This window comes from Botryllus schlosseri, chromosome 10 (assembly GCF_051294905.1).
Source record: "Botryllus schlosseri isolate E-star chromosome 10, Bs_hap1, whole genome shotgun sequence".
NCBI lineage: Eukaryota > Metazoa > Chordata > Ascidiacea > Stolidobranchia > Styelidae > Botryllus > Botryllus schlosseri.
Genome location: NC_137245.1, coordinates 21,641,754 through 21,873,108, shown reverse-complemented (window position 1 = coordinate 21,873,108; position 231,355 = coordinate 21,641,754). Strand labels below are relative to the sequence as shown.

Sequence of the window (231,355 nt, the reverse complement as noted above, 5' to 3'; positions counted from 1 at the left end):
ACGGATTGGATTGACCTATTTTCTGGGAGATTGAAATGTCGTGTGGCGAATGGCGACAAACTTTTTTCAGATCAGTTATCAATGTACTTAAGGTCACTAAGTTATCTTGAATCAAGTGAATCGTTGGTTGTGAAAGAAAATTTTCGAATCCCTCCATTGCATATATTAGTATTTTTTCTGAATTTCCAGTTGGAATCGGATTAGGATTGGACATGGACTTGAATATGTAGAAGTTATGGATTAGGATTTGGATTTGAAGGTTTGGATTTGGATTAGGACATAGAAATTTCAAATCCGCTCATCTCTAATCTGGCGTGGAACTCCGGTCAGATCATTGTGCTTCTCATCGAGTACCAGGGGGGATCAAGGTAACGTAAATTTCTACTTGATTAGAAGTTGAGGTTTCCAAGGCAGGTCTGGAAAGTGGTCGCATACTTGCAGCTGTTAAACCTCGGTGGATACTCGTGAGATTGCGAGAGTATCTTCGCGACAAACACAAAATGACTATAGTGACAATTCAGACAGTGCAGGGATCAAGTCGCCGTTAATTTGGACTCCAAGTCGGACGCCGCAAATTTTAGGGGACTCGATGTCAGTGAATTTGAAAATTCCAATTTCGTGAGGCATTAAATATATGATGTAGCCTAACGTGCGCATGCAACTCCGTATAAATTATACGGGCGATGTAGTTTAACCAGAGGTGGTCAAAGTAGTCAAGAAATAAGCTACTCAAGTAGAAGTAGAAGTAGGTAGAAGTAGAAGTATGCGATAGGTGACGAGCATGATTCATATTGATGCATACCAGCAGGTATCCAATTTTCGAGAGAGAGAGAGATATGGTATTCTTTTTCGCCTGCACCATCGAGATGCTTTGACGACGGAGTTGCGATACGGCCCCATTCCCCCATCTAGTCTGCGCCCCCGTTTTCTTTCTCCTCCATGCTATCCGTGATTGCCCATGCTATCCGTGATTGCTGAGCGCCTAGCGAATAACTGCGGATACCAATTTTCGAGTCTTTGGTATGACCCGGCTGGGGATCGAACCCACGACCTACCGCTCGAGAAGCCGGACGCATAACCATTACACTATCTCGCTCGGTCCAATTTTCGATAGCATAAGCATTCATCCACATCATGGGATGATAATGATAGTATTGATATGGAAATGCGATACTAATCCTCTGTTTACTCAAACAGCACGTTTTCAAAAGTATCATATGGTATTGCACACTCCCCCATATTATAAGGTCTGTAGTTTAGTCGAAGAGCAATACGGAGATGTTGTGTTGGATGCGGTGTAAACCCTTTTTCGATTAGTAAACGTTAATAAAAAAATATGGTTGACAGTAAAAATGCTATATTGTGTAGCTTTATTTCTGGAAATTGAAGGAATTACACTTGTTTTTATACTTCAAGATGTACGTTATCCAGACAAAAGAACTGATATTAATTAGAAATCAAAATATAGGGTACTGGGAATTGAAAGTGAAATATAAATCTAAAAACGGAACATGTATTTAATATCTTTAATCCAGAAAGTTTCGAAGGTTGGTAGGCTAAAACAGGTCTAAAACTAAAAAAAAAGTCAGAGTCCACTTTTCCAGATTAGGATACACCATGGACAGCTAGATTACGATATGATAAGTAAATGCTGGATTGCGAAACATCAGTTTCAAACGTTATGATAAGCCATATATACTGTAATGAAATATTTGATATGGTGAAGGGCGACAATGCGATGTGAACGGAACCACGCCAACCCGCTACCTAAATTATATTCACCGATACTTTCGTGAAATCATACTGGATACTCAACATTCACTGCGCGCGAAGCGCGACGAAAATTCTGGGCTTAACTCAACTTTTATGAAAATTAAATGTCGATACTCCGTGAAAACAGCCCCGAAATTTCTCAGGCATTCTTCCTGATTGGAGGATTAAACTACTTCTACTTGACAAACTGAAAATAGCGAAAAGTAAGTAGGTAGATCACAAAATATTATGAAGTAGAAGTAGAAGTCGTGAAATTCAGATCTACTTGAGTAAGTACCAGAAGTAGAGGAAAACTACTTGAGTACTTCAAAAAAGTAGAAGTACTTCGTTACTGACCACCTATGAGTTTAACATAGGCTTATACCATACGTCCTCTTTTAAGAGGATTTGTCCTCTTTTTTGACTATTTTGAAAGTGTCCTCGGAGCAGGGCATGGTATGGTATGGTATGGAACGAGAATTTTCCATACTCCATACTTGCCTTACTCTCTCCATACCATACTTGCAATTCTCCATACCATATCAACATTATTGTTCCATACCATACTTGATACATATTCCATACTTTCAAATACTTCAATATCATAAGTATAGTACCTTTTATAGCACCTATATTATTGATATTTCGGATGTCATTATTGCTTAAACTAGCGACTCTAATGCGAATCTAATTCCTGGTAATATAGTTTTACAGAGTCTGTTTTGGTGAGGTTTAGTTCACGGTGGTGAGGTGCCTTGTACGTCTACTCTACAGCTTCCGCGAGCAAAATGAGATAGTGAGCAGATTGTTATCTAGGACTGTCCATAAAAGGGACTGGCAACATACGGCCCGCGGGCCGGATGCGGCCCGCAACAAGATTTTTCCGGCCCGCAGACAGTTTACCGTCTTACATAATAATGTGGCCCGCGGCCCCAGTCTGCCAAGATTCCCCCTACTTGCCTAAACGTCAAATTTTAGTGACTGTATGTTATTATATAGGTGTGCGCACTGTGCAGCGTGCGAGAGTGGAGCTTACGCGTATATGTTCGTCGAAGCGAGAAGACTTGCATTATCGGCATTTACGATGTGCTGAACCCTAATGAATTGATTCTTGGTAAATTTTGGGTACCGAGCTTATCAAACGCTTTGAAATCTAAATTAAGGATTGCACCGTGAGTTATTTGATCAGAAAGAAGCAGACACGGCGGCGCCTGTATGACAATGCTACTCTCAAATCAACCTTGTATAGTCATTATCGGCGAGAAATGGCTTTGAAGTGACATTGCTGTCGATAAAATACATTCATTAAATACGATTTATTCCTTGCATACATGGGCGAATAATTTATCCATTCAGCAATCCGGCCCGCCATGTACCTAATTTTCCTATTTCTGGCCAGCCGACTGGAGAAGTTGCCCGCCCCCCGTTCCATAAGGATATCATCTCATTTCCGGTACATTGGCATGAGGCATATGCAAGTTTGAAGTAAATACTCGCAGAATAATTTATAATATAGGCGCACCCATAAAATAGGCCTACCTCAGCTGCAGGCGATCAATACTGCAGCGATCTGCGTGATTATTAGTACAGTATTTGGTTGGGGTTAGCGTGGCGAGAATTCCAAACTATATCCACCCCTCTCCCTGATCTATAATCCTAATGCTAGATCGTTTGAAATATGACCAATAAGATATCTCGGTGTGTAAATAGTATAGATGTGCGGACAATGTTTCGGAGGAAACGTAATTATCAATCATATCGAGCATTTAGTTCGTTGCATCATGATTGCTTGTAAGCTGTCGTCACTTAAGGAATGAGGTAGTTGGAGTAGGGGAGACCGGGGACAAATCTAACTAGGGGCAAATGTAACAATCGACCTCACCGCTAGTAGGGTGAATATATCGCCATGATATTTTGTGTGCGCATGCGGTAGTTATCTCTCCTAACACATCTGAAGTTACGTTGAGATACGACGCGACACTCCGAAATAATTTGAAAAAAACGAAATTTTGGACACCTGAGTAAATATACAAAGAATCGGTCACCGTAAATACTATTTTATTCAAATCCAAATTTTTCGACGGCAATAACTCCGCTTCCGCTGGTTGGAATTGAACCAAATTTGGTGAGCATCGTTTCTATAGACAGCCTAACACTTTCATGGAGTGAACAGAAAAATTTTCAAATTTTTTATTATTTATTTTTATGTAATAAATAGAAACTTTCTTCTCCTGTAGCAATGCGGCTACTGGCTGGAATTGAACCAAATTTTGTGTGTAGGCTTAAATTAGGTAACCTAACAATTTCATCAAGTAGCCAGTACGATTTGAGAAAAAAAGTCATTTTTGAAGAGCCCTAGGTCACTCAAGAACTTGCCCATGACTGAATCCTCATCCTCTACCTTTGAGCATGACCCAATTACATTTTGTCATTTGTTGTGAACAATTACTATTAATTCCGTACAGAACAGGAGAATGCCATTAGCTTTGACTCCACAAAATGTTGTGTTCTCGTTTTGCTACACTATCATCGGCACATTCAACCAAAATATTTTAGCCAGGTCAGTTTCGCACCTTCGCAGGTGACCCAATGCCCAACCCATTGTGCACGCTGAGCAACATCACCTTGGTAGAAGATGCCTAATATGTGTAGGGAGATGATGGAATGAATGTGGTTCTTGTACACTTTGAGCTCCTGAAGAAGGCAAGAAGGGTGATATTGTATTTAAATGCCAAAATCCTATGGGGCGTAGCCTGGAAGCGTTTAAACTTCTATTTCTTTAGTTTGATGCAATAATACAAGTTGTGGTCCCGTTTTCGTGGTTCATTTTGTTTGTTTTCACTTATAAATAACACTGTTATAATTGCCCCGCATGGGTGGTACAATTGCCCCTGGGTACGGGGCGATTGTAACATTTGAGCGGCGATTTTCGCGACCCAAAATTTCCATGATTGAGTGTTGATTGAGTTCCATTTTAGTTTCTATATAAACTATCGAGTTGAAGGCTTCCTTATATAAAACTTTGGAACTGAAATTTCCATGAGAACAACACGTAATGTTGGAAAATCCGAAAAGTGTTGCAATTGTCCCCGGTCTCCCCTAGCCTACTTTACTAATTATTGCGTCACATGATAGACTATATGCTCGGAGACGTCGTGTCTAGACTCGAGAGAATATAGGATCAACATTACTGTTGTCATTATTACATCACAAAATCATGTCATTCCAAGTGCTCCTAAAACCGTTGCACAAGCGTGTATTTGTTCCTACACAGCGTTCAATAGTTCATGTTCACACATAACAAAAGCGATCGTATTCCGTGAACAACGAACAACGTACGCTTCATGAAGCTTGCACAGATCACGATAAAATGTATAAAACACCAAAGTATGGAAGTATGGAAATGTCGTTCCATACCATAGATTAAAATCTTCCATTCCATACCATACTTGCATTATTCCGTATTCCATACCAAAATATCGATCCATACCATACCATGCCCTGCCTCGGAGGACGCCCTTTTGTCCTCTGGCATTTTGAGCTCTGAGCGGAAGTGATGACTTTTTTTTTTTTAGTCAACCGTTCACGAAGTGGGAAAAATTTACCGGTTTTTGAGAATTCTTCTCCGGTTTTGCATGTCTGAACTTTCTGAAAAAGTTTAGATTTCCAAAATATGGTAAGCCTATAGTTTAACAACTACAAAAAAACCTACGAGTCATGCAAACTAACCTTGCATTAAATTTTCTATCACAGTGACTGCAAATTGAACACAACATTATTCATCATCATTGGTTTATTAGCAATTTTATCAGTTCAATACACCACAAAAATGCGATACAAGGAAAAGACAGGAAGATGTCGAAGCGACAAGGAGTAGTCTATGGAATCTGACACCCACCTTGGCCTAGGCCAGGGGTGGGCAACATACGGCCCGCGGGCCGGATCCGGCCCGCGAAGGGATTTTGTCCGGCCCGCGGACAGTTTTTCGTCTTACATGATAATGTGGCCCGCCGGCCCCAGTCTTCCGAGATTCCCCACTAGTTGCTCATATACATTTTAGTGATTGTATGTTTTTATACACATGTATGCTCAGCGAGCGAGGGTGGAGCTTACGCGTAAGTTCGTCGAAGCGAGAAGACTTGCATTATCGGCATTTACGATGTACTGAACCCTAATGTCATTTGTGGTAATAATGGTGTTTGTCGACGACAATGGTCATTTACACCAGGCCGATATTTCTTATTTTTGATTCCGTAACCGTCGACTTGAAGCACGTCCCACACTTCTAGGCTTTTGTAAGACACCGATTATGCCAGGTGTCGCCAACTGAAAACGGGTCGCGGGCCAATTTTAGATATCGAGGCCGCGGCCCGCATGAATTCAATATCGAGATAGACAGGCCGCACAGTTTAACAACCACGCTATCTCGTCACCTACTTAATCCTAATGCATTGATATCTAGGTAAATTTGGGGTACCGGGCTTATTGAACGCCTTGAAATCTTGATGAAGGATTGCACCGTGTATTGATTGATCAGAGAGAAGCAGACATGGTGGTACCTGTATGACAGGGGTGGCCAACCTGCGGCCGTAGAAGCAAATTTGTGCGGCCGTGGACATGTAATTCAATTAGTAGGTGTTGGCGGCCGTCGACGTGAAATTTGAATTTACGAACCGACTCCCGATTTCTTGAAATATTTTAATTATTCTTGAAAGTTTCTTCGCGCAGCACGCGATTCAATGCGACTGTATTTTTCGATTTTAATATAGTTGCGCACTTTGCAATCAGAGCCCCACAGTACAGTTGCGAACAGATGCGACACATATCAGTGTTGGGATCAAGTCACTACCTTCGAGTCGCGAGTCATTTCGAGTCATTGCACATTTTGACTCGAGTCAAGTCAAGTCAATTGATTTTCGAAGGTGACTCGAGTCAAGTCAAGTCACTCGATTTTTGGAGGTGACTCGAGTCAAGTCGAGTCAAGTCAAGTCACGAGTCAAGTCACAATTCAAGTCAAGTTGCCTTTTCGAAGTATGAAGCAGGATCACGTCATTGCATTTTGCTAGCTGTCTGAAATACAGATTGAGTAGTCGTTGATTTTGAACAGATGAACGAATGTAAAGTTAAATATAAACGCCATAACGCGCTGTGTCGCTCACATATACGTAGAACTGCTAAGCTAAGTAAGTAATTGCATAGCCTCAGTTCATAGTTACCAGTCAAAATAGAGAATGGAGAAAGGACTTGATAAGACGCAATACATTACCCATGTGCAAATTGATATGATACAATTCGAGCCTCCGCCAATGGTTGAGGATAATATAAACTATATTCGAATTCAATTTCAATAAAACAAGAGGTTTGGTTTTGGTAAGAACAGAGAACAGAAATAGACATTTTGCTATTAAATCAATTTACTATGCTAGTTTACGACACCGTACGCTGTAAGCTTCGATCACTTCGCTTGTGGTCAATTTATTTGTGAGAGAACAATAGCGACTCAGTAAAACGCACGATCATTGAATGATTGGTCGCTCTCACGGGTTACAACAGCGTTTCGCGACCGATCCGAACATCTGCAAGATACAGTGATTTTTTATCGACACCGATTACTTGATGGCTCGAAATTGACTCGTGAATTTTGCTCCGAGTCACGAGTCAATCCACATTTCTGATACGCCGAGTCAAGTCAAGTCAAGTCATTTTAGCAAAGTGACTCGAGTCAAGTCAAGTCATACGAAAATGGTGACTCGAGTCTGACTCGAGTCAAGTCATGACTCGAGTCATCCCAACACTGACACATATAGAAATACCAACTAGGAATCGTGTTCTCCTCACTATACCGACAATCCTGATTGGAGGTCAAGACATGCAAAGAACAGCATGCAACAAAGTGACTAATAATAATTGGCCTGCCCTGACCGACCCTCCACCAACTCTACCGGTGAATCTGATCACATGGGATGAGAAATAATATGTTGAACTACTAATTTTCATTACGAAATTCATTATTGAATCTGAACAAAATTTCGCGCTTTGCGCGACTATGAACAGCCTACATTATTTAATAGATTAGTGCGGAGTTCGCCGGAAATGGACATAGACACTTTAACATAAGTATTTGGCGTCCTGCTAGTTCATTACGACTATTTCCTGGAATGCGGCCGTAGGCTACATGAGTAGTCGAAATGCAGCCGTGACTGGCAAAAAGATTGGCCACCTCTGCTGTATGAGAGTGCTGTTCTCAAATCCACATTAATTGTCTTCGTCCTTATTGGCGAGAAATGGCTTTGAAGTTGCATTGCTGTCGTTAAAATACATTCATTAAATACGATTTCTTCCTTGTATACGTGGATAAATGGGCGAATAATGTATCGATTCAGCAATCCGGCCCGCCAAGTACTTAATTTTCCTATATCCGGCCCGCCGACTTGGAGAAGTTGCCCGCCCCTGGCCTAGGCGACGTAAAGAGGAGGCATGCACACTGAATGAAAGTAAAGAAGATAGTATAGAAAAAGAATGCGACAAGAAATCGGGCGGCATGTCATGGGAAGCGAGATCGATAGGTCAGTCGTGGTCCGGTAATCTTGAGGATGGACTGTATTTATTTAGTAATAATTGCTTGTATTTCGACTTGAATGTGGACAACTGGACATGCTCGTCGACTGTCGGATGGCCGGCGGGATACTGTTCCACACATCAGGTCCGGCATATTTGATGGAGCGATGATCTTTTCGGTCGATCATATGATATTTGGACGACGTGGACGCGCGTGTGTTGTACTTGTGCGCTTTTGATTCAGAGGTAAAGAAGTCATTGAAATATTCGGGGCAACGACCTTGCATTGTCAAAAACTTAAACGATTCTCCATTATTTTGATTGAAATAACACACTGCATATGAAGAACGTGAATTTCCGAATGTCCCGATTCCGTCATCTCTACGTGCCAATGTTTGTTAAGGAAACGGGACAGGGCGAGATTATTAGCCTGCGTTCCTGCATAATGGCAGAATAAGCTATTCCCGGTGAACCCGCAAATAATATTTGGGCCCTACGCAGTTTTTAATTGATCAATTGATCCTGGGCTCCGAAAAGTACCGATCAGCAATGGCGTATAGTAACATATTCACGCGCGTCCACGTCGTCCAAATATCATATGATCGACCGAAAAGATCATCACTCTATCAAATATAGGGTTACTGACGTGATACAAGCAATTACTACTAAAATAAATACTAGTCCATCGTCAAGATTACCGGACCACGACCTGACCTATCGATCTCGCCTTCCATGACATGCCACCCCATTTTTGTCGTATATTATTAGGCTACACTGGATTTTGCACCAGTCTTGTGTGACATCTTACATACTTCGATTAACAGCTATACTTCCACAATGTCTGATACAGACGGGGGCGATGATTGAACGGCGAAAAAAACGATCTACGATAAAATATTAAATAGGAGTATTATAATAGGTACTCTTATCTGGCAAGACTGCTAAGTAGGCTATTTGAATGTTCCACGAGCTTCATTCCCGTTCGTTTTCATACGAACCGAATCCTTTCATGGATTATAGCCACATCCAGAATTATGTAACTTGATGAGAATGTTGCTCACGTTATATTCCATGCTAAATATCATCCAGTATAATTCTATATGCATTTGTTGACTGCCATGTCAGGCACGCGAGCTGGAGCCTGCGCGATGATAATCTAGGCTAGGCAGCGCAGTCTTCGCACTTGTATGGAGGCCAGAGGGGAATGTTTTGAGCATGTTGTGAAAATTCGTTACCGAATTTCGTCGCAACGACCAACTTTAGTCCCTAGTAGGCCTATACAGAGAAATTTGTTACCAGCAACCATTAAACTGCAATAGACCGAAGTGGATGTCAGTAGAGTGCTAGGCCGCTGCGACATCGCCCTTTTCTGTTTGTAACGTCGCATTTTACTTTTCTGTCTCTATAATAGAATATATCCCTCAATGTTTGAAACGTTTCCGGTTGTCTGTACTACGCTTGCTCAAACTGCTCAAGTCCTATACAGCCTATCGGCAGACCGCCCATCAGCAGAACCACTGTCATTTTTTCACCCTTTATACATGTTCATCGGAACTAGAAATCAACAAACACAAAGAGAAAGCCAACTCGAAAATAAATACTTGCAGTGGGGCAAAGGAACCTATCGACTTGAATTGAATTTTTTTTCACGGAGAAGCTGAAAAGGTGGATCGAGCACTCGCAAGCGACCGAAACCACGGGTTTCGCAACAATACAAGAATCAACGATTATGATTGGACCGGAAACTCTCGAGTTCTTAATTAAGGGTAATAAATACAAGATCAAAAACTAGGACAAACTTGACACGATTCAAGTTGAAACACTCCAAAATTAACGAACACGCAAATATTTCATTGTAGACAGCAAAATCCGGGCAACCCGGGATTACGGGGTCACGTGACTGACATGGATCTGTCGCGCCGACTTCAAAAACTGGAATCGACGCGTCGAACCGCAAAGTCGCAATTAGTAAAAAACGGACAAAGAATGTCGGGCACCAAAAGAATCGTTAAATAGGATACCGTAATTGCGGGCAGTATGTCTCGAAAATCATTGACAAGTAGAATCTCATGCAGGGCCGACGCCCCACAGGGGCGAACACGACCATACCGATTTCAAATGGAGAACAGCTGCGTTACGAGTCACATTTATATCTTTCACTGAATTAAAGCCCAGAAGCGCCGGCTTTACCAACTTGAATGGCAACTAATTCCCAGCAAAACCACCCAGTGCCGGACAGAACGTCATGAAATATGTAGTGACAGCCACGCAAAAGCAGCGTTTATAGGAAAAAAGCGACTCGCACTGGTAACCGGCGGCAACCTTTGCCGGGTTGAACCCAGAAGACGAAAGAACACACAAAGCTTGCACAGATGCACACGTGTAAGGAAACAAGAAGAAAAAAACATAACCTCGGCGGCTCGGTTGGATTGATAGCAAAAGAAAAATACACAATTTACATCACAGTAACTGTACGGTATTTCAGATGCCACTTGCAGAAAGAATCGATGGGAGACGGAACTCAAGAGTTGTGAATCGGCCAGGACGTAGCCCGACGTAAAGTCAATGCACATATTTAACACCCGGCTTGTGCACAAAGACGCCAAAGTCGGACCCCTTCCTGGGGTGCTTCATCCAGGGCTGCGCGGTTGGTAATTTCGGAGGCTTGGGCGTGATGGGCAAGCTTTGCCGCCTGTCCGCGTTGGCGCTGGGTTTCGGGAACTGCAAATCCGACTGCGTGACTGTCTGCAAAGTTGGATTAACCGAGTCATATCTGTAATTTCAAATCGCAATCCAAAACCCGGGCATTACCTTATTTACTTGCTGAATGTGTGCATAGCATTCGTCGTCTTTCGGCACCATAAGAGAAAGAAGCAGGCCCCTGGGACCGTTCAGTATGAGGTCTGCGATTTCGGTGTGCGTTTTCCTCGTGACGTCGCAACCGTTGACCTCCACTATGTATTGCCAAGCCTGAAAGATTTGATGGAGACTTGTAGGCCCATGAGCACAGACCAAGGAAATAGTGGAGTATTTATTTAACAAAACAGATTTTCCTATCACAGACACCATGTAGAACAATTTTTCTTAAACTGCCTCCCCCCCCCCTAGGGGCGATTTGGATTACGAAGGGGGCGGAAATGCTCAAGTGGGCGATGGGCTCAGGGGGATAGATAGATGATTATATAGTAGAACCCTGAGTTCTAATCTTCGAAGCTTTTTGGTCAAAATGATCAACTAATTCTATTTGTATCTGAGAGCTATAAAATTAAATCTTCATAATATTTCTTCGTCATATCACAGAGGATGACACTGCCAAGTGTTGTGACCCGTAACCTCATATGAGCGGTATATAATGCGGCTTGCTTTGCTTGCAATACATTGATGTTAAAGTTAATAACTGGGTGCAGTACTAAATTCAATGTGAGCAAAGATCCCTACAATCACTATCTCAGTTGATTTACTAGTCACAGAAAGCAATGTAACAAAACCCAATACAATTAATGTCCCCGCGTTGCCAGTCGCAGAGGAAGGGTTGCAACCTAGTCACAAGTCAATTTCACTTTTATAATTTTGACTAGAGTCGAGTCGCGTCATTTTCAATTCGCTACCGAATCAAGCCCGAGTCCATCATCAGCGAGCAGAGGCTCAAGTCCGAGTCATGGTATTATGACTAGAGTCCGAGTCCAAGTCATTTGCGTTGACTGCTCAGTTTCTCGTTAAAGACTTGTCAAACACACTTTTCATAACTCTATTTGCTGATATCGCATAGTTCACATTTATAATATACTTATTTTCCTCAATTTTAGCAGTTTCTGGTCGCATTTTCAAGTACCAGTACCAATAGACAATATCCCAATAGTGCGGTTACTTTACTATTCTTCCAAATTACAATAAAATGTCGGTCTTGGTCGTCTGAGTCTGGAGACATATGACTTGGTTCGAGTCATGCGCAATGACTCGAGTCATCAGATCATCAACCCTGCGCAGAGGTGAATTCGGGATGGGTACACCGGGATCGAACCAGATGGTATGAGCCCGTATCAGATGGTTGTTAAAATAACCTTAATTTGATCCCGAATATATCACGTACAATTAATATAGCGTTAATTAGTCAAGTGGTCTTTGGGCGCGATACAAACTATTTCCGATAGTGAAGTACAACCCGAAGAGACCGACCGGACTTCGAACTCTTACCCCTAGTTTTTACTACCGTCCTTGAAAAATGGGGGGGGGGGGGCGCCAGACCTAGGCAGTTTTTGAAAAGTGGGGCTGCAGGAAAAAACCACTGATGTAGAAGAAGCGAGTTCAATATTACTTACGGCTTTATGAACATTGTCAAGCCAAGAGCGAGTTTCCACAGATTTGTATTGATTTTTCAAAAACGGAATCGATAAAACGACACAGCAACATTCGCTTTTGCATCGCCACTATGAAACAGTTTAGTCCGAGAGACACATTTTACAAATCCGAAAGTGTTCAGTCACGGAAGTCTATGAGATCTCAAATCTATTCAAGTACCTATAAAATCAGACGTGGTCAGTAACTAAGTGCTTCTACCTTTCTACTGCAAGATTTTGTCTACTCGCACTAGCACTACTCAAACTGTTAGAACTATGTTTCAGTCTGTTTGCGCCATCCACTCTATCAATATGAAGTACTCTTCTACGTGCTGCGTAAAAGCATCACCATATAACAAGTGCCAATTGCACCGATTTGTGGGACTATTGGTGATTGTACATTAGTCACAAAGACAAATCTGAAAAAGGCAGAATCTGCAGCTTTCATTTGTTCCCGAATGAAGTCTCACAAAATTACTTTGACGACCGACTTCGAACATTGTCAACTTACAAACCATATAGAAAACTCGACTCACTTTGAGGCCCGACATGCCTGCAGGAGAGTCTGGGTCGACAATCTTCACAAAACACGGTGATGCGCCCCGGACAATAAAACCGTATCCCATTCCGTCGGCAAAAATCTATTCGCAAAGAACAAAAGTTGTAACTGTCTTATCACTCATTACTACATTTTGGATAGAGACTACGTTTACCGGTGAATTCGGCCCTAGGCAACCCCTAATCCTAACCCAAACCTCAAACTCTGACCACCAACAACGAACAATATCCCCTAACATTAATGTTACCCCGAATACAGCAATTTAAAATCCTCGACTTCATTTGAGTTGATGTTGTATTTTGGTCTTGTACCTTCACGACAGATATCCGATTTGATTGCTTACTTTGATTACCTTTCCCACATCATTCAGCTTAATTGCGTTCGTTTGCAATTTGAGGCCAATGTAGGCGCTCTAGCAACCTCCGTTTATTATCCCATGAAGGTTGATCGCACCATACTATGCCAATTCGATTGCATAAGCTTATTACATCCTGTCGCACATAGCTTCGAGTCTTTAAGCCAGCAACACTCGAACTAGACTCACTTTACAAACGGTACCTTAACAGAGTCTGAAAATATACTTCAGACTAATATCTCCATTGAAGATCTCTTACAACTCAGGACAGGACACTCAAGTAGCCCAGACAGCTAAGCCTAATATCAGTTAGCTACTCTTTTGCTACAGACGCACAGACAAGTGGTTTGTTGACATCCCAAGTGCCAAATTCACCTGGTGCCGAATTTAACATGCTGAATTCGCCTAGTGCCATTATACCACAATTCTCTCTCACATTCACATTCTCGAATTTATTAATACAATATTTATGCATCGGTTTCATAATAATATAATAGTCACGACATTTCTAGTGCCAACTTCGCCAAGGGCCGAATTCAGCTCACACAAATTCAAAAGATATACTAAACCAGTGCCCAAATGATTGAATGACAACAATCGAAAACAATTGTACCGTTAAATAATACGGATTCATAATTTCTATTTGCCAAACCATACATTTTATAGAGCTACATTTTTATTTAGGCAAAAACAGGGGTACGGTATTGTGATATATTTTCAACCAAATTCAAATTTACGACACGCTAATCCCCTTCAAACACTACGTCGAAGAACACTTACGCGCAGCTCCTTCCTTAAAAACGGGGCGTCCGGATGTAACAATGCTTCCGGAGAAAGTTTCCCGTCAGCTCTCAAAAGGGATTCGTATGACACTGGCGTCACCACACCGGGCGGAACGCTAAAAACAAGAGTTGGTAAGACGCCGAAAAACTGAGAGCCGCTTCGGTCAGTTACTTGTTATGATCGTTGAATCCCGAATCGTCAGACGCCACCGATGAACTTGACGCGTCTGCGTAAACGACAATATTATTAGTCAATCCAGACTACGTCACTAGGGGAAAGCGTAATGCGTTGCCTTTTTTATGCCAATGCGATAGAACAGCCAGCTTTCACCAAAAATTGCATTGTGTGGATTGGAAGGCAGAGACTCGGATTAATCTATCAACCAAATTCCTATTTTCCATCCAAGCATTTACGATGGCATGCCTCTGTTGTTGATCATCATTTAAATCCAGAGATCGTTGCAAAATCATGGGAAAATACCGACACGGTGATAGACAATGATAATAGTGTTGAACACTGCAGAAAATAGGCGTGTCATTCCAAAACTCATTGTTACCATAATCCCGACTCAACAAACCAACACTTAAATACGAAACGAGGGGCATGGAAACGGGACATAATGTTTGTTTTGAGGACAGACGGGCGTAAGGTGAAGGCGTTGTCGTCGGCAATGTTAAAACAAGACCTTAAAAAAAATCGCTCACTTTTTCGTCGCGCTAAATTTCTTGAGATTGACAGATCGAGGAGTTGGCCGCTCAGTTGCCTGAAGAAGGGAAACGCCCACTTCACATACACCGCAATAAAAGTGGCCTCATAAAGCACGTCTTCTTTACCAAATTACCATTCAAAATGACAATTCACGGACGTATGAGTCAAAGGATAAATATTGAAATTGGGCAGGGGCGTTTTGAAGGCGTGCTAACAAGTGGAAGAGTGCCATGCACACGCGCACGCATCCCGGTAATGAGTAACTGAGAGCCAGTAAATATATGTTACAAGCAGCTGGTTGAACTGGGTAATTCATTGAAAAACAACCATAGCCAGCATGAAACATCAAACAGGCACAATGCTTACACAGGATTTTACGATGGCCGTATCCTTATCAAAAAAGCGACAAATATGAACTACCGGTATTGTAATCCCAGAATAGCACAGCACAAAGACGCGATGCTATTTTATCAATGAATATATTGATAGCTAATATCAAAATTACTGTAATCCCGGAAAATTTCAAAAAACAGGTACATTCTACGGGAATATTTCAAATATATGAAGAATGAAAGATTCGCATTCTGAACAAAAAGCGTGAATCTGATACTACAACTACGACGAAACACCAAACAACCCACCTTGCATGCTGATTCTGTTTTTGCAGGATAGTAGGTTTTGAGGTAATAGGGAGTACAATCGGCTCCTTGGAGCTAAGTAACGATAAAAAGGACGGAGTGGATAATATCGGAGTGGTGTAATCGATTCCGAAGAGATAAAATGGTCTTCCATCCACAAACTCGGAGACCTCTTTCGAAACTGGAGAAACAGAAAAACAACCGGTTAATAACCATGGGGAGGAATATTACTGTTACAATGAGGTAGCAATTTCACTTCATATCATTTTCAAAGCCTGGCAGACACCTCACCATTCCCCTCATTACATATTCAGTGAGGAATCTGTAATTCTCATATTACAACAGAGTTGTGAATAGCATTTACATGAAGGACAATACAAAGGTAAATTATTGAATCGAGCACACAGTAGTGTAATCATCAAAATACACCAATGAACCTTTGGTCTCGTGAGTTCACAGACCTTATCCAACAATCAATCCAGGACTTCGATTTTATATCAATGTGATTCAGTTTGTTGGGTTTGTGTTAGTCATGATAATATCAAAACATATAAAGATTAAATTTCTGACGAATCAGTTTAATCAACAATAAATAAACATTCAATTTATACAAGTGGTTTTCATATTTATCAAAATTGGTCATTATAAAGGTGTGAATATCATCGAATAAGTGAAATAAATACCGACACTTTCAAAGTAGATTTCAAGAAATTCATAATTCAAAATTTCTATACCAGATTACCAGCAGTTTCACGAGCAAACTAATTCTCTATTGCAATCAATAGGCCAAGTGTTTCCTATATCTAGTATGACATAGCCTAACATTTACTATCGGCACACAATGGTATACAGTACCAGATATGGTCAGTAACGAAGTACTTCCACTTCTTCAGTTTTGCATGCTTGTATTACTTCTCTAGTGGTTATGATTTTAAACTACCAATTGCATTTCTGCTACACAGGTTATCAGGCATAACTAATCACATTTTACACTCGGAATATTATTGAGAAAAAAGTATTTTCGGGGTATGTTTGAGTGAAATTGTCATAACAATCGGACGAAACAGCCCCCGTATCATGTCAACTGAATATATTTTTCAAAATTGCACGCATTTGTAGTGTTATCAGTTGTATTACTTTAGTTATTCCAAAAGTGGCAACCTGGGATTAATTGCTAAAGCATGTGCCGTGATCCCTCCACTTTTCGAAACTACATACTTCTACTTGTGATTGAGTAGAAATTTACGGTGACACTTCTAAACAAGCACCAATGATGACCACTTTAATACACTGTACCTCTGTCAAGTACTAATGTTAAGGCCAGTTCAATCTCAGGTACGCTGATCAATCGAACAGTAAGAACAGATATCTCAAAAGCACAAGTGGGTTCAGTCGATCTGAATATGGAATAATAGAGCGCGATCCCATTGACGGTTAGCCAAGGAGGTCTTTTGTAAACGATCGGGAGCGAGAGATTACGTTAGTTGTTGGCGCCTTTTGTCGTTTTATAATCGGCTATGTACCCATCACAAGGCCAGCAAAAAAACGGTTAGCCGCCGACGCGCACTAAACGCTTTCAAGCCCGCGCGAACACGCCACTCGAAATAATTCATTCACGAAGCGGAAACGGCCAAAAACGGACAATTCGCTCGCAACAAACCCAAAGCATCAAAACGAACACGCCGGAAACGGTGACAGACGGTTCGATATCCCGCAAAAGGTCAGCCTGCGTTAGCGGGCGAGTGTCACGCGTCGGAAGCGTGCACACTGCACACTGCGCACAAAAGACTCGCGGCGAAATGCAGACACACGAGAAAATAATAATCCTATCCAGATAATACCGAGAATTCGTTCTCGGAACTACATTTCGCACGCATGTCAGGTGATATCGACGAAAAGCGCGAACCACGGTTTCTGACTCGAAGGTCACGGAGTTCAGCCCTTGCAAAACGCTTGAGCGAGCACGCAGTTGGAAGGTTGACGCGACGGAATTCCGGTTCCTTCGACAGCGGATTGTTTGCTCAAGACGTGGCCTTACACGCGCTTCTCGAAAATTTCCCACAACGCAAGCAATGTACCGTCAGCAACGCGGGCGAAAATATTGTGTACTACCCAGATCTCCATGATAATTATATGTAATGACGACTTGGCCGAGAGAAATAATGAGCGGATGTCAGGCGCGGAGTAAATCTCCCACTCACGCTACAGCAATAACATTGAAAACATCGATATGAATTCGCTTTAAAAACACCGTACGAGCACGCTGGAATGTCGGATTTCACCGAGCCAGCCTGCCGCACAAAGGCAATGCAGCGAGCTTGCAAAATCGAATTGAGCTCCAGGGCTTCGCGCGCGCGATTTACTATCCACAGCCACACAATACAGCTTTTGAGCGCAATTCAGTCTTTACAGCGTACTATGACAACCGATTACACCAGTCACGCGGGTCACATTACCGCTACAGCTACGCAATACGAGCGGCGACCTTGTGTTAAATATAACACGCGTTGGTCTGCATTGCACAAGGCATTGATTCACATAATTCCGCATAAGCGAATATTTAAAATAGGACAAGATAGACAGAAATTCCCGGTGTAGCGGCGTACCGTGGATGTTGAATCAGCGATATTCCAGAAGCTCTCGCGGCATACAGGCTTACGTGGAAGAACTATCACATCGCTTCGCGACGCGTGTAATCGTCACTACGCTACGTTATTTCGAGTGGCAACAGTGGGCGTGTACGGTCATTAAAGGCGTTGTCCAACGTATAGGATAAGAGGCGCCTTTCGTAATCGATAGATCGGCGGAACATCTAATTCTCGTGGGTCTTGCGCGTGCCAAAAACGAACCGCTTTACATTGGTGGCCTCTTTGACAAACGAACTTCCATTTGAATCAATACAAAATACTACATTTATGCTTTCATCCTAGTTTGTAATTGCAATCGGCGACCAATATCGCAGTTCAACATGTTCTATTACGTTGGAATCTAAATATACAATCCAAGATTTAACAGGCACAGATGGCGAAATGGAGTTATTATTATTACTATTATTACAACTGGCAGATGATTCACATGGGATTTCGGCAAGGACAGAATGAATTAGAAGAATTAAGTAAGGAGACCAGATGGTCTCGTGTTGTGTACCTCTTCAATTTGACCCCGGAGCTAACGTTCAACGATGTACACCTACTTTGTCGAAAAGTTTGGCTGTATTTGCATTCATTCAAACTTCCCAGCGTGCCTCCTCAAACACTGGAGACATACACAGCAACAATCGATATGATTGATAGCACCGGATCACAGCACAGGCGAATACAAATATTAGTTGTTTTAATCCCAAGCATTAGCTATCCTAGGGTCAAAGACCTGCTACCTATGTCAGTTATTTACTGTGTCAAGCCGAGCCAACTACGGAACTTATATATTCTATGAAAGCTGACCTGCAACAGCCAATATTTGTCATAGTCATCAAAAGCTTCCTGTCGCCGCCATATACCGACAGAACACAAAATTCAAAGAGTCACAACCAGTTGGTGTATCCAAATTAAGTAACCTCGATGAAGGGCAGACTCTCGAGTTTGAATTACACAAAAACAGGATCTGATAAATTGGCGGTGTACGTACACTGTTAATCACCTTGTCCAAGTACCAAACTAAGGGCATAGTTTACTTTGCTATGAGTGGCATTCAGTATCAGTCGGTTCAAGTGAGGAACACCACTACCAATACCCGGGTGTCATCATCTATGACTACGACAGAAAATAGAGGATGATTAATGCGAGGACACAGACTTGCCATACAACAACAGCCTTTTAAACCTACAATCACTATTTGCAACGAAACCAGAATAGCAGAAGATCAATTTTCAACTCCAGAAGATGTCTATGAGCAACTACAACTTTGTTAAAGGGACTTTCCAAAATACTTGTTTTGACGCCTATAGCCGGATCTCTTATTTCAAAGAACATTCGTAAATGTAAATCACAAGTGCCACTCGGCTATGTTTTAAGTTACGCTTTTAGGCATTATAAGAACATGATAGATACTTTCAAGTAGATTTGCAAAGCAAACCAATAATTCTCGGGTGATGAATTACTTGAAAGGAAATCATAACAAACAAAAATCTTGATGAATATACCATAGCAACCGAATTGAATAGTATACTCATATTGAAATGAACCCGAATATTTTCGGCTGACACTCTTCAGGGGTAATCATCAGCAACTAGTTGAGAAGCCATTTGCATATTAATCCATTTTAGAAGCTGTGATAGAAGTGATATATCTTTCCTTTCAACCAAGCGACCAGATCACAGGAAACAATGCCCTCAGGGCATAAAAATACAAAATTCAAAATGTCAGCTAATCCCGTAAGGTAAGATACGTGTAACTCAAGATAAGGAATTTCGGTGTAATCTTACCATAATGTAATGAGATAGCTACCAAGCAAAACCTTGGAAACACTAATCCTTATGCAATTGTCAGTCATTGTTGGTGAGAATCGCGAGATCACAAATAAAAACTCAAAAGCATCCATTCTTTGAAAAAAATTTTGAAACTGGGATAAATTAATTGATAGTTTGGTTTAACTAAGCAGGCTATGTGCCGCATTACATTGAAGGAAGTTGTAAAATTCATGTGATATTATGGATCAATATCAAGGACATAAGTTGACAACACAATACTAACGTCAGTGACTACCTTGAAATGTATCTGTACATTGTTTACTTGTACACTACAGCGGACACCGCATATAGGCCCTACAAAAATAGTAAGTAGGCTATTCGTTAAAATAACAATCACCTGGTTTTAATATGCCATGTTCAAACATTAATTTGCAAAGGCGATTTGCATCGTCACGATGAGACGCTAGCTTGTGATCAAAAATCCATGAGATTAAGTCTGACCCGCGCATGCATTTGTCAGAAACAAATTCGCCGTACTCGCACACCCGTTGCAGCAATGCGCAGCCCTGGCAAAGAGTCCTGTAACAAAGTTAAAAAATCACCATGGCAGACAGAAGACATACGAAGCAGTACATAACGTGAATCCAATCACTTACACAAGTACTATTGGTAAAGCGTTGTTAATCAAACTCGTCCTTAAAAGAGGTATATCCCCACAAGTTATAAATATAACAGATTTACTTCCGATGATTTCAGAGAAGTAAAAAACCTCATTGATAAGAATTCAGTCGGTCTTATTAAGCAGAACTAACAGTGAGATGAAGACCAGTCTTTCGCCTAGCATATCCACAATAAAATATAGTATTCAGTGTGGCTTACATTTGATGTAATCGTCTGCCTTTAGTTAAAGCTTCCACCAACCCAAAACTTGACCCGTCGTCAGTAGTGAATCGATATAGAGACGCATCATTTTTAAATCGGGAATCTCCTTGAACTGTTCAATGTATGCAATATTGGATGAATGAAATCAAACATACCAAAACTTCAAATATCATACCATTATGTATGATGCCAAAGTCTGTGAGAGTTTGTAAAATTCGAGTGGCATTTTCCGACCCCTTCACATCCACACAAGCTTCATCCTTGCTGTCGTTGTCACCTAGAGGTTATAAGTGCGTCGTATAAATATCAAATAGTGATAATCTTCTTGAATGGCTGTCATTCAATGAACATTCGCATGCCAAACGCTTTAACATTTTACAGTCATATTCTACAAAAGGTATAATAAACAATGTTGATATATTACCAAAATTCCGAAGCTTTGCTTTATATTTAGTCGGAGCAAATCTGCCGCAAGCATTATTTGTCCTGTTAGGCTGTTACCAGTTCGAGCCAAGCATATTTCAAGACAGATTTGTAAGAGGTTTGATTACTTAGCAGGTCACCATTTTCAGACATGACATCAATATTGCAGAAAATTTGGCACTTCTTCGATAGAAGGTTGGGGGAATATAGGGGTTAGGGTATCCCAAGATTAGGGTTGGAGTTAGGGTATCCCAAGACTAGGGTTGAGGTGAGGGACACGATATCCAACCCCAATATACCCCTCCTCCAACCTTAATCTTGGGATACCCTAACCCTATTATCCCCCTCCTCCAACCCTAATCTTGGGATACTCGAACCCCAACTTTCACCCTAACTCTCTCCCAACCAAAATATCCGTCTCTTTAAAAGCATAAAACATTTATTTTGACGTTTATAAATTTTGATGTGTTCATGAGAAATATTTATTGGTGATAATGGCGGGGAACATTGTTCGATGTCTTCCTACTATCGAAGAAGCGCGGGAAATTTAAAGGTATCATTTTTTTTTAAAATTACAATAGTAGGTTAGGCCTTCTTCCAAGTTGCAAGTTCCATTCAAGTTGACTTTATAAATGTAGAGCATGGCAGATTTGCTGCTCATCTTGGGCTCGGAAGACAAAAATGTTTCATAAATGGTGATGAACTTTATAATACACACGCAAATAAAGTGCTTTTGATAGCGAGTTTTTACCAGTTTTATCATCCTCGCAATCATCGGTTTTCATATTCTCAGATGAGGACAGGTTCTTGTGCATCCATTCGACAACCTCGCTCCCGACAAATGTGTTTGGAAAATTCCTGAAAAACTGCCATCTGCCTTTCAAAAGCGGTGGTTTTTCTTTCAATAAACAGTCCCTGTCACACACACAGTGATAACTGCATTAGCATTTTGGAAAATATCCTTGGTAAATTCATTCCAGTTCACCTCAGATGCTCTCCGTATATCGCAACGTTCGTCAGATTCAAACTCATTGTCGACGGTTTCAATATTCAATGATATGGGGTATTGTTTTTATTGTGACATAAAACTATTCGTAACTGCAATACACAAAAGAAATATGTTTTATTGGATCTTGCGTAAAAGCCATATTCAAGCTTTACAGAGACTACCTATATGATATATGGATGTAAAATTAAAACAGAAACACGTACGGTAATTCTATGAGGAGAATGCAGGACTCTTAACAGGAATTTTCAACTCATTCTGTTTGAAATATAAATTATAAGAAATAATAATTTGAATCAAACTAACTCACCATCTTCAATTAATAGCTACATAAGCGATTATTATCTATATGGTCTATATAGCCTACATACTGCTAGTGGTGAACATATGAAATCGGACATAAGAGCTTTATAACATGAATTGAGCTAGTGTGTGAAGGGTCTCAAGCGCTCTCAGACATGCAAGGCAAACAACAACCCATATCGAGACGATCACTGCTTCTCGTGACAAAACTTCGGTAATTTACTACAACCACCGAGCGCTGGCATTACCCAACTATGACATCACAAATAAAGCTCTCCATTCATCCATCCCGCTCGCTTGATGGATTGCTTACTAGTTACTACGCGTCGCCCGAAACGACAGACGAACGCTCGCAGTAGGTCCTACGAAAGCGGACACACCACGCCGGCAGCACACCCTTCTGTTTCTATTTTCGTTTTTCTCTTCACCTCAGTCTTTCCAGACTGAATCATCGAACTGTGACATTTGATTACCTTGAATGATTCCGGCTTTATCTTAATCCACCAATTTCCAGTTTGTGGCGTGTGCGCTCCACTAGTGGTGAATATCTGCGCACTTCGCTACTGTCCGCCTATAGATAACTAAGCTACGGATAGATACGCAACATCCGTCGTCACGCTTGCTTGCCCAGAGGAAATTACTGCTCAGTAATCTGAACGCAGCATAATTGCTAATCCCATAGCTGACGACCCGCGTGCTTAAATTCAATAAAGTTGATCTTATTTGAAAGCTACTGTCGCACTGATTCCGAACATATACATTAAAATCCAAGCAGGGCAATGGAACCCCCTTGAAATACACCTCGAAGTCTGAAAATCGGCATTGTGCCTAAACAATCGCAGCGACGCAGCACAGCGACCATAACAATGGCAGTTGCGTGGTTGCGATTGTCCAGAACAATGCCGATTTTCATGCATTGTTCTGCAGGCAAAAGAGTTGAAAGTAATTAGAATTCAAAGTATGATACTCGGAATTGAAAGTGGAATACAAATACCACTTCTAAAAAGCGGAAAATATATTTCATGTCTTTTTGTCCATAAAGCTTCAAAGGTGATCCGCTAAAACGGGTGTAACGTTAAAAAAAAAGCCGGATTTTCCAGATTAGCAGGACACGCATGGGCTGTCAGATTACAATATGATAGGTAATTGCTAGATCGCGAAATGTCAGTTTCAAACGTTATGGCGGGCCATATTTACTGTGATGAAATATTTGATATGGGCGACAATGCGGTGTGAACGGAACCAAGCAATCCGGTACCTAAATTATATTCACTGATACTTTCGTGAAAACATATTTATCACTCCATAACTACTGTGCGCGAAGCGCAACAAAATTTCTAGGCTTTACTTGACTTTTATGAATATTAAATGTTGTGACTCCGTGAAAACAGCCCCGAAATTCCTCAGGCTTTCTTTCGTAATGGGCCGGGATTAAACAACTACTTCACAAACTGAAAATAGCGAAAAGTAAGTAAGTAGATCACAAAACATTGCGAAGTAGAAGCAGAGGTGGTCAGTAACGAAGTACTTCTACTTTTTGAAGTACTTGAAGCAGATTTTGCCTACTGAAACTACTTTTTAAGTAGTTATGATTTTAAACTACTTCTACTTCTACTTGAGAGTTTTCAGTTTTGTAGGCAAAAATAAGCGTAGAATACGTACTTACTTACTTACTTGTGAACCACCACTCCTACTTCTACTTGAGTAGAAATTCCGGCGTTACTTCTACCTCTACTTGAGTAGCGACGGTGACTACTTTGACCACCTCTAAGTAGAAGTATAGGAAATCAGAGCTACTTGAGTAAGTCCCAGAAGTAGAGGAAAACTACTTGAGTACTTCCAAAAAGTAGAAGTACTTCATTACTGACCACCTCTGTGTATATCGCATAGTAGCCTACATTGTGTGTGTGTGTCATGGGCAGATGAAAATATAATCTGACGATCGATTGATTAATGAGTTCGCTTGCGCAGAAGACATAACATAACATAACATCGTTGGGTTATATTTTTCATCTGAACAAGTCACACTTCGAGACTTCGATGATCATGATCATAAGGGATTTACCCTACGATCGTATCTCCGCGCCATATTCAAATTTGTTTGTAAACGATCGGTCAGTCTGTCTGGGTGAGGGCATGTGAAAAGCATACAAGATGTGACAATGGCAACTCGTATAAAACGCAAAGCACGGATTGGCTTTATGGTCACTGGTCAGTTTTCGAAATATCCTAGTGTTCCTCTACTTGCAGTACTTAATCAAGTAAATTTGATTTTTCGTTACTTCTACTTCGTCATATTTTGTGACTTATACTTTTCGCTATTTACGGTGTGTCAAGTGCGCTCTATTTAAAAAATAATCTCCGCCGCCCACCGGATGAGGGATTCGTTCGGACTAGGCTACGCCCTGTAAATAGTATAAATGACTAACGTTGTTAGTTACGCCACATCCACAAAGTTTCATAGGACACTACAGTAGCTGTCCAAGTGTCCATGTCCACTGTCCAATGCCCATTCGAAGGATAACAACCTATCGGGAATATTCATGTCGACTCCAATCTACAACATAAGATATTGAATCGCGTCTCTGCAATACATAACATGGATTTTGCCTAGCTCACGAAGAAATCATCTTCGAAGTTGCAATTCCCCGCTATCTGAGTTTGAGTCACGATCAAGGCTGCCTTGTTCAAAACGCAAACCGGAGAATCTAATAACCAGAGCCAACCACAGACTGAGCATGGTTTCCCTGACCCAGATACGTAAATGCGACCAGGTTTACATGAGATCAGCTCATATTAATTTGAAAATATCAGCACGAAGCGACTGAAACGCTTATATCCACATTGAAGTTCTACAAGTAGTTTAATCTCAATGCGCATTCAACCACTGGTTGACATGATCACTAATGCACAGTGCGAGAACAAAGCCAAACCCTAGAGACTCACATGTCACAGAATAAGTAGAAAACATTTCATAACATCGCATTACGCATCAAGACAAAACAACGCCACATTATTCAGTCACTACAGTCCACAATTAGAAAATATCCTGGTATAAAATTACATGATCACGTCTAAAGATAGCAAACCAGCGAAGACAGCCTACAATTGAAAAAGAAATCACCTAGGTAAACAATCTAAACAGATATGCATACTCTCATAGGCCACAGATAGACATGAAATTCTATTGCAGTGCAAGTTCATAATTATTCTGCCGGAATTACATTCGAGACATTACTGAACAGCATCCATGGTCATGTTCGTAGGGCAATGGGGGTGTCTACAGAGGTGGTCAAAGTAGTCAGCGTTGGTACTGCAGTGGAGTTGGTGATTTTAAGGCATGATAAAGCTACTTCAATAAGATGTCGAAAATGAAGATCTGGAAGATACTCAAGAACTTTCAAATGTAGATTTAGTCGTGTGGCCACATACTTCTAGTTGTCCATCGGCGATGGAAACTTTCAAAATTGAAGGGCGCATCTTCACGACAACATAAAATGCCGGGCAACCCTACAAATGGGTGCAAGTTTCCAAAATATATTCAGTTACCATGATGCAGGGACTATTTCGCACAGTTGACACAAGTTCATCCATAAACATGATGCAAACACATTCCAATATTACTTTCTACTTTACAAAATGTGTAGAAAGTAAATGGTATAAGTCGAAGTGAATGCAGTCCAAAAACATAAACCACTCAAGTTGATAGTGTAAGTAGGCAAAAACTACGTAGGTTCTCTGGAAAAGTAGACGACCTTTGTTACTGACCATGACCACCTCTGGTGTTCTACAATACCAATTTCACTGTCCATCTGTAACATATTTGCACCGTCGGAAACGGTGTTTGCTCATTCTGAATAAATCGTTATAGAAAATTGAAAAAGAAAATGAACTGTTGATTTAACGCCGCTGCATATATCCCAGCATGCGGAAGAGAAAAGGTAGACATCTTAAAAACAGCAGATCACCTTCAATACTTTCCTCTTGAAAAGTGCAGCTTGTCTAGGAAATGGTGCGCAGACCAGTAAACAGCATGAATTTTCTAAAGATAATGGCATGCAACATTTTACGACTGCTGTGGCTGTCACGGTTTATGGGAACTAATCTTGATTGGCAAAATACCATAATGCAAAAACTAGGCGCATACTCTGCAACAGAGATGAGCATACAGCTGAATACAAGGTTTTGATAATTTTGGCCGAATTCGGACCGGATATTGACTTCATATCATTCTGAAGCCGGATTTGGACACAAAATTTCGGATGATTTGCAATTTTCATGAGACTTCCGAACAAATCTCAGCCATTACCAGATTCGGACTTGGATTTAAATCTGGTTTTGATTCAAGTCAGAGATCCAGAACAGAAGTAAATCTCCTCATCTCTGGTATTCTATGCCCAATCTATCACCACATCCTACAACAGATTTCAATATGACCGCTGATAAAAAGGTGCGATCAGATTATTCCCACCCTAAAAAAGGGGGTCGAGTGTTAGTGTTACGAGTAAAAAATAACTAATCAGATTATGGTGAGGTATCAAAATATCGGTGAAGAAGATTTTCTTCTAGTGAGGAAGAAATGTAAGCAACAATAATTAAAATTCTCGATTTAGGTCTCCAACGTATCGATAATGGTGTGCTTTTCGGCGTCACCAGGGCCGGTATCGTTTTTCGGGCCATCTAGTCAATCTCCGTGCTTTTTCTTTGCGCTTGCTATCGAGAAAACCTTTATCCCCAAATGATCTGCCAGCTGGTCGACCTGAAAAAAGTAGACAATTGACTGTACAACTTATTTCCAGACGTACAGTATGTGTGAACCTAATATGGGTGTCATGTTATGTAGGCCTACCATTCTGGGATGAATAGATTCAAAATGGCAATCACAGAATAATACTAATTCATGACAGCCTTCAGACTTCGCTTATGACAATGCAAGATATTATTTTGGTGTCAGCTCACCACGAGGCAACCATAATGTACGTGAAGCAGAACCAGTCCGATTGCAAGAATTTTGACGCACAGCGCTTCAACAGCAGCATCTTTCGTCAGCAATGAGATAGCGGCGACAGCAAACACCGGAACGATGAAGAAGTTGAAGCTTTGACATCTACAGCTCGACATTTGGCTGACGATGAGACGACACTAAACATTGCAAAGCAAGATAATATAATACAATGCTATTGTGAGTTAGGGGAAGGGAACAGAGGTGGTCAGTAACAAAGCAGTTCTCTTTTGTTTCAGGTGTAGACAAGTAGATTTTGCATAAACTAAAGTGGTTGTCTTAGACTACCCGGTACTTCAACTATTACTTAAACAACTTTTGAAGGAAAATTGACTCCAGTCATGACTCGATTGGAGTCCGTCTCGAGTCGCTATTTCTTGGTGACTCGACTTGACCCGACTTGCGGATGACTCGACCAAGTCATACGACTCGAGACTCGGACATGCATTTCATTATAACTTCGAAGAACGGTAAAGGTACCATATTATTGGTACTTCGTTAATCACTCATTACTGTAAGAATAGTAACATTTAAGAATGTGGAAAATTGGAACACTATGATTGCGAAGCATACGTTATACCACCCAAGCAGAACAGTAAGTAAAGTGGGTGGGACATGGCCGTAACTCGAAACTGAACAGTGGACACAGACACAACACACAATGACTTGGACTCGAGTCTCGAAGCTGCGAATCGGACCTCTGGTGAATTGAAAATGACTCGACTTATCTCGAGTCAAAACTATAAAAGTGAGATTGACTTGTGACGCGGAACCTTGCGACTTGGTTACAGTTCTGCTTGGGATTTTGTAAAACAGAAACTACTTTTGGGATGTTTGCATCACTCGTAGCAGGTAAATTGTCTAACAACTGGGCAACATAGCCCCTGAATTACGGCAACTGAATATATTTTCGAAAATTGTGCCTATGTGTAGCGTCATGGAATACGGGGTCACATGTATGCATTGGGTCGTTTCAATAACAGCCTGCTTCGTACACAAAAGGTGGAGCCAGTACCAAATCAAGCCAAACTGAAGCAATACACTCGACCTGTTTCCCGACACAGCTTATATTGAACACCAGGAAGTGAAAATGAGGTCATACTCACAACAATATTCGACAGCACCGTGCCGACCACAGTGAGAAACCACCGCGGATAATGCTGCAATACATTTCCGGGAGAATAAATTGCCCAGTAGGTGGTAACGCAAAAGAGAATGAAGGACGAAAAGAGCGGCGCCAGCGCCTCGTAAGTGCTTCGCATTTTTCCAGTTTTGTCAGAGTAGGACCTGCGAATGGCAGGTTCCGTAAATTTCACTGTTTCGGCTCAAAGAAAATGCATACGACTTACTTGTAAACATTATAAAACGAAACGGGGATTGAATAACAGAGACCAGAGCCTGAGAAAAGAATGGTAGGATTGTAGGTAGGAATGCACAAAAGTTCACGAAGTCTCTTCAAGATAAACTGAATACCGTAACCACGTCCTTCAGCAGATTAAATTACATAATATTCATTCGATTCTATCGAGTGCGAAAAGAGCCAACAACAACCATATGGCGACAACGCAAAATAGTCTCAAAATCGTTACATATCCTGGCCTGTCATTGTAAAAAAAACTTGGAGCACATTGACAGAGACTCCATTTTGAAACTATTATGTGTACTTGAAAGGTCCACCCATACTTGAGTGATGACACCCATGGCTTGACCCTCTCCTCACCACAATTGTCTTATGAAGAAACAAAAAAAAATGAATTCAGAGCAACTCACTGTCACAAAAACACTACACTGTTGCGAGCGGATAATTATATTCTGAAAAAGTGAAGACGCGTCTATGTGTAATTGTGTAGGCTAACATACAACACCCAATCAATCTGTCTGTCTGTCTCATTAATATCCAGCATCGTAAACTGGGTGATCAATGATCATAGTTAGCATCATCAGCACATTAATCATGATGTTAAAAATGACATTAGCTGGATGCGGACGACCACAATGATCGATTGATTTACCGACTTCAGGGTAGGTTGCATTCAATATCTTTTACATGCAATGATTAATAAAAGTATTTTCAATTCAATATGGTCATTTATTGAAAGTTAAACAGGACCTTTTATCCTAGTGTGCTACATTATGACCAGGGTTGTAGCGACTCGAGTCATTTTCTCAAAATGCGGAAATGACTTGACTTGGATTCGAGTCATTGCGCATGACTAGAACCAAGTCATATGACTCAAGACTCAGACGGTCAAGAACGACATTTCATTGTAATTTCGCAGAATAGTAAAGTACCCACACTATTAGAATTTTGACTGCGACCAGAAACTTCTAGAAGTGCGGAAAATTAGTATATTATACAAGCAAACCATTCGATATCACCAATCACAGTTATAAAAAGTGGGTTTAACAAGACTCTAGCTCAGTGGTTCCCAACGTGGGCGATATCGCCCCCCAGGGGGCGATTTGGCGATCTAGGGGGGCGAAAATGGCGAAGGGGGCGACAGGGGGGCGAAAATGGACAAAGGGGGCGACGGGGGGCGAAAATAGCGAAGGCGGCGATAGGGGGGCGATGACGCGTAAAAACGGCTGACCTTTTTTTTTTTTTTTTTTTTTTTTTTTAGTCATCCACCTAGCAATGCGGAGCGAGAAAACGTTATTTTCAGCTCTGAGCGGAGAAAGATGACCTTTTTTTTTTTTTTTTTTAGTCAACCCGCCGGTGATTACAGTCTGTATGCCCAATTATCGGTGCACAAAATTTGGGGGGCGATGACCGGTGTTGACCTTGAAAAGGGGGCGATGGGTCGAAAAAGGTTGGGAACCACTGCTCTAGCTGGAAACTGAGCAGTCAACACAATGACTTGGACTCAGACTCGTGTCATGATACCATGACTCGGACTTGAACCTCTGCTCACTGAGACTTGGACTCGGTGGTGAATTGAAAATGACTCGACTTGACTCGAGTCAAAACTATAAAAGTTAGATTGACTTGTGACTCGGAGCCTTGTGACTTGGTTACAACCCTGATTATGACAGAAAAAAAGGTTCTATAATCAACCGAGTTCCGGTGAAAACTTCCTGCTGCAAAGCCATAATCAGAGTGTCACAAAGAAGCCACCCGAGAATACGAGCCAGAACAACAATAACAGACAACTCACCGTAAGTAACAATGAGAAAGTAGGTACTGCATCTCCAACCAAATATGTCCCGCGACCATATACCGGTTCCAAAGATAGCAGCTACCAGGTAACTAACCGCCATCGCCTGCCAAATGAAACCAACGTTATGACAGCAAACATTCCAGATCAAACCATTTCAGCTTACCACTTGACTGAAATCGTACGACCAAGGCAGGTATAATATGCCGGTATTATACTTCTCCCAGTGGCTTAAAAGGAAGCAAGTCATCAGCATCCATAGAATGAAGTAGAAATGCCATACTGTTAAAACACACGAAGGTAGTCAAAGTAGTAAGCATTGCTTCTCAAAAGTAATGACCACGGTTGTATTGACTCGAGTCACGATTTTTTTGATGACTCGGCTCGACTCGAGTCATTTTTTCAAATGCGTAAAATGACTCGACTCAAGTGAATTTCTGTATTGACTCGACTTGTACTCGAACCAAGTCATAAGAAATGCTAAAACTACCGGTAAATCAAGTATAAGTATAAAACTAAAGCTCTAAAAAGTAGCCAACTCAAATGAGCATTTCTAAAAAGTAGATTTGGTCCAGGAGTCCCACTGTAGTAAATTGGACAAGGGCTACGTTTCAAAATTTCAGGATGCATCAACGCGACACTGCCCGCTGACTAATAACACTACAAATTAAGCAATTTTCGAAAATATATTTTGTTACCATGATAGATGGTACTTGGGCTATTTCGCCCGATTGTAGTTTGCGTTAAAAACTATTGAGTAAAAATGGATAGTCTTGAAAATACAACCGTTTCAGTAACTAGTAAAAGGGCAAAACATATTTCAGTACTGTACTCTTGGAAAAGTAGCTATTTTGTTACTAACCCCTTCTGAAAACACAACAGACATTGTAACTAAGTACTAAGATAGGTAATGGTTCATAGATATGATACAAAATCGAGAGATGGATTACTGTTTGCATGCAGAAGATGCTTGAAATAACTCGTGCTCAAGTAGTATATCCTGAAGGTTACGGTACCATAAATTAATTGATCCCGTAAGGCCCTGCTTTACAACTACAGCAGATCTGTTTTATATCATATACCCACAAATAACGATTGACGCTTCAATATATTGCATTGTGACTTGTCTAAAGTACACATTGAATATTATTGACATTTTGTCAAGTGGCAGTGATCCGCAAGCATCCTCATCAAGATTGCTGTAAAATTAGTATATCATACAGTTACCAGTCATGGACCACATCAGGTTCAAGATGGTTTTGAAGTGGTTCGCTAGTGACCCCTGGACATTCAATGGTGAAGTCGAGCTAATCACATTAGTGGCAAAATACGAATCTCATAGTACAACAACGAAAATTCTCGCAATTAAAAATCAATTATTATTAGTCATTACCTGTAGTTCCGAATTCGCCTCTCCCAAACAACGAGTAAATTCCAAACGCAAACATGGAAACGCACCACGAGTCAATACCATGATCAAATAGCTCGCCCATAGGTGACGATGATCCTGTTCTCCTTGCTTGCTTTCCGTCAATTCCATCTAAAAATAATCAATATGGTGGCGATAAACGGACATGGTCAGTGGTAATGCACATTTGCTAATTAAAGTCCCCTAGGTAAATAAAAAGAGTTCGATTCCGTGCCGTACATATTTTCTATCCAGTAATACCGCTCATGTCATTTGTTTCTTTAAGGAATTCCCCAATCTTAAATACGATTTCTAGCGAGCCTACTTGAAAGCAGCATAGGGAAAAGCTCAAGTCAGCTGTCACATTTTCAAAATGCAGGACACTGCCTTTACAAATATCCAGTAACGACTACTTCTACTTTGGATCACCTCGCCAACAAATTATAAGCCTACCATGTTCAAACGGTTACGAAGGGCAGGAAAGTACACAAGTGAAATAATGACATCAGAGTGTCTGTTTTTCCAGAAATTAACAGGAAACGTCACAAGTCCCATTAACCAATGGAATACCGTGGTCGTATGAGCTCACGATTTAATTCAGTGACTAAAAATGACCCCGACGAAGCATAAATAAGCATGAAGTCAGTCATATCAAAACGTAAGAGTCATCAAGAAGGCAGAGCTCTTCAACACAGTGCAATGTTTTGTATTGCAAATCTCCAGCACCAAGCTGCAATGTATGAATAAATACAATGTACAGTAGACTGCTTAGTATTTTGCAAAAATTCCCAAGTGGAACATAGGCTATATAACCATACTAGAAAAAATATAGTGATGCATTTCTGCAGATGGACTGCTGTATTAGCAAGTTTTGTGAAATGTACACTGGATAGCACATCATCAATAATTTAATAACTACAATTCAAAATCTTGGGATATGGAGATATGGGATAAGGAGATGGAATATAATCCATTGAGAAACAGGGGGCACATTGTAATAGTGTAACGCAATGCATTAAAGAATGACTGTTTTGTCTACGCTGGTGTTGATAAAAGTGGCATTCCTTACCACCGCAATATTCATCACATGCATTATTGTGGCCCAAAATTTCGGCTGTTCTATAGTCAATGAATCAACTTTTAAATTCTAGTAAATAGAGTGATTAGATTTAATGGGAAGCAATAGCATGGGTCCAAATTTTTCAACAAATATTTAGTGATTCCAGCGCCTCTGTGAAAATCTATCCAGCTTAGTGATTGAATCTTCTCCCGCTCAAGATTAAAATCAGGACATCATAAATTTCTGGATGATCGATATAACATGATCGAACTCATTATATAAATTAGATTGATGCATTCTTAGTATTATTCACTTGACCTATCAACTTATAGATTATATTATGTTGATAGAGATTTTTTAATTCAACCGTAAGCTATTTTTCTGTACCGTAGTACAGTGTGGACTGCGGTCGAATCGATGATTTTGTATCCCTTCACTCCAGCGAATCAATGATTAGGGCCTACTTACTTCTAAGTGGTAAAGCTATGCATCAAAGTAAAATCATCCATGCAGGAAACCAGTCATACTCGTATCAGCATAAGGAAAAGCTACAGGGTCAAAAGTACATTAAATTTCACAACCGTAATCAAACAATGAAATGCATACTAAAGTATTACCTAGGTGCAGTGGTAAACACCTATTCATACAGTATAATAAACGTGGTTGCTTGCTTCAATCAGGTCAAGGTGTTTGTTTGCAAAATTTGAGTTTGCTGTGGATCAATATTACGTACATGTTGACGGACATTCCCTTGATAGTACTAATGAATGACTAGCTTGGGAAATAGCACTGCTCGAAGTTATCAGGAAATCATTGCCACTTTTACACTGTCAATGTTCATCGAGGTGCATGTGACAATATGCCTCATGATTCAAACAACAGATAGGGTAATCGTGACCAATTTCAAATCGTTTTCAACATAAATGGAAACATTGATTTTCCAGGCCGAACAAAAGTTATGTGGATAGGAAGTAGAAGTAATTTAATAATAAAGCAGTTTATGCTTTCTCTTGAACTTATTCATCGCCCTACTTAATTTCAATATTCCAAGAATTCTCGCACACATATCAACTGAAAATAGTCATAATTACAAAAGTGGAAGTACGTGCAGTGACTACAATTTAGGATATACATCTTGCAGTGGATGCAAATCTATCCAGACCTATTTCTTACTTCACAAAAGCTACGAGTTCGAGTATAACTTGTGATATTCCGCCGTCCAAAAATCTGTCGATGGAAAACTTTCACTTACCTAACGTGTGAGAAAGGAATTGCGTTGAGAAGCATAGCCACCATACCCAAGTAGGAATGCTGGGATATTCAGGGTATTCCGATGCGGTCGCCAACCAAAATGGATCGAAGTATATCAAGACTGCAGTTTGTAACACAAGCAGCATGAAGCCGCTAAAGGTCAATAGATTCGGTGCCACCCACCTTGGGACAAGCTAGAATAGTAAAGATATTTATGACAGTATAGTCGCAAAAATTCACATTGGATATCCTTACCTTCACACATTGATTCCAGAACGGGTGCATTACATAATTTGATAGGGGGGATGTATCAATGCTGTTATACTGTGAACATAATCATATTTTGAATGCATTGAAATGTACAATGAAAAAAGAAACGATACCTTATATGTGTCAAAACCAGCCATCTCTTCCTGGGAAATGTACATCTTGCAGTTATAAAGTGGTCGATTTGATTGATTGGTATCTTGTAATTATAGCGGTGAATTTCTAATCCAAACAAGCACAAAAATTAAAAGAGCTGTCGTCATTTGTACGCAAGACTAAGGTAGGTGCAATATATTGTGGAAACGGCTGGAGCAATTATGGTCCTAGTAAGTGCGGCGGTTCATAAAGTGGGCGATATCCCCCCCCCCCCACACACAGGGGACAAAACTGCGAAGAGCGATTGGGGCAGACTTGGACAACCGGATAATTGTAGTTGCCTAATTCGCCTAATTATAGCCATTAATTGACAAGCATTTCGGCACCAAAATCTGTGCAAGTTGAATACAAACAGGACTATCTGTCAATATCTATAGTAGATAAATCAAAATGAGTACTGCAGAAAAGTAGAAGTACTTCCTTACTGATGACATCTCTCTTTTAGGGGATGATAACAGCTTGATCTTGATGAAGGAGGGGGAGGCGATGAATCAAAAAGTGTGGGAAACACAGGTCTAGTGCATTCTTTAGGCTATGCAACAATAGTACTCTTCGTGGCAACAAAGTCTAAATATTGGACTATGAACCCCTCCCTTCAGACTCGGCAAAACGCCGACACCGGTTGCGCTACGTAACGAGGAACGACTGGCTCAGGTAAACAAGCCCAACCATAACAGACCACTGTGATTCTATTAGAATTTTTGGCGAAAATCGGTGATTGTGTGAATCATGAAAATATACTCGGGTGTCATTACATTTTGTGCTTTGGAAATTACATCGGCATATTCAGGAACCTCTTGCCATACTGTTTCTTGGTGATGTATTCAATGACAAATGCACGTAAACGACCGTTTTCGGGTGTATTTCCAGGTATTATGACGAAAAAACAATTTTAAGAAGACGAAGAGATACCTACCACACAGCCGTTTGACTGAATATTTTGCAGTTGAATCGTAAGAAATGTGTCGGTGATAACGCTCAACAGACCATGTCTATCGACTATCCTTGGGTATAAATATATTTCGAAGAGTGCGGGAATGATTGGACACCGGTGGCTGCTACGAAGAATCATCATTTTCTCGAATATATGATCACGACGAATAGTAGAACACTTTTTTTAAAGATTTAAGCTCCGGACTCTACATTTATCTCATTAGAATCGAATTGAAATCGGACATTTTCGAAATTTCGGTAATCCGGACACAATTAGGGCCCCAGTTCGACCCTTGGGACCTCGACTTGAATAATGATTTTGGTCTCGATAGAAGCGGCCAGACTAGTAGAATCCATTTCAAAAAGAATTACGCTCCGGACTCTACATATATCTCATTAGAATCGAATTGAAATTTGACATTTTCGAAATTTCGGTAATCCGGACACAATTAGGGCCCCAGTTCGACCCTTGGAACCTCGACTTGAATAATGATTTTGGTCTCGATAGAAGCGGCCAAACTAGTAGAATCCATTTCAAAAAGAATTACGCTTCGGACTCTACATATATCTCATTAGAATCGAATTGAAATTTGACATTTTCGAAATTTCGGTAATCCGGACACAATTAGGGCCCCAGTTCGACCCTTGGGACCTCGACTTGAATAATGATTTTGGTCTCGATAGAAGCGGCCAGACTAGTAAAATCCATTTCAAAAAGAATTAGTCTTCGGACTCTACATATATCTCATTAGAATCGAATTGAAATCGGACATTTTCAAAATTTTGATAATCCGGACACAATTATGGCCCCAGTTGGACCCTTGGGACGTCGACTTGAATAATAATTTTGGTATTGATGGAATTGGCTAGACTAGTAGAATCCATTTCAAAAAGAATTACGCTCCGGACTCTACATATATCTCATTAGAATCGAATTGAAATTTGACATTTTCGAAATTTCGGTAATCTGGACACAATTAGGGCCCCAGTTCGACCCTTGGGACCTCGACTTGAATAATGATTTTGGTCTCGATAGAAGCGGCCAGACTAGTAGAATCCATTTCAAAAAGAATTAGGCTTCGGACTCTACATATATCTCATTAGAATCGAATTGAAATCGGACATTTTCGAAATTTTGATAATCCGGACACAATTATGGCCCCAGTTGGACCCTTGGGACGTCGACTTGAATAATAATTTTGGTATTGATGGAATCGGCTAGACTAGTAGAATCCATTTCAAAAAGAATTACGCTCCGGACTCTACATATATCTCATTAGAATCGAATTGGAATTGGACATATTCGAAATTTCGATAATCCGGACACAATTATGGCCCCAGATCGACCCTTGGGACGTCGACTTGAATAATAATTTTGGTATTGATGGAATCGGCGAGACTAGTAGAATCCATTTCAAAAAGAATTAGGCTTCGGACTCTACAGATATCTCATTAGAATTGAATTGAAATTGGATATTTTCGAAATTTGGGCACTCGAATTACAAATAGGGCCCAGCTTGACCCGGGGCTTCTGTTCGTCCAGCACTCTGTTGACGAGCAACTGATATTGTACAGCTAATTTTTGCGCATAAGTAATCTGTAGTAATGTTAGGGTTACAATACCTCCTTTAAAGAGGATTTGTCCTATTTTTTGACTATTTTGAAAGTGTCCCAGGAGGACCCCAAATGTCCTTTTTTTTAGATTTTGTCCTATTTATTGGCGAATTATGGTTAAATATTGGGTGAAATTCGACTGAAGTACAGTACATCGGCACCGGAGTAACGTTCCGGAGGACATTCCGGGAGCTGAGCTGGAAAGTCGACATTTTTGTCTATTTTAGTCAATCAACGAAGAATTCAACAAAAGTGTGAATTTCTGGAGCCAAGTCGGAAAATGACCTTTTTTAAAGTCAACCAACCACAAAGTCGTGAAAAATTTATCATTTTTCCCCGATTATACTCCGGTTATTGTAAGTCTGAAAATTTTGGAGATCTGTCCTCTATTCAGATTTCCGAAATATGGTAACCCTGATTAATGTATTAGATTTAGCTGAATGTGTGTTGTGATTGGCGCTTATCAACACTTCGGTCAAATGCACCCTCACGGTAATTTTATAAGGTTCGTGTCTTTTCGGTTTTTTCCTCCTTCGCCGTTCTTTTTCTGGTCTCTGCTGGCGGCTTGGCTTTCTTGAGTTCGTCTCTCTCTTCATCTGGGCTTGTGAAGGCGCTGAGGAGCCCAGATAGACGCATAGAAGCACGGCAAACCCGAGACTACAAACAGCTATCATTGGTGTCGGGACTGTAATGCTTAGCACACTGCGCCACTCGCTTCCCCTGTATTGTGTTGTATTGTGATAGATATTTGTATTAATGAAATTATGGGTTCCGTGAAGGTCTCCAAATCGGCGTGTTCCGTGGGTTCTGCGGCTTGGTAAGGGTTAAGAACCACTGAGCTGACAGCTTCACGCTTTCACCATTTAGGCCTACTTTTAATTCAGACAATACATCTTATGATCGGTTCAAGGTCTGGTGTCAGACAAAATCCATCAGCGGTGTGTGGATGGCACGACGACGTAACTATGACATTTAAAATCATCAGATTATTAGGAATATTGCCACTGTTGTTAAAACTTGAAGGTTTCAGCACAAGTTTAACTCATTCCTAATTCAAGAATGATAATTTCTCTCAAATGGCTTCGACCCCCTTCAGATGATTTGACGCCTGCAAAGGGGGTGCACCCCAGTTTGAGAATCACTGTTATTGAAGAAGAACTATTGACAGCAATGCTTGGGGCAACGCGGGGGTCGTAGCTGAAGCAGAGAATTGTGTACTTTTTTGCCCTTAGGGAGTCGGCTTCAGACTTCAGAGTCGAAATCACAATTTCACTCACATGAGAGACGGTAGCCGGAGCGAGTCAGTCAGAGTCGCAATGTTGAGTGCAGTCAGGAGTGGAGGGCGCATCTAAATTGATGCGAGATCTCCAGCCCGCGCGGTAGTTACCGGTTATTGGAAAGGGATCCAGTGTTGGGATCAAGTCACCACCTTCGAGTCACGAGTCATTTCGAGTCATTGCACATTTCGACTCGAGTCGGGTCAAGTCAATTTATTTTCAAAAGTGACTCGAGTCAAGTCAAGTCAATCGATTTTTGGAAGTGACTCGAGCCAAGTCGAGTCAAGTCACAATTCAAGTCAAGTTGCCTTTTCGAAGTATGGGCATGATTACGTCATTGCATTTTGCGAGCTGTCTGAAATACAGATTGAGTGGTCATTGATTCCGAACAGATGAACGAAAATAGAGTTAAATGTACATGCAAGAAGGCGCTGTATCGCTCACATATACGTAGAACGATTAAACCACGTAAGTAATTGCACAGCCTCAGTTTATACTTACCAGCTAAAATAGAAAATACAGAATAGAGAAACGAATTGATAAGATATGCAATACATTATCCATTTACAAATTGATATGATACAATTCGAGCCTGCGCCAATGGTTTAGGTCTATTTAAACTATATATTCGAATTTAATCTCCTTAAACCGTTTGGTTAAGGTAAGAGCAGAGAACAGAAATGCTAATTTTGCTACAAAATTACTTTACTACTAGTTTACGACAACGTAAGCTGTAAGCTTCGATCACTTCGATTGCAGTCACTTTATTTGTGAGAAAACAGTGTAGGCCCAGTCAAACGAAAAAGGTGACTCGAGTCATCCCAGCACTGAGAGATACATTGTTTGAGGGCCCTTTTACAACAGTGCGGCACAGGAAGGATGATGCATAATGTAATGTTACGCGATTTATGGATCTATATTTTATACCTATACGCCTCTAATCAGGCGTTGTTTTAAATTGAAAAAAATGAAAATATGAGGTGTCTCAAAACACTTTGTTTAAAACGTGTATAAAATGATTTTTTTCAAAGGCTGGATGTCATAATTGTGTAAATACTTGAGAAAAAGATGCAGTATGAGCCGTCGGACCACTTACTCTAGCTAGATATAGTCGAGCAGTTTAATCGGCTGCCGGTTCAGAATCACTGTGACGCAGTCGATAGCCCAAGGGTCGGCAACCTACGGCCCGCGGGCCGGATCCGGCCCGCCAAGCGAAATGTCCAGCCCGCGACGAAATAATTAGTTACCAAAAGAATACCGCCCGCCGTTTCGTAATGAGTTCCAATCTGCAGTGCAGCACTGCTTGGAAAGAATGCGGCATTGCCCCGATATAAAGTATCCTACGTCGTATTAGTCTATTGTTACGCCGTAAAACTGGTGCGAAGGCGGTCGACTAGTAGCCTATCTCGTACTAAAAGTAGGAGATGGAGAATGTCTGTAGAGTAGACTAGCTAGACCAGTGCTTATCAAGCGGGTGTATCGCGCAACCGAAAGTATACCATACTTTTTTATTGGTTTGCCACTCAGATAGGGTGCGACAATAAAGGTGCCGTTCCTCTGCCCAGACGCAATGACAAAATCTCAAACTTTCCCTGTTTCATTAGATAGCCTAACTAGCCTCCGTAGGTTAGTCATCTGTAGTTTAATTCACCAGAAGACATTTTACGCCAAGACAACAAACCTGAATAATGTTATTTTAAGGGATTTTATATTGATAAAACCTTAAGGCACGATCATTGATACTAATTTGGAGGACTGTTTTAGCTTGAGCAAGTCAAAAATCAACGAAAAATGTCAAAATTTATAATGTTTTCTTCCACTTACGGATGATGATTCCGGAACATGTAATTCACGCACCTACGGGGCTCGTTCACTTTCGGACCAAAATCAGTACATCCTTACGGAGAAAAAGGGTTTTTGGTCCGAAAGTGAACGAGACCCGTCCTGGTACGGTTTCGTCATATTCCGATTTTAGAATGAGGCTGCGTGATTCGCGGAATACCACTTTTTAAATGTTAATCACCTTAATAGCTCCCAGAGAAATGGATTGTACTAGTCTAGCCGATTCCATCAATACCAAAATTATTATTCAAGTCGACGTCCCAAGGGTCGATCTGGGGCCATAATTGTGTCCGGATTACCGAAATTTCTAAAATGTCAAATTTCAATTCGATTCTAATGAGATATATGTAGAGTCCGGAGCGTAATTCTTTTTGAAATGGATTCTACTAGTCTGGCCGCTTCTATCGAGACCAAAATCATTATTCAAGTCGACGTCCCAAGGGTCGATCTGGGGCCATAATTGTGTCCGGATTATCGAAATTTCGAATATGTCCAATTTCAATTCGATTCTAATGAGATATATGTAGAGTCCGGAGCGTAATTCTTTTTGAAATGGATTCTACTAGTCTGGTCGCTTCTATCGAGACCAAAATCATTATTCAAGTCGAGGTCCCAAGGGTCGAACTGGGGCCCTAATTGTGTCCGGATTACCGAAATTTCGAAAATGTCCGATTTCAATTCGATTCTAATGAGATGTATGTAGAGTCCGGAGCCTAAATCTTTTAAAAAAGTGTTCTACTATTCGTCGTGATCATATATTCGAGAAAATGATGATTCTTCGTAGCAGCCGCCGGTGTCAAATCATTCCCGCACTCTTCGAAATATATTTATACCCAAAGATAGTCGATAGACATGGTCTGTTGAGCGTTATCACCGACACATTTCTTACGATTCAACTGCAAAATATTCAGTCAAACGGCTGTGTAGTAGGTATCTCTTCGTCTTCTTAAAATTGTTTTTTCGTCATAATACCTGGAAATACACCCGAAAACGGTCGTTTACGTGCATTTGTCATTGAATACATCACCAAGAAACAGTATGGCAAGAGGTTCCTAAATATGCCGATGTAATTTCAAAAGCACAAAATGTAATGACACCCGAGTATATTTTCATGATTCACACAATCACCGATTTTCGCCAAAAATTCTAATAGAATCACAGTGGTCATAACAGGATTACCAGCAAACAGATTTTCTCATGTGCATTGGTGCAAATCCGCCGGTAGGAGTGACTGTGGGAGAGAGAATATTGAGTAACCAGGGATAGGTATTACTCTGTGCAACAATAATAAGACCAGCCTACGTTAGGTTAGTTATCTATACTTAAATAGCGTCTTTGCTGTTTTCTTGAGTTTGTATGAATGCTGTTTTATGACATGCAATAGTCCTCGCCAGCAGGGTTGTAGTTTTGAAGTAGGCCTACTCAAGTAGTTTTCCAATACTTGGGTACTTACTCAAGTATATTCAAATTCCCGCTACTTCTACTTCTACTTCGTAATATTTTGTGATCTACTTACCTACTATTCGCTCTTTTCAGTTTGTCAAGTAGAAGTATAGTTTATTAATCCTCGTATAATAACATGACATCACGTCGTTGGAATATTTTTTTTCTTCATCTGAACAAGTCACACACAATGTACAATGCGATAAGACACATGATGTCATGAACAGATAGGAGGATGTCGAATGACACGCATCAGTAGCGATTCTTCTAATCTAACATCCACCTCGGCCTAGACTCTAGAGTGCCCGATGTCGCAGTTCTTTTCGATGTTGATCTTGTTGAAGCCGCGGCCCTTTCTACTAGTTCTTTCCATTCCTTGTGAGTGCTCTCTCTCTCTCTCTCTCTCTCTCTCTCTCTCTCCTTGTGAGTGCTTTCTGTCGTCGGGCATTTTATGGGCTTTTTTTGTCCCCGTAAGAACGGCAACGGCGGGGGAAGAGGAGCCCAGATAAACCTCTGACGGTAATCGAATCGTCACCACACGCTATCTCCCCCGCGAGTCAAGTCGAGTCATTTTCAATTCTCCGCCGAGTAAAGTTCGAGTCCAAGTCAGGGAGCAACGACTCGAGTCCGAGCATGTTAAGACTCGATTCCGATGAGTCGAAGTCGAAGTGTTTATAGCTTCAACTTTCAACTCACTTCCGTAACACTCTTCGGTAATATCATAGTGTCCTACAATGGTGTGCACGTAGTGTCCTACCATAGTGTCATAAATGGTATGGACACAGCGACACTGAACGGCTTACTGCATTTGCGTGACGTCATACTTTCTATTTGACCTAAGGCAATTTTACGGCCATTTTTGACCGGCTTGCCGAGCGCTAAATTCGATATCAATGGAAAGCTGCTGCTGTACCGATTTCGAATATATAAGATTTATTCGGATCATACACTACATGTAGGCTATGGCTTAATTATACAACTTTTGAAAAAAAATTTTCTCTTTAAAATGGCAATATTTTAAAAGGCTGTTTAAAACATGTTTTAAACAAAGTGTTTTAAAACGCCATTTGTTTTAAATGCAACCCTACTTTACGTCGTTTCAACACTTTCCTATCTTTTCATTGTATCGCAGTCTTATGGTGTTTTGAAATGATGAAAATATTAATAAACCGATACTGATACTGATTCCCGCATCATTTTGTTCTTGGACTATAGGACATGGTGATGATATTTTTGTTAGCTATACCTCGCATGTCAGAATCAGAATTATAGAAACAGAATAATTGGTAATATCGATTTTATCGATTCAAAATACCACAAGACTCGCGATACAATGAAAAGAGCAGAGGGATCCGAAACGATTGATGTAGGTCATTTCATTCAAGGAATTTTAAAAAAACCTTCCATATAATCTAGCCTTTGAGATAATTTGTGTCAGAGAGTGCAAATCATGAGCGCCGATTAGAGATTTCGTGCTCGTATAGGCTACTATATATATACTCGATACATGTCTAGTAGGTATGACGCAGTGTTGAGATGACTCGAGTCATGACTTGACCTCAGTCAGACTCGAGTCAACTTTCTCGTATGACTTGACTTGACTCGGAGCTTCAAAAATGTGCATTGACTCGTGACTCATAGCAAAATTTACGAGTCAATTTCAAGTCATCAAGTAATCGCTGTCGATTAAATCACTGCATCTTGTGTATGTTCATATTGTTCCAGATACGCCGGCGTCACTTGCGAGAGCAACCAGTGATCCACTGTTTTATTTGAATGTTATGATTCACAATGAGCAGACGATGTGCGGTGTACAACGGCAGGCCTATAAAATAGGCTACAAGCTGGAATATGTCAAATGATAAGTTTCCCGACAGTGCAAAATCTACGATACAAACGAAATGCAAGTTGTAAAAAAATGTGACTTTTTTTCTAATTATGACATTTTTTACCCCAACGCTACAATTTTGACCTAATTTTGACTTTTTTAGTCCCACAAAATTTGCCCTAGTGAAAGGTTGCAGCCAACACGACTAACCTGATGGGGGTCTGGGGGCTTTGCGTAAAGTTTTGCATAAACCATAAGGAAAGAAACACCACGAAAGCAATACGTATATTGTAAATACGCGATAAAATGCATCAAATTATAATAATGTCTAAACTATTTACAATTGCATAGTAAATTCATATTGAAATGAACCCAAATATTTTCGGCTGACACTCGCCAGGGGTAATCGTCAGCAACTAGTAGAGAATTGGAAAGAACATTGTACAATGTACATAAACAATCGTATCACAAAATATGACGCCACCAGCATGAAATTTCGAATGAGAGAGCATTCAATGTACTCTTTTTAGGTGGTACACGAAGTCCTTTTGTTGACAGAGTTTTGGTTGGTGTATTTTACAACTATTTAGCAAAAGAGCGAAACGCATGTGCAATCATTAAAGAGACGCAATCAAAGGCGGAAAGAGCCGCAGCTGCAATTTGCCAACTCCTGCTCTATACAGTACGCCTAGGCTTACTTCCGTTAACGATCGACTGTAGCGAACGAATTATCGAATTAAGTGCGTTGCTCGTTGCATATTGTCCTTGAATAGTGCGTATGTATAGGAACTACAAATTGAAGGTTCAACAATTCCATGTTATAACATATGCAATACTTTGTGTGAAAGCGACATATTCTCTGCGACCAACAGTTTTGGAAGTCCTTCCCAAGCAATCCAAGTATCAACGGATGGTCGATCGTTACCAACGTACAAATATATTTTCTGTAAGCATCACAACATTGTTTTGCATAAGAAACGAAACGAATTACGAATCAGATCGGACAGAGGGGAGCATGTAATACGTAAATATATGCAATTGTTGCGTAAGGTAAATCCTGAGGGTGGTGGTACGTATATATATTTATATATATTTAATTATTTATATTAGTAAACCACTAATATTAAGTGCATAAATGGCATTAAAGAAATTAGACAGCGTATAACATGGAAATAGTAGGCCATCATGATTGTACATCGTCGTCGATTGCGAAGTTATTCCTTCGTCTTAACGCCAGTTGTGTTATTATCGTGAGTATTCCAGCAACGAAAGTCATTGCACTTGTAAAATATTGGGCTATCTTATACGAGCCAGACAAATCTACGAGAGCTCCGATGGCGTATGGAGTAGAAAGAAAAAATATTCCAGTGCACAATGATCTGTAACCAAGAGCACCCGCTAGCCTCGAGGTGCCGAACAAATCGGCCAGAACCGCATTCGTGAGAAATGTGATTCCACCTGTAGAAATAAAGCATCGTCTGGAGTCACAGGCAAACAGCAGAAGCCAGTGAGCGGCTCTGACATTCTGGGCAGGGCGGAAAGCAACCCGTGTCAAGTTGACCTATGTTAAATAACCCGAAAACATGTTACCATTCGAAAATGCATCTGCTCGGCGTTAATGGAGATATTTCCATAATGGTCTTAGCAATATGGCGTGGATATATTGCCTTGCATTTGATTCAATTGTCGAAACGAAGCAGAAACCATCTTCCGCACTTGTTAAAATTTGAAAGGTTCAAATAGAGTCGGTTCAAACGCAGCTTAAGGCATACAAGTCGAAAAAAACGTCACTAGAATAGGAAGGTGCAATTGAAGTTATAATTATAGTTATGAAACAACTGATTTGCTAAATCCGTTTCATTTTGCTTCTGACGTCCTCTATATGCCGGTACATAGGTGGCCAGTAACGAAGTACGTCACTTTGTCGAAGTAATCAAGCGGGTTTCGTCTACTGCAACGACTTACTCAAGTCGTTACTTTTTAGTATACTACTTTCAATGTAAGATGTGAGTAAGTACAAATGGAAGTTCCATATAAAGTAGGCTAGTTCCATTTGTACTTACTCACGTCTTACATTGAAAGTAGTATTTTTATTAATTTTTCATCTCTTTTTATCTGTGAATCTGGGCACATGGGCGATGCGTTTCCCGTATGTCGGTAATGAATATAATTACCAAATTCACACCTGATTTGATTGTCATTATTCTTTTAGCGCTAGTCGCGAAGAGGAATATATCGCAGATTTCAAGACTGTCAAGTGTCACCGTCGATTGGCAAACATAAGTGTGCGAGATATCTTGTCAATCTACTTAGTTACACTTCAAAGTTTGATTATCGCTCCGACCTTTCTATTTCAATTTATAAATGAAGTAGTTTTGATAAACCTTGTAATCACTACTTCTAGTTGTAATTGATCAGGAATTCACGGCAGTACTTCTATCTGCAAGCCTACTTTGACTACTTTGGCTAACTCGGCATACATAAGACAACACGTATAAAGATGATCATACTATTTGGCTACGCAGGCTAAGAATAACATCGACTAAGAGGTTAACATATAATCAAAAGTCAGAGATTAAACTTTTTGTTTAAAGGCCTGAGGACTTTTCTCCGTGCAGACTATATGACGGCAATGTTACGAAACGCGCTATTATTCAACTCACCGTAACACATTCCAAGTAAAGCTGCGTACAAGGACATTCCTTTGCTGCTATTAAGAGTAGTTGACATTACTATGACCACGCCCATTAATATTTGAAATGTCCCTAAAATCACGGAGCGTTTTAGTGACGACACCGCCCGACGAAGCAAGCGTAACAAAATAAGTTCCTTTCGTCGACCTAAAATGATTATGAAAACCAGGATATATTGACGGAAAGCCATTAGATTTCCTTACTTGTGTCTCTCTTAACACTAGTGATGGTCGCCACGACAGGCATTACGAATAAGGCGACTGATTCGCATATCGTGAGCTTTTGAGCGGCTTGCTGGTCACTGAGTCCAACGCATTGAGCATACCGCACAAGGTACAGCCCAGACAGCACTCTCGAACATATACTGAGTCCGCACGAGATACAGTATGCGACGAACCAAATGTCCTTCAGCAAGTTAAAATCAAATGCCGTCACCACGTTAGTTCCGAGAGCCGAAAACCGGTCGTAAATCGACGATTTTCGACGGGATTTTCGACTCAAATATTCCTGGGGTCTATCTGGTTCTTTAGATCTTTCAAATCTCTGATAGATGTCCTGGTCGTTGCTCTTCGATTCTAGATCTTTAACTGTTCGTCAAAAATTAGATGATAAAAATTAGAGCAGGTATGTCAAACACGTGGTCCGCAATACAAATGCCGAGTAACCAGAGGTGGTCAAAGTAGTCCCCGTCGCTACTCAAGTAGAAGTAGAAGCAACGCCGAAATTTTTACTTCAAGTAGAAGTAGGAATGGAGGTTGACAAGTAAGTAAGTAGGTATTCTATATGCCTATTTAGCCTAAGAAACTGAAAACTGTCAAGAAGAAGTAGTCTAAAATCAAAACTACTTAATAAGTAGTGCGAGCAGGCAAAATCTACTTCAAGTACTTTAAAAAGTAGAAGTACTTCGTTACTGACCAGTGACCACCTCTGCGAGTAACTGAAAAACGTTTGCATTCTCCAGCACATGTGTATCAGCCCTAATTATCCCTAATATTGTATGCTACTGTATGTATTGTATACATTGTATAGGCTTGATGAAGCATATCACTAAAAAACAAAGGTATCGATTTGTAGGTAACATTTTTTGCATCGTTGGACTGGTCCGACCCGCATACGATAAAAAATATGGATCCGGTCCCCGACTCAATTTGAGTTTGACATGCCTAAATGAGAGGAGAGAGAGAGAGAGAGAGAGAGAGAGTGAGAGAGAGATTTATTTCGTCAACCGATGACGGCAAAATGAAAGTATCAATATGCAACAAACAAACAGTGCTTCGGTATCGGTATTGACTGGTACCGGTGATATGAGAGGACACATTATATATTCATCAAGTAGAATTGTCCGTCGCAAGCATTTAATCAATAAATGATGGATAAAACAGTGTATTATGTGTCGACAAGACCGAGTAAATGCGTGGTAATTTGCTTGATCAATACAGTAATTTTGATGCATCGCGGTTGACCGATTAGTCCCCATCTCCTACAATCTGCAAGACATGCAGTCTATATATAGATTGATGTATGTTCTGTGGACAACCAGAGTCCTCGACCATGTTCCCGTTCAAGACATAATTCAATCAGATATTCGCTACCGTAATCAATATCTGCATGCGGGTATATTACCAGTAATACGTGATATCGGTCATTGTTTTGCAGTTCCTCTACCGCATTTGGTATAAGCCTATGGTGGAGACCAACACTTACATTCATTTTTGCTATCGTCAGTCAGCACTCGTGCAATTAACGCATCCCTTCGTTTCCGCACAATGGTAGTGTACAGAGGCTCAATCGCGAATCCACACGCTATCCCGTGTAAAGAGTAAGCGCCTAAAATCAGCAAAGCGCCCCGCCATGTATATTCGTTTATACATAGCTGCATTATAGGTGTAATGACAGCGCCAGCAGTTGATCCACCCATTGCTAACGCAGCCATAGCCAGTGGCCTGCTTGTGTAAAATGCCCGGCCCATGAGCGTGAGCGCGGCAACGTTAGCCAGTCCTTCGCCAAATCCTCCAAAAATAGTTACGGAGTCTAAATTCAACAGCGCGGGTGCGAACTCACGATGTATAAAAGGCATACGTACCAGCAAACGCGAAGCATATCTGGACGAAAAGCAGAGATTGCGCGAAAAAGCACGCGCTGTACCCTAAAAATATTAAACACGATGCAAGAGAAAGTGTTGGCTTGATTCCCATTACGTTGAAGATAGCACCGTAGATCGGACCTGGAAATAGTAAAAAAAGATCCGTCTTTGTGTTGGCGAATAAGCGGAGCGAACTTTGTAGAATATGTTATTGATCGTTGTAGCATACGCTTGTCCGATATGTGAATTCCGTATTGGCGAATAGGAACACTTCCATATGTTCAAATGGTTGTAGTTGTAATGAGGAGGCACTTCAAACGGTACCATAGAGAACAATATAGCCATAAGCCTGAATACTGCATTTTCATAAGGGTTGTGATCAACGAAATGGGATTGAAAGAGAAGCATGTTTACGAAGTATGCAAAGACTAAATAAACGTCCCCAATTTTGTACGTTTGTTTTCAGTAGGGAAAGAGGTCACTGTACCATTGCCATAAGTGTTAACAGTGAACACATGCACACCTCCCATGAAAACCACGGTGCTCGGCATAGTCACTGTAAATGATGCCTGCGCCGCTGAAGCTCCGAATTCCATTTGTAGCTGTATAAAGAACACTCCCATTGTCTTAATCAGGGCGAAGGTTGTCAGGAATAAACAATATCCAGCAAACAGACAGAGAAATTGGATAATCCAGCTGGCTTTTGTTCTGAAAGTAAGAATTACGTATAAAGATGTCGCAAGTTGAAAATTTCGTCGGTGGAAGTCATAGTACGAATCGTATATATCACGGTTTCAAAGTCATAGTACGAATCGTATATATGACGGTTTCAAAGTAAACGGGTGTGTCGTGATGCAGTGTCAGATCTGTCACCCTACGTCATCGATCGTGGTTCATCTCACTGAGTTCTAACGCAATAATGAACGGACTGACGATGGAGCTGCCGACTATACGATATAGTGTCACGCCAAATCAATAAAGTATACAAGCCACGTCCTCTTTAACAGTCATGAAGCCGTAACTAATCTTGAACACTCTCACTCACCCATATTGTGAGCAAGTCTTTTTCATTGCTTTCTATTGATATTCAATCGGTGTTTAGTTGCTGGTGCCCAAAGCCATACAGCTTGTGACATCGTCAAAAATTCATGATTGAAATGCCTAGTGTTTCCGAAATATGCAGCTCCACAGAGTCCCCGTTTACTATTCGATCCCACCTTCAGACTCCCCTGAATGCACGAGAAAGCCAGTATTAGCTAGCTGAGCTGATCTGCGTTAAACGAAATTGTCTTTACCTTGCCTAGCGGGAATAACGAGGACAAAGGATTCACTCAGCTTATTATTTGTTTTCATCGATAGGTAACCGTCATTATATCGACCATGCGGGCGCTATTTGTTACGTACTTCCGTATGATGCTCTCGGCTAAATTGCACTTTGTGCCGATCAGCTGTTTAATCAGCTGTAGTTCAAAGGAAATTTGTTTGCTTTTAGTTTTGCCTGACTCGATTTCCACGATAATCGCGTACAACGAAGTCACTCTAGTCAAGCTCATTGTAGAAATCAAACATGTATAGTCTGCAACGAACCTGGACACGAGTATATCACCATTACTCAGCATTTTTCAGGATTCGTTTCGGAGCACCTGCGACGCTGCCTGCCGCAGTATGTCGAATGAAGCTAGCACTCAGCTGATAAATATGCTAGTATTGAATCATGTATCTCGCTCTTAGTCATTGGCTTGCACGCTCGGTTGCAGATCGGATATTTCCATATTTCAAAACAGTCATGTATAACAAAATCTAGTCACATTGGTATCGGCGATTGCGTTGTACTATACTGGCTTTTGATTTTAGTTGCTTTTTCTAGAGCATGCTGTATTGTATTTGCGTGGTTTGAATTAGTTGTATCTCCACAACACATATGCACGAAATCCATATGCAGAATCGCAACGACTTCAGCAATTGATAGGTCGTTTATAACCGCTCCCTTTCCCTCCGGCGTATAGCCAGGTGGCAAGAAGATGCACCTATTTTGACTTGGACACTCTGAGACCTCTACGTAATAATGAATCCATGACATCATTTCATTGTTCAAAAATGATTTTTTTCAATTGCCCCACCTGACTGTCATAATGGGTACGCCGACGTCTCTATACACAATATTCAAAAGGGATCTCCAAAAATAACATTTTTCGGGATCCCGGGGATTCACTGACCAAGTTGTTAGGTTTCCACACACCAAATTTGGATTAATTTCAACTAGTATACGCCGACACAGAGCCTATTGAAATTTTTGAATTTATTATAAATTACCCTGATCTCATAATAAAACATCGTGAGACCGGTGCGAATCGGCTGAATCCGACCACTGCTCCGCATGAAATTGTGCATTTGACTCTGTCTGGAACGGCTGTGAAGGCCGAATTACGTACCAGAAAGCAATATTTTCCTACTCGTTTCCAGATTTGTAGCAGACTTCACTCTCAGAGAAAGACAAGTGTGTATTCACATTTCACACCCGTGTACCTCCCGTGATATAGGGATTTGATTATACACCCGGGGTTCAGGTACACGAAACCAGAATCTACCCCAGACTTACACCACTGTATAAATCGAACACAACATGTTAATGCAAATGACGGTTGCAAGTATGAACGCAGGTAGGTATGCAATGCATGTAGGCATGTAGGTTTATAACCTCGATATAATTCTGAGGTAGGTTCTGTTTAGGTTTTGTACCACCTTTCGGCTGTGAATACATATACTACACACTCTTTTCGCTGAGAATGTGGGATGGCCTACTTGAGGAATGATTTGCACCCACGCAATTGGTAAAATCTGGTTAATATGTCTATTTTCCACCCATTTATACACAACTCAGACCATGCAGGGGCGCCAAATTCATTTTGACCGCGGTTCACATCAGCCCATAGGTTGGGTCAGATATCGTACAAGTATTACTTTTATGTGATCTAAAACATGTCCGTTGACAACACTCCAGTGATAAACACGGGTACAAGTATTTTGATAGTCCCATCATCATAATTTGATGAATCGTATATGGATGAGGCACATGACAGCATCTGTCCGCGGTACCACCTGTACCTGCAGTCTTGCTTGTCACAACAATTTCTGGCCAGCACTAAAAGATTTCTTGCGTCATTTAGGTACACATGAAATGAGGGGTATTCGGTGGGCACTGGGCATTCTGCGGCGAGTCAAATGCACGACCTCGATTCAACTGCATACGATTAGGGAGGCATTCTTGTTGATTCAGCGTACAAAAATTTTCCAAAACCTCTCTGGAGGTAGAAAGGGTTCGTGAAAATGCTCGCTTAAGGTTACGCGCTTTATTACTACGGCGATTATTTTTTCACATGTAAAAAAGTCTAACATTTGTCAATATTGTCGCGTTAGGTCAAAAATTGTCAAAATTGTTTAAAATTCAAAGAATTTTTGCAAACTGCATTTCATTGGTGTCTGTGAAGATATCATTTGGCATTTTATACATTGTAGCCTATTTTTAGGCCCATTGGTGTAGATCAGCGGTTCTCAACCGGGGGTCCGCGAAGCATTTTCAGGGGGTCCGCGAAGCCTCTAAATTTTTAAAATGGTTATTAACAAATTTGCATTTCTTTAAATTAGGGCAATCACGAGACAGTTTCACTTCATCGCTGCTAAAACTTCAGGTCTCACATCAACGGAATGGTCGTTTTGTTGGGGTTTGTGGTGAAATATAGAAGTCGCAGTCATGCAGGTCAATCAGGGTGACTTCGAAATGTTTACAAAACCCATTTTCTCCTGTGATATACATAACCAATATTCCGGAATAACTTATAAAGATGAGCTGCATGATAGAAACGATTAGGCTGGACGCTGTATGTTCATTCAAAATATGTTTCTCAATTTAAGTGCCTTATATGTTGCGATCATACCTGAATGTGTCGTCGGAAGAGTGCGTTATTATTATATCCGCCATCACATATATTGGCGGAAATGGATTTTTGGTACTCGTTCATCAAATCCAAGACGCAGATTTTTAAGACACAATCACGCATTCCAAGAAATGCAGATAGACGGCTACAGAAAAACGCTGTCAAATAAAAGTACACAAAATTTATACATAAATAGCATCATGTTATTTTGAAGAAAAGACATTTTGTTACTGTTTATTACTAGCCTACAGTTAATATTTGCACAAGACAGATGACGGTTGCACGCTAATTGACCTAGATTTGCTCTAAAACTTTGGGGGTCCGCGGGGGTCCGTGACGATTCAAAGGGGTCCGCGAAGGTAAAAAGGTTGAGAACCACTGTTGTAGATGGTCCAATGTCTACTCTTTGTGAATCATAAACCATCGAATGAAACAAATAAGTTGACATATGGCGTGATGATCAGCACACCTGGCTTAAATAAATGCGCCAGAAGTTTCTATAAAGCTCACGCCAATATATCAAATCTGACTGCATGCGTGGAGGACATTCGTTCTTATCAGAGGTGGTCAAAGTAGTCACCGTCGCTACTCAAGTAGAAGTAGAAGTAACGCCGGAATTTCTACTCAAGTAGAAGTAGGAGTGGTGATTCACAAGTAAGTAAGTAAGTAGGTAGTCTACGCTTATTTTTGCCTACAAAACTGAAAACTGTCAAGTAGAAGTAGAAGTAGTCTAAAATCATAACTACCTAAAAAGTAGTGTGACTAGGAAAAATCTACTTGAAGTACTTCAAAAAGTAGCTGTACTTCGTTACTGACCGCCTCTGGTTCTTATAGCACATTGGTTCTCAACGTTTGGGTGTATCGATAGATTTGGTTTGCGGTCTAAAAAGTGCGATGTGTAGACAACATTGTCGCTATGAAGCAGTGTTGGGATGACTCGAGTCAGCTTTTTCGTATGACTTGACTTGACTCGAGTCACTTTGCTAAAATGACTTGACTTGACTTGACTCAGCGTATCATAAATGTGGATTGACTCGTGACTCGGAGCAAAATTCACGAGTCAATTTCAAGTCATCAAGTTGTCGGTGTCTATAAATGTCACTGTATCTTGCATATGTTCGGATTGTTCGCGAAACGCTGGTGTGACTCGTGAGAGCGACCAATCATTCAATAATCGTTCGTTTTACTGAGCCTCCATTGTTCTCTCACAAATAAATTGACCGCAAACGAAGTGATCGAACCTTACAGCTTACGTTGTCGTAGTATTGTAAAGTAATTTACTAGCAAAATGTCTATTTCTGTTCTCTGTTCTTACCTTAACTAAACCTCTTGTTCTGCTGAAATCGAATTCGAATGTAGTTTTTATAGTCCTCAACCATTGGCGCAGGCTCGAATTGTATTATATCAATTTTTAAATGGTTATTGTATTGCAACTTATCAATTCGTTTCTCTATTCTATATTTAGGCTGGTAACTGTAAACTGAGGCTATATGCAATTACGTAGTTAGGCAGTTCTACGTATATGTGAGCGATACAACGTCTTCTTGCGTGTATATATTTAACTCTGTATTCGTTTATCGGCTCAAAATCAATGACCACTCAATTTGTAATTCGGACAGCTAGCAAAATGCAATGCCGTAATCATGCCTCATACTTCGAAAAGGCAACTTGACTTGAATTGTGACTTGACTCGTGACTTGACTTGACTTGACTCGACTTGACTCGAGTCACCTCCAAAAATCTAGTGACTTCACTTGACTCGAGTCACTTTCGAAAATCGATTGACTTGACTTGACTCGAGTCAAAATGTGCAATGACTCGAAATGACTCGTGACTCGAAGGTAGTGACTTGATCCCAACACTGCTATGAAGTAACAGGTGTGATATCAGCACTGCACACCAGCACATTCACTGAACTTCAATGCTGCCAGTCAGAAACTGCTGTTGTTGAACGTTTTTTTTCTGTATTCTTGATAAGCTGCTTGGTAAAGACAAAAAGTTCCAACCCAAAATTATGTGCCACAATTAGGGTTACATTTAAAACAAATGGTTGTTTAAAACACTTCGATTAAAACATATTTTAAACAGTGTTTTGAACAAAGGCCTTTTAAAAAAAAATTGTTTTTTAAAGATACTTACGCCATAATCGTGCAAATACATTCCAAAAGACATGTAGCATGAGCCTACGGACGTTTTACATCCAATATAGTCGACGTATTCGATATGTAATGGTTGGAACCCTCGAAATAGTCGGCTCAACAGCTATATTACGTAGATATAGATCATTGCTACGGAATGAATGTTCTGATGATGATGACCGCACACCGCAAAAATGCTGCATGATGACGTAGCCCTAATTAAGAAAATTGCCGGTCCGTATATGACAGGGGTTGGAAGCGTATTTCGTGAAAAAAGCTACATTTACCCTATATTTTCAATGGTCAATGGCGATCGACCATGACATCACAATTGAATAATAGTGACGTCATAGCTTCAAAACATGTTTTAAAACAATTGCCTTGTTTTAAACATGTTTGTTTTAAATAGATTTTTGTTTTGAATGCAACCCTATCCACATTGCATAATTTACCTACTTTCAGTTCAGTTTATTATTAAAATTTCATCATTCAAAACACCACAAGACTGCGATACAATACTTCAGGGCAAAATTTTGTCAAAATTAAGTTTCCTACTGTCTAAATTATCATTTTTAGTGCAAACCTTTCCGATTATAGGTCTAAAATAATCGTTCTACTTCTTACACACGAATTACTACCAATTCATGTCAAATGATATGTATAGAGTATAAATAGCATTGTCTTGCTTGACTCGCAAATCAATAGGATGAAATGTCCTCGCGTTAAATATAGTAAAATTGAGCATGAGCGGTAGTGTCGCGATCACTACTTCATTCGTGTGGTAACGGTGGAGATTAATGGTGCTCGAGATCGCCTTTGCTTCCTGTTGAGTAAAGATTGAAAGAAATTATGATAAAGCAGCGTGCGCGATGAGCGCTATTGCACTATTGTGATCACTCCGGTACTTTCCTGTTGCGCTGAAGCCAGCCTATATATCTTTCTGGAAGCTTGATAGACATATGGCCGTTTAGTTTAGCTAGCAAGCGCCCTGTGAGGATGACAACAATGAGGCTGTTGGTAGTTTTGAGCATTGCTTACTTCGGCAACGTCACTTGTGACAATACCAGAGCTAATGCTGCCCAGATCGACAAAAGATATGATCTTTCGAGGGGAAGGTCTGTATTCGTTATGGACAGTGCATTACCACAAGAGCAAGTTCTCTCTCTCAAAACTTTCATGGCGACGAACGACCACTGGAGGTATGAAATGTGATATCAGTCCCTGTTAGTTATATACAAGTAAAGAATGGATTAAAATTGCGTTACATATCTATCAAGTATCAACATGCTTGACATCGAGTCATAGTGAAAAAACAAATCTCAAATCCTGTTGTAATTTCATGTGCACGTTGCACAATGCACGCAGTGAAATCACGCATGGAACATGAAATTATCAGCAGGAGACAATCAATCAATCGTCAGATTATATTACATTTTCATCTGCCCAAGACACACACACAATTTACAATGCGATGTAATGAACAGATAGGAGGATGCCGAACGACCAACCAGATAGGATCTTTTGAGCTGGCATCCACCTCGACCTAGTGCCCGATTTCACAGTCTTCTTCGATTCCCCCAATATATGTAATGCATTGGCTCTTTATAGAAATAACAATGCATTGTATTTTAGATACGTTCTACATGACCCTCATTCCGTCAGTAAAGAACATATATACGACGACAGAAACGGAATACCATGGAAATCGTGGCAGGATTCGACTTTACTGCGAGAGACTGACCTCGGCAAGACCATGAAGAAGATAGTGGACGGTGTGCATCGTATAGCCAAAAATTCAACCGATAATTTTCAACTGAACGAGATCTATTCCGCACTCATAAGAAGAGGTGATCGAACCAACCTCGTTGCGGAAGGCAGTGCGGATGAAGAGGCGTATCACATCGCAATCTTCATGAATATTGTGTGGAGAAAGAACGCTTACGGGGAACTGATCATATACGACGATGACGGGGAGATCTTGACCGCCGTCAGGCCGAAGTTCGGGCGAATCGTCATCTGGCACAGCTCCATACCGTATATAATCCGACCGCCTAGCATCGCGCAGCTGGCGACTGAAAATGTTGTAATGTTGCAATTCAGCGCGAACCTTGACACCAATCTAAGAAAGACAAAATTTTACAAGAAATTTGTGGATGAAATGAGGCGTCCACCCATGTTAGAATCATGGTTGAAGGAACACAAAAACGTAGATCCCGCTGAACTGGATATGGAAAAGCATCTCACATTATACAGGAAGAACAGAAGAAAACATTTTGTAGCCGTCTTTGACGGCTTGTTCAACGAAGACGCATTAAGCGCCATAAGAGCTTGGACCGTTAAATACGGACTATACTTTTTCGACGGCTCACTGGACGCATCAAGCGACAACGTGCAATGGATAGCCGCGATAAACATCCACGATTTCGTGAAGACAGACTTCTGGCCGATCATTCACAAGATCGCGTCGTACGTGTCGAACAGTTCAGATTGGTACCCGTACGATGTCGCATGCAATCTGATACGGAGTTACGATCATACGCGGTTTCACCTCGACACGTCGCACAATCGAGAAAAGGAAATGACGTTTCTACTTTACCTCAGCCCAAATTGGACATCTGTTGACTACGGCGAGACGGCTTTCATGGAAACCAACGATGATCATCGTTTCAACGAGTATGTAGCCGAAGTCGTGCCGACTTTCGGGAGAGCGGTGATATTCGACGGGAACTTCCCGCATTCTGCACACCCTCCGTCGGTGCTGCATCACAATGCCAGATACACCTTCGCAGTCAAGCTGAGCTACAACAAACTCCTCGCGGTCAAAAAAACTTTCAGCGAAGAGAAAAAACACGAGCCGGCATTGCCAGGCTCAATTAATGCTATGTCGCAATTGAAGCAGCAGCCTGCGTCCAGCGTAGCGATGTCAAAAGTGCGAGCCGTGGTCGATCATCTAGGTACCAGAAATCTGCAGAGACAGGTCTCCGGAGCCGGGTTTTCCGAAGAGCAACGATTCGGCATACAACAGGAAAGCGAGGAAGACGAGGAGCCGGAAAGCGAGGAACCGGAAGGCGAGGGGCCAGCCGGCGAAAGCCACGGAGAAGGGTTCCCGATCGAGGAATTTATGGAAGAGATGGACGCGCCTCTGACGCGGGAACAACTGAAAATGATGAACGAAATGGCGAAATACCACAAGATGAGCGAATTCGCCCCGACCGAGGAAAGACAGCAACATGAAGACCCGATTCTGAAGTACTTCGACGAGGAAACGAGAGAGAACTCTATCCAGATGTGGCAGAAAGAAAGTGGCGGCGACGCGGATACTCTGAGCGATTACCAGGAGTTGTACTTGAGACAACGATTGCGTTTGAAAGACCATGCGATGGGGAAGATGGCCCAGCTTTTGTAGCGCCAATGTCTTGCGACTATTCCTATCCTATAGCCTAACGCGAAAGCCTGTTCTTGCTTTGTAAATGTAATGAAAACAAAATATCAGCTATAGGATACTGAGAATTATGCCGGAGTTATTACAAAATGCCTTTGTGTGTTATTTTTCATCACTTTTAAGAACTTTAATTTGAGAGAGTAACAATGAGGAGTTTACACCCGCCAATATAAATTGTTTTCAAGAAGAAACCAGCGCAATCAAGATGAAGTCTGAAGGTGGGTGTCTGATTCCAAAGACTACTCCAAGTCGCTTTGACGCCTAACTTTCTTTTCTTTCTATCGCATTTTTGTGGTGTATTGAACTGATAAAATTGCTAATAAACTAGCAACAAGAGACAATAAGTTAGCGAGCCGGATAGAGAATTTTAATTTATATTTTCCGGAGGTATACAAGTTCAGAGGCAAAACCCCGAGAACCACATTATTTATGATATGCAATTACTGATCATAACTTGCACCCATTTGTAACAATATTCACCATTTGTCACGAAGATTATTCTTGTGATTTTGAATGCTCTTAATAGAAATTTGACTATCAAATGTCTGCGAAGTTTGGTCGTAATCTATTGAGCCTACTTGAGAGTATTTTTCAGACCACCGATATGCTACTTGAAAAAGTAAAAACTAATAGCAGTGTATAAGTAGTTTGGGATACTGGTTGTACGAAGCCAAACGCCTGCTATTGCAATACTAATATGCGGTATTACCTCATTATTGACCACATCGCCATTTAGCTGAGAGCTAAGCTCATTACTTTTTAAATCATTATTCCTATCGAAGTTACAATATCGCATCATCTATTGGGGTTGGGGGCTGCCAGTAAAACGGCACTGAAGCCAATGCAAAAACTACAACATCAGGTCCTCCGTATCATAGCCAGGGCACCAAACAGACCAGGATGTGTGTCCAACAAATCACTGCTCAAAAGATTTGGTGTCTTTAACCTAAAAGATATGCAGAGATTAGAAATTGCAAAGTTTTTTTATCAGTTCCACTGCGGCCACTGCCTCGAAAGCTTCAATGGCTTCTTTACCTCGGTATCATAAGTGCATCCAGAGGTGGTCAAAGTAGTCAAGAAAGCTACTCAAGTAGAAGTAGGAGTAGTGATGAAAAAATCTACCCTGGCTTCTTTACCTCGGTATCATAAGTGCATCCAGAGGCGGTCAAAGTAGTCAAGAAAGCTACTCAAGTAGAAGTAGGAGTAGTGACGAAAAAATCTACCCAAGTACGAGTAGAAGTACTTCTTCCATATGCAACCTAAAACTACTTGAAGTAGAAGTAGACTGACTTTAAATCTACTCAAGTAAGTAAGGAGTTGTGAAAACGATCGTAATTCGTTCGCTTTGATTGTCAAACGCTGCAAATTGAGCTATGCGAAAGGTGCAGAGCTTGATTCATACTGATGCATACCAGGAGGTATCCAATTTTCGACAGCATAAGCGTTCGTGCGCATGATGGGAGGAAAATGATAGTATTTATATGGAAATGCGATACTAATCTTCTGTTTATTTACTCGAACAGCACGTTTTATAAAATATCAAGGCATGGCATCCTCCCACATATTATAAGGCCGGTAGTTTAGTCGAAGAGAAATACGGAGAAGTTGTGTCGGAGACGGTGTAAACACTTTGCGTGATTAGTAAACGTTAATAAAAAATATAGTGGATCATCAAAATGCCATATTGTGTAGCTTTATTTCCGGAAATTGAAGGCATTACTACACTTGCTTTTATACTTCAACATGTATGTTCTTCAGACAAAAGAACTGATACTAATTAGAACCCAAAGTATGTTATGCCTACTGGGAATTGAAAGTGAAATATAAAGACTACTTCTAAGAACGGACAATGTATTCCATGTCTTCAGTTCAGAAAGTTTCAAAGGTTGTATGGTTAAACAGATCTAAAACTAAAAATATAATCAAAATCCACTTTTCCAGATTAGGACACGCCATGGACTGCTAGACTACGATATGATAAGTAAATGCTAGATTGCGAAACATCAGTTTTAAACGTTATGATGGGCCATATATACCGTGATGAAATATATACTGCGATGTGAATGGAAGCACACAACCCGCTACCTAAATTATATTCACTGATACTTTCGTGAAATCATATTGGTCACTCCATATCCACTGCGCGCGACGAAAATTCTGGGTTTTACTGAAGTTTTTTAACATTAAATGTCGATACTCAGTGAAAACAGCCCCGAAATTCCTCAGGCTATCTTCCTGACTGGAAGATTAAACTACTTCTACTTGACAAAATGAAAATAGCGAAAAGTAAGTAAGTAGATCACAAAATATTATGAAGTAGAAATAGCAAAAATTAGGTCTACTTGAGTAAGTACTAGAAGTAGAGGAAAACTACTTTTGTATTTCAAAAAAGTAGAAGTACTTCCGGTACTGACCACCTCTGCACATAGTATCTTATCAGAGCCTGAGCTATTTTTCGAACAGCTGGCTACATTTGAATTTCATCAGATCATCGTCAAAGAGAAATATCTACTTAGTATTCACCCCCACCCAATAGCAACCTAACTAAGAGATCGATCGACTGCTCAGGACCTGTCATGTGGAATGAATTACCACAACATATCCGTGAATTGCCTTATAATAGATTCTAAAAAACATTGCTTCATTGATCATTTGCTACCATCGTTTGATTTTTTTCTTTTCCATCTTTAACTAACAGTTTTTACAGCCAGACTGTATAGAGACAAGTGTACCTGTTTGATGCGGGTGTAATCAGACTAGTTGACCCGTAAGGTCGTATCTGTTACGTGGGTTATTGTATGTATTATGATGATGCTTCCAGAGGTGGTCAAAGTAGTCAAGAAAGCTACTCAAGTAGAAGTAGAAGTAGCGAGGCAAAATCCTACTCAAGTACAAGTAGAAGTACTTCTTTCATAAGCAACCTGAAACTACTTGAAGTAGAAGTAGAATTTGCTGGCTTTAAATCTACTCAAGTAAGTAAGTGGTTTTGAAAACTGTCATAATACGTTCGCATGGACTTTCAAAAGTTGCAAATTGATCTATGCGGAAGGTGCGGAGAGCTTCATGTACAATGCATATTGATGCATCCCAGAAGGTATGAATTTCCGACAGCATGAGCGTTCGACTGAATCATGAGATGCAAATGACAGTTTTGCTATGGAAATGAGATAGTAATCTTTTGTTTGCTCAAACATCCCGTTTTAGAAAATGTGATGGCATGTTCCCTTACGCATATTACGGCATTTAGTTTAGTCGAAGAGCAATACGGAGAAGTTGTATGGATATGATGTTAACACTTTGCGCGATTCATATACGATAATAAAAAAATGTGGCGTAACGTAAAAATGCCATATATAATATAATTGTATTGTAGGAAAATAGACGGCGATGTTACACTTGCTTTTAAACTTGAACATATATGTTCTCCAAATAAAAGAACTGAAACTAATTAGAACTCTAAGTAATAACACTGCGAATTGAACGAGAACTTCCAATACTGCATCAGAAAAGCGGAAAATGTATTTTATGTCTTTTGTCGAGACAGTTTTAACGGTGGTCAGGTATAACAGATCTAACGCTCAAAATGTCAGAGTCGTGTTTTTCCAGATTGGGACACGCCATGGGCTGCTAGATTACGATATGATGGGTAATTGATAGATTGCAAAACGGTAGTTTCAAACGTTATAATGGGCCATATTTACTGTGAAGAAATAGGTCATATGGGCGAGCATGTGGTACAATGCAACCTGCAACCTAAATAATATTTACTTTCGTGAAAACGTATTTGTAACTCATCTATATCTAATCGATGTGAAACGCGACGGAAATTCTGGGTTTAACTTAAATTTTCTTAAAATTGAAAGTTAGAACTCCGTGAAAACAGCCCGAGAATTACCCAGTTTCTCTTTCTAATTGGGGGTTACACAACTTCTACTTGACAAACTGAAAATAGCGAAAAGTAAGTAAGTAGATCACTAAATATTATGAAGTAGAAGTAACGAGGATTCTATCTACTTGAGTAAGTACCAGAAGTAGAGGGAAACTACTTGAGTACTTCGAAAAAGTAGAAGTACTTCGTTACTGACCACCTCTGGATGCTTCCCGTTGAAGTAGCAAGGTATGACGTCATGCCTTACCTAACTGTGCATGACCGCATCACTCGTGCTTGATCGCTTTATCTCTTATCTCATCTCTGGTTGATGGCACATGGAAGCCATAATAAATGTACAGCAATAGAAACAGTATCGATCATTCCTTTCTGATACCGAATACTGTGCATGCATATTTTCTGTACCACCATCATTGCCGTCTGTTTGTTATGTATTTTGATTGGATGAAAAAATAAACACTCTTTCTCTAGAGCAGAGTGGTTTTCAACCTTTTTGACCTCGCGTACCAGTAAAACTTCAAAACAATGTTGCGGGTCGGTGAACCTTCAAAAACTTCAAACCAACCCTAAATTCAATGAAGACAAATATACGGGGTTTTAATGATGACCCGACTCGAGTCATTATGAATGCGTATTGCGTAGTAAAGAAAATAAAGTCTAGTAAAGTTACCACGTCATTGGTATTACGTCTAGCACCTGATACTTGAAAAATAGGGCATGAAAATGTTAAAAGTGAGGGAAATCACAATATTATGAATGCGAGCCAAGCTATTTATCACGCCAGCAGAGTTGAAAAGAGTGGGTTGAAACGGATTGAGCTGAACAGTGAGCTCAATGACTTGGACTCGAGTCACAACATTATGACTCGATCCTCTACGCACTGACTTGGACTTGACTCGGTGGTGGATTGAAAATGACTCGGGTCAAAACTATAAAAGTGAGATTGACTTGTGACTTGGTTACTCATTTCGTTTGAAAGCAATTTGACTTTGCTGTTTGCTTATTGCTATCGCCCAGTGGTGGCCTTACGATTGGGAGGGCCCTGGGCGAGACTTCGGGGGTGGGGGGTGGGGGCTATAAGTAGCCTATGTAATCGCAAGCCACCACTGCTATCGCCCCTATTATACTGCCAAGTGTTGCATAATTGCACGGTCTGAAATACAAGAAGTTTGTTTCAAGTCTCCGTAGCTTTCACATATAACTTGTCCGAAACGAGTAGTAAGCTATACTTTTAAACAGTTTTGTACACTTGCACCATCGCGACTGACTTTCAAATTAGATCAGGAACTCTCTACTGCGACACCAAGAAGAAAAATTTGAATATAAAATTGTAATATATTTGGCGGAAACTTGCCACGGACCAGCACTGGTGGCCGAGAACCACAGACCTAGAGCTCCGGCTCCGATAAAAATCCACGGATCCTAAGCCCTGATCACGGTAACTGCAAATTTCTAAAATTGAGCAGCCTATCTGCAGCGTCATCAGCCATTTTGCGTTAGTCGTGGCGATGTAGGCTATTCAATTCTGAAAGTGGCCACCTGCGATCAACCGTTAGTACTACGTGACCCATCGACCAAAACTACTTTTCGAAAACAAACTTACTTGATTACTTTTCATTCCTTCACTTCCTGCTTTCAATTAGGGCTGCGCAAAATGATTCGAGTACTCGAATCTGAATCGAGTATTAATTTCAATGATTCGAGTCGAGTAGTAAAAGACGATTTTTTCGAGTACTGAAATTATACGCTCCTCGCCATTGAAAGTTAATTTACCAACGAGAATTATAGTTCCGATACAATTTTCCGCTGTGGAAGCCTTGAAATCACGATTAGCCGTATCGCAGAATACGAAACAGGGTATAAAGTACTAGTACAAAGCTACGAAAGGTACTGGAAATAGCACATTTCCAAAGTCATGATCATTCCACTTACTCTACTTCCCTACTTTCAATTGAAGTAGTTTTGACATGTCTTTGGAATCACTACTTCTACTTGCAATGGAGTAGAAACTTAGTGTTACTTTCACTCGAGTACCAGTGCGGACTACTTTGACCACTTCTGGTGCTAGCTGCTAGCATATCAAAAACTGGCTCAGACTAAAAATAATCTCTCATGATTCAGGAGTTAGTTGGGTGTCAGATTCCATAGACTGCTCCTTGTCGCTTCGACACCTTCCTGTCTTTTCATTGTATCGCATTTTTTTGTGGTGTATTGAACTGATAAAATTGCTAATAAACCAATGATGATGATGATAGTAACGGTAGTCCAATTGCTGCCAACATTGCGCCATGCTACCACTGGAGTGAGCGTTGTACGATGGAAATGATTCAAATTGACATTGAATTTCATTTATTGAAAATATTTAAAAAAGATAAAGCGTCAGATAATGTGGCTTGCATCACTGAAGGGGTACAGCGCTTTAAATATGATGTAGTCTCAAATTAGAGTTGAGAACGTGAAAAATATTTTGGCATCAGCCACTTTCCTCAGAAAGCCACCGTACTCGATCTGTAGCTAAAAGATTTTCACGAGTGGTGCTGTTGCTCTTCAGCAATTTCTGTGGTATCAAGGTCACGTATCATAGCTTATAAACGGTTAGCAAAACTTCCGGCAAGCATATCTTCACTGTTACACGTCCTCGAAGCAATTGAGCAAACACCCAGAGAACGAATTTCAGATAGTTGTAAGCCATAGGAATTTTTTAATAGCGGTCAGCTGATATTATCCCATCAAAAGATTTTAGCGGGCACAGCTCGAAGGATAATGGTTGCTGCAAAAACTTTTTCTCTCACTTTCAACTGTAATTTGAGACCACATCATATTTAGAGCGAGCGCAGTGCCCCTTCAATGAGTTATTGTGATAGCGATCACTACTACAGTCCCGTCATGTCAGAAGTGCAATCGTATGGCTTATACCAGTTCGAAAACGACAGAGACCGTTTAGTCTGTTCGGAAAAATGCTCTTTGGGAGGATTCCTCCACAATCTAGGCTCCACGTCAAGCATCCCGCCGACAATCTCTCTACCGAAATACGACGGGAATATCGACTCGTCTTCCACGACATGCGCGAATCCGCCATCCATGCCGAAATCGACGCTAAAATACGGGAGACCTTTGGGAATGCAGGACTTCGCATCTTTACCTCGCGTATCCACCAGTTTCTTATTATGGGACCATTCGCTTTCCGATTCCTGAATGGCTTTTTTGAAATAAATGGGAGCCAAGTGCCCTTCCTCTTCAGGCAGCGGTACGCAATCGATAAAAAAGTGTCGCGATTTTTTCAGGGATACGCAAGTCTGCATAAAAACGCAGTCCATCTTTTTAGATTTGAACATGCCGATTAACGACCGCATGAACGCTTTCAGTTCGTACCAAACGTCTTCATCTAAACTGGTTCCGGTACTGCAATGGTGCATAGGCACGATGAAACAGTGACCTTCCGATAGAGACCTATGGTCTGGCAGCATTAAATAACACTTTTTCCCGATCGCTATCAGTAAATGCTTTGGAAGTTCCTTGTTGCCGAAGCAAAACCGACAGCTTTCTAAGCGCCTCGCTAGCTTTTTGTGCTCTGCCATGGCCCGATCTTTTTGCCTCGATTCCTCTTCCGTTCTGGTATTCCTCCGCGAAGCTTGCGATACAAACATATCGTCCAAAGTGAAATATTCCGAATCGGTGCCTTTAAATTGATTAGACGCTAAGCGAGAGAACATCGCATGTTGGTCTTCCGCCTCATGCGTTTTCTCTCTCCGCACAAGATCGCTTAGAGAATACCGGTCGTCATCGGCGAAATACCGTTCTCTCTCTCCTTCCTTGTGAGTCGGCACTTTTGTTTTCTTTCGTCTTTTGTTAGGCAGCTCCCCGTATGACGAGTCGGACTGCTGTAACGGCCATGATTGTCCGTCTTTTCCAGTTCGAGTTAACACCACAGTCTCTTCTTCGCTAGAACTATCGTCTTTGGACGACTGATTTGTCGATTTCACGGAAGATTTACTGACAGAGTCCATTTCCGATCGCCTCGACGAGTCCAATTTTGCTTTTAGTGATTCCGCCAGTTTTTTGTTGCCCATTAACTCCGCTTTCAATATTTTAGCGGCAATTTGATTTTTTTCCTGTTCCGTCAAAATTTTCACATGTTGTGACAAGGTTTCTTTCGGTTTGACTTCAGCCTTCTCTGGCTTTTGATCCGCTTTTACAATGGATGTTGATTTTGCAGGCATGACTGACGTCGACGCACTGCGTGAGCCATCACGGGGTCGCTCGTTATTTGACTTCGTTGGCGGTTTAGAATTGACAATATCATTTCGCCTAGTTGAAATGTTGTCTGATGAAGCATCCTGTTTTCTTTTAGCATTCGATTTTACGTCCTCCCGAGAATGCTTCTTCCAAGATGGCTTGTGATCTCGTGAATACCTATCATGCTTACGATGAGAATCGCGTTTCCTTTCAACACGATCTTCCTCTCTAGATCTTCTGAAACCGGACGCGTTTCGACTGTATCTGTCATCATCTTCATCACTCGGCTTGGTAAATGACCTTCTACTTTTGTAATTATCTGGTCTAGAGTCATTTCGAGCAGGTTCTGCATCTCGAAGCATTCTCTGAAATTCTTCCCATGAACCATACCTTTCTGCGGCAATCGATTCTACACTTATACCTTGCTCTTTGGCTTGTTCATTCATGCGTTTTAATGACCGCAGAAGCCAATCCTTGTGGACTTTGTTCTTTTTTTCTGGGTTTTCCTGAGGAAGACCCTCCCCTCCATCTTTCCAAAACGGATTCAATTCTCGAGAGTGTTGTCCGATCACTTCATCAGATTTGGACTGTTCTTGTTTTTGTAACTTTTTTTTCTCCTTCAAACTTGCAGACGTATAAGTGTTGTCGTTGCCGATGATGGAGTCAAAAGTCAGCCAGTTGCTGGGTTCTTTCTTCTGGATGTCGACAACATTATCAGTTTTTTCTTGCCATTGTTCAGGTTCGCTGCCACTACTTTCTTCACTTTCGCTGGAACTTTTACGCTTCTTCTTTTTCTTCTTCTTCCTGTGCTTCTTTGGCTTTGGTTGCAAATCCTGCAACGCAGTGTCTCTCTGAAGTCTTTTCTCGATATCAGGCAGTACCCATTGGTCTAGGCCTAAATCCTTATGCCTCTGACGAGCCTTTTGTTTGTCTTCATATTTGAGTCTCTCTTTTTCGAGGATTTCTCGGCGAGCAGTTCTCCTCTCCTCACGCTTCCGTTCAAGTTCTTTCGAGCTAACGAACGACATAAAATTTCGCGTAATTCTGCAATAGCAAAATTATTTCTACGGTCCAGCGTTTAGGCTCAAATTACACAGTCAATGAACCAGCCAACAGGGCCCCTTGGATATACTCAGATATCGCAGGTATCGCAGATATCACTACTGTGGATATACTCAGATATCACAGATATCATTGTGGATATACTAAGATATCGCAGATATCACCAAAAACCGCAGACATTGAGGTCATATGAAGGTCACGCTTCGTTTAGAGCGCAGATATCACGTCTTAAGCATGTCTAGGTCGATTCAGTGCGCAGATATCAGGTCCGGACCATGCCTGGGGGAATTTTGTGCGCAGATATCAGCTCTGGAGCATGTCCGGATACAAATAGTGCGCAGATATCAGGTATGGACCATACCTGGGCTCTTTTGGTGCGCAGATATCAGCTCCGGAGCATGTCCGAATACAAATAGTGCACAGATATCAGGTCTGGACCATACCTGGATTCTTTTGGTGCGCAGATATCAGCTCCGGAGCATGTCCGAATACAAATAGTTCACAGATATCAGCTCCGGAGCATGTCCGAATACAAATAGTGCGAAGATATCAGGTCTGGACCATACCTGGATTCTTTTGGTGCGCAGATGCAGGTCTGGACCATACCTGGATTCTTTTGGTGCACAGATATCAGCTCCGGAGCATGTCCGAATACAAATAGTGCGCAGATATCAGGTCTTGACCATAAAACCAATGATGATGATGATGAGATATCAGTTCTGGACCATACCTGGGCTCTTTTGTTGCGCAGATATCAGCTCTGGAGCATGTCCGAATACAAATAGTGCGCAGATATCAGCTCCGGAGCATGTCCGAATACAAATAGTGCGAAGATATCAGGTCTGGACCATACCTGGATTCTTTTGGTGCGCAGATGCAGGTCTGGACCATACCTGGATTCTTTTGGTGCACAGATATCAGCTCCGGAGCATGTCCGAATACAAATAGTGCGCAGATATCAGGTCTTGACCATACCTGGCGCTGTTTCCTGCATAGATATCAGGCCCGCAGCATGTCTGACGCCAAGCGATACGCAGATATCAGACCCGGAGTATGTCTGGATACAAATATTGCGCAGATGTCAGGTTTGGACCATGCCTGAGCGTATTTCTTTGGTCGATATCAACTCCACATCATGTCTGGATGGAAATGGTCAGGCCTGGTCACTGGTCAGAGCTGACCAGTAACAGACCACTTACAGTTATTTTGGAGTCCTCGCAGGCAGATTTTGCCTGCTTGCATCACTTAGGCTACTCTAGTGCAGGGGTGTCAAACTCAAGTTGTTTCGCGGGCCGCATTCAAACCTTCAGAACATAGGGGATTAGGGGTTCTATTCAAGCGACACGTTTATTCGCAAATAATGGAATTTGCAAAAATCCGAGTATTGACTGGTTGAATATAGTTACAAACCGCTAAAACAGGGGCTCTTACGACGATATAAGCATATTTCTATGATCCCCTTGTTTCAGTCGTAATCTGGCGTTAACTCTGCGTATGCGTTGGGAGGAATACAAGAGATTTAACTGCAGACGTGGCCGTTGGAATTCGGTTCATTTAAATCGCGATTCGTTTTCCTCTTGTGGTCGGGAACCTTTTCAGTCAGAAGTGATACAGTAGTGCGAACGCAGATATTTGAATTACATTTTTGTAACTACTATATTCTCCATATATTCATGCATGCAACGATTTCACATTGGCGTTTTCGCTTCTGTGAATAACTAATTCTAAGTCAATTTTTCCATAAAACTCTGAACTCAGTGTTCTCCATTTTGGCTTCCCGGAATTGCGTGTCAATGTCACCGAATTTTTGCTAATAGTGCTAGAGTGAAACCACAAAATAATAGTTAAAATGTGGCCTATGCACATATTTGACCTTTGTTGCATTGAGGGATTATTTAATATAAGTTTCACGGACTAAAAATCTCAACATTTGTTAGAATTATGCAGGATAATACAAGCATTTTCCCATCAACTCGGAATTTTTTCGCGGGCCGGATAAAATCGTCTGCTCGTATGTTTCACACCCGTGCTCTAGTGGTTATATATCTTTGTACTACATCCAATTCTACTTGAAAAAATTTTAAGGAAATAATAATACTTTTTTACACTTTGGATTTTGTAAAGTAGAGAGTAGTATTGGCACATGTTTCTATCACGTTTATAAGAATAATTGTCATCATAAATGTTCAAATAGCCTCACACTCCTTGCGAAAAGAGTGTGTATTCACACCCGAAGGGCAGAGAAGAGTGGTACAAGAAAACATGACCGAACTAAGAATTATATAGCGGTCGTAAATCCTACGTGCCTATACGTGCATACCATTCTACGTTACTATGAGCATGCAGAATTTGGATTAAAATGTTGTAGGCTAGGCTACTGTATTTATACCGCGGTTTAAATCTGAGGTACTTTCAGGTTTGGTGTGTCATGAGTACATAGTGTCGTTCAAAAATAACCTTTTTTCCGGATTTCAGCCATTCACTGATTAAATTGTCAGGTTACCCTAAAAAACGCTGCACGCCTAATTTGGTTCAATTTAAATTTTAATTTATTAGAAAAAATGTTTAAAAAAATTTCAAATTTTCCTGTCAAACCCCCGAAATTGTTGAATTTTCTTCAAAGACAATGCAAAACAAATTTGAATCAATTCCAACTAGTAGAAGCGGAGTTATTTGAGTTTTTCGTTGATGATTCTCGGATTACACTGGTCTACAAATTTCAACTTTTTTTTCAGGTTTGGGTTTTGACATCTGATTTTGGCTAATTTTTGGGCGCTGATTCCGAAAATGGCCTCAGATTTTCTCCATCAACATCACGTTTTTGAGATATGAAATATCCCTAATTTGAAGAAAAAAATCAATTTTTGACCCCCCTCTGTTTTCAAAACAAGGAAATCTGATGCAATAAACAAGGTTTTATCTGCAATAATCCAGCTTTAGTTAGCAAACAGGCATTCTATATTATGTTCAAACAAATTTGCGTTGTATTTATTAAAATTTCATGCCTTGGTATAAAAAATAAGCAGGCAAAAGAGCAACTAACAAAGCTGGTACAAGCGTGACATTTTATCGCAATAAACAATGAAAGAAGATCATCAGAACATCAAAACCGTTTTCAAAAAGTTGTAGTAGCATGACCATGGCTGGCTCATATGTCTAGATTTGAAAACGGTGAACTTTTTGCTGGGGCTACACCGAATACCCATGTTTCCTATGCTACCGGGACAGCAGGGTCAAGGATCACCACTGAAACAAAGATGAATGGCCTCCAACGCTCACCTTGACGCCCGGAGACAACAATATCATACGTGATCAGTTTGTTGATATAAAAAAAGATCCTCTTGCCTCCTCTTCACATCAAACTTGGTCTCATGAAACAATATGTAAAAGCTTTAGATTGTGAAGGGGGGTGTTTTAAAGGATATATGTTATGCTTTTTCTGGTCTCAGTGAAGAGAGAAAAGAACTGGGATTTTCAATGGACCTCAAATTAGGCAATTGTTAAAGGAATAAAATCTTGTGTATAATCAATGTTGCCATTGGAAGTTAGAGCTTGGAATGCTTTCGGTGCTGTTTTTTGGGAAACAAAAAAAAAACAGAAAATTATAAAGATCTCTCAAGGGAGCTACTGCTTATAGTTATGAAGATTTGGGATGCAGGATGAGCATTAAAGTTAACGATTTGAAAAGACATGCGGATGAGTTTAGACAAAACCTTGGGAAAGTTAGTGAAGAACAGGGTGAACGTTTCAGCCAAGATATTAAAATTATGGAGGCACGTTATCAAGGTCGGTGGGATTTATGGATTCATTTATTTGCCACACCAGTAAAAATCCGGTACGAGCAAGGACAAGGACACAGTTGCCACCTGTACCTGGATTTTCGTATGATAGCCGACTATTGATGGAATTAAAAAAGAAAAATTCCAGATGCTGTTCGTAAAAAAAAGTCCCTCAAAATAGAATTTTTAGGCTTATAAGTGCTGAAGACTTAATATTTTATGAAAGCTCTTTTTTTCACTGTTTCTGAACTCGCCCTGCCCAAGTCCCTGTCTTCAGAATTTATGTACTTCATTGGAATGTCTATGTGCATATTGTGTGAACTGTAGGCTGTAATTCAGATCATACCTTGCTACTGTCCTATCCACATGTTCGTCAGCATAATGTAGCATTTAATTTTATTATGGTTGCTCTTTTGCACGCCTATTTTTAATTTCGGGGCATAAAACTTTAATAAAGACAACTCAAATTTGTATGAATCTAACATAGAATGCTTGTTTGCTAATTAAAGCTAGATTATTGCAGGTAAAACAGTGTTTATTGCATCAGAAGTCCTTGTTTAGACAACAGAGGGGGGTCAAAAATTGAATTTTTTAAAAAAATTAGGGATATTTCATATCTCAAAAACGTGATGTGATGGAGAAAATCTGAGGCCATTTTCGGATTCAGCGCCCCAAAATTAGCCAAAACAATTGTCAAAACCCAAACCTGAAATTTTGTGTAGACCAGTGTATCTACCAATACACTATTCCCGAAGAATCCGACACGGCTCGGATTTCGTGCTAATGCGTGAGCCCAACAAAGCGCAGATGGTCGGAGTTTCCCATTTAGCTGTTTAAAAAGTATTTACCATGTTTGTCGACCAGGCCTACCTGCGTATTCGATTAAGTTGACCGTCGCAACGCTCTATTTGTGTCCGGACATGCGCCGAAGCTAACATCTGCGCACTGGTTAGGGCATTATATGTTCAATGCTCGCATAGGTGCTGCGTCGTCCAAATATCATATGATCGACCGAAAAGATCATCGCTCCATCAAATATGCCGGACCTGATGTGTGGAACAGTATCCCGCCGGCCATCCGACAGTCGACGAGCATGTCCACATTCGAAATACAAGCAATTACTACTAAATAAATACAGTCCATCCTCAAGATTACCGGACCACGACTGACCTATCGATCTCGCTTCCCATGACATGCCGCCCTATTTCTTGTCGCATTCTTTTTCTATACTATCTTCTTTACTTTCATTCAGTGTGCATGCCTTCTCTTTACATCGCCTAGGCCAAGGTGGGTGTCAGATTCCATCGACTACTCCTTGTCGCTTCGACATCTTCCTGTCTTTTCATTGTATCGCATTTTTGTGGTGTATTGAACTGATAAAATTGCTAATAAACCAATGATGATGAAGATAATGATGACATTGTCTAATATTTTCCTAGTCCGCCGGCTTTAATCGCATGTGCATTATGAGAAATGGGAGAATTCACACCACGTGCCTTTGTTTGGCGTAAATTTTTTGTGAAAATACTGTCACTCCACATCCATTCCATACGAAGTCCAGACTTAACTTAATTAAGTGTTGTGGAAATTCAATTATAATTGGTAGTTCATGAAAACACCGTCTTGGTAACGCTCTCTCTCTCTCTCTCTCTCATTGGAAGAACATCAAATAGGCTACTTCTACTTAACAAACTGTAAATAGCGATGAGTAAATCACGAACTATAAACAAGTCGAAATAGGGTAAAATTATATTTACTTGAGTAAGTACTGGATGTAGCGGAAAACTAATTAAGGACTTCAAAAAAGTAGAGGTAGGCTACTGATCACCTCTGTCGATGCCATATATGCAATCATGGCTGACTAAAAATAGTAGGCATTGGCTAGAATGGATTGGTACCTCTTCCATGAAAATCATTTTGCAGCTGTAGTTCAAATATGGTAGCTTTTTGAGGAAAATGGCTGCTGCCAGTTTTTTCACATAGTCAATTTTAATTTGAGACCACATCGTAATCGGAGCGCAGTGGCTCTATAGCTAATTTAGCACCATTGATCAGTTGATCACGTGCGCAAAGATCCAACAAAACTTGAAGCGATGGCGTATGGAAGTACTAGGCGCCGACTTTTATTTTTTACGAGGTGGCGAAGTCTTGTGGCGTCATAATTGTTCCATGTCGATGACGTCATCGTCGCACTAAAACGCACTTTACTACATGCCGCTGGTGTACGTGCAGCGTCAAACCGCGTGACGTTTTCATATCGGCACTGCACTCATTATTATCAAACCATGCAGTCGAGTTGCGTCGAACCCAAATCAGAATTTAAGTCACTGATAATATGGAATTGCATCAATGTTATTCACGCGCAACGCGCCATGTGAGTAACGAAATACACTACGCACTCGCATGCCAAGTAACATACGACAACTCTCGAATATTTAAAGCTGACAATAGGCCTTTTGCAGGACTTCGATCACGTGACTAGATACGCATAGCAACAACAAATTGGTTAGCAAGCTACTTTCTCGCGCACCTGCTTCAGTGCTAAATATCGCATAGTGTACTGTTGATTTCTGGTTGTAAACGTTCCGGAAATTTGTTGTGGAAGTCATCAGAGATTCACCTATGCTAGATGTCAATCATGTACAAAGCATTTAGAATGATATCGTCAGAATTACGCAGAAATCCATCGGTAACCTAGTCGTATTACTGTACTCAACTCTGATCATATGTACTTAAATTTATGCATTTGAAGTAAAGCGATTGGCTTATATTCTGGTAAGAGTATTTGTTAGTTCAAGCAGTACTATTTGTCTGTTGTGGAGCCTGATTTTGGATGGAAGATATGGCTGAAGCAGCCGGGACCCGCAAGGATCAGGATATACTGTCTTCTGGTTTGGGTGCGGGCGGCCTGCTATAAAACAAATGTCGCTGAACACATCGGAAGTATCTTTTGGGAGAACCTGCCGTCAAGACTAAGCAAATCAGTGCACTTTATTGTTGCCTTATACAATGCCAATTTTATTACCACTACTTCGCAACTGCGATTGAAGTGGATTTGGCAAATCACACTCGATTTTGATAAATAGTTGATGTCACATATGTGCGATATTTAGCGAACTAAGGGAAGTAACTATCATATAACTCTTAGAGCAGCTCAAACGCAGTGACAAGATCGGTCATCCTAAACCCAGACGTGGTCATTGTGAGAAACCGAGTAGAAGTAATGCCTTAATTTATACTCCAGTACAAGTAGCACTAATTACTTCCAGGACATGTCCAAAGTACTTCGAGTGGAAGTAGAAATGAATTTCTGAAAAGCGGTCTAGAAATTCGTTACATGAAGTAGATTTGGTTGTGGGTCACTTAGTTTTAGAAATTGATGCCATGTGACAACTGTAAATATTGCATGTTGCATCTTCTTGATCAACGCAAAAGGGTGATGACACCACAAATAAGTGCAATTTTCAAAAATTAATTTAGTTACCGTGGTACTGGGGCTATTTTGCCCAGTTCAACCTCACGCTTGAAGGGGATGCAATCATGCGCCAAAGCTACATTCTAGTTGACAAAATCCCAAACCTGACAAAAAAGTACTACCTAAAAAGTGTCAAGTAGAAGTGGAAGTAGCATAAACTCATAATGACGCTAGTACTCAGATAAAATAGTACTTCGTTGCTGACCCCCTCTGTGTATTGGCTCAACCAACTCAGAAACATCCTCTAAAGACGACTAACATTGTTTCTTTCGCATTGACTCCGTAATATTCTGAACTTCTGATATTCTTTGATTCATTGAATTTACAAATAAACTTGCAAAGAAGATCGATTTATTAATTTTTGTGCATTCGATACCCAGAGCATAAGAAATAGTTGAAGAAAAATGGATGTTAACCGTATCAAGTTCAATAACTGCCGAGACTGTTATGCCTATGTATTTTCTTCTACCTCCATAGCCACTTGTCTAGACATATTCATAGCATCCACGGAAGAGCGCTTGTCTTGCTGTACACAAATGAAATATCATTTTCAAAGCAGACGTCAACATCGGAAAAGAAGTTCAGGACAGTTAGTCAGTGGTCAGATAATCTGCTGACATTTTCTGTTGGCATGAAACCACGCTGCCTTCCACCGCATGACCAAATTTTATGTGGTGATAATAATTGGCTCCAGGCTGAATTCTTGACGAGGGCATCATCAATTTCTTAGTTGCCTATGTTCGGCTCTCTTGGGATAGTCCATCAGATCATTAATCCGTATGCATGTGGTATAGCAATATGTCTTGAAACTCAAGATATTTGCACTGTGCCATAGAGTCAAGTAATCCAATCCAGGCAATCAATCAAGTAATCCAGGCCCCGGGACAGTTTGTTTCACCCTCAATTGGAGCTGATGATCATTTTCCTTCGGGTAGTGGCACTTGGCAGCATGACAGAATGATCAATAACTTGTAATATAGGTGTAGAGGTCTGAATATTTTGAATTGTTTAACTGAGAAGTCATACAATAGCTTAGGATATTTAATATATATATGGTATGTAGCACATTGCATGAATTCATAACACATCAACGTACTGGCACTGGCAGTCATTGTCTCTTAGGCCTAAAAATAGCAGTATCCTATATATATTGCAATCGATATCAATCATCTATCATCAACTACCGCTACAATACAACTATAGTATACTATCCACACCTAACTTAATGCTGCAATAAATATCACGCAGTCAATGTCCTGCAATGTCGAATTTTGTGTCATAAAATCATAGTTGACTACCAAATAACGGCAACAATGTCGATCATTTTGACGCAAGGAGTTTACATAGTTCATGAATCAAAGACATCCAACATATTTGAATCCTTGCGCATCTCCATGACACTTGCGAACGTTTACAGCCCGAAAACGATAATATACTGTATCCGAAATACGGCTACGTTACCGACGGATTTCTGCGTAATTCTGACGATATCATTCTATGTGCTTTGTACAGGATTGACATCTAGCATAGCTAAATCTCTGATGACTTCTACAACAAATTTCCGAAACGTTTACAACCAGAAATCAACAGTACACTATGCGATATTTAGCACTGAAGCAGGTGCGCGAGAAAGTAGCTTGCTAACCAATTTGTTGTTGCTATGCGTATCTAGTCACGTGATCGAAGTCCTGCAAAAGGCATATTGATGATTACAAACGCGAAATCGCGCAGCCAATCAGCAATTGTCTCTTGCGGTTTCTTGCTTAGCGTTTACCAACTCGCATCGCGGCAATTATTTGCAGATTAAAAGAGCGAATTCGGCGGCATTGGTGCATTTTCCCATTTATGTTCGCGAAGCAATTCGGGAGTGCATCGGTCAATTCGTAAATACAATTTGCATGTCGACGGCCGCCAACACATATTAATTGAATTACGTGTTGACGGCCGCACAAATTTCCTTCTACGGCCGCAGGCTGGACACCCCTGGGCTAGAATTAATCCCACTTCCGGGCGCATGCCGGGATCTTATCAATAGAAATTCACTGTCTATCTAATGCCTAATAGTTTAATATTCGATATTGTTGTTCTCGATACGAGTACATCCAGCAATCAAGTTTACCGGAATGTGAAAGGTTTACTGTTCAAACGAACCGAATAAAATCAGAATTTGTGCCACCAAGAATCTTGTGATGCATCAATATTTGACAATGGCATGACATGGCCTACTGCACGTTAATAATGAAAGGAACACTGAAAAATGACTTTGTGCGACAATTTCTGAGTACGAATATATCAAGTAGAGTAGATAACAAGAAGTGTGGATGATGACAAATGAGAAAGCGTGTATTCTAATCAGTATCGCTACGAATGGGTTTTGAGTCTAACACCGTATTGAGTACCTTTCGTCTTGACAATTGTTTTCTCATTATATCGGTGTTCAAGCTGTATTTCTGCATTTCCTGAATAATGGCACAGACAAAGCCTTGTTAGAGAAACGAATCTGCGCCGAAATGAATTCCAATTTGCAGACACACACCAACACACCTTCCAATTTCGCGCTCCGATTACCAAGACTATCACGAAGCGAGCTAGCTCACGAATGGTTTTGTAAACGAATACGAATATGGGCGCACATAATTTAGATTTCAGAAAAGCAGAACGTCTATTTGGGTGCCTGATCGGAAGAGGAGATCTAGGATGGTGCTTCTCAGCACACGCTAGGCGTGTATAGCAAGTCGACAAATTAGGGGGATTTGGATCTTATTTTTCAAATTCACCAATGTAGCATCAATTCAATTCGGGTTAAGTACATGTGTAAATGGCGATCATATAATCTCTTCGTATTGACGATTTTAGGCGTATGATAAGCTTGCCAAAGAGTCGGGGAGTGCTGTCAATAGGCGAGGCCCTGATCTCTGGTGAACAATTAAATACGCGCGCGTTACGCAGTCTCGGCGACAGTTTTCGCAAATCAAAATGTCCGAACTTGATGGCACCGATTTCAAACCTTAGTCGTCTTTCAGAACTCAACCCATGATATACGTCTTCTGATCATTACGTTCAAGTAATAGCGGGAATCAATTACGCACGTTAAAGTCTGTTTGTAGCGATTCGATGTTATCAGTTTTGCGATGTCGCTTTTTAATCAATATCACATAAAACAATCACTAATTTAGCGTAAACTCGACCACGTTGTCTCCAAACCAGCGAAAGATAGAATACAAAGCATGCTAGGCCCGAGACGCGATAGTTAGGCCAGCAATGATATATTTCACACCAGGCCTATTGCAGATGCTATCGTGTAGGCCAGCGATGATATCGTGCACAGCAGGCCGAAGCCGCCAATGCAGATGCGATTGCGCAGGCAAGCGATGATACAGTGTGAACTGAGCCTATTGCAGATGCGATTGTTCAAGCCCGCGGTACCAGGCTTGTTCGCTACGCGATAAAGCAGGCTAGCGACGATTGCCACGCGCACGGGAATGATTGACCTAATTTCGCGACCATCTCAGCGGAAGATCATCACAGACTCTTCTCGCTAATTGACAACACATTTCTCGCAAATCAGCCGCACGGAACACTGATAACACAATTATTGAATTGCAACTGAATATCGGTTAGAAAGATCATTTCAAAATGACGGGGTTTCGCGTTTCAAATAGGGAAGTTCGACCCCCGGAACACCCGTGGCTACGCGCCTGACGCACGCATCGAAAACGTCTCTGACGAGGTCGGCAGGTCGCATTGATTCGCCTGATTACTAACTACTGGTCACAAATCACTTGGGCGTTTGGGCATTTTGTACGGGGTGGCCGCCACCTCGTAAATATGGTTACGAGGTGGCGCAGCTACTGGTCACAAATCACTTGGGCGTTTGAGCATTTTGTACGAGGTGGCCACCACCTCGTAAATATGGTCACGAGCAATGTTCCCTCTCATTTTTGACGAGTTTGCGCACACTCACCAATCTACTGCGCAGACCCTTGGACAACATTGCGTAACGACTAAAAAAGGTCATCACTTCGGATGTTTTGTGCGCAACATAGATTTTCTGTGCGCAGGGACCGTGTCAGTACTGAGCATTTGCTCACGTGCGCAGCTTAGAGGGAACATTGGTCACGAGGTGGCTGCGCCACCTCGTAAGTCGGCGCCTATGGAAGTACATATGATAAAATAGGCCGTATGTGCACTACGCCGGGCTGTGGATTCGGTAGATTTTACCACCGACTCCAACTCCGACTCCTGAGTCTTTAAACGTACCGACTTTGACTAATTTCTTAAGAGAACTCCGACTCCAACAGTATTATAACTTTACTTCGAAAATTATATGCCACGGTGACGGTTAAATTACTATCATATAACCATTAAACATATGCAAACATATACGATTAACGCAAAAGACATGCAAAATTGTTTCCTTGTGGCACAGAATTATTCACTATTCAATTAACATGGAAGAATGCCTTTCTAAATATCCTTCTTTTTTTCATATTTCATAAGTTTTTATAATGTGGACTCTCTAATACCCCAATATGTGTGTGAATCATTCAACGATGACATATATCCAATCTTGTACAATTATAATGTAGATAGAACAATCGAAGTGTAGCTCTTGTGTATGAGTCAGCAACTAATGCAGAGATGTAACTTACTAGTTTTTTCATTACACACTATAACTGAGTACAATCACACACACTCTCTACTACTAAGCATTGGTCAGAAACGAAATTTAGGAAGTAGTCAAATAGCATATTTCTATCTACATGCACTTGGTCAAGTATTCAAGGACTAGGACTTGCAGTCTTTCTTAATCATTTGTTCGACCCAAGCAGCTGAGCTACGCTACAAATACTTTTAATTTTGATTAAGTTCCAAGCAGCGTTTGGTTATATTTACATCAATTTATCAATTTTACAAAACAAGACGATGTATTTAATCTGTCACAGTATCATGGATGGTATAATTCCAAATATTGCATCAAATGTGACTTCCGTATGGCGACGATGCAGGATGCATATTGCGATTTTCTTTTTCAATGCAACTAATTGCAATTTGCAAATAATGTCCAATTTTATCAATATCGTTACTCAGAACAGTGTTTGATGGTGCACAAAAGCCCTATTCTAGTTATTATTAGCAATTTAAAGATACCTTTAATGAAACAAATTGTTTTCATAATAAATAAGTTGGAGTCGGAGTCAGGGTCATTTTTACAGACTCCGACCCGGACTCCAGCCACTCCAGTTTCCACGACTCCGACTCCATTAAGCGAAAAATTGCGAAACTGCGACTCCCACTCATCAACCCTAGCACTACATGGATTCATTGAAGACAATGGCATTTGGAAATACTACTATTGGAATTATTTATGATAGTTTTAATAAAAATATCTACCTTAAAGCAGATTCGAGAGTGGATATTGGAGTTTGGAGTCCGATTCGAAAAGGCTGTGATTCGTTTTTGCCCAGACCAAATTTTATAAAAGTGACAAAAAGTAGGTTACATAATAGCTAATTTTGACCTGATCGATTAGATAAATATAATTAAATTAGTATACACCACTACACCTTAGTGTAAGATGTGTCTCTTGTCAGAGATTGATAGCGCATAAATGTATATGTTCGTCACATGTTTCGGTATACATCCGGACCTCAAGTATTCGCTTAACCGCTTGCAAAGTGCTCTCAACAATTCATGCAATGTTTGAACAGCGGTACCACAAAAATATGACATGAGGAGTTGGGAGTATACAACACATGATCTATGTATCCATAAGTGTTGGGATGACAAGGCATACGAATGGGCTCAACGATTAAGGACACGTAGTAACTCACATATGTTTCTGACTGAAGGGAAAACAGAAGTATTTCTAACTAAACTAGTACCTTGAGGGTGCATAGGAAAGAATTCCTTACCGAAAGTAGGTGACATCAGTCGTTACCGGAATGATTGACTGATTGAAGTAAATTGGTCATTCTATAGATTCTAGGTCGCATAGTGTAGAAATGGGACTTGTAAATGCGATTTTTCAAGCAGCGATATGGGTCGCGATAATTGCAATGTTATGGAGAAAATTTGAACAGCCCGTGCAAGAAACGTTAGTGACAGCCGGAGTCCTTGAGAAACGGTTGACATTGGATGACGTGTGGTAAGTGCTAGAGTCAATCGCAGCATGCAATAGTCCGATTACACATAATCATAAACTTCATATAAATGATCAAGGCCGGCCTGATATGAACAGGATTCATATCATACTCAGGATATCCACCATGCTTCATCAGATGTTAAGCAAGTCAAGGACAAACAATATCTATCGACTAAGTAATAATTAGGACCTATTCTTATCATTGGTATAACAGGCTATACATAAATACGTTGAGAAATGGAAGAAAGCGAAATCATCAAATATAGAAACTGTACAATATATAATGGTATACTGCCACGGCGGATGCCAAATTGATGAACCGTACAGCACGTATCATCCTCGTTTCGACATCTTACTATCTGTTCACTGCATGGCATTGCAATGCACTGTATTTATGTGTCGCATTTACGGTTGCATTTAAAACAAATGGTAGTTTTAAACATGTTTTAAACAGGGTTTAAAAGAAAGGCCTTTTAAAAAATTGTTTTTTTTCTTCAAGTTGTAAAATTATGCCATAATTGTGTAAATACTTTCCAAAGTAAATGTTGTATGCGCCTATCCTATACGGTCAATTACCACATGATATAGCCGACGTATACGATATGATTGGAACCCTCAAAATAGTTGGTTCGACAGCTATAGTACGTAGATGTTTCGTCAAAGGAGCTATATTTACCCTATATTTTCAATTGTCAATGCCTATCTACTATGACGACACAATTGAATATTCATGACGTCATGGCTAAGAAAACATGTTTTAAACAGGAGCCTTGTTTTAAACATGTTTGTTTTGAATTGATTTTTGTTTCAAATGCAACCCTAGTCACACTGTGTGTCGCGTAGATCATCGACGTATAGGTATAATGTGTTGTACATAGATGGTTTATGGCAGGGGCGGGCGACTTCTCCAGTGGGCGGGCCGGATTGCTGAATCGATACATTATTCGCCCATTTATACACATATGCAAGGAATAAATCGTATTTAATGAATGTATTTCAATGACAGCAATGTCATTTCAAAGCCATTTCTCGTCGACAATGACGGAAACGATGGGGATGTGAGAACAGCATTGTCATACAGCAGAGATGCCACTGGGATATTTCGGAAAAACTCAGACGTGGACGCTAAATAAACCCAGATTCTATATTTCACTTAAATTGCTATTAGAATTAGATAGCTGTAAAACTGGAAACTGACAGTCATTATTACAGTCATACAGTAATAGAAGTAAGTTTTAGCCCTTGATAATGAAATTACAACAGTTCATACTACACATTTCGCCCGGTTAACTAAACAAATCCCATTAAAATATGCTGTTTTCCTCTTAACTCATTGCTATGAAACAATTGGTGCGCGGCGTCAATGACCAACACTGTATTATATCACCGCGCTACGAATGCTTATAACAATGCCATTCCTCATCTCTGAGGGTGATTTTCAATATTTCCAAGCAGTGACCTGGCCAGTGTAAAGTAACTTTAGATTTATTCTCCTGGGATAATGTCACAGGCATGTTTAGTCGAAAAAAACTGCCAAATCATGAAATTCATGGTATATTCGAATGCGCTGATACCCAGACAGAGTGTCGCTGTTGGAAGTTTATATACTCAGATCCCCAGGTGCATAATATAAGGTTGTCATGTTACCTATTGATACATGACTAATCCATTGGAATGATACTAGCATTCGAGTCTTAAATCGTTTTAAATAGTAAAACAACGGTTCCAATGTGTTGCCCTATGAACATCGCATGACTTTCTGCGACTTGGAAGTTAACCGTATTCAATGAAGCTCCATATCGCATCACGCCGATGCCTCTCATTTTACTAGTGAGACAGTGTCTCAAGACTCGTTACGCCGGTACAATGACAACGAAATCTATCGACAATGACGCAGAGATATCTATAGAATTCTACAGTTCTATATATCCATGCTATGGCGAACTGAAAGAGGTCTATTTTACGACATTATGATCTTACTAATCCAATATTTAATTTTTGAGCTTACAATTGACATGAAGAACATAATGTTGAAAAAACCCAAGATTTCAAGGACAGAAACTCAGGTGATGCTCGAAAAACCCAGATCTGGGTGGAAAAACCCAGGAGTGGCATCTCACAGTAGGGTTACCATACGTCCTCTTTTTTGACTTTTTTGAAAGTGTCCTCGGAGGACGCCCTTTTGTCTTCTTTTTTGAGAATTTAGGTCATATCTACTGCAAAATTGGACTGATATAATCAGCACCGGAGTGGAGCACCGGTGGGTATTTTGAGAGCTGGGCGGAAAGTTGACCTTTTTTTTAGTCAACCGACCGCAAAGTGTGAAAAATTTACCGTTTTTTGAGAATTCTCCTCCGGTTTTGCAAGTCTGAAAAAGTGTCCTCTTTTCAGATTTCCAAAATATGGTAACCCTATCATACAGCCGCCGCCATGTCTGCTTCTCTCCGATCAATCAACACACGGTGAAATCCATAATTAAGATTTCCATGCGTTCGATAAGCCCGGTACCCCAAATTTACCAATATATCAATTCATTAGGGTTGAGTAGGCCTATTGGTAAATTCCGATAATGCAAGCCTTCTCGCTACGACGAACTTAAACGCGTATAAGCTCTACTACATTATGGTGCTTCATTAAAACTTCAACAGCAAATAGCGTAATGATTAGACAACTGCACGGAAGTTACAATGGACATTGGACAATCGTACTTCATAACCGCATTGCGGTCAAGTAAAACGATAACACTTTTCGGTCTCAACACGCCGGCGACATCATGTAGCATTTTATGTGAATTGAATAAACATCGATTTTGTACGCGTCCCAGCGATTATCAATCATCGGCGACATAAATCACGACTCCATGTCAATTTTTATGATCAAGTCGTCGGTCGTCGCATGTCATCGTCGTGTTTTCGTCACCAACTCATCATCATTTTACGTAACAACGAATTGCACCTTCCGAATATTCGTTAGTCGATTTTATGGAACAACGTGACTTCTTCGACAACGCGGTTTGCTGAAACCCATCGTCATAAAAATGTTTTGCCAACACGTACGACTGTTCATTGCATGCTACGAAAATTATCCCGCATCATTACTAGTACGGCACGAAGAAATGCCGTCGCACTTCCGATAAATCTTGTATCGCACCAGCCCCATGTGGGCCAGATGAACCCTAATCTTAATTATTATGACTTGATTTCGAAGCGGGTTTGCTGCCCGCATGTTTGAGACCTCTGCCTCACACGATTTCGCATCTACCTATCTATCACTGAAGATCTATCTGCACGTCACTAGTTTCGGCGCCATAACAATATCGAGATACAAGGTTTCGGCCAACATGCGATTGTCGTTTTGGGTCCAGGTTCAACCGGGCCAGAGTTAGAGACAAGGTCATTTTGGCTGCGCACATCGCATGTTGACTATACCTGATGTCTTGCGATATGCTGGCGCCAAAACGGCCGTCGCCGAACAGTCCCGTATCCACACATTTCAATGCTGACCGTACATTTCAGTGAGTGGATCGAAGATTGCCCGACCATGCACAATCTACTAGGATGCGAGCTCAAGTCGAAAATCCCGGAGGCCGGCGGTAAACCTAAACTGCGCGTCAGAAGCAAACTTCTAAAGAAGAAAACCTGCGGGGACCGCATTAACGACGCGCTCAACGCCGCGTTCCTTTGGTGCCAAAGTTTCATCATTCCAGAGGAATACCAAATGCCTTGCTTGTTCGGAGATTGCGGCATGGACCAGGAAATCAAACGCCAAAAGGACATTCTTATGTTCAAGGATAAGAAAGGCTCGAAATCGGCGCCGAAATCGCCGCTGCGGCCGCACAAAGCCGACAACGAACCGAAAAATGCAGAGGACGGATTTAGTCCGACGCCCCACATGGCAGCCAACGATGAAGATACGCCCAAACCAAATTTCTGAGGACTATTGTAGAGTGAAACAGAACTAGTATATAAATATGAATTATCAAAATTTGTAAAATATTCTATTGTCCAAAAAATAAAGAGATACGCGATGCAACTGTAAGTCACGAAAATGGGAGTGGCCTAGAAGGCACGACTCCATGCATTGCATATACTGATAGATACGATTGTCAATGTTATGGCATGTGGAGACCCCTTTTTCTGGTTTCCAGCCATTCACTGATCAAATTGTCAGGTTAAACTAAAAAACGCTGCTCACCAAATTTGATTCAATTCTAACAAGCATAAGGTTCCGCAGATCCAATTATAATTTTTAATTTAGGATTATCCTTGATTGGTGGGTAATCCGAGAATTATCGACGAAAAACTCACAGATAAGTCCGCTGACAACTTATCAGTGAATGGCTGGAATCCGGAAAGAAAGTTATTTTTGAACAGCCCTGATGGTCAATTGTCATTCTCGCACATTAGCACAAAAGTAACAGCAGCGGAGACAGAGGTGAGGATGTTAGGTTAACGCGCCACTTTGCGATTAAACCCCGTGACAGCTTCGAGCCAGCTGCTTTTTTTCACGGTAGTAGTGCCACAAGGAGACTTAATGGTAACAAGCGACGGATTGCCATTATCGTCATTTCGGTACTTCTGAGATGAATCTCGCCTTACCTCGGCGTCACAATTGTCAACATTTTTAGCATCAACGTCGAATTGCATTGTCATGCCGGGTGAATACGACAATTCAACGTCGCCCGTCTCGGACAAGATATCAATTACGTTAGCTCTATCCGACAAATGCATGTGGACGCTGCCGTCAGATACCACAGTTACATCCCCTTCAGCAGTCCCTACTGTGACAGGACCTCGCGACTGCAATCGCGAACTACCGTGGACGCTTCTGATTTGAATTCCCGTCTCGGATGCAACGCGAAAATTTTCCGCGTACACGTCTCCTACACTCGCATGACCGCACTGTGACGTCAAACTCACATGATGACCCTGAATCTTGTTTGCGCTGATATCGCCTTCCGCGGCTGTCAAGCTGATGTTTCCTTTGACGGTTTTTCCGCAACGAATGTCGCCGCATTCAGTGACGGCGTGCAATTGCGTGCTTTTCAGGCTTCCAAATTCGATGTCATAGTTCTCCGATCGAATATCGACCGTTTCGTTTTCTATATCTGCGATATTTGCGCTACCGGTACCGTTGAGGATTATGTCAAGATCGACGCGGTATGGTAAACACAGTGTTACGTTCGTTCTCATTTTCTCACCGACGCGTATTGAAGCCGCCTGATCGTCGTGATCGTATTGAATCCTCGGGCCATCCTGGGACTCGGAAGACTCAATGAAATAGTCTTCTTCTACGTTACTTGTCAACCGAAGGTCAACATTGTCCAAAATAGCTTTCACTTTCCAAAAAGGTTTCACCGCAAGTTTCGTTTGTTGATGGGCTAAGTTGCTCAAGTGAAACCGTGCAGTTGGAAGTTTGGACACTTCATGCTTGATACAGACTAATTTCCTACAACAGGTAGAAAACCGGGCGTATATTGCATTCATTATCGACTCAATCAATTAATATCTACTCTACAACACAAATAGAGTATAAAATTAGAACAGTAAACAAACAATACAGCAAAGGGCAAAGCACACAGCTCATTCTGGGAACCAATATGAACAACAAACATGCGAGATGTGACGATCATTATCTGGTTGCACTTTATACGGCCTTACTTATTAACTGGAACTGTCCTCATCCCCTTCGGATGTACTTGTAACCAATGTTCCCTCTAATTTTTCACGAGTCTGCGCAAATACGCCAACTCACTGCGCAGGCCCTTGGACAACAGTGCGCTACCAGGCCCCCAATAGGGTGATAAACCGAACTTCTGGGGGGCTTCGCCCCCCAGACCCCCCTCGGGCTGCACGCTTTCCCCCTCAATTTTTCCCTCTAATTTTTCACGAGTCTGCGCAAATACGCCAACTCACTGCGCAGGCCCTTGGACAACAGTGCGCAACCAGGCCCCCCATAGGGTGATAAACCAAACTTCTGGGGGGCTTCGCCCCCCAGACCCCCCTCGGGCTGCACGCTTTCCCCCGCTACTAATCATCTGTGTCTGGTCTTCGTTTAGTGGGCGTTCCAACTAAACGCGCGAAGCGCTAAAATTTTCTATAATTCATGATCAAATCGGTCAATATCATCGAGAAATGCATATATTGCTATCAATTTTAATCCTGTCTCTGCTCACGTAATCACATTTACAGGTAAAGCTGATCGAGTGAGATGTGTTAGTAGTATAATTGCTCGCTCGTGAAGCGTAAAATACCGGAAGTCAAGAATGTTGCATTTCGAAGCCAGAAACGCAGCATTTTGAGCTAGCTAGCAGTCGAAAATCAGCCTATGGAGCTTCGGAAAAGCGTCATTGTGGTGCTTCATGGACGTGCATTGTGTATTTCGTGGAACTAATTACACTGTATATCGTGCATATTGTTGATTTTCCACGATCGGTTTTGAAAACAGGTGTTTTTAATGTGTAGTGACCTACATATTCCGCGGGGACAAATGACTATGGTATCCTGTCCACTGAATCACTATAGTGGTTATATCGCGAATTGTTTCCCGTGGAACAGGTTGGTCTAGAAGCAATCCGTGAGCGTACACAATACGAACCAAATACAACCGCTCAGCGCAAAACTGACTCACTGTGTTAAGTATATCACGAATCACAGATGTATACATTTAATGTGTTTATTAGGCACCTGTAATCAAGCTCTTTACAAAAACACGAACAATTTTATCATTCTCACATTTTTTATCACCAAAATAATTTAGATACTGTTCAGTTGAAAAACCTTGAGATCTTTTAATTAAATATGAAATACAATGATCAGCGCACATATCAGATTTTTTTACTTTGAAGCTGTTGCCTGGTAACGGTGAAGTCCTCTGGACCTAGAAACTCGACTATCTGAGGTTTTAGGGGTGGGATCATAACCATGTTAGCTTTAAACACGTTTCTACTATATATGTGTAGATTTCGCGCCCCCTTATCGTCATATCACAAAACGCAACCAGCATGCTATAGCCAACCTAACGGATAGTTTGGAGGCATGGGAGGTTACGACTATTGATGAGAGATTTTTAAATATGAAATTCATACTAAAATACAGAGCTGTAATTATGAATTGGAAGTAAATCACGCAGAGCGCGAGAAAATTTTTCAGTTGAGCTCAGCGTCGCGATCCCCTTCAGATGCTTTCATGACCTCAAGGGGCACGGGTCCCCCAGGTTGAGACCCACTGCCTTAGAATTATCATGGTGAAATATAGCCTACTAAGAATAAGTTTAATCAAGTCCCCGCATTAATTCGATTTTTAGTACGCATTTTATCAATATTTTAGTAAGTTTCTTCAGACTCTCGCGGGCCGCACAGTCTAGATATACCTGAAAGAAGATTTGGTTACTTCTTGTGACTTTAATTGTAACGGTATAATTTGCTACTTTGACTTTACTTTGAATCTGGATTAGGCAAGTGAGGTACGTATAGGCTGCGTAATCGCGTCATGTTAACGAATGGGCTTGATAGTAAACGAATTTCAGCTTCAATTTATACATCCTAATGTTTTAGTCCATACACAGCAACATTAAAAAGTAGGTTTTATATTTTCAATTTCAAGCAACCTGTCGCGGGCCGTACAGAATAGCTCCGCTGGCCGAATTTGGCCCGCGGGTCGCACTTTGCTCAGGCCTGGTATAGGGTATCTTGGGTTTGGAGAGGTGAATAAGACTTTAGATTAGTTCATCATCTCCCATCCACTACTACCATATGCATCGTAGTGCTCCGACAAGGCAAAAGTTCGTTTAATCCTGAAAGTCGTCATTTTGTGGCTATTTCCCTGAAAAATTGCGTTAAATAATCCCCAAAGGCAACACGCTTTCAATATCAAATACTGCCCCTCAATATCCCCTCTAATTTTTCACGAGTCTGCGCACACTCAACAACTCACTGGCGCGTTCCCTCGGAAAACAGTGCGTAACGACAGAAAAAAAGGTCATCACTTCGGCTTTCTTGTGCGCGGGATACGTTTTTCTGTGCGCGGAGACTTCGTCAGCAGTGCGCGGCCGCGCACGCGCGCAGCTTAAAGGGAACATTGCTTGTAACATCCCTTAACACACAACTACTTATACTTTCAACATCGCATTACACAGCCTACAGCAGTTGGTAAATGGCGTCAACTTATAGTTGCTGATAACAACAACATATGGGCAATGGACATTAGGGGTGTTCGAAAATGATTTTTTCTTTCAAACTGTGCTGGCTACTTGATAAAATTGCTGGGTTACCTACAATTTTAAATTAAAGGCTGCACACCAAATTTGGTTCAATTCCAACCAGTAGCTGCATTGCTACAAGAAAAGAAAGTTATTTATTTATTACAAAATTTTTTGTTCACCCCATGGTCTTTTTAGGTACCGGTAGTCTATAGAAACGATAATCGAATTTGGCTCGATTCCAACCATAGAAGTAGAGCTGTTGCAATTGGAAGATTCGGATTTGAACAAAATAGTATTTACGGTGGCAAATTCTTCAATTATTTATCATAGTTCTGCCCACCATAAACACTATGATTTGAAATCTCTAATTTTGAACATGAATAACTTCGTTTCTGCTGGTTCAAATTGAGTCAAATTCGCTGTGCATCGTTTTTTCAAACACTCGAACAATTTCATAGGGTAGCCACTAGCCAGTATTATTTGAAAAAAAATAGATTTATTTATATTAAAAAATCAATAACTTTTTCTCTGATAGCAATGTCACAATAGGTTGGAATTGAGCCAAAATTGGTGTGGTTAGGTAACCCCCTATTAGTTAACCTAACAATTTTATCAAGTGGCCAGTATAATTTGAAAAAAAAGGTCATTTTTGAACACCCTTAATGGACATGGAACATCAACTCTTTCTTTGCTCATGATTACTGCATTTGGAGCTGTCAATACAACTAAAACATTTCAATATTACTGTACCCATTTGGTGGAAAGCTATACTAGGAACATTTAGGCATGGGCATGCGTCATATTTATGAGTTCCTCAATAGAATATAAAAAAGATAGAAAGTGCAATTTTAATATAGTTGACATAACGACACATTTCAAAAACAGATAATCCATTTTCGAACAGTTAGCAGAGAAACATATGTGACGTCAAATATCCGTGTTTTAGCATTCGCCCATAAGTTTGATTCAGCGTTTGGAATTAAAATTTCTGGTACTATGTCCCGAACTCGGCGTCACTTGCGTATTCTCAAGCATACTTTTCAACATCTGTCCCATGGGGGTGGTGAGCACTTCGTTTGGAAGGTCAGTGATATAGGATGGAATACTTTTACCGGTCAGAAATTCAGCGGCTTCCGCAGAAAAATTATTGCAGTTGTGCTCGAATAGATTGTACGAATCTGGCTTGAAAGAGTCGGCGCCCAACTGAGATAAATACTCGTAGAACATATTAGACGGGACCTCAGTCGAGCCAAGATCCACAACATTGTCCGGGGCTCCTAATATTGTCCCGTGCGGTGGACAGCTTTCTATTCCCATACCACCAAAAAAGAATTCTTCACCATAAACCACTATTGATGTATGCCATATCCCATCGAGAGATCTTCCTAATATCATAGGAGCCAGTTGTCTTGCCATTCCTTTTGATATATCATATATGAAGAGCTTTACAGCTTGTGCTGCCATACTGATCTAAAGACAATGTTTCGACAGTTTAATATTCTTTAGATATCAGAAACACATACAATATCAGAAATGAAAAAAAAATTAAGGCAGTCCAAAAATTGCTTCCTAGTTCCTACACAGATCAAAACTATTCTTGTCAGATCTATTAAAAGAACTGTAGGACATTGAAACAGAACAAAGCATATACATAATTCTCACTATAATTTTTACTAAAAATTTATAGAATTGAAATTTGCTGCACAATTTGGAACCTTGCTATGAAATTGAAATACCGGTACGGATCTTTCACGATTTTGCAGCAACACGATAATCAGCTGTTCAATATAGAATTAATGAGTCCTCATGAATGAACAAAACTGAGGCGAGATCAGTAATATCAGATTCACAAATAAGCCCACCATTATCTGGAATTTCCTTCTCTGCCCTATCATGCACAGAGGTGGTCAAAGTAGTCAAGAAAGCTACTCAAGTAGAAGTAGCGATGAAAAAATCTACTCAAGTACGAGTAGAAGTACTTCTTCCACAAGCCACCTAAAACTACTTGAAGTAGAAGTAGAATTGACTGACTTTGAATCTACTCAAGTAAGTAAGTAGTTTTGCTAACAGTCTTAATTCATTCGCATGGACTGTCAGAGCTGCAAATTGAGCTATGCGGAAGGTGCAGAGAGCTTGGTTCGTATTGATGCATCCGAGGAGGTATCAATTTTTGACAGAATAGGTATTCTTTCGCAGCATGGGATGCAGAAGATAATATTGATATGAAAATGTGATAGTAACGATTTGTTTACTAGAAGACTTCGTTTTAGAGAATACCATAGCATGGTGCCCTACCCCATATTATAAGGCTCAAAGTTTAGACGAAAAGCAATACGTAGAAGTTGTATTGGATACCGTTTCATCACTTTGCGCGATTAGTATATGTTAATAACAAATATTGTGGATCGTTAAAGCTATGTTTAGTGTAGCTTTATTTTCGGAAAATAGAGGCATTACTACAGTTGCTTTTATGCTTCAACATGTATGTTCCTCAGACAAAAGAACTGAAAATAATTAGAACTCAAAGTATGATACTTGAAATTTAAAGTGAAATAGAAATACCTCTTCTAAAAAGCGGATAATATATTTCATTTCTTCTGTCCATAAAGCTTCAAAGGTGGTCCGCTAAAACAGGTGTGACGTTTAAAAAAGCCGGATTTGCCAGATTAGCAGGACACGTCATGGGCTATCATATTACGATATGATAAGTAATTGCTAGATTGCGAAAAGGTAGTTTCAAACGTTATGGTGGCCATATTTACTGAGATGAAATATTTGATATGGGTGACAAGCGACCAAGCAAAGAGGTACCTAAATTATATTCACCGAAACTTTCGTGAAAACATATTTGTCACTTCACAACTACTGTGCGCGAAGCGCAACAAATTTCTGGGCTTTACTTGACTTTTATGAATATCAAATATTGGTACTCCGTGAAAACAGCCCCGAAATTCCTCAGGCTATCTTTTGTATTGGGGGATCAAACTACTTCTACTTGACAAACTGGAAATAGCGAAAAGTAAGTAAGTAGATAACAAAATATTGCGAAGTAGAGAAAATCAGATCTACTTGAGTAAGTACCAGAAGTAGAGGAAAACTACTTGAGTACTTCCAAAAAGTAGAAGTACTTCGTTACTGACCACCTCTGATCATGCTCAACAAATCATGATGGCAGTGGTATGTTTCTTAGTCAAAATTGAACAATATATTAAGGTTAGTTTTAGAAGATTTTTCATAAGCAATTAAGCATGGTTGTAATTGTAATAGCGCATGCAATGAAATGAATTCAAGTATATAACACAGACCATCATAAACAATAATCCATGAAGGGAGAAGAGTAATTGCAAGTAAATAAGAGAAAAGAATTAACTGAATGCGCTTTGAATCAATTCGAAAAGAAGTCCGACTTTCCAAAAACGAACCTCCTGAATGGGTTTAGTCCGTCATTATCATTAAGACATCTTCCAAAAAGATTTCAAAAGCGATCAAAATTGTTCTATTAAAAAAAAATATATTCGTATATTTATCCATCCTTTTTGGGAACAAATTTCAGCGAGTCTGAGAATATTCAAAATCGCGACGCCCCCTTAGCGGGGCCGTCTTTCAAAAATTCATGTCCTAGTCCATTCCCACATTTGGCACAGGATATCTTCAGTGCAGTCGGAGACTCTGGCACTTTCCTCAAGCTGTCGTCATGTATGACTTCGTTGAAAGCGGGCCAAGGCGAGGAATGCTCATATTTGGAAGCACTTGAAAACAATTCGTATCCACACGACGAACAAGCATAAATACCGGGCTTGAAATGATCTTTATACTTCTCCCCTCCATCGAAGGAGCAAAACGACATTCTTAGCAGTGATTATCGCTGTACAATAAGAGAACCTGTAAATTGTAATAATCACAATGTTGACACGTACATCGCAGAACAAAATCAAATTCAAATACATCTACAGTAGAATCTAGGTATCATTGAATATGAATCTAACCAAAAGCAAACATCTTTTGAAATAATACATCACATAACGGAAATGTGCATTCCATATTATTCCAGTTTCATGAAGGTGCAGTAATCAGCCTTTTTAAACTACAAATCACTGACAAGCGAAATCCCAAAACCTTCATAGAATATTGCTTTCTAGTCTATCATTCATAGTATGAAAATATTTTTACATATACCAGTATTTTTTAATAGATATTTTGGCAGCTAATAAACTACTTGTGCTTTATATGGTAGATGCCAACACAGAATTGTCATATGACAAGTCCTTGTTGAAAGTTTGAAATATAAAAATGCATAAAACACTATATAAAATGGAATTTAAAACATGCTGTACACTCGCATGGAGCAAAGTATACTACAAAAATATGAATCAAACAGTGTACTGAGATAAGATACAAATAGCGATGTTTCAGCTGAGGAGACATTACAATATTATATTCATTTCGTCTTATTTCACATATATAAGGAAACTTTAAATGGAAATCCATTCAATACAAATCGATGCTGGTTAGTAGCGTTAAATATCATCGGTTCATACTACTGGGCAATTTCAAGTATGCAATAGGAGCAGATGCCTCTTCGGTAATAACTCGCAGCGAATGTAGAAGGATAATTGTACGAATTATCATCAAAGTGCTTCATGATACAGTGTTCCATCTCACAAATCAACAGTGTTTATTTTTTAATAATAATGGTGCCAGTCGCATGAATTACAGCTCTAGCCATGCCCGATATAGGTTGACTCAATGGAAATCGTTGTGTTACAGAGGTAGGTGTGATGTAATAACGAAACTCTTCTTGAAAGCTAGAACGTGCATAATCAGTTGCTGTGGATGAGCGAGTAATAATTCTGTGCAGAACCGTAAACATATGAAACGCATCAATAGCTTCGTCTGAATTGAATGATTGGCTGTTTGAAGGACGCCGGTTGATTGGGCTTTTCCAGATAACAATACAGGCTTTGAGTAGATTATCTAAAAATCGTTGGAGATTGCTGTTATCGTTAATAACTTTGAATAACGAAGTCATATTGAATGGGTCAGACAATCCGCTCACAATCCACTGAGCTTGACCTGACGCTTCAATGAGTTGATGCATAACCCCGCACGCGGCAAGGACTCTTTCATGAAGTAATGATTTCATATCGTCATCAATCAACCATGAATTTGATAATAAAACTGGCTCATGAATTACACAATCGATTAAGCAACACAATTGAGGGCGGGACAAATTTTGAAGAACTCTGTAACAGGGACAGACGGCTTCGATTTCTCGCAGCATCATTTCCAAGCATCTCAACATTACAACCAGCAATTCAATTTCATCTGATCTTTTGACCAACTTTGAAGACGAATTCTTTGTGAACCTTGACAGTAACGTCACTGTCCTATCGTACATAGACTGGTCCTTCCAAAAGAGGTGTTTGATCAAGATATCGTGCTGTGAGGCTTCTTTCAGTTCATAATATAGTCGGTAGATATGCTCCACACTATCTGCACATAGCAATTCCTGTCTTAAATCGCAGAAGAGAGCCCTTGTGGTTTGATCTGAGGAACGACCAATTGGTGGACTACTGGCCTTTCGACTGTCAATGGATGTTCGGTGACCATCACCTTCACAACTCCCTAAAAAACTGCTATAAATAATATAGTTGCGCCAAATGGACTTGAGCATCATGTGAAAATTTGCTTTTTCGTTCAAGATATACAAATGTAGGTCTTGCGTTTCAATCTCTTTGCTAGAAACTTGAATAAAATATGGATCACGACTTTCCCACAAGCTATCTTTGCTATTAGCACTATGTTTGTGGTTTACGTTCGAAGACGGTTTCGAGGCCTTCACCTCCGCGACACGTTCATTCACATTTCTGGATGATTGGGTCATTGTTCTGACATCAGCATAAGAACAGAGCATTGGGACACTATTTGAGACAGATGTTGATGGCATGTCTTCAGTAGAATTCAACTGTTTTGTTCGGGAAGTACTCAGAGACGGTTCACTTTCAGACATGGTAATGTTACTTGCTGAGTTGCCTTCCTTGCAATGCTTGATAACTATGTGTTGCACATGGTCCCGGAGATCTGATTGCAAAAACAGTGCCTTGTCGCGGATTAGATTAACCGCTACGACGTCTTTGAGGTCAAGTTGAAAAAGGATGGATTTTGGAGGGTTTTCAGTTACACATATCTTCTCATTGGTGATGAATGTAAACCGAAATGCATGCTTTTTCGCAGAGGCCACAACACAAGGTTCGTAAGCTTTCACTTCTTTATATTCGTTGTTAGGAAGGACACGCTTCAAAAAACTATCGAACTTCGCAAAATTCGCAGACATTCTTTGAACACTTAACAATCAATACTCCCGAAATGCTGCTTGGAGAAATGTTGGTAAATTTTGTATTGTACTGCGCTTCTCCAGACGCTGCAGTTTGCACTATTCCTTCATTACCAATAAACGCTGGGAGCTCAGCTGCTGAGTGCTGACAGTTGACAGCGCCCAACTTTGATGCTCACTGTTCAGTAGCAGAGATCTTTACAAGATTACAACCTCTCAGTTATATAAGTATAGGGACTGTAGGCCTCTCTAATTCAAGAAAACGAACGCCAAACTAACGATAAAGGAGCAGAAGGTGTTGGCACTTCCCGTCAACTCGTCACCAGGACCCAAGCAACAAGGTGACCAATGATCATAAGCATAACATAATAATAATAATAAACTGTGATTCTGAAGAAAGTTACTTTGAAAATTCGCCGAGTCACTTTACGCAGAGTGATTCGATGGTCATGTGATGAAAATATTCATTCAGGAAAAACGATTTCTAGATGTGTTTCTCTAGCGAAACACTATAGATACCGTAGGTTCGTTATCTTATAGTGTTTCGCTCGGAAATTTGAACAATAAAAAAGACGATACTGGAAATTTTAAATAGGGCCCATCATGACGTTTGAATCCGCCGTTTGGTAATCTAGCAGCCCATGGCGCGTCCTAGTCTGGAAAAGTAGACTCTGACCTTTTTTAGCAGACCCCTGTTGAAACTTTCTGCTTCTGGACAAAAGACATTGGGGGTACCATACGTCCTCCTTTAGGAGAATTTGTCCTCCTTTTTCAGGTTTTTGAAAATGTCCTCCGACGACGCCCAAGTGTCCTCCTTTTTGAGATTTTGTCCTCTTTTTTGAGAATTTTGGTCAAATTTACGGTCAAATTTGAGTGAGATACTGTAAATCAGCACCAAACTAAAGCTCCGGCGGGTATATCGGAAGCTGAGCCGGAAAAACGACCTTTTTTTAGTCAACCGACCATGAAGTGAGAAAAATTTACCATTTTCTCGAGATTTTTCTCCGTAATTCGGGGTTTGAAAATTTTGAAAAAGTGTCCTCCGTTACCGATTCCAAAATATGGTAACCCTGCTTTAGGAGGATTTTTCCTCCTTTTTGAGGTTTTTGAAAATGTCCTACTACTTTACAGCTTTTAGAGCTAAGATGATGGATAGATTCGAGTGAAAATGGGCATAATTGACGCTAAACAGGAAATTCGGGCTCGAAAGTAAGCGACGACCTTTTTTTAGTATATTGGTGGTAAATTTACCATTTTTTCCAAATTTTACTCCAGTTTTGCAACTCTGAAAATTTTGGAAAAGTGTTTTCCTTTTCCCGATTCCAAAATATGGTAAACCTAAAAGACATGAAATATATTTTCCGCTCTTTAGAAGTAGTATTTGTATTTCTCTTTCAATTCCCAGTATCATACTTTGAGTTCTAATTAGTTTCAGTTCTTTAGTCTGGAGTAGGGGAGATGTGGTACCGATGGATCACTGGGACCGAAAATACTTGTAAAATTCTCCATGATAATTCCATGATTACACTCCGTGAATTTGTCTACAATTAGATGCTGACAGAATCTTTCCTCACATGCAAAAAAATTTGACCTGCGTCAGTTATGGGGTCTGTGACGAATGATTTACGTTGTAGGGGGTGTAAAGTAAATTTGGATCAACATTTGCATTTTTCTATAACACCTTTCAGACTAACAAATGTAGCCGTTCGGTCGTAGTCCTCGCTATCTAACTGAATGCGGCTATATTACTTCAGGTTCGACTGGATCCAGAGACACATTGCAGATTCGACGGATATATTACAACGAAGGCAGGCACAATAAACACATCAATACTTCCAATCCAATCCAAGACTTAATACAGTAACAACTCCACACAAAGATACTCCAAGACCAACTCCATACCAAGATCAACTCCAATCCAACTACATACAAAAGACTAAATCACTTCCTCATTTCCCAATACCGCATGTTACCCTACGCATGACTGGTCTTACAACCAGATAGTCCGGAGTCATTATGGCTCCGGAGCCGAGCGGTTACACATCCCCGTTCCCAAGTTGAGTGATCTAGTAGCAAAGATCACTCACAAGCGACAAGAAGGAGCAGAAATAAAACAAACAAAAATTAAGTATAAAAATGAAAAGAGTATAAAAATTGGCAACAATATGTACAAAGAATAAACAGAATCAGGCAAGACTTGTTACAACGTTCTACAACCACCAATATTAAATACAACACATTAGTGAGATCCACCAACAACACTAAGAAGGCCACTACAATATCTCCAAAAGTTCACGCAGCTGTCAACAATACAAAATAACAGACACAAAAATCCAATAACAATTATGAAAAAGCAACCATTTGCCACTGACAGTTCTACACAACATAACCACATGCGCTATAACCAAGCCAATAACAGAAACAAAACACGAGGTATCAATACCCATAAACAATAGCAGGTCACTATCGAATCAAGATCACAGTTCTAACATCTCAATATCATGGGCGTAGTCGAAGTCCGCTGTCAAATCCCAATGTACCACCATCTCATTCAAACTTCTCTCAAAGTAAAAGTTTTACGGTGCGAGGGCTCCTTTATATTCACATCGACACGTTCAATGGCCATCTCACAGTCCATCAACGACTCGAAAGTTCCAAGTATATCCGATACGTTTACTTCTCTACCAACCAAGCCCTTGCTTCGAATTGACGAAGCCACTGTAGCACTTTCACCTCCACAATCCTCAGCCAATTGTTCCTCCATCAAACAGTCATCCATCACACTTCTTTCTTCCCCATGAACATCATCATTCATCTTGTCACCCGACTTCAATAGTGCCATGACTACCATCTCGGATACAACATCATCAACAACAGGCGCAGTAACAGTTTCTTCAGACACTGAATCCATTTTGCTCTCACATGCCAACACATCATCAACGATTTCCTCTACATGCGGTTTTTCAAAATCCTCCTCTTCCAAGGTCACATCAACAACAGAGTTTCCAACATATGAGCATACCGAAACATGTTTTAAGCCACCACGTGCCACGTTATCCATTTTCCCAACAGCACGAGTGTCCAATAACTTCACAATTTGTCGTGCTTCCTTCCCAAGCACTCCTTTTGCTAACTTCTTAAAAAACCGTGCAAGTGCAACTTCTTCTTTCCTCTTCAATAAATGTCTACCGCATCCGTCTCCTACTACAAGTGGCATCTCTATACCGGATCCAGCATCAGGCTGCGTGCTCGCCATTTGTAGCCGTTCGGTCGTAGTCTTCGCTATCTAACTGAATGCGGCTATATTACTTCAGGTTCGACTGGATCCAGAGACACATTGCAGATTCGACGGATATATTACAACGAAGGCAGGCACAATAAACACATCAATACTTCCAATCCAATCCAAGACTTAATACAGTAACAACTCCACACAAAGATACTCCAAGACCAACTCCATACCAAGATCAACTCCAATCCAACTACATACAAAAGACTAAATCACTTCCTCATTTCCCAATACCGCATGTTACCCTACGCATGACTGGTCTTACAACCAGATAGTCCGGAGTCATTATGGCTCCGGAGCCGAGCGGTTACACAAACCCGCCATAATTTTTGATGTGAAGTATAGGGCATGTATCAGGGTATATAATGGCACATATTTTTTGAATCAATACCATCCTCGAGTGGACTATTTTCAAGTCAATTACAATATTGATGGGGTGGGGGACCTATGGTACCATAGCCAAATCAAGCAAAATAGATATACCAATTAATCACTTAACAACAGAAACTCGCCTACATATATATAGGCTCTAAATCATAGTTACCTGTGGTGTTTTATCGCTATTACGAGGTATTTGAAAGTCATAATGTCGATTTGCGGGTAATATGTATGTGACATTAATTTTGTATGTTTAGGCGTAAACCAAAATATGATTTTATGCCAACATTTGAGTTCATATAATCTATTTTATTCTTGAAGGTCGCGACGAAACATTCTTCATTGGCTTGCTGTAGCTTAGCTTATAGTACACAACAAAACAAGTTAACAAATCTGAGTTTTTGAGCGTGTGTCTCATAGGTCCCATGGTCGTGTGCCTTTGGACCCACCGGGTGGGGACCGATGACACGTTCGAGCAACAAACTTTAAACGTTTATAAATATTTTTTGAAAAGGTGGATATTCATGTAAATGTCCGCGATAGGTAGAGCTTGTATCGAAGTGTTGAGACAGCAAAAGATCTGCTATTCTCGGCTGAAGATTTGTTGGCCGGAGATCATTTTGCCATTTTTGATCCATCGGTACCACATCTCCCCTACATACATATTGATTGTTGAAGTAATAATCGCGTAAAGTTTTTACACCAAATCCGATACAACTTCTACGTATTGCTCTTCGACTAAACTACGGGTCTCATAATATGGTAGAGGGCGCCATGCAATGATATTTTCTAGAACGAGCTGGTAGAGTAAACAAAGGATAAGTGTCGCATCCAGAGTAGAGTTCGACCGATATTGATTTTTGCAGGCCGATACCGATACCGATTATCGACGCACTCACAAGACCAATACCGATAAGTCGATAACCGATATCATAGGCCGATATTAATATGAAAGGAGCAGAGAACCATTTCGCACAAAAAATTACCTATATTAGGCAAGATGGCACTTGTACAAGTACATGCCCCAGGAAGCAGCATATAGTTTCTCTGCATGCTCATTTGCTCACCCAGTTAAACTCGTCCTGCAAGGGTAATAAATCTGTCCAGAATGCGTCGTCGATTTCTTGAGATTGAGAACACGGAGCATTGAATTTCCAATATTTTTGAATTCTATTTATATGCAAAATATCGGCCGCGATATCATAGGCCGATATCGTTAATCGGGAAAGTTCCAAATATCGGCCTCGATAATCGACCAGGTCGATAATCGGTCGACCCCTAATCCAAAGTAGTGACCGTCGCTACTCAAGTAGAATTAGAAGTGACGCCGGACGAGTGTCAGCCGAAAATATTCGGGTTCATTTCAATATGAATATACCATTCAATTGTATATTGAAGTTCTGTACCTCCAAGAAGCTTTTCAAATAGAAGTAGGAGTTGCGGTTCACAAGTAAGTAAGTAAGTAAGTAAGTAAGTGAGTAGGTATTCTACGCCTCTTTTTACCTAAAAAACTGAAAACTGTCAAGTAAAAGTAGAAGTACTCTAAAATCATAACTAATATATAAGTAGTGCTAGTCGGCAAAATCTACTTCAAATACTACAAAAAGTAGAGGTACTTCGTTACTGACCACCTCTGCGCATTTCCGTATCAATGCTATCATTTCCATCCCATGATACAGTGCAGACGAATGCTTATTCTGTTGAAAATTGATACCTCCTGGGAGCATCAATATGAAACAAGCTCTCTGATACACCTTCCGCATTGCTCAATTTGCATCTTTTGACAGTCCATGTGAACGAATCACGACTGTTTTCACAACTACTTATACTTACTTGAATAGATTTAAAGACAATTAATTCTACTTTTACTTCAGGTAGTTTTAGGATGCTTTTAAAGGGACTACTTCTACTCGTACTTGAGTCGATTTTTTTCATCGTTACTTCTACTTCTACTTGAGTAGTTTTATTTACTACCTTGACCACCTCTGGATATAGTAGCCTACGTCATACGTAGTCAAGTTCGATTCCCCGTCCTTCCGAAACGCCAATTTATCTCCGATATTTATGAGCTCATTTGTATTAATTAAGAAATTGGTATCATTCTGTTGCATTTCGACCGAACAATATGATAGCACTTTCCAAGGTGAGACCTCGCATTTCTGAACTGATGAACGAAATGGAACAGCAGAAGTCTGACTATGATTTCATTATTATATCGTTTTCGTTTTCTGTGAAAATCACATTTTTTGTAAATTTTTAACACTCTGATTATATCCGCAGTTCATTTTGTGCAGCGGTAATCTATGCAACTATAGTAACGTACTAAATGTGTATGGTGATAGATTTTTGTTTTCGTGGCTCAACGGAAGTTTTGGGTTACGCAAAGGCCTGCGGCTTAATTTCACGTTCCTTGGAGATTTTGAGAAGGTGCTGGTGGCATGACATTATAAATATTTGGATTTTCGGAATCAGTGCCACAATTGCATTCGACAAACACGAGTATTTAAATAATCTGAGCTGTTTATGATGCAACTTGTCTCACCTCGCTTTTCGAGCTATATTTTTTATTAATAAATATGCATATTGACTGATTTTAATTGTTATCATCATTTGTTAATCAAAATTTCTATCAAATCAATACACCACACGATTGCGATATAATGAAAAGCAGTGTTGGGATGACTCGAGTCAACTTTTTCGAATGACTTGACTTGACTCGAGTCGCTTTGCAAAAATGACTTGACTCGGCGCTTCAAAAATGTGGATTGACTAGTGACTCGGAGCAAAATTTTCGAGTCAATTTCTAGTCATCAAGTAAACGGTGTCGACTACATCAATGCATTTTGTGCATGTTCGGATTATTACGATACGCCGTTGTAACTTGTGAGAGCAACCAGTCATTCACTGGTTGTACGTTTCACTGATCCTACATTGTTACATCACAAATACACGACCGCAAACGAAATGATCACAGCTTGCGTTGTCGTAGTAGCAGATTAATTTAATAGCAACGTATCGCTGTTTATTGGACGGCTCTGTCCTTACATTGCACGGTGCTCACCTTTACCAACCCTCTTGTATGATTTAAATCGAACAACTATATTTTATGCATTTATATCCACACGGATGTGTATTGTGTATAGATGGCTAGTGTATTGTACGATATCAATTTCTTTCAACTTCTCGAGGCTTCGTATTCGATCCTCTATTTTGGCTGACAATAAGAGAATGTAGCATGTAGTTCAGAGTTGTCAAACTCAACTGACGTCGCGGGTCGGCCGAATTCAAATATACAGATCACTCGCGGGCCGCACCAGTCAAATGATTCCAAAATATTACTAACTCTTAACTCAATATATGCACTTTTTCGCATTCTCGGAACTGGGTGTCAATGTCAGCGATTTTCTCCTGACGATGACTACAATCACAACTCCGCTGTCGGGTGGTTATAATGTGGCCTACGAACATACTCGAAATTTGCCATCTTGAAGGAATATTTATTTGCAGTATTTCTTACTACAAATTCGAGAAATGTGATGGATAAAATCACGCAATTTTCAACATATACTAAGAATTTCTTCGCGGGCCGAATGAAATCATTTGGCGGGTCGTACATGTTTGACACCCCTGATGTAGCTATACAGTTACTGACATATTTTATTAGCAATTCTACGTGTGCGTGAGCGATACAACGTATTTTTGCATGCATATTTAACTTTATATTCGTTATTTGATTCAGGATAAATGACCAATTGATCTATTTAACATAGCTAGTAAAATATAATGAATTTGAATGATCACTCATACTTCGAAAATTCAATTTGACTTGAATCGTGACTTGACTCGTGACTTGACTTGACTTGACTTAACTTGACTCGAGTCACCTCCAAAAAACGAGTGACTTGACTTGACTCGAGTCACCTTTGAAAATCGATTGACTTGACTTGACTCGTATCAAAATGTGCAGTGACTCGAGATGACTTGCGACTCGAAGGTTTTGACTTGATCCCAACACTAATGAAAAGATAGGATATGGTGCCAAAACGACTTGGAGTAGTCTTTAAATCAGACACCCACTTTGGCCTACAGTATGTAAATAAGAGGCATGACCTCTAGACAAAAGAAAGGATAATATATATGTAAGCGACAAAAAATGAATTCTGCATGGTAGGCGAGGTCGATATGTCAGATTGTGGTCCGGTAATATTGAGGGCAGACTACTAATATTGATTCATTAGAAATTGCTTTTATTTCGATTTGAATGTGGACATGCTCGACCCCTGTCGGATAGCCGACGAGATGCTGTTCAAAATTAGCAATTCATGAACATCAATATAATACACCAAAAATCATTGGTTTTCGCAATTTTCATCCACTCATCCTGACGACAGGTGAAGCTCTGCCTCGGCTCTGCTTGCATACGTACTTTTGATATCCAAAGCGCATAACAACGTGATTTCTATATAGTTTGGATATATTATACATTTACGAGAGCAGTGCTGATAATAATGCTAACATCAAAAACATCAGAGCAAAATAACGATACCATGCAGACAAATTAGACACCGAGACTGGTAAATAAAAATCGACGGTAGGAAAAGATTGACTGCCGAACAGTCTCTATATAGATTATTATACATTATGGTTGCCATACGTCCGGGTTTCCCAGACATGTCCGGAATTTCTCTGTTCAAACTGCATCCGGGAGGAAATTCTAAAGTATGCCTAAGTGTCCTGAATTTGAAAGGCTTGAAGTAAATGCTCAACATTTTTTCGTAAATCAACATGAACACTATTATTTTTCGGCAGATTCATGCTATACTTGAACTTTTCTTGGCACTGTGCGCGATTTAGTGTCGCATATGTTGATTATAATATGGGGACCAACGCCATCATAAAAATAATACAATCAAAAATATATAAAAAGCCATCATTTGCAGAAATAAGTCTAATTGTAATCGAAATTATAAGAAAACGGTATATTTCTAGAGTAGGTTGATTAAGGCGTTTGAAATCGAGTTTTTGTAGGTTGTCAGTTTCGAGTCCAGTCGAATATATCACTCATGGCGACGTCGCAACAGTATGAATAATGTGAACAGTTTATATTTGTAAATTTTATGCGACCATAAATAATATAATAATCTACTATAGTTCTAAATGATTACACGGACTTTTTCGACCGTAGGCCTACCTATTTCAGTGTACTTTGTGACAATGCTGTGGGTTTGGGTCTGGATCACCACTTGACAAGGAAGTAATTTTCGCTATAACGTGCGTAGCATATGATCGGATACGACCAATCGAGGTGTGTACATGTACAATTGTACATGTATACATAGTGCAACTATAGTATGTAAACATGGAATGGCAACGACCGATTTTTCGACTTCGTTCCGCTTCGCTGAGGCTGGATTGAGAATTGTTTTGCGTAAGCGACTGTAGGATTTCTGGCAATCCAAAAGTTATATTCCAGAGCGCAGAATTTACTGAATCTGGTCTTGATCGAAAGCTAATGTAGCTCCGATTTCGAAAATATAAATTTAGGTATGATCAGGCACTGATCCACCTAGAATCCGCCCTCCAAGTGTGAAATATCGGCTTTGTCCGAACAATCGGAGAGGCAATCGGTCATAGTTTTTCGGTTATCCGATTGTTCTGAACAATGCGCATTTCAGATATTGTGAGAGCGATTTTTCTTCAAAGTCTGGAGCCTGACCATATTTTAATTCATATTTTTGGAATCAGTGCAACAGTAGCTTTCGATCAAGACCAGATTCGGTGAATTCTGCGCTCTGGAGGATAACTTTTGCATTGCCAGAAATCCTGCAGTCGCTTACGCAAAACAATTCTCAATCCAGCCTCAGCGAAGCGGAACGATGCTGCAAAATCGGTCGTTGCCAGTCCATATTACATTCTATAGTACAACCATTCACTGGGAAAATAGCAGAGGCGGTCAAAGTAGTCAAGAAAGCTACTCAAGTAGAAGTAGAAGTAGCGACGAAAAAATCTACTCAAGTACGAGTAGAAGTACTTCTTCCATAAGCAACCTAAAACTACTTGAAGTAGAAGTAGAATTGACTGACTTTAAAAGTACTCAAGTAAGTAAGTAGTTGTGAAAACGATCCTAATTCGTTCACATAAATTGTAAAAAGGTGTAAATTGAGCTATGCGAAAGGTGACGAGCTTGATTCTTATTGATGCATACCAACATAGGTATCCGATTTTCGATAGCATAAGCATTCATCAACATCATGATAGTATTGATATGGAAATGCGATGCTAATCCTCTGTTTTCTCGAATAGCACGTTTTAGAAAATACCATGGTACGGCGCCATCCTCCATATTATAAGGCCCATAGTTTAGTCGAAGAGCAATACGGAGAAGTTGCATAGGAAACGGTGTAAACACTTTGCGCCATTAGTAAACGTTAATAAAAATTATGGTGGACCGTAAAAATGCCATATTGTGTAGCTTTATTTCCGGAATTAAAGGCATTACTACATTTGGCTTTTATACTCCAACATGTATGTTATCCAGACAAAAGAACTGATATTAATTGTAACTCAAAGTATATGATACTGGGAATCAAAAGTAAAATATGAATACTACTTCTAAAAGTGGAGCATGTGTGTTCATGCGTTTAGTCCAGAAAGTTTCCAAGGTGGTGTGCTAAAACATCTCTAAAACTTGAAAAAAGTCAGAGTCCACGATTCCAGATCAGGACACGCCATGGACATGCTACATTACGATATGACAAGTAAATGCTAGATTGCGAAACATCAGTTTCAAACGTTACTATGAGCCATATATACTGTGATGAATTATTTCATATGGGCGAAGAGCGACAATGTGGTGTAAACAGAACCACGCCAACCCACGACCTAAATTGTATTGACCGATACTTTCGTGAATCATACTGGTCACTCCGTATCCACTGCGCGCGAAGCACGACGAAAATTCTGGGCTTTACTCAACTTTTGTGAAAATTAAATGTTGATATTCCGTGAAAACAGTCCCGAAATTTCTCAGGCTATCTTCCTGATTGAAAGATTCAACTACTTCTACTTGACAAACTGAAAATAGCGAAAAGTAAGTAAGTAGATCACAAAATATTACGAAGTAGAAGTCGAAGTAGCGAAAATTGGATTTACATGAGTAAGTACCAGAAGTAGAGGAAAACTACTTGAGTACTTCGAAAAAGTAGAAGTACTTCGTTACTGACCACCTCTGGAAAATAGTATACTATCGAAATAGTAATCCTCGTTTATATTTTAACTCTTAATGGCAAGGGCGAGCGACGAGCGTATATAATTTCGGTAGTCGAACAAACCATCTCACACTATACTCGACTCGAATCATTACAAGTAATAACAGATTCAGATTCGAGTACTCAGATCATTATACTCAGCCCTAATAGAAATATGTGCAATGTGCATGTGCATTGTGCATTGCGCAGCTACCAATATCACTGACGATATTTTGACTATTGATAAATTAATGCTCGCGATTTTGGTGCGCACAGTAAGCCAATATAAATAAAAGAGATGACCCCGGAGTTCACCGTTACCTGTTCCGGCACCTGCAAGAATGACGTAGTCTATTGTCGAACTTATCACTGGTACTGATCAGAGTTGGATCAATTACAATATTTTAATTCAATTACTATTACAATTACAATTACTTCCTTGCATGTTTCAATTACATTGCAATTACAATTACTCAATGCCAAAAATATCAAATTATAATTACAATTACAATTACTGTTGAACATATAATTATTTACAATTATAATTACAATTACAATTACTTTTAAACAGGTAATTGATTCAGTAAAGAGGTGTTCTTTGACAACCGTAGCGACGTAATTAGCAACAATCTCAAGCTATTCATGTTTCATTCTTGATATGTAGAATACCCTTTAATTAAAAAAAAACTCGAACGTATTCGAACTATTCCTAATCATGAGTACTGAAAACTACAAGCACAGAAAAATGTTTCAAGCGACTGTTAAGAACCAAAGGTTTGAGCGACTAACAGCGAATAGGCTACAGGACAGTCAATGAAATGTAATCAAACGATTAGGCCACTCAGAGCTGAGTCAGGATAATGTTTGTGGTATTCATGGTGTTTGTCGACTACTGTGGTCATTTACACCAGGCCGATATGTTTGATTTTTATTCCGTAACTGCCGACTTATAGCACGGCCCACTTCTAGGCTTTTTGTAAGACACCGCTAACGCGGATGAGGTGGCGAGGAGGAGCCTAGATAAACCTCCAACACATAGGTATACGAATTCGGAAGTCGACCTCGGTCGGACTCGAACCCGCAACCCATTGGTGTCGCAGCCGCGGATTATACCACTGCGCTATCTCACCACCCAAAGAGTCAGGATAATGAAATGTAATTGGTAAGGCGTCACCGATAAGGATGATACCGATTAGGTGCGTAAAATTAAAATAAATGCAAAAGGAAAGAACCTCCTGATAACTAAGAATTACAATATTTTGGTTCGCATTTACATTTTCACTTGCTCGGAAACTGTTAGATTGCATTTGATGAACATTAGGGTGCGAAAAGTTTCTGGCCCCAGTAAATTTGGCAGAGATTGGAGGTAAGATTGTGATAACATCTCTACAAATGCGTGATCAAGTTTGATGAAGCCTTGGTTGGAAACTTGAATTGTTTTGCTATTGTTGCAACAAGCCTCGGTACTGGTCAGAGATTTAAAAAAACTTTGACCGTGGTGTAGGAAATGGTTCAGCACAGGTTTCAGAAGAGTTTATTTACTGTTCATCCATTTTTGAAATATTAAGATTTAGTTTAGCCCACTGGTTCTCTAACTTTTTTAGACACGCCCCCCTTTATGACAGTGAATATTTCGTGCCCCTCTTATCGTCATAGCACACAATGAAACCAGAAAGTTAGCAATCCTTACATATAGTTTGATGGTATGGAAGGTTATGACTGTTGATGAGAGAATTCTCCAATACGAAATTCAGACTATACACCGAGCAATAACCATAAAACGGAGGTGAATCGGGCCAAGCGCTGAAAAGATTTCAGTTCAACTGGAGCGTCGCGCCCCGTTCAGATGCTTTCACGCCGCCCAAAGGGGCGCGTCCCCCGTTCGAGAACCACTGGTTGAGCCTATCTTGTAATTCACAAAGTTTTTTGTTGCTGCTGAAGTATGGGAAACAGTTTAGCGTGACTGAATTATCTAGTTATAACGCAGCACGCATAGAACACCGATGTAAATAGGCTAATTATTACATGTGGTGATTGTTTACTAAGGCCTTTGATTACTAAGGCCTTAAGACCCCTCGTCGTCATCCTGGTTCGTACCGGATTTTCACTGGTGCGACGAATAAATGATTGATTAAATGATTATTTTATGTTGTGATTGTCAGGTTTCCATGAAAATGTAATTGAGATTGTAATTGAGCAAAATTTTGATCATATTACAATTACAATTACAATTACACAAAATAGAAATGCTCCAATTACAATTACAATTACAATTACAATTACATGAAAAAATGTAATTAATTACATTCAGCTCAATTACAAATTACAGTTGATCCAACTCTGGTACTGATATAGTACGTGTGAGTTTCTTGGATTGGTATGCATAAAGGGTATTGTGGAAATGGCATGTCCTAAACCAGCGGTCGCCAACTCAAAACGTGTCGAGCGCCACTTTTCAAATATATATAGAGGCCGCTGGCCGCAAGAATGCAATATTGAGACAAAAACTGTCACACAGTTTAGCAACCACGTTTTAAAAACTTTACGCCAGTACAACGCTGTGCTCCCTAACGTTGACGACTGTCATAGTCACCACGAAAGAAGCATTACTTTATAAAAATAGTACATTTACAAGGAATATCATGGTTATTAATTTCATTATATTTTGAACTATGAGCTGCGCACGATGCGTGGATACGCTTTTCATCGATTATATGCACCAAGCAATCAATATCGGGGCTGGCGAGACACGTTACTAAAGCTGAAAGACTGTCTCCTCCCAAAGCTTGATCTTCTGGGATAGCCCTAATCCGTTTTCTAAGCGTCTTGGTCTTGGCAGTGTCTGGGTCATTGAACGTCTAGGCCAGGGGTGGGCAAACTTTTGAGCTCGCGGGCCGCATTAAAATTCTGAATCCATTTGCGGGCCGCACCATATAAAATTGGGATTATAAACCAAAACGCAATATTGATATTTGATTATATAGTGAGGACATGTAGATAATATCTATGCTTATTTCATACAAGCCAAACATTGCTTTGATGATATCGTACACGCATCAGAAACATATAGTGGCGAGATTTCATAGGCTGGCGGACCTCAATAACCAATTTGTCAAAACTATAGAGATGAAAGTCGGTTGGCCTGATTCTTAGAACAGGATTGAAATTTAAATCTGTCAGCAGCGATCTGTTCATAGATTTACTAATTCCACTTTTGGCTCAGTTCCAGGACACACAATGCTGACAGCATCATAACCATGTTAGCTTCAAACAGGCTTCTACTATGTGTAGATAAAATATAAATACCCCCTTTCTACGCATACAGACAACGAATCTACCTAAGACACGACCGAATCGTTTTTTTTTATATGCACATCACTGAAGTAATTGAAAATGGAGTGGCCAATCTGAAATCCCACTGGTGATCCAAATTATGTCAATCTCGTTGCAGCTATACCGCTGTGATTTACCTTAGATCAGTGGTTCTCAAACTTTTTAAGACCCCCCCCTTATGAGGGTGAAAGATTTCGCGACCCCTTATCGTCATATCACAAAACGCAACCAGGATGCTAGCAAACCTAACAGGTAGTTTGAAGGCATGGAAGGTTACGACTGTGGATGAGAGATATTTAAATATGTAATTCAGACTAAATACATAGCAATAACTATTGATTGGATGTAAATCGCGCGGAGCGCGAACATTTTTTTCAGTAGAGCTCAGCTTCGCGCCCCCCTTCAGATGCTTTTACGCCCCCAAGGGGGACGCACCCACCAGTTTGAGAACCGCTGTCTTAGAATTATCGTGGTGAAATATACCAAGAAAAAGTTAATCAAGTCCCTGCATTAATACGATTTTTAGTCTACGCATTTTATCAATATTTATAAAAAGTTTCTTTAGACTCTCGCGGGCCGCACAGAACGGTGTTGCGGGCCGCTTGCCCACCCCTGGTCTAGTCTATATATGCGTTGCCCATTCATATCGGCTGATCCTCCATCGATGGCATACTGTTGCAGCGTTGGAGGCGGTTCAGCTAGTGAGGGATAGTGAGGAATAGTGATGCTAGGCACAGGCGAATAGCTCATTTTGAAACTGAAATAAGTTTCAGCATTTCTAGATGCTTTACTTAGACGTTTTGTTGAGCTGTTCAATGGATTGGATTGGCATAGCATTCCTAGTGTGACGTCATATTGACTGAAAATGTGTTCGCGTCCGGATTTCGGGCCACGAAATTATGGTAGTCAGCCAGTCAGCGTGCTGTTGATACTCTTCAACTCTCTATTCCTATCAAAGTTACAATACGGAATTCTTTGTTGGGGTGCTGCCTGCAAGAATACAATTGACCCACTGCAAAAACTTCAACATCGGATCATCCGTATCATTGCCAAAGCCCCACGGGGGCCTGGATGTGCAACTGATAAATCGCCTCTCAAAAGATTTGGTGTTCTAAACTTAGAAGATATGAGGAAGCTAGAAATTGCCAAGTTTATATGTATCAGTTCCATTGCGGTCAATGTCCCTCAAATTTCAAGGACTACTTCACCTCGGAGACAAAAGCGCACAAGTACAGCACACGCGCGTCAACGAAGAACAACTACCATATGATCAGGACTGAATACAAGAAAACGCATTGCTCTATCAAGTATGCCGGACCCCAATTGTGGAACAGCATCTCGCCGCTATCCGACAGTCGTCGAGCATGTCCGCATTCAAGTCGAAATACAATACTAGCCAGTCTTCAGGATTACCGGACCACGACCTAACATCGACCTCGCCCTCCGCCACATGCCACCCCATTTTGTCGCTTGCGTCTTATATTCTCTGCATTACTTTTCATTCAGTGTGCATGCCTCTTATTTGCTTCGCCTAGGCTAAGGTGGGTGTCTGATCTTAATGGCTACTCCAAGTTGTTTCGACACCCTCCTATCTTTTCATTGTATCGCAGTCTTGTGATGTTTTGAAACGATGAAAATATTAATAAACCTGACTGACTGACTGGTAACCCTATTTTACGGGACTTCAAAGAAAATTATGGCAGACCACCCCACCAAAAATGAATTTGATAATTTTTCGACCATATACCTATATATCGGACTATAGTGACAATATTGTGCTGGGTTGATCATGGCTGCACATAAACTTCATTTCCCTAACGTGTGTAGCTTCGTACGGCATGTTTTGAATGCTGTGACACGACGAATTGCAAGAGGTTTCAAGTCTCCATGGTTGAAAAAGAACTGAAACTATAATTCTCGCTGATAATATAATTCTTAGTTTAAAGGGAGTATAATTTTAGTACTCCCTATATCACAATTCACCCTCGCATTCATTTTCGAATGTATTATTACGATATTTATGCATCGCTTTTATTATAATTTTAATTAATACTTTTTCTAGTGACGAGGTGCCGAATTCACTGGCCACCAAACTGATATTATCAAGCTCAAACCTGATCTCAAGGCATGGACAGTAGAGTACTGATCCAAAAGCTTATCCCGTATCAGTTCAAGAAATCGCAAGATTGTGAAACAACCAAAGATAGCAATATGTCAAAACGGCTTGGGAAATTCCATCAATCTATGACCCACCTTCCTCGCACACGGAATGAAAAATACGGAAATATATTCGCATATGTCTCCAGCATAGATCTATTCCGGAGTTCAGCTCTAAATACGCTTTTAACTCAAGTACATAATTCGTAAAATACCCTCAGCTCAAAGACTTGAAATTTAAAAGAAGTGTCATCCAAAATCAATTTTCGAAATTACATAAGTGCCACAGAATATAAACTTCCGTATTAATGATTTTCTCCGACTGATTGCCTATAGATTACTCCCTAATCAGTAGGGTATATCGAAGAAAATCGAATCGTCAATATTTCCGCTGACATCGTGGAAATTTATGAGTGGATGTTGGAGGATACAAAGGAACTCAGCGATGAATATAATCATTCACGCTGCGACGGCTTGGTTCTGGCCTGCATGGGTTCGTGAGTTTTTCTCATGGCGACCGGATGTTAATCAGTTTTTGTGGTTGGAAAATTCCACTTTCGGTTTGTGAACGATTGTTACAAGTTCAGCAATTTATTATCGCCGAGGATTTCTGCAAGTAATCATAAATAGCATTTTCAAACGTACACACTATAAATGTACTGAAGAATTCCATTTGTTTCGATTTCACTTACTGAGTGGTCGGGTAAACGAGAACTGGCGTATGTAATCAGTAATGTATTGTTAATATAGTTGGGCTCACTTCTAAATAGACAGAATAGACTGCAGGGTACGCTTCCGGTTGAAACATGGCGTCCGTGTCGGTATGAATAACTGCTCTTATTATTTTGGGTCATCACATAGGTATGTGTGGGAGCCATGTATGAATCATGGGACAACTATGTATATAATAGGACTACCTAGCAATGGAGTTCTTAGTAATAGCTGTGCTCTGAATGCAAATTGAACAGAAACAAAATTGTATCGTATGAGTAATTTGGGATGCGAAGAAGCACTGAGACAGCGTTGTCAGACAGCGGGTTTCTAGCGCGTTACTTTATGAGTAATAAGTGTATTTCAGAAGCGCGTATTGTATATGCTTGAAAACAAAATATCGTTCATCTGATATTTTGACACAAAACCATAGCAATATGTATTTGCGGATGGGCCTGATAACTAGGGCAATTTTTTTTGACATGTCAAAAAAAAGTCAAAATTAGGTCAAAATTGTAGCGTTAGGTCAAAATTTGTCAAAATTGTTTACAAAGTCAAACATTTTTTGACCTCTGCATTTCGTTTGTATCGTAGATTTTGCGCTGTTGGTGAACTTATCATTTGATATTTTACAGCTTGTAGCCTACTTTATAGGCCTACCGTTGAAAACGGACCATCGTCTGCTCATTGTGAATCATATATGGTCAAATGAAACAAATAGTGACATGGTTTTATGGTCAACGTACCGCAATATTCTAGCTGAAGCAAGACTGCTTGGACATTGCATGGTTCTTATATCAAGAAGCGCAAGCTGAAAAATTGTGATATAGACAACATTGTCAGAATGAAGCAACACGGTTTGTCACCATCAGTGTTGTCAGCTTGAGTGTTGTCAGCCAACAAATGCTGCTGTTGAACGTTCTTTCTCCGTTCTTGGCAAGCTACTTAGTAAGGACAGACACTTTCTACCCGAGAATGTAGGAAAGGATCTTTCGTTGTACTACAACAAATTTTAATTATTTCCACCAGAATACGTAATGTAACTACTGAAATTCTTCATTGTGCCAGATTTCGTTAAAATACTAGTTTTTCATGTAAAAATCTGTCAGTTTTTGAGCCAAAAACGTTTTTCAGGCCAATTTACTTTGTAAGGACAGACAGTTCCAACCAGAAATAAAGATAAGTAGTACAATTTGAACATTATATGCGAAAACACCTAATTTGCATACGTGAGGTCAAAATTTGGTCAAATTTCAGTTTTTTTAGGTCAAAAAAGGTCAAAATTTAGATTTTTAGGTCAAAATCTTCCGTTTTTTGAGTAAAAAAAAAAATTGCCCTACTGATAACTTACTGGATTGATACAATCCAAATGAATCAAACGACGAGAACATAATAAAAGTCCATTTTATGATGGGATCGGGTAACATCAAACGTTGCAAACACTTTGTGCGGTCCGCGTCAAAATTTTGGATTTTTAGGTACCGCATATCTTTTTTGCAGATTTGAAACGTTGAAATTCACTCTAAAATTGATCCAAAAACCTGCAACACTCATCAAACATCACTTATGCTTACTCTCTACCAAGTACAACATCAATTTTATTCAAATATTTATAATTGCGATTTTTCCGCGCGACGGCTGAATTGCTGCAATAGTGAACCACATTTTCACCATGTGTGTGGACAATCTTACGTCATCCTGTCACATAAGGCCTATACCTGGCAATACTTAAATACTCCTATTGATGCTGCGCCGCGGCGTATTCAAAAACTAGGAAATTGACCCGCCGGCACATTTGAGTTTGAGAACTCTGGGTTATATAATGAGACTTTGTTTGTTTGTTTTGCGGTATTCATGGTGTTTGTCGACTACTATGGTCATTTACACCAGGCCGATATTCTTCTTATTTTCCGTAACTGCCGACTTATAGCACGGCCCACATCTAGGCTTTTTGTAAGACACCGCTGGTGCGGAAGAGGTGGCGAGGAGGAGCCTAGGTAAACCTCCAACACTTAGGTATCGAAATTCGGAAGTCGACCTCGGTCGGACTCGAACCCGCACCCATTGGTGTTGCAGCCGCGGATTATACCACTGCGCTATCTCGGCTAATAGAACCCTAACTTTCAGTTAGGATCGTGAATTCGAGCCGGGAGTCTGAACATTATTTTGACCTTGAAGGACTCGGAGCCAGTGTCGCATTTTTCAATTTGCTGGGATACAGGGCGCCGAAATTCGATATAAAGAATTCACGAGGCAGAGTCGTAGAGGCACACCAAAATGTAATACAATTGTAGTGCACAATACAAATAAGGTCTTATTGAACAAAGACGGACAAGGTAACATGAGCGGATTTTGGTATTTTCAAACCCAAATCATGTTTCAGATTCAATGGTCAAATTCAGGTTCAAACTGAAGCCCAAAATTCATTTCTTAACACGTGCAAATCCATGATGTCAACCGATATGGCTAAGATTTCTATTTACCAATCACACGAAAGCTGTTAATTATATTAGAAACTACATGTCCAAGTCTAAATCCGAATTGATTTCAAAATAATCCCAAATCCAAATTCGATCCTAATCCGGTCAAAAGCTTAAAATCCGTTTTTTTCTTCAAATATAAAACCATGCTCTGGGGCAGGGGCATCGCCAGATTACTATTGCACCAGCATATGAAACTTATGTTGCGGCAGAATATGTTGGAGAATAGAAGTTATAAGACGTTCGCACCTTTTTTAATATATCATCTGAAATCGCCTCCTTAGGTCATTCGAATGCGTAATCCGAATCGATACCTATTGTGTCATGCTGAGTAGATTTTTCCTTCATGGTACGTTACGGTTTTACCAGTGTTTAAATGCGGTTCGAGATTTATATGGTAATAATGATTATACACTTTTCCACGTCACCATCATCATCATTGCATTCAAATTTTCATCAAATCAAAACACCACAATGTTGCGATATAATGACAATTATCCGTTTTATGTCAAGTAGAATTTATTTCACAACGTTTGAATGGGCTACATTTCAAAAATTTGTTGCTATATCAAGTATGAGCAGGCATGATCATTTTGGGCATTTCGGGAACCAGATGCCATAGCTGTAAAAAACAAAATTTTGGAAGTGCCAAAAATAATGATTTTAGAAAATATATAATTTTATGAAGGTTTTTGATAAACATGCCATCAAGAATTGACAGGACTTTGTATGAGGCGACAAAACAAGTGTGTGACGCAAAATTCCTAAATTGAGATCCGTGAAACCTTCAGGGGGTTCCTTCCGAGTGGTTCATGAAAGGCAAATGAAAATTTTAGGGCCGAGGCCATAAAGTCGAGTATTGAAATCTGGCTTTACGGCGAATATGTAGAAGCTATCTACATTGTAGATAGAACAATCCAGCGATTGGGTAGTAGATGTTACCCAGCTGTGGGGTTCATGAAAGGCAAATGAAAATTTTAGGGCCAAGACCATAAAGTCGAGTATTGAAATCTGGCTTTACGGCGAATATGTAGAATCCATCTACATTGTAGATGAACAATCCAGCGATTAGATAGTAGATGATTGTTACCCGCAACAGCAGGATTTTCGTTAGTTATCAACATATTTTGGAATCCTTGAACGAGAGTCGTAAAGTCGCAATTTTGGGATTTAGCTGACTAGGATTTAGCTGACTAGGCATTTTCCTGTGACTAATACCGCTGGTGCATTTTGTTACATCATGAAGTCGTCACGCGCGACCCATGTTGCATTTAGCTCAACGTGTATATATAATTACATTCACTTTTAACTTGCTATTGAAAAAATGTGTTGGGTGGGTGATAATGATGACTCGATCATGAGCACTGGTTGATTTGTTTTACGAATTAGGGATTTGGAAACGTATCACGTAACAAGTTGAAGCACAGACTGTATAATGCCTAAAGTGACAATTGAAGCGGCGGTTTATACCGGTTAGAATTGAACCAAATTTGGTGTGCAGCGTTTTTAAGGGTAACCTGACAATTTAATCAGTGAATGGTTGGAATCCGGAATGAAAAGTTATTTTTGATTAGCCCTAAAATAGAAACGAGCTTCAACAGTTCAATTAAGCTTAAATTAGGCTGCGGAAGGAAGATCGTATATCTTTGTGGAATTTGCAAATTTTTATTGTGATAGATGAAGAAAGTCGAAAGTGTCAAAATAGTGCCAATTTGTCAAAACATTCCGGTGCCAACCAACATGAAAATGAGCCGAAATTCCGAAATTTGGCTTCCAAATGCGCCAATTGGCAACACTGCACCAAGGTGGTCTGATTTGCACGTTACATCCTTATAAGTCATGGTGCGGTAAATTCCCATCTTTTACTGAAAGAGAATGAGAGAGAGAGAGAGAGAGATAGTGAGCGTTTATTCTGGGTCACAAATAAATCGAGACATCAGACGTCAGTAGTAATACGCCATATTGTCAGACTCTGACGCAACATCACCCCGATTCACCTTTGTCGGCAACGTGTTCATGTCGCTTTGTACGCGTGCAATATTCCGAACTCCATTCAAATTTAGAGCAATCGCCAACTATTTCGATGACTCTTGTGGCTTCGAATACCCGACGAAGATTATTCCAAACATTGTCTTCTGCCGAAAAGGAAGCCTGTTGGTTGTTGGGTACCACGTGGTTCGATATTTTTAGGCTGTCGGTGTCGGTATGTATGGGGATTACGGTGGTGATTTGCATCGTGAATTACTCGAAAGGCAACGAGACGGGAACTGACTAAGTTAAGCACTACGTTTCGGCTTATCTGCCTCGGGGAAGCTGAGTCGATTCAGTCGCGCTAATCAACGTATTAAGTGAATATTAGTTCATTTCCACAATATTTTGAACGACTAGCTGTTGTGAATGTGAGATCGATGGTATAATTGCCAAAATCTGATACGAAATATACTGCTGTTAGGTCGGTAGGTCATCCCTCCGGTGTATACGTTTCGATGGAGGGAAAAAGCTTTTGCACCCGGCACGCACTCACGTGAAGGGTAATCACCAAATTTTCCTCACGGAACTCTTTATTTACTATCGCCAGAAGACGGGACTATGGATAACAAGCGATCAGCTCGTATATGTACCCAAAACGGTAGCTTATTCAGTTAGCGACATGTTTCTTATTACATCAGGCACCCTTCACACGCAGGCTGCACAAGAAGGTACTATATCCACAATCGAAGGAAAAGGTATCTGACAAAGTCTACTGTACTCCAACTAAGTCGTTTCGGAACCCTCCTTTCTTTTCATTATATCGCAATCTTGTGGTGTGTTGATTTTAATAAAATGATGATGTAATGAACTGATAGGAGGTTGCCGAAACGACCAAGGTAGGCCTATCAATCTAACATCAGTCTTGGCCAATTGGCCACTGACTGCTATTGATGACCGAAGTATCAGTTTTCCATCTTTCCGGGTGCCTCTTTTAGGCGTCCTCAACAAACGCTATATTCATTTTCTTCCTTGTATTCGCCCTTCAGCGGAATGCGACACACGAGATGTACCATCGTAATCCCTGATAAACCTTCGACACTTCAAAACGTGCTATAGTAGATACACAGGCCGCAGTCTTCCGTGCTGACGACGGTGTATTAACCAACTCTGCTAACTTCCCCTGCGTTAGGATACCATATGTAGATACGATTTGATCAAATATGTGATTGAAAACCATTTTCAAAGCATGTGTGTATGGCTGTATGCTAGAAGCGGGGGCATTTCCATTGATTTCATCGACATAACTTAAATTACACATAAAATTGATTTGTGGAGGTGCGGAGGATTTTCGGCGGGTTGCGCAATCGCGGCGAAATATTCGAGAATGTTCGATATCAGCCGTTGGCGCCAAGATTGATACTCCCGGACCATGTGGAACGCAGCACGCATGCGCGAGAACCGACGACAAGCAGACATTTTCGCAAAAGAAAGTAATTTTGGGTTTGCGTCAGTTGAGAGAAGACGCAGGTCAATGAAGTCGTTTGGGGGAGTGTTGAGATTAAAGCGCGTAACATGTCACCTGAATATTAGCATGTCATATATGAAAAATAGAATGGATAACTTTCGATAATGTCTTTGGGATTTATGAACATAAAATATATAATATATATTACCTCATAAATCTGGAAATATAACTTTTTTGAGCTGAGTTGAGCCTGAACGTTTTCGTCTGTTGTAGCGTCCTTTTTCTTTCATTTATCGGCTTCAAATCTCAGTTCTCATTCTGTTTTGCGCCCGACACCCGTTTCTGGTCTCGGGTAAGCACCGCTGTTTCCGCACGGAACTCTCTATTTACTATTTTTTTTTTATAATTGGCGGCGTGGAGGATAAATCAATGTTTGAAAGTATTGTTACTTCCGCAGGAAAGCATTTCCCTGTCTCATCACTAATCGAGGAAGCTATGTATTATTGTTGACAATATCAGCTATATTTGACCTTTGTAAGTTATATAGATTTGCTCCAAATCAACTTGTTTAGCTAGCTACTCGTTTGTCAGAAACGGTGGGAAACTCTCATGAATATTAGTACCGTAACACTTCTCGATGGGGTGTTTGTGTCGTAGGTGTGCACTGTGCAGTTGTCTTATCTTTATTCTATTGGAATGCAGATGCAGCTGGATCCGAAAGAGGAATTTCATTTCTGGCCTTATATTGGATTCTTGTGGGGTTGCCTTGACTAAACTGGATTTTCTGTCATTGGATACCTTAGGTGCTAATCAACTTTACCATACAATGTGTAATCTGAATATTGTTCACAAGAAACACAAGACACATGAGAACCACAGGCATAATTTCAAAATATTCCAATGCAGGTGGGTTCAAAATTTGAATTTGTGAGTATAATTTTTTGTTTTATAAATTCTCGGTCTGTCTTTCTGACGGTATGCTGTTATGCCTGCTATGCTACCAATCCACATAATATTCCTCTACCGCATATGTGATTACTATTTAGAACTGGTGCGATATACTTTTCATTTGGATGCAAATGTTGCTATGAATTACCAACAGTAAAAAATTAAAAAGAAAATGCCCGCTTCACCCTGATTATACCAAACTTCCGCATCTGCCAAATAAAAAGAAATGGTCAACATGCTGCTATGTATACCTTCGTCAATCACAAAAAAATAAGATTTTGGCCTCTTTGGGGGGTAGGGGAACACTAAGAACTCTGATGCTTTCTGTTAGTTTTAACATGTTTGCAATGTATCTATTATTAACTGCCAACGTTTATAATTTTAAGAGAATGTGATATAGTTGATCTCTTTTTATCATCTAGTGTAGAGAGAGAGAGAGTGAGCAATGAAGAGAAAAAAGCACTTGTTTGTCATACGTGATGACTAATTTAAACATGAAGCAGCAGTAATCATGCATATGGCAATTCAAGCCTAGGCTTCGTTACCTATAACATATGTTGGAACTTGGAAGATAATGGAAATCTTCAGAATTGTACTGTAGTGAGATAAATTTACCTGTCTGTTTCAAAATTGCGGCATGTCAAGGTATTTGGCAACAAAATCAAACCATTATGACCACAGGAAGCCAGAAGAATGGGAGATGCTACTTGAATAGGTATCACTTTTGAAGTTGCGATCTGGCATTGATATCACCGGGACCTACAGATGGCAGTTTTGTTTGAAAATGATGTGTCGCTCATGTTCTGATTTCGTTTCTTTCAACAGCTTGGAACGACTGTGCCTGTTTGCCATAACCATCCACTTCACCTCCTGTGGAGGCTACTGTGAAGGTAATGATGTTAGATAAAGAAGCATCCAAGATAGGCTACTAAGGCCACAATGATCAGAGTTGTTCAGTAACAAAGTAGGCGCCTTCTACTTTTTTCCGACTTGTGCTATTTAAGTGATTGTGTTTTCATACTACTTCCACTTCCATGTGAACAGTTTTTACAATTTACAGTTGTAAAAGTATAAATAGTTTTTTGGATTAGTTCGCGACACGTTTATGAGAGAAATTGTCATAAGAACCGTATAACGGTTACTGAATGTACGGCAGTTTCGAGGATTCTATAAATCTGTTGTGAGATTAGCCGGATTGTAATGACTCGAGTCATGACTCGGCTTGAGCCAGACTCGAGTCGCAATTTTTCAGTGACTCGACTCGACCCGAGTCATTTTCTTACAAATGGAAAATGACTCGATTCGACTCGAGTCATTTTGTGAATTGACTTGACTGGTACTCGTGTCATTACCTATGACCCAACCAAGCCATATCACTCGACACATTCTATGTGACGTAGCCTATTTAAGTATTGTGTATCAGGACCGATAATTGAAAAATAGGCCGAGAAACTGTCTTTTACCTAGGTATGAATAAACAATAATCATGCTTAGAGTGTGAAGAGTTTCACTGAAATGAGTTGAACCAGACTTGAACTCGGTACTGAACAGTAAACACTATGACTCGGACTCGGACTCGAGTCTTCACACTGTGACTCGAACTCGACCCGTTGCTCCTTGACTCGAGTCAGAACTATAAAAGTCAAATTGACTTGTGACTTGGTTACAACCCTGGAGATTAGCCATTCTGTCTAAATTGGTAAGATCTTTTACCATTCTTGAGTATGAGTACCGTAATTTTCCATGTATAATGCGCAAAATTTTACCAATTTTTTGCCCTAAAATAGGGGGTGCGTATTATACATGGGTACAGCAAGCCTTGAAAAAAAATCCGTCGATCAAAAACTTGAAATCACACCTTTCTTCGTGTTTGTTTAAATCGCGCATCACCTCTAGCCATTGGGCTCCGTAATTCATATTATAGAGTGTAACGCGCTGCCAAATAGAGAAGCGTGTCGCCAATTAACGAAAAGCGTGTTTCTAATTAACGAGAGTCGTCTGCAAAGCGCGCGATCTCTTGCTGAGTTGGTTCGCCGTTTGTACGCGAGCGAAATTAGGTTGCTGATTGCTAGAAGCGTGCGCGGCAATCCTTGTTGATTCATCGCGTCGAAGACAGGCCTTAACAATCGCATACACAAGAGGCCATGTGCGCAAGATATAATCGCTTGCGTAATCAGTCGCATCTCCAACAGGACTGGTGCGCCCGACATAACCGTTGGCCTGAGCAATCGCATCTGTAATTGTAATAGGCCACGTGCGCAAGATGTCGTGTGTCGCTAGCCTGAGCTATCGCAACGCCGACCTCACAGGCTTTGGCTACTATCTACTCTTGTTTAGAGACAATGCCGTTAATTGTATTATGATCAGCGATCATTATGTCATGATTGTTCGACAGTGACATCGCAAAACAGAACAACATCGAATACTAAACCGCAACTATTCATGTACTCATGTACTGCGAATGCAGGGTGCGTACTATACATGGTACATGCTTTTTCCCAGAATATACACGTCATTTTAAGGGTGCGTATTATACATGGGGGCGCACCATATTTGGAAAATTACGGTACTTTTCACACCTTTCATTTTCTACTCCCACTTTTTAAGTGGTTTACCGTGTCTTGGAAATTGCTACTTCTGTTTCTATGTAGGGAAATGAACCCATTTTTTTTATTGAAACAGGGCTGTGTAGTACAATAGCCAATATAAAGATTGTTTTAACTTTTTGTTATCTTACAAATATACCGTAATATGATATATAATTCCTTTCCATACTTCCAGCTACCCGGCTACCACCTTCTAATGACAAGACTGAATCCTTCAAAAACGTCATCCCCGATTTAAATTCGCCAAATAACGGGAAATATGACAGCAATACAAGTGGTATTACCGCGCCTAAAGATACTGCTGGTATCGGAGATATCGTGCACTGTGATGATGACGGCTGTACAGTCAGAATCTCTTCTTCCAGACAGGTTCGTGCTTTGCTGTATCTTATTTCCTGTGCGTGAATTACTTGATGTTGCCATGGATAGCCGTGTATATGCACATCAATTTTGGAAACGCATCCACCATCCATTTACAGTGTCTTTTCGCCTTGAATCGCTGGCAAATTCTCTTCTCATTCTTTCAGGCGCTTGAGAAAATGGCGTCTGTCAGCCTTTACCTATTTGAGAACTATGCAAATTCAAACGGTACCAAAAAGTTGATGGACGAAAACGACCTGGCGAGATTACTTTCCGATCTTCGAATGGCAAATAAGAAAGCAGCGGACGACAGCATCAACAGCTATGATCATCGGGAACATAATGACAGTGAGAGATGTTTGTTATGTCATGTTGATTTGAATCTAAGACTGCATGTGTTATTATAGTGCTTATTTGATATACTTGTGTTGTGTTCATTGCTGCCTTATGTGTGATCTCTGGTTTAGGAGAGATACCGAGTGAGTGATGATTCTTTAATAGTACACTTTAATAGTACTCTTTGAAATTGTTTTTTCATGGGTCCGCCTACTTTGAGCATGTTGGCTATGAACAAGTGCATTGTACAATGTACATTTACAATCACTAGTCAGCAAAGGTGGTCAAAAGTTGTCAACAAAGTTATGAGTAGAGTAGCATGAGTAGAAGTAGTGTTTTCGGAACTGCTACAAACTACCTCAAGTAGAAGTAGAATATGCTTACTTCGCTATCATTGACTATCAAAATAAGTAAGCTTTTGTACTGTATCCAGGGGTAGATGGGCTGCGGATGAATGTGATGTGCGATTAAAACAGACATGAAGAGAGGTGTGATTTCAAGTTATTTTTCGAGGGAGATTTTTCAAGGCTTGTACCCATGCATAATATGCACCCCCCCCCCGATTTTAGGACAAAAAATCAGGAAAATTTTGCGCATCATACATGGAAAATTACGGTACATTGTCATCACAACAGGAATTCGAATGTGAAGGAAGTTTGGCAACTACTGGTTTAATGGTATCGGCTGTGCATCTGAAATTATTGATTTTGTGCTTTTTGGCGGCCAATTAGTTCTCTTAACAGTTAATTGTCCTTTGCTTTGAGTAGACAAGTACTGTTGTCAGCTGAATGATTTTTCTAGCCATGGTATCCGGCATCCCATCAATGTATTGAGAGATTTCGGTAGAATTATTTTGAAAACTTCTTTGTGAAACCTGCTTGGTTGGAGATAGGAATAATACAAATGTAATTAATGCAGTTGTTTTTGCAGTTCCAGTCGACCTATTTTTAGACCAACCCCAAACATCTCCCTGACGTGTGTGTGATATCTTTTCCTTGCCGTGAATCAACATTGCAAGATATGTGAGATAATTCGTTGGCGCCAGATGTTTATCTTGTGTGCTCTGTTCCGCTTTTAGACGAGACAAATGAAGAGTCTGAAAATAATTATACTTTGAAATCGTCTGGGGATTGGAAAGATGGAGAAATAAGATATCCGGTAAGACATAATCCTGGCTTGAATTAAGCCATCAATATCGTGGATGGGAATCATGTAGCGCGTGACCTCTGTGATTTTTCAAAGTTGTTTCATTCAAAAGCTGCTTACATACAGATTCCAAAAGTACATGCGTCATCTTGGTCACGAACCTGCACCCCCTCGAAAACATCTCTAGTAAATTGATATTATTTTCATGAACTGCTAACAACCTGAGCTCACAAACCCGAAACGTAGCTAGCTATTTCAGGAAGTGAGCCACACGATCATTGCGGATCATTGCGTAAACCATGACATGTCACAATTTTTCGACATTGTTGAAACGTAGGAAATATCTGTGGGGCTTCAAGCAGCGTCGAAATTTTGAAATTTGCCTCAAATGGAAATTTGTAGTTGTGGTCATGTACTACATGTTAACCAATAGCATAACTCTGAAATTGATCTGAATGAGTAGTGGCACTTGAAATTGTGACCACCAATCTATTCAGAGATGGTCGCAGTAGCCGTCATTGTTGCTGAAGTACAAGTACCGTTGTATAGTTCTACTGAAGTGCAAGCAAGTCTAAAGTAATTATTCCAGAATAGTTTTGCGTAAAAAATGACAACTGTTATGTATAAGTGGCAGTTGCCTAAAAAACATTTCCGAAACCTCCTTGAATCATCTGCGAAAGTAGAATTACTTTGCTATTGACCATCTCTGATCCTAATAATAACCTATGGTCTCCAAACTGTGTCTTACAGTCCTTTCGGACCCAAATGATAATATTCTGGGACCACGTAAAAGCCTTAACACCTTGTCGCGAGTTTTTATTTACTGCTTGATGACTTGCTCGAAATACCGTAGGTGGGAAAATCGTAGCATTTGTAAAATAAAATATTGAATATACTGTACTGCTGTTTTGATTGCTGCTATCATCATGTTGAAACTCATGTTCAGCTATGTCATGTCATATGTAAAGTAGGGGAAAAATTTGGATTTGAATAAAATAGTATTTATGGTGGGCAGACCTATAATAAGTAATCGAAGAATTTGTCACCGTAAATACCATTTTATTCAAATCTAAATTTTCAGACGTTGATAACTCCGCTCACACTGGTTGGAATTGAGCCAAATTTGGTGAGCATCGTTTCTATAGACAACCTAACACTTTCATGGGGGGAGCAGAAAATTTTGAAATTTATTTATTCATTTTTATATGATAAATAAAAAAATTCTTCCGTAGAAATGCGGCAACTTGTTGGAATTGAACCAAATTTGGTGTGCAGCCTTTACTTGGGTTACCTAACAATTTTATCAAGTAGCCAGTACAATTTGTGAAAAAAGCCATTTTTGAACACCCCTAATGTATGGTTGCCGTTTCCTGTTCTCTAGACCAGGGGTTTGAAACTTGTGGTCCACAAAATCGGTTTCTAGTTTAACTTGGTCGGTTAAGTTTGGTCCGAGGCTGGATAATGGCTGGAATCTGGTGTCAAGCAATTTATCATGGATGCTGGGATTTAATTGTACGGTAGTCAATAGCCAGATGAAAATTGCATGCTTCCTCCTGCCAGTTCCTGCTCAATGCGTTTATGAAATTTATCGAATGGTTAGAGCTGCTACTGCTAAAGTTTCCGTTCTTGATTGGTGATTTACATGAGAGAACTTGCGGTGTGTTTCCGGGAGGACCGTCAAATATGAGGCGCCATCAATACCACAGATAAACAAGAAACACAGTATTGCAGTCTAGAAATAAAGTCTCAGTTTATTTGCAAATTGTGGCCTGCTGCTACATGGCAGCAAGTTTAACAATATTGAATGAAATAACATATGACGTATATGGTTATATAAGTTTTGCCAGCTAGTGATATGCTTCGAAGTTATTCGGATTATGGTTCACAATAAACATATGAATAATTTAATAGTGTTGCATTTTATCTCAGTGCTACGAAACTGTGGGGCATCTGACGAAGGCCTATTTCCAATCTGCGAACGGGGACGTTCAGCTGAGTTTTGTCAATTTCATCGTGCTCCTGCCTCAAATTGTACTCGATATCACGAGACCGGAATGCGAAGGTTGGTGATCTGAGTAAAGTTTAGCTGTATGCATTTCTCGTGCCGCTGACCGATATTAACGCGTCAGAGCCTGTACTATTTGAAACACAAATTAGGATTCCAAATTACGTAAGTCGGCCATGGGTGCCATATGCCACAGTAGTATGTGTCAAAGAGCATGAAGAAAGGCAAATTTGTCCTGGGTTGATAAAATTTATGTTGTGGGGACTAGCAAGCCAAAAAGTTGCGAAAAAATCAAAATTTTCAATTATTTTTGTCTGGTTGGAAATATGACCATTATATCTCTGCCTTTTTTCACTTGTAAATACCTGAAAATTGCATTCTGGCACTCGTTCTTGACATTACATCGGTAACACTTGTTCATTGACTCTTTGCTTTGCAAATGTTTATTAGTGTTTATCCGAATTGCAAAATTTTGTTACATCGCATCACGGTAAATCAAAAATTTGTGTGAAATACTTGTCCTAAATGATTCACTCAAGGATTTTTGGAAAGCTGACATTCAGACCTGTGTTATGCTAAAGTTTTTTTTTAACGTAGGTCTACCATCTTGTGAGTTACATCACCTCGTAGCAAACTTACAGCAAATTTATGGCAAAAATTTTGGTTTTTAATTTTCGAAGTGAGATTTCTCCGAGATGGGTCGCATATTATTATTATTATTACACAGGTATTATACAGTGACGCTTATCGCCGTTTATGCCTTGTACGTCACGACACAGATATAGATACAGTTCAGTTTCATAATTTTCAACATCATTCAGTGTTTCATAGTACAGTTCAGTTTTACCATCTTCAACATCATTCAGTGCTCTCTCGTTGGACGACTTTCAATCAGCGCATTCACTCTTTCACTCTTTTCTCTTGCATACGTCCGTCTTCGGGTCTCAGCTACCGACTTTATGAGAGCGTGGCTTGCTCTGTGTCTGGGCTTTTCAACACGCTGTTAGTACAGTGGGATTGGCGATGAGAAGCCCAGATAACCTCCGACACGTAGAAACATGGTAGAGCCGAGACTCGAACCAAGAACCATTGGTGTCGTGACGGTGTTGCTTAGCGACATCGACCAACTGTGAAAATTTCATGGTGATAGGGGTAGCCACCCGCAAGTTAGGTTTAGACTTGCTAGTTTTTTATGGAAACACATGATTTACGAAAGTAGTCGGATGTTGCATACGATTTAATTACAGTTGTGAATTTGATTTACGAGCTCGGTTGATTGGTTACATGTGGTGCAAGATAATTAATTCAATCAACGTTAAAATTCATGGTGATGGAAGTAGCCATTACAGCAAGTTAGGTTTTTGACTTGCTAGTTTTTTACGGAAACACCTAATTTACGAAAGTAGTCGTTGTTGCGTACGATTTAATTACAGTTTGGATTTGATTTACTAGCTCGGTAGATTGGTTACAATTCAATCAAAGTTATTCATTCGATTTACTATTATAGTTGATTGCAGCCACGCTAATATAGCTCCTGCCAAGTTAAATGCAGATACTAGAAATTAGAATATATAAATAGCCCAAGATTGAGTGGAAGTGACAGGGTATTGCATGTCAATCAATCTGTGTGCAACACCCCATGAAATGCATAGTCACGGCCTAATAAGTCGAGTAATTCAACGATTGTAATCCATGTATTTGCTTTCGTATCATTTGATTGCTGTAGGTTCCATCATCAACACTGCTCTTTTGTTATTGATCAAGTTCTGCGATATTCTGACGTTCTGACTGCCCCAAAAGCATCTGTAATATCCGTAGCGAGACATAGTACCGTAATTAAATATTGATACTCGGTACAAAATACTCAAGGTTTGAAAACAATTCATCTCTTTGTAATTTTGGTATGAAAAATTCATCGGGGAACACTTTCGTCGCATGTTCATTAATTTTGAAGTCGTAATCTTGAAGCATGATTCGTTATAGATGGGAACGATGAGAGCCATGACGCAGACAGGAGAAACGGAATCGAACACAGCACCAGAAACAGTAAATAAAATGCTTTCTTCTTCTACTTTGTTCCATTGTATAGTTCAAATCGATTGTTTTGAGCATAATAGAGCACTTTAACCCGGAATTTATATTGTTTTGAAAAGAAGAGTCACTCAGAGCGTAGTTCTAATCTGGCCGTGTTTTGACAAAGTTTATCCAATGAAATCACCTCAATGAGACTCGAATTCGGCGACAAAGTCAAAAACGAGGTATCGACAGTGTCTTGCGCACCTGTAGCAATGCGGCTACTGGTTGGAATTGAATCAAATTTGGTGTGCAGCCTTTAATTAGGTACCCTAACAATTTTATAAAGTAGCCAGTACAATTTGAGAAAAAACCTCATTTTTGAAAACCCCTGTTGCACACATCTGTTTCAGACTGACATTATGCCCACAGCGTGTGAGCGGGGAAATGAGGTACACCATCATTAGGGCTACATCTTACGGCGGATACATCGTTGCCAATTACATCCTTGTTTTACATGACTGCTTGTGCTATTTTGAGCATGTTCACGCAGTGAAATTCTCCGTATGCCCACTAGGCATGAGCAATTTCACTCCATTACTGTTATAAACAGTTCGCATTGTAATTTGCCCATGTAGACACCAATTGTTAACGTTGAATATGCTTTGAAAATAACTAATAATCCCCATAAACACTCGAGGCCATCTGATCAGAAAACGATACGAGACGGTTTGTCGTAAACAAGTTCGCAAATGGAATTCCAGATAGGGGAGAGGTCCTACTCTCAGACGCAGTCTTTATTGAAGTACTTCTACCTACTACTGAAATAGGCTAGGTTCTCCATTTTGACTACTCAACTGGTTATATTTTAAGACTTTTGAAAGTAGCCATCTCAGATTAACTGCTCAAGGTACGTGACTTGGGATTTTTTGACACAAATGTTTGAAGTACTTTTCATACCTCTGATGTTCTACTTCAAATTAAAGTAGTTTTGACTGGTCTTAGATCTTGCTGCTTGTACTTGTAATAGAGTAGAAATTCACGAGATTACTTCCACTTTTACTGATTACCAACTCTGCCTTCTTTAGGAAATAACTCAATTACTCGTCTGAATCACTTGTAGCGTTGTGATTTTACACCGGTAGCTGTGACTATTCTTAGTGATTTCATATGTTGTTGTTGCTTGCCCAGCTCCTGTCAGCGTGAGTGTGTTTTCTGACACGCGATTTCGTTTCCTTTCAGTATGGCTCATATCGTTTGGGTCCGTCACTGTGATCAGCCTTGTCAGCTTGCTGGGCGTGCTGACGATTCCAATACTGCGATATTCCAGACTGCTGAACCACGTCATCGCGTTTCTCGTGGCGCTGGCGGTCGGGACCCTGGCCGGGGACGCCTTGCTACATTTGCTGCCTCGCGTGAGTCGCTGTTGCGTTACGCTTTGCTCGGTTTTTGTAATCTATCAATTGTGGGAGGTGCTTTACGAGGGTCTCCTACTCTATAAATTTAATCACACTCTTGGCCGTATAGAACTTCAGTGTACAACTGAATAATTTATCTATGTTGAAATGAGCCCGGATATATTCGGCTGACACTCTTCAGGTGTAATCATCAGCAAGTAGTACATGTACAGAATATGAATTTAATGAAAAGTCAATAGTCTACAGGAAGAGTCAACGATTGTAAACTGTTTGGAACGTGCCATTCCAATGACCGCTATTTTGTTCCAGGCCGCCGGAGTTCACAACCACGATGCGGAACACGGCGAAGACCATTTAGATTTCTTCTGGAAAGGTGTCGTGGCCTGCGGCGGGATCTATTTCTTCTACCTCCTCGAGACCACCCTGGGATTCATGCACCGGCGAAAAGTGAGTGGCGTTCTGTGAAAACTGTGTTGGAAATACCGTCCGTTATTGTTATTACTAGGGCTGGGCTCCCGGCTTAATGATTTGAGTGTCAGATCTGAATCGAGTGTGAATTGTAATGATTCGGGTCGAGTTATGAGTGACATTGATTACTGAAATTTACAAAGTTATGCAAGTTAAGCGGAAATGATATTTTTGTGAATCCCTGATCAACCCCACGTCATTGTCACAAAGTTGAATGGAGTAGGTTTGGTCGAAAAACTACCAAACCTTATCGTTATGTGGTGCGGAACTGGCATTGATTTCTTTGTGTTGGCCATAATAGGTACATGTTTGAACTTTCGATGCCGTCCATACTCTTACAAGAAGTGATTGCAGAATAGTGGGTTCGGTATCGAATCGCTCAGAGGCTCGAATCTGCCCAGCGCTACCGAACATTCTCTTCCGCGGTAATAATGTGATTGCGTGTTTAGGAAAAGAAGCACGCTCACGAGGCCGACTCAGAATGCAATGAAGAGAACGCAAGCCGTGATTGCGACGATAATCCGAGCCTAGCAGTCGGCATGTCGAACGCAAGTAAGGAGAAGGGTTTTAGATTTTCCGCTTGTTTATAATGGTAATAGATGTTCGGTATTGATTTGACCATGCCATTTTTGAAATCGTTTCCAAATTTAGGCAAATTAATGATCGACATTATTGACTCGCTCTCCCCAGTTAGGGTTATCAACGTCAAATTATTCCCAAGGCTTACTCATTGTCGGTGTCTGTTGTTCAGGCAATTCGCAAGCATCTCCGAGCCAACGCCTTCTGCTCTCAACCGAAGTGAAGGAGAATGGTGAGTGCTTATTATGCATCTTGTGTTTCTAAGGTGTTACTTCCACTTCTATTTGAGTGCCAACTTTGACCTGGACCACCTCTGGTTTTCTGTGATTTTATACATTTTTTTTTGACACGGTAGTTCTGTCCCATTCTTGTAATTCTCAATGTTGACTCGGCGGTTTTCGTTCCAGAGCTGAACTTGGTGACTCTCGTCGACGAAGACGTATGCAGGCACGGCGAGCACGACGCAAAACCGGACGGTGAGTACTCCGCGCTTGACTTTGTTGGAGATACGTGGTTCTTAACATATACTCAACCGACAAACTCTTGCGTTAATCTTCGAGCCTTTGGCTAAAGCCAAACATTTGCCTGGTCACAAAAACAAAAAGTTACCAAATTACACGTCTAATACATTACTATAGAATACTGTTGGACAAAATGAAATTTCCATCAACAGCTGTGGTAAAAATCCACTCTAGCTATCTCTGTGGTATGGAGGTCGCACTTCATTGCTTTTTAATGCAAAAAGTGTAGCGCCAAACGTGAGTGGACATTGACAATGGGTTGAGAAGTCACTTCGTCATTGTTGGCCTTCCTCTTGATAGTTTTTTACAGAATAATTTTTCTGGCTAAGAAGGGACGCTGCGCGGTGCCTCTCTCACTCAATGTCTATTGATTGTGCTAATTTTACGCCTTTGTTCTCAGGTCATCACGTTATGATCGGATTTGAGGAGCCTTTAGGTAAGAACCTCAAATTGTTGCGTCAGCCTCTCGTATTATTTCGATAAATTATTATCGGTATTGACACTTTCCGCATGTTTACTGAAGCGGATTCCTGTGATTGTTCTCGATACTATATTCCGCTGAAACAACCGTGTAATAGGAGGTGTTCAAAGTAGTCGGTGTAGGGACTTGAATAGAAGTCAGAGTTTCGCCATCAATTTCTGCTTTAGAACAAGTGGAAGCAACGATTTTCGAGACTTCTCAAAGCTATTTCGATTGAAGTAGAAAACCAAGGTCGGAAGGGCACGTGAGGAAGTAATTTCGTAAAGTTGATTTTGTCGAGGGGTGGCATACATTTAGCGGTTAGTTTTGGGGGCGGCTACTCGCAGGGTGGATCTGCGTGACTGATGCAAAACGACTCTTAATATGTGCGATTTATGAGTTTATATTGAGTTACTTCGACACCGGAGCTATTTTGCCCGTGTGCTATGACAGTGTCATTCCTTAAAGAGATGTAGAAATAACTCAATAACTTTGGTGTACTTTACAAAATCCATAGTGTGTACGTGTTCTAAAAACATACATACCCGGGTAAGTGTTGAAGTAGAAGTGGAAGCGGTCTAAAAATATAATCACCCGAGTAAATAATAGGTGCAGGCAGAACCTACTCAAATGCTGTGGAAAAATAGGATTTCTTCGTCACTGATGTGAGCACATCTGCGTTAGAATAGTAGTGTAAGGCAGACCGAATAGCATCACTCCATTAAACGGTTTTTTACGTTACATTCCCAGCGTCTCTCCTTGCAGTCTCAAGTTGAGAGGGCGCTACGCAGTTTAGTTCACTATGTTTTTGCATCAGATTCTCTTTATTTTCAACGCTACATTTTAGACACCGGCCATCACCACCATCACTCGCACGAAGTGCCGAAGACTATAGCTAGCCTGGCGTGGATGGTCATTGTCGGCGACGGAATGCATAATATCACAGATGGCCTGGCTATCGGTAGGTTTTAAGTAAAATTTTGGTATATTCGCGGCCTTGTCTTGGTAGTGTCCTGATTGAATTGCAAAAAGCACGCTGACAGAGAAAGTTCATTGGGTTTCTACTTGAGAGTCGCAAATGCTGGCAAATTGTGATCCGACTTTTGACATACAAATTCTTGCGTTCTCTGCTAATTGCTATTGCTGACGACAAACCCTAGCGTGTGTCAGCTGAAAACTGTCTGGTTTATTACAATATGAATATATTATTCAATTGTAGATTTTAAAGTAGTTTGAGTCGGATCCAGGGTTGTAACCAAGTCACCAGGCTCCGAGTCACAAGTCAATCTCAGTTTTATAGTTTTGACTCGAGTCAAGTCGAGTCATTTTCAATTCACCACCGAGTCAAGTCCGAGTCCAAGTCACCGAGCAGAGGTTCGAGTCCGAGTCATGGTAATATGACTCGAGTCGAGTCCAAGTCATTGTGTTGACTGCCCAGTTTCCAGTTAAAGGCTTGTTAAATCCACTTTATATAACTCTGTTTGGTGATATCGAATGGTTCGCATTTATAATATTCTAATTTTCGTCATTTTTAGCAGTTTCTGGACACATTTTCAAGTACCAGTACCAATGAACGAAATCCCAATAGTGTGATTACTTAACTATTCCTCGAAATTACAATGAAACGTCGGTCTTGGTCTTCTGAGTCTCGAGTCATATGACTTGGTTCGAGTCATGCGCAATGACTCGAGTCCAAGTCGAGTCAATACACAAATTGACTCGAGTCAATACACAAATTGACTCGAGTCGAGTCGAGTCATTTTCGTATTTTGAGAAAATGACTCGAGTCAAGTCGAGTCATCGGAAAAACGTGACTCGAGTCGGACTCGAGTCGAGTCATGACTCGAGTCATTACAACCCTGGTCGGATCATAACTCTGACTCCACGACCTTGCCGAAATCATCAAATTCGGTTTTTCATATCCAAATCCATGCTGATCTCTGCCAACTGTGTTGTGAACGTCCCTTTTCGCTCTATCATCTGCCGATATTCGGTTCTTCAGGCGCTGCCTTCACAAACAGCATCGGAGCCGGCCTTGGCACGGTTCTTGCCATATTCTTCCACGAAATACCGCAGGAGCTGGCGGACTTCGCGGTGCTGCTTGACGCCGGGATGTCCGTGAAGCAGGCGCTGTTCTGGAACTTTCTGTCGGCCTGTACATGCTTCGTGGGACTCGTGATAGGTAGGTGGTTGTTTCATGTCACAGGAGGTGTAGGCGGTCAGCGACGCTCTGCTTCTACTTTTTTGGAGTATTCGGGTACGTTGTGCCTATAGTGATTACGCTTTTAAAGTACGTCCACTTCTATTCGAATAGTATTCAGACGAGATAGTTGCTTTTTACAATTTGGATGTTTGAAAAGTTGGAAGTAATTTTGGGATACCTTTGCATCACCTGTAAGCTACCCCTCGACCAAATCAACTTATTGAAACTAATTACTCGAGTACTTTTAAAACCTTTCTACTTCCACTTGAAGTATTTTTGATGTACCTCGGAAATGTTGATGTATATCCTTCTAATTGAGTCTAAGTTCGATTCTACCTCTACTCGAGTAGCAACGTTGCCTACTCAGACCACCTCTGTTGCGGACCGTCGCCATTACTGCGTTACTGAAATGAGTATTAGGCCGATGTGTGAGAGTAGTCAGCGTCGGTGCTCGAGTGGAAGTACAAGTAATACCGTAAATAATTGAATAGAATTTCCCATTGTAAATACTATTTTTCTTCAAAAATTTTTTCTGATCCTGAATTTTGAACCTAAATAGCCTCTCTTCTACTAGTCGAAATTCAGCCAAATTAGTTACACGCCGTTATTTTAGTCAACTTAACAATTTCATGTGGTTGACGGTAAAATTTGTGAACAAAAATTTTTTTATAATAGATTCAATATTTTCAAACTCCCGTAGCTTCCCTTTTACCCATTGGAATTGAGCCAAATTTGGTGTGCCATGAAGAAAAAAGTTATTTTTGGACAACCCTAGGTACATACGACCGTGATCTTACTGATAAGGCATATGTGTCGACTGAACGTTTGTTTATGAAGTAACCTACCTATATGATACCGTCGAAATTATTTGTCAATTATTCACCCTACATCAACGCCTGTAAATTCGCAATGGTCCTTTATTGCATTTAGGTCTGATTGTGGGCGAGTTCACTAACGGAATTATTCTGTGGATTTTGGCATTCACCGGCGGCGGCTTCCTCTACATAGCGCTGGTCGACATGGTGAGTAGTCGTAAGAGTCGGACGATATATCGGGGCGATGTCTGTCTCCGTTTAAATATTGTTGTCTGCAGATATTTATCTGTCCATTCAATGATACCGTCACTGCTACAATTTGATTTTTCAAAAGCTGCGTAGAAAACTTCTCCAACAGGTTTAATGTATGAGGAGCATAGGAGTTCGTTTCCTTGCGAATATGCTGAAAAATTGTATTTCCTGAACTGTAGTTACGTCTGCTGGACTGAAAGTACTAGTTTGTTGCTCTGCTGGAATTTTTTAAATAATCGAAGTGTATAGGGATGCATTTTTAAAATTAGTGCTGCCAAGTTTCTAGTTGAGACAAGCCAAAACTACTTCAAGTAGAACTAGACTATGAAGTTCTGAAAAGTACTCGAGCAAGCAAGGCTCGCAGACTTTTGGCAGCTAATAGGAGTGGTACTATTTTGTATTTTGAAATGCAATCACCAATCAAGGATAATCCGAGAATTATCAACGAAAAACTCCAGTAACTCCGCTTCTGCTAGTTGGAATTGAGTCAAATTTGTTTTGCATCGCCTCTGAAGACTGCTCAACGATTTCATGGGGTTGACAGGGAAATTTGAAATTTTTTTCAATTTTCCCTGATAAATTGAAAAAATTGGATCTGCGGAGTCTTATACTTGTTAGAATTGAACCAAATTTGGCGTGCAGCGTTTTTTTAGGGTAACCTGACAATTTATTCACTGAATGGCTGGAATCCGGGAAAAAAAAGTTATTTTTGAACAGCCCTACTGAACAGTCATTAAGCAAGCAAATGTGCTTGACAAATCGTTAAAAAGCAGAATTTCCCGCTCATTTCGATCCGCGTTCAATTCAGCTCCCCGCGCTGATGAAACAGCTCGACCTGAAGGGCTACAAGCTCCGCTATCTCATTCAAAACCTGGGACTTCTCAGCGGATTCGGGATCATGATTCTCATTGGCGTGCACGAAGACGCGTTCGATAACGCTTTCTGAAGTGAACGGCGATCGTCCGTACGCGTTCAAGTTTTTCATGCAATTTGTCTCGTCAAAACGGGCCTTGTAGTCTGACTGTTTCTACGGCGCTATCCCGATTTATTATCATTATTTATTCCGTCTGATCTTTCTCTCGCGATCAGGTACTGCCTGTGTGTGTTCGTCCCGTCTTTCGTGTCGTACTATACCCGTTTTTGTTTGGTTCTCTATTTTCGGATCAATCATTTCTGGTTTTATTTAGCGGAAGTGCTTTTGTCGGATCGGGAATGTTCGGGCGGAGAATACCTTTTTTACGTCTTTCTCGCAAAATATGTGTAGCAGTCTGTAGCGCGGGTCGAAGCCATTATTTGCACGGTGTTATCAAAATTTTGGCAGTGATATTTGGTCAAAGTAGAGATTTTCTGGCGCTCAGTCTTGGGCTTTGTAACAGTGTCGCAGTCACAATTGATACGAGAGCCGGTGGCATTGAATAGGAATTTTGAAGATACTTTCGGAGATACAGAACTTCAATGGTATGAAGTTTACGTGACATGTACCAGTGTCTTGGAGCTTAGCGGCGATAGGCGCTCTGGGCTGCCGCGATTTTCCGGTTTTCAACACGGCCTTCGGTCAACACAGTCCGTCGATCGTTACGTCACATCGTGTTTGTGACGTCACTTTGCCATCGATATGTTGAGATTTGCCAATTTTCGCTACCTGCCCTGATTGAGGACGTGAATTTCAAAGCCTTGGGTTGGGACTTGATCGTGGTGCTGTTGGCGATTTGGGACTGGAATTTTGCGAGGCTGCAAGCGTGACTTCGTGACCAACAGCTTAACGCCATCATTGTCTTCTTTGGTTTTCCGTCGCCGGCAAACTCATGACACATTCTGTTAAACTGCCTAGCCTACGGAGAATGCGATTTTTTTACGACTACTTATTCCACTCTAGGCACTACTATCATTGGCACTGGTCTCGTGAGCATGCACTTGTACATGTTAGGGATGAGCGGATTTGATATTTCCAAATCGAGAATCGTGCTAAATCCAAGTCCAAATCCGGTAATGGCTGAAATCGAAATGTATCAGAAATTTATATCCAAGTTGAAATTTTGCCTAAAACATCGTATGCGATCCAAAATCAGGCTAAATCATCGAATACTGTTATTCTGAATCCGCGCTCGTCTCTGGTACGTTCTCAATGCGAAATCGCGTCGACAACCGGCCGGAATCAACGTAAGACGCATCTCAGTAACCCAGTTGCAATAAGACCGCGGTCTGTTGAAAAAGCCCGCGCCCTTGATGCGAGCCGCGCTATGAATGCGATGCCGCGTTGTGACCGTGACGGTGTTCCCGCCGCGTTACCGGGTACTCGCGCTCGGAAATCATGTGGTCTTCATATCGGTGTCTGTGTTCCTTGTTTAATTTATTTATTTATTTCTCTGTACAGTTTGGACGTATGCGTTACAATTTTTTTAATACTGGCTGTCGGTCGTAATTGCCGCTGTGCAAAATCGAATGCTCGACTCGTGATATCGTAAGAGCATGGGTATTGGGTAATGATGTTCAATTGTGCACCTTTTATGCGACCACGTAATAATGCAAGTCCAGCACCACATTGAAAATAATTTGGTATATCTTCGACCATGCCTGTTTCATTTCAATTTGAGACAATGCTGCGCGTTGCTTTCTACTTCTCGGGAATGCCATTTCCGGTAACCTGCGCATGCGCAGCTTTGAATTAAATATTTTGATTGCTGTGATGCGACCAATCGAGGTCAAAAGGCCTCCACGGTGAAAAAACTATTATTCTCTTTGATACATAAAAATAGTCTCTCACTACTTGAATCATAACAATTGATACTCATTCGGATTCGGATAGTCGAATCATTGCGTCCAGCCCTTAGTTATAACGCCCGGATACGCGTGTTGGTGGGGTCATTCTTTCGGTGCGTTCAACCGAGGTCGTGAATTACGACTGGAGTATTTGTTACATTTCGTGCTACGTTTCGTGTTTTATCTATTCTTAGCTGTTGTACGTTTGACTTTTAATAAATTCCGTGGTTGTCATGTTATGCGTACTCGTATTTTCACTGCGACGGTGAGTTTGATGCTTTGGAGTGTTGGACGGTGGTTTGGTATGGTATCGGCGAATATGCTAGGGGCACTGTATTATAGGGTCCACTGTGTGGCAAATACGGGGTATGAATGAGCGGTTCATTATGTCCAATGCGGATAATGTCGCTGATCGAACGTGTCCAGGGTCCTACTAACCGACTCCAATGATATCTAGGCTTGATATCTCTTAGAGTTGGGTCACTGGAAGTGCAAATTTAAACTTACCTTGAGGACCGACATATATATATTGAAACTCCCTTAAGCTGACTGATGTAGGACGATTGGGCGTACATGACATGTCTGTATTTGAAGATAATCACGTTCATTATCGCTGTCACGATCGACATGCGACGTGTACATGTTTTTCATAGATAACGTATCGGAGTAGGCAACTCCAATGATTTTATTATTGACTATGGGCTATTCATACCATCACTATTGGTTTTCGATTCCAATGTGTTCCGCGCTTGATGAGCGGATTGGACGGATTTTTGATTTTCAACCCAAGACTCGAGTCAAAGTCCCAAGAAAACCCCGACTAAGTATCCGACGCCCCCGTCTATAATGACAGCCTGTGGAAGTAAAGAACTGCGTTGTCCTTGGCAGGATGTCGGGTGATAGCAGAGGTGGTCAGTAACTAAGTACTTCTACTTTTTTGAAGTACACAAGTAGTTTTCCGCTACTTGGGTACTTACTCAAGTAGATCTAATTCCCCGATACTTCTACTTCATAATGTTTTGTGATCTACTCACTTACTTATCGTTATTTTCAATTTGTCTACTTGAAGTAGTTTAATCCTCCAATCGGAAAGATAGTCTGGGGAATTTCAGGGCTGTTCTCAAGGAGTATCAACATTTAACCTTCACAAAAGTTGAGTAAAGCCCATAATTTTCGTCGCGCACAGTAGACTAATATGATTTCACGAACGTATCGGTGAATATAATTTAGGTAGCGGGTTGCGTGGTACCGTTCACACCGCATTGTCGCCCATATGAAATATTTCATCACAGTAAATATGACCCATCATAGCGTTTGAAACTAACATTTCGCATATACCGGTTTCTAAGTGACGTTTTCACCTCTGTGAATAACTACGCTTTGGTTCATTTTCCCAAAAAACTCTGAACTCAGAGTGCACTTTTTTTCATTCTCGGAAATGGGTGTCAATGACAGCGACTTGTTGCTGGTGGTCATTACAGTAAAACCGCAACACCACTGTCGTGTTGTTATTGTGTGGCCTGTGAAAATACTCAATATTGTCCGTCTTTAAGGGTTTATTCAATGAAAATATTTCGTACTAAAAATTTCAGCATTTGTCAGAAATGTACCGCGGATAATACAGCCTTTCTTTAAGAATCGCTTCGCGGGCGGATGAAATCGTCTGTTTCTGTTTGACATCCCTGGTTTAGTGCAATGAGGGACCAGAGTCATCTTAGTTCAGTTCGTTTTACTGGAATAATTTTCCTTTCAAAACCCCACAAGATTGCGTTACAATTAAACGACAGGAAAATGTCGAAACGACTTGAAGTAGTCTGTGAAACCCGACACTCACATGGGCCTGCCTAGATGATGTAAAGAATAGGCATGTACATTGTGCACTGAATGTAAAGTAATAGAAGGTAACATAAAAGGACAAGCGACAAAATGAGGTGGCATGTGGTGAAATGCGAGCTCGATATTTTAGATCGTGTTCTGGTAATCTTGAGCGCTGACTCGTCTTGCTTACAGATACTATATAGTGTTCTGGTTAACAATATATTGGCTGGAAATCAATAGAATATGATGCGTATATTTGTTTTTCCTGTATCGCAGAATGCTTGTTGACATAACGTGCCGATTGCCAGGCCCCGCTTGTCACTGATATACGATCGTCGTTCAATAAATAGATAGTGATGTGAGAATTTAGCCTCAAAAGGAGGACGTCGTAACATCATTATACCTTGCCAACCTATAGAATGGAATCAGGAGACGACAATGGCGGTGTACCAACTTATCACCGAATGGGAATGTCTAATCAGGAATTCCGTTCTGCAGCCAAGGATATGATCGAATTTGTAGTCAATTACTACGAAAGTATGCGCGGAAAACAAGCACACCCGTCCGTGACACCGGGTAGGCTGTCTGTGATTGGTAAAAAGCACGCGCGTAATCATATACAATGCGTATGCACTGTTCAGGATACATGAAAGAATTACTCCCAGAAAATGCGCCAGAAACAGCGGAAAAATGGGAAGACGTATTTCGAGATCTGGATAAAATCGCCGTTACTGGTCTAACTCATTGGCAGTCGTCTCGCTTTTTTGCATTCTTCCCATGTGGTACAAGCTATCCCAGTATTTTGGCAGACATATTGATTGATTGCTGTTCTTGTATAGGATTCACATGGGTAAGCACTAAGCAGTATACTACTCCTTCAGTACTATACCAATATCATATTAAGCTATTGTAGGCCTAAAGATCAAGTATGTTATGCGACCTTATGCAGATCAGTAAGATAAGTCTGTAGAGCAGTCGACTTCAAATTTTGGTGAAATTTTAGTAAGTCGCTAAATGTATTTCTCTGAAAGTCGTCCAGTCCCGCGTGTACCGAACTGGAACCTATTGTGATGGACTGGTTAGCAAAGGCAATTGGTCTACCGAAGGCATTTATATACGATGGTAAAGGGCCAGGATGTGGTGTCATTCAAGGTATGTATGTCTCTTTATAGCTTGCTGACTCGGGAATCGAAATGGGAATGAATTTCAAATAAACACACGGTGTCTAATACAGCAATCTTCGAGGCCTAACGTATTCTCGATTCGAAGCGAATATTAAGCCTTAAGTCGATGCAATGTCACTATGCGACCTTACGTGCGATTTTCAGGGAGCAGTGAACACCATTCCATATTTGAAATCTAGGGACTGCAAGTGAAGCTACCATTATGACAGTCCTGGCTGCAAGGACAAAGACTCTGAAGAAACTAGCGGAAAAATATCCTGAACGATCTCAGCACGATCTACTGAGTAAACTTGTGGCCTACTGCTCCGAATACAGTCACAGCTCAGTGGAGAGAGCATGTAAGTAGGCCTACAATTCATCAAATTGTGTAATGAAAAGTATAGGAATCGTGTTTCGTTACGATCGGATATCTCTCACTATGTTATCGATTAATAAAGCATAATTAAAATATTTATTAAATTTACAGATAAACGCTTAGCTTAGAACATAGACTGACGTTCAGAAAAATACGCTAAAGCCATCCGTTCAAGCGGTGTCTTATAAAAAGATTAGATGTTGGCCGTGCTACATGTCGGCATCTACGGAATAAAAATGAAGAAAATTGGCCTGGTGTAAATGACCATTAGAATAGTAGTCGACTAACACCATGAATGCCACAAACAGACAACAAGGCGTAAAAACCCGTTATTACTATTTTTTTCTAGTTCAGCGTAATATAAATTTTGAAACATTCGCTAACTGAAGAATAATGAATAAAAAATACACCCAGGTAAGTTATATTATCGAATCACAAACGTTGCGCAGAATGCACACACAGCTTTACGGCCCCCAGTTTAGGAATCGCTGCGATAGAAATTGGTATGTTAACAATGGTGCAAGGCTGCTATATTGGAAAATGCATTGAAATTCATGTAAACTCATTTTTTCGAAGAAATTATTTTTAATCGGCATGATTCGTGTAATGGCGTATAGGACGCAGCACTAACTCTGATCATTCTCGATTAACGAATGATAGCGGTTTTGTAATCGTGTCATGGCGTATAAGACGTAATGCCAACTCTGAACATTCTCGATAAACGAATGACAGCGGTTTTTTAATCAATCCAACCAGGAAGCAGCTATATGTGTTTTTATGTGCGATGATTCAGATTTCGGATGTTTGCTGTCCACATAGAACTAGATCAACAAATTGATCACCATATGTCTGAAATTCTATTCACACATGGTATGACGAATGATATTCGAGAACCGTAAAGTGCCCTTGACGAAATGTTAGGCTACAGCTCTTTCCATCGTTCAGCCATGTCGAATTAATAGCACTGCTCTTGAATATTTTCTCTCATACACCACAAGGAATCACTTTATAAACGAATTGTTACTTATTTTAATTAAATTTAACATGCAATGCGTTATAACCATTCTCTAACGATATATAGGCCTACTTCATTAGGAAAACTGCAGAAAGTAAGGTATTTCTATTAATGACGTCACTGGGGTGGCACATGCAATCTAAATAACAACATCATTCGTAAGTTATTTCCCTTTGGGACGAGCCTGCTAAATTTTGCCTTTAAAATCGACCACATGTTAAACTTATATTTTCATACTTCTTTATTCAGGCTTGATAGCCATGGTCAATCTGCAAAAAGTTCCAGTGGATGCAGATATATCGGTTAGGGGTGCTGCACTAAAGGAGATTATGGACAGAGACCGAGCTGAAGGGAAGTTCCCGTTTTACGTAAGTCCGCCGTATGTGCCTATCAGTGTTCGTCAGTAATTATAGCGTGATTTAGATACATATATAATAATAAGATTTTATGACTTGGTTAAACTTAAGCATAATGGGAGTTGTGATGGAAGGTTCGACTTATTGAATGATTTTGAATGATAAATTACTCTGAAGCGAATACTTTTTAACTGAACAGAGTATAATATCAGTGCGGTTCTAGAACCATATGATGTTGTAGACTTGCAGGCCTTTATCTTCGCTAATTGTTATCAACAATAATAAACAAACGGGCAGTGATGGAGTCACACACTTAGCCTAAACAAATCCCTCCAAAACGTAATAAATATGAATTGTCAATTGTGGGAACCGGGTGTCGAATCAAGCAAATGATAATTATTTCAGGTTTGTGCTACACTGGGAACGACTGACTGTGTATCCTTTGATAACCTTGTCGAAATTGCAGAACAGTGTGAGTTGAATACCAAATCCTTCGTAATTTTGATATCTTCAGTTCCCCCGTGAGATCCAAGGGGACATGAAATACGAGGGTTTCTGGGGAGTAGCGTCACTGTTTCCGTAACGTCAAAATTTTGAACAAGAAATCTCTGTGAAGCGTCTTTGTAGTTACCGCTATGCGTCCGTGTAGAAATCTCTCCGTATTTGCGTTCTGAGGAACGCATTTTGTTTTCTAGTTATACAGACAGACGGAATTTGACTATGTTCGCGAACATTGGATATGCAAATTACATACTTATGAACGTGATAATGTTCAAAATTATCCACCAATAGAGATCAGTAGAGCAAGTTTTTGTTGCACTAAAATCGCGAGAAAGTTGCATTTAATTTTAACAGAATTTGCAGTAAAAAGTTGCATTTATAATTTTTATTGAATTATTAGGGTATGAGATACTCGAAAGGTTCCGCTGTATAACCAAGTTCCTGCAGAGCTGTCAAATTTGTAACTTCGCCTTTTAACGGTCTGACGAAACCGCCAAAATTAAATTTTTTCCCGGCACACAGCAAGAAAAATACTCGGGCAATAATTTCCCCAAAAAAGTCAAACAGCATAGCGATAACCACCTCCCACTAAAACAGGGGTCGCCAACTCAAAATGGGTCGCGGGCCACTTTTCAAAATTTTTAGAGGCCGCGGCGGGCCGCATTACTTCAATATGGAGATTAAAATAGCCAACGCAGCTTAACAACTACGTATGATAGCTATATGTAAGTACAATACTATGCTCTCTTACATGGGCGATGGGCAGTCACCACAAAATGAATAATATTTTATTGAACAAACACAAATACAACAAAAAATATCATGCTCATCAATTTCATTATGTTTTGAACTATGAGCTGCGCACGATACCTGACAACACTCTGTAGCAACTAAAACAGGGGTGTGGATCCGTTTTGATATTCACGGCCGCATTTCGATTACTCATGCATGTAGCCCGCGGCCGCATTATGGTGCATAGTGGTAATAAACAAACTGGGGCCAAATATCCACGTCAAACTCACCATGTCCATTGCTGGTATACACCACCAATCTATTTACGCATATCGGCTTATTATGGGCAGTGGGCACCGAGATCGTGAATATAGTGATATTGTGAAGAGCGACGGGGATTCGCACTGTAGTCGCGCGAAGCGCGAAAAATTTTTCAACTTCATGGGTGAATTTCATCATTAATATTAGTATTAGTTTCACATATTACTGTCAAATATTCGTCCTTTCTCGACCTATGTGATCAGATTGACCGGTAGAGTTTACGCAGGGTGTGTCTTCAGAAACATAAAAGGAGTTATTAATGCTGTGGTGCATCTTTGGGTAGGCCAATTCTCATTAGTCCCCTATGTTGCATGCAGTTATTTCTTGACCTCCCATTAGAATTGTCGTTATACTGGAAATATATTGGATTCGCCCAAATGCAGGCCTACCAGAAAATTCGAGATGAGGAGAACACGATTAAAAATTGGTATTTCTTTATGGGGTGCATCATTTTTCTCTACTGTTCGCATCTGTACTGTGGGACTCAGATTACAAAGGACGCTGCTGTATTAAAATCCAATATTATCAACTCGCATTGAAGCGCGCGTAGCGCGAAGAAAATTTCAAGAATAATTCAAACCTCACATTAATTAGGGAGTCAATTCGTAAATTCAATTTGCATAATATTGAAAGCCGCCAACACATCCTAATTGAATTGAGTGTCGACGACCGCATAATTTTTCTTCTATCTGCCGCAGATTGGCCGCCCCAGGATTGGAGAATCGATATCCGGGTTAGTTATAGACACGGTACGGCGATAGCCAATTTGCTGGAAAACTATATCCTCGTAAATCATGGTCTATTGGAGAGCCCGAAGTCGTTTATCTAGCATCCCGGTCTTGGCAGTGGTGGGCCATTGCACGCCAAGGCAATATGCCCATTCATATCAGCAAATTATGCCTCCATATAATGATATTACCATGCCGAAACGAAGGAATGGTGATATTGGGCACAGTAGAATGGCTTACTGTGAACAACAACAACAATATGTTTAAACTGTAATCAATTTCGGCATTTCGAAATGGTTTACTGAACGTTCTTCGAAAATTTCCCCAAATCAGGCCGCGGGCCGCAAAATATGACCTCGCGGGCCGCGTGTTGGTGACCCCTGCACTAAAACAAGTAGAATAACACACCACAAACCCCCTAGGTCTGCAAACTTGACCCAAGGCATTACAGAAAAACTGACTCTTAAGCAACTTGAACAAAATCAATAGCTTGAAGAAGGGGACCTAGTGAAAATGTAATTTTCGCCGGTCTCGCTGGGCGTTCGTGAAATGGTAAATTATTTCAAATTTAAACGACAGAATTAATAAAGCGATCTATTAACATATTATTCGGGCACCGTCGTGCTTGGGAGGGGGAGTTGAACTTCTCTCCATTGTGTCATAGATAAGAGTGAGATGCAGCTGACTCATCATATAGCTCTTTGTTATACAAATCGAAGAGAGTAGAACCATACTAGAAATAGTTTATAACATGTTTTTCAATCACTCCTTGACATTTTTACGCAATATTTGATGAAAGTTGCAGTAAAAATTGGCTATAAAAAATAGAGAATATAAAATCACTCCAAAATGCTTAAAACGTCATAGTACATAGATTCTGAGTATCTACGAAGCTGTCGGATGCTGTGAAAAAAAGTTGCAAAAGTTGCAAAAACTTGCCCTCGAGATCAGTATAGACAATTCCCCCCTTTCCTCCCCTCACTTAACGTATGTGGCTTTTATTGTTATTGCAACAAGGTGACGAAGATATGTGGATACATGTCGACGCTGCATACGCCGGTGCAAGTTTCCTCTGTCCAGAGTATCGTAACTTCATGAAAGGAGTGGAGGTTTGTAGACGGGAAACGTTTGGTTGTAAATATGTAGCTTGGAAGCAAATTACGACGAGCACCCGAATCTTCTGAGACCCGATTGGTTTAATGTGCGATAAAAATTGCAACGTGATAAAATTGGCTTCTCGCTGCAGATAAAGTATTATAGTTCAGCCATAAAATAAATTCAAATTTCCTTGGCACTGGGCGCGAACTCATAGCTAACTGCGGTATGCGTCAACGCCGTATTCATGCTGAGAGTACGTATTCCATTCGAGTGCCCATAGCCCAACTATAACTGTGCTTCGGAGAAGTAGACCTATATATGAGTGATTGATCTATTAATCATTATGATAATTTTCCGTGATACCTTTTTGTTTTCAGATGGTTACTTCCTTCAATTTCAATCCTCACAAATGGATGTCTGTAAACTTCGACTTCTCCGCACTCTGGTGAATTCAACCTCACCCAAAAACAACTGGTTGCAATATATTTTGATATACATCCATCTTGTTCGCACAGGGTGAAGAACAGCTCAGATCTTATAAACTCATTCAACCTGAATCCTGTGTATTTGCGTCATGAAAACCAGCACGCATCGATTGATTACAGGGTACGGGTTCGCAATTCCGGCCTCGTGTCCAGCAAATATATATTCGTGATTTTTCGCAGCATTGGCAAATACCACTGGGCAGAAGATTCCGATCGTTGAAGCTATGGTTTGTGATGAGATTATATGGAATCGAGAATATGAGAAGGAAAATAAGAGAAGATATACAACACGCGAAGACGCTAGAGAGCTTTGTACTCGCCGACAATCGATTCCAAGTGTGCTTTCCCGTTCATTTGGGACTGGTGTGCTTTCGGATGGTACTACCGCATTCAAGTGATATCCAGGTAAATAGCACAAACTTGGTTGGAATTTTGAAGTTAGCTACATCAATCATATTTTGCGTGAGTGTTTCACTACGCTTTCTCCAGGTGCGTCCTACTATCGAATGAATTAATTGGGTCGATGCACCATTAGCCTAAATTTGGTATGCCCTGGCGCCGAATAGTTAGCACTCATTCATATATAATATTATTCGTCAGATAATATTTTCATCTGAACAAGACACACACAATGTAAAATGCGAAAAGACACAATGCGATATTAAGATCAAACAGTTGCCCGATTTCACAGTTCCCTTTTCGATATTAGTCTGTATTCCGCGGCTCTTTCCTGCTCTTTCCAGTCCACGTGAGTGCGCTTTTCTTGTCGCCGTAAGAACAGCGACACGAGGAAGAGGAGCCCAGAATAACCTCCGACGCGGAATCGAACCTGCGCGGTAGGCGCTATCGTCACCACTACGCTATCACCCGCGCGAAGACCACGCGGAACCTGTGATGCGACCGTGTCAAATGCCTAGTAAAACTTGGATATTTTATGCTTAGGAGACCAACGAGTTGAACAGAAGATTACTACAACACATCGTCGACTCAAAAGATATCTACATGGTCGGTTCTGAAGTGCACGGGCGGTACTTTCTCAGACTTAGCACCGGATCAGTCGCTTGCGATCACAGCGCCGTCGAATCTGCGTGGAAAACAGTACAGAAGCACGCCTCCGCCCTTGTAAACGAAATTTAAATATGACTCTCTCTGTCGCCGTCGAATTTGCGTGGAAAACAGTACAGAAGCACGCCTCCGCCCTTGTAAACGAAATTTAAATATGACTCTCTCTGTCTCGTTTTTCAAAATAACAATATTTCAAGTACCTTCAACTTATCAAAACAATCACCGTGTTTACTTTGGCCTATTGTGCCGGTTATAGTTCTATAGCTTAGGTTCATGTTGACGTGTACAATGTGTTGATCAATCATAGATTTGGTGAAGTAGCAACAGCTGAGCACGTCGCAGCGAGGTAGCGTAGTTGTAAGGTTTTCAGCTTCTTAACCTTGTCCATGTCCATCGGAACGCCCTTTTTTCGAAGAGCCGGAAATTCCTTACGTGACTCGAGAGCATCGTAGAACCTCGCTAACGAGAAATCTTAGCCAAATCACGAACGTGTCGTCGTGGTTCCGCAGATTGTGACATTCACAAGCATCGCCAACGAGTACCATTTTTTCGCCACAGCCGTACAAAACGCCCTATCCGAATATACGCGAAACGCTCGAACACGACGTGAAACAGATCTGCCGCACTGCCATGCTGTCACTCGCGAAAGCGAAACGATGTGAATGAACTGAGATGACTGAGTAATTGAATTAACAGTCGCACAACTCTGATTTCAGTTGCGTATATCCACCGCGCGAATATCAAATGACACGCCACGCGAAGTACATCATAACACGTTGTGTAATCATCAGTTAATACAAATCATTGCACGTTTCACTTGGCTCAGTACGCCTGCTGCACAATGTACCTAATAAAAGCTGATCAAATAAAGTCATAAAGGCAATCACCAAATCAAGAATTCAAATGTCGGTGATCGGAAAAGCCTCGAACGCCAAGCTCTCTATCCCACATTCGTCGTTGCCTCTACGGATCCGGAAATACCCGTTCTCGCCCCAGCCGGTTCCCCAGCTGTTCTTCACGATCCAGTATTTCTCGCCCGTCTGCGCGTCGGCGCCGTAACCGACCACCAGCACGGCGTGGTTCGTCAGCTCGAACGGGTCGAATCCTTCCCGGTTCGCATTTTTCTTGAGCTGGTAGACGTGGTGATAGATGCCGCTCTTGTATTGCATGAAGTCGTCGTATACCTGCGGGTTATCGGCAGAGGTGGTTGGCATGGTAGTAGTATTTAGTCGTTGGTAATCAGGTAGAAGCAATGTCGTACATTTCTATCCAAGTAAAAGTCGTACATTTCTATCCAAGTAAAAGTAAGTAGTACAGGCCTAGTTTTCCTAAAAATTTCAGAAGTGTCACGTACGTCGTACAGGTAGTCAAACTAGTCATCGTTGGGACTTAAGTGGAAGTAGCGATACAGTGTCGGTGGACTTATTTACATTTCACAGCTTGTAGCCCACTTTATAGGCCTACCGTTGTAGACGGCCCATTGTCTGCTCATTGTGAATCATAAACATTCAAATGAAACAAACAGGTTGACGTGGTGTTATGCTCAACGGTCTGCAAGATCTAAACGGAAGCAAGACTGCGTGGGTATTGGTTCTGATATCAAGAAGCGCATAATGGAAAATTGTGACGTAGACACCATAGTCAGAATGAAGCAGCACGGTTTGTCACCAGCAGTGTACGCACAACTTCAGTTACCTGATGTAACTACTGGAATTCTTCGTAGGGCCAGATTTCGTTAAAATACGTTTTTTTCAGGTCAAACTACTTCATAAGGACAACAGTTTCAACAAGAAATGAAGAAAAGTTGTACAATTCTAACATTATATGGGAAAACACCTAATTTGCATACAATAGGTCAAATTTTGGTAAAAATTAAGTTCTTTAAGGTAAAAAATGACCAAATGTTGATTTTTTAGGTCAAAATCTTCCGTGTTTTAAGTAAAAAAAAAATCGCCCTAGTCATCACTGGTAAAGGTAGAAGCAATGTCATGAATTTCTATCAAGTGCAAGTACAATTTTCCAAGTAAAACGGAAGTAATCTGGCCGTAGTGTTGCCTAAGAAACTGTGAAGTAAAAGTAGATGTAACCTAAAATCATAACCACGAAGTAGTGCAAAACTGACTCGAGCACTCTGAAATGAAGAAGCACTTTGCTACCAACCAACTCTGCTTAACAGCAGAGGCGATAAGGACGATCGGAGGACATGCGAAATGCCAGGATTCTTACCTCGAATCCAACGGCTACGGGTCCGTTTGTGACCAGCGCCACCTTCATCCTATCCTCCGTGCAGCCGCCGTAATATCCGCCCACGTACCAATAGTTGTCGACGTAATGGCGTCTGCAGTCGGGCTTGGCCGGTTTACAGGCCGTGTCTTTTCCCTGAACGGTAGAAAACACGGTCGATAAAGACAATCATTGGGGGGTCAACATTTCATACCTCATACGGATAACAGTCTTCCTCCACCACCCCGAAGTCATTCGCGTACTTGCCGGCTATTAGATAGGGGAAGCCACCTTCGCAACCTTAAGAAATTTGCGAAATCATGTTGCATTAGCGCTGTTATCGCCTATGAAGCTATAGAGCTGATGAGAGGAAGAACAGCGTTTAATCAGATGCGCTATGAAGCGACGCTAAAAAGTTGGGCAACGTTTGTCTCTGTCTCGAGTCGGCCATCATACCATATTCACACAGTAATTCGAAGAGTAATGGAATACCCTCAGGATACACAACTCAATAGCATAACTATTGAACGCGAAACCACATATTTGTAACGTCGCTCTAGTCGCGAATCGCACATGCTGGCCACGGCCATTGTGACATCGTTCAACTTTACGTTACAATGGCCGCTCTCATCAAGTTTGCATAACGCATCATTACTGGGTATGTGCACACTGCACAATGATCAACTACTTCATTGTACTTGAATCTGAATCGGGTACGGATTGTAATGATTTGAGTCGGGACGATTTTTACAACTATAAATTTTCACGCCCCTTTGACCAAGAGTTATATTACCAACGAGAATCATAGTTTTGATGCTTTTTGGAATCCTTGAAACCTCGATTGGCCGCACTACAAATCTACGCAAGTTACTTGAAACGACATTTCTGCAAACTCGGGATCAGCACACAAACACGGTGTCGTCAAGAAGTGTAGTGACGGAGGCCAAGTCGATAAAAGACCATATTATCTTTGTGGCCTAGAACAGGTATTGTTTTCTATGTTTGAAGATCCATACTTCTGTGATGTCATAACTCGACTTGGAAACGAATCCCTCAGCCCCGCCCTAATCATTATCGGGCAATTTCAATGTAACAATCACATGTGCATTGACGTAAATCCGAAACATAAGTAGGTTTCCTGTGGTAAGTCCCTAGTGTGAAACTAGGTTTTCTGAGCTTAATTCCTAAGAAGGAAATGTAGGTTGTCTGCATTGGTTACGCTTACGCATCTTGTGAATCAATACCTTGGCAATTTCGAAGTACCAATTACATGTGCATTGATGCAAATCTGAAACACGAAAGTAGGTTTTCTGTGCTTAATTCCCAAATACCAAATGTAGGTTTTCTGCAATGGTTACGCTTGCGCATCTTGCGAATTCACTATCGTGTGGTATTGATACGCATGTCGGCTCGTACAGTACAGAGTAACTTCTAACAAGTAAATCGATTACTGGTTCAACAACTTGTGTGCGGGACCTTCAAGCTCTACAAATTACGGCTTGAGAGTGGACGATTTCTCATAAATATAGCTATATAGGGATTGGAAAGTGGACAGGTAAACTTCAAAACTTACCTTGCGAGTAGCTTCCGCAAGACACAACTTCCTGAGTAGAAAACACAGGAGTTTGCGAATTGTTAGTAGCAACTCTGATGCGAGCCTCCAACATACCGGTAGACGCAAAGGTGTAACAGCTGCCACATTGACCCTAAATCACACGCGGTTAACAACGCCGGCCACGCGTTACTCAGCAATGCTCGTGCATACCTGATTCCGTACGGGCGAAACGTAATTCACTCCGTTCACGTCTCTCCAGTCAAAAGACTCTGGCAATTTACTAGCGGCATTCGAGTTGGAAACGTGAAGCTTCCGCGCAAAATCCGGCCTGCAAGCAACAAATAACTCACGAGCTGTTCGGAAAAGGAGTACATACATTCAAAATTTAGTACCGGACGATTTTCGCATTCATTTTTCCGGCTATCCTCAGAATTTCCCGATTCGTCATCAATTCGAAATGCTCGTATTTACCGGCGACCCACGACGATTGCACCGCGTTGATATCGTGGATGAAGTCCATGTCGTTGACAAATTTTGCGTCCAGATCGAGATTGAGCCTGGGAAAATACATGCGGGTGGATGGGGCGAGTAGTCGAAGTCGCAGTCTTTGTTGATATTCAATTAGATTTAGAAGCAACGTCGTACACATTTAATGATTTCCAAGTAAAAAAGTATGTACTCCAGACCCAGTTCGAGTAAAAGCATAAACACAAACACTCGTACTTGAGTTTTCAGAACAAGTACTACTTCCATACCAGAGGTGGCGAAGTAGTCATTGCCGCAGCATGGTTGTACCAACACACATGGGTCCGAGTTCACAAGTCAATCTCAAGTCGAGACATTTTCAATTCACCACCGAGTCAAGTCCGAGTCCAAGTCAGAGAGTAGCGGGTCGAGTCCGAGTCAAAGAGCTGACTGATCAGTTTTTAGTTCAATCCGGTTGATCTCACTTTTTTAAACTCTGCTCGAGTGATATGGAATGGCTCGCATCTATAATATATTACTTTTCATCAGTCCTAGTCCCAACTGTTTCTGGCCCTGTTTTCCAAGTATCCGGACTGATAGACGAAATACCAATAATGTGGTGACCTTGAAATGTCCGTCTTGGTCTCGAGTCATGCTCTAGAGTCGAATCATTTTACGCATTTGAAAAAATGACTCGAGTCATTACAACCCCGCCTTGTTGGTACCCAAGAAGCTCGAGGTCATGATTTCGACAAAAGTAAAAAGTAAGTATTCCCTAAAAACTGACTAGCAGACTTGAATGCCAATCATAATTGTGTAATTAGCCAAAACTGGAGTAGGCCTACTTAATAAAAGAAGCGCTTCGTTACTGACCACCCCTGGTCGCCACGTACGAAAAGAAACACCGCAATTCATTACATGGGTAAAATTTAGTAGTCAGTAGCCGACAAGATAGCGTAATGGTGAAGCGTCCGGCTTTTTGACCGGTAGGTCATGGGTTCGATCCCCGGCCGGATCAGACCAAAGACCTGATTAGTAACACTGGTATCCGTGACTTCCCTGCTTGGTGCTCATGCATTACTGGGATAGCATGGAGGGGTGGTGCATGACTTAGAAAGCCTTAAAGGCTATATCTGCAATTCCTTGTCCAGCGGCATATGCATATCATGCACTCATGGTATGCATATGCACTGATCGTGTGTATGTGTGTCATGAGTCGGCGTATATGCCACAAAAAACATCAAAGACAAAAATAAACTACGTCAGTTCCTTTCCTTCCGTCCAGTACCAAGCCATGCCATGATGTTTTGCAGCATCACTTGTTTCGAGAGTTCACAGTATATGCTGAGCTAGCTATAAATGAGTTGCCACAAACCAGACCTGCCGGGTTGTTTGAGTTCGCGAGGCGGAAAGTGTCCCAGTTCGAATTCCGCATGTTTATCCTGCTTGACTGCCAAGAAACATGACCATTCCTTGCCATGAGTGTCGTGCTCCCAGCCGTACATGGTGCGGTTGCACCAGTATTTCGAGTACGTCGAATTGACCGTCTCGTATTGGAAAAAAGCAAAAAATCTTCGGTGTCCGATGTCAAATTCGAAACCCTGAAAACAGATGTGTTAAGCCATTAAAATTGACCACATTCAGCACAAATATTTACGATCTTTCCGAAATGTAATAAACCATGGGACTTACAAAAGAGTCATAGGAGTCTAATGGTTTTCCAGTGGCTTGTTTGCGATAAGCAAAGAATACATGATGAGCAAGCAATACCATAATCGGGAAGGTCAGAGCAAACTGTTCGCTACACGGAAAAACAGGACCATAAAAATCATTCGGTGCTATTATGAAATCAGCAGCATCCTATATATTATCAAAAATGGTCAGAAGCATGGCAGGATCCTAGTTTCCAATAATCAAAATAGGTTGTGTATATTTACATAATTACTTATTCAAGTGTTTACAATGGAATACTATTGATAATTTTGAGACAAATTTGAGGTTTTTGTAAAGTAGAAAGTAGTATTGGGCCAATTTGCATGATATTACTTGATGAAATTCTTGTTTCAAGGGTAAAAAACAGCCCATGGCCCTGTGGTCGTGGTCATAGGAGCATGCGGGATAAAGCTAGGATTGGTTCACAGCTAATTTCAGGATTAAAAAGTCACAACATGAACAGCCATTTTCGATTGTGTCGCATGCTTAGATCTTAGGCAATTGGCCTGCAAGTGAATATATATGCTTGAGAAAATTGCACCAATTTGAAGTGTCGTTAGTTATTCCGCATTAGTTGCGAAGACAGATCTTCGAATTCCTAAAAGCACAGGAATCTTTGATTAGCCTCAGTATGCGACTCCTTGACCAACCGAATCTACCGCATACAGCTCAATCCACTGACCTGGTTGTAAATTAGGGTAAAGTACCCTATCTCTCCATCTCCAACCTTGACAGCCTTTGCAATTGGTGAAAATTCAACAGAAATATCCTCCACTATCTGGCCTAAGAAGACAGAAATTTAATACAAGAAAAAGCAACAATATAATCATAAGCAGTTCCACTCACTAGGTTTCTTGGAGCATGCAACCGTATCTCTTGTTCCGCGGGGTCCGACATATATCTTCCATTTCCCAATGAGATCGCTGTAAGTGCAATTGGCCGGGGTGTCCGCAGATGCTAGTTGCGCCACGCATGCTGTGACTAGGACAAGCCACAGACCCTTCATGGCGATGATAAAAGGTAAAAATTCAAAGTAGAATAAAAAATCGCTGTTAAAGAAACAAGATACTTTGTATTGCAAACGTGCAGTGAAGAAACGTGATGGCACAGCTGGTACAAAATCTCAGTTGAAATGAAGCCCGCACTTGGGAGTTATTGTAAATACCAAATTAGTCACAGTAATGGTACCGAAAATAGATAAATGAAAAGAGGCAAGTTTTACACAGCATCAATGTCTAGCAAAAAGAGTAGAAAATATCAAACCCACAGTATTACATAGATACCGGCAGAAGCGGTGCAGAAAACAGTAAACGAATGAATTGTCCAGAAATGCAAAATCACGGCAGTGATAAGCTAACAACGAATTGCGAATAACCATGGCAGTACAAAGAGGCATCATTACCGGACACGTGGTCCCTCAAGATTACGGCTTGAACATATTGACTTTCCTCGCGCGTTCAACCCAGTGCCCGAGACCGTTACTTTTCAAATGGTGCACAAAAATCGCCTTCGTCTGCCTGTAAGTTTCGTTGGCCTGTTTCGCCAACAGGTAGTTGTCCTCTAACTTGATTTCCGTGTAGGCAGCCAGTTTAACGCATGAGTGGTAAAAAGCGGCTTTAGAGAGGCGACTGTAGGGGCCTTCCGTGGTTGAAAAGCGATCCACCAATCCCGTATGTCCGTCGACTACTTCAATGCTGTTATCCCCAGTAGTCCAATTGGCGCTCATATAGTATTTACCTTCAGACGGTTCAGGACAGGTGAGGGGTGATTTCCTCATAGTGTAGCAACCAATTTTTGATATATTGTTAACAATATACATTTCAGGCAGTTCCGACATAACTGCAACATCCACTCTCTGGTTAACAGCAGCGTTGATAGAATTGCTCGGCGTTATTTTGGTAGCGTCGTTGCCAAGCGTGATGCTCTCTAAATAAACAGGAGACAGAAAATTGGATAGTATCGATCCTTGCAGTCCGCAGACGTTCCATTTCATCAATTTATCGCTGCCACTCATGCATGCCATCGGCTCGGTAGGTGACACTTCGAATGGTACCTTGTCGGATAGGACTTCGGCAGAATTTCCACCATTGGTCAGCGCTACCAAATTAGGATCCTCGACAATTGATGCTACAGCATCTTTTATCGGCGCCATTCTAGCCAGGCCTTTAGGCAGTTTGCTCAGATATAGGTGTATATTTACCGTATTCTTGACACACAGGATCTTGCTTTCGGGAATTTCTTCAAGAATGCAATGTTCGCGTGACGTCTCGTCGCCATTGTGCCAAAGCTTAATCTGCTGGATCAAGTATCGTTTAAAAGCACGTCTTGCCACAGTTTCCGCATGAGAGTCAAGCAAAATGTTGCCGTCTGTGTGAGTGTCATTGCCAAAATAGCAACTGTCCCCCGAACCCAACGCCACTACCTCTCCAGGTAGTGATGGCTTTTTAATGATAAAAACCGCAACAGCATCTTGCAAGCACAGACGAGCGATGGTTGGGAAATTAGCAAATATTTCCGCAAGCTTTTTTTCGGCTATGGCGCCGACAGCGTCACAAGTGCGGGGAGCCAGATTTAGGATGTCGAGCGATTTGGTTACATCTGCACTAGAGGGAGCAGGTAAGAAATTCGATTTACTGGGCACCACCGGAGACGGAAGCGGTTGATACCTCACCTCTCTTTTCGGTTCCGTTGAAGAAATGGAGCTACGTTTCGGTATCGGTACGGCCCTGCCGTAAGTATCACGTTGAAAGCTTGGGCCAACTCCCTTTATTGCGTCATCATCAACAGCCAAGATCTCAAGCAAGGCGTTTCTGGCAGCTTCCGTTTTTGCCTCCTTCTTCGTCTTCGCTTCACCCGGTTGGTAATCGTGTCCATCCACAATTGCAGTCATAGCAAATAGGTAGCGGCCGTACGGGTCAAATGTTTTCGAGGGTGTTGTCTCTTCGAACTTCATAGCCCATCTTTGCAACTGGCACACTTCGTGCAGGCAAGCGGCTGCGTTTTTCCGACCCGAAATGAACTCTTTTCTTAACGCCGGGGGAATATCTTTTGGCGGACCGCGCCTGGCGTTGACCTCTTTGCGCGCTGCAGCGTCTGCTAATATCGCTGATTGAGGGGCGAATCCGGTGATCTGAGTGACCTTCCTTGTCTGGGGTACTAAAGACGAATCAGAATCCTCGTACAGCTCCATTTATGCGCCCGCGTGAGACCAGAAAGCAAACAACAAAAGCTGCAAAGCGATGACAACAAAAGCAAGAGAATGTGAATCCCGAAACCGCTGAAAAGTTGAATCGTGATTGTTGTCACATGATCTGATCATATGATAAAACGAGAAGCTACTGATGCGTGTATTTCTCTCTTTTGCCAGGCAGGGAACATCTGTTGTACAACATAACATGGGCTGGGCACAATGATTCGAGTACTCGAATCTGAATCGAGTATTAATTTTAATGATTTGAGTCGAGTAGTAAAAGACGATTTTTCCGAGTACTGAAATTGTACGCTCCTCGCAACTGAAAGTTAATGAACTAACGAGAATTATGGTTTAGATCAGTGGTTCTCAACCTTTTTCACCTCGCGGACCGGTAAAATTAAAAAAAATGTCTGGCGGACCGGTGCTCTTCGAAAATTGAAATGAAGTCAAAATGTAAAGTATGCAACCGTTTTTGCAATTATATGGTGCTAGAGAGTGACATTTAAACCAAGCACCAAGTCGAACTAAGCACCTTGCCGTGCTACCTTGCTCATTGCCCATTTCCATCAGACGCATAACTACTCTGGCAACTACGAATACAATGTGTGCCGCAGGAAAACACTTTGCAGCAACTATACCGGCCATCCGGAAATCCAGGCCGGAAAAGCACTTCGTTAGCCCACCCCCAAAATCGTTGGTCTTGGTCTCCCACAGGGAGATAAGCCAAACTTCCGAGGGATTCGCCCCCATACCCTACAGTTCGGTGGATGTTTTCACCTGTACTTATGAGCACATTCATTCTACTCGGTGCAAGCAAAGAGTTTATGTATAGCTTAATCGCGGCAATACCGAACATTGTCGATCATTCATGACTGGATCGGTTTTCTCGCTGCCGAATGTTTTGCACGCCCTTCGGAGTTCCATGTTAGCCTATACTTCATCAGGGGTTGATACGTCGTGGCGCAGTAATGGCTGACGCAGAAATGCCTATTTCTAAAAATCATGCTTATATCTCGGAGAAGGGCACCTAATAAGCAAGACATTCAGTGACACTAAATCGCGCAAAGCGCAAAAAGAAATTGATAAATGTTGGAAAAAGTTTCAGAAAAATACGCTATGCTTAAGGTTCATTTGCAAAAGAATTTTGGGCACTTTCCAAGCTCGACCCCTCTCCAATTGGGCGGTTTTGGGTGCCCGAGTTACGGTCCAACACAAAATGAATGAATCGAAAACGATCGAATGATCGCGCAAACTGCGCTGTTTATCGATAAGTCAGCTTGTACCTGTTCTGTACTTGTTGCTCGCCAAATAACACGTCTTGAACTTTAAGTCAAATCGAACATGTTTGAAGCCCTATACCTCACGAACTTCAGAATTATTTTAAAATTTGATGCTTTATTTATTCTATCAATCGACAAGCCTTCAACATTACGTCTTGAAATTGAAGTATAAAATTGTAATATACCTCGCGGACCGGCACCGGTCCGCGGACCGGCGGTTGAGAACCACTCGTTTAGATAATATTTTTCACTGAGGAAGCCTTGAAACCTTGATTGACCGTGTCGTAGCATGATAGACATAGTACAAAGCTACGAACGTTACTGGAAATAACACATTTCCGAAGTCATGATCGTTCCACAACATTGTCAAGAAGTGCAATGAAGTCGGTATGGTCGAAAACATACCGAAGTATCATTAATGTGACGGGTAACAGGCATTATGTTCTTCGTGGTAGCATAAAAGGTAGCCTACATATTTAAACTTTTACATAGTACATTCTGTTGTGACGTCATAATGAGTGATACTCGAATACTCGACTCGACTCGAAGCATTTTACGTGATTCAGAATCGAATCACTCAGGTACTCGATTTTGCCCAGCCCTAAACATAGCATTGTTTTGGGTTACATTTTCGAATTAAAAAATACAAATTTGGTTATCAACTATTTTGAGGCTTCACGGACCCACGGTTGAGCACCACTGCACTACACTATCTACCCCGCCGTATAATCCCACTTGTGCGAAAAATTATTGGGTTCAAGTTCAAGTTTATTGTTAATATTTCATCATTTCAAAACATCACAAGACGGCGATACAATGTAATATAAGAAGATGCCGAAGCGACTTGAAGTAGTCTTCGAGATCAGACACCCACCTGGGCCTAGCCGACGTAAAAAGGAGGCATGTACTCACACTGGATGCAAAAGAAGACAATGTAAAATGAAAAGCGACAAAATCAGGTAGTGACGGAAGGCTGGATACGAGGTTGATATGTCAGGTCGCGGTCCGGTAAATGGCAGAGATGAGCATGGATTAGGATTAGGATTTGAAAAAGAAAACTAATTTGAGAAATTTTGTCGGAATTGGATTGGATTAGGATTAGTAATTTTTTTATGAGCGGATTAGGATTTGGATTGGACTTGCCGATTTTTTTGAAGATTGCTATGTCGTGGGGCGAATGGCGACAAATTTTATTCAGAACAGTTATTAATGTACTTGTGGTACACTACTCTATCGTACAATCGGTGTCAATGAGCCTGAGAGGTGCGGCCCTATGCTAAGTTATCTTAAATCAAGATGTTTGTTTGTTTTGGGGGGTGTTTGTCGACTACTATGGTCATTGGTCATTTACACCAGGCCGATATTCTTCTTATTTTACGTAACTGCCGACTAATAGCACGGAATAGGTCGGAATCAAAAGCGCACAAGTACAACACACGCGCGTCCACGTCGTCCAAATATCATATGATTGACCGAAAAGATCATCGCTCTATCAAATATGCCGGACCTGATGTGTGGAACAGTATCCCGCCGGCCATCCGACAGTCGACAAGCATTGTCCACATTCAAGTCGAAATACAAGCAATTACTACTAAATAAATACAGTCCATCCTCAAGATTACCGGACCACGACTGACCTAGCGATCTCGCTTTCCATGACATGCCGCCCTCTTCCTTGTCGCTTTCTTTTTCTATACTATCTTCTTTACTTTCATTCAGTGTGCATGCCTCCTCTTTACATCGCCTAGCCCTAGGCCAAGGTGGGTGTCAGATTCCATAGACTACTCTTAGTCGCTTCGACATCTTCCTTTCTTTTCATTGTATCGCATTTTTTGTGGTGTATTGAACCGATAAAATTGCTAATAAACCAATGATGATGATGATTAGGAATGGACACGGATTTGAATATACATCAGAGATGAGCGGATTTGGAATTTCAATGTCCTAATTCAATCCAAATCCGAAACTTTAAATCCTATTCCAAAACCTAATCGAGAAATTTTGTATATTCATTTAGTATCACTCTGAGAGAGAGAGAGAGAGAGAGAGAGAGAGAGAGAGAGAGAGTGAGAATCTTTATTCGTATACATTATATCAACATTACAGTACAAAAATGTAACAGTGAAATGCGACATGCAAGGTAGGCGGGAGGCTCGATGTCGATATGACAAAGTCTTCAGAGCCGAGCCACCCAGGACAGGAGCAATTTTCACAGTCGATAACTAATAAATAAAAAAATAAAATTAACTAACGAACGAAAAGAAAAATAAGACACAGTATCATGAAGCAATTCGATGCAAATACAATTTAGCGGTAGTTAGAGATAAGAGAATGAAAACATTGTTTTATAAAAGCACAAGAGACTAAATTGCGGAGATTAGGTGGCAGCTTATTCCAAACATTGACAAACTGATTGAATTTTGTACATTCAGTATAAATTGCTTGTTAATTTTGACTTGAATGTGGACAACTGGACACATGCTCGACGACTGAGATCGAGACGACTGACATAGAGACGACATATTTCGCGTCGTTGGGAGGGGTCACTCAAACTTTCGTTTGTGTGCCTTGCACTCGAATTTTATCAAAACAAACCAGCCAAGGCTGTGTCAACGCCTTCTATATTCTCTGCTTTACTTTCGTTCAGATGTGCACGCCTCTTCTCAACTTCGCCTGGGCCTAGGCCCTAGGGGCAAGGTGAATGTCTGATCTCGAAGACTATACACTATAAAGTCGTTTCGGCACCTTACTGTCTTTTCACTGCATAGCAGTTTTTGTGGTGTTTTGCAATGATGAAAATGATGATTACCCCCGACGAGTGTCAGCCGAAAATATTCGGCTTCATTTCATTATGAATATACTACTCAAGAGTATGGAAACAATGATATGTACCGGTGCCTCCAAACTTTTTTACTCGCGCGCCATTTTAATGTTTTATAGGCCTACAGCGTTCGCGTACCACCTAAACTGTATCTGACTCTAAACGTGTTTCAAACTCGACAACAATGAAAGGCAACTCTTCTTCCTATGTTAGGTATTGCATTCTTTAAGACTTTACAGCAGTGGTTCTGAACCTTTTTGGCTTCGCGGACCCCTTTTTACCGTCACGGACCCTCGCGGACCCCCTCAAGTTTTAGTTCAATTTTAGCTCTATTATGGTGCAACCTTCATCTCTCTTGTGCAAATATGCATGAGCTGTAGGCTCGTGATAAACAGCAAAATCATGATTTGTCTTGAAAATAAAATCATACTATTCATGTAGAAATTGGTAGAGTTTTATTATTTCAAATCTAATTTTGCTGCTGTATTTCTTGAAGTAGCCTACGTGGTCGTGACTTGGAAATCCGCGTCTTCGTTTTGATATGAACGAGGAGTGACGAAAACCATTTCCGCAAAGATAGATGAAGGCTAAGGCAGTATTAACGCATAACGCTTCCGACGATACTTTTGGTGTGATCGCAACATTTATGGCACCAAAATGAAGAAACATATATTTTATAAACATATCACGTTCAGCATCTAGCACAGGGACGGGCAACATACGGACCACGGTCCGCATTCGGCCCGCAGAGAGTTTCTATCGTCAAAGTGGAACCCTAATCTAATAGTAGCCAATAGACAAATTTTATGCGCCAAATAATGGAACCAAGTTTTCCAACCTGAGAAAGACTGTCATGAAACGTCTTGTTCTGTTCGGGTTCACATATATATTGACGAGCAAACATTTTCGACCATGAACAATTGAACAATAACAAGACAAGGCTGCATACCAATATAACTGGTGATATAAATTTCAGGGTTGGAGCGTAATGCTTTGATAGCAACGAAACAATCATGTCGATCAAAAAATCAGCATTGTCGATAGGGCATCTACAATAGGAATGCGCTAAATCTGATAGCCGAGATTTAAGAGCAGGTATAACATCGTCCGATTTATGACGAGTGTCAGCCGAAAATATTCGGGTTCATTTCAATATGAATATACTATTCAATTGTATATCGAAGTTCTGTACCTCCAAGAAGCTGTTCAATGAGTGGTTATGTATATCACAGGATAAAATGGATTTCATGGCGAGGTTTCAATCCCTGCATTGTGACAAATTAGGGAAATACTTCGGAACTTTTTATTTCAAACGACTGTTCACTAATTTGATGAGACTGACAACTTCAAGTCGAGAAGACATTACGAAGCCACCCTGGTTGACGTTACTATCTCCATATTTCTATTTTGTCAACAAACCCCAACAAAACTTCTCTAAACAGCAATATGTTTGCATCAGCAGGTTATTGGAAAATTGGCAATGAAAATGAATTTCCACACTACGATAGTTTATGTCAGACGATTATTATGATGATGAGTCATGAGGTTTTAGCAGTTGTGGTGCGAAACTGCCTCATGCTTTCTCAAATTAAAAAAATTAATAAAAATACATTATCAACGTTATCAAAGATTTGAGGTCTCGCGGACCCCCTGAAATTGTTTCGCGGACCCCCGGTTGAGAACCACTGCCAGTGGTTCTCAACCTTTTTGTCTTCGCGGACCCCCTTTTGGACCGTCACGGACCCCCGCGGACCCCCTGAAGTTTTAGTTCAAATTTAGCTCAATTATCGTACAATCGTCATCTGTCTTGTGCAAATGATAACTGTAGGCTAGTGATGAACAGCAACAAAATGACTTTTCTTGCACATAACATCATACTATTTATGGGTTGACTTTTATTATTTCAAAGCGAATTCTGCAAATGCATTACGGGGTCGTGTCTTGAAAATCCGCGCCTTCGATTTCATATGAACGAGTGCTGAAAATCCATTTAGACCAGGGGTTCTTAACCTTTTTTGCTCCAGTGCCCCCTTTCAAAAATTTCCGTGATCTGCCGCCCCACTATTTTAGTACCATTTGGTTCGAGCCCGATGCGCACATCCCGAATTCACCTCTGCGATTGGCAATACGGGGAAGTTAATTGTATTATGCTTTGTTTTATTGTTTTGTGTGACTTTTATTAACATTGAATTTAGCACTGTCATTTAATCACAACACTAGACAATACGATCCTTTGTGATACGGCGAATAAATATTCTGACTATTTAATTTTGTTGTATAGCTCCCAAATATAAGTAAATTTGGTTAATCAATGTCGCCAAACAGCTTCAAAGCACCTTGAATGTACGAAGGGCTCTCAGTCTCAAAAGTGGTACACTGCCCCATCGATTTTGACACACTGTGCGCTGCAGGATACGATACCCAGTTCGAAACATTTTGTTGAAAATAGCCCTAACAAGCGTGATGGGACCGTTTTAACGGGGAATTTGCGATCTAAAAGTATACGTGCAATTCATTCAACATCAATTATAATAAGAAACTTCCAATAACGTCGGTAAATATTTCGCGCGCAGAACGACGGAAAATTTTGAGATTTTGTTAATTTGCAATGAGAACTCGTTAATCGTATGTCCCTACGCCATCGATACTTCGATTTTTCTTCAGCGCCCCCGTACCGCCCCTCTGAGTCCAGCGCCCCCTATCGCCCCCGAAGTGTTTCCGCCCCTTCAAAATCCAAATCGCCCCTTGGGGGGCGCTGGGGACAAGGTTAAGAACCACTGATTTAGACAAAGAAGGGTGGTGGCGAATGTAATAATAACGTAACGCTTCCGATGACACATTTGGGTATGATCGCAACAATTATGGCACCAAAATTGACAAACATATAACGTCAAGTCTGTTCATTTCTATCTAGCAGTTCACCTTGAAGTTATTATGGAAAAATGGTTATGTATATCACAGCAGAAATGGATTTTAGTGAACATTTCGAAGTCACCGTGATTGACTTTATTATATTAATCCAACTACTTACACGATCCCAACTAAATATCTCTATACAGCAAAATATTTGTATCAGTAGGCTAATATTGGAAATTTAGCAACTAAAATGACTCGCATAGCTGGATATTTCATCTCAGACAGCCATTATGTTGATGTGAGTTCTACTAGTAATGAAGCGAAACTGCCTCGTGATTTTCCTGATTTAGAAAATGCAAATTTAGTTATCAACTATTTCGAAAATTTAGAGGCTTCGCGGACCCCCAGGGTTGAGTGGTAGGCGCACGTTCCTTGCGTTAGTCCTTGATCTGACAACTTCAACGAGAATGCATAGACAATATTGCTTCATATAGATGTATTGGTTGTAAGCAGGGCTTTGGAGCCGGATCCGGAGCCCCGGAGCCCATTTTTACCGGAGCTGGAGCTGGAGCCGGAGCTCTATATAAAATTCAGCCAGAGCCGGAGCCGGAGCCAGTTATTTGAGGGGTAGCTCCGGCTCCGACGTATTTCATAAGATGCTATTATATATGCAACAACCATATCTGCTGAGTTCACCGAATTCAACAGCAGGCCTTCACGATATTAAGAATCTTTTCCTCTTTTGTGCTACATTTTCCGACTAACCATGTTCCTGGGGGTTCAACAGCAGAGCAGTCGTATGTTCAATGTTCAATTTTCATACATGAGTGCCGAACCTCGGTATGCGACATATATGCCTGTGAATATTGTGGGTATTCGGCATACCCGCAATTTCATCATCAGTACAACCTTGTCGGCCAATTGTATACGGTTCGAAAATAATGATCACTATGTAGGCTATTACGCGAAATGTGAGAGATGTTAAAAACGTGATTTCGTTGCACATGCCGATATGACGAGCACGAGCCTAAAAATTCCGTCTCATCATTGCTATGAATCGGATAAGCAAATAATCGTTTTTTCGTGATAGTTCTTTAGTCGGGCCGCGAAAGTGGACAGTGTTATTGCGAGTAATGCAATTATGCATGCTAATTGCAATTCATTGCTGCGCATCATTGTCATCTCCAGTAAGGATTTTCGAGCTTAATAGGGGATGGCAGAAGAGTAGGCCAAAACGCCATAGTAGGCTATTCTATGTTGGAGACAAACTACTGATTTGATACGCGATTTCCAATTTGTAATCATCTGTTTCGTAAACTTGTAAATGTGCAATGTGCATACTGCATAGTTTAATTCGTTATGGGCATGGCGCAATGTGGACGGCACTGTGTATATTTCGATTATTCGATTCATTTCAACGGGAAAATATTATTCCGATAAACGGTAACGGTAACGAGTGCACCAATATCGAACGTCAAACCATTGGCCATTTGGTACAAATCGAATTTCTATTGATCACGTCGTTATATCCGCCCATTTTGCCCTTACTACAGTTAAAGTTGAATAATAATCGCACATTTAAAGATTGAATTAAGCTGTATGGTAATGGTAATGGCCTAATGGTAATGAGTACAGTGCCAGTGTTAAAACACCGCACAGAATTTTAATGCTGTGGCACGGAGTAAAGTGCTTTTTTAGTTTATTGTAATATACGACGATTTACTAAGATGTGACTGGACCCTGGATCTGCCAATGCGTCGAAACTGATATGTTAGTCCAGTCATCAATAACATCCCAAGTGCCGCGGCTAGACTAATCATATTTTTGGTTGGCCTAGCGAGTTCACAATCTGAGCAATTCAATTTCGATAATATAACAGAATTTCGATAATATAATGTGAAATTAGCTCGCGGGCTACTCAAAGCCTTCTCGCGGGCCACATATGGCCCGCAGGCCGCGGGTTGCTCACCCCTGATACAGACAGACACCTTCGATGGTTTTCAGAGCCGGAGCCGGAGCCGGAGCTGGAGCCGGAGCAGTGGTAATAATGCTGCTCCGGAGCTGGAGCCGGAGCTGATGTATGATAGAAGAAAGCTCCGGAGCCGGAGCTGGAGCAATGCAAATTTACGGGTGCTCCGGAGCCCTGGTTGTAAGGATGGAATATGCAGTAGGATATAATGGCGAATGAGTCTGGCGTATAATTCAGATGCACGGGCTAATAAATGGTAAGTCATGTGGTAGCGAGAATAAAGACAGATTGGCGATGTACCATAATGCAGGTGCCATTGGGCGACGGCAGGGTTCGCATAAACGATGTGAACGTAGAGATAACTAAGGTTCACTAATGCAAATGGTCGCCTTGCCTGTACCTATTCTATTTCATGCATGCCCGAATAACGTATAGCATTGTAAATTTACATATGAATTTCTTTAAATGCGTCATGCAGGCATGATCAGATTTGGGATGCGCTCTAAAAAGTACCACCGCTATATATAGGCTACGATATAAATATATATCATGGAATGCGATAAAATGATTAATTTTGATCTTAGCGAATCATCTTCAGTAAGTGGACACAGGAAAAACTGACAATAATCGAAACGATGGTCGAACCGACGTACAGCTCCCGCTTCATTTTCATGAATACTTCCAGGTTCCAGATCGTAGAGTTCATACTACTTTTCTTGTTCTCGTGTGGGAATACTCGATCTGGAATTGGTTTTCCTAGGAACTCGCAAAGCGGCTTCCAACCATCTCGGAAATGAAACTGGAGAAGCCGTTCTCTGGGGCAGCGCTGCATGATATTGAATAGTCTATTACCCCCAGCTACATAGAAATCACACCGACGAATCCTTGTAACAATCGATAGTAGAGCAATCATACGTATATGTCGATAACTGAACTTGGTCGCTCGGGCAAAGTAAAATCGTTATACTTTTTACGGCCAAAGATTTGAAATATAATGGTTCGACAGCATCTACATATTTTCAATTTATTCGATTCACTACAAGCTAGAACAGTGGTTCTCAACCTTTTTTTCTTCGCGGACCCCTTTTGGACCATCACGGACCCCACAAGTTTTACTTCAAATTTAGCTCAATTGTCGTGCAACCGTCATTTGTCGTGTGTAAATATTAACTGTAGGCTAGTGATAAACCGCAAAAACTGTAACTATACTTGAAATTAGCATCATGCTATATGTGGAAATTCGGTAGACTTCTATTATTTCAAAGTGAATTCTGTAACTGCATTTCTTGAAATACGTGATCGTGGCTTGAAAATCCGCGCCTTTGATTTGATATGAACGACTGTCAACAATCTATTCCCCCTAATATGGGTGGTCGGCGACCAGCCTGGTCGCGAATGTACTATTAACGCGTAACGCTTCCGACGATACCTTTGGCTATGTTCGCTACATATGGCACCAATATTGAGAAATTGGTTATGTATATTGTAGATCACAGAAGAAAATATATTTCTTGGCGAGGTCTCAATCACTTTGCTGTGACGGATTAGGAATTTCTAATCTGTAATTTCTATTCCAAACTACTCCTCGCAATTTTGTGAGTACCAACAACTTCAAATCCAAAATGTTTCGCAAACATTTCCAAGTCATTAGTACTCATATACTTATATTCCCACAAACCCCAACAAAACATATCTAAGCGGCAATATGTTAGCATCGGTGAGCTGTTGGCAATTACAAGGAGTTGACACAGTATGATATATTTCATATCAGACCCCGTTCTGTTGATGTGAGTACATAGGTTTTGGCACTTATGAAGCGAAACTGCCACGCGATTTTCCTAATATTAGGTTATAAATAATTTGGAAAATTTAGAGCAGCGGTTCTCAACCTTTTTTGACACGCGCTCCCATTGGCGATGGTAAACAAAATCGCGCCCCCTGACCCCCCTTACATTTATCGTCATGTCAAAAAGAGCACATCATCTAATACAGAGGTGGGCAACCTTTCTGCTAATCATGACCGCATTTCGATTACTTATGTAGCCTAAGGCCGCATTCCAAGGCATAGCCGCAATGAACGATCTGGACGCAATGAACGATCTGGTAAACTGTCCATATCCATTCCCGGTGAACTCCGGACTATTCTACTTTTCACAACGGCCTATTGTACGCACCGAAATCGCGAGTGGCAATGCTATGAATAGTTGCCGGGAGTGCATATTGTCGCGCGGGACGCGAAAATTTTTCAGAGCCGCGAATGAATTGTTATTTTATGAGGATTCCCATTTCTGCTCCAATTAAGAAGGGCCCTACTGCATTAAAATCGGAAAATGAAGTCTTGTTGAATTGCGCGGAGCGGGAAGAAAATTTCAAGATTAAATAAAATCTCTCAAAAATTCGGGAGTAAATTCGTAATTGCAATTTGCATGTCTACGGCTGCCAACACATACTAATTGAATTAGGCGTCGACGGCCGCACAAATTCCCTGCCAACCCCTGATATAATAGTATACATAAGGTATATCTTACGCCAATTTTGAATCCGCATTAGAGTTGTTTAGTCTTTTACATTGCTGACAAACTTCCCCAAACTAGTTTGAAAATAACAAAAAACATTGAAAAGGACATCAATTAATTTCAAGGTAGGTTGCACTGAGACTAATCCTGATGCTGGTAGTGACTACAGAGAGCACGGCGTCGTTCTGTCCTGCCATGCTAAATTTGATCAGTTTTGGAAATGAATTAAATTGTGTTGATTTATAGCCAAATTGAGGGCAAAACCGGGCAGCCTAAGTCTGTCTTAGGCAGTGCAGTTAGCCAGCTATCAACAACAGCTACAACAACAGATTTGGGCCACTGTCAAAGCTATAAAGTAATGAATGACTTGCACGTAGGAATTTCTCTAAATCTTCGAAGAATATAAAAAATTTGCTCAAATGAAGTTGAAGTCAGCCTATACTCCGTTGAGCGCGACTGCTGGAGTATGAGTTTGTCAAGCTTTCTAGAATACGAATTAAGTTTAATCTTCAATAATCATATCTTCAGAATGGTTGTGAAACACATGTTTAGTCACAATTTATACAGACATTGACGAGAACCCCTGATTTAGAGTATTTTACATTCGGTCGTTCATTGCACTTGGTCCTCGCGTATATTAGACGAGGTTGCAATTTGTTTCGAGTTGTGACACCGTTGAGTAATGTCACGGGTTCGCTTTGCACTATACAGTAGGGATGGTGTGAACCTCTGAAAGGTTCAGGTTCGTGTGAACGCGAACCTTTTTGAAAGGTTCTGTGTGAACACGAACGTGAACCTCGTGACGTCACGTGACGTCATATTGCTAATTCCAACCCTATCTTTCAATGAAGTGATAGCCTATATTAATGTACACGATACCTAGCGACGACTCGGGCCACATAATGCCATAATGCTGAAGTACATTTTGGCGATTTAAACGTCACTAAATGTATCAACTGGGGCAATAATATGATATATTACTCCCATAAAATCAATATCATCCGTCGTTTTGCCAATAATTTCGAAGAGGTGTTGCCAGGGAATATAAGCTTACGCCTTAACGATCTTGACCAGACCGGGCAATGTATTCGGTGTATGAGTATTGCTACATTGGTATTGGGCAGAGTGTAATACAGGTTTTTATGCTTGCTACCGATATTAGGCTACCCCAAAAGTTATACTGCTGTGACCAACACCTCAATCGCACGGATTTGGTTTTATTGACACAGTAAACATATGAAGTGAAGATAGACCCCGTACGCTAGCTAGATTTGTTACATCAAAAAACGATATCAATCTCATTGATTGGTTGAATCGCTCTCTACATGTTATATATGTCGCTCGTGATGTTATGTGATTGCGGGTCAGCTCACAGCAGAGAGTCACTATATATTCACAAACGGAAAGTTGGATATTAAGAGCAGAATTTTTGTAACAAAGCAAGTAAAATCTTTGAGATTGTCAAAGTGCATGTTCGTTTTGAGTTTTTTTTATTCTGCCGGCGTCATTCATAGAGTGGCCCGCAGTTGAAATGCAATAAATTCGAACCAAAGATGTCATTATGAAGTGAAAATTGTTATGTATGAGAAAGGTTCACAGTGCAGAACCTACCAAGGTTCTGTTGTGAACGCGAACCTCCAAATTCCCGAGGTTCACACACAAAACGCGAACGTGAACCTCGGGTTCACACCATCCCTACTATACAGTTCTCCTATGCAACATCTTCAGGAAACACACAACTTAGATTAGAATTAATATTGGAACATATAAATATTTCATAAACCAGATTAGAACTAGTATAGGTTACGGGCATAACGCTCTAATACTAATAAGTCTGGATCAGTGGTTCTCGACCTTTTCCCTCCGGCGGCTCCTTTCAAAAATTGCCGGGATCTGGCGCCCCCTATCTTAAAGACTGCAGTAACAAACAGTGGGTAAGTGGTCGAAGTCCGGTTTCGGGTTGGGACTTCACTATCAGAAATATTGCGCGCTTGAATTGCGCCTGAGTACCACTCGACTAATTAACGATATAATAATTGTAATTGCTATATTCGGGATCGAATCAAGGTTGTTATAACAACCATCGGGTAGGCCTGGGCTCGTACCGTTTGGTTCGAGCTCGATGTACACATCCCGAATTCACATCCGCGATTGGCAATACGGGGAAGTTAATTGTATTGGGTTTTGTTCTATTGCTTTGTGTGACTAATAAATCAAATGAGAATGAGGTAGAGATCTTTGCTCTCGTTAAATGTAGTACAGCACCAAGCTCTTAACTTTAACCTGGATGTATTCCAAGCAAAGCAACCCATGTTATAAAGTATGGGCCGCGACCCAAACATGTTTCATACAGCTGCTGTCTGCGCGTTCTCTATGCCAATAAAAATGTAGCATAGTACTATGACAAATGTTGGGCTTGGGTAGCGAGAGGCCACTAACATTCATATTCGGGTCGCGGTCCAAAACGTTCAAGAACCATGTTATATAACGTTTCTGTGTGTTGCGTGCGTCAGTCACAGGACTAAGCTGTATCATCCTTTATGATACGACGAAGAAACATTTTGACGATTTTATTTAGTTTCAAATACAAGTATCTTAGGTTAATCATTTTGGCCAAAAATCTTCAAAGCATCTTTAATGTGCAAAGGGCATCATACTCAAAAGTGGTACAGTGCCTTTTCGATTTCGACAAGCTGTATCCTGCAGCATACAATACCTAGTTCGAAACAGTTTGTGGACAATAACCCGAGCTAGCATGACGGGAGTGTTTTAACGGGGGATTGAAATGAATAATCCACTGCATTCGTGGAAACATCGCTGGTGTATGTTTCGCGCGGAGAGTGGCGAAGAAAATTCGGGACCTGACATATTTTGTCGAATGCCAGGCCATTTTTCTTCAGCGCCTCCATACCGCTCCCTGAGCCCAGCGCCTCCCGTATCGACCCCTGAGCGTTACCGCCCCCTTCAAAATCCAAATCGCCCCTGGGGGGGGGGGGATAGAGACAAGGGTAAGAACCACTGGTCGAGATATACAACTAGATGGTAGATTATAGATTTTATTGTATTTTATTCTTTATTTATACTTGTTGTTATTGTTGTTCCAACATACCGCTGTTTGACCTGTTTTTAATTTTCTTATTACGCGAGACTTGACTTGAAAGATGCTCTCGTGCTCCATCAATGCAGCTGACAGGGTGATCCGCTGCAGCATGTATTTTTTAGTGCAATTCTATTGAATAAAAACTGTATTTCTCTCTAATCTGTCTGTCTATCGATGATACTAATGTGAGCAGCTTCTGAAAAACACATGTGATCGAGGAGAGATTTACGGGGCTACTTATGCTTCTACATAATCACCACAACTACTACTTTGACTATACAACTGGCTGCGATCTACATTGCAGCATTGACTTAGACATATCCACTTACAGAGATCACGGTAGCGATGTGATCCCGGTATCTTCGTCTTAACAACTCTTCGTTAGGCTGATGAAAAAGTTGAAAAGTTCCTTGCGGCGGACATGAATAGAGAACGCGACCTACATGATAAATGATACAGACGTTCGGGGGTTATTAGCATCAGGATGGCGAGAGCCATTGAACGGTTCGACTTCGGGAAAACTCAAACGCAGCTTTGTAATTCAGCTTTAGCATCGCAAAATTTATGATGTCGTGAGCAGAGGTGGTCAGTAATGAAGTACTTCTACTTGTTCGAAGTACTCAAGTAGTTTTCCTCTACTTCTGGTACTTACTCAAGTAGATCTGATTTTCGCTACTTCTACTTCTACTTCGTAATACTCTGTGATCTACTTACTTACTTGTCGCTATTTTCAGTTTGTTAAGTAGAAGTAGTTCAATCATCCAATAAATATGATAGCCTGAGGAATGTCGGGGCTGTTTCCACGGAGTAATAACATTAAATTTTCATAAAAGTTGAGTAAAGCCCAGAAATTTTGTCGCGCTTCGCGCGCAGAGGATACAGCGTAACCACTATGATTTCACGAAAATATCGGTCAATATAATTTGGTAGCTGGTTGGCGGGGTTCCGTTCACATCACATTGTCGCCCTTCGCCATATGAAATATTTCAGCACAGTATATGTGGCTCATCACAATGTTTGAAACTGATGTTTCGCAAGCTAGCATTTACTTATCATATCTTAATCTAGCTTGTCCATGACGTGTCCTAATCTGGAAAAGTGGACTTTTCTTTCAGTTTTAGAGCTGTTTTAGCATGCTACCTTTTGAAACTTTCTGGACTAAAGACATGAAATACATGGTCCGCTTTTAGAAGTAGTATTTATGTTTCACTTTCAATTTTCAGTACAATATACTTTGAGTTCTAATTAATACCAGTTATTTTATCTGGATAACATACATGTTGAAGTATAAAAGAAAGTGTAGTATTGCTACACAATATGGCATTTTACGGTCCACTTTAGTATTCATTAACATTTACTAATCGCGAAAAGTGTTTACACCGTATCGTATACAACTTCTCCGTATTGCTCTTCAACTACACTACTGGCCTTATGATATGGGGAGGCCTCCATACCATGATATTTTCAAAAACGTGCTGTTCGAGTAAACAAAGGATTAGTATCGCATTTCCATATCAATACTATTATTTTCATCCCATGATGTGGACGAACGCTTATGCTGTCGAAAATTGGATACCTCCTATAGTATGCATGAATATGAATCGAGCTCGGCACCTTTCGCATAGTTCAATTTGCACCTTTTGACAATCCATGCGAACGAAATAGGATCATTTTCACGACTACTTACTTACTCGAGTAGATTTAAACTTGGTCAAATCTACTTCTACTTCAAGTAGTTTTAGGTTGCTTATGGAAGAAGTAGTTCTACTCGTATTTGAGTAGATTTTTTCGTCGCTACTTCTACTTCTACTTGAGTAGCTTTCTTGACTACTTTGACCACCTCTGCACTCGTGAGATATGCGAAAAGCCTTTCCCGCGTCTGCTAGTTACCGACGCGATGCAGCTGAAGACGAACATAATTTCTTTAAACTCTTTTTGTATCGTAAATGTGGTTAGTTAGTTCATATGAAGTGGCGAACTTTGCTTTGTTCTTTTGAGAACGTCAATGTTAACCTTCCAACAATCATGGTTCGCATCGTTCCTCTGACTATAAATATTCTTCTACAACCTGTATCCACAAAATTCAGTCATACAGCACTAAAATATTCAATCCAAAAATGTATATGTAGTCGCTGAGAACATTATGTCACCGCTACGAATTATTACGGACATTGGCTCACCATATGTGAGAAAATGTTGTCGCAACTTCCGTCCTGTGGGAGTGAGGAAGAAACATAGCCTGATCATCCACGACCCAAAAAGAGTGTTCATCTGATCCTGGAAACTCTTAACCCATACATATTCATCGCTTTTGGTGGTGAGAATCACCTGGAAGCGGGAAACGTAATTGTACAGCATATTTTCAAACAATAGATATACCAAAAGTAAGTAAGTGAATACATTGGTATGTCTTTCCAAACCAATCGTCTATGGCAGTGCTCTTCAACCGGGAGTGCCACTCGGATGGGGTGTACTGGGAAGGGCCGCAACTGCAACGCATCCCCAGACCTCCCAATTTTGGCGAGCTCGAAGGGGCCCAAAATTACGTACACGACTATGTACACGCATACACAGATTACATATAACAGGAAAACGTGCTTTTGTGGTAGTGACGGGGTTATGGGGAGAAATCGGCAGAAGTTTGGTTTATGAGCCTATGGGGGCTCAAGACCAACCTTTTGTTGGGGGTGACGAAGTATTGTTTCGGCCCCGGTACTGGGTTGTATCAGACCGACAATTCCATGTAAGTTTATGCTTAAGAACAGGTTGACCGGATGTGCAATATGCAGGCCGTGTTATTTTTGGCATTTCAGGAGCCAGATGCCAAAACTGCCAAAAATAAAAATTTGAAAATGCCAAAAATGAGCAATTTTTGGCATATGCCAAAAATAACACGGCCTGCCAAATAGTGTATTTCGTTCATGGTGTTGTGTTTACAGGACCGCGTTACTAGCGAGAAGAGCGTTTGTGAAAGGCAGGTTTCTTATCTGGGTCCAGCCCACTCATTAGGGGTGAAAGCATGGTGTCCTAAATGGTGTGGGCGCGATGAGATCGATAGCACTGGCGAAGTGATCTCTTTTCATGATGCATGGAAGCCGGTTCGGCCCCCAAAGATTTTGAAGCTCTGAAAACCTTTTGTGGATGACTGGCAACATTCTTTCCCTCAACGGCTACTGTTGAAGCCGATATTTCCCAGATTCGCTGGGCGAGAAATGAATTTAGGAGAAACTTAGTTGACCTGAGTTTGGAAGCACTGCACTGTTACAGTGCAAACGATTTAAGTCTATTCAACAGCTGTAACAATCAGCTGTTGAGCGTGTTTGTTAGGCTTTTTTTGCTTATTGGCACCGATTCCGATGGATACTGCACATTTTGTGGTTTCGCTTGATATTATTAACCTATGAAATCGTTAGGTTTTTTCTTCTTCTTATTGTTTGTTGGCACTGATTATACGTGGATGCTGCACATTTTGTTGTGTCTTTTGACAAACTAGCCCAAAAAAAGCGTTTTTGTGACTAATTCGAGGCTGAAACTATCTATTTAGAGGACGATGCCAAAACTGCCAAAAATAAAAATCGAAAAATGCCAAAAATAAGTTATTTTTGGCAGTTTTGGCATCTGCCAAAAATAACACGGCCTGGCAATATGGTACAACGTTTATCCCAATTGTATACGCAGCTTGTAAATTCCATTCCATTAGTGATGTCATAGGCGAATGATTCTTGGTAATGAAGTTATTGATTTCTTTTGAAGTAGAAGAGGATGGAGTGTGCACATGTGCAGCTTGCAATAATGATTCTCGTGGCGATAGCTCGGACAACTTGAATTGGTACTCCTTGCCAGAGCCAGACGGTATAAAGACCGCAGTCAACATAATTGCAGTGGCGTTGCCAGGGGAAACCCAACCATTTGAAATGACGATTCTATCTCCTATGTTTCATAATTCAATTGAAATTTATTAATTCTTGCTGCTAATCAGCGAGAATCGATGGTGCACATCGAAACACGATATACTTTTGAGGTCGGGATTCATTTGTACTCGAAATGGAGTGATTGACATCTCCTGCTGTGTCGCGCTATTATTGATGGCTTGCACTATCGCGTCTGCTGCAGAGCAGGCCTCTTTGTCACCTATCTCTCCAATACCTTCGCAATTTGATTCACCGTACTACAGGTGAGAGTCGGTCTAAAAGCTTTTTTAGTGTACAAATTAACGATATGAACATATTGTTTCATGTTATTCTCAAACCGACTTGCAGACTTGGTTAAATGTAATTATGTCGAACTTGTTACCGCTGTCGAACTCATATGTGTTCAGAATATGATTTTTGATATCACTGCATAATATGCAGGTCATATGGCTAGGGATGGTGTGAACGTGAGGTTCACGTTCGCGTTCTGTGTGTGAACCTCGGAAATTTAGACGTTCGTGTTCACAACAGAACCTTGGTAGGTTCTGCACTGTGAACCTTTTGGTAAATTGTAATTTTCACTCCATTATAAGATCTTTGGTTCAAATTTATTGCATTTCAACTGCGGGCCACTCCATGCATGGTGCTGGCAGCATAAAAAATCAACGCTTAACGAGCATGCACCATGCATCTCGACAACCTTAAAAGTTTTAGTTGCTTTGTTGCAAAAATTTTCTCGGAATAATCAGCTTTCCGTTTGTGAATATTTATTGACTATCTGCTGTGAGCTTGACCCGCAATCACACAACATCACGAGCGATATACGTATTCAGCGAATGATGCTTATTCAACCAATCAATGACATTGATATCGTCTTCTGATGTAAAAAATCGAACAACGTACGGGGTCAATCTTGACTTCATATCTTTACTGTATAATTAAAACCAAATCCGTGCGATTAAGGTGCTTGCTACTGCTGCATAACTTGTTGTTGTTTGTGGTATCGGTAGCGAGTATTGAAACCCGTTGTACACTCTGCTCAATATCAATGTAGCAATACTCAGACTCCGAACACATTGTCCGGTCTGGCTAAGACCGTTAAGGCGTAAGCTTATCTTCCTTGGTAAGTCCTCGTCGAAATTGTTGGCAAAGCGACGGAATGTATTGATTTTACGCAATTATTATATCCTTTGATTACCGCTGTTGATACATTTAGCGACGTTTAAAACGCCGATATGTACTTCAGCATTGTGGCATTATGTGGACCGAGTCTTCGCTAGGTATCATGTACATTAATATAGGCTATCACTTCATTGGAAGATAGGGTTGGAATTAGCAATATGACGTCACGTGACGTCACGAGGTTCACGTTCGTGTTCACACAGAACCTTTCAAAAAGGTTCGCGTTCACACGAACCTGAACCTTTCAGAGGTTCACACCATCCCTACATATGGCCCATATGTTATGAACCCCTCTACTAAATCCTCTGCCACCTCTTTACCGTGGATATGGATACCAGAGGAGACAACGATCCGGTTCACTAGCCGGAATAGGAGCATGATTTCATAGATTTTAACGTATCGGGCCTGAATCTGGATTTTGTATTTTCTTTTAGATTCGGATTCCGAAATGTGAGAATCCCGAATCCGAATACCCGGGCTAACAGCCTGCTGAAGGTTGTTACGTAGGTTCAGAAGGTTTAAAGACGCACTGCCAAAACGGGTTGCGGAAGCTCACTTCATACCTTTGCGTCCGGAAACGCAGTAGCTATCTCCTCCCAAAAATAGAACGAAGGGGCGCCGCAAACGGCATCGATATCTTGGTACATTCTGTGAAATTGCTCACTGGAACTTCCGTACAGAAGTATACTTTTCCATTCGTGCCGGTCTTCAAAGGCATGACGATCGAAATCGGCAACTGTGTATCCCAACGTTTCTAAGCATTTATGCAGAGTCTTTGTTCCACATTTGGACATGCTAGCTACTATTACTTTCATACTCACAGACTCGATCAGCCTACCTGGAAATAGTTTCGTCTACTTACACGTAAAGTTTATGTATACTTATGTATACCCTTGGGTTAATCAAATCTGTCAGCCAGTCAGGCATATCCACTTGTCTGCCTTACAATTCTTCGGATAACCTCTGTCGATTGATATTTTTAATGCTCATAACAATGCCATTGATTTGTCTGTTCTAGATTCTTGTGATCTTTGGCCCTTTCTAGCTCTCTCATTTTATTCGGCTTGTATGCGTACCTCATCTTGTCTTTCTCTGCGCATATTTTGTAAAGACATCGTGTGAACTGAACATAAGGACACTGAACAGAGTTGCGGTCCTCAAGCATTCTCAAGCAAAACAGTACACCGGATAGTAATACGGGAAGCTTGCGAAATGGCCAGAGGCGACTTTGAAAATCAGCGATGTTAGCTACATCATAGCTCACTTGTCTCCAACAACAAACGAAGCATGAACGCAGATTGCGAACTCTTTATAAAATTAAGTGTAAAATCTATTAGCTTCGATGAAGCACGCAATATAGCGTCGTTTCACTTGCAAATCTCAAATCTCACACATATGTGTGCCCAAAGGGGCCTGGTTGTCCATCCGACCAGTCGCTGTTGAAGAGCTTCGCTGTCCTAAACATAGAAGATATGTGGGATCTAGAACTCGCCAAGTTTATGTATCAGTTCCACTGCGGTCATTGCCCCGAATATTTCAATGACTACTTTACCTCGAAATCAAAAGCGCTCAGGTACAACAAACGCGCGTCCACGTTGTCCAAATATCATGTGATCGACCGAAAGGCTCATCGCTCTATCAAATATGCCGGACCTGACGTGTGGAACAGTAGAGAGAGAGAGAGAGAGAGAGAGAGAGAGAGAGAGAGAGTCTTTATTTCATCCAATATCATCCATACATAAAAGACGAAAAATTTGGATTTGAATAAAATAGTATTTACGGTGGGCACCACTATAATAAATAATTAAAGAATTGGTCACCGTAATCAGTGGTCGGGAACCTTTTTGGTCCGAAGAGCCATATTGGCCCGATTTTTTCCATTTTACCTCCCAAAGTGCCATACATGTCAATCAAGTGTTACGTCACAATTGAAAATCCATGACGTCATTGTAGCACTAAATCGAACTCACTATATACATGGGATTTGTCGTGTGCGCCACATTTTCTATGTAAAAACTCGTACTAGTCATGCTGGTTGCCTTATTTGAGCATGCGATACTTGAGTTACTAGAACGTAGGTTAGTCCTGATGATCCTTTTAAATGCGAGAACTCATGATCACATGCGTAGGTGGAACCAAACATGGTCACCGTTAAGTTCATTTATTGTTGTTTCATGTGCCAATGATGTTTTCTTTACGGTTGGACAAATCAATAAATCTCTCTCTCTCTCTCTCTCACTGCAGAGGTATATAGGCCTACCCACTGAAAGCTGTGATACATCAGGGACGCGGGGTTGGGGGAGGCAAGTGAGGCAGAGTCTTACATGTTGTCAGGGTAGGCGAACGAATGACTATGAATGACTCGATTTTGGACATTTTCTCCCGAATTCACAAAATTTGCATAACTATTGTTCGAAAATAAAGCGCGAAACGACAGGCAAGGCACAGACAGGCCTAACCTCACCATCGATAACGCGATTCGTGGTAAATAGTTTAAAAGTTATTATAACTAATATCTATTAATCGAATGTAGAGCTGTCGCACATATTTCGAAAATCTAAATAGTGATGGATTTCTCAATTCTCAAAGTATTCGACGGTAATATATAACATTGCACTGCACGCCTACATTTTATCGCCGGTACCACAGACCTACTTATCAATCAAGAACGTGGATAGCTATGGCATTCTTTGTAATTGTGAATGTCACGTCCACGTCAGTTCAATTCGCACCGTAGATCAAGAAGACAATGTGTATTTGTTAACTGTGTTGACATATGGACGCCGTCGCCATGTGCGCTATTTTCTTTGATCAATCAACGTATCGCGCAATCCAAGAATTCGAGTAGGGTACATCGAATTCGCGAGTGATATTAGTTGCCGGCGCGACAGTAACTTAAATCTGAGGATTTTGAAAAGAGGGGTCCGAGCCCCTAAACCGGAAGGCCTCTCAAAGACATGTTTAATTGTTTATACTGCCACGAGAATAATTATTCTGGCCGTGATGAAAATGTACTAACAAATTGCTGCAATATTGATCAATTAAGTACAAAAATAAATATTTGGCAAAGAGCCATATCTTATACCCAAAAGAGCCATAGATTCCCGACCACTGCCGTAAATACTATTTTATTCATAAATCCAAATTTTTCGACGGCAATAACTCCGCTTCCATTGGTTGAAATTGAACCAAATTTGGTGAACATCGTTTCTATAGACAACCTAACACTTTCATGGGGTGAACAGAAAATTTTCAAACTTTTTGTTATTTATTTTTATTTAATGAATAGAAACTTTCTTCTCTTATAGCAATCCGGCTACTGGTTGGAATTGAACCAAATTTGGTGTGTAGGCTTGAATTAGGTAACCTAACAATTATAGGCTAATCTCGATAATTGGCAATACGCTTCTCCATAATTGGCCGCGTGCAACACTGATATAATAGGACTTATTGAAACTTACTATCCGGTTAACCTGCCGAATAATATCCGGATATAAAATTAAGAAAAAAACTGCGGTTAATCGGTTAACAACTATCCGGTTAGTCCAACCCTAGTTTAAACTGTATTGAAAATCCTGCGCTGTCACAAATTCATAGAACTGGTAATAAAAGCGGCACTCTTCTTTACCCTGCTCGGCAATACCGTAACGATAAGCAGATATATATATATATTTATATACGAATCTCAAGTTTACGGATTACAGAGCCATTCTACGGACGCAAGGCGAAGAAAGCATAGCTACAGACAGTGGTATAACGAGTAGACGTTACGAATCATTGTAGCACGATTTCTTCTTCATCTTGCTCATTGTGTGTTTCGTTATTGACAAGACACGTTGTATAGGTCAGCAGTGTAAAATAACTTGAACCGGGGTCTACGTATCACAAAGACCGGTTCGACAGAAACAAAAAATGTCGTTCACTCTTCGCCAAAGTCCATCTCCTGAAAAAGAACAATTTTCACGAGTCCATGACACACTATAAGCACATACCTACTTTGTGAGTACTAGTGGCGGGTCACGTACAACAGAAAGTCATTCATAACTAGATGAACATTTGCAGTAATTAGGGTCATAAATAACTACAGACAGAGGTAGGCTAAATCTTAAAATTATTAAATTATACCTTCCAAAATATAGCAAAGTACACATTTTCAAGATGTTCAGTGTTCAAAAATAACTTTTTTTTTCGGATTCCAGCCATTCACTGATTAAATTGTCAGGTTACCCTAAAAAACGCTGCACACCAAATTTGGTTCGATTCTAACAAGTATAGGACTCCGCAGATCCAATTGAAATTTTTAATTTATTATGGAAAATTAAAAAAAAAAATTCAAATTTTTCTGTCAAAGCCATGAAATTGTTGAGCTGTCTTCAAAGACGTTGCAAAACAAATTTGAGTCAATTCCGACCAGTAGAAGCGGAGTTATGTGAGTTTTTCGTTGATAAATCGCGGATTATCCACCGATCAAGGTGGACAAGTTTCGATACTTTTTCCTACTGTGGATGCCGTGAAACCTTGGTCGTCTCACAGCTTCCAAAACAGATATTACGTTTATGGAAATGACCCAGTGTCGCAATATCGACATGTGACGTCACGTCATCGACGGAATTTCTAACGACAGCTTACGGATTGAGCGAATTCCTGCGTCGCCGCCTTGGACGGCGCCCTGGGACGGAGTTTGTTGAGAGCCGATTCGGCCATGTCCGCTCGCTCTTCGGCGTCGTCCAGCTCGTGCTGGACCTTCCGGTATTTATTCAGGTTCGCGTTGGCCTCGTCCTCCTGCAGATACGAGAACATTTGAATACGAGAATTGTTGTTATTATTACATTTAAAAACACCGTGAGACACATATCTCAATGATGATTTTTTTAGTACGACTATACAGTAAGTACAGGAGCAGTGCGACCAGAAATAGGGATTAATCATATAGTATTTGGCGCTGTACTTTAGTTGGCGTTATGAATTACCACATTAGAGTTAATATGTAACAGGGTTGAAAGCAAGTCACAAGGTTCCGAGTTACAAGTCAATCTTACTTTTATAGTTTCGACCTTAGACAAGTCGAGTCATTTTCAATTCAGCACCGAGTTAAGTCCGAGTCTAAGACAGCTATAGTAGAGAGTCAAGTTGGAGTCATTGTGTTTTGAATCGAGTCCTAGTTTCAAGTAATTATGTTCATTGTTCAGTTCTCAGTTCCATCCGGTTCAACCCACATTTTTCAACTCGGCTCGAGTGTCATAGAATGTTCGCATTCATGATATAGTATTTTTTTCGTCTCCACAGTTTCTAGTCCAAGTATCATAACTGATAAACGAAATACAATAATGTGGAAACTTTACTTTTCTTCGGAGTTACAATGAAGTGTCTGTCTTGGTCGTCCTAGCCTCGAGTCATATGACTTGGTTCGAGTCATGCAGAATGACTCTAGTCATTGCAATCATGATATATAATCGTAGGTTAATACATGCTGCATGTTGAAAGATAGACTGAAATCCAGCACGGCAACTCACGCGAGAAAACGATAGAAGCGGAAGGGTGTAACCCGGGATATTCCGCCTCCCGTTTTTCGTTTTACATCTCACCGAGCCCTATTCAGAGGCGGACAAAGTAGTCATCGTTGCTACTCAAGTAAAGGTGGAAGTAACGCCGCACGTATATACTCGTATAAAAGTAGAAGCAATGTCCAAGACGGGTCCAAACTACTTCGACTGGGCGTGGAAATTGAAATGTCCCAAAAGTACTCAAGTAGTTTCAAAACGTAGATTTGGCAGAGAGTTGGCACACTTTTAGCAGTCGATCGGATGTTTCTACCTTCGAAATTGTAAAGTTCATCTTCGCGACTGACCCAAAATAACTATTGACACTATAAATATAGGCGCAATTTTCGAAAATAAATTGAATTGGAAAATAAATGTAAACATATATAATCCAAGGGTATACTTTCTACTTTTCTACTTCATAAAATTGAAAGCATAAGTAGTTCCGCCGCAAAAAACTGTCCAGTTGAAATGGAAGAAATTTAAAATTACCATCCACTGAAGTATGTAGTGTAAGTCAGCAATATTGACATAAGTAGGTTATTGCGAAACAGTTATAGTGCTTCGTTACTGACCAGTGACCACCGCCGTCTTGAAGCCAGCATTTGTCGTTTCTAAAGAGAAACAAAAGTCGACTCACCGCTAGCTCGGCCTGCTTCTTGTAAGACTTCACTTTGGCCTGGAGCTTCTCTACAATCTCCTGCATGTGAAACAGATTCTTCTTGTCGTCGTCGGCCTGGGAGGCGATTTCCTTGAGCTTGCGTTCGAACCTTTTTTGTTGCTTAACGGCCTCGGCGTGGCGTAGCTGTTCGGCGTCCAGCTCGTGTTCGAGCATGCGAATCTGCCAGCGGCGAAATAGTAGTAATATTTGACAGTTTGCCTTGTTTAAAGATAATGGCTAAACCTAAAGCGTACTGCTAGTCGTGATTGCGCGATCCTTCATTTTCGTTGCCTACTCAGGGGTCACTCACGTGAGTGTATATTATATGTTTTTGAGAGAACAGATATGATACAGGTGTGTCCAGCGATATAACTCTTATATTTATGTGAAGATGTTGCGAATTTCTGATTTGGATGTTGGATATTTCGATGCTGACCCCCTGGTACCCCTGGAAACCCACCGTCCTAAATCACTCTAGATATTCCAGGGGTGCAGTGGGTTTTGTTTTCGTGTACCAACCGAGAAGGCACGACAACCGACTCCACACCTACGATTATTTTACATTCTACACATGAAAGAGTGCGTTTGGCCCATTTACACCAACGGGACAAGGTGCAGAACCTTGTGCACCGGAAAGTGGTGATGACTGTTAACCTTACAGCAGTACAGAAATAGGTTGAATACTGTAATTACACTCTACAACAGTTAAAACTACAATACTTAAAACTTCATTTACAGCAGGGTGAAAAGGGTGGATTACACGATTTTTGCTTTAGCGATGACATCATTAATACCTACAGCCGGGTGAATATGTAATAGGATTGCACGACTTCTCTTTCAGAGACGACTTTATAAAGGAATGGTAGAAATAGCAGGGTGAGAGTATGTGGATTAAACGAATTTCCCTCCACGACTTAATTACGAGAGTGTGGAAATAGCAGGGTGGAGACAGGTGTATTATTGTAATATTTTCTTTTAGGGAGTGGGCGCTCTATTTCGTAATACAACAACTGACCCTGTTCTCGTGTTTCTGAACTTGTTTCTTGCCACCGCGCAACGCCGCTTCCTCAGCAGAATCCAGCCTCTGCTGCATGTCCCTTACGAGCTGGTCGTTGTTTTTCTTAAGTCTCTCCAGATGCGCCGATAGATCCTGCTCCCTTTTCAGTTCCTCGGCCATCGCGCTCGCCTGAAGCAAGATAGGTTTAGACGGAACAGACACTATAGCGGTGGCTTTCTGTCGTACGTCGGCGATCGCTCTTTTGGCCTTGTCCTCGGCGGACATTTTCTCCTGCAGCAGTTCCTCGATTTCGCCGTTTGCACTGTGCATGGCGCTTTCGAGCTTGCGCTTCTGGTTGGCCAGCGCCGTGTTTTGAGCGTGGAGAAGGTTGGCGCGTTCGCTAAAAATTGGAAACGCGTGTCAGTTGCGGATTGCGTTGACCTGACACAATTTTGTTTTTGGTATTTAGTGCGGGGCAATATAATCGCGTACGTGAGTGCAACTCCCTTACAAATTGATTTTTAGCCTTCAAAGCGAGCCGAATATTCGAGTGACATTTTTTGTGACGTCATACGAGAAGGACTGACTTGGAAAGTTCAATCGGGTAGCTTTTCTCAAACCACTAATAAAACAAGGTCAGTTATACCACATTTAAGATAATTTGGTATTTTTTCACCATATCCATTTCATAAAGCTTTTATGATCGTGCTGTTGGTCACTAATTATTTTATTGAGCTGCTGCTTCCTCCAAGGTATACGAAGCAGTCTCGTGTTACATGTTTCGGATGATGGGATGGTTTTAAGGCTTCCACGCCTAGAAGATACCTACTACCTAGACTAGACCCTCTTTGACAAAATTGCAGATGGTGGTGAGGACTAAAGAACAAATTCTGAAATATTACAACCTCGGAACAATTTAAGTTGAAGTTTCCTCTATCGTTGTGAGGGTACAGTGGTCACTAACGGAGTATAGTTGTAATTTTTCGGCGTACTCAAGTAGATTTTGCCTATACCTGCACTATACATACATACTCATGTGCGTTAGACTATACTTCTGCTTCTAATGATCAGTTTTCAGTCTTGTAATCATACTAGAATACTTAATGTTTTTTCTTACTCGGAAATCTCTACTTCTAGTGTAAGAGTATGACGTTACTTCCCCTTCTAGGTGAGTACGAACGATGACTATTTTGACCCCCTCTGGTACAGAAACACGAATAACGACAACGTGAAGTCCGTGGACAAAGGTGAAGTCTATATGCCCGGATCGCAACTATACACATGATGTGATGATACGATTGTTGATATACGATATTCTTTTCAATTCTCTAATATAGTTGTTGACGATTACCTCTGACGAGTGTCAGCCGAAAATAGTCGGCTTTATTCCAAGAAGCTCTACACACAAGAATACCTGCATTCCTGGAGTTCGTTCTCCGCCAGCTTTCTGCTTCTCTCCGCCTGGTCCAACGTCGACCTCAACTCATTTACTTCGCTGCTCAGCATCGATTCACGCCGGTCGACGGAGGCGATTTGCTCTTGCAGATCATCGTTGTCCCGGCGCCCTTCTTCGACTCGCATTTCCATTTCCTAAAAAATTTATTATGTAGTTTGTAGCGCCCGTAATTAAGTCGTGTTCATGTCACAAGGGTAAAATTATATATGCTGTTTGTGTTATCAAGAACATGGGGATAGAATAGGACGTTTTACATATTGTCTCTGATATTTAGCGGCATATATACACCGACTCCCGATACACATACACATGATCTTTGCATATGCATATCATGAGTGCATGATGTTCATATGACGCAGGACAAGGAAGGCGCAAATATAACCTTGAAAGCAATATTTCCTCTAAGCTGTGTTCCCACTGCTGACAAAGTCGCCGCACACAGAAAAACGTATGCCGCGCACAAGAAAGCTGAAGTGATGACCCTTTTTTAGTCATTACAAAATGTTGTCCAAGGGCAGTGAGTTGGTGAGTTCGCGCAGACTTCTAGAGGGGACATTGCTTGTAAGGCTTTCTAAGTCCTGCACCGCCAGAAAATATATCTCGATATTATTTCCCAAATCCAGATATGAAATCCTATTGTGATTACTTTCCTAGTGCAGACAATATGGTCATTAAAAATCTCACGACAGATACCTTGATTTGATTCTGCGCGTGCTTGCAGGCCTTCGTCGCCTCGCCGACCTGTTTGTTGGCACGGGCGAGTTTGATTTGCAGGTCGTTAATCTCGCCTTCCATCTTCTTCTTCTGGCGGTACGCTTCCTGGCGCGCGTTGCTTTCGGCGTGGAGAGTGCTTTGAACCGACTCCAGGGCGCGCTGGTGGCTGCGTCTGAGACAAAGCGTTCATAATCACCATCAGTATATCAATTGTTTTGTCCACCCAAAACCACCACTGGATTGAGATACAATGAATAGACAGGAAAATATAAAAACGACTTGCAGTAGTCTTTTAAACCCGACAGGGTGCCCCAGGGTGCGATTTTGGAAAACTGTGTTCAGGACGCAGTCACGGATTGAAACATATCCCCAACCTCAACTCCTTTATGCTATAGAAAATCCCAAATTCCCAGAGTAAGTAGTTTTTCCTGAAAATTGTCAAGTATATATGAGTGGAAGTAGTCACAAAACATTACTACTTAAGATAGTAGTGCAAGTAGGCATAGTCGATTAAAACGATGCTCTATAACAGAAATGTCGATTCCAGATTCGCGATGAGATACATCCTTCTAAAGCAAGATCACAAACAGTGAAAGATGCAGTGGTTTATATGACCATACTAACAAAAATATGCTTATTTTCGGTACAAGATCCTGGTTTGCATAACATAATTATGAAATGAAAACCAACATCGTGCTACCTCTGGTTATCAATTTCTTCCTCCTTTTCGAGCGCCTTTCTCTCCATGTCCTGTTTCAGTTGAGCCATCTCGAGTTGCAATCTCAAAACTTTGGCCTCTTCGCCCTCTAAGGCGCCTTCCGCTTCGTCCAGTGCAGCCTGTTCCAATACACCGGAGTTATCGGCGTAAGCCGCTCGAGCGTATAATCAGGGGCGGTCAGTAACGAAGTTTTCTTTTAGCAGTAGGCCTACTCAAAGTAGGTTTTGCCTACTACCACTTAACCAAGAGCGGTTCCTTGACCAAATCTATTTTTGGAAACTTCTTATACCTGAGTATAGTCTTCAGATCTTTCATTTATTACGTGCACTTGAAGTAGATTTGTTAGGTATTGAAAATAGCTTCCTCTTTGAGTAAAAATTAACGATGCTACTTCTACTTCTGCTTGAATACCAACGATGACTCCTTCGACCACCTCTGTGCACAAGCAGGACCGTAACAGCACTTCGTCAGGCCCCCCCAAAAAACTTAGGTCTTGGGCCCCCCATAGTGTTATAGACCGAACGTCTGGGGGGCGAAGCCCCCCAGACCCCCCTCCGGCGATACACTGTTTACCACTATTCATCATATTCATTGGGATTTTCTTTAGTGGATCAGCTTTTGTCGCCTAAGCGCGCGAAGCGCGCAGAATTTCTAGTATTCATGATTTCATCGGTCAGTATGATCGGGAATTGCATACATTGTTATCAATTTTTATCTTCTCTCTGCTCACGTAATCAGATTTGCCGGTAGAGATGAGTGAGGTGTGTTTGAAAAGGTAGGACCACTCAATAATAATTAAACATCTTCGGGCGTATACCCGTTGGCAGGAACAAAACAGCATCTCGTCAGGCCCCAAAAAACGTGGGTCTTGGGATCCCATAGGGTGATAAAATGACCCCCCCATCACGTTGTTCGCGTTTGTCACGAAATTACCCGTACTGTATTGTGAGCCAGGGCGAAGCGCGAAAATTTTCGATAATTTATGATAAAATCGCTCAATCAGATCGGCGACTGCATATATAATATATGCTATCAATATATTGTCCTCTCTACTCACGTAATCAGATTTGCCGGTAGAGCTGAGTGAGGTGTGTTTGAAAAGGTAGGACCACTCAATAATAATTAAACATCTTCGGGCGTCTACCCGTTGGCAGGAACGAAACAGCACCTCGTCAGGCCCCCAAAAACGTGGGTCTTGGGTTCACATAAGGTGATAAAACGCCCCCCCCCCATCACGTTGTTCGCGTTTGTCACGAAATTACCCGTACTGTACTGAGAGCCAGCGCGAAGCGCGAAAATTTTCGATAATTTATGATAAAATCGCTCAATCAGATCGGCGACTGCATATATAATATGCCATCAATTTATTGTCCTCTTTACTCACGTAATTAGATTTACCGGTAGAGCTGAGTGAAGTGTCTTGAAAACGGGAGGGCCCGTAAATAATGATTAAACATCTTCGGGCGGGCGGAACCGTTGATATGACTTCGTTACATGATGTTATTTCGTGACTTCCAGTCTGCTATATCAAAAAATATAGAACCGCCCAAACGCAGGCTTCTAAACTAAGAGAAGCACACGATTTCAAATTGGTATTTCTTCACTGGCATAAATTTTTCCCAGCGGGATGGTATTTGTCTTGTGAGGTTCAGATTGCAAAGACAGGAATATTCGGCGCCAGTCATTTAAGCGCCTATGGACAATTAAACCTATATGTATTTTGTATATATAGCGAAGTCTTTGATCTGCATAAGGGCATAGACCTTTTCGGCCAAGCTTTTCTCGCTGCCAAACGTTCTGGCACACTTCTTGGAGTCGCATGTTATATGGCCTAAAACTTGATTGTATGTCTTGGTGGGTCGTCGCGCGGTAATGGCCCAATACCCAATAAGAAAGATAAACGGCTACGTGAATTCGCGCGCAGCGCGAGAAAATTTTGAAAAAATTGCATAAATTTTCAAAAAATACTCTATGATTTATGCTAATTCAGGAAATAATTTTGGGCCCCCCATCGAGCTCGGGCCCCCCCCAATTGGGGGGTTTGGGGTGCGGCAGTTACGGTGCTGTGCACAAGTATATTCTTATCGGATGCTCATTCACCAACCGAAAAACACAGATTGAGTTTCGAGTGCTTCGAATATTGTTGTTGGTGTTAAGTTAAACGTAATCAAGATATGTGCGATTGCACCTACCACAAGCTGCAATTTCTCCTGCTCCACACATCTCTTGGCCTTCTCCAGCTCATGGTTATTCTTCCCTTCTTCTCCAAGCTGTTCCGTGAGGTCCAGCATTTCCTCTACCGGAAATTAAACGCATAAGTTGAAATCCAGTTAGTAAATCCCGAGTTCTAAAAATACTCGTGGATTCGTTATTTTGTAAGCAAGAAATCACTGGCTTTGAAATTCGCTGTTTCAAAACGAAATCATGCTCTTTAAATAAAAACTTGAAATTTTGCAGATAGAGCATGGCCTTACAGGCGAAAAGCGTCACTCCCCTTTTCATCAATAATGATAATAATAATGGGTGATATACTGATATCTGATGTCTCCGTGGCAATATTGTTATAGTCCAAATCTGATCGCGATATATCGGTCACTGCTACAATTGTTGCAATCGATAGTGTCTTCGGCACTATTAAATCAATATATATCAGGTCAATCAGGACCACAGTAGTTCATTTCTCGATAAAAAAGTATGAAGGACTAGTGGGCCATGGTGTGTTGTAATTATCATCTATTACAAAATACCTTGGAAAATAATTGATAGTTGACAATATACGAATCATAATATACGGATCTATGACAATATAGTATCCCACAAATTCGGCAACAGGGGGTAATAGTTCATACAGGCAACACTAATAGGTTATACGTAGTGAGTCTAACAGTATGATTACAACAAGATTCCATGATAAATTTGCGATAGTGTTCTATAAATGCCGGTAGAAGGCTACTTCGCTCCCGCATCTGCGCCGACAACACGCCGGTACACGCGCCTTGTAGCAGAGTCAGAGTGCATGATTGTCGCCGTTTACCTTGGACGTTCGCGTTTTCCCTTTTCAGCGTTTCGAGCGCGTCTAACGCTTCCTGGTACGCATTCTTCGTCTTAAACAACTCCGCGGACAGGCCGCGAGACTCCTTCAGCGCCACATCAAGCTCCGAACGCGCCTCTTCTTCTCTCTGCCTGTGCTCGAATACGGTCTGGAACAGGAATGAGATCGCAGTTACGTGGTTATGTATCATGCCATTCACCCCCATCGCATAATGTCCTGATGCGGTGTTGTACGCAAGCATTGTTTAGGATGTCGACAGGAGAACATGTCCAATTTCCACCGTTGATGATACTTCGATACCCTTGCGGCCGACGGGATTCTTTTGGTTTTGCAATCGCATTTATTTCATTAATAACACATCCGTCGGAAGCGTGGATAGCATTCGATGCATTTGAATTGAGTCGGTCGTTAAATTTTTTCACTATCACCCTTTTGAAGTACTCAGGTAGGCGTTGTCTACTTGTTCTGCTTACTCGAGTGGTTATGTTGTTAGACTATACTTACACTTCTATTAGAACAGCTTTTCCAGCAAACTATATACTCGCTTTTTAATACTTTGGATTTTGTAAAGTATAAAATAGCTCTGGCATAGCAGATCGCATCACTGAATTTATTTTAGAAAATCACACTTACTCGTAGTGTCGGTAGTCATTTTGCGTTAGTGGCTAACATGCGGCCCGGAATTTAGAAATTATCCACCTCCGATTATAACCGCTAAAAGCATGCGAACCCTCCATCAAATCCACTTATGAAACGATTAATTACGCTATTACTTTTCGTATCTTACATTTTCTATTTCCACTGCCACAGGAGTTTTACTTCGTCGTGACTTCTACTTGTAACTGAGCAGACATTTACGACTTTGCTTCTACTTCTACTACTACAATAACGACACTGACTACTTCTGCTTGTATAGCTGAGTCTCATACGCGAATAATTCTGCAAGCAACCGTTTGCATTACCTTCTCGAAATTCTTTTGTTTCTTCTCCAGTGACTTGGCAAGCGCCGTCATCTTCTCCAGTTCCGCCGTGGACGCCTCCAGATCGTTCTGCATCCTGCACTTGTTTTTCTCCAGGCCAGAGCACTTGGACTGGTAGGTCTCCACCTGTTCTTCCGCTTCTTGCAGTCTGACAGCCAGCTTCTTCCTGACACGGTAACGCGGCTTACAAAGGTGGTCAGTGACCAAGTGGCCAATTTATACTTCTAAAAGTATGCTTCACCTTGACTTGAGTAAATATACATTTTGAAGCTGCTGTCTCGTCTATACATATCAAGCCTTCATTAAAGTCGATAGACATATTTTGGAAATCACTCCTACTTGAAATTGAGTGCAAATTTTAAGCGGTACTTCCACGTCTGTTCAAGTACCAATCGGGGAGGATGGACCAACTCCAACTACAACTCCAGACATTTTCAATTCACCGACTCCGGAACATTTCGACATTGCTGTAAACTTTCTCACAAAACTATACGTTTATTATTATTACCAAGTGAATCGACATATTGTGTTAGCAGAAAGAAATTAAATTTGTGTGAAAGTTCACCTACGTGGAAAAACTCAATAACTTATTTAATTGCAACGGTATACTCAGTAGCAACATTTCGTTTGATTGTAAAATAGCCGAGTCAGGTCATTTTAACAAACTTCGACTATGGGTCTCATAAAATTTCTCTGACTCCGAATCCGACTCCATGCAGACCAGGTAGCAATGCCGACTACTCTGTGACCACTTCTGTAGACGGCCTTTGTACAAATCACAATCCACTAACTTGGCCTCTTCCAACTCCTCATTCCTCTGTATGGCGTCGGTTTCATATTTGTTCCTCCACTGTGCTATCTCTGCGTTAGCCTTCGACAGCGACCTCTGAATCTCCGCCTTGAGCTCTTGCTCTTCCTCGTACTGCTCGCGCAGCGTCTCGTTATCTCGGCGCGCAGCCTGGCACGCGTGAGCCAACGCGCCTTTTGCCTTGGTCTCCTCGTCCAAGGACTTCTTAAGGTCGTCGTTGAGCTGGACGGCGCTGTTTTTGGACCGCGTCAACTGCGCCACCAGTCCTTCGCGCTCTTCCACAACTCGGGATAGTTCTCCTGAATATTCATATTTTGTGATACGATTGTTGATATACAATGTTCTTTCCAATTCTCTACTAGTTGCTGACGATTACCCTTGACGAGTGTCAGCCGAAAATATTCGGGTTCATTTCAATATGAATATACTATTCAATTGAATATTCGCGTGAATAAAACGGTGGCCTAAGCTCGAGAATCGTATTATTTGCGTCATCGTTTTCTACTTCACGACCTGGTATGAGCAATTTAACATTGTTCCAAAATAACTTTTTTTTTTCAAATGTTACTGGCCACACCATGAAATTGTTAGGTTGCACCGGAAAAGCGCCACACATCAAATCCAGCCCGTAGAAGCAAAGTTATTGGAGTGAAAAATGATTTCATTAGGATTATTATATTTATAATTTAATAATTTCGTGTACCGTATCTTTGGGGTCTGTGGGGTGTTGCACGATAACAGAAACACTACACACCTCAGATATATCTTTATAAGAGTTGGTGGCTCATTTTCATCCATTGTAAGGGGCTGTCAGCACAATTTGGTACCTGAAAGTTCCGTTTACCTGACTCGCACCCTACGTTACGGTGAACATCGCCGAAATACACGATTTTCATTCACAGTGTAGAGAGCTCACCGTTCTCAGAAGCCAATTTAGCCTTTGCGGCGTTCAATTCGTTAATTTCCCGGGAAAAGCTGTCGTTCTTAGATTTGGCTTCGCTCAATTGCTCTTCCAGAGTGCGAGCCATTTTTTCGTAATTGATCTGAAAAATGGAACAGATCAGAGTCACTGTATGAATCACAGGGAAACAGTGTCGTATTCCACTTTTGCTTTTGTTACGCTTTCCACGTTCGCAGCGAGATCGTCGTTTTCCATTTTCAATTCGCTTTTCTCCTTCTCCATCTTTTGCTTGTTACGTTGCAGGTTGTCGATCTGTCAATGTTAATTGCTTTCACAATTTGTCGACGTTGATTTCAAGACTACATTCATTGCAGTATAAGTTATTAAATCGAAGACTTTTCGTGTGTGACATGCATAAAAAACAGAGAGTCAAATAAAGACCAATTTGTCATTAGACCAGTGGTTATTTTTCACCTCGCGGACCGGTAAAATTTCTAAAGATATTCGGCGGACCGGTGGACCTTAAAAATCTAAATCAACCCAAAATCTAATATATGCAGCCGTTTTTCTGCAAATAGGGTGCTAGAGCAGGGGTGGGCAACCGTTTTGCTCTTCACGGCCGCATCTCGATTACTTATATGGATTCCAGGACACAGTTGTAATGAACTAACCGGGCGCGAAATACCCGTATTAAACTGTGCATGTCCACTTCTGGCGAACTCCGGACTTATAAACTTTTTCCTATATCGTCTTGCTATACGCAACAAAATCGCTACATAGTGGTCATGCCAAGAATACTTACTGGAAGCGATTACGATCACGCGAAGGGCGAAAATGTTTTTCCGTTTCACGAATGAAATTCTTCATTAATATTCGTAGTTTCACATATTACTCTTAAATATTTATCCTCTCTCAGCCAATGCGATCAGATTCACCGGTAGAGTTGATGAGGGAGTTTTTTCGAAAATTTAGGGCAAGTTATAAATTATGATGCATCTTTGCGTGGCCCAATTGCTATTATAGTCACTTTGATGGGTGTTGTTATTTCTTGACCTCCCATCAGGATCGTCGGTATAGTGGAAAGATATTGGAATCTCCCAAACGTACCAGAAACAAATTTCTTTCGTAAGGATCGCACGATTCCCAGTTGGTAATTTTATATGGGGTGCATCATTTTCCTCCGCTGTTCGCATCTGTAGTGTGGGGCTCAAATTGCAAAGAGCGCTATACGACTATATAGAAATCGAAAATGAAGTCGCATTGAATCGCGCATAGCGCGAAGAAAATTTCAAGATTAATTAAAATATATCAAAAATTCGGGAGTCTATACGTTATTTCAATTTTCACGTCGACTGCCGCCAACACATACTAATTGAAATAAGTGTCTACGGCAGCACAAATTTTACAGCGGCAGGGTGGCCAATTTAGGGCGGTTCAAAAATAACCTTTTTTCCTTAATCTTGCGGGCTACGTGATTAAATCGTTAGGTTGCCTTAAAAAACGACGCATACCAAATTTGAATTCATTCCAACCAATATTCGCGGTTTACGTAGAGTTTGAAAATTTTGAATTTGCCCAGAAACGCAAAAAAATTTTTTTTTCAAATTTTTCTGCCAACCCCATGAAATTGTTCGGCTGTCTTCAAAGACTATGCGAAACAAATTTTACTCAATTCCAAGCCGTAGAAGCGGAGTTATTCCAGTTTTTCGATGAAAATTATTGGATTATCCACCGATCAAGGATAATCCCAGAATTATCAAAGAAAAACTGATATAACTCCACTTCTACGGCTTGGAATTGAGTCAAATTTGTTTTGCATAGTTTATGAAGACAGCCCAACATTTTCATAGGGTTGGCAGAAAAAATTGAAAAAAAATTTTTTTTGCGTTTCTGGGCAAATTCAAAATTTTCAAACTCTACGTAAACCGCGAATATTGGTTGGAATGAATTCAAATTTGGTGTGCGTCGTTTTTTAAGGCAACCTAACGATTTAATCACGTAGCCCGCAAGATTAAGAAAAAAAGGTTATTTTTGAACCGCCCTAGTGGCCATCCCTGTACCAGAGAGTGACATTTTGAGTTTTTTTTTCGTAATGGAATATGTTTGTGATGGTATTCATGTGATTCCACGTTAGTGTCTGCTGAGTCGAGGTAAAATTGACTTGCCCAGATAGACATAGGCTAATTTCGCGCCGAAGGCCTTGGATTAACCGACCGTGGCAACTCGAATAATATTCTTCTTTTCGACAATATCCAGAGATGGAGCGGTTTGGAGTAGGACCAGGCACCTTGACGAGCTATCTTGCTCAATTCCCACTACTACCAGACGTAGCCTACTACGAGTACAAGGCGACGCACGAAAACACCTGACATCAGCTATACCTGGCCAGTGGCCAGCCACAAAACTAATAAATCGAAAACGAATGATTGCACGAATTGCGCGGTTTAGCGAGTCAGATCTTACTTGACAAGTCGCTCGTATGTCCTCACCGGAGACAGCGAGATTTTTAAGTCAAATAGAACATGTTTTCGAGCCTTATCCTACCACACGAAGTTCTGCAGCAGTTTAAAATTTGACGTTATATATATTTTACCAATGGACAAGCCTTCAACATCTTGCATCTTAAAATTTAGGTATAAAATCCTAATATTCCTCGCGGCCCGGCAGAAAAGTCGTCGCGGACCGGCACCGGTCCGCGGACCGACGGTTGAGAACCACTGCATTAGACCATAATTTTACCATTATATGGATGATATCGTTGTCACAGTCGGGCCTTCGAGATTCTGGTCGATTCGACAGTTTATATTACTCGAAATTCGTGAGGGTAGCAAGGAATATCCGATTTCGTCCGCTACCTGTTCGCTCAGTTCCGCAGCGCTGTTGGCGTGCTTCTTCCTCAACATTGAAATCGTCGTTTCGTGATTCAAGTTCGTCTCCTCGAGATCGCGTCGAAGTCGTGCGTAATCGGCTTCTCGCCTTTTGTTAACTTCGATCTGAAAAATAGTTTGAAAAAAATCATTCATTTCGAAAATAGGGTAATTTTGGAAATCGTCCTCTCAAGCACTAATCGCGAGGCACAATTTACGTTGATGGCTTAGGTAATCTCACTTGTAAAAACGTTGGTTATGTATGGGTATCGATAAACCGGTATTGTGGTAAAATACATTAAACATTGTCATGTATATCATGGTATTATTCGTAGGTTAAAATTGAAGATCGTGGCGTTTTTGGAATGCTTTCTCCGAGGAAGAGATGCCATTGTGTCTGCATCTTTACCGAACAAAACCTACACAGAACACAGGTTAGTCTTATAGAAGAGTCCTTACGGCGAACAGTTCCTGAACCAAAAAATCTGAAAATCCGAACAATGAAACATATATCTACATTTCGATCTGTACCGAATAAACGTAAGCTTATTTGTCTCGTAGAAAAGTGTTGCGACGAAAATTACCAGTGAGACAAAACCGCAAACACGAATTGACTATTCATTTCGGTCTGTATCCAAAACCTACGCCGTTGCATATTACAGAAAAGTCCTGAAAGCGTATATAAGGCGGTAATAACATAATTATGCAGTTTCATAATATATCTACAATGTAAATATATTAAAACCCGAACCTTACTTTCAGTCTGCATCGAATACACCTTAACGAATAAACCTCAGTCTTATACAAAAGTCCTCACGACGAATATTACCTGAAGAGACATTTTCGGGTAGGTAACTTCAATATCAAGCTCGGGTTTAAATATATTTACCTTATAAATACATTGTTAAGATGCATATGAACATTACCTGAGCTGCCGTGGCTCCCCCCGCCTCCTCCAGACGTTCGCTCAGCTCTTCCAGCTCTAGCGCGAGATCGGCCTTCTGCTTCTCCATCTTAGCGCGTAGCGCCCTCTCCGTGTCCAGCTCTTCCTGGACCTCCTCGTTTCTCGCCACGCTCTCTTTAATCTTCTTCTGCAACTGCAGCACGAGCGACCTCTCGTCCTCTAGCTTGGCTGATATCTGCCCATGTTCGAACTCTTGCTTCTTTATCTTTTCGTCGAGCCGCTGCTTCTCGCTTTCCAGGTCCATGACTGTTTCCTGGGTCATCCGGAGGTCACCTTCCAGCTTCCTCTTGGCACGTTCCAGGTCCATCCGTTGCTTCTTCTCCTGTTCAAGCGCCGACTCGAGCTGGTATGGAGACAGGCGTGTTCGTCAGCAAAAAGTTAAAACGTTAACCACTTTTCCTACAAACTTAAAAAGCAGGTTTTCCGACGGGTAATGTTGTATACTTCACAATTTCGCATCATTCCCAAATATCTCCCTGGGCTACCATCACAAAGATGGCGGTGAATTCGCTGTTTGAAGCGACAAGATCATGCTTTATCTCCCTCTATATATCAAATTACATGGCAGTCTGCCAATTCTCCATTGACGCACTGAATCATTGCTAGGTTACTATATGTTACTGGGCCAATACGTCGCACTCACGTCGTCGATTTGAATTTCCAGTTTGTTCTTCTGCTTCGACAGGCTGTTGACCTTGTCCTCTTCACATTGAAGGTCGTCCAGGGTCTGCTGGTGTCCTTCCTGTAGCGATTTCTTCTCTTTTTGCAAACGGGCGATCTGCTCGTCCATCGACGAAAGCTCCTCCTGCACGTTCTTCAACTGGAAGATGGTAATCAGAGATTTGTACAGGGAGCGAGGCTTGTTTAACATGAATTATAGCCGCTATGCCGATAGCAACGCTTCTGAAGTGTTTCTACTTTTTATAGAGTTACCAAGTAGATTTTGCCTACCTGTGCTGATTATTTGCGTGTTTAGTGTTTGAACTATACTTCTACTTTTATTTGACGGTGTGACTTTGTGCTTTTTATGCTTTGAATTTTGTACATAGTAGAGCTTTGGGATGTGTTTGCATCACTTTTATGATACTCACAAATGAACTGAAAAACAGAAAACTGTCTAGTAGAAGTAGAAGCAATTTATTATCATAGCCAATCGAGTAAATAATACTATAGTAGTCTACCTGAGCACTCAGAAAAATTAGAAGTAATTCGGACTGTACGGAGGTAGTCACAGTAGTTATAGTTGGTACTCAAGTATAAATAGAAGTAACCTCGCAGAACTTGGGATTCCGAGGTAAGCAGAAAAGTCAGTAGGCCTATTTTGCCTAAGAATGTTTAGCAGTTCTCGAGTAGGAAGTGGAAGTAGGCAAAACCTAATTGAGTACTCAGAAAAAGCAAAAGTACTTCGTTACTGATCACCTCTATATGGTATACGAAGTCACACTTGTGAAAAATTGGAAGGAAAAATGGAAAAGTTCAAACGCAAATACGCAACCTTATTCTCCGTGGCGTGCTTCTCCTTCTCGACTTTGGCGAGAGTAAGTTCCACGTCGTCGATGTCCTTTTTGAGTTCCGCGCACTCGTCTTCCAGTTTTCGCTTTTTCGACACCAGGTCGTTGTTCAGCTCTTCCTCGTCTTCCAGACGCTCGCTCATGTCTTTGATTTTTCCGTCGAGCTCCACTTTGGCGCGGATAAGCTGGTCGCACCTGTCCTCAGCGTCTTCTATGCTTTCTTGCTCCTAGATAGAGTAAGGATTATATTATGTCCGGTCACGCCTACTTTCAACGTAGCGTAGGGTGCGAAACAATGATAATGGCACTTTCCGGTTAAAAATTTTGCATTCAAACCCGTTACAATGGATGGGAACGTATTAATTATACCGATCCTTACAGAGATACGGATAAATAAGTGGATTGGGTTCTGATATTGTCTACCACTCCAGGAAGCGTAAAAAAGTACACATATCAGAATCTACTACACCTGTGTGATACATCTCTATAACGATTGCTGTATTTGACTTAGTTTGACTCATTGGAGTGGGTAGAAACAGTTTTCTACAACACTTGCAGCTTTGTGGCGTAGAAGAAGTTGAAAGAATGCTATGAACTCTATATCACAATTTACTGCCTTAATATCTAATTCAGTAAATTATGCTTTATTTCAGTAATTCACGGACAAGCGTTCAACCTCTTACTTCTTGCAATTGAGAAGGAAATTGAAATAGATTTGGCATTTTCACGAACTGCCGGTTGAGCACGACTGACATAAATTACAAATCAGCGACAAAATCCCCTCGCTTACCGCTCTCAATTGTAGTATGAGATCGCTTTTCTCTTGCGCCAACGACACTTGCGACTCTTCCAGTTCCTTTCTCCTCTTGGTTTCTTTCTCCAAAGCCTCTTTCAATTCCTCGTTTTCCTCGACCAGCTGCTCCATCTCCTTGGCCGCTTCGGCTGTCGCGAGGAGAGGCTTGATTTTGTACATGAGCTTCATCCACTCCCAGTCTCGGACGCCAAAGAACACGCGTAGGTTCGACTGCAGGCAGCGGATCGCCACTCTGTTGGAATCGTGCTCGGTAAAAAGGTGATTTGTATTGATATGGAGTTGAGTTGATTCGAAATGATTATTCTTATACAGTGATACACACTCAGCTGGGGTCAACGTAGTCAGCAATACCGCTTGAGTAGAAGTAAAAGCAATGCTGTAAAATTATACTCAATTCAGTGTTGGGGTCAATTCACTACCTTCGAGTCACGAGTCATTGCACATTTTGACTCGAGTCAAGTCAAGTCATTCGATTTTTGCAGGTGACTCGAGTCAAGTCGAGTCAAGTCACGAGTCAAGTCACAATTCAAGTCAAGTTGCCGTTTCAAAGTATGCGGCATGATTACGTCATTGCATTTTGCTAGATGTCTGAAATACAGATTGAATGGTCATTGATTCTGAACCGATGGACAAATATAGAGTTGAATATATACGCAAGAAGGCGCTGTATCGTTCACATATACGTAGAGCCATAGGCGCTGAACTCGGGTATGCTAGGTATGCCGGGCATACCTAGGAACTTTTTTGGGTATGCGGCATACCCAGAATTCGGTTTGGTCTGCTAATGACTGGCTGGTGAATTGATCGATTTAGAAATAAGCGTTTCGTAGTGCTGCTGAACAAGTAAGCAAATCGGCAGCAAAAACCCGTCCTTCAGTTACAATTCAGTTTGTATTTTATCAGTGTTGCGCGCGACCACGGTCAATAAGCCGGAAGCGCGTTTCCAATTTGCGAGAATCGTTTGTGCACAATGTAACGCAATGCGATCTCGGCGCTGAGATGATTGCGAAATTAGGTCATTGATTACCGCGCGCAATCAATCGGCAATCGTTGCAGGCCTGATTTATCCCGTGTCCGTCAGGTTCCGCTGGCTTGATGAATCACATCTGCAATAGGCCCGGTGCGCACTATACCATCGCTGGCCTGCGCACGATAACATCGTTGGCCTACACCAGGGGTCGCCAACTCAAAATAGGTCGCGGGCCACTTTTCCAAATTCCTGGAGGCCGCGGGCCACATGACATCAATATCGATATAAAAGTAGGCAACGCAGTTCAACAACCACGTCTGATAACTCTACGTTATTACAACGCTGTGCTTTCTAACATAGGCGACGGTTATAGTCACCACAAAAGAACTAATATTTTATTGAACAAACACAAATACAACAAAAGGTATCATGATCATCAATGTCATTATATTTTGGACTATGAGCTGTACACGATACCTGACAATGACAACACTCTTGAGCCGCTAAAACAGGGGTGGCCAACATTTTTGTAATTCACGGCCGCATTTCGCGTACTCATGTAGACTGCGGCCGCATACCGGTGGTTAGTCGTGATAAACTAGCTGGGGCCAAATACCCATGTTATCATGTCCATATCCATTGCCGGTACACTCCGAACTAATCTATATGCACATATCGACTTACTATGCGCACCAAATCGTTAGTAGTTACGTTGTAAATAGCCACAGAGAACCAATCTGTGGTCGCGCGAAGCGCGAAAAATTTTTCATGTTCATGAGTGAATTTCGTCAATAAATATTAGTATAGTTTCACATATTACTATAAAATATTTATCCTTTCTCGGCCAATGTGATCAGATTCCCAGATACAGCTGATGCAGGGGGTATCTGCGAAAACTTAGGGTTGCTATTACAAGTATCGACAGCCGCATAATTTTCCTTCTACTGCTGCAGATTGGCCACCCATGGATTGAAGAATCAATATTGGGGGTAACTTTACACGGTAGGCCTACTTGCTAGACAACTATCTCCTCGTAAAGCATTGTCTTTTGGAGCGCCCGAAGTCGTTTTGCAGGCGTCTCGGTCTTGGCAGTGGTGGGCCATTGCACGTCAAGGCAATATGCCCATTCGTACCAGCAAATTCTTCATCCATGGAATGATATTACCATGCCGAAGCCGTATCAACTAGTGAGTAATAGTGATAGTGGGCACATAGAATGGCTCGCTTTGAAAAACAACAACATTATGTTCAACTGAAATCAATTCTAGCGTTTCAACATGATTTACTAAGCGTTTTTCTGAATTTTTTTCAAATCAGGTCGCGGGCCGCAAAATAGGACCTCGCGGGCCGCATGCGGCCCGCGGGCCGCGTGTTGGAGACCCCTGGCCTACACAATTGCGTCCGCGTGGTTCGAATTATATAATTGCCGACCTAACTATCGCATCTCGGGCCTAGCATGCTTTGGCTCCTATCTATCGGTTGTGATTAAAGATTGATATCACGAAACTTACTGACATCGAATGTCCACAAACATGTGTGACTTGTGCGTATACATGCGTACTTGATTTCCGCTAATACTTGAACATAACCAATAACCATCAGAAGATGTGAGTCAAGGCTTGAGTTATAAAAGTTGAGAAAGGTTTGAACCACCTGAAATCGATGCGGATTCCATAACAACTCGGCTATGCGCCTGAATATATTGATCGAACGCCAGTGGTCAGAAGACGCAACGCGAGGCAACAACACCGAGAACTCGATACCAAAGATGTCAATTTCTATATGCGCGAAATGTTGCGATTGTCATCTCCTGCTGTGAAGGAACACGATATCTTATGCGCCGGCCGGAACTATCGCGTCTTCTGTGATTGTGATGTCAGACTGACTCAGACATTGAACAATGAACATGGACGGAATTGATTGAAATACAGACTGACCGTAAACAGACAGCGGCGTAATTGATTTTGATTAACGCTAATACTAAAACAGAACGATCAGAAAATGTCTTGCAGACTCTTGATATTGAAACTTCTGACTCCTATGAAATCAGAGGCACTAATGAATAGAGTCCAGAACAGATTTTCTATTTGGGAAAATAATTCCTGCAACTTTATTAGCCGTCGCCAAAGATGCGTATTCGTTTGTTCTCGAGGCGGAGTGATTGAAATCTTCTGATTGTCGGCGCGTATGTTGGCGAATATGTAGCGGGAGATTGCGAGCTCGCTAATTGACTGCACAGTGCACAGTCGCACGCGTTGGTAATCTTATGGTAGCGTGATGTGTCGAGTATATAACACAAGGATGCCGATCCGATCGATGTATTATTGGCATTGGTGCATGTACTTAACCATAATAAACTGATGATACCTTGGTAAATTTGAAATGGATTCAATCAATTCAGCAAGCGGCCGGCTGACTATACGCGCCTGCTTAATAGTATCGTAATTTTGTCACCATATACAAGTGCCAGGTGATATTGAACGCTTGCGAGTCGGCTTATTTGCCAATTCTGGCGCACTATGACGTCAGCCCTTTGTGACGTCATCGATTCCGCATACCTAGGGAAAATTAGAGTTCAGCGCCTATGCGTAGAACTATTAACTACGTAAGTAATTGCATAGCCTCAATTTATAGTTACCAGTCAAAATAGAGAAACGAATTGATAAGATGCAATATGCCTGCGTCAATGGTTGATGAGTATATAAAGTATATTCGAATTCAACTTCAATATAAGAAGAGGTTTGGTTAAGGTAAGAACAGAAATGGATATTTTGCTATTAAATTACTTTACTACGAGACGAGTTTACGACAACGTAAGCTTCGATCACTTCGTTTCTGGTCAATTTATTGTGAGAGAGCAATGGAGGCTTAGTAAAACACACGATCATTGAATGATTGGTCGCTCTCACGGGTTACACCACCGTTTAGCGAACAATCCGAACATATGGAAGATACAGTTATTTTTATCGACACTGATTACTTGATGACTTGAAATTGACTCGTGAAATTTGCTCCGAGTCACGAGTCAACCCCCATTTCTGATACGCCGAGTCAAGCAATTCACTTTAACAAAGTGACTCGAGTCAAGTCAAGTCATACAAAAAAGGTGACTAGAGTCTGACTCGAGTCAAGTCATGACTCGAGTCATCCCAACACTGACTCAATTATAACTAAAAGTAGTGATGTCAAAGACATACAGCAACTACTTTAGTTGAAAATCAAAAAGGTACGAAAACCACTCCACTAAATAGTTTGAAGAATTAGATCGGGTGTTAGTCGGGGGTGCTTACGTTCGAAATCGCTAGATACATCTTTGCGACTAAAGGAAAATTAACATGACAATAATAATAGCAACAATCATCGAAAATATATTCTGTTTCAGTGAAACCGGGGTCTATTTTGCTCAGACGTTTGAAAGTGATGCTAACCTAACCTAAAGCTACTTTCTTCTTAACAAATATTGAAAATGTAAAGTAAAGTGAAGTGGAATTATTATTGTAACTGTTGACACTAGCGATGGCAAAACTAGAGTGTGTTTTACCGGAGCGGGAGCGATGGGGATAAGCTAATAGAAATTAAAGGACATCAGGTCCGAATGAACTTGTGATGATGTCACAACGAAAAGTTGTTTGAGGACGACTGTAGTGTTGTGCGAAATGTCTCACCTTCTTTCGATTAGTTTTTGATAGTCGACCCTCATGATCCTGGCTCTCATTCTAGCCTGGATGAGTTTGAAGATTGCCGACAATCTGTTGTCGCGCAACTCCTCCAAAACACCCAGCATACCGGCACGAAAGAACACCTAGGATCGGAATGAAATCATCAGTGAGAGTGGTAGGCTACAGTGCAAGATTAAATTTGATGCCACTGTCATCAAAATATTCAAATGAGGGATCGAATATCGGATTGGACAGCGGCTCATGTGGATATATTGTATTAATCAGTAGACTAATACTTAACGCAACGGCAATTGTTGCTGCCTAGCTTTATATATATATAAAATCAGTCTGAATTGTTTATGGCACCATTATCCTGGAACGTGAAATGTTGTTTCAGCATTTTGCCTATAGCTCATGATTGTATATGTATATACACATACCATGTATAACTGATTTGCGGTACCGATTTTTAATGAAGTTCAAAAACTGTTGTTACCTTGAAGAGTCATCAGTATCAAGGAAATAAAACGGACTTGAATTTAAATACAAACTGCGAATTACGATGCCATGATGTCGGGTTTATAAATATCATCAATAGACACTGAACCATAGCGATAATACTATTCTAATGTCTGGCATAGATGAATGAAAAGCATTGAAAACTATAGGCGTCCCTCTCTCCTATTTGCAACTCATACCTTTGTGTGTCCGAGTTTGTATTGAGTATGGTCGATGTCAAGCGAGCTCAAAACCTTTTCAGAGGCCTTTTTATTGTCCATAAACTGTCCATCTGGCACTGCCTCAGGGTTAAGGATGCGATACCTAAATTCAGGATCGCATGAAACTTTCCGCTGTGACATGCGAAGAATATACAAAGCATGGAACAATTATGCAAATCACCTCTGTTTAAAGTCGCCGTACTGTAGTCGATTGGGAAATCCTTTGCGACAAATACGAATCCCTTCCAGAACACCGTTACACCTCAACTGATGCAGCACCAGCTCGGGTTCCATGAGTCCCGGCGTCTTAGAATTATTCGGCACGATGCAACGGACAAAATGTGGCGACGTGGACCTTGAAAGAAACGACACAGTGAGATTACCGTTATTACCCCACAATTTTTTCGGTTCCAACCTCAAATTTGTCATCAACTTATTCAAGCTCTCGCGATGCATGGAGGACACCGTGTTGAACGAACCGCCCTTTTTCCTCTTACCGCCGCCAGACGATTTTCCGCCATCATCTGGGCCGCTGTACCCTTCCCAAATGGTTTGCATCAATTTCAGAGACGATTTCTTGTACAGTTCCACGACACTGTTGTTCAACGGTTCTTTGTTCTTTTCCAGCCAGTCGGTGATGCTGTACCCGACCGTGCCGGCGTAGTGGTACAGTTCGAAGTGACTTTCGAATTTGCCTTTTTTCACCGGCTTTCCGAAGCACTTAGTCTTTCCGAGATGGTTTTGATACAGTTTTTCGAGGAAGGATTGATCGGACGCTTTCGGGAACATGCATTCTTCTTCCAGGATTGACATGATACCAAGTGGCTGAAAACATATTTGCGTTAACGGGCCGAAATCACCGGGTTGCATTTTTTTTAAAATGGAAATTGACTCGACTCGATTCGATTCAATTGGTATATTGATTCGACCTGCACTCGAGTCATTTTCCAAAGATTATATTCTGAGTCAGAGGCCTTCGATATCATCCAAGTGTTTCACAGAAGTGAGTTAAAGCTTACTTGAACCCGATACTGAACAGTGAACACTATGACTCGGACTCGACTCGTTACTTGACTTGACTCGGTGGCGAATTGAAAATGACTCGACTTGACTCGGGTTAAAACTATAAACGTCATATTGAATTGTGACTCGGAACCTTGTGACTTGGTTACAACCTTGGCCTGTAATCACACATATTATGCGTAAGCTATTAGGACACTATTAAAACGTAAGCTAGCTGCAACCGTTTAATTCATCATGGGATTTGTCTGCCTTAGATCATTATGATCCATAGTAACCAGATAATATATTGCGCTAAACGACAGATGCTGTTACCTGTTGGAAGCCATGTTAGGTAAATGAAAACTATGATATACCGATTCATAGTCTACACATTCCATTTCAAGAAGAAAGAAATGTCACCTTTTCAATCAATTCAATGCAGGCCGCCAAATCCATTCCGAAATCAATAAAGACCCAATCGATTCCTTCCTTTTTGTATTCTTCCTGTTCCAGCACGAACATGTGATGGTTGAAGAACTGCTGCAGTTTCTCATTCGTGAAGTTGATGCAGAGTTGCTCGAAGCTGTTAAACTTCAACGGGACATGTTTTTACTCAAATTCCTCAAAAAAAGTGAATGATTTACCTACTTCGAAAATCTCGAAGCCAGCGATATCCAATACACCAATGAAATAGCTCCGCGGAAGCTTCGTGCTGAGACTGTTGTTTATGATTTTAACGAGCCAATTGAAATGCTTCTCGAAGATACCTTTGCTTAGTCCTCCGAGTCCGTAACTGACCTTTTACATGGGCCGGTTCATCTGTTAGATGGCGGGGTGCATCAAAGGAATGGTGCTTACCTGGTCGACGGTTTGCCCTTTGGTAACATACTCATTGCCGACTTTAACGCGAGGATGGCATAGGTACTTGACAAGGTCGGCAGAATTGAGTCCGAAAAGATAAGCTACCTTATCCGCCTCTGAGAAATTTTGCGAATTGTCAGCGAAACGAAATACGATTTATCTAATGCTAATCAATAGGGTGGGCAATCTGGGCATAGTTTCCCGTACATGCAATTAAGCATATACCTGGGTCACATCGCTGTTGTTACAGCGTCTTCACAAAAAAAGTCTTTAGATCAAGATCGAACACTGTTCCACCAGGCACTAGTACCAGTAATACTTGTAGGCCTATATGCCGAGGTAGATGTTAGATTACTAGGCGTACTTGGAATCACATTAGAATTGGAAACGTATTAGTAGGAATTATAGCATAAGTCAAAGTGAACTTGAATTTTTCACATTTACATTATCCACTTCAGTCTGCGGCTCATTATACAGCCGTTGGGGCAGCATTTTTGAAGAGTTGAGACAGAAATGAACTCAGTCAGAAAAAAATGCCATTTGAAGTTACTCCACTTGAAATATCGATGGGTCTAAAATTGATTGCAGGATTTCAACTACCCTAATATCCTATAAAGATACAAAATATCATATACATCATAACATTCGGTTAAAACAGACTATATATATACTATATATATGATACCGGTAGCTCATATCAGTGTCGGGATCAAGTCACTACCTTCGAGTCACGAGTCATTGCACATTTTGACTCGAGTCAAGTCAAGTCAATCGATTTTCAAAGGTGACTCGAGTAAAGTCAAGTCACTCGATTTTTGGAGGTGATTCGAGTCAAGTCGAGTAAAGTCAAGTCAAGTCACGAGTCAAGTCACAATTCAAGTCAAGTTGCCTTTACGAAGTATGAGGCATGATAACATCATTGCATTTTGCTAGCTGTCTGAAATGCAGATTGAGTGGTCATTGATTTTGAACCGATGAACGCATATAGAGTTAAATATACACGCAAGAAGGCGCTGTATCGATCATATGTAAGTAGAACTGCTAAACCTCAGTTTATAGTTGCCAGCGATTATAGAGAATAGATACGAATTGATAAGATGCAATACATTGCGCATTTACAAATCGACATGATACAATTCGAGCCAGAGCCAATGGTTGAGGAATATATAAACTATATTCGAATTCAGTTTCAATAAAACAATATAGTAAGGGAAACTGGTGAAAATCTGTGAACTATATTGTTACCAAACAATTTCTTCACGAATATGTTTGTTAAGGTGTGTAATAACATGTGTTAAAATGTTGAAGTTCAACTCTTGTGGGAAACCCCCTAAAAAAGCTGTTAAATTTGACGAATTAAAAAAAATTGAAAAAAAATTAAAAAATATTTATCGCCCATAAGTAACTTAGGACGTGTTTAATAATGGTTTTCCATGATTCTCAATTGATTGTTAACACTTATAATTCACTGCAGACTCTGATTTGTGAATTTGACGAATTGAAAAATAAAAAAATAAATAAAATAAAAAATCTTTATTGCCCATAAGTAACTTAGGACGTGTTTAATAATGGCTTTTCATAAACTTCAATTGATTGTTAACACTTATAATTCACTACAGGCTCTGCTTTGTGAAAAACGCCACACCCACTTTTATATTCATGCACAAAATCGCCTTTATTTCGCATAGCTATGTTCACTGAAGAGGTAGCCTATTTCACATGCACAATATCAGACATTTCAACAGGCATCGCCTATGCCTTCTTCGGACTCAACATCACCGTAATTGCAATTATTGCATTATAGGGTCTTTACATACTCCACAGGCTGAAATGCAAGTGACCATTCTTCTTGCAGCTGTATAATCGGTTGTTGCAATCTTTATGACAACTATATAGCTTTTGAACTGCAATAGCTCATCAGGTTCATATCTATGCAGGCCTATTGTCCATCCGTAATCGCTGGGGTTCGGAGACAAGTTCTGTAAATGAATCAAATCCCGGGTCAGCAGGTACTCGCGGAGTGAACGTTATGAAGCTGTTAGAGGTAGTGTCTCCGGTTTTATCACTCCTGTCGCTGTCTTCCTCTAGAACATGTTGTATGTTTTAGTGAACTGCTGTAACCGTCAAAGACCACAATGACATTATGAAAGCAAACTTCAATGAGTCAATGTGAATGTTTTACTCGTAAACCTTAGGACATTTTCTTTGCAGTGACAGGGCTTTTACCCAAGGTTGTAACCAACTCATAAGGCTCCGAGTCATAATTCCATCTCAATTTTATAGTTTTGACTCGAGTCAAGTCGATTCATTTTCAATTCACCACCGAGTCAAGTCCGAGACCAAGTCAGCGAGCAGAGGGTTGAGTCCGAGTCACGGTATTATTGCTCGAGTCCGACTCCAAGTCATTGTGTTGATACTGCTCAGTTTCCAGTTAAAGTCATGTTAAATCCGCTTTTTTTATAATTCTGCTCGGTGATATCGAATGACATGACATGACAACCATGGTCGGCGTCACTGACTTTTCATCCAGGTTGATCTGCATTGCCAATGGCCATCCTAAATTCAGCTGCTCCCTCAGTATTTCGACTACGTCATCAACCGTATACTTGTGGATCCAGTTGAGAAATACATGAGCATTGAGCAACCCCTTTTATCCATCGTTGACGAATGGCTTCATTTCTTCAAACAATTTTAGGACAAGTTCAATGGCCCGTGCATCTCGCTTAATCTGTGTCTTGGTAAGCTCTCTGTGAACGGGTACATGTCTGCTGACGTCCTCATCCATTCGCCGGTTGACAACTGACAGATGACTGAGAGTGGGCACCCAACATCTGTGGCCAGAAAAGCTGTTGCCCATTTTTCCTCTGCGGGTTCACCAATGTGGTTCCCGTGCGCGGCAGACGCTCTAAAACTAGGGGTGGGGGTCGTGGAAGTATCTGGAGGGAGGCGCGAAGCCGCCTGAGAGAAATGATTTTCTTGAACTCGGAATGAGTTTAATTTGTGCTGAAACCTCCAGTTTCAACAATGGAAATAATCCTAATTAGGCCTTTCAATTTGAATTGTCATAATTCCGCCGTACCATCCACACACTGATGCTAGATTTTGAGGGATACCGAACCTTGCACTAATCAGAAGATGTCCCTGGATGAAGTGTAACTGGTAAATGCGTGTTTGCTACCATTGGGTTTTGATTTAGGTTGTGGTCAGGTCCGTTCGAGCTAAGATCTAGTGGGGCAATAGAAGGGGTTACGCACCAAAATCGCTAAAATATCTATGTGCTACATGTTATCATTGCACATGGCTATGTTTAATAAATTATTCAACTGCAACTACATATTTGAGAAGTGTCTCAACAGCCATAAATACCTCCCGCGCCACCAAACAATGCATTTGGGATGCAAACATTGGTTGCTCTTTTTAATACTTTTCGATATGACGATAAGAGGGGGACGAAATTTTTTATCAAGGGGCGTGCCGAAAAAAGTTTGAGAACCGCTGATGATGGCCTGCAGGTGTGAAGCATCTTGGTAACAATGCAGGACTGATTCCCATTGTGGTCTGCGAGTCACTCGGTTCCGATAAAGACATTGGGCATATCTACCATGCATTGGTACTCCACCTAGAGTGCAGGTGTTCTTCCTCTTTTTGCGAATCGATTGAACGTTTCTTCAAACCTTCGCTCAAATACTCGCAAAACTGGGTCACAGTGTCTGGCTCCCATTTCCCCACCAGTCACCTTTTTCATGAAGGACTTCATGTCACTACGCTTACCCTCAGTTAAGGCAATTTCTATGGTATGTTGATAGATTGCTGCATCGACGAGGAGGTGAGGAGGGACTGCCTTGTCAAAACATCCTCCATCCATGATGTGGATGGTTGTTGTGCTTCCAGCATAGATCAACTGGATCACATCTAGTAGCCAAGAATATTCCATGTTGTCACCAATCGGTCCAAGATAAGATTTCAATTGGTGAAAACCACTCAACCTTGGAATGACTGGTAAATTTGTCTGCTTCATTATATATATATATAGCCTTCAGTCGAATCAGAAGATCGATGGTCACCATAGCTACCCCAACGCGCTGTGTGCACTCTTTAAGACTGGCGAAGAAGGTTTTGAGGTCATCAGGGGTAACTGGAAGGAACTCGATCCGTGCGCGCTGTTTTGCATCATTACCATTGATTCTCTTAATCCAGCCATTCCAGTTGGAATGTTGAAACTCAAAATCGTTGGCTTTATTAACCCAAACCGCTGCTCATATAGTGTGTTACCTGGATAGATGAGCGTCTGATCCAATCTGATGCATACGCCAAGGATCAGAAATTATGGTGAAACAGCGACGAACCATTCAGTAACAATTGACAATGAACTCACACAAGGCCGTGCTGGATTCATAGCCGTTTTTTTACTTCGGTACATTTGCGTCCATCTTATAGAACGGAATGATACAGAAAATACCGTTTTAGACCTTGCTGCATGGCTTAGAACAGTATTTAAGGAATTACTGAACTGGTTTTAAGCATATATATGTGTGTGTTACTCAGTATTACAGTATACAGAATTTGTTGAATCGTTCGGTATCGAATTACTGAACGGTGTACTTATGACTAGATAACTATACCCTCAGTGCCATACTTTTACATATATTTCCACAAAACAGCCTGTAATAAAATGTAAATTTTAACAATCAATTGAGAAACATGAAAAACCATTATTAAACCCATCCTTGGTTACTTATAGCCGATAAAAATATTTTTTTCAATTTTTTTTTATTTATTTTTCATTTTTTTAAAGTTGTCAAATTTAACAGCTTTTTTTCTGGGTTTCCCACAAGAGTTGAACTTCAACATTTTAACACATGTTATAAGAGACCTTGAAAGACATATTGGTAAAGAAATTTTTTGGTAACAATATAGTTCACAGATTTGTGAAATATTTCATAAAATGCCCTTACTAATGGGTTTGGTTAGGGTAAAAACAGAGAACAGAATTTACTTTACTATACTAGTTTACGACAACGTAAGCTGTAAGCTTCGATCAATTCGTATGCGGTCAAGTCATTTGTGAGAGAACAATGGAGGCTCAGTAAAACGCAAGATCATTAAATGATTGGTCGCTCTCACGGATCACACCAGCGTTTGGCGAACAATCTGAACATATGCAAGATGCAGTGATTTTGATCAAAGCCGATTTATTGATGACTTGAAATTGACTCGTGAATTTTGCTCCGAGTCACGATTCAATCCACATTTCTGATAGGCTGAGTCAAGTCAAGTCAAGCCATTTTAGCAAAGTGACTCGAGTCAAGTCAAGTCATACGAAAAAGGTGACTCGAGTCTGTCTCGAGTCAAGTCATGACTCGAGTCATCCCAACACTGGCTCATATAGGCACATCTGCGCCATATGGACCATGGTTGTTCCAAATGTGCTGAATCATGATTACATCTACCCCGTGTTGGTACAAGTAAATAAGAAAGATAGAGATAGACAGATACCTTCTGTTCCGTCTGGCTCCGCCTGTTCCTCTCGCTGCTTGTTTTTGAATTTCATATTCTGCTGATGCATGATGCCCGCCATGAGACGATATATCCCACTTATTTCTTCCGGCGTGAAACCAAGTACTCTGAACGCGTCCTGAACGTGCATAGAGACGTCATGATATGTCAGGAAAATATAACGACTGCTTTACGTCTGTGAGCAACAATTCTTCTCCGTCGTCCAGATTATCGACTTTGACGACACCTTGACTTATGCTTTTGTAGTCATACGGATCCTTGGTGACCAGCAGTTGATCTGAAGAGATATGGGGCCTAAATTACTACACTTGCTCAAAAATTAGTTTTGTTGAATAAATATGAATAAGATGTGTGCGCATAAATGCGATTAACATCTGCTGTGGATTTCGTCAAGAGTCAGATTTATGTATAGATAAATATGCGTTAGAACTTTCTGCCATGGTTTACAAATCTGCAACAGGTTGCTGTGCACTAGTCTATACAAATCGATTTTCGCAGCAATCTATTAGATAATGCCGGGTGCAATGGGAGCAAACTTTTGATTAAATAGACGAAAAAGTTTCAGTAAGACTTCACAGTTTATGTGATCTCTTTATGAGTTAGGCGATTTGAGTAGAATCACCTTCCCTCTTACTAACTATATGGCTCTGTGGATCGATAAGTCCTCATGTAAGCTCATATCTAATAACATGCGGAACATATAAACCAATAATAAGAAAATAACTGTCTTAAATTGATACACACCCAACAATTCAGGCTTGGATCCAGAAATAATTTGGTAGAAGATGTGATAATTTCGTTCACCTCCTTGTTGCCAGATTACACGTGATTTCTCCAAGAGATCTAATGGAATGAACCTGATCAATGTATACTCGTGACTACTAAAAACAGAGTGTGTTATACATACAATGCTCAATATCAGCCGATGCCAAACTTCCGCTACTTCCAAAGTGGATTCGAATGAATTTACCCTGCATTTGAGAAAGGGAGTCAACCGCGTGCAAAACCAATTTCTAAATTCATAACTTACAAATCGTGAAGAGTTGTCATTTCTTGCAGTTTTAGCATTTCCAAAGGCCTCCATCGCGGGATTGCATTGGACAATTTGATCTTCCAATGTACCCTGAAATGCGTTTCTATTGGACCTATCAGCGACATAATAGAGAATATATTGTTGTGCACCTTGTCGTCTTTTTGGCCTTGACTGATGGCCGCAGCAACCAGTGCAAAGTATTGAATTACTTTCTTTGTATTAACCGTCTTGCCAGCCCCCGACTCTCCACTGAATAGTAAAGAATATTAGACGATCTCATTTTATTTGTCCAAAAGTAGCAGAGACTAAAAATTATTCACAAGTCAAATAAATCGAAACCTTCAATCAAAATTTCAAGACGAACCGAAACCTAATCTACTGATACAAAAGGTTAACTCTATATTTGATCCAACTCCAATCAAAATCTATGAGTCTAAATCCAACCGTCATGTACCGTACAAATGTTGTATGACTTATCACTTTGTAATCTTCCACGAATCAAGTTTGGTTTGCCTCCAGAGAAAACAATATAATCTTACAAACAGAGAAGGAAAATATAGTTAGAAATGGGGTGTATTGAAATGATAGAATTATCGCCAAGTCGACTGCAATCAAGCTAGATAGTTATATTTTGGCAGATGATGTTTCAGATTAATATTTCGTTAATGTACTATGATGACATAAATTGTATATTCTGCCACAGAATATTTGACTAGAGTTGGTCAGGCTTTAGAATTTAGATATATGGGACAGTCCCAAAAGGACTGACGAACGGTAATTATGTCTAAAATTAGAAACGGTTAGGAATGTGGTTTAAAAGATACCTACGTGATGAGCATAGACTGGTTTTCTCGGTCTAAAAATGGAAGAATCATTTAATTGTCAGACGACAAATTCATGTCTACATACTCATCAACATGTCCGTGTACGCATTATCGGCAATGGAATACAAATGGGGTGGCATCTCAGTACGTCTCTTTCCTTTGTACGCTTGGATCACATAAGGGTTGTATACGGGTAGCATTTTGTAGGGATTGACAGTAACACAGAATAGTCCGGAATAAGTCTAAAAATACCCTGACGATTATGTCCTAGTAATTTCAAATTCATGTCAGCCTTACATAGATCATAAAAGCCTCATAGCGCTCCTTCAGATTGTTCAAGACACCAGCCTCATTGAGGTGAGTCATGTTAACCATGTCTTCACATTTGTTGTAACGCGGAGGGTTGATGAGCTGAATATCATCTTCCGCGATGGAAAGCTCCTAGAATTCATTTCATGACGAATGATCCAATAGCTTGAGCAAAAAATATTGGAATACCCGGTCGCCGTCGAGGGACGCAATCTGGTACTTCCCATCCGCATTAGAAATGACTTCAGCTCGAATGTAGGAATTTTCCTTGTCCGGCATCCATGCATATTTCTTTCCTAAAGGAAAGAGTCATATCGGAATAATAGGTACTATACTATAAACCTAATTATTACTCGCGGACATCTTAGCGAAAAGTCGAGTGTACGAATACTAACCGTCCGTGGGTACTACCTATATTCCATCGCAGAATTATATCGCAAAAGTGACATTACTCAACTGCTAACTAAACGATTCAAACAACCATCAACCAGGCTATACTCTTTTCGAACGAAGTGCGCAAGGAAATTCAATGGGGATGTCACAAAACAGTTCGGGGTTTTCCAAAATGCAATGACGAAAAACGATACGATGCGTTCCCAACGACTTTATTTTATTAATTGTTAAATGAACCAACTGTTTTAGCTCTAGCTCAGTGGTTCTCAAACTTTGTTTTAGACACGCCCCCTATATGATAGTGAAAAATTTCGCGCCCCCTTATCGTCATATCACAAAATGCAACCAGAATGCTAGCAATCCCAACGGATAGTTTTACGGCATGGAAGGTTGATGAGAGAATTCTCAAATATGAAATTCGGACTATATACAGAGCAATGAGTATGAATTGAAAGTATAAATCGCGAAAAAAATGTCCGTTGACCGCAGCTTCGCGGCCCCTTTCAGATCCTTTCACGCCCCCCCAGTTTGAGAACCACTGCTATAGATGATAGCGATTATAATTTCACTCATTTCAACTTTTCCGGCAACTCACAACAATATTGTACATCATGCATCGCTCACCTAACGAGATAAAACATTCTTCTATCACTCGTAGGCTGAGTTGGCTAATTGTCAGCAATCCCAAATTAGATTAGAATTACAATTATAGCTACACAAGTTTTTCCAATTTAGATTAGAATTAGAATTACCGAATTCGCGAATTCTTCGAAATTGAATAAAAATCAGCTCATATCAAATCAGAGTTGCCTGTACAGCAAGCTCGGCTCGTTTCGCGCTATACAGTTCTTCTGTCTCAGTTCCAGGTAAACAAGAAATTAGAATTAAAGTTAGAGCAAAGAAACATTTTACAAATCAGATTGGAATTAAAGCAAAGACACTAGTTATAGATTAGAATTATAGATTATCGGCATTTCTCTGTATTTAGTCTAATTAGACAAATAGACATCTAGTTGTGCAAGTCTGCTCGTAGGCCTACGATACAGTATCATAGGCAATGTTTGCAAATGTAATCATTCAGTATAGTTGGTGGGTGTTCTTCGATGTTTTACAATACTATCAGTTATCATGTATCAGTATAACCGTTTATTCGTTGATTTGCGCGAAATATTTGTACATCACAACACACAAGCGTTTGTCGCGACTCGGAAGGCGGCAAAATACGCAAGGCGGTAAGGCAGAGGAAGTTCGTTATTCCACCACCATCTGCACGAGAAACTGCGGTAAGAGCAGTGGTTCCCAACGTTTTTCGACTCATCGCCCCCTTTTCAAGCTTCACGACGATCATCGCCCCCCAGATTTTGCGAACTGAAAAATCGCTATACAGTCTGTAATCATCGGCGGTCAACTTGTCGGCTCGTTGTCGAATTTTACACTTTTGCAACTAAAATTCCGTGGGTTGAATAAAAAAAAAGGTCATTTCTCCGACTTGACTCCAATATAGCCGTTTTAACTCGTCATCGCACCCCTATCGCGATATCGCCCACGTTGGGAACCACTGGGTTAGAGTCTCTGCTCTAGCAGGTTTCGAAATGTCGGACGTTGATCTTAGTTCCTCCTCCCTGAATAACTGCTCTTATGACCTCTGTTAAGAGAAACCTGTAACGTGGTCTATTCCGCCATTTGCGGCATATTGGGACGCAACAAATGGTTTTGGTCTGCTTTGAGCTTTGACGCATGTACTGTGCCCAACGGTAAAGCATTTCATATTAACCCTTATGCATGGTATCAATTCGTGGTATCTTAATGTTATACTGAGTAAGAATCATTGTTCGGGCTTTCCTGTGATACCACTTTGAAGTCGAAGCATAAGGACGTGCAATTGTCACAGTTTAGGATAGTGCTTTAAGTGAATCTACTGAGTTTATTGACACAAAATTATTTTTGCTGATTTTTGTTGACGACAAATCAATCTATAAAAAGCTTTCCGTGTTTATCTCTCTTCAAGACCAACAGTAAAATCGTGTGAAAGTCTGCGATGTAGAGAAACTAAACCGGTCCGCAAATTTTATTTTGAAATTTTACCGTTCCGCAAGCTAAATTGGATGAGAAACCACTGTCATAGACAATTCAATTACAACATTCTCACCATCCGGTTTTTGAGTTTGAAGTGCCAGCGTTTCCGCTTGTGACATACGGAGATAAGGCGCTGCATCCTGGAATATTGACAAATCTAAGGTAGCCATGATTATACACTACACAACACTATAAGGAAAGGGTATATTTGTGGTTAAATACAGTCTCTATATGTAGTAAAGATTTCTATTTTAAAGTATGCTATACGCTGAAGTTGAACGACAATTCCTTTCGTGACTAATCCTGCCCCTTGACAATACGCGATACCCAGTTATATTCTCAACGCGCAGTACACGACACTTGGATGCTTTTGATTGCTCCTGCTTCAAATGATTCTTCTCGTATCGTGCATCTGTAAACTGCTAATGATGTGACGAAACAGCTGCCGTAAGGTAGACGAATCGCGTAAAATACGAAAGTTCATTTTCACACATAACTGGCTTGATTAATTAATCTGCATTGTGCAATGTGCATGATATGCAGTTACCGGTCAACTATATCTTGGTGCAGGTGGGATACGCACAATGAATGTATAATTGTATATAGTCGTGAAGTGGGGAAGGTGAAACTGAAGTGATCGTTTGTGAAGCTATTGGAAAATATAGGACACGTAATTTGACATCGTCAGTAAGCCATGTTTAAATTGTTTATGCTACACGGTTAAGATTATCATTCACGATAGGTTCTCGCGTGTTAGCGTCGGACGAGTCCGCTGATTTTATAATCAAATCATCATTTGGTAAAGCATGCTGTTATTTCGGAACCTCCACTAAATAGATCGTTGCTACTCGAATTTATTGGAATTGATCACCCTTACTTGAAAATTTATTTAGTGGGACGTAAGCGATTCCAAATTCGCATTCCGTAACGGGGTGCGTAAAAAAATAAAGTTGAATAAAACGGCCTCTAAACTATTGTACGTTATGTTAAGTTACGGAAAAGGTCGCCATTAATTACGTAAGCGATTGATTATACCTTATTTCGAAAATTACCTCGCAGGCAATTCAGAGCCTTCTCGCGAGCCACATGCAGGTTGGCCACCCCGCCCTTGGGGTTCGTAAACAAATATTTAAATAGATCCTGTCATCCTTGAAGCCCCATACATTCAAACAGGAGAACAATTTAACTGGTGACTTTCACGAGTGACTTTCAAGTCATCAAATAATAATTGATATCGACTAACTGTAATTTCAGAACATCAATTCAAAACTATTGATATGCTTACATTGTTTACACTGTTCAAGTCACTGAAACAATTTGAAAATTATACTATTTCGATTGTGTGAAGTCATGTTTGAACCTTGACATAATTAAGCCCTATAAAATTTGATCCGTTACAGTTATGGGCTCGAATGAGCAAAAGGAACAGTCGCGTATTGAGTAAGGTTGAGATTATGTTGATAAGCCATACTTTGTGTTTAACAACTTCAAAGATTTAACTGCATTTTCGTATGTTATTGTTGGGTAGTCATAACGGAGATGTGTAGACTCGCCCATCGTACGGGTGTTTGCCAGACGTACCAATATAAGTTAAGTGACTGTGATAAAGTTCGCTGCTGTCAAAACTTCACCAAATCATTCCCGAACCATTTGTAAATTTATACTCAGTACATGGCCCTGTACCTGCGATGATCCGTAATAATTACTATCATCTGATGAATTCCGTTGTACAGTACGCTGTTGCCTTATCGTTACATTGTCATTTGATTCTATTATGTTCGGTTGTATTCAATGTTGTTGAAAGCCACATTGGCTACCTTTACCTTGATAAAACGATAGTCAGTTACGACAATGCAATAGTCAGTTTACGATGGTATCCGTTGAAGATTACAGGTAAAATCAGCTCACAACAATCTAGTAATGAGTGGGAGGAGGCGTCGGACTTCACAGAGCACATGTACCTTTGTGATGAGCTGTTGTTTACATATATGGTTCAACGTCCGCAAAAAGTATATACGCCCTGAAAACACCCATATACACTTAAATCATTTGAATTCCTAAGTACTGAATTGCATTTGCTTAGCAAGATCGGTTTATTAAGGTATAGCTAATAATTGAAGCTATGTGGGTCGAGTAATGCCGGTCGAAAATCAACCAATCATTGGCCCTTTATTAACTACGTTTTATTTTGTCAATTGCTGGAAACAAAACATATCTCAAATCGAAGGCGTATACCACGCCGTCGAAAGTCAAAGGGGTAAATTAGTCGCGAGCCTTCAAGACTCCGCCTATTGTCTCAGCGTGTTGAGCGACGGGCTTATTATGTCCGGCGATATTATGTTTGGAGTATTGTCATTGCTGGGATTTATGGGCGTATTAATTTCACTCATATCGTTGCCTAGCGGTAAGGCTTAGCATAGCGTGAATAAGTTATATTAAGCATATTTCATGATTATTCAGAGGCACGGGGCATGGCATATTCCAGGAGCAAATGATATATTTTACATTTCCTACTAAATCTATTCTTGCGTCACAATGTTATTTCATCAATTTCGCGTTTGAAGTTGATTCAAGCATTCCACGCAAAATTATATTACAGGATGTAGTAGACCGTATAGGTATAGGAGCAGTTAGGTGGTAGGGAGTAGGCTTACAGCTAGACATTCAAGTCCTATATGTACCATATAGCTACTTGACTTTGAAGTCTCGCCGGCTAGCACTTGCTTATTCAAGTAGAAGACGCGTTTAACAATTGTTTGCTCAGGACTTCTCGCGCCGCCCAATCGTTGTGAGCATTGCTCAAATGAACAGAAGCGAACGTCAAAGCGTCGGATTAACTGAGTGATGTTTTGGAAGCGATTATTTTTCGTGAGGTTTCGTGTCCTTCAATGGGTGTGATTCCAGATATGTCAGAAAAGCTACCTCATGTGTTTTAATAAAAATCTCGAATCACACGCTTCAGAAAGTGTATTCAGCATAAATCGACGGTACATTCCGGAACGTAGCAATTTGGAGGTGGTGCATCGACGCTAAGATGGCGGATACAAAGCCTGTTTTGACACCAAGGCTCAGCTACCTCTCTCCAAGAGGTAGGACTACAAATATGAACAGATGTATCTCTTCAAATATTACTATGGTGCATGGGGAAGATGGCAAAGCCGCGATTGTATCAAAACAAAGCACGTTCAGCGTTGTCGACGACATGTCAGGATCGTTCAACATCAAAAGAATTAATGGTGCAATGTTATCTCGCATATACTTTGCACGCCAAAAACTTGCAACTTTTGATATATCTTTAGAACGCTGTGGTGAAGACGGACATTCAGACGATGATTCTTCCTCATTATTTAGTCACAGCTCTGATGACTCGGAGTCGTCGTCTTCTTCATCATTGGAATCTAGCAAATGCGTCGAAACACTCTCGGCTCCAGTGTTTCGAGTCAAATCTTTTCACGCTAGAACGTCACATGACGCCTTGCGCCTGGCGCTGAGAAGATTAGGGTGGAATGAAAAACCAAAAGCAGGTAGGATACTTTACATTTATTTGTGTCTGTCGTTTCCAATCATTTAGCTGCGTCACCTCATCTTTTGCCTTGCGGAGTTGGCCATCTTATACGTCTCCAGAAGTAGGAACACGCCATTTTCGTGACCACTGGCTTACCATGTGTGTTTATAGGGTGTCTGGCTGTCTGATCTCTAAGACTAGTCCAAGTCGTTTAGTCCAAGTCGTTTCGGCACCTTCCTCTCTTTTCATTGTATCGCAGTTTGTGGTGTTTTGAAATGATGAAAATATTAATAAACTGATTCTGATAGGATTTCCCTAGACATCCGAGGCGTGAGAAAGCACCATAGCAAAGCGATAGAGTGCGAAAACTTGTCAGATTTTCGGGACCTCTGAATCCTATGGTGAGCCAAAAGCACCGCATATCGAAATATGAACTAGGTGTCATCGATTTCACAAGCACATGAAATTATGTACATCTACATTTCAGACGGCTCGTACGATTTTTATTGGCACGGAATATCGTACGAAGACTCCTCACACGAAAGCGTGACCGATATATACGCCGTCAACAAAGTGCCGGGCATGTTGGAGATCCTGCACAAGGTTGGCTATGCATTGTATGCAATACATTACATGCATACGGTAAACGCAGCTATGCAATCCCTGAGCGACATCAACATCCCATATTGCAGGTTCAGCTGTCAAGGATACTGAAGAGGATGCAAAATCTGTATACCGGCGAATTTGATTTTTACCCCGCGTCCTGGGTAATGCCCGAGCAATTCCACCAATTCGTTGCTGAAGTGTCTGGTACACAAAAGCAAGCTGGTAGACCTGCCGGCTACATTCCAGGTTACCTGATTTATCTCTCTTGAGTCTTCACACTTCGAATGTTGAGAAGTTGGAGGTAGTTTTTGGATAGGTTTGCATCAATTTTATGAGATAAATCGCCGTAAGAACCGCGTGAAATAGCTGTCACAGTAACTGCCAACTACAGAATTTAACCACCACCAATGAAGTTCCAAAAGTATGCAAAACCTCAACTAGATCACGGTTTTCCAATTACTACTGTAGTAGGTCTACTTTCGGACTACACTTTCACTTGAAACAGTATTGCCGCGTATCGCAAATCAATCCTGTAATCGAGAAAAAAGTTAAGGCGCTAGTTCTATTTCTACTTGATTATCACTGTCGACTACTTTAACCACCTCTTCATTCACACATAGATAACAAATCCCGCCGGCCATCCACGCCTCAGGATCGAACCTTTATCGTCAAACCAGATCAGGGGCGTCAGGGTGAGGGGATTTACCTTGTCACCGACCCGAGAGATGTAAGAGCCGAGATTGGATCCAGACCTTGCATTGTGCAGGTAAATATTGGCAATGGCTTTTATCGTATATGGGTCACGGTGGGCAAATTCTTGATATTTTCCAATTTCGACATCAGGAGTATATTGATAAACCACTGCTATTGGACGGTTACAAATTCGATTTACGGGTGTACGTCGTCATCGCTCGTCTGGATCCCATAGAAATATATCTGTGTAAGGTAAGAGAATATATGTGGACCATCGGTGATTAAAAAAAACCTATGCGGCATTTTCAGGAAGGACTCGCAAGGCTTTGCACTGCGCAGTACGAATCACCCGCCAAACACAACATTAACAACGCTTTCATGCACCTCACGAATTACAGCCTGAACAAAAATAGCGAAGATTTTGTTCAGACAGAGGCCAGTAACACCGGATCGAAGAGGACGATGACCAGCGTTGAAGAGGTAAAGGCACTGGCACAATATGATTGAGCCAATAATAACGCCGACATTCACAAGCCAACCAAATATATACCGCTAATATAGTGAACCGTCGAATATCCCGTAACGTCTTTCGATCATGCATGATTTGCAGTGCACTCACAAGATCGATACTGTGCCCAGTTGACTGCATACCGAAATTAGGATGCACAATGCACCTACTAAGCTTCTTGTTAGCAGTGGTCCATCCATATGAAGAATATCTACTTACCCCCCACCCAATAGCAACCTAACCAGAGATCTATCGACTACTCCGGGCCTATCATCTGGAATGCATTACCACCTCATATCGGCGAATTGCCTTATAATAGATTAAAAAAGACCTATACTTATTACTTAATCACCTCTTGTATCTATACTAACACTGTGCCCTACCTCGCCCATACATTGCTTAATTGATCATTTGCTACCGTCGTTAAATTTTTCGATTTTTTTCCTTTTTAAACTAGCATTTTTTACAGTCAGACTGTAAAGAGTCAAGTGTACATGTTCGATGCGCGGGTGTGATCAGACTATTGTCCCACAAGGTCGTATCGATCATTTTATCTAATACCGAATACTGTGCAGTGTGCATGCATTGCATATTTTAGTACCACCATCATTGCCGTCTGTTGTTACGTATTTTGGTTGGATGAAAATAAAGACTCTCTCTCTCTCTCGCAATTTGTGACTAGAGTCCGATCGATATAATAAAATTTGAACCAATACCGATAGCCGATAGCATATTTTGCCAATAAATCGCTATTTTCTGCCGATATCTAAATGTGGCTTTATTTGTTGACCTATTCCGATATTTCTACGGAGACAGATCTCGTTTTTGCTCGAATTGTGACGTTTTGATGACGTCACAATAGGTTCATGACGTCACATCGCGTCATCGTTAAAAATGTTCACCCCCTCAAATTATTGACTTGTGCAACAAAAGTTAACTTTTCGCAATCTTATCCTTTCGCCACGTATCGTTCAGCTACTAACGAAGAAGGGATATGACGTGAACAAAATGAGAGAGGAGATCAAGCAACTTGCTATCAAAACAGTTCTCGCAGTCCTCCCGGACTTGACGATTTGGCATCATGCAAGTGGAATTTCAAACTCAATGAGGTTGGCAAATCAAACTGCAATCGCAGTTCCGGCATTTCAACTTCAACTAATGAAAGTACTTCTCAGATGTTTCCAAGTCTTGGGTTTTGATATCATGCTGACCTCCGACATGAAGGCGTATTTGCTCGAAGTAAATGCGGTGCCCAGCCTCAGAATTGACGCGGAACGTGAAGTGGAGCCTGGCGTCCACGAAACTATAATCAGCGCTGTAGACGAATTGGTAACGTCTACGAATCGCATGTAATCTTCTAGATTAATTTTATACAGTTTGGTGCATATCTGCAGGTCAAGGTGAATTTGATTAAGGATACTTTGGAACTAGTAGCAATGGGCGAGGATAATATCGACATGTCCGCATCTTCATTAACGCGAATATACCCGTCGAAAAATCCGCAAGATCCCCCGAAGACGTTTCGAGAGTTTCAAGATAGAATACGGCTATGCGACAGCACTTGTCAAGAACACAGCATGCAAAGGGCAAAAGTATAGTCGAAAAAAACCCATCGTGAACCTATGTATAATCACATAAGCTTTACTACTACAGATGCAATCACAGCTTGGGATCCGTCCGCTCGTAGAATCCAGACCTACCGAGTCAGCCTGTCGAAGAAGACCGGGTTAGTAGTTGTGATTATACTGAACCTGAAATAGATTAGGCCCAATTCTATACGTACATCTTTTCAGCTTGGTTTTGCAATCGTCACTGTCCGCACTGCCATAGCACTATCATCAAAAAGAACCCGGTCTTACCCATGGTAATCAAGTTTAATGAGGTGAGATCATCTAGTGATCGAGTGAGCAATTAAGCATGAAGGTTTGGATTTGTTTGCTGCGTCAAGAGAACCGTGGTGTAACATTCGTTGCTGGTAATTCTTCAGTAGATAGGCCTGTTTGTGCACTTTACAGGATTAAAACTGCGGAGAGACGCAAAATGGCGGCATATGTTGTACAATGTGCCGCCTCCTCAGCCATATCCTGACATGAATGGATTTATCAAATTTATGCCCCCTACACCATGTATAAACAATGAGGTGCTAAACTGTGATTTTGAACGGCTGTAACCCGGTCCACCCCGTTTAATCATGCTTTTCACTATATTTTCAAAAACGTATCCTCAGAGGACAGAGGTGTAGTCACCAACAAGTAGGGTTGTATTTAAAAAAAATCAATTTAAAACAAACATGTTTAGAAAAATGGCCCTTGTTCAAAACATGTTTTTTGTTTTGTTTGTTTGATTGTATGTCATGACATCACGAATATTCAATTGTGACGCCATAGTGGGTCGACATTGACAATTGAATATATAGTGTAAATATAGCTGCTTTGACGAAATATCTACGTACTATAGCTGTTGAACCGACTATTTTGAGGGTTGCAACCATCCCATATCGTATACATCGGCTATATCGGGTGGTAATTGTCCGTAGGCTCATACAACATGTCTTTTGAAAAGTATTTACACAATTATGGCATAATTTTACAACTTAAAAAAAACATTTTTTTAAAAGGCCTTTGTTTAAAACACCGTTTAAAACATGTTTTAAACGAAGTGTTTTAAACAACCATTTGTTTTTAATGAAACCTTACCAACAAGGTACTTCTTCTAATTCGAAGTATTCAAGTAGATTTTGCCTGCTTGCACTATATACTCAATTGATGGTTAGGTTTTTGAATCCTCCTCCAATACTTTACAGTTTTTGGAGAAAACTGCTTACTTTTTACAAAGTAGAAAGTGTTTTTCGTTTCTTGAATATATATATCTTGCAACTATACTTTTGCCACTTCCGATAACTGTCAAAGGTCCCCTTAGGCCAAATACGCCTATACATTTTGAAACCACATGCTTGATTAATTCCCCAGACTTCCGTGTTCTACCTATGTTAGGAGTAGTTTTGACATATCTTCGACTTGTATAATTCGGTAGAAATTCACTCAATTACTTTTACTTTTACTTTAGTAGGAAAGCGGACTATTTCCACCGTATCCGAGTGCAATTTATTGAACAATCAACGGATTCTGAGTCATGTATAATGTATTATTTAAAATATCCTCGTCACGCGTAAAATACGGCGTTCATATACCGCAAGGAGATAATATTTACATCGTCTTGTCATTCGGGAGAAATTTTGTCACACAGAACATTATATTCTTTAATGGCAACACTAATGCGTCGCAGAGACGGGAAAACTACCCGCCGATAGCAGATTGGAGATTCTTCGACCATCGCCACTCGGGCGCCGAGATAATGCGGTCTGAGAGACAGCCGATCATCAACCAAATCAAACAGAAATTGCAGCGTCCGAAAGAGAACACTCAAGCCGAGCCGACAGCGGCACCGCAATCCATTCTAGACGAAGATGAACCTTTCAAACAGTGTCCGAACTGCGGCGGATACCTAACCGATGCCGTAGGACCCGGAATACACACCTTGCGGAAATTACTGCGGCAAAGGAACGAGGCGCAGAACGAGGATCAAGAGATGGTCAGTAACTTGGTACTTCTACTTTTTCGGAGTAATAAAGTATAGGTTTTGCCTGTAGGCCTACTTGCACTATTTACTCAAGCGGTTATGTTTTTATCCACTATCCACTTATATTTTATAGATTTTCGATCAAAGTACTTACTTCATGCACTCCAGCTATTGCAAAGTAGAAACAGTTTCGGTATATACTTGCATCCCTCTTACGAGTGACATTGTCATGAAAAATGCGGCGAAAGAGCCCCTTTATCGCGGTGCCCGAACGTATTTTCCATAATAGGACCTATATTTGCATTGTCATTTCTCATTTTGCGTTGGTATCAGTATCGGTCCATTAATCATTTCATCAGATCAAAACACCACAAGATTGCGATAAAAGGAAAAGATAGGAAGGAGCCGAAATGACGTGGAGTAGTATTATTTTCAGACAAGTATGCACCCTGCAGTGGCAAGATAGTGGTATCATCCACAGCTGCAGCACCAATGGGTTGTGGATTCGCGTCCGACCGAGGTCGACTCCAAAATTCCTACTCAAGTGTTAGAGGTTTATCTAGGCTCCTCCCCCGCCATCTCATCCGCATAAGCGGTGTCTTGAAACAAACTAGAAGTGGGCCGTGCTACAGGTTAGCAGCTAGGGAATCAAAATTAAGGATTATCGGCCCGGTGTAAATGACCGTTGTAGTCGAAAAACAGCACGAATACCACAGAACAAAAAATGCCCTCTGTAATTTCCAAAGTGGCTACCTCCGCTCGATTGCTAAAAAAAAAAAATACGATCCGTCGATCAGACATACTTGTTGATTGTTCAGAACTTTGTTATCTACTACTACTTATTGAAATGGCTACTTATGCTATAGTAATCAAGTATAAATTTACGATTGTACTAACAACGCTGACTGCTTTGAACACCTCTGTCAGGATCTCCCTCCAGACGGTGTTTTTGGTTCGTGGTCCGCTTTCCCACCTGGCTCGATGTCACCCATACCGGGGAAGCGCAATTTCAAACTAACACCGGGTCACACCAGTCTGGTTCTGCCCAAATACAATCTCAACTCGGTGCCTGCCGGGTACCGTAGCCCGTCGTCGCAATTGAAAAGCAGCGCGCGCAGTCCGAAGAGAAATTCTCCGTCGTTTTACGGCAAGCGGGCTATGGACGATCGCAGGCGAGAGGAGTTGTTTTCGGGATATCACATTATGCTGTTGCGAAGATTCGCGAAGATCTTTATACATTTCAACGGCATCAAGGCCAGTCTGACGATGGGCGCGACATCGTTTCGGAGCATGGCGAGGAAGTAAGTAGTAGATTTGGTTACTGGTGCTCAGTGGCGTAACTGTCGGATGAGGATGCGTTTCCCACATTTTGTATTTGGACTTTATAGCTACAGGGCCGGAAAAATCAAGTGCCTTGGTGACCCGATTCCCAATTGAGCATTAGACTTCGATTATAGTATTCTAGTACCGCTCATTCTGACGCCGTAACAGTATGAATGAATTGCAAAGTTAAAATAAGTAACTTTTATGCCATCACAAATAAAATAATGCCGGTTACACTATATTGAAGAAAATTGATATTTTCCGTCCATATACATTACATAGCACGTTTATTTTCTACATGATAACTAAAACTAAAATAATTTCAGCTATAGAAGTTGAAATATTGATAAAAACAAAATCATTTAGGCAATAACAAACGCGTGATGGCCGCGATGAAATCGCGAAGAGTTAATTTAGCAATGGCTAGCGTTTATTCTCTTTACAGATGTAACCTGTGCGACCAGGGCGGGCTGCCCTCGGTTGACATACTGTACATCGACGCGCTCCGGCAATGGCAGACCTACCGCGAGAACCATGGCACGCCGTACTTCATCCACGACGCCGAGCGCAAAGACTTAAAATCAAACAAGAAGCGCCTACGCCAGACCACCGGTCTGCCGTTCCAAGGCTTCATCGACGCCCTCTTGCGAATAGCCTCGCAGAGATACCGGGGCGAGACTCTGAGAGACAAAATGGTACAGCTCGTGGAGGACTGCGAGCGGTACATCGCCAGTGCGAAGCGTGTCGAGAGGGAGGAAAGGATCAAGTTGAAGGCCAGAAGGGGAACTCTGCTGACGCCGTGGGAGCAAAACCACGTGCCGAAACCTAATCACAACAATTTCAGGACGCGTAATTCGGTCACGCAACAGCAACGCAGATGGAGGTTGACGTCACAATAATGCGCACTCTCCCTACCATACATATACCTAAGTTTCCAGATTCAGCAGCGTACGCCCTATCTCGGGTGAAGGTCGAGGACTGTGTTTGTAGACGGATGCATCTCAGTGATTGAACTACCAAATCCAACCATAGTTGGAATTTATTGAAAGCTCGTTGATCAACGTTCACACGAAGTAATATTCAGCATAAAATTGAGTGGAAAGCAGTTACCGTCGTAGGAAAATATAAACAGTGAATACATAGCACAAGCTGATAAGCTTGGGGATGTTGATTGAATAAAATTGAAGTATTGTTGGTCGATGAAACAATATACGCCGCAATTGTCATAAATGAGATGTGATTAACTATGGTTACCATGCTATGGCTGGAATGGCATGACGTTACCGCGTTAACTTATACCATTGTCAAATCACAATGCGAAGGTAAAGATAACTCGTTGCTCACGCTGTGCCGGGCGACAGTGTGACGCTCTGATAAATGGAATTATTCGTTAATTCGTAAAGACGCTGTGTTTCGTTATATAGCTGATGATCAAATCCGTTTCATCAATACACGATTATCGTAGTGATATAATCGACGTATTGTGAGAGCGAGGGACCCCATTACAGGCATGAACGGACATCGGGGTTTGGCTTTGTAGCAGCTCTTTCATTCTTCGGATTCTAGAGTGAGGCAGGCAAGCCATATACCACGATCTTTGTCTGACATGATTTTCTGCAATGTAGAGAAAGATTGAATGCTCAACTTTATAACACGAAATCGCGAGAAACCAACCTGATATCAATGATAGCCCACTGATATTTTCCAAAATTTTCCCTAAAGTATTCCATACCGATATTCCGACGCTTGTAGAAAATGTGCCCGGCATTCACCGCGTGCCTTACACACATTCAGCTCACATAAGGCTCGCAGAAAACGCTGCGCACATCCTCATAATATGAGTATCAGAGTATAGATCAAATAACTAGCAAAGCGTGTATCACTTACACCTCAAAATCAACGAAGCCTTTTCGTTGCTACGTAAGCTAACTTCATAGCAGTCTTTCATTTTGTCATCCACATAATCATGTACGAAGTCAACAACAGTCTTCCATGGCATTCACCGCGTGCCTTAACTTAGACGGGTCAAGGCGCCCGTGGAACGCGCTGGAAAAACTGTTTCTAATTGTTGCACCACCATTTCGCCACTGTTGAATGACCGAAGCAAATCTGCAATTTGATGGGGTTCCTCTAGGTAGCCGATGTTTTAAAGTCTGTGCCTTTTTCGCTTCGAACTTTCTGATCGAACGGGATCTTAATTGCTCATCGGAATTCATCGATTTTGTTCAAAAGCATGGGGCGATCGAACTCTTTCCACATGGCGATATTATGCAGAAGCCTGAGCGATGATTGAACGAATCCCCAACGGTGATATCGACGTTAACGCTCTTGACACCGGGACGACAGGCTGACTGATGTACCTACCACTCACTGGCAAAACCAGATTACCTCACGTACTCAGGGAACATCGTTGTCACACTGATCACAATACTGGATAATATCTGATTCAGAAAAACTTTTATGTGCAAGTATAGGCCGACGTTTGTCGATATCTCGATGACTTTCAAAATCTCCCTGATACTTCTGCAAATTTCTTGCCTAAGTAATCGGTCCAAGACAGTATCATCAATGCGACTGCTATAGCAATACTACTCAAGTAGAAGCTCGAAGTAGATTGCCAAGAAATCCGGGAAACATTTCAAATGGTAGCATACAAATAGCTTGTGTCGATGGATGTGGAATTACTAGTGCAAACCGTCTGTATTATAAATTACATGTTGCGAAAAACTATTTGAGCATGCCTGTCGAGTCAAGAAATATCGCGTGGGCCGGGCCCACTCAAATATAGAAGTCACAACCTACACAGTAGCTGCTCCATAATTTCGTTCCACCACAGAAACGATATGGATATGCGATAACAAGGAAAACTCGGTATGCTAGTCTAATATTGATAACGTATACCTGTAATACTTGGTAAACTCTCCGTATACGCCCAGCTGGACACTAGGAACCTAACGTGTGAGCCAGACTGATACAGTCATTGCTGCCTTGACCAGGATATGGCGACTCACGGCGGTTAAATTCAATAACTGCGAAATAATGTTACAGTTAGATTTACATATATAGTGGCCTCGCCAGATTACTATTTGCACACGCAAGAATAGGGGTTTGCTACTCCATCAGGAGATCCAGCATTCGGGCATATATATTTACAGGAATGCAGACCCAGTCACCGACTGTTTTCAACTCATGTTTGAACATTATATTGGTTGGACTTCGGCAGTGCTTAATACATCATTTCGATAGGGTGATGTTAAACCATTGGTGATATCAATTCGTCATATTTATACGTTGTATACAAGTAGCCATACCGTAGTCATTTAGCCTGAAATACTATCAGACTATCCAAGTTAAACCCTCATTTCCACCAGAAACATCGCAATTACCATATGTTGAATGCGATATTATATTAATATACGGTAATCTGTACCATGCTAACATTTAGAGAACTTATATCTGAGGGGAGATCTTTTGTCGCAGTAAATCCAACCCGGATTGAATGACTCGAATTATAATTATAATTATGCGCAATCCCACTAGAATTAGGGCTCCTCTGTATACAGCCATCTGTATAATGGGTAGTTCTAGTAATATTAGCAGGTATTATAGTTTTATAGGCGTGAGACCGTCCAAGTATTCAGAAATGGTATGATGGTGAGGGCCTCGTTTATAGTATGAGTTGGCGAAGGGTGGTAAGACGGTACGTTGAATCTGACGGACATGCGAAAGTGTCGGTATAGTGAGGGTAGGAAACTTTTCAGGGAATATAAAATAGTCGGTGGCTGAGGTCATTTGTATGAACGTGAGTAAAATTCGATCCATATCGACCTACGAGAAGAAATTTCATGCTAACATCGGAGGGTCTGTATTATATAAGTCTTGCTAGTCAAGAGATATTGGAAAACATATATGGATGATCGTTGTCTATGAAGGATTTAATAAATTTTAAGGTTACACTAAAACCGCGAATAGCATTCATCGATGAACAATTTCATTTATTTTGGCTATAATGAGTCGCGTTCCATGAACCTCTAGCTATCTTCAAAGTTTGCGATATCGCAGATGGCGTTGTCTTGTACGATAGAGACTGAGCGAAGGTCAGTGCCAACACGAGCTATACTGTGCTTACGCAGATCGATGCGGTCGTTCGATCGTTTCCATGCGGCAACTGCTCCCAAATTTCTGATTGGGCACAATTACAATTGATCCGTGTTATGCTCTGAGGTATAGCATATCGATGAGAATTGAAAAAACACCATATGTCTGCTGATTAGATACCATCCCAATAGAGCAGTGAGCCGGGGATGTTAATTATAAATAGCGCTTCGGCATGCATGCTCATTACCCATCCCTTTTGAATGTCTATAATAATTGCATATCTGCTCGCGTCACGGGTTCGTGTTGGTTCAACTGGAAATTAAGATATATACACTACAATACATACATACATTCACGATTGTAGCAAAGAACGAGAGATTTCCAAATTGTGAATTCGTCTTGCTTTATAGATGTGAAATGACATATTCCATGATAACTGGTCAAAGCGTGGATTGTACGATATAGGCCTGCATATAAAACAGGCATGCCAAAATTGCATAAGGCTGGTCGCGAAGGCAGCTTAGAACTGATTTTTAGAAAATATGTTTAGCAACTTTCATACCAAACGTACCACATTGTTATAAAAGTCCTTTTTTTTATTCCAATCAATTCTAAATCATAATTTTTGATACTGTTAACAGTCTCTTGGCGAAACGTTGAAAACACATCCATCACCGGTCCCAATAACTGCTCAATGGAGCGCTGGATTTGTGTCAAAATAAATTGTTTAGTTTGGTCGACTTATATGTGGCGAATTATGGTACACGCCAACTTTCGATTGAACAAGGGTGCTGTCTACTAATGCAGTGGGTTTGATCAATGGAACGTATACGAACGATGATGGCGACAGAACACATTTGGCAGAAGTTGGAAAACTCTGACGTGCAGTAGAGTAAAGCATATCGCATTGTACATTGTATATCCTGAGCGCGTCAAAATACTGGAATAGCTGATTACGATATTGATTATTGCGATATATATAGCAAGGTTGTCATACCGTCCTTATTTTTCTTGCTTTTATTTTGAATGGCAGTGTCTGATAAATAAGGCGATATTTTGACATGTTAAAAAAGTCAAAATTTTGTCAAAATTGTAGCGTTAGGTCAAAAAATGTCAAAATTGTTGACTAATTCAAATTTTTTTTTGCAACCTGCATTTCGTTTGTATCGTAGATTTTGCGTTGTCGGTGAAATTATCATTTGACATTTTACAGCTTGTAGCCTACTTTATAGGCCTACCGTTGTAGACGGCTCATTGTCTGCTCATTGTGAATCATAAACATTCAAATGAAACAAATAGGTTGACATGGTGTTTTGCTCAACGTACCGCAATGTCTTAACTGAAGCACGACGGCGTGGGCATTGATTGCATGTTTCTTATATCAAGAAGTGCATGATCAAAAATGGAGATGTAGACACCATTGTCAGAATGAAACAGCACGGCGTGTCTCGGTCAACATCAGTGTACGCACAACTTCAGTGTTGTCAGCCAACAACTGCTGCTGTTGAACGTTCTTTCTCCATTCTTGACAAGCTACTTTTAGTAAGGACAGACACTTTCGACCCGAGAATGTAGGAAAGTATGTTTCGTCGTTGCACAACAACAAACTTAATTATTTCTTCCATAGTAAGTGATGTAACTATTGGAATTCTTAACAGGGCCACATTTCGTTAAAATAAATTTTTTTCGTATAAAAAATTGTCAGTATTTCAGACAAAAAAGTTGTTCTCAGGCCAAACCACAAGAACAGACAGTTGCAACCAGAAGTGTAGACAAGTAGTACAACTCTGACATTATGTGGGAGAGACCTATTTTGCTTTCGTTAGGTCAAAATGTGGTTAAAATTAAGTTTTTTAAGGTCGAAAAATGTAAAAATTTTGATTTTTAGGTCAAAATCTTCCGTTTTTAGGTGAAATCGTCCTACTGATAAAACTTCATCGTCCATATTTCTCATATTTGTCCTAATATTTGAC

General features: G+C 40.9%; 16 protein-coding genes and 2 long non-coding RNA genes across 23 annotated transcripts; 6 read left to right on the top strand and 12 right to left on the bottom strand.

Moving 5' to 3' along the window:
* Window positions 1-6,185: 6,185 nt before the first annotated feature.
* LOC145448336 (uncharacterized) lies at window positions 6,186-206,694 on the top strand. The gene is made up of 2 exons (XR_013917875.1): window positions 6,186-6,711; window positions 205,760-206,694. It is a non-coding gene; the product is annotated as an uncharacterized LOC145448336 (long non-coding RNA).
* On the bottom strand, window positions 9,831-22,584 carry LOC145448331 (DEP domain-containing mTOR-interacting protein-like). Its single transcript, XM_080326715.1, has 12 exons — window positions 22,389-22,584; window positions 22,155-22,318; window positions 21,156-21,257; window positions 20,978-21,092; window positions 20,496-20,677; window positions 15,694-15,871; window positions 15,049-15,107; window positions 14,516-14,570; window positions 14,342-14,459; window positions 13,184-13,288; window positions 11,122-11,280; window positions 9,831-11,055 (listed from the first exon to the last, which is right to left on the bottom strand). The coding sequence occupies exons 1-12, from the start codon at window positions 22,433-22,435 to the stop codon at window positions 10,873-10,875; spliced, it is 1,467 nt and encodes a 488-aa protein (XP_080182841.1). The 5' UTR covers window positions 22,436-22,584; the 3' UTR covers window positions 9,831-10,872.
* LOC145448334 (ethanolaminephosphotransferase 1-like) lies at window positions 25,488-35,649 on the bottom strand. The gene is made up of 10 exons (XM_080326717.1): window positions 34,972-35,649; window positions 34,844-34,912; window positions 34,590-34,782; window positions 32,263-32,409; window positions 31,036-31,151; window positions 30,870-30,975; window positions 29,064-29,112; window positions 28,821-29,001; window positions 27,672-27,854; window positions 25,488-27,471 (listed from the first exon to the last, which is right to left on the bottom strand). The coding sequence occupies exons 1-10, from the start codon at window positions 35,014-35,016 to the stop codon at window positions 27,397-27,399; spliced, it is 1,164 nt and encodes a 387-aa protein (XP_080182843.1). The 5' UTR covers window positions 35,017-35,649; the 3' UTR covers window positions 25,488-27,396.
* Window positions 43,857-50,442, bottom strand: LOC145448413 (monocarboxylate transporter 2-like). Of its 4 annotated transcripts, XM_080326792.1 has the most exons (9): window positions 50,312-50,429; window positions 50,020-50,184; window positions 49,770-49,953; window positions 49,212-49,432; window positions 48,725-48,865; window positions 48,346-48,651; window positions 46,845-47,228; window positions 46,612-46,788; window positions 43,857-45,406 (listed from the first exon to the last, which is right to left on the bottom strand). In XM_080326792.1, exons 3-9 carry the CDS (start codon window positions 49,793-49,795, stop codon window positions 45,132-45,134), a joined length of 1,530 nt encoding a protein of 509 aa, XP_080182918.1. In that variant the 5' UTR covers window positions 49,796-49,953; window positions 50,020-50,184; window positions 50,312-50,429; the 3' UTR covers window positions 43,857-45,131. The 4 variants fall into 4 exon arrangements, with proteins under 4 accessions (XP_080182918.1, XP_080182919.1, XP_080182917.1 ...); XM_080326793.1 differs by lacking the exon at window positions 50,020-50,184; XM_080326791.1 differs by lacking the exons at window positions 49,770-49,953; window positions 50,020-50,184 and having other exon boundaries at window positions 50,312-50,442.
* LOC145448205 (uncharacterized) lies at window positions 55,667-58,583 on the top strand. The gene is made up of 2 exons (XM_080326556.1): window positions 55,667-55,996; window positions 56,430-58,583. The coding sequence occupies exons 1-2, from the start codon at window positions 55,794-55,796 to the stop codon at window positions 58,201-58,203; spliced, it is 1,977 nt and encodes a 658-aa protein (XP_080182682.1). The 5' UTR covers window positions 55,667-55,793; the 3' UTR covers window positions 58,204-58,583.
* On the bottom strand, window positions 64,461-67,501 carry LOC145448204 (CWF19-like protein 2). The gene has a single exon (XM_080326555.1). It carries the CDS (start codon window positions 67,390-67,392, stop codon window positions 65,002-65,004), a length of 2,391 nt encoding a protein of 796 aa, XP_080182681.1. The 5' UTR covers window positions 67,393-67,501; the 3' UTR covers window positions 64,461-65,001.
* On the top strand, window positions 80,614-84,857 carry LOC145448314 (uncharacterized). The gene is made up of 2 exons (XM_080326691.1): window positions 80,614-80,828; window positions 84,341-84,857. Exons 1-2 carry the CDS (start codon window positions 80,686-80,688, stop codon window positions 84,756-84,758), a joined length of 561 nt encoding a protein of 186 aa, XP_080182817.1. The 5' UTR covers window positions 80,614-80,685; the 3' UTR covers window positions 84,759-84,857.
* On the bottom strand, window positions 84,801-86,525 carry LOC145448313 (uncharacterized). The gene has a single exon (XM_080326690.1). It carries the CDS (start codon window positions 86,309-86,311, stop codon window positions 85,274-85,276), a length of 1,038 nt encoding a protein of 345 aa, XP_080182816.1. The 5' UTR covers window positions 86,312-86,525; the 3' UTR covers window positions 84,801-85,273.
* Window positions 89,862-92,553, bottom strand: LOC145448025 (desumoylating isopeptidase 1-like). The gene is made up of 2 exons (XM_080326331.1): window positions 92,164-92,553; window positions 89,862-90,905 (listed from the first exon to the last, which is right to left on the bottom strand). Exon 2 carries the CDS (start codon window positions 90,489-90,491, stop codon window positions 89,994-89,996), a length of 498 nt encoding a protein of 165 aa, XP_080182457.1. The 5' UTR covers window positions 90,492-90,905; window positions 92,164-92,553; the 3' UTR covers window positions 89,862-89,993.
* On the bottom strand, window positions 92,910-95,737 carry LOC145448024 (uncharacterized protein C12orf56-like). The gene has a single exon (XM_080326330.1). It carries the CDS (start codon window positions 95,359-95,361, stop codon window positions 93,703-93,705), a length of 1,659 nt encoding a protein of 552 aa, XP_080182456.1. The 5' UTR covers window positions 95,362-95,737; the 3' UTR covers window positions 92,910-93,702.
* On the top strand, window positions 119,138-137,514 carry LOC145448328 (zinc transporter ZIP10-like). 2 transcript variants are annotated; one of them, XM_080326711.1, is made up of 17 exons: window positions 119,138-119,298; window positions 120,166-120,230; window positions 122,122-122,315; window positions 122,474-122,654; window positions 123,721-123,800; window positions 125,718-125,850; window positions 127,777-127,839; window positions 129,049-129,221; window positions 129,534-129,671; window positions 130,142-130,244; window positions 130,444-130,503; window positions 130,679-130,747; window positions 131,193-131,228; window positions 132,100-132,213; window positions 133,255-133,434; window positions 134,386-134,477; window positions 135,331-137,514. In XM_080326711.1, the coding sequence occupies exons 1-17, from the start codon at window positions 119,219-119,221 to the stop codon at window positions 135,466-135,468; spliced, it is 1,899 nt and encodes a 632-aa protein (XP_080182837.1). In that variant the 5' UTR covers window positions 119,138-119,218; the 3' UTR covers window positions 135,469-137,514. The 2 variants fall into 2 exon arrangements, with proteins under 2 accessions (XP_080182837.1, XP_080182838.1); XM_080326712.1 differs by lacking the exon at window positions 119,138-119,298 and adding an exon at window positions 119,937-120,055.
* On the top strand, window positions 139,461-147,159 carry LOC145448330 (aromatic-L-amino-acid decarboxylase-like). Its single transcript, XM_080326714.1, has 11 exons — window positions 139,461-139,676; window positions 139,742-139,950; window positions 140,132-140,252; window positions 140,464-140,622; window positions 141,904-142,022; window positions 142,416-142,482; window positions 145,310-145,401; window positions 145,768-145,835; window positions 145,906-145,996; window positions 146,056-146,280; window positions 146,818-147,159. Exons 1-11 carry the CDS (start codon window positions 139,520-139,522, stop codon window positions 147,010-147,012), a joined length of 1,503 nt encoding a protein of 500 aa, XP_080182840.1. The 5' UTR covers window positions 139,461-139,519; the 3' UTR covers window positions 147,013-147,159.
* Window positions 147,703-153,910, bottom strand: LOC145448333 (dipeptidyl peptidase 1-like). The gene is made up of 9 exons (XM_080326716.1): window positions 153,743-153,910; window positions 153,579-153,679; window positions 152,564-152,784; window positions 151,111-151,275; window positions 150,929-151,046; window positions 150,737-150,869; window positions 149,378-149,463; window positions 149,167-149,319; window positions 147,703-148,124 (listed from the first exon to the last, which is right to left on the bottom strand). Exons 1-9 carry the CDS (start codon window positions 153,900-153,902, stop codon window positions 147,840-147,842), a joined length of 1,422 nt encoding a protein of 473 aa, XP_080182842.1. The 5' UTR covers window positions 153,903-153,910; the 3' UTR covers window positions 147,703-147,839.
* On the bottom strand, window positions 153,946-156,202 carry LOC145448329 (adenosine deaminase domain-containing protein 1-like). The gene has a single exon (XM_080326713.1). The coding sequence runs from the start codon at window positions 156,084-156,086 to the stop codon at window positions 154,320-154,322; it is 1,767 nt and encodes a 588-aa protein (XP_080182839.1). The 5' UTR covers window positions 156,087-156,202; the 3' UTR covers window positions 153,946-154,319.
* Window positions 165,191-177,408, bottom strand: LOC145448588 (uncharacterized). The gene is made up of 4 exons (XM_080327003.1): window positions 176,288-177,408; window positions 172,812-172,959; window positions 170,961-171,070; window positions 165,191-165,841 (listed from the first exon to the last, which is right to left on the bottom strand). The coding sequence occupies exons 1-4, from the start codon at window positions 176,537-176,539 to the stop codon at window positions 165,596-165,598; spliced, it is 756 nt and encodes a 251-aa protein (XP_080183129.1). The 5' UTR covers window positions 176,540-177,408; the 3' UTR covers window positions 165,191-165,595.
* On the bottom strand, window positions 179,384-215,283 carry LOC145448325 (myosin-6-like). The gene is made up of 37 exons (XM_080326704.1): window positions 215,144-215,283; window positions 212,791-212,897; window positions 212,590-212,733; window positions 212,378-212,534; window positions 212,297-212,324; window positions 211,618-211,717; window positions 211,466-211,558; window positions 211,343-211,406; window positions 211,180-211,278; window positions 210,609-210,712; window positions 210,415-210,553; window positions 204,916-205,034; window positions 204,706-204,855; window positions 204,478-204,648; window positions 203,471-203,880; window positions 203,237-203,410; window positions 203,035-203,158; window positions 202,343-202,479; window positions 197,684-197,939; window positions 196,878-197,120; window positions 196,026-196,202; window positions 195,345-195,725; window positions 194,407-194,544; window positions 191,756-191,863; window positions 191,567-191,693; window positions 190,634-190,949; window positions 189,825-190,008; window positions 188,845-189,010; window positions 188,003-188,106; window positions 185,793-185,929; window positions 185,072-185,264; window positions 184,337-184,512; window positions 183,169-183,322; window positions 182,941-183,111; window positions 181,905-182,105; window positions 180,354-180,506; window positions 179,384-179,667 (listed from the first exon to the last, which is right to left on the bottom strand). The coding sequence occupies exons 1-37, from the start codon at window positions 215,238-215,240 to the stop codon at window positions 179,644-179,646; spliced, it is 5,826 nt and encodes a 1,941-aa protein (XP_080182830.1). The 5' UTR covers window positions 215,241-215,283; the 3' UTR covers window positions 179,384-179,643.
* A 2,353-nt stretch (window positions 215,284-217,636) lies between these two features.
* On the top strand, window positions 217,637-226,426 carry LOC145448327 (uncharacterized). Of its 2 annotated transcripts, XM_080326710.1 has the most exons (17): window positions 217,637-218,159; window positions 218,220-218,306; window positions 218,370-218,594; window positions 219,063-219,178; window positions 219,268-219,427; window positions 219,802-219,947; window positions 220,025-220,126; window positions 220,184-220,354; window positions 221,358-221,491; window positions 221,558-221,711; window positions 221,777-221,974; window positions 222,036-222,108; window positions 222,176-222,264; window positions 223,668-223,973; window positions 224,889-225,262; window positions 225,730-226,167; window positions 226,223-226,426. In XM_080326710.1, the coding sequence occupies exons 1-17, from the start codon at window positions 218,105-218,107 to the stop codon at window positions 226,272-226,274; spliced, it is 2,880 nt and encodes a 959-aa protein (XP_080182836.1). In that variant the 5' UTR covers window positions 217,637-218,104; the 3' UTR covers window positions 226,275-226,426. The 2 variants fall into 2 exon arrangements, with proteins under 2 accessions (XP_080182836.1, XP_080182835.1); XM_080326709.1 differs by having other exon boundaries at window positions 217,637-218,306.
* On the bottom strand, window positions 226,031-227,045 carry LOC145448335 (uncharacterized). Its single transcript, XR_013917874.1, has 2 exons — window positions 226,959-227,045; window positions 226,031-226,898 (listed from the first exon to the last, which is right to left on the bottom strand). It is a non-coding gene; the product is annotated as an uncharacterized LOC145448335 (long non-coding RNA).
* Between the last annotated feature and the right edge of the window lie 4,310 nt (window positions 227,046-231,355).

Coding starts and splice junctions, on each gene's coding strand:
- LOC145448331 (XM_080326715.1), bottom strand. CDS start 22,435: ATGAGTTTGAATCTGACGAACGTTGCGATATACGGAGAGCATCTGAG. Junction 15,872..20,495: donor ACATGGCATATTAAAACCAG/GTGATTGTTATT, acceptor CTGTTTCTCCAG/TTTCGAAAGAGGTCTCCGAG. Junction 13,289..14,341: donor TTTTAAGGAAGGAGCTGCGC/GTAAGTGTTCTT, acceptor CTTTGCGAATAG/ATTTTTGCCGACGGAATGGG.
- LOC145448334 (XM_080326717.1), bottom strand. CDS start 35,016: ATGTACATTTCCCAGGAAGAGATGGCTGGTTTTGACACATATAAG. Junction 29,113..30,869: donor CTTTCTCATTGTTACTTACG/GTGAGTTGTCTG, acceptor TTCTTTTCTCAG/GCTCTGGTCTCTGTTATTCA. Junction 29,002..29,063: donor TCGTTTTATAATGTTTACAA/GTAAGTCGTATG, acceptor TGCCATTCGCAG/GTCCTACTCTGACAAAACTG.
- LOC145448413 (XM_080326791.1), bottom strand. CDS start 50,343: ATGCTGAGTAATGGTGATATACTCGTGTCCAG. Junction 49,433..50,311: donor GGTGATATACTCGTGTCCAG/GTTCGTTGCAGA, acceptor TCTTACTTTCAG/AACAAAAGCCAGCTGGATTA. Junction 48,652..48,724: donor GATATGCTTCGCGTTTGCTG/GTACGTATGCCT, acceptor CTATTTTTGGAG/GATTTGGCGAAGGACTGGCT.
- LOC145448205 (XM_080326556.1), top strand. CDS start 55,794: ATGACAACAATGAGGCTGTTGGTAGTTTTGAGCATTGCTTACTTCGGC. Junction 55,997..56,429: donor GCGACGAACGACCACTGGAG/GTATGAAATGTG, acceptor ATTGTATTTTAG/ATACGTTCTACATGACCCTC.
- LOC145448204 (XM_080326555.1), bottom strand. CDS start 67,392: ATGTCGTTCGTTAGCTCGAAAGAACTTGAACGGAAGCGTGAGGAGAGG.
- LOC145448314 (XM_080326691.1), top strand. CDS start 80,686: ATGGGACTTGTAAATGCGATTTTTCAAGCAGCGATATGGGTCGCGATA. Junction 80,829..84,340: donor TTGACATTGGATGACGTGTG/GTAAGTGCTAGA, acceptor CGTACATTTCAG/TGAGTGGATCGAAGATTGCC.
- LOC145448313 (XM_080326690.1), bottom strand. CDS start 86,311: ATGAATGCAATATACGCCCGGTTTTCTACCTGTTGTAGGAAATTAGTC.
- LOC145448025 (XM_080326331.1), bottom strand. CDS start 90,491: ATGGCAGCACAAGCTGTAAAGCTCTTCATATATGATATATCAAAAGGA.
- LOC145448024 (XM_080326330.1), bottom strand. CDS start 95,361: ATGTCTGCGAATTTTGCGAAGTTCGATAGTTTTTTGAAGCGTGTCCTT.
- LOC145448328 (XM_080326711.1), top strand. CDS start 119,219: ATGTGTAATCTGAATATTGTTCACAAGAAACACAAGACACATGAGAAC. Junction 130,504..130,678: donor AACCGAAGTGAAGGAGAATG/GTGAGTGCTTAT, acceptor TTTTCGTTCCAG/AGCTGAACTTGGTGACTCTC. Junction 132,214..133,254: donor CACAGATGGCCTGGCTATCG/GTAGGTTTTAAG, acceptor TCGGTTCTTCAG/GCGCTGCCTTCACAAACAGC.
- LOC145448330 (XM_080326714.1), top strand. CDS start 139,520: ATGGAATCAGGAGACGACAATGGCGGTGTACCAACTTATCACCGAATG. Junction 140,623..141,903: donor CAGCTCAGTGGAGAGAGCAT/GTAAGTAGGCCT, acceptor TTCTTTATTCAG/GCTTGATAGCCATGGTCAAT. Junction 145,997..146,055: donor ACGCATCGATTGATTACAGG/GTACGGGTTCGC, acceptor GATTTTTCGCAG/CATTGGCAAATACCACTGGG.
- LOC145448333 (XM_080326716.1), bottom strand. CDS start 153,902: ATGAAGGGTCTGTGGCTTGTCCTAGTCACAGCATGCGTGGCGCAACTA. Junction 151,047..151,110: donor ATGAATGCGAAAATCGTCCG/GTACTAAATTTT, acceptor TGTTGCTTGCAG/GCCGGATTTTGCGCGGAAGC. Junction 150,870..150,928: donor TTTCGCCCGTACGGAATCAG/GTATGCACGAGC, acceptor CGTGTGATTTAG/GGTCAATGTGGCAGCTGTTA.
- LOC145448329 (XM_080326713.1), bottom strand. CDS start 156,086: ATGGAGCTGTACGAGGATTCTGATTCGTCTTTAGTACCCCAGACAAGG.
- LOC145448588 (XM_080327003.1), bottom strand. CDS start 176,539: ATGAAAGTAATAGTAGCTAGCATGTCCAAATGTGGAACAAAGACTCTG. Junction 172,960..176,287: donor CTGCGTTTCCGGACGCAAAG/GTATGAAGTGAG, acceptor TCCCGCTTCCAG/GTGATTCTCACCACCAAAAG. Junction 165,842..170,960: donor ACATCGCTACCGTGATCTCT/GTAAGTGGATAT, acceptor AATATCATGCAG/CGCTGCCCCAGAGAACGGCT.
- LOC145448325 (XM_080326704.1), bottom strand. CDS start 215,240: ATGGCTACCTTAGATTTGTCAATATTCCAGGATGCAGCGCCTTATCTC. Junction 183,323..184,336: donor AACGAACTCCAGGAATGCAG/GTATTCTTGTGT, acceptor TCCAATTTTTAG/CGAACGCGCCAACCTTCTCC. Junction 179,668..180,353: donor CGCAGGAATTCGCTCAATCC/GTAAGCTGTCGT, acceptor GTTCTTTTTCAG/GAGATGGACTTTGGCGAAGA.
- LOC145448327 (XM_080326709.1), top strand. CDS start 218,105: ATGGCGGATACAAAGCCTGTTTTGACACCAAGGCTCAGCTACCTCTCT. Junction 219,179..219,267: donor TGTTGGAGATCCTGCACAAG/GTTGGCTATGCA, acceptor CCCATATTGCAG/GTTCAGCTGTCAAGGATACT. Junction 219,428..219,801: donor ACCTGCCGGCTACATTCCAG/GTTACCTGATTT, acceptor ATTCACACATAG/ATAACAAATCCCGCCGGCCA.